At 41.0% G+C, this 288,358-nt stretch overlaps 4 protein-coding genes and 2 pseudogenes across 4 annotated transcripts; 3 read left to right on the forward strand and 3 right to left on the reverse strand.

Moving 5' to 3' along the window:
* Positions 1-26,579: 26,579 nt before the first annotated feature.
* Positions 26,580-49,118, reverse strand: LOC127630406 (olfactomedin-like protein 2A). Its single transcript, XM_052107876.1, has 8 exons — positions 48,827-49,118; positions 33,484-33,747; positions 32,561-32,668; positions 32,184-32,363; positions 31,677-31,941; positions 29,423-29,719; positions 28,919-29,104; positions 26,580-28,100 (listed from the first exon to the last, which is right to left on the reverse strand). The coding sequence occupies exons 1-8, from the start codon at positions 48,893-48,895 to the stop codon at positions 27,496-27,498; spliced, it is 1,974 nt and encodes a 657-aa protein (XP_051963836.1). The 5' UTR covers positions 48,896-49,118; the 3' UTR covers positions 26,580-27,495.
* Positions 49,119-49,752: 634 nt separating this feature from the next.
* Positions 49,753-57,548, forward strand: pop5 (POP5 homolog, ribonuclease P/MRP subunit). Its single transcript, XM_052109131.1, has 5 exons — positions 49,753-49,800; positions 49,890-50,032; positions 50,226-50,375; positions 56,379-56,462; positions 56,757-57,548. Exons 1-5 carry the CDS (start codon positions 49,781-49,783, stop codon positions 56,876-56,878), a joined length of 519 nt encoding a protein of 172 aa, XP_051965091.1. The 5' UTR covers positions 49,753-49,780; the 3' UTR covers positions 56,879-57,548.
* Positions 57,549-57,724: 176 nt separating this feature from the next.
* LOC127630887 (RING finger protein 10-like) lies at positions 57,725-69,765 on the forward strand. Its single transcript, XM_052108737.1, has 17 exons — positions 57,725-58,262; positions 59,419-59,609; positions 61,137-61,342; positions 61,538-61,628; positions 61,768-61,952; positions 62,396-62,532; positions 62,645-62,802; positions 64,634-64,768; positions 65,370-65,589; positions 65,694-65,827; positions 65,960-66,077; positions 66,220-66,321; positions 66,474-66,611; positions 66,712-66,803; positions 68,587-68,644; positions 68,747-68,926; positions 69,067-69,765. Exons 1-17 carry the CDS (start codon positions 58,118-58,120, stop codon positions 69,138-69,140), a joined length of 2,364 nt encoding a protein of 787 aa, XP_051964697.1. The 5' UTR covers positions 57,725-58,117; the 3' UTR covers positions 69,141-69,765.
* Positions 69,766-72,321: 2,556 nt separating this feature from the next.
* Positions 72,322-91,234, reverse strand: LOC127630888 (putative aminopeptidase W07G4.4). The gene is made up of 16 exons (XM_052108738.1): positions 91,187-91,234; positions 90,375-90,416; positions 89,555-89,645; positions 89,317-89,465; positions 89,015-89,123; positions 88,512-88,633; positions 87,119-87,218; positions 86,712-86,787; positions 86,360-86,445; positions 84,691-84,795; positions 84,527-84,602; positions 84,327-84,445; positions 77,863-77,946; positions 77,703-77,760; positions 77,426-77,607; positions 72,322-75,620 (listed from the first exon to the last, which is right to left on the reverse strand). Exons 1-16 carry the CDS (start codon positions 91,213-91,215, stop codon positions 75,492-75,494), a joined length of 1,557 nt encoding a protein of 518 aa, XP_051964698.1. The 5' UTR covers positions 91,216-91,234; the 3' UTR covers positions 72,322-75,491.
* Positions 91,235-91,618: 384 nt separating this feature from the next.
* LOC127631279 (fumarylacetoacetate hydrolase domain-containing protein 2-like) lies at positions 91,619-99,959 on the forward strand (annotated as a pseudogene).
* A 4,917-nt stretch (positions 99,960-104,876) lies between these two features.
* On the reverse strand, positions 104,877-160,294 carry LOC127631281 (glycerol-3-phosphate acyltransferase 2, mitochondrial-like; annotated as a pseudogene).
* Between the last annotated feature and the right edge of the window lie 128,064 nt (positions 160,295-288,358).

Consider the following 288,358-nt stretch of genomic DNA (forward strand, 5'->3'; position numbering starts at 1 on the left):
AGATTATACATTTATTAAGCTCTAACGTGCAGTTACTGGTTTATCTGTCAGTCTGTGCCAATATGACTCATTCAGGGAATTCAGATCAGCTGCATCTGTTGTCTGCATATTGCCTAACCCATGTGTTCTCTGCATACAGCACTTCTTGTTCAGATAATTTTATATTTTATTATTTCAGTATAACAGTCAGATTAACCTACACCCAATAATGAAAATGCTTCTGTGTGGTGAATGGAACTCTTGATTAACAGTAGCAGCAATCAAGGGTTCATTTTTAGTCATTAAATAGCACACTTTCTATGTGCAGGTTTTTTTTTTTTTTGCCATCTTAAGATGGTTATTTATATTTTCAGCTTTAGTGTGTCAATAGGAAATATACATTTTAGACTCCCAATCATTTATTTTGCATTAGAATATAATATAACTGAATTGAAGAACAGGGAGCCCTGTAACAGATGGCATGGTCACCACAGAGCCCCCACTGAATATTGAGTCAGTGTGAGATTACAAGAAGAGACAGAAGCAACTGAGACATCTTAAAGAGATAGAATAACTGTGGTGAATTCTCCAAGATGCTTGGAACATCCTATCTGCCAACAACCAAGTAAAACCATGTTCAGGAGTACCTAGGAGAATTGATGCTATTTTAAAGGCAAATGTGGTCACACAAAATATCGATTTAGCATTTTTTATATTTACTGGACTTTGTATGACGTTAATTGATAAATTAAAATGATTTATTTCATAATTTTCAAAAATGTCAATCCAATTTTTTTGGAGACATTCTCACGATGCAACATAGTTCCAAAGAGCCTAAAACTTTTGCACAGTGCTGTATATTGATAGAATCATTTAAGTCAAGCATATCTGGAGGAAAACTGTGGAGTGAAACCTGATAAAAATCAGCTTAAAGAAAACCAATTAAGATCATGACATGTTACACAGCTGCTATCCTAAAGCAAAAGCTTACAGGCAGCTTTTTATGTTTCCATGGCATGCTGTATTTATGTGTGCACCCATATTCTTCACAAGCTCATCATAAACTGTCTAAATGTTTACCTTGTAGCATTCATACAAAATCCATGCTACACTGAGAGTTGCTTTTAAATGATCTCCTGAATTACGTTGTTTACACCAGCAGCCGAGAATCATAAGCTAAGTTTGACATTGTACCTTGTCTGTGAAGTTCAGAAAAGGCAAAGGTATATGGCAAAGGGGCCCACAGTTCCCCATTACACCATTCCCATGCTCCCACAAAATAGACAACATCTGTAAATCCTTAAATGATCCCAACCATAGATACATACAGCAGGTCTCTTTCATTTAGCCCAACCCTAAAAAGGGAATCATGACACCCTGTTCCTTGTGTGGGAAGTTTCCCTCATAGGCTACAATTGAGCTCATATACATTTTCATCAATACATGTATTGTTCAAGAAGGTTGTACCCTTACCTGACAGTAAACTTTAATTCCAAGTCTCCAAGGTGGTTCTTCTGTTTTATGCAGTATTTGTTTTAAACTCCACTTTAAATGTAGATGTCTCTTTATTGGAGGTTTGACCATCTTGTAGTTTTCATGGGAACTTTCAACTTTGGTTTGTGGTTGGTTTTATATTCTGATGGCAAAGGTGAATGTGTAAGGCCCATAATGTTGTCAGTGGATACAACAACAAAACCTTCTACAAGCTCTATGTAATTTTCAGTTGTGTACCATGGCACCATTTCAAATCAGAACGCTCAAGGTTTCCATGATTTCAGAAAATAACCTTTTCCAGACAAATGTGTATGAATGCATACATGTGTGCAGAGTGTAAATCAAGTGATTGATCTATGCATCTGTAGTCCACCTTTGAGTATTCTGAATATTTTCTCGTGAGAAAGCTTTAGCAAAGTGCAACTTACAATAACAGCACCAACCTGTTTGGATTGTGAAATACAGTGCAGATGGATTAACATTCTGCCCATTCCCTTCCTTAGTCTTCAATCCATTGTTAAACTGTCAAGGCAGGATGATGTCACTTAGCATACTTTACATTTATTACCATATGAATCCAATCCAATAGTATGTACCCTTGATTCCAATGAAAATAATGCTTTGTCAGTTTATTACAATTGAGAGTAAGTGCCTTTTAGTATAAAGTCTGAACCCTGATTTGAAACATTATCACAAGTCTCTTATCCCTGAGGAACATTTATTCGCCAAATGTGCCCTATCTGTCTGTCAACACATTGGCTAGTTCAATCCCTGATAATCCTGTGGGGCTGCTGATTTATGTTAATTCAACATATGTACATTACCTTGCAGTATGAATAAATGATGAAATCTCCTTTGAGAGTACGCTTGTAAAAACAAGTGGAATGGGGTACTGGATTAAGATTTGAATTTTGGGCATTTCAGCTTGAAAGTATAATAAAATTGTATTTAATAAAAAAAGTTTTACCAAAAAGGAGATTTGTTTAATTTAATTTCAAATAGCTGTTTTGTTTTATACTTTTAAAGGGATAGCTCACCCAAAATTGAAAGTTCTGTCATATTTTACTCACTTTTACAAAATGGATATGACTTTCTTTCTTCCATACAATACAAAAGGAGGCACAAAAGGAGGTACACATTGTTAGGTATACATTGTTTTTCCATACAATGAAAAAGAAAGGTGACTGAGGCTAGCGTTCTGCACAACATGTCTTTTTGTGTGCCACAGAAAAAAAAATATATTATAATGGTTTGGAACAACATGAGGGTGAGTAAATGATGACAGAATTTTCATTTTGGTGGAACTATTACTTCAACATGAAATCGACTTCTCCCAAGTGCCAATTGACACCAGACATTTTTGCTTCAATTCAAATATGTTCACCTATTTCTGTGGCACTATTAAGATGCATTTCGGGTGATACAATCATGTGTGGTCAGCGTTTAAGAAAATACAGGTCTAGACAGGGTCTAAAATATTTTGTGATCGTATCATAAAAACCACATACGAATGTGGTCAAAAACGCATGTGACCCACCGCATTTGAGGAGTTACCGCTAATCCGTCCTGATGCGTCCCAGACAGCAGTGAAGCGCCACCCCATACCTGTTAATCAACTACTGCACTAAAAAAAGAGTAATTCTGCTCTAAATGTTACGTTTGTGCTTAGATTACCTTTCAGATGCATCTGGGAGAAACATTTTTTGAAGAGTACAAACTTTCTTTGTCTCTTCGGACTTTGTTGTGCTTTTATGTCAGTAACACTGACACAGAGATTGATGTATGTCGTCATGAAACTGAGACACTCCCCTCGAAATCTGAACACAACCCTTACAAAAAATCTAGAGATCTGGCAAACTAGCAGCAAACTTGCCACAAATTTGCCACTTATTATTTTCACATGCAAATGAGCTTGGGATTCGCCACAAATGTTTGCTGGAAGTTTGCAGCTCATCACCAGTAGTGGTGAACCTGCAGCAAACCTTTGGCAACAATGCTCATTTGCATGTGAAAATAATCAGTGGTGAATTTGTGGCAAGTTTGCTGCAAACTTGCCATGAGGTGACAGGAGATGACCAGGTGTAAACCAAGGTTATAATAGTTTCAAATTTTGAATTTTTCTATTTCATTTGAAATTTCACTCCAATTTAGTTTAGTTTTCATTTTGTTTGTTAGTTCTTTGTTAGTTTTAGTTAAGCATTTTTCATTAGTTATTTGTTAGTTTAGCTTTTAAGTATATTTAGTTTTTATTTTAGTTTGGTATTTATATTAAGGGATATTGGAGAATGGGGAAAACAGGTATTTGTGTAATGTGGATCGTACGTACAGCTGGACACCCCAATGTCCAAGTTGTAAATAATATTATTGCGGGGAGCCTCCAAGTAGGATTTTGCTTAGGGGCCCCATATGCTTTGAAATGGCCCAGCTAATAGTACAGCTCTGCAATCAACTCGATTCTCCAGGACAGAAATGTAAACTGTGCTGGGTAGGGGAGGAGGCTACTGTCAGGTAGTTATATAATGTTACATATGGTAGTCAAAGAAAAACCCCCATCGCCATCACTTACAGCAGGGGCACTCACACTTCTATGGAATGAGATCTACTTTTTCATGTTATTTTAGCAAGATCTACCATACACAATATACAGTATATACATTGTCACAAAAACAACATTTCTTTAGTTGTTAGTGAAATTTTACATTTCTCAAATAATTATTCAAGACTACTAAACAGTCAGTAATAAAATATCAATACAATGAATAAAAATAAAATAAATTAATTGAACAAAATATGCTAAATTAAGAAAACAGTGCTTTTGATAACAGTTTTAAATGTTTTTAAAAGCAGTATCAAATATTCACGTAAACATTCAGTATTAAATGCTAAATAACGCTACTTCTGGTTTTCGCTGTATAATGTACTGGATAATACATTAATATTTTTTTTAAAGCTAATAAAGTTATCCAGCCAGTAACAATGAGTGGTTTTCTTGTTATGATTGTTTGTTATGAAAACAACAGGTCTATTAGGTTACATTAACACTTACAAGAGTTTACATAAATACTTCACCAAGACGGGCATTTTGGTGGAATTGTGAAATACATTTGATCGTTCAGCCGCATTACCACATTTTTAGCATTCTCTGAGCACACACAAAAAAAGCGCACAGTTATAATTAGATCACTTGCTAATTATAAAATTGCACGCTCTGGATTATTTTTAAAAACAAACTGGCAAATATATTTAGCCAGAGTTTTTACACTTTTTGGGAAAATCCAGCAACAAATAGCTTACTTATAGTTGTCTCTACACATTAAGTTGAGAAATTTGAGGAGAAATGATTCAAACACACATGAACAAACCACTCTTCCCTTTTAGCATCCCAGTGGAAATGTAAGCTGAATGCATTTAATGTAAAATAGAAAGAAAAAGGTTTTATCCCAGTCCCAATATCTTCCTGTAATGACAGCATTCACAAAATTAGCCAAAATCAACTTAGGTATATGAATGGCACAGCATACCATGAACTTACCATTTTATCCAGAGGCAGACGGGGGTCCAGTATTTGCTGAACATCCAAGAACTCACTTCTTTGTTTAAACGTCTGTTGATTTTCACATATGGAGCAAAGTGCCTTGTTGCTATATAAACTATCAGGTGTATTAACAGAACCATGCTGCATTGAAACTGCCCTCTGGCAATGAAAACAGATACCAACAGCCCACTGTGTGATCCAACCAAGATATTCAGCAATCTTCTTTATTATTTTTGCACTAAAGCATGGTAACATGCATTCTTGTTTAATCCAACTTGCACGGTGATGTGCCTGCATTGGATAATCTCAAGCAAAACCCAATGGTGGACAGTTGATGATCTCTATGTCAGCCACTCTCCCATGCCTCCTCTGGATATTTTAGAATGATCAAAGCACAGAGCTGGTGATGGATTCACAAATGGAAGTCTTGTGGTAAGGAATGCAATGAACACTGATTTTGTTGAATTCAGTATCACACTGAACAAACAGTTCAGTGCTGTACAAATTGATGAGGTTCCAAAGGCACATATTTCATCCTGGGGCTTAAGATATAGATTACTTTTATAATGTATTTCATTTCATTTATATTTTCATTCACAACATTTAAGACGTTAAAGACATCAGTCACCAGGCTCCCTTAGCTGACGTCCCACAGTTGATGCATAGAAGATTCAACCTCAAATCTTGCTCAAGCTCAGAAAGAGTTTTGTAGCCTTATAAAAGGCTTTTAGCACTACACACTAACCAAGGGTTAACAAATTAACTTTTTTGTTCCAGTCATACTGGTTTGGAGCGACATACGGGTAGGCGTAAATAATGACAGAATTCAAATATTTGGGTGAACTATTCCTTTAAGTTTTATCATGTTAACCCATGGTTAATAATGTGTTTATTTACATCAAAATAGCATTTAATTACAATAAAAGAGGTATTTAAATAATATTTTCAAGGTCTGGCCGTAAATTCCTTCTTTAGATCTGGCTGAAGAACAAATATGACCTTACATCCTCAACTAACAAATAGATTTTGATTAGCTTTACTTTGAAAATAAACAAAGTAGGGTTAATATTTATGAAAACTGAGAAAGAACATTTAGATCTGCTAATGTCAGTATCTTTGTCAATATCAACACACAAAAGAGAACAATGGCAATCAAATATAGAACTGTCTTTTTACACAAAAATAAATGTAGCCTTAAACTGAAAAGATATGTATAGGCAATTTACAGTCCACATAATCTTTTTACAAGCACTACAGAAAAAAAATGGAAAAAAATGTTGTGCATATGAGCTGGCATCACTTCTCTAACAGTTTTTTTTAAAGTCATTGTTGCATAAATACACGAGTGAATAACACGAAAATAAAATGTGGTCACCCAAAAATTGCTGGCTCATGTTTTGGAGAAGAGCGTAACTGAACTATGTCCTGACAAGCTTAAACACTGGACCATGGATAGCTTGACGAGCACCACGTGTTGAGTGTTGTTAAACTCACCGCTGAGTTTTGTTCAGAGAGGAGTTCAGATGTTTACAGCGATTTTATTCAAATCATTTGGAAGGTCAGATGAAAGTGATTGGCGGGCCACATCAAATCACTAACTTACATTAAATAAAGACATAGCAAAGTTCAGGTACTGTATACTGCCCCACTTCAAGAACTGGTTCAAAACTTTTGTGACTGAAGTTTGTAGGTTCATTTGTAGTGTGTCTAGTTCATTCTTTTGACTTCTCTTTACAGAGTATAAAAATCTTGAAATTGAAGTATTTTCATCGCACCAATACATAGTTATCAGATCTTAAAATGAAAAGGTAAAGCCATGTTTCTCTCTCATCCTGAAGTGAATGTTGCCCAACAGCTAACTGGCATTCAGTTATTATCTAACATCTTTTGGATTACTATGGGCCCTGCTGTCAAACATATGACGCTTGTTATGACACTTAAATACTTTCTATTTCATTTGAAACGTTCGAGAAGCACTAAAGACGAGGTGCCCTTTTTAGGATAAGTGGAACTTATTTATAAACAGAAAAGGTTTCCACATATTTCAAATTGTCACATTGTTTGGAGTTTATGCTTGTACACATTCATTTTCTCAGCAACCTTGAAGCGATGGCTCCCAAAAAGATTAGTTCACAATTGCTTCAATTGGCAGGCCATAAATTATAAAAAACAGATGCATACAAAATAATACATTCATCTTGTATCTTGACAATGCCTTTGCCCTCATGAAAACAACAATGAAAGATAAACATGGAAAAGAAAAAGCTAATTCAACTGGTGCTGTTATTTGATTATTTGAGGGGAGGGATGGTTTGAGGTGCAGACTGTTCTTCTTTGAACATTAGCTACACGGGCGACTTTTACTGCTGCTCACCGTCTCTGTGTTTATATCAGTGTCACTCTTTGAACGTGTTTATATGAAGATAAATCAGTAGCAAAACTCGATGAGCTTGCATATTTGCACTTACAGCACCAATGTGAAAACTTGTAAGATAAAAGTTGAATGTTGCAATCTGCACTCACAGACAATAATGCAAAGCTTGTGTTCTGAATTCACAATTGTAGACAAGTAATCACAAATGTGTAAAATGTATATGTAAGTACAACTACAGACACAAACTTGTATTACACTTTTGTACTTTAATTTATTTTCACAGTACAACCACAAATCAGCACTTACAACCTCTCAAATCTGGCACTGCTACTTTAAATCTTCACCCCTTGACTTTTGCAACTACTTTTGCGAAAAACCTTTAGCAAAACTCACTTGTGCACTTGTAAATTCCTGATGCGAGAGAGCAAGCCCAGTGTTCAGTGGGGGAGGGGTCAATGAAGTTTATTTATTTGTTGATGCAATGAATGCCACTGTGTGGATCGTGTTAACTGGGGATGTGCGCGTGCATGTGAATAATTGCACTTGCCTTTTCAGCAGATTTGTTCAATATGAATTGCCAAGGAGCAAAGAAAATATGTTTTGTACATTATAAAATAAATGTTGGTAACATCTTTAACCCGCTTTGTTTCATTGTCTGTTCTAATAAATTTGACAGAGTTTAAGAGCGATTCAGCTATTTTAATGGCTTCACAGGGTAACATGTTTACCTATGTTAATGTGGGACATTAGTTTGAATGGGAACTGGTGATTACTCTTGTCAGAGCAGTAAATCAATGTGGAATTAATTTACTTGCAAAATTAAAGCATCATTTTCTGAAATGTCTCAAGAATTGGCCAATACACTTAAATTATATTTATTTATGAAAAATAATATCTAGATAAAATTATTGGTCTTTTTTCATTGGTTCAGTTGGTCTAGTGGTAGCATGTCTGCTAACCATGCATATCAACCTGGGTTCAAATCACCTGATTTACATTGATATAACAGCATCCTTTACTTTTCAAAGGTTATGTGCATATGTGTGTTTATAACTACCCATGACACTGCTAAAAGATGATCTTTCAGAACAGATGCAAGCAATTACAAATGCCAAAGATTACAAAGGATTAACTACTGGACCAGCATCCCAGCTCTATTAGATCTGTCACTTTGTTGATTTTCAGGTTAATCAAGTCCTTATTCATTATAAAGAAATAAAGGCAATTGAAAGTATATTATTGACACATATCAGCCTATGATGCTTTGATGTTTCAAATAAAATAATTCCACTTGCGTTTTACTGCTCTGACAAGTGTAATTGCCAGTTTCCATTCAAACAAATGTCCCACGTTAACAAATGTAAACACGTTACCCTGTAAAACAGATAAATGGTGTCTAATTCATTAGAACAGACATCAATGAAACAAAGCGGGATAATAATGATACGAGAATTGTTTTTAGAATGCAATTCACATTGAATGAATCTGCTGAAAAAGCAAGTGCAATTATTCACATGCACACGCATATTCCCAGTTAACACAATCCACACTGGTGGCATTCATTGGCTAATTATCAACCAATAAAATGTCTTCATTGACCCCTCCCATACCGAACACTGGTCTTTTTTCTCACTGGTGAGTTTTGCTACAAGTTTTTCGCAAATTGGCCCTCTTGGCCTCTGGACTTCTGCTTAAGTAAGACTATGCAATAATGAAGTTGCATCGTTTTGAATAAACAAAAGGATTGTATAATGCATCCACTCTCTGAATACCTTTATGGTACTACTAGATTTAGTGATGCCAAACGTGCAATTCCATGGAGAGAGCTTCTAGGAATTCGCCCCAGCTTCTTGTCTTCCCTTTTGACTTTTACAAGTAAAAAGGAACCAGACCCTGCCAACATCTGCTTTGTAGAGGACACCAGTAAATCCGTTTTTATATTGACTCTTTATCCTTCTACCCAGCATGTGTGGACCATCACCATATTCCTGTTCACCTCAGCCTGTTGAGGAGAGGTGTGTGAGTGAAACAGAGATAGTATTGGATAGATTCAAAGAACTTTAAAACTTTAAAACTATATGACTGTATAGCAAATTAGTTGGACAAGCTTTGTGAATTAAATTGTCTTTGATGTAATTGTTTAAGCAGCTTGGTGGTGCACTCAGTATTTTCTTATTCATTACAAACTTTGTGCCACTAAAGAAATTATTTCTATTTTTTTGAGATCCCATGACCAGCTGAATACTATTCAGTGTATCCCTTTAAAGCCCCTATTATCAGACTCTGACCATGGCTAGCTGTGATAAGAGCATTTCTGCATAAACTACAGCAACTATTTGTTTTTGCATGGTGTTGCATCCACAACACTAGGTGTCAGTAGAATTTTAAGACATGTGCCATGTTGGCCAGGTCAACATAAACAAAAAATGACTGAGTGCACTTTTAAACACCAAGTTTTGCAAAGAAATATAACCACTCACAATTCATTGAAAAATAAATTTCTAAACTCAGGGGAAACCCTTTATCCCAAAATCACAATATTTTGGGCTTTTATATGAGTTTTGGCATGGTGGTTAGCTATTGTTTCCTTATCCACTCTCTCTAGACACCAATGCAGAAACATCAGACTTCTCAAATAAAATCAAGAAAAAAATCTGGGTGATAGTACAGTTTACTTTTCTCAACCTTTCTTTTTACCATTTGTTTGCATTGGCATAGGCTCTGCATATCATTGTCTGCAAAGTCAATTGAGCATGCAGAATTATAGCACCATGGGAGATGCAGGGCGATCTACTTTCACAACATGTGGCATCACCTGTTCTCTGGAGGCAAGTACAACGCTTGTCACACTGTATCCCACTCCAACATCTGTTGACAATCTATCATTCTTGCATTAAATAGAGAATTTTTCAGATGCCTGGCTGAATGTGCTCTCTGACCCATAAGGCACTAAATCCTGTTATATCACTCACAGAAAATCTCAGCATGTAATATAGAGAAATGTAATATTACGCTCTGTTTTTCAGCCAGTTCAATTTATGGGGTGGGGGGGGAGGTAATATATGAAAGTAGTTGTAATAGACTTTATCAGAGCATTGACCCTTTAAGATTAGATTTTATATGTGAATATAAGTGAAACAATAAACCTGTGTGTAGGCAGGGATGGATTAACCACAGGGCCGATTGGGCCATTGCCCAGAATGTGTGTTGGACTACAGCAGCGTGGGCACAGACACTCGAGTGCACGCTCAGGGAATCTGTTCCTCACAGGTGCTGTACGTTTATTTGAAGGACTACATAGAAGAGCGTCTGATTTATAAAACGCTTCCAAACACAAAGATAAGGCACAGTTTACCCTGGCTGTGAACAAAGCTGATGGTTTAAATTCATATAAGCATCAGAATGTATGCAACAGTAAAGAGGACTTTAAAATATCCTGCTTGCATGGTACTATGGTACATGGTAATATTTGGTTTACCGCGAGAGTTCATGAATGGTTATTCTGTTATTTGTCGGGACTCAAGAACAACGTGTATTGCCATGAATGCGTCAAAAAGTGAGCTATGTGCCTAAATAGCACAATACATAGATCTTCAAATGATAAAATTAAAGTCGGACAAAAATAATGAAACATATTAGGCCTATTCTTAATCAATGCAAAAATTTGTAATTCTGACCAAGCAGTTTCCCTTTCCATGCTATGTTTTATAGGACTTCTTTGGGATGCTTTAATTTGAAAATGATTCAGCATTTAACTTGTGTAATTATTGTCTGCACACCAGAGCAAAAGGTGGGTATCCTTTGTTTATCAAGCCTGAAACTTTGCCAGGTGAAAAACAATATGGAATCATGTGTTATCTTCGCAACCTGAACCACGTGTCCTCTTTGCAACACCAGCGGAGTCGAACCACTCCATAAAGTATTCTCCAGCAAATCCCAAAGACTTTCAATGGGGTTAATGTCAGGACTCTGTGGTGGCCAATGTGTGAACATAATTAATCATGCTCCCTGTAACCCACTCTTTCACAATTTGAGCCCGATGAATCTTGGCATTGTCATCCTGGAATATGCCTGTGCCGTCAGGGAAGATAAAAATCCATTGATGGGATAACCTGGTCATTCAGTACATTTAGGTAGTCAGCATAATCCGCATAATGTTGCTGAGCCTAGACCTGACCAATTAAAGCAATCCCAGATCATAACTATTATTTAAATACAACCAGCAACTTTTTTTTGGACAGGCAGTTTATTTTCACCCCATTAGTCTGGTGAAACCACAGAAATATACAACAAACTAACCAATAGATGTCGCTGCAGTGGCATGTGGTGTAAAGACTGTGTGTGAATGTGTACTGTTGCGATCCCCTTCTGTCACTCACTCAAAGTTGTGTCGATGTAGTGACACTAGGGGTCGCTCTTGGGAGCCCCAAAACTCCTCAGAACTTTGAGGAAAGGCCAATGATAATTGGCGATTGGAATTTGCATGCCACTCCCCCGGATATACGGGTATAAAAGGATGCAGGGAATGCATCCATTCATTCAGATTTGTTCTTCGGAGATGAGAGGTTCTGTGTCAGCGAGCTGAATACTACTGCCGATCCATTCACCTCTCAAGAAGCGTATTCTGTTGGATTCCAGGAGCTTTCTCTCCATCTGCATGTCTAGTGCAGACTATGCCCCTGAGCACTTCAACAGCACTGAAAAAGAGTATACATTCTGAGCAAGAGTACATTTTCCTCTATTTGAGCAAACACATTAACGTGAACGTCTTTTTAAAGATGCATCTTTTTAAAGATGCCCTTCTGTCTCTGTGAAGTTTCTGGGTGCGGTTGTTACCTCTCTACCTCTGACGGCCACGATTGCTGCCTCAAATGCCTGGGCCTTAGTCACGTTGAGGAAGTGTTCGCAGATGGTTCATGTTCTCATGAGCCACCTGGCGGAGTCGCCCGGCACTCCCTTCCAGGGACTGTAGGACTACGTTGTATCTGGCAGCTAAGGCCTGCAGCGCCACTGGCCAGGCCGCTTCCGCCCTGCATGCCATGGCCCTCCTTCAGGTCCACCAGACCAAGGCACTGAAAGAACTGCACAGAGGTATTTCTGATCCTGATGTGTTCCCGAAACTGCGCTCGTTGACCGACCTCGCCCTCCTGGAAATGAAGGTCACGGTGCGGGCACTCGGGCAGATGATGTCCACTCTCGTGGTCCAGGAGCGGCACCTATGGCTGAACCTGGTCGAGATGAGGGACGCGGACAATTTTGCCCAGCAATTTTGCCCAGAAGCTGAGGCCCACCGCCTCATGGCCTGGCGGTAAGATCCCCAAGAAGGCTCCTAAGCACCCCTGTGATGGACGACCCAAGGAGGAAGATGTCTGCTCATACTCAGGAGCTGGTAACCAGACCACTCCCTCCCCCTGTGGGGGCCAGGAGGAGAATCTTTTGTTCCCCTTTGTTTTGTATTCGCCACACCCCAGACGGGCTGCGGTACCCACAGTGGCAAAAAAGAGCAGTTTCCTCTCTCCTTGGGTCACACAGCCAGCGCCCACTGCCACCATCACCACCAAACACTCACAGCCAGGGCCCCGAGATTCCACGCAGTTCCCCTGCTTTCGTGCGCCGGGCTGCACCACTTAAACCATACCCGCAGCCAGCCGGTGGTGATGAGTTTCGAGGACTGCGCAAAAGGCCCTTCTCCTCAGTCCGTGACCTGCCCTACGGCGAGTACGCAGAGTGAGGTAAGTGCTTCGAGGCTTCCCTCGGAGCAGCCACCTCAGGTCGGAGCGTCGCTCCTCGACATGAAGTTTCCTGCTCCCCCCCGCCATGTGGACCCACATCCAGGTACATCAGATGCAATCGTTCCTTTAGTGCCCCTTGCCCAGAGTTTGGACAAGTGGTTAGGAGTGTGGCATCCTCGTGGGCACTGGCCAATGACACCTCTCTAACAGACATCTGCAGAGCAGCAGAATGGGCAACACCCAATACCTTATTGAGATTTTACAATCTCCGGGTTGAGCTGGTCTCGTCCCGTGTTTTGTCAGGTACAAACAGGTAAGTTTGGTAATGCAGGACATCGCTTGCATATAGTGCCTTTCCCCTCCATGAGGCGAAGACGTGCGCTCTCACGAACCATGACCTCTGATTCTGAACCATGAACCATGAACCCTGATCCTTCCTCCCTAGCCCTCTTCGAATTCGTCGGAATCAGTACGTGTGCTAACATGCCCTGTACTGGGGTACTGCAGTGATGCCCATATACTGTATGTTAGTATTTAAATATAGTGCAAATAATATCAGCCATTATTTGCACTAGGGTGTAAATAGAATATACCATTATTTGCACCAGGGTGCAAATAGCATCTGCCATATTTCTCAGTGTGGGCTGTTTTTAAGGTCTGTATTAATTAAGTCTTGGCCATAAAATGCTTTTGAGCATTTTTACACCTTTTTTGCCTATGAAAAAATATATAGTTCCTTGAACACATGTTGAACTTTTGTGATATGACCCAATAATGAGACATGTCGTCACAATATATAGGGTAACTTATCACATTAAAGAGCCAATTAAGGATTTTCAACACACTTCACACAGCAAATCAATTATAAAACTATTCATGAAACAGCAAAAATGTACAAGGGAAAACACAAAAATATCAAACAATTGTATGGCCACTGCCACAACTAACCACGGCCTTCCCAATATAAAAGGAAAATGCCACCCAACAAAGATTCAACGCAATACATCACATACCAAAGAATTTAAAAAAATATGAAAGTCTGAAAAAGCTATTCACATATGTACTGTAATTTTGAAAAGGACAGTGGATCAGATTAAGGGCTTAGTTTAATTGAACGTTATATATTGGATTCACCTGGGGTATTGGATGATGTAATCGCAATTCTTAAAGGCATTACTTAAAATAATAAATGTGAGTGCATGTTATGGGTTCAGATTGCTGTGTTGTTTCCTCATGTTGGGTCTGGACAGGAACAGGGCTAGGACAGGAAACAAATGATTAGTGTTTCTTGTGAAATGTTATATGTGCACCCCACCCTTGATGTGAAATTAGTTCGTATTGATAGAATGTTAGTTGTGAAAAAGCCAAAATAGATGCAATAACATTTAAGCAATATTAGGTGCAGTAAAACTTTGGTCTAAATTGCAAAGAAATTCACATTCATGTTTAAAGAGTGAATAATGAAATAGTGAAATTTGTGGTGTACAAGAGAATCCTCAAGCTTCCAACAAATTTAATTTGCTTTGTGGCAGAGTGCATGAACCTGGGGATGGCCGTTTTCATAAATGTATTTTCATTGCTCAGAGCAAAGATACATTTTGACATGGTTCTGATTATGGCTTCCAGGCAACTGGAATCTCTTTCATCAAGAGAGAGAGAGAGAGAGAGAGAGAGAGAGAGCGAGAGAGACTTGCACTGCTTTATTTGTATTCAGTAATGCTTTGGTAATATGAATGAACAAATATTTGTCATGGCAATTACTCACCTTAAAACTGAAACTGAGAGAGACAGATCTGCAGACCATTCACAGTGGAAATCTTTCAACACTTTTTAAAACCGACGATAAATCCAATGCTTTCCAGACAAACGAAAATGTGTTTCTTCAGTAAAATAACAGTTTAATAATAATAAAATCTCTCGAGGACCACTGATAGCAACACTTTTCTATTACAGTATATAAAAATAAATAAACTGTCCAGGGCTGCATCAATATTATACATTTTAAATTAGCTGAGATAGAAAGGAGACTTTCTTTTTTTTATTCCTATAGCCTGGACCGGATCTACATGCAGTTGCACTTGATGTAATATGTGTTGATGGTCTTTTGTGAGTGGAATCAGCTTTCCTGTTACCTCATGGCTTGGGCAGTGAATGTGAGCTTAAGGGAGATAAACCGGGATCAAACATGTACTGTCACTGCCAAATGGGCTCACTACTGGGGAATATTCCTCAGACACTGCTCGGCTGATGTCATACCACATCAGAGTGTATTGTATATTTCAGAGAAAAGTCTTGATTTCCAGTTTTGGGTGGTAAAAGACTACATGTATACTTAATCAGATTTTCAGAAATCAAGCACTTGTATAATTAGATTACATTTTAAAATCTGATTAATCAGATTAAAATCTGATACAATTCAGTCATAGCAACTGAAGGAATGATTTAGCATGTTATTGTGGGTATGACATATTGATAGGATTTTTCATACGAATCTTCCAAGGAGGTCTATAATAACTGGAAAAATCTATCTAATAAATATTTGTGATTTAAATATTGCTTGCAATAACTTTTGTTTCGTTATATATCTCAGACCATAAATGCATTCCATTCAACGATATTCAGAACTGCTACGCTCCTGTTAACTTAGCAGGGGTTTGACTCTAATTAGAGATATCTCCTAGCAACCCAACTGATAAACAATGCTGCTAGCATTTGTGCTACAGATGTTCGATTATCAAAAGAGATTATAATGTTTAATACACCCGTTTCTGCAGGCGTTTGTTAAACAAGCTTTAATATCACGTAATGTGGAAATTAACTCATTTATCGATATTACTTAATAAAGTGAATGTTTATCACTTAGCCTACTTTGTATATCTCCCTGAGTGTCCACAGGTTTGTGTGACATCATGCAAAAACAATCGTAGTTGAGAATTTCTGCACGAGCCTACAAGTTGTAAATCTGACTTCAAGATGCATTGCATTGCACTTTTTCTAGTAGGAAGTTGTAAAATCCGACTTTCTGAGTTGAATGGAACACAGCATTACTTTTCAAAACTTGATCCAACACTGAATGCTCCAGCAGCCCAATATACACTTAAAAAACTCCTGATGTTGCTGTAACAATGCAAAAAGCACTTACCAACTTGCTTTAAGTGAAAATCAAGAAAGGATAAAACCTCCTTTACTGTTTAATAAATTAAGCAAACACATGGTCATGCAGAAAATCTCGTGTTTTTAAATCCATAAGGATCTCTTTCTCAATGGTAATAGCGGCAGTGATGACAGCCGACTCGTCAGCAAGATCTTGCTCCTCCCTTTCAAATTACATACATCACTTAAAGCGGGATTGCATCACTCAAGGCCAGCTAGAAGGCCTTGACCGGGACATATCCTAAAGATCACAAACACCAAATCAAATTTGAAAGGAAAATTTGAAAAACCATGCTTTTTTGTGTCATGACTCATGGCCAAAAGCAGACCTAAATGTGCAAGCTGACAGAAGAAAGTAATCAAAAAATTCATCAGATTAGATGACTAAAAGAATGTTTCTGATTACAATTTTAGTTGCCTAATTTGTAACCAGTACTAGATTATATTTAATAAGTAATCTACCCAACACTGTGAATTTTTTTGTCAAATATAAAAACATAACAAACAAGCGGCATTTCCAAGCACATGATGATGGAACTCTCAGAAATAACTTCACATTTGCTATTACTTTTAAATAACTGATCTCCAGTTACATTTTAGTGGATGTATGAAGTCAGTTCCCCTCAAGTTCACACATATCAAAATACTTTTTGTCAATATATTGAACAGTATATCTAGCTTTATAATTTAAAACCTATCAAATGTTTTGCTTGAAAGGTGTGCTTGTGCTATCATTCTTTAAAATAATTCCACTCTGTTTGATATTGTATTATCTAATGCAATGATATTCACACATTTTTAAGTGTGGCATAAGTGTCCAAATACTTTTTAGGGCCACTGCATGAGGTCCTGAGAATCAAACCCATGACCACAGCATTGTTAGCAGTAGCACTATTACCTTCCAGTTTAGCTACAGCAACACATGCACTGGCGGCCAGAAGTTTGGAATAATTAACAAATTTTGCTGTTATGGAATAAATTGTTACTTTTATTCACCAAAGTGGCATTCAGCAGATCACAATGTTTAGTCAGGACATTAATAACATGAAAATTTACTTTTACAATTTGAAAAACATGATCAGAACTTCTTAAACTACTTCAAAGAGTTCTCATCAAAAAATCCTCCATGTGCAGCTTTGCATATCTTTGTCATTCTAGCTGTCAGTTTGTCCAGATACTCAGGAGACATTTCACCCCACACTTCCTGTAGCACTTGCCATTGATGTGGCCGTCTTGTCGGGCACTTCTCACACAACTTACAGTCTAGCTGATCCCACAAAAGCTCAATGGGGTTAAGATCCATAACACTCTTTTCCAATTATATGTTGTCCGGTGTCTGTGTTTCTTTGCCCACTGTAAGCTTTTCTTTTTGTTTTCTGTTTCAAAAGTAGCTTTTTCTTTGCAATTCGTCCCATAAGGCCTGCACCCATGAGTCTTCTCTTTACTGTTGTATATTAAACTGGTGTTGAGCGGGTAGAATTCAATGAAGCTGTCAGTTGAGAACAGGTGAGGCGTCTCAAACTAGAGACTCTGATGAACTTATCCTCTTGTTTTATCTGTGCATTCCACAACTCTTTCTGTCCTTGTTAGAGCAAGTTGTCCTTTGGCTTTGAAGACTATAGTGTACACCTTTGTATGCAATCTTCAGATTTCATAAATTTGAAATCTTTCAAATTTCAAGCATTGCATAGCCTTCATTCCTCAAAACAATGATTGACTGATGAGTTTCTAGAGAAAGACGTTTTTCTTAATTATTTATTTTTTTTGTTGCCATTTTTGATCTAATATTGACCATTGCATACTGTGGCAACTCAAAAACAAACACAAAGACAAAGTTAAGCTTGATTTAACAAACCAAATATCTTCCAGTTGTGTTTGATATAATGGCAAGTGATTTTCTGGTATCAAATGATCAATTTAGCATGATTACTCAAGGATAAGGTGTTGGAGTGATGGCTGCTGGAAATGGGGCCTGTTTAGATTTGATCAAAAATGACTTTTTTCAAACAGCGAAGGTGCTGGTTTTTTTTTACATCAGTAATGTCCTGACTATACTTTGAGATCAACTGAAAGCCACTTTAGTGAATTAAAGTACAAATTTCCTTCTGAAAAAGCAAAATATGTACATTATTCCAAACTTTTGGCCACCAGAGTAGATGTCAGCCACCCTGATTATTGTACCAGTTAGCTGCTCAGAAACATTGATTAAAGTTTATTACCTCTTTACCTTGTGTTTGTTGTGCTTGGAGTTGTCTGACCCCATTGCTCCCTGGGTGTTGAAAGAGATACTTTCACAACTGAATGACTTGAATCAACAAGGTTTTATTTACAGCATTATGTTGTCTTCAATGATCCTGAACTCAGTGTGGATAGCATGTGAGAGTTCATTACACTGTCATTTGATGCCAAAGGTGGATTTATTTGTGTGTGCGGACAAGTGGGTGATTAAACGTGTTTTTGCATGTGCAATGGGTGTATGTTTCTTGGCCTTTAGCCTAGCCATTGTGTTAAACAGAGCAGCTGTGTAACCCAGTCACCTCTTTTTGTTGCATATATAGTCTTTTAAGCATCATTGCCCACACTGCTGAATCAATAAAAATGTTTTTTGCATCATTAAGTTTTATGTATTTTGTCTTTTGTGTTCCTCCTCTTGTGTGTCATTTATCAATGTGTCTGGAAGCAGTCTGGACACTTTTCTGAACATGTCATGTGTGTAATTTTATTCCAGGATCACACAGTGTTTTAAAGGAACAGTTCACTCAAAAATGACCATGAATTATGGAAGAATGTCCTTGCACTCTTTTCCATATAATGAAAGTGAATGAGTACTGGGGCTGTCAATCTTGACAATGGCAAAAAGCACTGTACAAGTATCAGAAAAGTGGTCCATAAGACTTGTGTGGAATATTCCAAGTCATCTGAAGTTATATGATAGTGATTTTGTGAGGAAGTTGTTATTCACTCTTGACATCTCTCCTTGGTACATCTCTTGGCATGTCTCTGATTCTGCTTGGCAAGAATAGTGACGTCCAATTCATGAATAACTCACTCTTCTAAGTCTTTTCAAAGAATAAAGTAAATAGGTCTGAACTTCTTTAATTGTACCAATTAGTTGTATTTGTGCTGACCTTTGTTACTTTAATATATACAAATGTCTTTTACCAAGAAAATGTCACATAAAACAACTTGTTTTTCTGATTTCAAAAGGTGTGACTTGTCTGACCTCTATATAACTACATATTACTGTACTTACTATGGGAACTTTTTACTAATGCTTTAAAACATTGATTTATTGAGTGATGTAATGCTATTATGCCACAAATGAGTCCCGTGAGGTCCAACATTTTAAGATGTACAGTATGTCACTAGCTTCCTTGTCATTTTTGTTTCTTTTCAGTTTGACACTTTGAAGTCATTAGACTGCCTCTTTTTCTTGTTAAGTCCCTTCCCCCAGGCTAGCTATTGTGACTGTAGTTTATGTATTACATCACGGTCAGAATATGAGCTTTTTCTGTCACAACAGTGGTCATTATTCTCTCTCTGAACTCACTGTGTATGGATGACATTTGCACTAAATTACGACAAACTGGAATTTGGGAGTCTGGCATTGAAGTTAGCATCCTGTCTATGCTCAGACTTTTTGCACAATGAAGCAGACATTTTCTGAGCTATCATAAATCAGTCGCCCTAGGTTCAGATTTGGAAATAGGAATGATGAAGCTATCTTTTCACAATCAGCATTCTTGGGAGGGTTGTTTTTCTTGTCAGGGTCAAAGAAAGGCCTGAAGCATACTCTATGCAATATGTGAACACAAATACTCCTATCGATGCATACTCAATTTTGTGCATCATTGCGTTCAAAATTTTGTCAGACTGCAACTCTTGCACAATGCTAATTTGCATTGCATACTCAGCTTGGCCACAAGGGGTACAATAGCTAACATTAGCATAAACTGGCTTCATCAATGGACAGTTTTTTCTTTCATGTCAACTAGGGCTGTACAATATATCGCATTTATCAAATTATTGGAAATGTACATATCCCAACATTGAAACACAGATTGCAGAGAATAAACTGGGTTGCGTGATTGTCACTTGGTGTGTGTGTGTTCGCATATTCAAAGCACGAGATATTCTCCATTCATTTTCTCAATGTAATTTCAACATTAACAGATTACATGAGTGTTGAAGTTGTACTATGTATTTCAATATACCCTCTCAAGTATATACACAGTCTACATGCAATTGGAAGAAAAGGCAACCATGATTGTGATGCACTGGGATATACTGTAAGAGATCCACCCCAAATAAATGTATTTATTTGGGTGGTGTAATGTGAAAACGGAGGAAACAGGAGACAACAAAGCAGGTTCAAGGTCAGTTGCTTTAATTATGACCACTGTGTTTAGTTCCACTCGACGGTAACCGTCCAAACATAAAATTTATAAAAACAACTTAAAGTAACTTTCTTTGGTTTGGTGAGCTTCCTCGGTACTCTCTCCCCCGCTCTCTGTGCTCTGGCGTGCCTTTTAAGTCTCCCTCCACCATCACTATAATGACAGACAGGTGTTAGTGACAGTTTTGAACCAGGTGACGAGCCTTACCACTTTCTGTCTCCCACAGACCGATACATGACCACGCCCCCCAATGCCACATGGGGGTTCCAATGTTCTGTGCGCTCTGATGAGGTTGTTTTTCCAGTGATTTTCAGGTGTGAGCTTCATTAGCCAGTGGGTGAGAAACGAAGCAAAAATTAGCATCTGCCAGCAGGTGGCCATTCATCACTTGACAGTCGGGATTCCCTGCTGTTAATAGTTAATGGTTCCTGCAATGGAAAAAGGGATCCAACATAACAGAAAAAATCACTTTGTCGCTGGGGCGGGCTCTTGTGTTTTCTTCAAGTGATGAATGAGCTTCTCTTATTGAAGAACTGTCAAGTCTTCAAGCTGATCTGAACATTTTCATTGCACTCAGCTGCATATTATCACAAATGCTGATTGTAATCCATAGTGATTCTTTCACCAAGCATTTTTATACTCTAAAATGATTAATGAAATCAGAAGCACATGCACAAAAGTGTGTTTTTACTTGTATTTTTTTACTTACTGAAAGCTGAATATGGACATGTGCATTCTACGGCAAGCCTTGATTGTAAAAATGCACAGTCACACACTTTCACAAGGTCTGTGTTTGCATGCTTGCATAAATTATGTTTCTGGTCTTTGGATCTGTTTTTTTTTTTTCATCAGTATTCTGAAATTGTTTCTGCTGTGCAGTCTGCAGTATTTCGTTTGAACGATTCTAGACAAATATCATAAGAGTTTTTGGTTTCTCTAGTAAGTATGATATTATTTGAACCATTTCTGGTTCAAGCGCTTAATAAACATGTGTGATACACATACAAGACATGCAATTTGAATGCATTCAGCTCACTCAGAACATAATCTCCTATTTGTCATCATGAGTGGGACTTGAATTCCTCAGATTCTTCACATTTTACACCATCAGTCCTAAAGACTGCATTGTGCTTTTTTACAATAGCTTCCTACGGTGCTCTTTCAATCTCTCTGTGTGTGTGTGTGTGTGTGTGTGTGTGTGTGTGTGTGTGTGTAAGTCACGTCTTTTCTGCTAAGGTTTTTTTGTCCTTGGCATGCCATGCAATGCCATTTTTGTATCACACGACAAGACAAATGTAAAAGAGTCAGTCAAAGAGTTTTTCTATTATGACAGAGACAAGCCTTGCTAACAAGATTTTTGAACTAATAATGCTTAATGTGACACCATCAGATACAAATAAAAAAATCCCCTTCATCTTCTGCCCTTGCTACAGTATATAGATCACCTGGGCCATATTCTGATTTCCTTGGTGAATTTGCTCATTTACTATCAGATCTAGTAGTTACTGTGGTTAATGTGATTAATTAATTGTTACTTGTCACAATTGCCTTCTGCTTCTCACTGGGGTTCTAAATCCATTTATTTATTTCTATAGACAATATACAATCATATTTAATCAAACTACACAATGAGCATTCTAAGACTTAATAGATATTACAGTTTCATTTTCTACTAAAGCACGATTTTCTGAAAAGCTGCTTTGAAATTATGCATGTTGTGAAAAGGGCTATTCAAACAAAAATTACTTCATTAATTCTTTATTTCAGAGCAAAGACTAATTTAAATAACTGGAAATATGAGAATGTGTGAGAATAGTCTATTGTAAACCATACACATTTTCTTGTTATGTTTTGATGGGTTGCCAGATTGGAAAGTGCTGTCTTAAGCAAGTTCTGAATATTGTAATTCATAAAATATGATGTGAGGTTGTGCCAGACATTTGCAAATGCAATTGCCAAATCAATGCTCATTTGCTCTGTCTCTTGCATAAGTTTAGGGCTTCTGGGGGTTTCTCTCAGTATTATTGTCATAATGAGTTTCAATCCCTTTGTGGTCAGCCTTTGGTTTTTGTTTTGTAAACCTCAATTGCATTCTGAGACCATTAAACCAAAGACAGATTGGAGAAAAAGCCTTAATAAAATCCAATCAAGACAATGAAATGTCTGTAGTCAAAGTCAATGTGAAATCAAAATGTACAGAATTTTCTTGACCCAATCAATCCAATTTCTGAACAGAAAGTAATCCTAAAAATTGACAAATTTCCCTTTTAGGAAACTGGACCAGAAATATTGATGACACATGTTGAAATTAACAGATTTTTGTTTAAGCAAATTGTCTCTAGAATGGAAATACAACAACCAAGAAGTAGCAAATAATGGTTCATGGCTGTGACAATACTAAAGCCTATTGATTTTTTTCAAACAAGGGACGGGCCCTTTGATATGTTTCACCAAAACCTAATATTTTAATAGGAACTACTTTGCACATAGCAGTAAACCTCTACTGGCGAATCAAAATCGTAAAGCTATGTATATAACTGTTTTTCCCAGAAGGAGGGAAACAAGTACAACACAATGAGTATGGGAAAATGCGCTCCTACTGAAGACACATCTATTCACTCTTGAAAGGCTGTTGATGTAAGGCGAGGGTAGCCCCACCCACCTGGATGGTATACATGTACAGTCCCCTGCGTCATTCGCGTCATTCAAAAGGCTCTTCACCGTAGCTACAATGAAATGGGGGCACGATGTGTTGTACCCTCCTAAGGTGTACAGAGTGGTGGTGGTGTAGTGGGCTAAAGCACATAACTGTTAATCAGAAGGTTGCTGATTCGATCCCCAAAGCTACCACCATTGTGTACTTGAGCAAGGCACTTAACTCCAGGTTGCTCCAGGGGGAATTGCCCCTGTAATAAGGGCTCTGTAAGTCGCTTTGGATAAAAGCGTCAGCCAAATGCATAAAAATGTAAATGTAGTTATTTTCGATAACAGAGTCGGTTCACTCGGTTCAACACATTGCCTAAGGGACCTATATTTTCATCCCATGAAGCCAGCAAACACTAAACGGGAATAAATAAAACAGCTTGTATGGCTCACTGGGGTGAAAGTTGCCTCCGTTACATTCAAGTCACTTTATGTCAGCACTCCAATAGAAGTCACAATGCACTACTGAAGATGCAGTAATGTCCAAACAATCCAAAAGCATTCAAGGTGTGTGGTGAAGCCCAACCGACTGTAGCTTAATCATCCTCTGTAGAAACTCCTTAAACAGTGCCCATGACAAAGTCATGCCAAGAGTTCAAAGAGTTGTGTTGAGTGTGCGTGCACTCCCTCAAACAATAGCCTTGCTGTAAAATGCAAACGGAGTCGCAGGCAAAATCTGGTGTGAAAGACGTATGCAGCTCTAACACAATTTCAGGTCAGCAAACAAACAATCTGAAATGGGCCACTGCTAATACTAGGTGAAAAGGACATGTGCATGACTTGAGAAATGTGCACCACTGTAAAGCAGTCAGTGGAAAGGAGGAGGCAAGAACCGGCTTGACAATATAAATAATAGTTATAATGATAAACTTAAAAAGACACAAACACACACACATGACGGACATGTCCGTAAACTATCTCTCTCTCCTGCACAATCCTATAAATATATAAACTTTGTAATGAAACTCCAATAGAGTAAGATCTTTGAGTAGTGTGACACATAGCTCGTATATAAAAAGCTAATGATGTCTGTAATAGTGATTTCGACAGCCGGGGGGGCACGAGCACGAAAATCAGTGATAAACACACTTTATCCATTGAGGGCTTAATCAGCTCCAGGAGGAAAAGTTCATGCATCAAAGCTCAAATGTTTCCACTTCAAAGTAGCGCAATTCTCCATGTACTAAAACATAGAAAAATATGTGTTATCACGCAATGAAAATAGACCTATTTTGGCTTTGCCAAACCGATCCAAGATCTGATTTTTATTTATTTATTTATTATACCTGTCGGTCAGAATGATAACAGATGCTCACTGAACCACATCAGAAATGGGTATGACAGCCGGAATTGTATGAATGGCAGCATTCCCTTAGCTGGTTTGTCACACAGACATCATATACTTGATCTGACCAGATCATGTTTGCCTTGCTCTCAGTATGAAGCAGAAACTATTGAAAATGGACAGTAATTCTAGATTTACTGTGTGGCCTATCATGTATGACCCTGTAAGTAATAATATATATATATATATATATATATATATATATATATATATATATATATATATATACCGTATATCATTTCTATTTATAAAGATCTTTTCTTATTATTTGTGTGTCAAAGTATTTTTATTCTTTATAGTTGTATTCTTAATTAGGCATCTACAGGCTACATCTCATTGTAATTGTACAGTGGCAAATATCCCCGGATATTGATTAGTTATTAATAAATAGATAGGAGGAGAAAGGGGAGGTGGAGGTATGCCGGAGGACTCAAGGCCATGTAGAGGTAAGTGGCTGTTTATATACCCTTACTCTGGTGATGTGATTGGTCTGATCAAATGACCTTGCTCCTCCAAAACATAGTTTTGTTGTCAGTTCTTCAGTATGAGAAGAAGCTCATTGATCAGTTGATGAGAACACAAGAGTGCTGCAGCGACTGAATGATTTTTTCTAACACATTGAAAGTGCTGTTTCACTTGCTGTAGCCATTAATTCAGCTGGGCATTGAGTCTGTCAAGTCATAAATATTGGCAGATGCTAATGCGAACTACAACTCCATCTGTGTGGCTGGAGATTATGTAAATGAAGTTTACAGTATGACTGAAAATCTGAGGAAAATTGGATAATGTAACCATAATATGTTGGCTTTCAAGTCTGCTCTTTAAAGTATTGGCTCATAAGAAGTAAGTGGGTGGTTTAGATCAGAGTCTTGAGAGTTAACCCAGATTCAAACCCTCTACAAAGCATAATCTCCACCCAGTTCCTCTGACACTACACTTCTCCTGAGTTACTTTGACCTAAGCACTACACACCCAATGTTTCAGTCAACTATCACCACACCCAGACCTCCCAAATGCACAAATGACTTCATGAAAACCCTTAATCTGTGTTTCCTTATTCATGTTTAGACTGAATGAAAGTGACTTCAGATCTGAATAAAAAAAGGGCAAGCCATAATACCCACTGTTCAAAATAACTGGGTTCTAAATCACAACCAGTAGAGAACCATTAGAATACAGCATAGGTTACTGTATATGTACATAAAACATTATGATGTGCATTAGTAAATTTACACAGCAAATCAGCAACAAGTTAATTAAAAGATGCAGAGAAATAAGGATTTACTAGATTTGTGCAGAAATCACCACCATAATGCTAGGGTTTTGGGTGGTTGACAGAATGAATGCTGCATTTCACATGATTTCAGAATTATTGCAAATATGAGTTTCACATTCAACATGGTGGACAGTTTTAATAGTGAGATGGTTTTATACATTTTTCTAAATGCAGCTACAATATTATCACTTGCCTTTTCATTCATATACATTTAGGTAGATTAAGAACTATTTGATACTTACTGTAGATTTTTACACAGAGAAAAATTCTAATATCGTCAGCCAGTTGGATAGCATGTATTACGGTGTCAAAATAAGAGTTCTCCAAGAAATACACATGAATGAACCTGGCGTCCTCCATGTTTCCAACAAGCCTGAACAGCACTTGAACATGATGAGCTCACAATTACGACTTCAGAATGGAAAGTTCGATAATTCTGATAGCACATGAAAGTAGCATAAATATGTATTATTCTTAACATTTTTGTAATAGCAATAGTGATGCTGCCTCACATGTGAGTTTTCATATTCATTGTCCGGTGATAACATTTACAGCAAAAGAAAGACTCCTGACACAACATAATTTAGGAGTGAGTTTATTTCAGCTTTTTCAATCAAAATCTGCACATACTGTAAATGTAAAAAAACAACAAAAAAAAACAGCAAAATGTAACTAATCCAGGAATAATAATAAGTAATCACTTACATTGAATGACTATGATCTTAAATATCTGGGGTTGATAGATCTGAGACTTAATATAAGAATAGCACAACTTGGTTGCAATTCTTGGAAATATTTACACTGAAAATGTCATATTTTTACGTCAATAACTGAAAATAAAGAAATGTACATAAAAATAAAAATCCCATTTAAAATGACCATGTCAAAAAAATTATCAATGACATTTCTGAATTAAAAAAGTATTACTGCATAAAGACATATAAGATGGTTACCCTTGTTTTACCACCTGTAATATTTGTTCATATCTTCGAGTTGCTAAACAGTACAAAGTGGTAAAAGTTTGGGGCCTGAACTGAGTTACATTAAATGAGACATCTCCCTAAATTCCTTTTTCCGAACTTCCAAAATTCGGAAAATTTTTGTTCAGGGTAAAAAATGTATTTCCAAACTATAAGCACTTAGAATTTAGTGTGAGGTGTGTAATTTCTGTGCCACTACTGTCACCAATACGAATTGCAATAAAAAAAAAAAACGCTCCATCCGTCTGCCATTGGTCCCACCTCCAAATATGTTTTGACAGCGTCACATAGCCACAGTATTTACACTTTTCGAGGAATCAGCCTTACTTATAGCTGACACGGTATATATAGCTGGGATCAGAGAAAGCATGTTAACATCCCAAAAAATTACACACATCAACTTTAACAGAAATAATTCAATAAGTACCAATTGTTTGTCCCTATGCACCAAGTCCAATTAAAGAAGATGTCCCACTTGTCCACAAACACTTGTGGATTAAACGGTGTCAGATTTTAGACACAAAATTTCACTGGCCTACGAAGTGTACATTGTATATAAGCTGATGGCCATTGTCCCAGGCATATAGCACCTTCTCTTTGGGATTATAGTCCACTTGTGTCACAAAGGCATACACATTCGTGAATGGCAAACGAGGAGCAGCATCCGTGTTTGTGTGCGTGTCATAGGCATACGAAACCTCGCCCTCTTTCTGGTTGTAGACGTCAATGGCATATAGCACTCCACACACAATAAAGCAGTTTCCATATGAGTTGCGCTTCAGCCCAGTCCTCCATGTGGTCTCCTTCTTCATGGAGAGATCACCTGGATCCAGCTTGCTAATTACGATGACTTCGTGTTGCGAGTAGTCGTAATCTAGTGCTGGGTAGATCACCCAGAGGCCGCTCTCATCTACAGCGAAATCGATATCAGAATGGCCTCGCCATTTCCAGGGCGTAGTGTCTTCATAGACGGCATCATGAAGAAGAGTCCAGGCTGCCACGTAGCGCATTCGCAAGTCGTATTTGATGATGTTTTTGGTGAAAGCTCTGTTGTAATAGAAGGCACCATTGTAGACCACATGGCCAGTTCCTATCCAGTTGTAGGGGAGCTTGTAGAGGTTGCTCCAGCGACCTAGGATTGATGGAGATATTTGAAAGATATTGATTATATCTTGTTACTTTTTTAGTTACACTGTGCAGGTATAGTACTTCATGCCTCAATATTCTCAATTGCATTCAATTGAGAGCATTCAACAAACATTCCAGGGCAAATTCACTAAACGGTTGTAACACTTTTGCACAATCTAGTTTAAGCAGATGCAACAATTGCTAAAATAGCACTGCATCTTGAGTATTCAAATTTAGACATTGTCATTATTTTCCGTGCAAAAACCTAATTTCTATGTAAATTGGGCTAATTATAGATTGCGCTTCATTCACAGAACTCTCTGATAGTAGCCTGCCGCAATAAACATGACGCTATTAAAGCTTGAGGAAAGCATGTGATAAGACATTTATTAAAAAGTGAAATTGTGTTAATTTTCTATCAGTCGTGACAGCAGTAATTCATCAAATAATGATCAAATAATGGAGAAGAGCATTATAACCTGTCATTTATCCATATGTTTGACTACACCACACATATGGATAACCTGTCATTTATCCATATGTGTGGTGTAGTCAAACACACTTTCGGCATGTTAAAGGGATGATCTGCTGCATCTTCCGCTATATAGCGCTCAGATCAGGCACGCAACATTGGGAATTGTACAGTGCAAATTGTGTTAAGCAGTTTTTGTGGGGGCTTTGCATCTTCACCTGATCTGCATTGATCATTTATCGAATTGGTCGCTAAACAACGCAGACAGTGCATGCAAATAAACTGTGCTTTTGCCAGGCACAATTCATTCTTAGTGAATTTCCCCCTCCTTGTTTTTACTGTATTCCTACCTTGTTTGAAATTCTCCAGGTTGCGGAACTCCACCAGGTTGTTACCATAGTAGTAGTTTGTCACAAAGATCTTGTTGTCCTTGGCCACTGGGTCTTTCATCCAGGCTCCCTCATTCCGTCCATAACTGTGATGTTTCTCTGGCATCTCCACTGATGCTATGGTGCCTTCACAGTTAAGAGATTTATCTGTTCAAAGACAAAAAGAGTAAAAGATGCATATATTACTAAAATAGTAGAAGAGAAATTTTGCCGGGCAAAAAACAAACAGATTAAACCAACCCAAGGTGGTTAGCTTATCTCCTAAATTGGCCGAGCTGGTTAGGCTGTTTGTCTGTTTTGGTGGATTTAGGTGGGTTTTGTGCACTTTTCAGCTTGTCAGACTGAGAGACAAGCTAATGCCAACTTGGCCAGTCTAGAGAACCAGCTAGACCAGCTTAAACTAGCTGAGACAACTTTAGGTTTGTTTAGCAGGGAAAGTTATGAGAAAGGCTGAAGAAATTGTACCTGCTTTGTGTAATTGTGTCTTTTCTAAATTGAGTTTTCCTTCTTTAGCATTCAGTCCTGCCGTATCTGTGACCGCTGATATCTCTGGTGCTGGTGTGGACAGGGTGGAGTTTGTAATGAGCGCTTCATCACTTGTGGTTGCTTGAGTGGTGCTTGTTGTTGTCACAGCATTGAGCTTGGTCATATTGGTGGTTGATATTGGCGTTACATTCGAAATTTTTTCAGAGGCTTCCAAGACAAGCTCTGAACTCCTTTTGTCCTCGCTTTGGTGGACAGCATGGGTTTTGGCAGGGTTTTCTGAAAAAGCAGTAGACAGGGAGGGTTAGAAAGGCCTATTACAACCCATCATCCAAAGTTTTACCCCAGGTATTTCAGATTCCTCTGCCTCACATCAAAAGAATTATTGATGAGATTTTGCACTCGAAGAAACTTCCTGCATTGAAACCTAGTCTCTTCCTACATTGTTTGGATTCAACATACCTAAACTGAGGCCATTTGATCTTATGCCATGTACAACAGATCTCCTTAAAACAATGTCAGAGGAGAGACCCTGATCTGAGCCTTCTCTTCCTGCCCTGTGGGACCGTCTGGAACATTAAACATGTAGGCATGAGCACAGGAGAGGCGGCCAGACATAAGTACAGTATATAAGATATAATATATACACCATCATCTGTAGATGTCATGCAAGGACACAGGACCATCACTGTAAAAGTTTTGGACACCTAAACAAACTTTATGGGATTATTATCTCTTCACTGCTTGCTATCTTTATATATTTGTTTCTGGACAAGCTATGCAAATGATTTCATCCCTTAGGAGAATTCTTGCTGAAATTACTGTCAAAACTCATAGAAATACAGACCAGTACTTCTTATCTATGGAACACAAAAAGAGATTTCTGGAAGAATGTTCTGATCTCTGTTTTTTTTTTTTGTGGTCTATATGATTGTGCACTAAAAGTCTTTTGAAGTCACACGCTAACTTTGTATAAGGAATGGGTTGAATTTAAAGCTGTTATTGCACGGATGAGACAAACCAGAACATTCTTTAAAATGTCTCTTTTGGTGTTCTATGGAAGAATGTAAGTCATATGGGTTTGGAACTGCAGCCCTGTTTGGGTGAACTAACTTTACCACTTCTAAAAAGATGAAACCAAAGACCAAAGAGCTTTTAAAACTTTGTCATGCCCCAAAACTCAAACAAATCCATATGCATAGTCTACAACATTCCCTCAGTACATCACCTACAGATTTCAGGTCAAGATGGGAATCCCTTTTTCTTAACCATTGGCTATTCTGGTGTTCACAATTTCCAAAGCATTTTAACCAGGAATAAATTATGAGACTAAAGGGATTATGTAGGGATTTAGAGGATATGTTGGAGATCCAGTCTTACAAGAGGTCTTCAGCAGATTTGGGGCTTGTGAAAAATAAACAGTATAATATTTCTCTCAACTTTTGGCTCCCTTACCTCCTGTAACATTTTACTACTAGTGTATGTGTGACTTGTGGTGTCTTCAGCATGCAAAACTAAAGAGCACAAGAGGTGCACCAGAGCATATTCAGAGCCTTTAAAAACCCAGCTAACATTACATAGAAATATGTCACAAAAATAACATGTAAACCTAGATTTTTACATTATGAAAGTGTGTGTATTGCTGCCCAAAATAAAGTCACCACCACGATACCAGGGTGTAGTAGGTGGTTGCCATGGCTTTGCTAAGAATTTGCTAAGGTGTTCTGAGTAGTTTTGAGTGTGTTGCTATGAGGTTGCTACAGTGTTCTGGGTGGTTGCTTACTGGCTCAAGTCAAAAGAGTCAAGTCTCTATGATATTCTGGTATGCTAAGGTATGGTTTGGGTCCCTCCTTCAATGAATGTAAGTATATGGGATTTTTTTTTAGCCTGCTTTATCATCTGCCAGACTAAAATTATTTTGCTCAGATAAGAGCTCAACAAGAACCTCTCCTCAACAAGCCACATGATTTCAGGCATCCTTCATGAACATAGCACAAACAAAGCAGAATGAGCAACGATATGCATCAAAGATTCATATTTAAGGGTTAGGGGTTTGCTCGAATCTCTAACCCTAAATATTAGCAATAGCAAGTAATCTGGAATTAGTCTAGGTAGACCTTTTCTGGAAATTTGTCAGTTTTTTTGTTCTGCTAGAATTATAATGAAGAGACTTTCAAGGACATGAATTGAACACAGATGTGTTGTGCATGTACTGAACGGCATAGAGGTCTCATACCCCTCTCTCCTCTCCCCGCTGAATGTGATTCAGTGTCCTCCACCTTAGACGCTTTGTAGTAGGTGATGCCCCTGATGACTCCAGTCTGGCCCAAGGACTTGGATTTGGTGGTGGGATGTGGCTTTGCAGGTTTAGATGGCTTGGCTGGGGCCTCTTTCTTGGGCTTGACAGGTTTGTCTTTAGGCTGTTTGGGTGGAGGTTTGGCAGCTGGGGGTTTCTTGTTGGGTGGTTTTACAACCTCCTTGGACTTTTTAATCTCTGTACCCTGGAATCATACAGTTTTGGATTACAAGTCTGATTTTGTGCGTGCGTGTTTGCCATTATCCTTGCTGGAGAAATCAGCTTAAACAAGCCTAAAATGATTTGCTGGCCTTCGCTGGTTTAAGCTGATCTCCCATCTAGGCCAAGCTGGTCTTCATCTGGTCTAGCTGGTTTCCCAGTCAGTGACCAGAATGGTGCTCAGCTGGTGAAACTGTGGTTTAAGTGGTAACTTGTTTAACTTGTTACCTGTGCTTTATTATCAGAGGCTGTGTCTTTCTGCAATAGCTGTAGTCCCAGGCTGGATATCTCTTTCTTGATGCTGACCATGATGTCAGAGTAGTTCTCATACCGCTTCAGCTGATTGGACAGATTCACAACACTGTCCCTCACAAACTCATTCTCTCGAGTGAGGTTTGTTTTCATGGTCTGTAAACAGATCATTAAAAAGAGATACATTGTGTCATATCTCTCTCTCTATAAAATAATAAAAGTGCAAAAGCCCAAAATTTAAATGTTCATCATATCCAATAAAACAGCATCATGCTATTGATTAAGATTTAGTCAATGTTTTACATTCAGATCTGATTAATCCAATCTCAATTCCATTCAGGTGGAATATTTACCTCTTCTAATGTGTTCATCTGAGCCACGACCTTGTTCATGTAAGCATGGACCTTCATCAGATCCATACTGTACAATGTTCCTTCCAGCAGATCCACCATAGAATGGAGCTAAATACAAATATAATATAATTATTGATGCTTGTTTGAACTGTAAATATGTCATTGGTTACTAAGATACATAATGCATATCCAGCAGCGCTGTAGATTGAAATTTAACACCTGGAGGAAATGAATGTAATTCTTACCTCTTGGGTCTCTTTATGTTCTCTTCAAAATATAAAACCTTTGCATCTGTGTCTACGTTTAAATGGCACACTGTGCAGATAAAATAAAATATATCTGCATTTGACTCTAAAAAGTTAAACTTATGATGTTTCACCTGAATGTAGCTTTGGATAAATGGATTGTACTATTTTCTTGCTATAAGTTTGTATCAAATGAACACTTTATTAACTTTGATACTCTCTCTTCAACTTTTGTGTATAAATAAAAGGAATGTTCAAATGCAAGTTGAAGAGTTTGTTCACCCAAAAATGAAAATTCTGTCATGTTGTTTCAAACCTGTTAAGACTTACTTTCTTCCATGGAACACAATAGGAGAATTTTTTCCAAGCACTCCTTTTGCAATTACTTTTAACCACCTTAATGGTGAAGGTCAAGGTGAATTTAAGTGAGTGTATGAAGTCACTTCTCCTCAAGTTCAAACGGTGTCCTAGCAGAGTAACCCCATGTAAATATCTTCATTTTGAAACCTAATAAATTTTTTATAGTGTGTTATCTTTCTCTAAAAAAGCCACTTATGTGTCAAAAATCTTTCAGGTGCCACTGCATAGTCCTATTTTACATCTGTATGTTAAAGTACAAAAAAAGAGTTCAATGCCAAAGTCAAATGTCCCTGATCTGAGGATGAAGACAGTTTTTACCTTGAGTAGTTCAGGAGCTTGTTTCCTCAGTTTTTCTGTTCTCCATTCGTTCTCACATGGGTTCAGTGAGGAGGGAGGAGCCGTGCAGGAACATTTACAGTCAGAGCCTGAGCTCACCGTCTCCACGGTGTAAAAATCATCCACACGCAAGCTTCCGTCACGGAGCCTTGCACATGCCTCAATGCTCAACGGCCGCATCACACACTTACAGCGGCAGTCTGAGCCCTCAGAAGTCATCCTGACCGGCTCAGTCTCACCAAAAATCTGAGAGAAAGAGAATAAGTGGGAGAAAAACAGATAAAGTAAAGGACATTTTTTAAAAGTTGCTCTAAACAATCCAAATGTCCAACAACCATGTCATAGCAAGGCCCAAATAAATAGCACACCCCTTGCAAAAACGGTTTATTTGCAGCAAAGTTTGCCACATAGCCCGTTGGCATGTGGAAACATGAACTTGCGGCCAGAAGTTTGCCACATTGTTTATTGGAATAGTATATTTTTGTAAGTCTCCAGTTTCTAATCATAAAAATTCTTATCATGCTAGGGCTGTGGCCTAGTGGTTAGTGACATGTTGAGCCCATCCTCATATCAGAGTTTAAGTCCAGCCCTTTACAATCCCTTTCCATCTCTCTCTTACTGATTCATGGCATATGGGTCTCTATACAATTGAAAAGTAGCTAAAGTTATATTCCTATTATCCAGCAGAACAAAACATCACATTTAACCCTTTCATGTCCCTCTTAAATATTATTTTTAAGCCTTTTTACACTTTTTTTGAGAAAACTGCTATTGTACCTTGAACTGCTTAACAGATTTGCCTCTTGGTTTGAATCCTGATGCTCTGGAAGTGATCAGCCATAGACTCTGTTAAGAACCAACTGCAGTGAAACTTTACCAGTCCCTATAACATGTGACCAGAGTCCTGATGCATAATACTGTTTCGTGAGGGATGTATGCAGTTTTACACCCCATTTAAACTCTTATCACAGTAGTTCCCAGTGATATAAAGCATACAAGACATGAAATCTACAAAGTTGTTTTTTTATGAATCAAGAGATAGGGAGCAATTTAAGATACATTAAACTGCTCACTATCTCATTTGTTTTCGTTCAAGCATCTGTTGTCAGTTAGAGCAAGCCTGACCGGTAAGTTGACTTTTACCATGGCACTGGCTTTGAAGACAGCCTGGGGCTTCAGATTCCCATAAAATTCAGCACAGAGTTGGGGCCTGAGTGGATTTGCACCTTCTCTCATAAACAACTTATTTATAAACCACATTGTGCAGAGTACCTCACAGTTTGACAGAACTGCTTTGTTACAAAATAAATCAAGCTGCCTGCGGATGCAGCATTTTAAGGCAACTTGGGTGTGCTGTTCCAAAAAGGCAACTTAATTAGGCTTTGTTGCCTCCTAGATACCTTGTTTAGCTATTTCTAAGGCAGCATCACATGTATCCTTCACAGATAACACAATCCCAAATTACAAGAATCCAAGATGATGGACAAGATGAAATATCGATCACAAATCCTATTTATATTTCATACAGAAAATATTTTAGTGCAATTAAAAATACATTATTTTACCCAATATTTGTTTGTGCAATGCATTTGTATTTGTTATTGGAGTCTCACTCTGTTTGCCAAGAGGGGTGTAAAGTAATTAAGTAAAAATTATTATACTTGAGTATTATTTTTATTATCTTATTTTTATTGTATTTTACTTGAGTGCAATTTCAACAGAATGCTTGTACTTTTACTTAATTACATTTCCAAAGAAAAAACTGTACTTTTTACTCCACAATTTCATTTACATTTGAAAAGTACGTACTAAACTGTTTAGCTCATTTTCTTTCAACTTACTGGACTGAAGCCGCCTTTTCACTGGATCTGATAAATGACAGATGACAGACCAGAGGTCAGTCATTACAAATGCAGTGTCTCACAATGGTTGTGTGAAATTCCAGTCATCTGCAGAGGTCAAATTTTGGATCTGATTTGAGCTTCAGATACGTTGAAATATTTATGCGAATAGACCGTATGTCACATATGCCACAACGCCTGACTGAATGTGATGTATTCATTCAAAACTATGAGCAAGAAATGAGAAACATCTTACATGGTATGAAGACAAAAAGGATAATTGAAGTTGCATATATACATATATACACACACACACAGTACTGAGCAAAAGTTTTAGGCACTTGTGAAAAATTTTGTATAGTGAGGATGTCTTCAAAAATAATGCCATAAAAAGTTTTTATTTATCAATTAACTACATACAAAGTCCAGTAATCATAAAGAAAAGCTACATCAATATTTGGTGTGACCACCTTTGCCTTCAAAACAGCACCAATTCTCCTGGACAGTTTTTCTTGGTAGTTGGCAGATACGATGTTCTAAGCTTCTTGGAGAATTTGCAACAGTTCTTCTATCTGTTTAGGCTGTCTCAATTGCTTCTGTCACTTGTAATCCCAGACAGACACGATGTTCAGCGGAGGGCTTTGTTGGGGTCATGCTATCTGTTGCAGGTCTCCCTGTTCTTCTATTCTTATCTATTTGCAAAAGAAATATTTGGGAGATTAAAATGTACATTTCCTATTGACACACTAAAGCTGAAGTTATAAATAACCATCTTAAGACAAGTGTTTTTGTGAAACATCTTATGTGCCCAAAACTTTTGCAAAGTACTGTATAGAAACAAATGACCTTTGTAATTAAATGTGTTCATGTCATTTATTTCTACAGTTGCATATTTAAATCATATCTATGAAATTCTACGCCCTACTTGATGAATTTGTATTTTTGTTTTTGTTAGGCAACTATTAATTGTAATAATAATGATAAAACCAGCAATGACAAGGATAATAAAAATAATGGAATCTGAGTAAATATTAATTATTAACATTATCTTTATTAACCTCAGAAAACAACTCATAAAAACAACAACATTACAAAATGTCTTCAAAGCTTCTTTAGATTTTTTAAATCTTTATGTCTTTAGGTGCTGGGTGCTCTGAGATCGCAATTAGTGAGTGCCTTCTCCCATGCAACAAATATTGCATGACTCTGGCAAAAGTTTTTGCTAAATAAAATTACGTGGTTCATTACACATCTCAGGGCAGTTCTGAAGGGAAATATTCAATGTGTGGCACTAAAAGTGAGTGAAATGTTCTCCCAAAAAGATACGTTTTTTAAGGTTAATGTTCTATTGAGGTTTATATAAATAAAACCGACCAACCTCCCTACCCTAAACCTTAAACCTAAACCTAACCGATAGTGTCATAAAAAGCAAATGTGACTAGAAAAACACAATTTCTGAAGCAACCACGTAATTTTGTGGTGCTTCTTTGACACTTTGGCCTCACGTGTGGACTTGTACCCCAGCCCTTTGTTCACATATTCAACACTTTGTCAGTTAAGCTACCGTGCAATCACACTTAAACAAGCTTGTAAATGTTGTTGGTTATGTAATGCAAATGTTAAAATTAGTCATAAACTGTAGTAAAAGTGTTTAGATGTCATAAGATAGCATTGAGTGAGGAACAAGGAAAAAAGTAAGTGTTTATGAACTGATAATCTGCCGTTTTACTCGTGGTTTAAGTGAAAGGGGATAAATGTCATTGTTGTTGTTGTGCCTCTGTATTCATTCCACCACCAAGTTCCATTTAATGTGAATAATTTTTTTACTTGCACTCAAGTATTTTTGGGCTAGATACATGGACTTTTTCACTCAGTATTCATACTTTCATTTAAGTATAATTTCTGAGTACTTTTTACACCCCTGCTGTTAGCTTAGCAACATGCTAATGTCATGTCTCCCATACTGAGCACTATTTGTGAGATGTGCAAAGTTCCTGCCTATGTAGAGCATTGCAAATCAGTCACTTCAGAAGTTCCATGACAGTTAAGATGCTGCCTAAGGAGGCAGCTGCCCATCAGTGGAGATTTCTTTAAGACTGCAAGGGAAGCTCAGCTTCCCCTATAATGTCAAAAAAATAATGGTCAAATATGTACTATTGTGTAAACAATTTATTGACTAAAAATGCATTAGAACACGTTCATCTCGAAGACGAGTTCGTTCAGAATCAGCTACATTACATATAGCAGGTCGGCTGACTCGATTTACTTCTCATACATTCCCGTAGCGTCAGTGCATTTCCCTGTTGAAGCCGAGCGTCCATTGACTTCAATGGGGCTGCTCTGAGCAGTTTTTTCAGTGCTCCGAAAATAGACGGTCATTGGATAAATGCTGCGATTATGTCCCGCCCACGGACGCTCAGCGTCTCTGGGGGTGAATGAGGAGTGGGCTGGCCCGGACTCCGGGCTTCCGCGTGATGATTGGAGGATCTGTCGAAAGACTGCATCTCCTTTTGATTGACAGCGAATCTGTACTATAAGAAGTCACTGAAGCTATTTCGCGCTCAGTCCCATCGTGGATTTCTCAAGTGTAGTCGAAAGACAAACTGCTGCAACCTATTTCTTTATATTTGTTTGGCGAAATTGCTAGTCAATTTGCATAATACATTTCACACAATTATACACCACATTCCTTGTTTCAGTTTTACCAAGTTTAATATATTTTGTTTTAGAGCGTTCGTTCGTTCATTCATACAGTAGGCTAGGCTAGCGTCGTACGAGTGAAACTGCGTACGATGGCAGACGGTGCTAATATTGTCGACCTGATTTTGGCGAAGCCATTTGAAAGTCTTCCTTACGAGGAAAAAATTAGAATTAAACAGCAGGGCAGATCAATACCTAAGATTGATTTAGTGCAAAAAAATAGGGTAAATAAGTTTATAATGTAGGCCGAAAATGAGCTTCCCCTCTTTGAAAGACCAGCAGCCGCCACTGCTGCCCATGTAGGTTTTGGAAGAGAAATAATGTTTCTCCTTTTCTCAGTAAGGACCTTCTATGACGTTCTCTCAGCTTCCAATGAGTTACATGTGAATATAATTTAAAGAGATGCACTTCTGACATAACGCATTCACTGGACTGATATGGAGCTTCATAAAAGCCAGGTGTTGTTGAATATGAAGGTAGCCCATATATGGTGCTGTGCTCTTTACATTGTCGGCCATATGTACATGTAGGAGTGCTCTTTGTCTTTATAATAACTGCCTGAGATTGACAGCACACATAAACTGAACTGAATATGTGGAGCCACTGGGGGAAAAAACCCACAGAAAAGACAATCTGAAATTAATGATGCACAGACTATCAAAACAACTTGCCAATGTAGTACTGAAGAACTACTATCTCTACAATCTTAGGCACTGAAGGGCAGTTTTACATTTTATTTAATAAATTATTTATAATAATTTATTTATTAATTTTTTAATCACCTTTTCTCCCAATTTTACCACTACTAAGTAGGTCCTCGTGGTGGCGCGGTTACCGAACTCAATCCGGGTGGCAGTGGACAAATCTCAGTTGCCTCTGCTTCTGAGACCTCCAATCCGCTCATCTCATCACGTGACTTGTTGTGCATGACACCGCAGAGACTCCGCATGTGGAAGTTCATGCTACTCTCTGCGATCCACGCACAACTTACCACACACATCATTGAGAGCGAGAACCACTAATCGCGACCACAAGGAGGTGACCACATGTGACACTACCCTCCCAAACAACCAGGCCAATTTGGTTGCTTAGGAGACCTGGCTGTAGTCACTCAGCACACCCCGGATTCGAAGTCATGACTCCAGGGGAGGTAGTCAGCGTCAATACTCGCTGAGCTATCCAGGCCCCATTTATAATAAATATTAAATAATTTTATTTAATAAATTAACACATAATTTCAAAAAAATGCTTTAATTTACCCCTAATACTTAAAAACAGAGCCAGAAAGCGTGAATCAGTTTTATAGGATGGAAAGCTTAAACCGAACACCTAAGAAGTTATCTTGCCCATTTTGTTGTTGTGTTGAACTAATAAAAGTACTTTTTTGTGTGACTGTTAAATATCTTCTAATTGCAGTTCAGTAAATTAAATTCCTCTTTGTGTCATTCTTAGTCACTGTCATGTGGGACATGGCCAATTCAATTCCAATTCCAAATCATAAATCAAAAGGGAACCAGATGAAAACAATTGAATTTTGCCCAACCCTGGTAAACAAAGACAATAAAAGTGAATTTGACTCTCTTAGCTCAGACAACATAACCTATAGCATTTGATAAACAATTTAACTGAAGACCTTGTGCTGTCAAACTGTTTGCCCAAAGAGAGCAGAGCTATCATCTTTTCTGAGATTTATATTCTCAATAAAGGCCCTGCCATGGCACATGTGGAACTGCTTTTAGTTAGTGAAAGAATTCAGCATTTCAGAAATTCTCCATTATAAGATCTGGTTATCTGTCTGAGACCCCTTGTAAACTGGAATAAAAGAGTTTGCTCTTTGAGCCATCCATTTGTCTGCTCTCACAACTGCCACGTAGTACTACTGAACGCACATCTTTATGGTCTTTACAGTCATATTTACCGTTCCTGTAACTGGTAGAGCATGGTGCTAGCAATGCCAAGGTCATGAGTTTGATTCCCAGAGAACACACACACTGATAAAATGCATACCTTTCACTGCAGGCCACATTGGATAAATGCATTTGCAATAAAGGATGCCTTGGCTAAATGCAATCTGTTGTTATTCCCATTTTATGGAAATTATGCTGTCATACCATATTTTGCAGACAAGGGATCTCAATACTAGGCCAAAAAAAGGGTCTGCATTTCAAGTGCCAAGCCAATACTAGCTAATTATAAATAAAACAGACTGACAGGACAAAAACTCTTATTAAAAGGGGTTAGATTTTAAGTCCTTCAGGAGGCTACTTTAGGCTAATTATGAAGCTCCATGACAACCACAGAATAATGCACACTGGGTGCGATACAAAAACTGGGCTACTGTCAGCTTGAAGTGGAAGGAATTAATAAAGCCATGCTGTTCTTTTGTGTACGCCCAGACTGAAATATAAGTCTGATTAAGGGACTCATTTAGATTTAGTCTGTCTGTAATATGCTAAATTTAGCAAAAACACATTTTATTCTCTGTTGAAAATGTCACAGAATGGTTCCCATTGTTTAAAGAAGTTAATTAGGTGCAACACTTGCAAACATACCCACACACTCACAGTGTCTATGGCCTAGTGGGCTTTGACAATAAGACCCCTTGTAAACTGGAATAAAAGAGCATGTGTTGTGGTCATTTTGGTGTCTGCGTCATGCATCAAGGCATACTCAGTTCTTTGTATGCTCCAGAAAGCATCATTCCCAATTTCCTAAGATTTCCTAATCCATGCACATATGCACATGTACACATCTATGGGTGCACCATTCATAAAAGGGCAGAGTCTTTAATTGAAATCTTCAAATTCAAAGTAATCCACAGAATAGGCAACAAAAGAAATGGAAACTTCTTCTTCTTCTATTCTTATATAGATTTAAAGATTATGCATGTATTGTTTTTCACTGTTACAATACTTTCCCCTATTCAAGCTGAATATGCAATCAACTATAGGCCATTCATAAATGTATTCTGCTGGAAACCATAAACACTGTGGTGCTAGCAAATATTCAAACAAGTCTTATTAAATGGACGTTACTATAACACAATTTTAGCAAATTGTATGCTGCCCCTCCCCGATAGCTGCACCATTTCCTGATGAACAAATCCAGGTTGTCTAGCCTTCTACGTGACATCTCCTCAAATGCTGCTAAACTGCCCATCTCTGTTTTCCACTCCTGAAATGAAGTCTCTCCAGCCAACTTCCAACCCCTAAGGATGACCTCTCTGCCAATCATAACACTGGCTAGGACCCAATTTTTTATGTAATTATCCCCTATATTAATGACTGCCCCATCGCCTAAAATACAGAGTCTGGGGCAAAATGAAATCTGAGTGCCCAATAAATCACACATAAAACTGTGGATCTTAACACACCACCAAGAAACATGGCCAAAACTCCACCTTCTGTCACAAAATAGTATTATATCTGTATGTCAATCGAGTCAATTCCCTGAGGCCATTAGATGACATTCAGCGCTTGAGCTCTGCCTCTGCACTTTTAATATTCCCTTCCAATTCCACGAGTTCTTGTGGTTTGAATTTTTTTGTGAATGAGGCATACTGCATGATCCGGCCCCTAAGAACCACCTAAAGCGCCTCCCAACCTATGATCACAGAGGATACTGAGGACCAGTAGGTCTCCATTTAGACATTTATTTCAGCCTTTAGCAATTGTTGGAATTCAGTATTTTGCAAAAGGGATACATTAAAGCACCAACTGTATGACTTATTTTTCTACATATGTGGCAACACCTCTAAACACACCAGGTTGTGATCTGAGAATAAAATTTTTCCAATTGAGCAATCAACAACAGATGAAATACAGAGGGACTTAGATATATATAAAAAGAAAATCTATTCTAGAGTAAATATTATGGACTGATGAATGTATAGTCCCTACCATGGGTTCAGAAGTCTCCAAATATCTGTAAGACTAAGATTTTTACACATTCTGTGAAGCATCAATGCTGTTCTAGGGGGCTTGCACACTTTTGCTTAACTATGATCAAGGACTGATCCATCAAAAGATTAAAGTTACCTTCCAATATTATATCATGAGGGGTGCCAGTAGCTTGCAACATCCCTTCAAGATCTATAAAAAAGCCCTGATCATCAACGTTAGGTGCATAAATATTAGCCAAACATTCCACATGGAGAGAGACAATCCACTCATATTAACATTTTACATTTTTACATAAAACACTTTGACATTATTTGTGTGTCAAAGACAAGATTATAAAGACCACATTCCAACATTAGTGTAACAATCAAACCCCGAACATCTCTTAGAACCAAAAACAGAAGAAATAAAGCCAAGCCAAGCACGGAAGTTGACACAGTAGTGTCATAGAAGCTAAATAAAATGATAAGGATGCTTCAGAAAAACATTAACATGTGGCTTTTGTGACAAGAAGGTTAAGGTTTAGGTGTTGGTTAAGAGTAACAATACCTGTTTTGTTCACCTCTCATTTATCTTTTAGGAAACTTTAGGTTATGTTTAGGCTATAGTTTTAGGTTAGAGAAGCACATTTAAAAAATGTAAATGTATATAAAATTCATCTTAAAAACCTAGTCTGATAACAACATCATTTGGCTCGCCTTCAAAAATCTGCTAGACAAAATTATAAAATCTTGATGAAAACAAATAAGACATCAACTTATGCATTTTTCCAAAGAAGATATATCAGCATTAACATAACAGACCAATTGTGTTAAAGGATAGTTGACAAAAATAAAACATTCTGTCATCATTTTAATTGAATCAATTGTAGTCATCACATTCACAGAGACAAAATAATGGATCTAGATCTGAAGACACAGCTAGATCTCTTCATCACTCTGTTCCAACTGGACACACACACACCATTAGGACACACATGTCAATTAGCCCAAAACTAGCTTAGTGACAATGTGTTGATTTTGGGGACACACATCAACATTCCAGCTGAGCGTGTTTATGTGTCACAGCACTCTCTCGACATCAATCTATTTGTCTTCTCACCATAGCCAAGAGACGACTGTGAGACGTTTGGCTCAAGAAGTCAAACAGATGGTTCACCCAAAACTAAATATTGGGATATTTCTTTTACACAACAGTTCCATCGACAACAATTATGTGATATTGAGAAACGTACATTTTAGACACAACATGACCAGTTATTTTGTCTATTTTTGCTCCACTAACAAAAAAGATTTCAATGCCAAATCTGGATCATTCGTTGTGTGTCATAGAGCAATGCACAGACTGAAAGCCCTTTTAGAACTCTGCAAACACATACAAGTGGAGTGATACAAACAGTGAAGAGTCCAGTGCTCTTGCACTCAATTTTAGCACTTTTGGAACTCCACTTGTTCAGTCTTCAAAGAGGATCAGTTTATGGGAGTTTATGGGAAATCGGTCACAGGGGGTAAACTTTTTGGGTCAGATTAAACCGCTCTCTGCTTTTCGAACTGACAGAACTACAGTTGAAATTTTGTATGACACACTGCGCAAGTGCAAGACATAAGCAAACTTTATCAGAATTAAACATTGGAGTAGTAATTACATTTTCCCTAAATCTAACCCTAACACTAATGAGCCCAAAACTCTTGTTTCTCACATACTTTTTAAATCGCAGTAGCTCGCTAACCTCAGGGCATGAATAATCTCCGCATGGTGGTGTTTGTTAGAAATTCAGCACAGCAGGGCCAAATTAGAGGGCATTCATGTTTGGAACCAATGCACTGATCTCCCACTAGATCATGTTATGTACAGTATATGGTTTATTGGGCACTCAGACTTTCTGCACAAAAAACAGTTAACAACAAGGTCATTCTTTATCGTAACTGGTTTGAATATTTCATAAATATTTATTTCAGCTCATGAAATCTGTAGGTTAACCGAATAACTGCATTACTGTATTTATTGCCTATATGACATGTTTACATCATAGTGTTTATATTGTGATACATTGTAGATGAACATATGCATGTTTTGTTTCCCTTATTTGGCTGTGCTGGGAGCACTGACATTTTTCAAAATAAGTGTCTCTGGTGTATTCAGGCTTAATTTTTATAGGGGTGAATCTTCACTGTCCTCACAATTTAATTAGATTACTATTCAAAGGGTAACGATTTGATTACAAACCATTTCTCGATGTATCTTGTCCTCCATTTTTTTTTTTTATCAATACAGACACAGTATTAGGATATTCCAGACATAGAGAAGTTTTTCTCTAAAGTAATCTCTGATAATACCAAAAGTATTGTTTAATACTACCCATTCTGTCTTAAACCCAATGAGAGATGCTTTTTTGGATGCTGCTCAAGAGGCCTGTAATGAATTTTGTCACTATTCTCACAAAATCAAGCATATTAAAGGTGCTATTGTACCTTAACAATTTAATTAACCATTAATACCTTCCCCATCCAGCTCCCTGACTCACTTTGAACCAGTTTTGTCAGAACAGTTAGCAGATGTAGTCTCCAAGATTAAGTGTTCCAGTTACAAGCTGTATATTCTATCTCCATGCCTTTTTAAAGATGTTTTTACAACTATTAGTTCCAGTGTGACAGCGATAGTTAACAGCTCCTTAACTAATGGATTTTTTCCAAGCAGTTTTAAGCATGCAATGCTCCATCCTTTGTTTAAAAAGCCTTCTTTGGATCTGGCAATACACAATAATTATAGGCCAATCACTTATAGGCCAATCACCTTTTATTTCCAAGATCTTGGAGAGAGTTGCTATTCACATTTACTCCTATCTAAATACATTTGACATATTAGACATTTTCTGGCTTCAGACACTTGCACAGCACTGAATCTGCATTGCTCAAGGTTACTAATTATATTTTTCTCTCCTTGGATTCAGGCTTACATGTTGTCTTAGTCTTATTAGATCTTAGTGTTGTGTTCGACACAATCGACCATAACATTCTTCGCAATCGTCTCAAGTGTAGGGTTGGCATCCAGGGTATGGCCCTCCAGTGGTTTGCCTCCTATTTAAAAGATAGGACATTTTCTGTAAATGTTGGGGATTTCTCTTCTACAATGGCTCATATATCATGAGGTGTCCCTCAAAGGTAAATTTTAGGACCCTTATTATTGTCCTTGTATATGCTTCCTCTGAGCTCTATCTTCCAGAAATACAGCATATCCAAACACTGTTATGCTGATGATTCCCAGTTTTACTTACCAGTGCTTTTAGAAAAGAAGTGTTCATTTGATAACATCCTAAATTGCTTCAAAGATATTAAACATTGGGAGACAAATTTAGTTTTACATTTAAACGCAAGCAAACTGAAGTTCCGTTTTTAGGTCCCCACGTGTCCTCCTTACCTGGCCTGGATGCCCAGTTAGGTCCTCTGTTGTCGAATGTACAAGATCATGTAAGAAGTCTTGGAGTGATTTTAGATCATCATTACATTTTAATAAGCAAATTAGTGCCATTGTCAAGGGTGCTTTTTCCACCTGAGATCTATCATTAAAGTCAAACATTTTCTTACCAGCAAAGACCTGGAAATTGTGATCCACTCACTAATTTCATCAAGGTTAGACTATTGTAACTCATTGTACATTGGCAAACTGCTTTATCACACCTAGAGCTGGTTCAAAATGCAGCAGCTAGACTTTTGACAGGGTCAAGAATGTTGGATCACATTACCCCTGTATTAGTGTCTCCACACTGTCTTCCCGTTACAGTATATTCAGGGTCAATTTTAAAATTCTGCTTTATGTTTACAAGGCACTATCTGGGAGCACCTGGGTAGCAGACGTGGAGGCAACTGAGATTCGTCCTCCGGCACCCGGATTGAGTCACTACAACATCACGAGGCCTTAGAGCACATTGGGAATTGGATATTCCAAATTTGGTTGAAAAAGGGGGGAGAAAAAAAGCCCATTAGTGAACTTCTTGTCCCTTACTCCCCCACCAGAGCACTCAGGTCTTCTCATCAACTACTTTTGAGGGTTCCTTGTTGCCGCTATAGGTCTAAGGGTAATCATGCCTTCTCTGTGGCAGGGCGGAGGGCGGGGCCGGGTCGTGATCCTACACACCCGGTCCCGTATTAGGCTAATTAAGCCACCGTGAGGGATAAAGGTTGACTGCAGAGGATCATGTGGGAGAGAGAGATCGTTAACGGACATTTTAAGATGGTAAAATGTATTTTAATACTGAAAATTCTGATACTCCACATCAATGATTTGATAGTTATAAAGCCATCTATTTAAATGGATGGAATTTAAATTTTTTTAGACAAAGTACACTGAGTACTTGAAATCTAATGTTGAGTAGCCCCAAAATTATGCCCAAAGCAGCTGCAAATAGCCCAGGATCATACTGGCAAATAAACATTAACCAAACATCATCTGTTTTGGTGGACCACAGGTTATAATAGTGCTGAATGGTCAGTCGTTGCCAAAAGAAAGGCCACGAAAAGGCCAGATTTCCCCCACCTCATAACCAATGTATTTCCTGCTCATTTACACACTGAGGTCAAAAATCAACTCTTATTTAAGTCTCTATATAAAAGTATATTGGCACTGGTGTTGCATTTTGAGGCTCAGTGTCTGGTCTGGATAAAAATATGATTGCCCTTAAAGTTCTGGACAGCAGCTATGATGGCCATCGTCACCATGACTGCTTGGTAAAAGCTGTGACGCTTTAAATGGGACACAGATGTACCAGTATTTCAGAGTTTAAATCCTGTGGTAGAAGTGTTATAACTGTTTTATAAGCATGAACTGCTTCAGTTCTTGATTGGCAGTGTGTGAGTTAATGCCCAAATCAAACACAACCAATAAATTCTGATATTAACAAAACACACCAGCTGACATTTCTCTGTCGAAGTTCTCAACCCCATATCAGAACATCCTTCTCTCTCTCTCTCTCTCTCTCTATGCTCTCCTTATGATCTCTCATGGGTAACTCTGGGGTTGTTTACACACCCCATCCATAATAAATCCACAAATTGCATCTATTTTCAAGATCTATTATGATTTTAGTGCCAATAACTGCAAAATCACAGACATTGCTGATTTAAATTATGTGACTTGTATTTATGCAACATAAATGCCTAAATAAAATTAAAAAAAAATATATATATATATTGGTCTGAATTATTATTATTTTTTTAAACAATAATCATTAGATTTCACACCATTTTCAGCTGATTATTCCACACTAGTAATAGGGTTTAGGTATCACAACCCTAACTATGCTTTTTTAACCTTCTCACCTAAACCAACAACAAAGACGTTTTTACAATTTTACAACATAACACAATTAGTTCGGGTTATAGAGTCAGCGTGTATCAGTTACAATGAGATGAGTCTCTCTCTCTCTCTCTCTCTCTCTCTCTCTCTCTCTCTCTCACACACACACACACACACACACAGTCATAAGAGGGCAGGGCATGTTTCTTTCTTAAGTGCTACAGCTGTGTAAGCAGCCATATATTGTTTTTAACCCCAGCAGAACCATACTCCAGTTACTATTCTTGGCACAGAGCCCAAAAACACACTCACACACCCTATCAGGGATTTAGATTTGAAACAAATGTCATGGTTTTCTGTCATGCTGCCTGTCCTGAAACTCTACTGAGGGACATCTGTCTTTGGTTGTATCAGCAGCATCAGTATCCCAGATAGCACAGCTTGATATATTGCGAATCATCTTAATCTAAAAAGAATAAGGGATAAAAGATCCTAAATTAAGGAATTGAGGAGTTAGGGGTACTGAGTGCAGTTACTTTTTCAATTATTACAAATGAGTATGGTTTTAAAAAGTTTATTGTGCATGTTTTGTTGGAAAGTTATGATAGTATTCTGCTTTCTTATCTTTGTTATCGGTTCTCACTAGCCAAAATGAGCTGGACTGGATTTAGAGTAAGGTCAAGGGTCTAAAATGCCAATTAAATTATACTGCCATGCCATCTCAAGGATTAAAGCTTGGAATGTTCTGGCAGTGCCAGGAGTAAATTGAGTGAAGGCTTTTGTGCCAAATTATGATGCAATGTCTGTCTGGGAGGGATTGTGTGAGAAAGTTGATTTATTGCATGTTGATTGACTTTTTATAACTGATCTGACTGTAAATGAAACTTGATGAAAAACCCAGATGAATTGTCCCATCCAAGCTTTTATTTCCAGTATTTCCTTGATATCGGCCCCACCTTTTTATGTTTTTTATTTTTTTATGAACAGACCTTGTCAATTTTGTGCGTAATCTTTGTATAGAGCACTATTAAAATGCTGAGGGGAAGAAAAATAAACATACTTCACAAGATAAAAAATAATCTCATATACAGAATCATTTAAAACAGGTTTTATGTTCATGGATCCTTTAATAAGAAGGATTATCTTCATTGGCAGAATAATTTTGACTTCATGGAATTTTACGTTTCATTAATGCTGATTACAGGGCATGCCATTTCACAATCTCTGCATGAACCTCATTTCCAAATCTCACGAAATCTACAAATACAGACACTCTCACAAAGTACTATTACAAAATCAATAATTTTTGGTTTGTCATTCTTAATTTGGCTGCAAGTTAAATGTGCAACCGTCTTTGCCAAATCCACCATGCTCAAACAGGCAAATGGCATTCCAGTTTTATAAACAAATTAATCTAGTATGAATCGGCTAATAAACGCACTTTCCAAAGCAAACGAAATCGTAAAATAATCATGTTTATTGCACATCTGTATTTCGTGAAAGCTGTGCGTGTGCGTAATCTATGCGTAAAAGTGGACTGCACGCATTGATGAACCTCCTAAAATATGTAGGAAATATTTCTAAACATCTTACCTTATTAATAGCTATTGCATCCTTCGCCAAAAGAAGCACATATGTGAAAATACTTGCGTAGATCCACATGTTTCGTTGACTAATCAAAGTTTTCTGCAGACCTTCCACCTGATAATACGATTTGGTGTGTCTGAAAGCACCTGTATCCTGGAATTAAAAGCCTCTAGAACACTGGTTTACGATTCCATGATTGCAGGTTGGTGCCACGCAGAGTTGTGTATGTTATTACGCACAACTTTGAGTAATCAGCTCGAGCTTTTTCTGCACAGACCTGTGGAAATCACGCGCACACACCCACCATCACCGTCTCTGACAATCAGTGTAAGGCGGGGAATCACTGCTGGCACCGTTTCTGAAGCGCATGGACATCATTGTAGCTTTGTGTGCTTCTGGCTAACTTTCAAAGGTCATACAATTAACAACTGAGCGATGTAATTAATATAATTTCAATATAACAAAAATGTATAGTCTAGATATGGCAGTTTCATGGTTAACGTTTAAAGAATAATTTAAAGGAGTTATTTATTATTCTTATTAATACAAATAATAACAATAATAATAATAATGAATCACTATTCTTAAAGAATCACTTTATATATGGTTTATATATTGAAAGACAAAAATAGGATATCGAACGCAACCTTTTTCATTTCGACTGCTAAATTAATGCTGTCGTCTAGCGCCCTCTTTCAGTGGACAATGCTTGCACAATGGAGGCCTACACAAAATACACAACGTTTTTCTTTTTAAGGATAATGTTGTTCAGGTGATCATTCTAACAGTTTTTTAATACTAAAAACAATATTTAAAAAATACCTCACAAAATAAACAGCAAAACCGGGACGTCAACGTATAACCACGCCCACTTTGGGCCAACGATAAATATTATTGGCCGAAAGAAACCCGGAAATAAAGTGTAGCGTTTTCAAAGCTTGTTCTGCACGTGTTGAAAATATGGTGCGATATAAATCGAGGTAAAAAATTTGGCTTGGTAACAAAATAAAATAACACTGTGCATATGCTGAACAAATGTAACCCGTGATCATTCTTTTTTTACTTGCAGATACTTACTTTGCGAGGTGTGTGCCTCTGAGCGGAGCAGTTTGCAGATGTTAGACGAGAGAGGCATTTACCAAACAATCCGAGCAGCCGTGAACCAAGCTCATGGGGACTACGGATCAGCTCTGGTCAACCTGGCAGTGTCAGGTTAGCCGCTTGATAGCGAATATCCTAACCGATATAAAGAATAGTAACCACAGTGATCCGGTCATTTTTAAAGCGTTGCCGTTATTATAAATTATTTATAATGCTGTTTATTCAGACTCATTTGGCATGACATTTAAATATGGATCAATTCAGTGTCTCGTCACAGAAAGTTTATTCTTAAATCTTGTTGCAGTGAAATACCTGAATGCCCTCACTGGAATGGTTCTTATACGCTGCAGGAAAGCACACTATCAGCTCATCTGGTCTGCCCTACCTTTCATCACCTACATTGAGAACAGAGGTCAGAAGGTGCAGTGCTTCCTCAACTGCTTACATGTAGGAGGTAAGAGGTGTGGGTGAAGTACTGGTCTGATTTCTGAACATCCAGCTGGACTGTTTGCACATTTTAAAGGAATAGTTCACCCAAAAATTTCTCCCAGCACCTTTTTTTCTTCTGCAGAACACAAACAAATATTTTTAAAAAGAATATCTCAAGTCAAGTCAAGTGGTTTTTATTGTCGTTTCAACCATATACAGTTAGTACAGTACACAGCAAAACGAGACAACGTTCCTCCAGGACCATGGTGCTACATAAAAACAACAAAGGACCAACATAGGACCACATGAGACTACACAACGAAATAAAATACCTATATAAACTACCTATATATACCTATATAAAGTGCACGTGCAAACATGTGCAAAGTACAGGACAGTACAACAAATTACTGACAATGAACAGGACAATAGACAGTGCAGCGCCGACCAGTACTCAGTAGTGCAAAAAGATGACAGTTTCTAAAATGTAAACATAACATACTATGAGATAATGTTCTATGCACATAGCAGTTATTGAGGTAGCAGACGGTTATAAAGTGACAGTTATTAAAGTGCAACTCAGGACACGTGTGTGTGTCAAACCAGTCTCTGAGTATTGAGAAGTCTGATGGCTTGGGGAAGAAGCTGTTACACAGTCTGGCCGTGAGGGCCCGAATGCTTCGGTACCTCTTGCCAGATGGGAGGAGGGTAAAGAGTTTGTGTGAGGGGTGTGTGGGGTCGTCCACAATGCTGGTTGCTTTATGGATACAGTGTTTTTTGAAAATGTCTTTGATGGAGGGAAGAGAGACCCCAATGATCTTCTCAGCTGTCCTCACTATCCTCTGCAGGGCTTTGCGGTCCGAAACGGTGCAAGTCCCAAACCAGGCAGTGATGCAGCTGCTCAGGATGCTCTCAATAGTCCCTCTATAGAATGTAGTGAGGATGGGGGTTGGGAGATGTGCTTTCCTCAGCCTTCGAAGAAAGTAGAGACGCTGCTGGGCTTTCTTGGTGATAGAGCTGGTGTTGAGGGACCAGGTGAGGTTCTCCACCAAGTGAACACCAAGAAATTTGGTGCTCTTGACGATCTCCACAGAGGAGCCGTCGATGTTCAGCGGATTGTGTTCACCTTGTGCTCTCCTAAAGTCAACAACCATCTCTTTTGTTTTGTCGACATTCAGGGACAGGTTGTTGGCTCTACACCAGTTCGTCAGCCGCTGCACCTCCTCTCTGTATGCTGACTCGTTGTTCTTGCTGATGAGACCCACCACGGTCGTGTCATCGGCGAACTTGATGATGTGATTCGAGCTGTGCATTGCTGCACAGTCGTGAGTCAGCAGAGTGAACAGCAGTGGACTGAGCACACAGCCCTGGGGGGCCCCAGTGTTCAGTGTGGTGGTGGTGGAGATGCTGTTCCCGATCCGGACTGACTGAGGTCTCCCAGTCAGGAAGTCCAGGATCTAGTTGCAGAGGGAGGTGTCCAGGCCCAGCAGGTTCAGCTTTCCAATCAGGTGCTGGGGAATGATTGTGTTGAATGCTGAGCTGAAATCTATGAACAGCATTCGAACATATGAGTCCTTATTGTCTAGGTGGGTGAGGGCCAGATGGAGGGTTGTGGTGATGGCATCGTCCGTTGAACGGTTTGAACGATCACGCAAACTGCAGTGGGTCTAGTGAGGGGGGCAGCTGGGTCTTAATCTGCCTCATGACGAGCCTCTCGAAGCACTTCATGATGATGGGTGTAAGTGCGACGGGACGGTAGTCGTTGAGGCAGGACACTGAAGACTTCTTTGGCATGGGGATGATGGTGGTGGCCTTGAAGCACGTTGGAACAACGGCGCTGCTCAGAGAGATGTTGAAGATGTCGGTAAGAACATCTGCTAGCTGGTCTGCACATCCTCTGAGCACTCTGCCAGGAATGTTGTCTGGTCCAGCAGCCTTCCGTGGGTTGACTCTACGTAGAGTTTTCCTGACATCTGCCGTGGTAAGACAGAGCACCTGGTCGTTGGGAGGAGGGTGGACTTCCTCGCCATCACGTCGTTCTGCACTTCAAACCGAGCGTAGAAGTCGTTCAGCGCATCTGGAAGGGAGGCATCTTTGTCACAGGCAACTGATGTTGTCCTGTAGTTGGTGATGGCCTGGATGCCCTGCCACATGCGCCGCGTGTCACCGCTGTCCTGGAAGTGACTGTGGATTCTCTGGGCGTGTCGGCGCTTTGCCTCTCAGATTGCCCGTGACAGTTTGGCCCTAGCTGTTCTTAGGGCTGCCTTATCGCCTGCTCTGAAGGCGGAGTCTCGGGACCTCAGCAGCGTGCGCACCTCCGCAGTCATCCACGGCTTCTGGTTGGAGCGTGTGGTGATGGTCTTGGAGAAAGTGACATCATCAATGCACTTGCTGATGTAGCTGGTCACTGATGCTGTGTATTCCTCCAAGTTGGTAGAATCGCCATATGTTGCAGCCTCCTGAACATGTGCCAGTCAGTACACTCAAAACAGTCCTGAAGAGCAGAGATGGCTCCTGCTGGCCAGGTTTTCACCTGCTTCTGAAGCGGTTTTGTGCGTCTGACGAGCGGTCTGTATGCTGGAATTAACATAACAGAGATGTGGTCTGAGTAGCCGAGGTGGGGCGGGGCTCCGCCCGTGCAGCGCCTGGGATGTTTGTGTAAACAAGATCAAGCGCGTTCAGCCCCTCTCCTTGCAAAGTCCGCATACTGATGGAATTTAGGGAGCACTGTCTTGAGATTTGCATGGTTGAAATCTCCGGCGACAATAAACAGTCCGTCGGGGTGAGCGTTCTGCAGTTCGCTCATAGCCCCATACAGTTCACAGAGCGCTTCCTTAGCGTTAGCGCTGGGGGGAATGTAAACTCCGGTTATGCAAACAGTGGTGAATTCCCGTGGTAGATAAAAAGGTCTGCATCTAACAGTCACAAGCTCCAACAGCGATGAACAGTAACTAGAGACTAGCATAGAGTTCTTGCACCATTCCGTGTTGATGTAAACACACAAGCCACCACCGCGAGTCTTACCGCAGAGAGCTGTATTTCTGTCGGCACGAAACGAGGCGAGGCGTCTCAGCTCTGTAGGTCCGTGCAATGCAATAGTGAAACTTTGAAACTAAAAAAACACAAAGGCAGTAGAGCTGCACGATTAATCATTAAATGATTGCGATCTCGATTCACTTATTCCTAAATGACAACGATTCAGCTATGTATGTTAAAGGTCCCTTGGCATGCCTTTATTAGGCAGTCAAATGTAATTTTGGAATTTGATTTGAGAGGACGGGGGAGTTCTTTTAATTTGATGTGGTATCTAAAAAACAGTGCTCCTGCCCGGGATGCTGAATAAACTAGGAAACACAACAGCTAAAGACAAATGTTCTCAAACTGCAGGGTGCCACAAAATTTCTGATCAGTTTAAAATTGTAATTGCTGCTGTATCGGCAGTATCAAGATTAACTCTGTACCTTGTGCTGTTTGATTACAGTTGGCTACTTTCAAATGCTCACATGTAGGGATCTCCCAATACCATTATCGGGTCTGATACTGCACTCATGTACTGGTAATCATACTCGTAAAAATGCTCCTATACCAAAACCCATCTGACGTATGAATGTCATTACGTAAACATTCAGCCCACAAATTAAAATCACTTTATGTCCTTGTGATATTATTTAGCAGCTAAAGCTGCAATTTAATATGATAAATATGTAGTTTGCATGTAATTCAAATGTGAGCGCTTGTGAATGTGTGGAGACAGTGTTGACACTGAGTCCCGTAGCAACCGGCTTTTCCAGAGTGGGAAGCTGCCGACATAATATCAGAGCTCCTTGGTTAAAACAACAAAAATTAAGGTAAATTTATAGGAAAAAAGTATGACAAAAATGTATCCCTTCTGTACAGTTACGTAATATTCACTTTAATATTACTAATAATTATTATAAATCAGTAGTAATCGTATTATACTTAAGCATTATCTAACATGTGTGATGCTCTGTTATGCAGCACTTTATTTGACAAAATATAACTACATTGTTGCATTTGATTAAAGTATTTATTTATTTAAACACCATTTTGATGATACAGTTTAAATAAACAGACATCAGACTTGGTATCGGCGAGTACCAAAAATGAAGTAACGGCACTCGTTCTCAAAAATGTGTTATTGGGTCATACCTACTCCGTACTAACATGTGTATGTCTGCCCTTGCACTCGTGTTCTGTGATGAATGCAGCTGTGTGCGTGATCAGCCAAATGCTTTTTATTTATTTTTTTAATGCCCCTCTTGACATGATATTAATGTGTAAGAAATCTTATTTCAAAATATTGGATCTGTGCAATGTGTAAATGCAGCTTACAATGCCTGCTGCTCTCTTTTATAGGCATTCTGACTGCATCAAAGTAGTATTAATGTATATCTAATAATCATACAAGTATTATTTTGCATTGGATCACTTCTTTAATGTTTTTATGTTATTTTTATATAAATCTATAGGGCTGCACCGATACCACTTTTTCTCTTCCGATATCGTAAATCTTAGTAGTGGCCGATCCTGATCCGATACCAGTGTTGTTGTTTGCATAATCAGTTAAGAATATATTTACATTATTTTGTAGAACTACTTGTGTGCGCTCTTTAATATGTAAAGAAAAACAAACCTCTACACATTTAAATATAAATGTATAGCTTATTAAGACACACTTTATTATTAACTAGTATACTGGATAATGTAGCAGCAAAATTAACAGTAATTCCAGTCTTCATGTCTTCAGTAGAAAATAATTGTATTTATTTTTTTACTTTTATCTGGAATTTAAATGATTCAGATCTCTTTTTTTTTTTTTTTCAATTTAGTTGTAAGATATCAGCTCACTTTTCATTCACAATTATTTTTTGGAACCCATTCAACTCAAATATTATTATAATTAGTAAATAATAATAATATATTATAATAGTAATATATTGCAATATATCTCAATCGTGCACCTTTAACTTTTAAACCCTCACGCTTTTATTTTGACATTCTGAACTCTCCTGCAAGTCCTGTATGTGTCTGTTTGTAGGCAAGTTCACAGTAGTTTAATTCGCTTCTTATTCAAATTCTGGTCAAATGCAACTCCAGTGCCGTTCTAAATGCATATTGTAAGTGAACCAAACTATTGAGTATCTACATCTGAGATGTTGTTTGTGGGTAGCGCTCAAATATTGTGCAACGTGTGAAGGCTAAAAATTGTGTGTGTGTATGTAAACGGAGCAGTGCCATTCACTGACATGCTGGAGCTGCGCATGCATTTATATATTTACACAGCCTTTTGTGATTCACAGAGCTTTCGCACATCTTCAAGTGGCTTTTAATAAAATGCACAAGTCATATTAACTACTTTAATGGTGTTTTTATGGTTTTAAGGTATTTTTTGAGCTTGGCAGTAATGAACTTGTTGCACAAAGTATCGGATTTGGATCGGCCTTGTCGGACTGATACCTGATCCGTCTAAAAGCTTCAGTAACAGAGCCGATCCAGGTCAAAATGGATCAGAAGAATGAAAGTCACATAGATCTGGGATGGAATGAGGGTGATAATTATAATTTTGGGGTGAACTATCCCTTTAAGATTCATACTGTACATGGCTGCTTGTTTTGCTGTAATATTACAATTCTATAAAGTCAGAAGAAGTCCAGTTGGCCTTAGGTGCATGTCATTGCAGGCTATAGTGTATGAGTGCATAGTACATTTATGGAACACTTTCTCTATTAGACCTTGAGGTGGCTGGTTGACATCACATTGAACCCTAATGTCTTTTTTTCTTTGGTAGCACTACAAGGTTCCATTGGTTAACATTAGTTAACAACATTAGTTAACATGAACTAACAGTGAACACTATTTTACATTAGCAAAGATTAATAAATGCTGTAAAAAATATATTGTTAATGGTTTGTTCATGATACCTAATGCGTTAACTAATGTTATTGAATGGAACCTTATTGTAAAGTGTTACCTAGCTGTCTATGTCCTTTCTTGTCCATGTCCACAGGAACAATTAGAACATGTCAGAAGTTTCTTGCTCGGTACAACAGACAACAGCTCCACAGAATGCTGCTAGACTGCAAAACAAATGGTAAGTTTTGGTTTGCTGCCTTTTTTCTTATCAGTTCCATTACAGTCTGCCTTTATAAGTACAAGAGATGTATTTATTCTTGGAAAAGAGTTCCCCCAGGTGGTAAGCTGCACATTTCTGGACATGTAAAATACTGAAAATAATACATTATTATTATTTCCGTGTTCTATTTATAATAACTGATGTGTGTAGAACTTTAATACAGTGATAAAGCGCAACTTGTGAGGTCTGAAAATTTGGGGAACCACTACTAATCTCTCTCTCTCTCACTCACTCACTCTCTCGCTAACATAGATGAAAGACAAGAGATTAGAAGAGCTATCCTGAGTTGTTCCCTGGGTAATGTCAGTGGGGAGAAAGCTGATGAAGAAGGGAGTGATGATGATGATGATGATGATGATGACGAAGAGACCTAAACACCCTCATATCAAACTTTGTACCTGATTTGTAGATGAAGATGGTGACATCTTGGATTCTTTAAATTATTTTCTTATCATATAGAGATTAGTTAGATCACATAAAAAGATCAGTGATCTTTTTATGTTACATTATTGGACATTAAAGGGATTGTTCACCAAACAATGAAAATTATATCATCATTTACTCACCCCCATGTTGTTCCAACCCCTTGTAATGTTTATTTTTCTGTAACAGGCAAAACATGTTTGGCAGAATGTCACTCTACAGTATTATTTTAAGGAAGAAAGTCAAGCAGGCTTTGAAAGTACATGTTAAAACAACATATATTTTTAGGTGAACTGTCCCTTTAAGGAAATTGTTAACATGGAGTCTGGATCATAAAATAAACTTGTATAGTATTTATTTTCTGAATATTCTTCAGCACTGTATTTTTTTTAAATGTAGTATATTGTGATACATTACTGTTTTTTTTTCTTTCACTTTTGCACTGAGTAAATCCATGACTGCTTCTACCAATTCGCCTAAAAATAAAACACGTGTGAGAAATTACTGCTAGTATATACCCTGAAAAGTTGAACAGGTCATGTTTATATCACGACAGTGTTTTATTGTTTGAAAGATTTTGTACTAAATAAAACCATTGCTGCTTGTAGCACGGCCAATAAAAAACGCATGTTATTACAAAGTCAAAAACGTTTGTTGTAATTTTAATAAACCAAATATTTTTGACACGACTGTATGACACACTGTACATTACAGCACGTCGAACAGTGAAATGCACCAATCAGAATCGGCATGTCCGCGCATGCGCACGTCGTAAACCCTGCGAGGTATATAAAACTCATCCGGGTGTTTGTGGTTCCCGATTGGCGACCTGTCGCCATAAGCCTGAGTTTATTTTGCTTCAATAAAATTTGGGTAAAAACCCATTCAATCACCCGTTTTCCTCTTTAGGAGAGCGGTTAACGCCTTGTGGGGCGCAACACTTCCCGCTTCAAGAAAAAACTGCGCGTTTCAAGGGGCGAGGCCCCGCTTTTTGGGCACCTATTTTTTTGTGTTAGCACAGCTTGTTTTTACTGAGACATTTGGATTGTGTCTCTCAGTTTTCTCTCGGTTTGTTTGTGGTCAATATGTCGCCGTAATGGGGTCTCCGCGTTTGACAGAAATGAACAAGGGCCTTCGTCGCCTGACCCGCGCCAGCAACAACCCGTTGTTTTTCACTTTTACCCTGTTTCATGCGAGAGAGCTCGGAGACTCTCTCCCCAGAGTTCGGCCTCAACATGGAGAAAAATCCAAACACCAACAACAGCAGCAGTACGAAGATCCCGCCTCGCTCCAGCTCTATAGGCCCGACTCCTGCAGACACTAAAACCAAAACAGGTACACCTTATGGACATCAGCACCTTATGGACATAAACACACGGTTTTAATGGTCGAATTTGAGCTGTCCCTGGTTAGGAGAAAGGGTATGTTATGGTTATGACGTAGTTTTGTTCGTGTCTGCCGAGATAACGTAGCTCCAGCTAGCTTGATTGGCTTGCTACTTGCACCAGTAGTGGATAATCGAACAATATTAGTATTAATTTGAAATCAACTCCGTATACAATATTCAGAATAACAGTTAAACTATTAATATTGTCATTCAACCATTTGGGCCTATTCCACCTTCTTGGCCAGGCTGGATTTACAACTTCACTACACTTTTACCACCCTAATTAAATTTCTCTTGTGTCAGTGAATGTATCCACCTGATATAAATCCATATCAATATCAAAACTTTACTATAAAACAAATCTATATAGGTAGACTGATATAAACGCATACCGAATATCCCCTAAATCTTTATTGATTTCTCCTAAATATTTATTGACATGCCTCAGGGGAATACATTTTCCCTGCTCCACTTTGTATTAGGTGGATGTATCGTCAGGATCTATTCTGGTCATCAGGCTGCCATGTGATCAGAGGAAAAGCTTCAGTGGTTTAATGCTCTCTATTTTTTGGAGGGGCCTAAGGAAGCTATAAACATATCAGCATGAAAATATTGTAGATAGCCGTTTAAATTGTTATATTGTATACTGCTCTCGTCTTCGTTTTGATAAATAATGTTTTGATGGAGGCATATTTGGAGTATCTGCTGCTGACTGAAAAGCTGTGTTTGCACCCCTTCTCTTATCATGTGGCCCTTTCTGAAACACTTTAAAGTACAACATGTGACTGAATTGATGAAGTTAGGTCTGTGTTAATTGTCAAAGTAGTGATCAATTTGGTATGCATACTAAGAACAAATTCACAATTCATGTTTAACAATCCGACTGTGTTATGTCAGATAATTATATTTTATCTTGAGGAGGGACAACAAACATGACATTCTTGACTGTTATTATCATTTATTTCAATTTTATTATCAATATTAATTGTAATAAACAGGGTTCTCCCTCATCCATTCTTGGAACTAGGCCTACATTCATTTTATGTTGACGAGTAAAATTAAATTTGAATACATTGTGATACGGTTCTTTCCTCTTTTATTTAGATGGCAAGAATAATGGGGGCTCAAAGCGCTATAACCGCAAACGTGAGCCCTCTTTTCCCAAGGCTGAGAGCTTTTCAGGCCCTCGGCGTTCCCAGCCACAAAAAAGCAAGAATTTTGACAAGAGACCCCCTCAGAGAGGTGGCGGTGGGGGTCGACAGTATGGTCTCGCTGGAGGTGGGAGAAGAGAAGAGGTGGGTTTATAAATTGATTTTGAGCCAAATAATTGAATCCATTATGTTTTCATGCTTCCATATTAAATCTCAGTGATCATTTTGGTTAATTATCTACTAGGAGTGGGTAAAAATATCGATTTTCCGATACATCGCTATCTTCATTTGAACAGTCTCGATATGGATTCTTAAAAGAGCTTGGTATCGATACATATTTTCAGATTCGATGCTGATTCGCAAGCTTTTGATATTGATTTATATGAGTGTTTTCAGGTATAATATCCCTTTGGCTAACATATGAAATACAATGTCTCCAGGCTAATTCTGTGACCTATACAAGGGACCTTCTAACTAGGTACAATATGAAAATTATACTAATATATTTAATTTTACTAATGATATTTTCTTAGTATTTCAGCATTTTGGTCACATTTTAGACACAAATCAATGTATTTAATCAATAAATATAATAGTATATTGCATATATTATATTTTGTTACATTATTATTGTTTAATTGCATATTTGTTTTACTATTTACAGGTACGTACATTGATTTGTTGAACAAGTGCTAAAACCGGTAATGATCTCGCTGCTGAATTCTCCACTACTATACTAAACAATTAATTTACTGGTGAGTGAAATCTAAACATTTACCAACCAGTTGCCAAATATATATACATTTATATTCGCATATTGTGGAATTTGGTCTCATGTGAGTGATTTCCTCTCATTGTAATGAAGGGCTGTAAAAGATATTTTACTCCATGCGCAACCCTCCACTACAATGAGATAAAATCACTTTCATTTGCAACTTAATTTCACGCTATACAGCTAAAATGTGTTTATTTGGTGACTGGTTGGTAAATATTTTGATTTCACTCTGATTGTGTAGTATAGTGAAGTATTCATCAGCGAAATCCTTTCACTGCATGTTGAGAGTAAAAGTTGTTCCATGTAATCTGTGTCCAACCCATTTGTCATTTGAATAATGTCTCTTTTAAAACCCCTTGTGTTCTGTTGTCAGTTGTTGATCAAAAACAAGAAACTATAAAGTTAATTTAAATCTAATCATGAGTCTCATTAGCACGCTCTAATTTACAGAGGCTCCTTACAGAAATGCTGGTTTTGTTAGAGACAGTACTGGTTTAAGCACGTTCATACTTTTAAATTGCACAAATTATGCACGTAACAAAAATGTTGTTAATTGAATACATGGATTTGGATCTGATAAATCATAAAAAACAGATTAAATATAATTTGTAAAATGTATATTTTCGTAATATACCTAGTTAGAAGGTCCCCTGTATAATTAACAGCATAATTTCAGATGTAAACAATAGGGACATTATAACAGAAATATACCCATATTAATCTATATCGAATCAAGAGCTTGTGAAATGGAACTAATTTGGGAAATCTGAATCAATGACCAGTCCTATTGTCTACTAGAAAATAGTCAAAGTTTGAATAGCCTATAATGCAAAAAAGTAAACAAACATGCCTATAGTATCAAGTATGAACTCTTAGCACTGTACATTTGTCATTAGGTAGCAGAGACCTGCCGGGCAGAGTTTAGCCCAGCTCAGTTTGCTGGACCTAAAAAGATTAGTCTGAACCACCTGCTCAACTTCACGTTTGAGCCACGAGGAGGTCATTTTGGCTCCGGAGGCGATGGCCATTCCTGCTGGGGTCGTCGCAACAAGTGGGGTCACAAACACAAGCCCTTCAACAAGGAGCTTTTCCTACAGGCCAAGTGAGTATAAAACATCATGTGAAATAGAATTCTAAACTTCAGCTTGAAGCATGAAATTACTATTGTGTTATTTTATGTTAATGTATTTTCCAGTGCTTATTGCGCTAAGAAAAAGTGCTAAAGTACTCTTTCCTTTTTAAATAAGATTGTGATGCCTGCATTCATCTTGTTTCTTAAATGTGTATTTTCCACAAGTTGCCAGTTTGTGGTAATTGATGATCAGGACTATCAGGCCCACTTCACTGATCCAGACACACTGGTGGACTGGGACTGTGTGCAGCAAGTGGTGAGGATTCTATGCATTTAGTTCCAGTTCAGACCACATGATTTATTTTACCTACTTTCAGTAACTCATCTGAACTTTTGTAGACACCAGATGAAAATGCTTATCTTCATGACGTTTTTATCTTTCTCATTCGGCACAGCGCATCAACAGTCATGAGGTGCCGTCATGTCCGATCTGCCTGTATCCCCCCGTGGCGGCCCATATCACACGCTGCGGCCACATCTATTGTTGGCCGTGTATGCTGCACTACCTCTCTTTGAGTGAGAAGAGTTGGTCCAAGTGCCCCATTTGTTATGAGGCCGTACACAGTGTTGACCTCAAGAGGTTTGTACAGAGATTGTGTAATAGGAATGTTTAGGTTGACTAAATAGATTGTACTGTCGTAGGTCTCTTTTTTTTCTCTGTGGTTCTTGTCAGATCTATTAGTCAGTTGCATTACTACCATGTCTATTACTATCATTTATTTCAAGATTTTTATAATTAGTCTTTGTAGATATTTTACTCAAGGAACGTTTGGAGACTATTTTAAGTGAACTACCATATTTTGTTTATATTTATGTTATTTTTTAAGACAACAGACTCTTGATATAATGGCAATGTTTTTTTAGTTCCTTATTGTACTCAAAATTGCATGTGAAATCAAGACGTACATTTTCTCAATACATTCATTAATGTCTTTTTTCAAGGTACAGTGAAAACATTAATACTTGTTGATTTAAGTGTTATCCTTAATGTTGTAACTGAAGCCTTACCTTGGCATCTTCCAGTGTGGTTGCCATGGAGACCCATCAGTATGTGACCGGTGATATAATCACCATGTGTCTGATGCGGAGAGAGAAAGGAACGCTGGTGGCTCTTCCCAGCTCTCAATGGGTTAAAGTGGAGGAGCCCATTCATTTTGGAGGTGGGATTTCTGTCTCCGACATGCTGGTTTTGGCATGCATCTTTGGTGGTATTCATTTGACTGCGTTTTTTAAATTTCACATTTGATCGGGGTTTTCATTCATTTGATGCAGATGTACATTTGAGCTCATACTCTAAGCTGCTGCTGGCGTCTCGGGAGCAGGTTTTGGGTTTGCTGGCTGAAGAGAGGGTTGCTCTCCAAACACAATTCAACCAAGAGAAAGACGACCCACAGGCCTGTTTCATACAAAGCGCCTTATTGCAGCTGCAGGTACACACATGCATTCACACTTTCATATGAATGTACTCAATCAGTGTTTGAGAAGTTGCTTTGAAACTTTGCCGGGCTATGAGATACTCAAAATTCATAGTAGTTAAAGGGATGGTTCACCCAAAAATGAAAATTTTCTAATTTACTCACCCTCATGCCATCCCAGATTTGTATGAACTCAATCGATGATTTTTAGAAGAATATCTCAGCACAGTAGGTCCATACAATGTAAGTGAATGGGTACCAAAAGTACTCTAGACAACTCTGGTGGTTAAATCCATATCTTCCGAAGTGATGTGATAGGTGCGGGTGAGAAACAGGTCAATATTTAAGTCCTTAGTCCTTCACATTCATTCTCCTTCTGTTTTTGGTGATTCGTATTTTTCATTCATATCGCCCCCCTATTTGGCAGGGAGGAGAATTTGTGACACAAAATTACTTTTTTTTGAGTAATTTTTTGAGATTTGTTTCTCACCCACACATCATATCATGTCTGAACATATTAATTTAACCACTGGTGTCGTTTTTGGCACCCATTCACTTGCATTGTGTGGACCTAAAGTGCTAATCTTCATTTGTGTTCTGCAGAAGAAAGTCATACATATCTGGGATGCCAGGTGGGCGAGTATATCATGAAAGAATTTAACGATCACTTTAAACATTTAAGATACACTTTTGAAACAAATAGTTAGCTGCTCTACAAGTTAAGTAAAGTATGGAGGAGTATTTATAAAAAATCCAATTCAGATTATCTACTGGACAAACTAATTTAACTGAGGTTTAATTAACTTTTTAAAATGTTTTATAAAACTAGAATGAAACCGACAATGAGACATTTAAAAACAGTGATTTAGCATTGTAAAAAATGTAATAAAAAAATGTGAGTACCATATTTTTCCAGAAATAGTCACACCTGAAAATAAGTCGCACCAGGTCAAAATCCTGCTGTTGAGAGGAGGAAAAAAAAACAGAAGTCACATCTGTGTAAAAGTTGCACTGACCGAGGTTACTTCACAATCGCTCTGTGACGATTGCGCCTGGATGCACGCATCGAATTACGTTTTATTTTGGTTGGTTTTAATCAGGAGCATTTGCTTTTAAGTAATCCATTGTAATAGTTTATTATATTCAGTTTGTTTCATGAAAAAAAAAAAAACCATGACGGATCAGCCCCATCTGTTGTAACTATGCTGTATACAAATAAACCACTTTTAGTCAGAGTAAAACAATATGCCTATCGTATTCTATTATCTTATTAAAGTTGCGGTATTTGCAACTTTAATAAGTTAATTAAACAACCCTCTTTGCAATGTATTAATTATCTGGTTCACCGACTGAATTTTTTTTTATTTATAATTTTTTTTTTTGGGCATGTGATAGGTTGTGTTTGACACAGGTATAGAGTTTTTTAGAACAATAATGATGATGGAATATTTAAACTGATAGCATAGAATACCTTTACGGTAAAATACTCTCAACAGACAACTTTAAAACGCTACTACCGTTTCTATGACTGATGTTTTTGTGTAAGCTTGTGTTTTGGTGTGCAGCATGTTTGACTGGCCGACATCAGTTATGTGTAAATGATGTATGTAAGTTGCGTCGGACTATTAATCACAAGACCTAAAAAAGAAAACGTGTCTTATTCCAGAATATTCAGTAGCTACACTACCTGGAAAATGGCTCTGCTATAATGCTGATTTGAATAACTATGTTACTCAAAAACTTTGTGTGTTAATAGTGTCAAAACATTTAGTTAGTTACTCCCTAACATTGCACTTAAACATGTAAACCTCACAATCTAAACCTTATTCAATCCCTAAATCGACAGGAGCGAGAGGAGGGTCTGCTGAAGTGTCGCAATAAGAATAGAGGCTCTGTTGATGAGCTAGACATGAGGAAACTGTCTCTTACTGAGCACTCCTCTCCAGAGGTCACACTGGTCAAGAGCTTCACTAACTCTAAGGTGAGTAAAGACACCACCTCTTCTATTAGTACACCTATACTACCATTTGTGATGAGTATGACCGTTTCAATGCTTAATACATTGTCCCTCAGCATAGAGTAAAGGGAAAGACATCTTTTAGATTTAAACTACTGTTCTCAACTGGTGACTCCCAAGCCTGTTCTGAACATCAGGGGAAATCAATGTTAAGTTATAACATTAAATCTTTTTTCTTTTTATTACATTTAATATACATGTATATGTGTGCACTGAGCAAAATGAAGCCATATGCTCTAAATTGATTTCTATTGATTTGCACAGGCTTTGTTAGGTTGGGTGCGTACGCGTGTGCACGTGTATAAACAAACCTAATTTTATATCTGGCAGTTTCCTTTTCAACATATGTAGGGGGTAATACTTTTGCATATTGTTGGGCCTTTGCATTTATTTGTAATAGTAATAAATCCCAATTAAACAATTGGACCAAAATAAAAAATGTTGGGACTGTTGAGTCACCACTTTGTCAAATGTAAAATCTGGACCAGAAGGGAAACCAGTTGAGGACCACTGCAGTTAATATTACTGACACTCATTTAATTTAATGTACTGTGTCCAAACTCAGCCCATTATACAGTATGCATCAGCATTTGATGATGAGATTCAGGAGCTCCACGAGGAGCCAGTGGAAGAGACACCTGCTCAGAATGTTCCTGAGGTAGATGAAGAGATTCCTGAAGAACCAGTGGATGACTACCCTGTGGAAGAGACCAATCAGACCAGTCAGAATGAGATGGGCCCAATGCAGAACTCTCATCATGGCCCATTTTACTACTTCTATCAAGGTTTGTGTCTGCTAATTTACTAATTATGCCTAAACTTGTATTTTACAATGGACATACAAGGTCTATGTATATGAATGTTATATGTCTCTCTCGTGCTCATACAGCTGAGGACGGTCAGCAGATGTTTCTGCACCCAGTGAATGTTCGCTGTCTGCAGAGAGAGTATGGAAGCCTAGAGAATAGCCCCCAGTCTATAACTGCTACTGTAGTGGAGATTGATGGACAGACTGTCACTGAGGTATTGTCTCCTAGTATTGCAGATAAATACATATCTTGTACCTGGGTGTGTTTATAACCATACTTGCAGGATCAGGTTTTAAATTCCATTAGTAACACTTACCATGAAGAAACAAAATGTATTTCTTTGTAGGATATTCGTCGTCGGCATCGTTACCTCTCTCACCTGCCCCTCACGTGTGAGTTCAGCCTCTGTGAGCTAAATCTTCAGCCACCGATTCTCTCAAAAGAGACCCTGGACAGCTTCTCAGGTAAATTAACACACAAACACCCCTTATTCAACCCCATCTAAAACCAAACTGCTAAAATAAATAATAGACAGCTGATAGACAAATTAGAAACATCTGATAGAAACATTATTTTCAACATCACCTTTTTTTCTATTTCTGGCAGATGACTTGGAGAAGCGGAAGCGTCTGAGGCTAAAGAAAGTGAGGGATGAAAAGAGAAGAGAGAAGAGGATTGAGATGGAGGAAAACAGAAAACAGGGCAAATGTAAGAATTAAGCTCCCCATGCCACAAAATGTCACCTGAATGAACTCTGTCCTGTTTTTCTGAAAGCGTTAAAACAAAAAACTTTTTTGTACATTTTATTTTTCTTTTGCTCACTATTGGCTCAAAAATGAGTGTTTTTGTGTGTCTGTTAGATCCAGATGTGCATATTGGGCTGGAGAACCTCCAGCAGTTTCCTGCTTTTGGATCCCCTCCTCAGAACAGCCCAAGATATCAGCCCCCAGAGTTCCTACTGGGACCCCCCTCACCTCTGAGCAACAGCCCATCCTCTGGTAACACACACACACACACACACACACACTCACTTATACTGCTCTGTGGTTGTTGTTATTATTATTACTATTATTTTTACCATTTATTGCTTTATTTCAGATGGAGTGATGTTCCCTTATCTGAGTCAGCACAGTCCCTGTCTCAGTGTAGCCAGTGTGGAAGAGGACTCTCACTGCATGTCCTTTGCTCAGGTTTGACTGCAATTTTCTCAGAAATGGCTTAAAACACTCCCATTCAAACATGGATTCTGGTACACCCAAAGGCACTGGTGATATTTGCACATTGGCTGGGCCTTCAAATGTTAAAGAGCACCTATTATGGTTTTTAAATGTGCCTGATTTTTTTTTTTTTTTTTAAAGGTCTCATACAACATATTTGCATGCATCCAAGGAAAAAAAAAAACCCAAAAAAAAAAGAAACTTTAATTTGCTCATAATTTAAATTGCAGCATTACCTTTTTTTTTTGCCAGTGTCAAAAACGACTCGTTCAATGGTCTGTTCTAAAGGATTAATTCTAAACTCATCCCTTCAGAGAGCCTACTCTGCTCTGATTGGTCAGATGTCCCAGTCTGTTGTGATTGGTCTACCACTTAGTGTAATGTTTGATGGCAGGTCAAAGCTGTTCACAAGCAGTCAATGAAGACCATTGGCAGGTATTTTGTTACCAAATTACATAGGTTAGTAGAGGAAGTAAGTCTGGAATTACTAATGACTCGTTTCAGGTGTTCAGAATCGTTTCTTTTTTTTTTGGGAGTCATTAACATTTGTCATGCACTTTGATTTTTGAAACTTTGCAGACTTTGTTTTACATTCACAAACTGCTATATAACACATTACATTTTCTGCAAAGCACAATTATTAGCTAATATTTCCATTTGATGTCACCATTGCACTGTTCTGGGCTGATTTTAAGTCCCAGTACAGCTCTGATGGATTATTTAGCACTTTTATAAACCATACTTTTAGCTAAACTTTTAAGGAACGGAACTGTTTTGCATGTCTTTTTAAAAAAAATAAATAAATAAAAAACATTCAAAAGTTAAAGGAATATTCCAGGTTCAATACAAGTTCAGCTCAATCAACTGCATTTGTGGGATAATGTTGATTTTTTTTATGAAAAAAAAAAAATTTAAATCTGGGGCACTGTGAGGCACTTACAATGGAAGTGAATGGGGGCCAATTTTTTAACTTGAAAATACTCTTTTTCAAAAGTGTAGACACAAGATGTGTGTTAACATGATTTTAGTATGATAAAATCGCTTAACTTTCTGTATAATGTTATAGCCAATTTTACAACTTCTTTGCCATGATGATATAATGTCAACAAACCCTAAAATTACTGTAAAAATTACAATATTAACAACTTTACAGCTCAAAAAATACGCTATGAAAAATTATATGCTTCACGTTTCTGCCTTTTTTTTTTTTTTTTTTTTTTTTTTTAAAACCCTTAAACAATTGTCCCCATTCACTTCCATTGTAAGTGCCTCACTATAACCTTGATTTTTTTTTATTTTTTTTTAAAGGAGGAATGAGTCAAAATAAATTTTTGTGATAATCAACATTATGCCACAAATGCTGTTTTATTGAACCTGTAATATTTATTTAACTTCTTGCATCAGGCTTAGTTTAAAGAATCGTGAACCAAACGGAGTTCAGTATCTTGAACCGAATTGTGAATTATTACACCGCTACTATACACATTTTGCAGTGGGATTTGGTGGCCGTGGTTGTCGACTGTTACCTACTGGACCTACCAGGTTATTAATGTATACTAAAACTTAATGAAAACTATTGATATAAAATAAAAATGGGAAAATTGGCAAAACAAAACGCAGCTAAAATATATGATAACTTATGATAACTTTGTGGACCCCTCATAGTTCTGTCTGCCTACACCTTGAAAAATGAGTGGTAGTCTTGAGAGGTTTGAGTGTCAAAAGCATGTAGCCTAACTTGTGACTTTTCTGGTAGATGCTGAAAGATGGGAAAGCCCGTGTGGATGCTGGGCCTAAAACCACCACAAAAAAAAGTGAGACTCATGTCATCATAATTATTTAATTTTTTTGGCTGTTTACTTTTGGCTAACTCTGAATATCTTTTTATACGACTTGACCGGTGTTTTTCTCCAAAGTGAGTGCAGACATGTTCCTGGCCCCTCCATCAGTAGACAGTGATGGAGAGAGTGACGGCTCTGATCGAGATCGAGTCCCAGTACCCTGTTTCCAGAACTCTTTCAGTCAGGCCTTTGAGGAGGCTTTGTCGCAGCTGGATCATGGAAATCGAACCCCAGCACACACTTTTCCCATCCCTGGTGAGTCTCCCTCTATCAGTCCTGCTCAATGTGTCTGTGTAGTTTAGGGAAGCTACATTTGTAATGGTAGTTTTCCATTATTTACATAGTGAAAGCATGAAGTATTTGGATTTTGACAGTAATTATTATTTGTTTTTTAGAGGAGAAAGGGGGGAAGAAAAAAAAGAAAAAGCAGAAGCTTCTGTTCAGCACCTCTATGGTTCACACCAAGTAAACGGCACTGAAATTCACCCTTGACTCCTATCACTGTCTTCTGTCTTATTCCTTCCCATCTGCTTTTTATGTTTCGTTATGTCCCTCAATAGACCTTATTCACAGTGGTGTTATTTTTGATGTGAATGAAAACTAGGCTGCGAGGGATAGACAGTCGCATAAATGACATCCAGTGTATAAAGCTCCTAGATCACGTCTAATTTTCCACATCTCAAGTTTTCTGGTCAATTGAAATGTTTTTGGGAAGATGTTTTATCTTTTTTTTTTTTTTTTGTCAGTGAAAATGCACTGAACCACAGTATAACCCTTTAAGAGACTGTTTGTCTATCCCTCACAGCCCCGTTATCATTCCCATTAAAAATGTAAAGATGGCACTACTGTAAACGAGGTCAATAGCAGCTCAAAATTAGATGGCAACAGTGAGTGTGCATGCCATTGACTCAGTATTATAGATCAATCCCCAAAGTTGTCCTAACTCTAAAGTAACCATTTAAAGATTCTACATCTAGTGACATTTGACATGGCACTGTAATTTTTGTGGCCAAATTCCATCAGTTAACATTTTCTGGAATATGAATGGAGAAATCATGGGTAGTTGTTGGTTATGGGCTGCTATGATATACTTTGGGGGGTCCTGAGATAGCAGTCAGCCAGCTGCAAAGACATCCCCCTACATGCGTGCGCACGCACACACACACACACACACACATATATATTTACACACTTTAACCATATATCGGAGACCATTTCAGGTAGTTACACCTATAGTACTACAAACCAAACCCTGATGCTTGAATCTGGGAAGCTGACAAAAAACTACAGCATGATCTAAAAGTAGAAGAATATGTAAATGAATAACCTTTGGCAGGATTTATATGCATCCGATTTATTGCTTTCAGTCGCATACACAGAAAAACCATGCTGATTTTAACTGATTTATGCTTGATTGTTTACACACCTTCAACTTTTTGTCGGGATAATTGTTCTGTGTCACACTGTATTCAGCCGACTCTTACCAGCAATTTTCATCTGCCCAACATGAGAACTGCCTTTCACAATCAGGACATTTTCCTCAATACATAAACACAAATATATGAGCCTTGTCACAAATTATAATAGCTTAGTGGGCCTTTTAAGCACTTGTCTATTAGTTGGAAGTTCTAATAGTCAAATCCATAATATTGTATTAAATGTTAAAGAGGTGCTAACTCCACTGCTTGTTATGTGTTGAGTGAAGAGAATGTAAAGACAAAGAAAAGGCTTTATGAACCATTTTGATGGTTTAGTTTTTCTCTATTCTTTTTTTTTTTTTTTTAAAATCTGAAGAAGCCTGTGATTTAAGACCCTGCATACAGAATAATTTAAAATGAATAAAGGATTATGCACTGGCATTGTCTTGGTCTTTTTTTATAATATATTTTATATATAACACAACATCTTAACGATTCACATTTCTGTACACACTTAAATATTAAATATGATACTAATGTTTTAAAGGTTCTGATTATAATCAAATAGATGGCATTGTAATAATACAATTTTGATTACTAGTGTCAATACAATTTACATTGGTGTTAATGCTAAATCTATCTATTATGTTCTGAATGTTGAGTCTAATGGAGATGGACTCAGAATTTATTTTTTTTATTTTTTTATCTTAGACTTACACTGACACTGAATGATGTGAATGCAGCATCATTCAAAAAATAGTTTTCAGTTAACAAATTCACTGTCAGCATTGATTCATTAAATCCATGTGTGGAAGCGTACAATAAGAGGGTGGTTATAGAGACTAAAGGAATATTCCGGGTTCAATACAAGGTGAGCTCAGTCGACATATTTTTTTTTTTTAAAGTTTTTATGTCCCTCCTTCTAAAATGAAAATCGAGGTTATAGTGAGGCACTTACAATTGAAGTAAATATGACCAATTACAGGAGGGTTTAAAGGCAGAAATGTGAAGCTTATAATTTTCTGAAAGCACTTACATACATTCTTCTGTATTATTTGAGCTGGAAAGTTGTTTAAGTTGTAATTTTTACAGTAACTTTAGGGTTTGTTGACATTTACATTGCCATGGAGTTGTACATTTGGCTATAACTTTACACAGAAAAGGTTAGTAAGTGATTATCTCACTAAAATTACATGCATATTGTTTGTCTTGTAGCTATACTTTTGAAAAAGTTTTAGCATTTAAAAATTGGCCACTTTCACTTCCATTGTAAGTGCCTCACTGTTACCCTGATATTTTTTTTTAAGAAAAGGCTAGATTAGTTAACCAATTTTTGTGGTAATACTATGCTACAAATGATGTTGATTGAGCTTAACATGTATTGAACCGTTAATATTCCTTTAAGAGTAGTATTCGGCTGGTCATGTGATTCTAACATGGCAGCCCCATGAAGGGACCCTCCTAGAATAAGACAACTTTAATGTTACTGTAGTCTTCATATCATGTGAGTGCTCATGATTTTATACATGTTTCAAAATTACTATTCATTGATTTAGGAGTAAAACTTAAATGATGAAAATAAATGAGTGCACCTTGAATTGTGTAGGAGATACATTGGATGCTTTACATGGCATTTTAAACACCATGTCAAGTTAAAAAGAATTTCAAAAACGTATGATTGAGACACCTGCACTCTGTTTCATTCTTTGCGCTGCTTCTAGATTGTGTTTTAGCACAATTGTCACATAGATACAACAATCTGAACAAGTTCAGACTGTAAAGAGGGGATTGTTGCATTGTGTCATATTATTCCAGATTGTTCTGCACCAAGTGAAGTTTCAGCAAATAAACAGCAAATCAATGATTCATTCCGTTCTGCTGTGCCTTGTTAAAACTGTTTACTGTTTCAGTACTGTTACAAATGCTGCCTATATGCTTACATAAAATACAGCCTATTGCAACAGTACATGCTAAGAGAAGAATTTATAACAGTGAGTGATTTGGGCTGGGCCACAATGTCTCAGATATGGTTCGGTTTTCATTTTAAGGCCCATGCAGATCTCTAGTCCAATGTGCGACCCCTTTTAAATCTAATGCCACGATGAGACCATTACATACATTATAATGACAAGTGGTTATATAGCAGTTAAGAAGACACACATATAAAATAACCATATACCATTTATTATTTATTACTTATGTTATACAGTAACAGTCATTTAATTTATGGGTTACAAGTCTGGAGAAATATATTAATTTAAATGTATAACAATATGTAAAGAACAATACATACTGCTGGTAGACACGTTAATATTATATAAATGTATATATGTGGATGTAAGGTTATTTATTGTACATTTATATGCATTTACACAAGTATATTGTGTCATCTTACATGCACCCCGTAATTAGCGAGACTCATGCGTTCAGTGTTTGATGACATTGCAGGGTATACTAAACGAGCAGATTTAAACACATATCCCATGCTCATTGAGAAGGGAGCAGTAAGCACTGCATAGGGACACTGCGGATTGGATTGCACCTACTGTCTCTTTGGCACAATGAAAATTCCAGTTTGTTTTCAATTATCCGTTTAGATCCCACTCACCAACATTACTCAACCAGTGGCATGAGTTGGGGGTAGCACTATCTATCTGTTTGACCAATGGCAGGTGGAATCACCAAGTCTTTGGTGACTATGGTGGAACTAGACTACACCATAGATTAATTTGAAGAACCTTATGATTTGCACAATGCAGAAATCACAGAATCCATTAACTAGAAAGCGTTTTTCAGACATTTTCAACCATTCCCTATCCTTGTCTGTGGTCCTCACATGCTTTAAAACGTCCACCATTGTGCCTGTACCAAAGCAATCCAAAATCACTTGCTTAAATGACTGGCATCCTGTTGCTCTGACCCCCATCATCAGCAAGTGCTTTGAGAGACTAATCAGAGATTACATGTGCTCTGTGCTGCCCACCTCTTTGGACCCATTGCAGTTTGCCTACCACAACAACCGCTCCACTGATGATGCCATTGCATCTACAATACACACTGCTCTCTCCCACCTGGAAAAAAGGAACACATTTGTGAGAATGCTGTTTGTAGACTACAGCTCAGCATTCAACACCATAGTGCCCTCCAAGCTTGGTGCGAAGCTCTGGGCTTAAACAGCTCGCTGTGCAGCTGGATCCTGGACTTCCTATCAAGCAGATGCCAGGTGGTTAGAATGGGCAGCAACATCTTCTCATCACTGACCCTCAACACTGGAGCCCCACAGGGCTGTGTTCTCAGCCCACTCCTGTATTCCCTATACACACATGACTGTGTGGCAGCACATAGCTCCAATGCCATCATTAAGTTTGCTGACGATACGACGGTGGTAGGTCTGATCACTGACAATGATGAAAGAGCCTAAAGAGAGGAGGTGCACGCTCTGACACGCTGGTGTCACGAGCACAACCTCTCCCTCAACGTTAGTAAGACCAAGGAGTTGTAGTGGACTTCAGGAAGAAAGACGGAGAACACAGCCCCATCACCATTAATGGAGCACCGGTGGAGAGAGTCAGCAGCTTCAAGTTCCTCGGTGTCCACATCACTGAGGAACTCACGTGGTCCGTCCACACTGAGGCCATTGTGAAGAAGGCTCACCAGCTCCTCTTCTTCCTGAGACACCTGAGGAAGTTTGGAATGAACCACCACATCCTCACACGGTTCTACACCAGCACTGTAGATAGCATCCTGACTGGCTGCATCACCGCCTGGTACGGCAATAGCACTGCCCTCAACTGCAAATTGTGGTGCGAACTGCCAGACACATCATCAGAGGTGAGCTCCCCTCCCTCCAGGACATATATACCAGGCGGTGTGTGAAAAAAGCTCAGAGGATCATCAGAGACTACATCCAAGCCATGGGCTGCTCTCACTGCTACCATCAGGCAGGCGGTATCGCAGCATCAGGACCCGCACCAGACGACTATATGACAGCTTCTTCTCCCAAGCAATCACACTTTTGTACTCTTGATCTCTCACGATCAATATACATCACAGCACTTTATTAATCTTATTATCTCACACTGGACTGTTATGAATTATATTCTGGCAACTGACTATCAACCAACAGCCTGAATGCCAATACAGCACAATACAACATGCTGTGTATATATATATATATATACACACACACTATTTTTATTGTATACCGCATATTCTATATTGTGTACAGTACATTGTATATTATTATTTGTACATTGTGTTGTGTGTAATTATGTGTATATTAGATATGTAAATTGTGTTGTGTGTAATTGTGTATATCTGATGTTTATTGTAATTGGTATATGTCTCATCATTGTCATGACTGCTATGTTGCTCAGAACTGCACCCAAGAATTTCAGCCACTGTTTCACTTGTGTATATGGTTGTGACAATAAAGAGATTTGATTTGTTATACATGTATATGATTAAATTGCAGCCATTCTGCTTAAATCACTTTTTTCTCATCTTCTTAAAATACTCAATTTAAGTAGACAAGTGAAATATAAGAAATTGCGACAGGAATGTATTGCTACTGTATAGTAAAATGTAGGATCAATATTCAATGCAGTATTAATGAATAATAATACAAATACATCTTAAATACATTTCAGCAATATTTCACAGGCAAGAGTGCTGTTGCATTAAATAAAAGTTTATCAATGCTTTCATTAATACTGTGATGCTCTGCTTTGCAGCACTGTATTTGACAAAAAAATAAAAAAAACTCCCAACTTTGAATTCAGAAAAATAATAATCTAAAACACAGAATTTGGGGAAAAATAATATGAAATTTGGGAAAATATTCAACAGTTTTAATACAGCCGTATATTTGGAAACAGAAGAATGCATCATGCTCATTTATGTATTTATTGTCAAATTCTGGTCACACAAACTATACTTGTACAAAATGAATGGTTTTACCCTATGTATTTATCACACATTACGTATAATTTCTCATCAATTTTGCCCCAAAAATTGTCATCCTCCTCACCCTCTCTTTAACAAGACCATGTGAGAAAACTGTACAGCTACAGATTAAGAAAACAAAACACTTTGGTAAATTGTGCTGATTTGGACAGCCTGCACAGGACTTGAAAATTAAACAATGAGTGTCTGTGTGTTACAGAGGAGTGTAGAAGTTTTCAAGGATGTGAAAATAATTTTTTTAAGGGCATATATGGAGTTATTAGAGAGATGAAAAGATGGATGGCGTTTACAATGATGGATATACTGAGCAAATGCCCCTATTTTTCTCTGTCTTACATCAACATGGTGCACTCGACATAGCAGATTAAGACTGAAATGAAAGCCATTAATCAGAGAACTGGCATAACACCAAAACAGACAAAATCATGTGTGGATATTTAGAGCTGCAGGTACTTTGTCGCCATGGCAAGGATAGGTGCACCTGTTGGGACTCCAGGGAAGGGGCCACTAGATCCAGCAATGTCAATATGGGAATAAGGCAGAGATTTGTCGGAGTCAAGTCCATGCTGAAGGACAAAGATATAGATAGTTAACATCAGTTTACGACAAAAGGGTGAGCACACAATGACAGGGGGCCCTATTTTTACCGCAGTGCTATGCCAAAATTCATAAGTGCAAAGTCAACAGGCATGGCCATGGTGTTTTGGTATTTTAATGCAAGCATGTGCAATTTAATTCAGAGGTTCTTCTCTGGTTATTGCACCACCTACGTTTTATTATATAGTCCGCTAAAGCAGCAGCGATATAAACAAAGTCAGCACATTCATTAGAAGTTGGTTATATTGTTTCAGGGACTTAATTTGATGATACACTAGTTTGAGTTTGGACATGAACTTTTATTACCACCTGCTGGTGGAACCAGCAAATGTAAGAACTGAATTAGACTTTGTGCCAAAAACAGACGTGGGGAGTGGAAATGTCTTTGTGTAATGGACCTTTTTCTCAGGAAAATAGCAAATTGTGCTATGTGCCATTTCATTAACATACAATACACCCACAGTTTACACTCATACAGTTGAAGACAGAAGTTTACATAAACTTAGGTTGAAGTCATTAAAATTTTAACCAATCCACAGATTTCACATTAGCAAACTATAGCTTTGGCAAGTCGTTTAGGAACTCTACTTTGTGCATGATACAAGTAATTTTTCCAACAATTGTTTACAGACTGTTTCACTTTTAATTGATGAATCGCAATTTCAGTGGGTCAGAAGTTTATACACACCAAGTTAACAAATAGCCAATTTGATTCTCATAAGAGGTGTACTGCATTGGAGGTGTACCAGTGGATGTATTTTAAGGCCTACCTTCAGACTCAGTGCCTCTTTTCTTGACATCATGGTAAAAATCAAAAGAAATCAGCCAAGACCTCAGAAAACAAATTGTGGACCTCCATAATTCTAGTTAATCCTTGAGAGCAATTTCCAAATGCCTGAAGGTAACATGTTCATCTGTACAAACAATAGTACACAAGTATAAACACCATGGGACCATGCAGCTATCATACTGCTCAGGAAGGAGACGCATTCTGTCTCCTAGAGATGAACGTAGTTTGGATATATTGAAGCAACATCTCAAGACATCAGCCAGGAAGTTAAAGCTCAGTCGCAAATGGGTCTTCCAAATGGACAATGACCCAAAGCATACCCCAATGTTAAGGAAAACAAAGTCAAGTATTGGAGTGGCCATCATAAAGCCCTGACCTCAATCTGAACTGAAAAAGCGTGTGCGAGCAAGGATACTCAGTTATACCAGTTCTTTCTGGAGGAATGGGACACAATTCCAGCAACTTGTTGTGAGAAGCTTGTGGAAGGCTACCCAAAACATTTGACCCAAGTTAAAAAAGGCAATGCTAACAAATACTAACAAAGTGTATGTCAACTGCTGACCCACTGGGAATGTGATGAAAGATATAAAAGCTGAAATAAATCATTCTTTCTACTATTATTCTGACATTTCATATTCTTAAAATAAAGTAGTGATCCTAACTGACCTAAGACAGGGAAAGGTTTCTATGATTAAATGTCAGGAATTGTGAAAAACTGAGTTTAAATGTATTTGGCTAAGGTGTATGTAAACTTCTGACTTCAATTGTACACCCACAGATAGCGTGCAAACACTCCTACCCACATCCACTAAAATTGCACTTAGAATTAGCGCTCTCACAAAAATTGACGTAGCACACAGCTTTTGCACATAGGACTGTGCTTTGCATGCTTAAGAAAATAGACCCCAGGGTGTTTTCTTACAGATCTCCGTTCTGTAAACTATTATTTAGAGAGAAGCCATTGGTGAGTTTGTGCATGCCTACCTTATCTAGTCCAGAGGCCATGATGAGGAAGGCAGCAGGTGTCTGGTGTCCACGTGGTGTGGCAGAAGAGGGGAGGTTATTTGACTGCAGGATCTCCTCGTACTCAGACTTCCCTTTGTGGAACTCGTAATCCTCTCTACGAATGGTGGACACCTCAAACATATCTCCAAGAACTTCTCCAGCTGTCACACACACACACACACACACACACACTGCTGTTAACTGAAGCCACATTTGTGGAAGCAAAAACAAGCAAAACAAACAAACAAAAACACACCTTTCTGCCACTGCAGTGCGTTCCCTGAGCGTTGAGCAGCACCATTTTCCATTATGATCTACAATGACATGTGAGACAGAGAGTGGAACAGATATGTGGCGATGTAACATGCTTTTCCCCTACCCTCAGAAGCTATCTAGGAGTGCATACAAGTACTCACAGAGTAGTTTGGTCCCATGGCTCTAATAGCATGTCCAGTCAGAGTGGCAATCGTGAAGAGATGGGGAAAAGGTTCCCGTAAGGCCTAAGAGAAAAATAAAATTTTTTGTTATGTACCTAATGGGATAAACCTAGTGTTCCCTATCGAGAGGTCTCTCCTATTGCGTAAGTAGCTTACGCTATGGGAAAACTCAGTTTCTCGAGAAATATTGAAGTCTTTATGTAAAACGCATTGCAGCTGCACAGCAGACAGTAATGAGCAAGGCAGCTCTGTCATTGGCTGTGCTGCGGCATCTGCTCGAACCAATGACGGGGCGACTCTGAACGCACGACCAATGGGCGCGCGCCTCGCGTTCGCGCGCTCAGAGCCCGCCGAAATTAGCATAGCCAGGCTATATAATGGGCATCCCGTCATGCGAGTTCCTTTAGATTTAATCTCCTTCAGCAAAGACCTTCTCTTCGCTGGATTCTCCGGATTGTTGGAGTCTTTCGCCCGCCGTCGAAAAGCCTACAGCAGGACCGCTAAGAGGACGCCGGCATCTTCAGCCGCCTTCGAAGCCTTCTGCTACCCCATCCGGCGCGCAACGCTATATCCTTTACTGCAAGCGCTCGCCCCTGCGACGCTTTTGATTAGTAAAAGAGCAATTTTTTCAAGGCGTTGTTGCAAATGCCTTCAGCCTGCGCCTCGTGCAGAGGCCCTCTTCCTGATGGGGATCGTCACATCATTTGCACTCGCTGCCTGGGACCGGACCACACAGAAGCTGCTCTCATTCAGGGCGGATGCCCCGAATGTGACTCCCTGGGCCTCGCCAAGCTGCGCGCTCGCTTTGCCGCTTTCGCCGCAATCGAGCCTGCTTCCACCGTGCTGCCGCCCCCTCCGTTCGAGCCGCGCAAGAAAAAGCGCCGCTCACAGAGGCTGCCAGAGCACGTAGATTTCGGTGACGTCACACCGGCCCAGTCCCCGCGTGCTTCACCACTGCCTGAGATCTCCCCGCCGCCAGTCCATTTTATGAAGCCGGACCAGCACCCCTCCAGCAGAGCGGTGGGTCTCGTCTCGTTCGGCACGTCAGGGGACGACGATGAAAAGGATGACAGCCTCTCTATTGACGCTGCATCCGACGACTGGCCGGGCTCGAGTTTCGACCCCGCGCCATCGACATCAGCGGACACGAGCACGGGCACCAACATGGACTCTGAGATCGTCCGCATCCTGTCCAAAGCCGTAGAAGACCTCGGGCTCGACTGGTCTTCTCCGGAAGAACCCGCCCGCAGCCGGCTGGACCAGTGGTTCCTGCAGGGGCCCCGGCAGGCCCCTCGACAGAGACCCTCACCTTTCTTCCCCGAAGTGCACGACGAACTCACAAAGTCGTGGAAAGCCCCGCACTCTGCTCGCCTGAAACCTTCTTTTTCTTCCTCGCTCTCCTCAGTGGACGGCGCAAGAGAAAGAGGCTACGAGGGAACTCCGCCCCTCGAGGAGGCTGTGGCCAACCATCTGTGCCCACCCTCCACCGCCGGATGGAAAGCCAAAGCTTCTCATCCCTCGAAGCCCTGCAGATCCACCTCAGCTCTCGCCGGTCGCGCATACGCCACCGCCGGCCAAGCTGCATCAGCGCTTCATTCAATGGCGGTTTTACAAGTTTACCAGGCCAAACTTCTCCGCACCATGGACGAGTCTGGACCTGAACCTGAAGCTTTCAAGGACCTGCGCAGCGCCACTGACGTAGCCCTGCGAGCCACGAAGGCCACCGCCCAATCCATCGGCCGGGCCATGGCTAATTTGACTGTCCTTGAGCGCCATCTGTGGCTGACGCTAACGGAGATGAAGGACGCGGATAAGGTGCCATTCCTTGACGCGCCTATCGCTCCAAGCGGTCTGTTCGGATCAGCGGTAAAAGAATTCGCTGAACGCTTCACTGAGGCCTGGAAGGATTCGCAAGCTATGCGTCACTTCCTGCCCAAGCGCTCCAGCTCGTCTAACCAGAGACCGCCTCAGCAGCAGCAGCGAGCCAGGGCGGCCCCTTCCGTCTCCCAAAAGCCGAAGAGCAGACCTGAAACGGACGCTCGACGCCGCTCGCGTTCCGCTGGCCGAAGAAAGCCGCCTGAGCAACGAGGTCCTCGGCCCAAGATTGTGCTGAACCCGGAGCCTCGTAAGTCTTCCTAGCAATAGGAAGAAAAAGAGAGAGTAACGTGCTTGTGCTTGGTCAGTTCGCTTCAGTCGATTGAACCTAAAGGAACTCGCATGACAGGGTGCCCATTATATAGCCTGGCTATGCTAATTTCGGCGGGCTCTGAGCGCGCGAACGCGAGGCGCGCACCATTGGTCGCGCGTTCAGAGTCGCCCCGTCATTGGTTCGAGAAGTTGCCGCAGCACAGCCAATGACCGAGCTGCCTCGCTCATTACTGTCTGCTGTGCAGCTGCAATGCGTTTTACATAAAGACTTCAATATTTCTCGAGAAACGGAGTTTTCCCATAGCATAAGCTACTTAAGCAATACTCGTTCCCTCCTCTCAGGGAACCGAGGTTACGTTAGTAACCGAGTCATTTTTTCCCCCCTCCCCTTTGCTCCCCAATTTGGAATGCCCAATAACCAATGTGCTCAAGTCTTCATGGTGGTGTAGTGACTCGCCTCAATCTGGGTGGTGGAAGACAAATCTCAGTTGCCTCCACGTCTGAGGCCATCAATCCGTGCATCTTATCACGTGGCTTGAGCTCTTTACCGCGGAGACATAGCGCATGTGGAGGCTTCATGCTATTCTCAGTGGCATCCACGCACAACACCACATGCCCAATCGAGAGCGAGAACCACATTTTAGCAACCACAAAGAGGTTACCCTAGGTGACTCTACCCTCCCTAGCAACCGTGCCAATTTGGTTGCTTAGGAGACCTGGTTGGAGTCAATCAGCATGCACTGGATTCAAACTTGTGATTTTAGGGGTGGTAGTCAGTGTCTTTCCTCACTAGGTCCCAAACCTAGTGTTTTTAAAATAAATAGTATGCAGAGTGTATAGCATTTACCGGATGCACATTTTCCATATGCAGGAAATGCCCAGGTGTGACCTAATACATTTGCCAAAATATGCAGTATACAACCAGAGCAAACTGTGTGGGATAATAGAACCCATAATGCAATAGACCCAACTTGCCCATCCAGTTCTAGTGTGACGAGTAAGGAGTAATATCAACTTTAACATGTATATGCAAGAAACATTACCACGTACAACCCTGATTCCAAATAAGTTGGGAAAATATGCAAAATGCCAAAAAGGTGAGTGATTTGTAAATGGACTTGTATTAAAACAAAAACAGTATAAAAGACAAGGTACTACATGTTTTACCTAATAAAGAGCATTGCTTTTTGAAGATATAAGTTTTTTCCCCTCAATCAGATGAGTTGAAATAACAAGGTTATGTGAAACAGTGAAAACCAAAAACAAACAAACTTTTATGCAGAACATAACTGAAAACAGGAACAAAGTCATTTTTAAATCCTGGTGACTGGTTATAGCCTGTTACATTATTACTATTTATAATTTCTACATGTACATGCACTTTTAAAACAGTACATTTCTCAGTTGTTTCCAAGTCTTCACTGAAAGTTGGATATGATCCCTTCTAACAGATTTACACACACACACACACACACACACACACACACACACACACACACACACACACACACACACACACACACACACACACACACACACACACACACACACACACACACACACACACACACACACACACACACACACACACACACACACACACACACACGAAATCACTGTGCTTATGATTTCTCTGCTGATAAATTCACCACACAGGAAAAAATGTAATGGCTCATTCTCACTTATTTTGGTGAGCCAAGTGACTTATTTTAAGCTTGTTTTCCCACACCACATTGCTTGTTTCTTTTGTGACAAAAGTCTTTTGTTTCTTTTCTAGCAACCCTGCAACTGGTATTTCACCCAACCCTTTGCTCAAAGTACTGTCATTTTAAAAAAGTATGTTTTTAACTGTTCTTTTATTTTCTTCTAAGCAGATAACATTTGGAAAGGATGATGCAGAACGTATGAAAAGGATTGTAAAAATACTGTTTTTGCCCATGACGAAACATTTAATTTATAGTCTCTTAAAAGATTCAAAGAATCGGGTCAAATATTGTTGCGTAAAGAGCCAGATGAAAACCACATCTGAATGTGCATGATCTCCAATCCCTCAGATGTCACCATCTTAAAAACTGTCATGTATCTGTAATTGATATCATGACATGGGCTCTCAAATACTTTGGTAAAACTTTTGAGTCAATAGCATTCACCGCTGCATCCATAGATGCAAATTAAGAAGCAGAAGCCATACATCAACACTGTCTAAAAGTTCCGCAGACTACTCTGAGCTCTGTCTCATCTAAGATGGAAAGTAGAACAATGGAATCATGTTTTGTGGTTTTTAACCAACCGTCGCATTATAAAGAGGAAATGGGATAAAGCAATAAAGAGGAAAATGTCCATTCAAGCTGTTATCAGTGTCAAGTCCAAAAGTTAGCATTTGTCATAGTATGGGGTTGTTTCAATGCCTATGGCATAGGTAACTTGAACATTGTGTGAGGGCACCATTAATGCTGAAAGATATGTAAACATTTTGGAACAACATTTACTGCCATCCAGATGCTGTCTTTTCCAGGGTCGTCCCAGCATTTTCCAGCAGGACTCTGCCAAACTGCATACTACAAACGTACTTACTATAACTGTGCTTATTTCCAAAATGCTAGTCACCACTTGCTGAATTAAACATGTAACGTAATATAAAAATGTTACATATTACTAAATAAAATGTTTATCATTGCATACTGCTTCACACTATTTTTAAAAATAGTAGCATACAGGGTTTACTATGCAGTATTCAGTAATGTATTTCATTCCAAATACAACCCAAGTTTAGTAAAGGGATAGTTCACTACTTTTATGTTTCCTTTATGTGATTTTTGGAGCTACAAGGGCCTGATCACCATTCACTTGCATTATATGTACCTACAGAGATATTCTTCTAAAAATCTTTGTTTGTGTTCTGCTGAAGAAAGCAAGTCATACCCATTTGGGATGGCATGAGGTTGAGTTAATGATAACTTTTTCCTTTTTTGAGTGAACTATCCCTTTTAGCCACCGTAATTTCTGGACTATAAGCAGCAAATTTTTTCCCACGCTTTGAACCTCGCGTCTTAAACAACGACGTGGCCAATATATGGATTTTTCCCGCTTTCAAATTTTATTAAAAAAAATAAAATAAATAAATATTCTGTGACGTGCTCAGTTTTTTGGCAGCATGAAGCTTTCATTAGACCAATGAAATTGCCAAACGGGTTAAGGTCAAACAACTTTTTTGTTTACGGTTTAGTTTAAATCGAGCGCGCTCAAACTTCCCATCATTCTGATTACGGTAGTCATTTTGTCACCCTCATCATGGCAAAGACATGGAGAAATGCATATGATGCAGCTTTCGAGTTGAAGGCGATTGATCTGGCTGTTGGAAAAGGAAATAGAGCCGCTGCACGGGAGCTTGGTCTTAATGAGTCGATGATAAGACGTTGGAAACAGCAGCGTGAGGAATTGACTGCAAAAAGACAACTAAATCTGAGGTTATTCAACTCCGACACCGAAGGAGATGACTTCAGTGGTTTCATGTGCACAAGAGGAGGAAGATAGTGACCAGTGACTTTCTTGCTAGGCTACTGTTTACTGCTAATTTTTTATTTTTTGTTACAAGCTGTGTGTGGCAGCGGGGGCATGGTCAAGCCCCCGTCCGGGAGACAAAAGCAGTAAGGGCGCTTATACCTGAGCTAATGTCTAACACCTGTGTCTAATTTCAGTAAGCGTGGGGAGAGCGGCATAAAAAGGCAGCAGAGAGTGAGTGAGTGAGTGAGTGAGTGAGTGAGTGACAGACACACGTCAGTCTAGTGTTGGCACATAGAAGACCAAGAAATGAGAAACTTTATAAAATTGATTGTAAACATTGCTGTGGCCATTAAAAGCCTTACCTGGAACGTCAAGTGCCCTGCTTCACGTGTCCTTCTTGGGAAAACTGTCACACTGGCACCAGTGTGACAGTTTTCAGCACTTGATGCAAGCGCCCTTACCGCTTTTGACCACGCCCCCGCTGCCACACCGTGTTTCATTAAAGCCTATTTATTTTTGTTACAAGCCGTGTTTCGTTAAAGCCTGTGTAAAGTTCATTTGTTTCAATGTACTGGTAGGCACCTGCGGCTTATAGACACGTGCTGCTTATTTATGTTCAAAATAATGTTTTTTTTTTTTATTCAGTGGGTGCGGCTTATATTCAGGTGTGCTCAATAGTCCGGAAATTACAGTACTCACAAACTACAGGAACACCAAAAAGGATCATAAAGAAACAAGTATATAATTTACAAATGGACAGCGTGTACAGTATAAAGTATGAGGGTGTCTACCTGCTCCTTCATCTCACACAGCAAGTCCACCATGACCATTCTTCCTTCAGCATCAGTGTTTCCAACTCTGATTCTGTGACCGGCACGAGACACCACCAATTCATCCGCTACATAACAATCTGCCAAAGGGTGCAAAAAGTTATCCACATGAAGAAAGTACATACAAACATATCAACACACGTGCACAGAAACTTGCTTACCAGAACCAACACTGTTCCGCACCATTGCCATTGCACCCACAACCTTCAGGTGTTTGGGCTTTAGTTTGGCTAGGATCTAAGAAGCATATTCACTGATAAGACTTAAATAAGCATGTGAATATTAGAAATGTAGGCATGTAATTGGCAGAGCATGTGATCAATACCTGGAAGAAGCCAGCAACAGCAGCAGATCCACATTTATCTCTGTGCATTCCAGCCATGATTCCACCAGCCTTGATGTCAGCTCCACCCGTGTCATATGTAATGCCCTGAAACAGGATACAATCAGTCTAAATCACTAATAGTTGCGCACAAGTGTTCAAATGTGCACAGAAGTTCTCATGCAAAAAACAGGTGCATACGACCCAGTATGGTGACTTAAATACATATAATTACACACACTATATGGACAAATGTACTGGGACACCTACACAAGCTTTTATGACATCACATTCTAAATCCATAGGCAATAATATCGAGTTGTTCCTCCCTTTGCAGCTATAACAGCTTTCACTCTTCTGGGAAGTCTTTCCACAAGATTTGGGAGTTTGTCTGTCGGAATTTTTGCCCATTCTTCCAGAAGAGCATTTGTGTGGTCAGACACTGATGTTGGACGAGAGGGCCTGGCTCGCAATCTCCATTCTAGTTCATCCCAAAGGTGTTCGATAGGGTTGAGGTCAGGGCTCTGTGCAGGCCAGTCAAGTTCTTCATACCAAACTCATCCAACTATGCCTTTATGGACCTTGCTTTGTGTACTGGGGAACAGTCATGCTGGAACAGAAAAAGGCCTTCCCCAAACTGTTTCCACAAAGTTGGAAGCATAGAATCTTCCAAAATGTCTTGGTAAGCTGAGGCATTAACATCTCCCTTCAGTGGAACTAAGCGGCCTAGGCCAACCCCAGAAAAACAACCCCATAGCATTATCCCTCCTCCACCAAACTTTACAGTTGGTACAATGCAGTCAGGCAAGAAACGTTCTCCTGGCATTCGCCAAACCCAGACTCGTCCATTAGACTTCCAGATAGAGAAGCATGATTCATCACTCCACAGAACACGTTTCAACTGCTCCGGTGTCCAGTGGTGGCGTGTTTTACACCACTCCATCCGACACTTGGCATTGTACTTGGTGATGTAAGGCTTGCATACAGCTGCTCGACCATGGAAACCCATGCCATGAAGCTCCTGGCACACAGTTTTTGTGCTGATGTTAATGCCAGAGGAGGTTTGGAACTCTGCAGTTATGGAGTCAGCAGAGCGTTGGTGACTTTTACGCACTATGCGCCTCAGCATTCGGCGACCCCGCTCTGTAACTTTACATGGTATTGCTGTGGTTCCCAAACACTTCCACTTTTCAATAATACAACGTACAATTGATCGTGGAATATCTAGGAAGGAAGAAATTTCTCGAACTGACTTGTTGCAACGGTGGCATGCCATTACAGTACCACGCTCGAATTCAGTGAGCTTTTTAGAAGAGGCAGACTGCATGGTTAGGTGCTTGATTTTATGTGGCAATGGGACTGAATGAAACACCTGAGTTTAGTGATTAGGTGTGGCCCAATACTTTTGTCCATATAGTGTATAACCAATACATTTTGTCTTAACACATTCCATGTTTCTAAGGCCACAAGAAACGGTTTGTAACTTTTTTGCATACATGTTTTGAGTTGGTTCTAAATTTCATCAGAAAAAAAATTAAGTGCAAACATAAGGAATTATGACTGCGGCACAAAGGTTTTATGCAAAAATACTGTACGTGAATATACAGTTTGTGAATCATATCAAATGGTCAACTGGTGCATGCTGTACAAATACAATTAGCCTCAAACTCACCTTGCCGACCACCATAAGAGTCTGTTGAATGGGTCCTTCCCCACAGTACAGCAGTTTGATCACTCTGGCCTGATGTCGTGGCACAGCTGAGGCAGAAAGATTTATTTTAAACACCACTAATGTCACATTACATAATACAAATCATTAATTAGAACGATTTGGATTTTTTGGTCTTAGTCTTGAGACATCACTGTGGAATTTCTGTTTTTGGAAAAATTGCCAACATTGTAAAGGAGCTGAAAACTTAACCATTTGAAATGAATGAGAAGTCTAGACTCCAACTCTGATCTGAATATGCTGTAATAGCAGCCAGAAATTTTCTCTGTGATATCATTTTAAACCATCATCTTACTGTTAGCACAGCGGTTTACTGCAGCCAAACAGGGGTACTCCTTCTCCAAAGTATTCAAATCACTCACTACCGTCACCTGAGAATGAGATCAAGATAAATAAAGCATGCACAATGTTTACTGAGGTGAGCTTTACAATTTCTGACTGGTCAATAAAGTATTCCTGCAATGCTAACATACACAGTGCAGTACTAGCCTGTGCAATACAAGTCTATGCAAAATGTGTTACCTTGATATTTCTATTATGTTCTAATTGCTATATAAAAGCAGTAAGGCACTCAAGACCATACTATATTGTGCATACATGGCTTAAGGGTTTGCCGGCACTCTTTAAACACCTTTTAGCAGTGACTATATTTACAGAACAGCATGGCCACTCATTTATTGTTGCCAAAGTAAAGACTCACACCTTTACAGGACTGTCCTTGAAGACTGCTTGAACATACTCTGCTACACGTGGAGCAGCCATACGCTCTGGGTCAGAGCCACCAATATCCCGATATACAAACCTACCAGATAAATTGTATACAATAAACACCTAGATAAGTAAAGGGTTTCAAGACAAACTTGACTTAAATATTGATGGTTTTCAAAGTTCTGAAAGTTAAAATTCGTTTTTACATTTCTGTAGTTTGATAGATACACAGATATTACAGACAGAGACAAACAGCCAGCTGACCAGCTACATAGTCAGACTGATGGATGTACGGATGGAATGGAGTTTTGATTGCCTGTGGTGCAAAAAACATTAAGTCTAATAATTTAGAAAAGACATTGCACACTATTCAAGAACAGTCTGAAGGAATGTGCCGAGTTTGTTGAATATAGCTTGGGAGGTGCTGATGTTAGAAATTTTGGTCTAGGATAAGGGACAAAATAAATAAATAAATAAAAAAGTTAGTAGAATAACAGTATGTTGGCTGCGTCAACCCAACATCATTCAATTTGTAAAGCAGCTTGCTTATTGCACAGTGGTTGTTCTTCAAACTTGTGTATTATTCTACATTCCTTAATTTATTTCTCATCATATTGATATTGTTTGTTATTCTTAATACATCATTGCATATATATAAATTCTCTTAAATCTGTGCTTCGGCATGTATACAAAATTGTAAGTTCAGAGTTTACAAGATAAGTGTAAAAGATAAGTTACAAAAACTTAAATGTAATTTATTTGAAGTATATCAAATATGGCTTACAGTGACACCTAGTGGCCTGGATGCTGCATCATTCAAACACCGTTTTCAATTACAAGTGCCATTGTATTAAATAACTATGCACAGTAAACCATGATTAATTTAATCCATGAATGAAAGTGTCCAATAACAAGACAGTAAATGAGATAAAGCGAGTAGTATTCAACAAGTCATGTGATTCTAAAATGGCTGCCCCCATGAGGGGACCCTCTCCACGTAGAAAATAAAACAGCTTACTGATATGACTGAACTCTTCATCTCACAGGTGTGGTCATGATTTTATAAATATGTTTCAAAATTGTAATTAATTTCTTTAGAAGTACACATTTTTAAGTGAGGAACTATTTATTAGTGCACCTTTAATGATGTCCTCTGCAACTGTTTTCAAGCAAACACCCTGTGGTGCCCCCAAGTTGCTACGTTGTAATCGTACAGCAAAGGATACCTTATAATAATAATAATAATTTAAGAATTAACCATTGAAACACACACATCATGTCCCCTTTAATGCCTATTGTTGTGCCTTGCATTATTTAGTTTCCTTATTAGGCTGTTTTCATCATTGGACCTTGAGGTAGGACCTCAGAATGTAGGGGCGACTCATACCTGCCACTCTCCAGAGCAATGGCCAGCTCAGTAATGTCTGCTCCCTGCGACTTATCTTCCACCCAGATGCCCAACACAGAAACCTTATGGAGGGACGACTTCAGTTCCCTCACCTCTAATGGCTGTGGAGAGAGAAATATAACGGAGTAACATTTGTACAGTATTTGCAACTATTAAAGCCTAAAACTAGAGAGGATAGGTAGAAAAGTAGTAATTAAATAAAAAGTTAGTTCTGTAAGATTTCTGTGAAGGAGGTAGCTAGGGAGGAACATTTTTTAAATAAGTAAGAAATACAAAAGTTATTGTATTGTTGAGTTCAACCTTAATTGGCATCCTGAAGTCATTTTACTTCCATAATCTGATGAATTTCTGAAAAAAAAACATCTAAGGTGGGACTTGATTTTATTCATCATGATTTCACCAAAAATTTGGCATTCCATGCCATAATGGAGCCCTAACTGAATAGTAGTTTGCTAAAATTATGGGGGAAAAAAGCATCTCACCACATAGAGAGCTTGCAGGGCTCCCAGCACAGCCACTAATCTGTTTCTGGCATAGCTGTTGTGTGGAGGACAAACCAGCAGAGGGCGCTGCATGCCAGCTTTCAGAGCCCTACGGCAAGGAGAAAGTACATCAAAGAAGCGAAACTGCCAGATGAGTAAAGCTGCTCTTCAAAGAGGGAAATTAATTTTAAAAGCACAGCAAGCTACAGACAGAAAGGACACTATGTTCTTTTCACAGGATGTAAAATTCATCATATACAAATCAGAGCCTCATTCTGCATGTATTGTGCTTGCATAGGTACCTCTTAATGCCATTAGCGCCAGCGTCACTGAACCGTCTGACATCATCATAGTCCCGATTCACTGGACCAGTGGAGGCAAACACCAATCTGTTTCCAGGGAGACCAGGAACCTTAACAACCACGACTTCTTCCCCTAAGCCTCGGTCCACCTGAATGAGTGACAGAAGAATACAATAAATCTATATATATATATATATATATATAGAAAATATAATGTTGTTTAAGTGTGTGAACTCACTGCACTATAGTCCTGCAAGGGTGCTTTTAAACACTCCAGCACATCAGGGAGCTGCTCACAACATTGGGCTACCAAGATAATGCCATCAAAACTGTAAAAAAAAACAAAAACAATCCAAATCAATCTTCATAATATTTCAATCCACTTTCAATTGAATCGACATGTACTGCAGCTGTACTATCGTATGTCCATCCAAACAGTGCTGTGAGAACTTATCATTAAAGGAATAGTTCACCCAAATATGAATATTCTGTTTACACTCTCTCGTACCGACCCCATATGATTTCTTTCTTCCATTAAACACTATTAGTGAATTTTTGGCTGCCACTTTTTTTCCCTTTGTTTTCCATATAATAAAAAATAAGGACTAGAGCTGTCAAGCTTCCCAAATGACAAAAAAGTCAAATAATTTTTATTTGTATAGCACCTTTCACAACACACATTGTTTCAAAGCATCTTTACAGAAGATCATGCATTAACCATCAAATTATCATAAAAGTAGTGGTCCATTTGACTCATGTGCTGTATTCCAAGTCATCTTACTGTAAATCATACACAAGAGCATGGTGCGAGAAATTCATACATGTTTGAGATGGCATGATAATGTGTGAACTACCCCTTGAACTCTAGCTCAAGGCCCCAAATTTAAGACAGTAATCTGTACTCTCTCAAGTACACATCAGCACAGTTAGTGATCTGATATCAGGGTATAAAGTCTTTAGTATGTGTCAGGGTATGTGTTTGCTTGGAAAACATCCAGTTGAGATAATATCAGTGATGGTTAAAAATAAAATAGAGTAAAAGACTGGGATTTACTCACTTTTGATCCTTGCAGTCTGCGGTCCACTGGACAGGCTGGATACTGAAAGACATCATTAAAGCATCATTAAAGTTTAAGATCAAATCTTGTGCCAAGTAAAACTTGTTATCTTGCTCAAGGCTTATTTATGATCATCTTTGACATTTGGGTGGGTGGATTCAATATACTGTGTCGTTGAATGTCAGCACAGTCTGAAAGCAGGTTGGAAAGGTCTTTTAAATAAGCATTTGCATAGTTTTGTCAATTAAGTGACAAATCAAACGATCCGAAATGTCATCCAGACAGTTCCAGCAACGACAGGCCCTCATTGCTGAAATGGCAAATAATATAAATAAATAAAAGAAAATGAAAGTGAAGTAAAAAGAGAACTTGCAATGCCTTTTTAATATATCAAATGACCATTAACTATATTTAGTTTACTTAATTATATTTCTATAAGACTTATCCTTTCTCTTTTTTTTTTCTTCTTTTTTTAGATGGTATATCCATTGGATTGTCTGCAACAAAATGCAACATTGCAACCAAAAATTCTTTACATAATCGTGCTCCGAAACGGGAAAAATATAACAAACAAACAAAAATGCTTAAAACTCCACAGAACGACATTTTAATGAAGGAACAGTGTCCTATTGTATTGATTAACATGTACATGTCATTGCATCTAGCAATTAGAGATCATTGTGTACAAATAATTATTGCAGCACAAACGCTCACATAAAGCTGTACTAAACACAACAAACCCAACAAAAAGAAAAGAGGTACTGGAGATACATTTTAATCATATGTAAGAGCTCCTACATAAGTACTCATACCTGACGGACATCTTTACGTTTCCACTCATCTTGAAGTGAATCGAGAGAAGCCGTGCTGTCAGCTGATAGATTTCAAGACAACTCACGTGACCACTAGATCACATGACCCGCATTTGTAGTTTTTCTGAAAGTGCAATTAAATAATATACATAGAAGTTGTAGAATTCTCGATTTAATTCACTTTAGATTTTATATTCATACATATAAATTTAAACATTTAATCTCACTGTGATTTAACTTTAAAATTGTGTCCATGCATGCAGACACACTTTGAACTACAAAACACAAAACCGTAAGTCACATGACAGTCGAGAGAGAGAGTGAGCTGAACTTGGAACAAAGTACTACGATTGTGTTATTTTACTTCACTCTTTAGATAGCAATTGTTTTGCCATTTTTAGATGAATTATTTCACAGTTTCAGTTTGCACTCATGTTTTTGCACCGAGAACAGGTAGTATTGTTATACAGCACTGCAATAAAACCGGAAGCAGGGGACATAAGTGACCTCTTATCTAAATCTTGCAAACAAGCAATGATTGGATATCTTTATTTCCAGTGATAAACAGCTTGTACATCCATCATTGGGCTACTGCTGATTGGTTGTTACTTAACCAGAAACCCTGCTGAAGCTTGGGCTGGGGGTCTTAGTTCATGTAATCATTGAGCTGTACATAATCAATCTTTAAAAAAAAAAAGTTCACCCAAAAATGGAAATTCAAGGAAAATGGGGAAATGAAAACGAAATAAAGCGACTTTCTTTCTTCTGCTGAGCACAGACAAAGATTTTTAGAGGAATTTTTCAGCTCTGTTGGTCCTTTCAATGCAAGTGAATGGTGGCCAGAACTTTGAAGTTCAAAAAGCACATAAAGGCAGCATAAAAGTTATCCATAAGACTGCATTGGTTGAATCCATGTCTTCAGAAGTGATATGATAGGTGTGAGTGAGAAACAGATCAATATGTTTTTTACAAATCTCCACTTTCAAACAGCCCTCCTAAGTGCTCTCTTCTCTACTAAGAGTTCTTGTTTTATTTGTTGCGACTCACATTCTTTGAGCATATCACCACTTACTGGGCAGGGAGGAGAATTTATAAGGAGTCAGGGGGTCATTGATCTGAATGCATTTGACCCCTCCATGCCTTCCACCACGAGAGAGTTTCTAGAGATGGGACAGAAGGGAATGGACTGTGCAAGGAGGAATATGAATGGCCACTGTACCAAACCACAAACACTGGACAAATATGTGAGAGAACACACACTTTACAATCACATGGCAAATAATAGATAGCGCTAGTGAATAGATTGTTTAATTTCAGGCAGTGTTAAAGGAATAGTTCGCCTTGAAATGAAAAAACTGCTATTATTTACTCACCCTCATTAAATTCAATACCTGTTTGACTTTCAACCATCTGTGGAATACAAAAAGTGAATTTCCCAATAAAGCACCAAAAAGGTATCATAAAAGAAGTCCATGTGATTTGTGTACTATTTTCCAAGTCTTCTGAAGCCATACGATAACTTTGTGTGAGGAACAGAAATTAAAGTCAGCACTGATATAAATTACATTGTACATTGCTTCTCTCTTAGGGCTCTGTCCAGTGGTCAGTGTGTTGTGCTGCAGTCAGATATCAGGCTGCTCTCTCCAGTCACTGGCCCAGAAAAGGTGGTGTGTGTTGGTCTTAATTATAGAGACCACTGCCTAAAGCAGAGCGCCCCAATTCTTGAGGAGCCCATTATTTTCAGCAAGTTCCCTTCCACCATTACTGGCCCTTGCGATGATATCATTCAACCAGCAGAGAGTAAGGTGAGCTCTATATGTTTTGGTTTCAAACAGACAGGTGATCTTATTTTGAACAAATAATTACATTAGATACTATAGAATATCTGCTTATGACAGACTTCTCCCATAAAACTCAGTTAGCTTTAATCTTTTATATGCATATTTTTGTGAAGGTTCTGAATCAGTCAGGTGACTTTTTTGTGCCTATATGTGACTTTAAATACTGTTGATTTTTTTAAATGGGATATTTTAAATTCTTCTAAATAGGGTGTATAGTTATTTAACTGGTGTGTAAAGCATGTAATCTATAGCAGTGTTTTCCAACATTTTTCTGCCACAGCACACATTTTATGACAAAATTTTTTACAGCACCACTATCCCTCATAGGCAAACTATCATCAATATTTGTCCTTTTCAAGAACTTGTCCATATATTCTTAATAGCATGTTTACATGAAATGTTTGAAATTTGGCTATACAGAGAAAAAACAAACAAACAAAAAACATAGGTCACATAGGTAGGCTACGCTGTGTGAGGTCACAGGTAGAAAGAGCGCTAAATGGGGAATGAAAAAACGACAAATTTGCTTCTTTTCCAATTTGTAGATTTGTTCTTGCATTGCCACAACAAATTACATGGATGCAATCTCATGAGAGGTGAAGAAGTTAAGATATTTTTTTTTTTTAAAGAATAAGATAAAAGCACCAATTCCAGCTATTTTAGTGATTCAAGTTTATTCAAGTTTACAATTGTGCAGAATTAACTGCAAAATAAAGAGTTTTACAGGCTTGTTCAATTTTATTAACTGATTAGTTCAGTGACCCCTTTTGGAAATGTCACTAGGTGGCGACAAATGAGTGTCTTGTGTGCTATAAGTGAGTCACTGAATAATTTTAAGTCATTCGTGACCGAAATCTAGCAAGAGATTTTATAGTGTTTAAGCATAAAAAGAACAAAGCAGATCTACAATCTTCCTTCAGCCTGATAATTATTTTTCATCCAAAAAGACAACAATAATAATCAAATAATAGTGAGTTTCAGTAACGTCCTTACCTTCTCCTTCATCACTTGCATGGCTAAAAATCTACCGACGTCAGTATAACAATTATAAACACAAAGCCGATCTATGGTATCATGTTCCTACAGTAGCCTATTTAAACTGCTGAGCATTGCTTTTATCAGAAATGACCACAATAATAGACAAATACTAATAATTTTGTGTTTCAATAATGTTCTTTCATCATTGTAAAGCGCATTTCACATGAGTTGAGTCGAGGTGTCAACGCTCCGTTCAGCGCCAGCGTCAAGCGCCGCATCGCCCTCCACATGACAAGAGTTGCAGAAAGCGTTCAGAGGGGCGATTTTATGAGTTTGCCATGTAAAAATATGGGAGGTGTGCACAATAAACATTGAAAACATGTATTTGGAAGAGAGAAACAAGCTTGAAGTTGCTTTGATAGCAGAAAGTAATAAAAGGACTCGTTTATGTTTAGGTCGAAGCGTTTTCTTGGTGAATTTAAATTAGTTCAATAACTGGGGTTTCTGATATTCGTAAACAATAAGATAATATTGAATTTAAAGCAATTATGAGACATTCAATGTCTCTTCACAAATTTGGACAGTTTTTAAATATTTATTGTTGCTTAGTACTCTCAAAACATTATTGGTGAAGCAAAAACGTATGTGTGAAAAACACTTTGGTGTGACGTCACTTCATAGACTTCATAGACACTGCAGCACTGACGTGAGTCATGTGAAAAATATCAGTCACTTTTGCACATGAATCATTGATCTTCACAATCACAAAAGCGACCGATTATATTTTCAATACGGCGAATTTCTCCGTAAGGTGTGGAGTTTGGATCCCTGAAATTATTTTATATATATTTTGTTCATGCATTTCTTTATTTTGTGGAATTTGATCATTTTCCACGGCATACATAGGGGTTGGGAAAAATTGATCTACAGCCACAGTTTGTGAATTTACAGGAGGTGGAGCTGGCTTTTGTGATTGGTCGGAAAGGGAAGCATAAAAGAATATAAAAAGAATATAAATCATCTCCATCTGTTGACAAATCTATGTTGAAGGAATATTCTGGGTTCAATACAAGTTAAGCGCAGTCAACAGCATTTTTGGCATAACGTTGATTATCACAAAATAATTATGTCAACTTGTCCCTCCTTTTCTTTAAAAGTAGCAAAAATCAAGGTTACAGTGAGGCACTTACAATGGAAGTGAATATGTTTTAAAGGCAAAAATGTGAAGCTTATAATTTTATAAAAACACTTACATAAAATTGTGTATAATTTGAGCTGTAAAGATGTTTTTACTGTTGTTTATGGTTTAGAGATGTACAGTGTAACTCGTCATTGCAACCATGTAGTGAAATTAGATATAATTTTACACAGTAAGCAATCGTATCCAACTTAAATCATATTAACACCCATATTGTTTACATCTTGTGGCTAAACTTTTAAAACAGTGAATATTTGAAGGTTTACAAATTGGCCCTATTCACTTCAAATTGTAAATTGTCAACTTGTATTAAACCCAGAATATTTAAGATACAAAATTGTCTGCCATAGTCATATATTAATTCAATAAGTTGTGATTGGTGAGGTTTTTTGACATATTCCAAACAATGCAAATAAAATAAACATGATTTGCTACAATTTGTCTTAGATTCTATGGCATTACAGAGATACAGTGGATATAAAAAGTCTACACACCCCTGTTAAAATGCCAGGTTCTTGTGATGTAAAAGAACCAGACAAAGATAAATCATGTCAGAACTTTTTCCACCTTTAATGTGACCTATAACATGAACACATTAATCTTCTTCTGGTGAAGTCATGCTTTTGTGGATTTGGATGTGCTTTTGTGGCTTTTGTGGATTTGGGTTGTTGTCATGCTGAAAGGTGAACTTCCTCTTCATGTTTCTAACAGATGCCTGAAGGTCTTGTGCCAAAATTGCCTGATATTTGGAACTATTCATAATTATCTCCACCCTGACTAAGGCCCTGCTTCCAGCTGAAGAAAAACAGCCCCAAAGCATGATGCTGCCACCACCATGCTTCACTGTGGGTATGGTGTTCTTTGGGTGATGTGCAGTGTTGTTTTTGCACCAAACATACCTTTTGGAATTATGGCCAAAAAGTTCAACCTTGGATTCATCAGACCATAACACATTTTATGCTTTTGGGAGACTTGATGTTTGTTTTTGCAAACTTCAGCCGGGCTTGGATGTTTTTCTTTGTAAGAAAAGGCTTCCGTCTTGCCACCCTACCCCCATAGCCCATTCATATAAAGAATACGGGAGAGATTATTGTCATATATAGCACATAGCCAGTACTTGCCAGAAATTCCTGCAGTTCCTTTAATGTTGCTGTAGGCCTCTTGGAAGCCTCCCTGACCAGTTTTCTTCTTGTCTTTTCATAAATTTTGGAGGGACGTCCAGTTCTTGGTAATGTCTCTGTTGTGCCATATTTTTTCCACTTGATGATGACTGTCTTCACTGTGTTCTATGGTATATCTAATGCTTTGGAAATTCTTTTGTACCCTTCTCCTGACTGATATCTTTCAACAATGAAATCCCTCTGATGCTTTGGAAGCTCTCTGCGGACCATGGCTTTTGCTCTGAGATGCAACTAAGAAAATGTCAGGAAAATCCTACTAGAACAGCTGAACTTTATTTGTGTTTAATCAGAGTAACTTTAAATGATGACAGGTGTGTTATGACTTCTATTTAACATGAGTTTGAAAGTGATTGGTAAATTCAGAACACAGCCACATCCCCAGTTATAAGAGGGTGTGCACACTTATGCAACCAGGTTATTGTATGTTGTTTAATTTTCATTTTTCCCCCACGAAGATTTCATTTTGTTTTTCAATTGAATTGTTCACATTATAGGTCACATTAAAAGTGGAAACATTTCTGACATGATTTATATTTGTCTCATTCTTTTACATCACAAAAACCTGGCATTTTAAAAGGGGTGTGTAGACTTTTATATCCACTGTAAATGTGAGCAGTCAAAAGGCAGTATAACAGGTCGTAAATTTAATGAAGAGATCTTTATGCTAACATTCAGAATGTATTATTCAGCCTCCTGGCAGTTGGACAGTCCTCTGCAAAAAGAATGTCACATACATTAATCATTTTCCTCAGGAAATGGAGGCTCTTTCCTATGTTTCAGGATTCACTGTAGCTAATGATGTCAGCACTCGTGATTGGTAGATGAAGCCCAATGCAAAGCAGTGGCTGCTGGGGAAAATGTTCAACACATTCTGACCTCTCGGTTCAGCGCTTGTTACCACTGCAGCACTGAATGGTATTTAAAAGCTAACCATTTAAAAAGTTAAAAGTGTCAATGAAGGCGATCTTTTGCAGGACAACAGGACTCACTTTAAGAAGAAAACCCCTTCTGAAGTATACAGATCATGTTCAATATGTAATCAGCAATGACTAGTGTAATTTTTGATCAAGCAGACATTCATAATCAAAACCATCAAAATATATTTTACTAGTGACTAAAACTTTTGTTTTTGGCTTGTGTATATTTTAATGAAAGCAGAGAAATTCACTGCATGAAATATGAAGGCCTGCAAACTTGTATGAAATGTTAATTTCTTATGTCTTATGTCATAATGTGTGATACTGTTTGTAGCATGTTGTTTTGTGGGCTGTCCTGGGTTAAATGTGTTTTTTGTGACAGTATTAATCTGTCTCACACTGAATATGTTTTTATTTAAAAATAAAGTATTTTTACTGTACATAATTTGTAATTCAGTCGGGCATGACATCATTACAATGCACAATATTGTAAAACAAATTGACTATTCGTTTGGTTGCAGCTCTTAAAGGAATAGTTCACCCAAAAATGAAAGTTATCTCATTATTTACTCACCCTCATGATATCTCAATGTGTATGACTTTCTTTCTTCACCAGCACACATTTGAAGAAAAATAGAAAAATATCTCAGCTAAGTAGATCCTTAAAATGCTTAAAATGCAAGTGGATGGTGATCTGATTTTTAAAGCTCCAAAAATCACTGACAGTCAGCAGAAATGTCATCGATACAACTCCAGCGTTTAAAGTAATGTCTTCAAAAGCGATACAGTCGCTTTTTTACTCTGAACCATGCTTCCAGTATGCTTCACGAGAGGGTGGAGTCCAAGTGGTCTATCGTGTGATGTATTCAGGTTGCCATGACACAGACGTAATCACACTTTTGGTTGAGACATCCAGGATGAGCACACAAACGCACCATTGTGATTAAAGTAACATAAAAACAGATCTAAACCAAAACCAACAAAGCTAACTGTACAGCGTTCCTCCTTCTCACTTGTAAACAGCGTTGCTCAGTTCCCATGTGTTTCAAATGCCAATGCAATTACGTCACACACGCATACCTCTTCAGACTAGAAGCATGATTAAGAGTCTAAAAAAGTACTTAAATATGTATCTTTTTTGCATCAAAAGCAATCATGTCACTTTAGAAGACATTACATTTACTGCTGGAGTCGTATGGATGACATTTCTGCTGACTGTCTGTGATTTTTGGAGCTTCAAAAGAGAAATCTCCATTCACTTGCATTTTAAGGACCTACTGAGCTGAGATATTTTTCTATTTTTCTTCAAATATGCTATGGTGAAGAAAGTCATACACACCTGGAATATCATGAGGGTGAAATATTTATAATTTTTGGGTGAACTATCCCTTTAAGAGTTACTTTATTATTACTTTTTGACTTCATTCTGTTTTCGCCACAGGTTTGTAACTCTTTGTAATGGTGACGTGTTTTTGACTGGAACACCTCCTGGTGTGGGGGTTTTCAGAAATCCACCTGTGTTTCTAAAGGTGAGCTATTCTTTAGGAAAATGTGATATATATTTCAACGTTACTGGGCTAACGTCACAATCTACAATCACTGCACCTGGCAAGCTGTCAACAACCTTTCCTGAAATCTTTGTTTTGCTGCACGGGTAACGTGTGGCTTTCGTGCCACTGATTCCCTTCTGTTCAAACAGTCAGAGCAGTGTGACTGATGATACAATGACAATAGCTGTAATCCTGAACAATATATAAAAAAGACCAGCTGGAATGGTCTAATTGATGCTGCCGCAATGCCAGTTTTACGCAAAACTGAGGATTTTAAAGAAAATAGGCTGTGCAAAGATGCAATCACTGCTGTATTGTTCTCCATCTATTTCAGCGATTTGTTTTCATCAAACAATTTCAAGCCTTAATTGTCATTCCAGGATATGGCAGTAGTTTTACCTCACTTTTCTGTTGTTTTAATCACACCAGAATGCTTCATAGTGCCATCTAACCACATTTTTCTAGCTCCTGGCAATCCAATGTGATATAGTAAAGCCATAAACAAACCGGGTTGCAAACTATAAATGCAAAGTCTTTTTTGTAAGACCTAAAAAAAGTCAAAGACGGTCTTAGTGCAATTAACAGTGTGTACTTTGTTGAAAGTAAAAAAACAAATCTGCTTATTTTAATTATTAAAATATAATGTTACTACTTATGCGTGATTTTAAATGCAATGTTCACAACTCAGAAGTGTTAGTTCCTATTGAAAACTGTTGCATTATGTGCCGAAACCAGGGCTCTTATTTGAAGACTGCATGCCCCACGGAGTCCTTCCCGTTGCCCAACATCATCAAGTCCCTCGCTGACCTACATCACTCCCACCAACAGGCTCTGCTTGAGCTCTGTCAGGACCAGCGATCTGAAGCCTCCTCAGCCAGGAGAAAGCCCCGGCTGTGATCCTGGACTACACTTGTCCCTTGCACCCGCCCTCACTCGTGAAGATGAGCGCAGAAGATGACTCCAAAGCCTTCTTCGACCTGTTTGAACAGACCGCCGAGTTCTGGCACATACTCATTGGGAGGCCCAGCTTATCCCTTTGTTGTCTGGGAAGGCCCAGCTCGCAGCTCAACAACAGCTGGTGGCTAGACTCCTGGCCTACGACATCTAGAAGAAAACCATCCTGCAGTGGGTTGGTCCAAGCCCAGAACAACACCGCCAGCTCTTCCGGTCGATGGAGTTGGAGAGGACCGGCTGCCTGTTTGCCTTCTCTCATCGTCTCCATGACACCTGCCAGAAATGGCTACTGGCGGGGAACTGCAACTTCGAGGGAGTGGTCGATCAAGTGGTGCTGGAACAGCTGATCTGCCGGGTTCCAGAAGTGACAGCGGAGTTGGTCCAGTGCTATCCAGTGTCATCGCTGGAGGAAGTGGTCCAGCTGGTGGAGGACCATATGGTGGCGTGCCCAAGCATGGATGAGCCCTCTCTCTCTGTCCCCTCCCCCTATCTCTTTCCACTCCAATCTCCCCTCTCACTCTATCCTCTCTCCAGGCCCTGTTCCTGCACCCCGGAGGCATGGAAATCTGCCGCTGAAGCCGTCTCCTCACTTGTGCTGGTTTTATCCCTTTCCCCGCGACTTCAGGGACTACCCGCTCTCCCCCTCAGGCAGATGTACCCGCCCCCACAAGTGCAAATGTAGCACCTGGGCTGGCCTGCTGGCGTTGCGGGGATCTGGAACACTTCCGGGATCAGTGTCCTGTGATGGAGCTGGGAACTGTAGTCCCGATTCCTGACGCACCACAGGCTGTCCCCGATCGGGCCAGAGGGTACAGGATACCGGTACGAATCAGGGGGAGTACACACCAAGCCTTGGTGGACACGGGTTGTAACCAGACCACTATCCACCAATGCTTGGTTCAACATGAGGCTTTGGGCACAACTAAAAGGGTGAGGGTGAAGTCTGTATGTCTCCCCGGCCTGAGTCGGGCGGTGGGGATATGTGGCAGCAAAGGTGTGGTCGAGCGACTGTCGGGAGAAAGAGAGCGGTAAGGGTGCATACACCTGAGCCAAATTATGATTAACACCTGTCTCTAATTGTAGTGAGATTGGGGAGAGCGGCATAAAAGAACCACGCCAGATCGAGAGAGAGTGTTACGGGCAGCTGTCCGACACCTGTGTGTGTTTGTCTTTTTGGTTCAGTTTCGTATTAAACTATTATTTATTTTATCAAGCCAGTTCTCACCTCCTCCTTTCCATTGAACTTTGATACACATTATTAGACAAGATTGGTCTAAAAATGTGTTGACACATTCAAATTGGTCTGGTCCATTGAGGTTTGCAAGCAAAAATCAGAATCAGCTTTATTGAAAAGTATGCTCGGTGACAAATGAATGAATGTTCCACTGGGTAAAATCACTATCGGTTTCCATTGTCTGAGAAGCTAAATAGGCATATATTCATGTATAGCATAAACAGTATATTATTTCTGTGTTTAAGCAAATATAAATTAGTTTTATTTTTCTATTTAAAATAATGTTTAACGTTAATATCAGCTATATGATGTTCCAAGAATTGATCATTAAAAAATATAGCAACCTCTTCAATTGTACCAAGTACTTTTTGAACGAGGTTCCAACAATCATGGAAATTAATAAAATCTTAAAAAGTCATGGAAAGATTTTCTTGTTATGCTCAGCTCTAAAATATTAAATCAGCAATACATTTTGAGTAATCTTTTAAAAATATATTCATAAAAATCGTTATCTGGTACAAGCGGCTAAAAAAGTTATGGAAAAATTATTTATTGTCAAGATTATTGATTTAGTCAAAAAATATGGGAGACTGTTTGATACATTAAATGTATGTATTCTTTTGATATTTAATGATGGCTAGTATGCTATAAGTATATTTTTTGTTTCAGAGGGGAGATATTGTGGAGTGTTAGACTGATCAAAATGGATCCATAAGGAACACGGTGGTGTAGGAAGATAGATAAATGGTCAACATTGACCCAAATGCCATAAACAATACCTGTAATTTTTTTTATTTTTTATTGTGAATATAATGAAAATGCACGTTGTGCATTAAAAAAAAAATTGCTGGAAAAGTATACTCCAAGATGCTATGAACAGATAATAAAACAAGAACATCTAGATTTTTTCCGAATCTGGCACACAAGTCTATAGTGTTTAATTTCTTGTAAATATAAAGCTTGTTTTTATTAGTTTTCTTCACACAGGAACAGAATGTAAATCAAGCCTCCAGTAGATGGCATTATTTACCTGTATACAGTAGCTATATGTGTATTCTATCTTTACTTATCCTTAGGATGAGGCTTGTTTCCCAAACACAAAAGTGTTTAGTTATGTATAAAATTACACTTTCAATATTCTTAACCCAGATAACTATTTCATCTTAGACCAAATGTAATCCAGTATTTGAGTCGCTTTCTTCCATACAATGAGAGTGGATGGGGACCAGTGGATGTCAAGCTCCAAAAGAAACAAAAATGCACCCTAAAAGTAGTCAGTGAAGATTTTTATAAACTAGGGCTACATGATTTGGGCAATTTATATATATATTTTTTAGAGATATTGTGATTTTAACTGTGATGAAAAAAAAAACAAACAAACTAGTAACTAACTCCTTTTGACCAAAATGTGGTTATGTTTTGCACATGTTCTGCTGCCAATAAAAAGGGCATTTTTGTATTTCAGCCACAAACAAAACAAAAAATACAAAATTAAACAGTGAAACAAAGAGGGAAATAAAATCTGTCTTTATGTTTACTGTGTATCTGTTTTTGTCCACATTGTGATGAGTCTCAGCCCCCTCATCATCATTATTTTTGGAACACAGTCAACTTGAATATTATATTATTGTAATATTATATTGATGATTATTATTATTCAATAGTAATAATTCTATAATAAAATCGTAACTCTCACAGTGCATTGCTATGTACTTCAGTTAAACCAAAGAGTTATGAATCGTTAAGCTTTTAATTTGGCGATAGCTGCATGGAGTGTTTTAGTGTAACTGAGTTCACACAGTTGAATAACGGGCTCCTAATTATAACCTCTCTGTCCACAAATACCCAGTGCCTGGAGTGTTTTATTTGTATATTAACTGGTAGCGGCCAAACATATTTGAAATTAAGCAAAAGTGAAATTAAAGTGAATCAGCACATGAAAGCAAACAGAACCGAATGCGGAGCAAATCTGCTACTCTGAGCACGAGATGGAGTTGTGAAGCACATGAACGCTCTGAAAACACTGTAATAACGCACTAACACAAATACAGGACAGAGCAATGCAAGGAGAATATTTAATTAAATCGCAACCCTTTATGGAAATCGCACAAGGTTATATTGGGATTTCGATTTTATTTTGATTGTACAGCCCTATTCCAAACCTTCTGAAGTCCTGTGATAGCTTTGTGTGAGGAACAGACCTTTTAAAGTCCTTATTCACTATAGATCTTCTTTAACAGCCCTTTAGATTAACTTTGTAAAAGTGCAGCTTTGACATTCCACTAGAAGAAAGTCATACGAATTTCGAAATGAGGTAATGAGGAGTAAATTAATTTCATTTTTGGGTGAACTATTCCTTTAAATCCAATTTATCCAATGTAGAAATAACACTTATTACTTACAGTGCTGAATTCAACTGAGACATTGTGCTTTTGTTCTTAGGGGAAAAGTGATGTTGACAGCAGTGGATATTAGTACTATTACTTTCCAAGTCTTCTTGTATCTAGTTAATCAACCTATTCTTTTCCCATTCCTCTGTCCTGCTCTCATCTAAAGGCATCTCTGCATTCTCTGAGTTATTGATAGCTGTGTGTGTGGCCAGTCTATGGGTCGATTCTCTCCAGAGAGCTTATTCAGCACTTCTGTGTTACAAGCACCAGCTGTTAGCCTTTGTTTCAGATGTCCAAGGCCCCTCAGTTGTGTTACTCAGTATTAAAATACACAAAAATGATCTTCCTGTGTAAATGTACATGTTATCATGTTGCAAGGATGGCTGTATATATATATATGAGACTGTCAAGTGATGGGTATATATAGAGCACAAGTCATTTCCAGTGAATAATAGTTCAGTAGCTCCTCAAACTGCTGTGTCTGTAGCATCCATCACAATTATTACTCATCAATAGTTCATTTAATGAATTCTAAACCATCTAAAAATGTATTAAATGTACAGCTTCAAGCCCACTGGAATAGGACTTAAAGGGATAGTTCACACAAATGTATTTCATTTTCTCTCCCTCTTGTTCCAAATGCATGTGACTTACTTTCTTTCATGAACACAAAGGATGGTAGCCTCAGTCATCATTCACTTTTACTGCATCGTTTTCCATACTATTTGTGGAAGAAAAAAGTTACAACACAAGGTTGGCATAATGTTAATTTTAGATGAACTATTCCTTTAAATTAATAGTATTGTGTGTGAGAATATTTGTGATTGAGGAAGCAGAAACATGCATAGAAAGAAAATATATGTAATAATTAATCTTAATGTTTGAGGTAATGTTATGAAGACAATGTGTACCATTTAAGTGAGCATATGAGGACTCATTTGCACCACTGCATAGTAAGTCTATAAATCAAACCATGACAGAAACACAGCAACCTGGTCAATTATTGGAAACGTATGTACTCAACCAAGCCAATTACACACTGAATACATTTCAGTTAAATGAAAACCAATTATACTAAATCAACTCCTTTCAATCAAACTAAAGTACACCTTTTCTCACTTAATGTAATTCCTTCCCACTCTATCAGCTCTTCATTAACAGAAAACATTATCTAACATATCCTCTTTTAAATAATCATTATTCAACCCATTACTCAAGGAATTGTGGGCTATTATGAATAATTAACTTCAAAAGGCAACCTCAACATCAAACACACTGCAGAAAACTAGAGTACGGACAAAGCATAAACAAATGTATTTAAATCTGTAGGAAAGTAATGATTCATACAACACTCAAGAACTGAACAGGAAGTTGAGAAGTGCCTCTGGTTGTGCTTTTATCATTCTCAGCTGAGACATACTTTCTTTGCTTGTTTTACTTTTCCCTTTCAGTTACACATGAACTGGGAGAAAAACTGCAGCAGTTTCTCTTTGTTCCCACCTTGATAGAAGAGAGGACTGATGTCTAGATACACAGCTTCTCTCTGCCTGTCCTCATTCAACACCTGGAGTAAAGAAAAACAGGCGCAATGTTTAATACCCAAAGGCCAATCAACACCTAAAGTAAAGAAACACAGAGACTCAATCTTTAGCACCAGAGCCAAATTTATCGTCTTTTATAATACCACCTGCTTGCAGTTTTAGTACAGCTTTCTGTAGGTGTGTGCAATAGGCTGGTAGAAAGGCCACTGAGTGTAAATATAGTAAATCAGGATGCATATAGTGTTAGCTGGGATTCGCTTACCCCGAGATCAATGAAGGTACGAAGCACCATTCTCACCAAGTCAATAGATGAGCTCTCTAAAGCACATTCACACAATGACATCAGATATATAGCTCTTCGTAAGAGTGCTTTCGTCTTGAAGTATTCTTTAATAATCCTTGAGCACAATGTGATCTGCAGAGCATTAAACCTTAAACTAATAAAACATCAAGGCTACAGACTTACAGCAGAGCTATATTATTCATTAACACACAGCAATGATAGTCGGTTAAAAAAAAATCATATGCTGGATTAATAATGAATTAAAGAAAATGCATAAGCAGCTGTCAGATATTGAGGTGAAGCTGTCAGTATCTACAGTATGTAGGCCATGTTTAAAGGTTAATACCAGTTTATTTATCCTCTATCAAACGTCGAGAAGCTCAAAACTGCTTTGACAACCAAAGTTATATCTAAAAAGGTTGCACTGAGAACTGTAATCTTCTAGCTTAGAAGTGTGTAGAGAAGAAAACGTGAGTTTGTGTTTCCTAACATGATGCACTGTCCAGCTGTGCTTGGTTCTTCAAGTGTGCATGTAGCTGGCTCATGCAATCTGTCTCTGAGATAAACAATTTTTTGTTTAAATACACATAACACACTCAGCGTGAATAGTTAGTTATGCTGGCATGGCACACTAACCCATCATACAGTTCAACGGCATTGTTTGGAGAGAGGTCAAGTGTTTGTGTGGGTGTGTACTAACCTGTGGTAGGTAAGGGGAAGTAATGAAGGCTTTCAAAAGCCCAGCACAGTGCTCGCAGCTGGATACTCAATAAACTACAGAGAAAAAACAGCAGTTCTGGACACTGAGATGGCTGACTCAACTAGAAAGCAGAGAGAGAGAAAGGAGAGCAGAAGGGTAGAGGACAGTGAGTAAACCTGCACCGTGTCCTGATATTTCCTGATATCCTTGTAGAGCATCAATAGTACTATTGCTCATACTTCGAGTTAGGTAACATGGTCTTATAGAATCATGTAACTATACCTAAATTCTTGCAAAACTATTTTTACGTTTCTTGTTGTACGTATCAGGGCATATTACTGGTGAAACAAACACCAATAGTGCTAAAACAACAACTTCTATTCACTTTCACAAAATCACAAGTAGAAGGGCAGATTATCAGTTCATAAACACTTATTAAACACATTCCTCATACAACGCTATCTTTAGATATAAAAAACGTTTACAAAAGCACAACTTATAAGGCAATATAGGCTATATTTACAAGTTTGTTCAGGATCGATCAAATTGCGTAGTTGCTCAACTATTAGAGCATTGCACTTGTGATGCAAATGACTGGGGCATGAGTCCTGAAGACCACACAAGTTGATGCATGAGCCGAAAGTGCAATAGAAGCACCACAAAATAATGTGTTTGCTTCTGCAAATGCATTTTTTTTCTCACATTGGCTTTGTCTGACACTATCGATTAAGCTTAGGTTTAGAGTTTAGGTGAGGGATAAAGGGAGGTCGGATTTGTTCATTTGAAACTTGGCAGAGCATTAACCTTAAAAACCTTGTTTGTTCGGCGGAATATTGTACTCATATTTTACCTCAGAGCTGGTGCAATATGGGTAATGAACCACACGATATACATTAATTGTGCAAAAATGTCACCACAGTTGCGTCATTTTTATGAGATCAGGCTGGGTTTAGGGATTTCAGGGTCCTGCACCATTTGTGCTACGGATATGAATGATCTAAATAGAGTGGATTGAGTAGAGTTGAAAATTACAGAGTTATATTACATTTGTAGAGTGATATAAATTTTCTAAGCAATCAGGCTTGTGTTTTTTCTGGCAAGTAACAAAACAGACCAAAAAATCCCATAGACTTATATTAAAGGAGTTTCCTGAGCCATATACCAGTTTGACATACTTGACATTGGCATAATGTACACACTGAGCAGGGAAGTACGCATGTTTGGATGCAGGGATAGGGACTTGTGGTGGGTTCTGTTGACTTGTCCCAGTAAGCAACATCCTAGCAACCATCAAGGACAATAGCATATCATAGCCCTGGCAACTTCCACTCACATTTTCTTCAGAAAAATCTTGTTATTACATTACACCACCTCACGCTTGACATCAAGCACAAAGGCATTGTTATTAAGCTTCTCTCATGAACGTGCCAAGGAGATTGCAGATGTCAAGAGTTGCTTCTTGGCCTGTTGTCATCATTTGTATTGCTTCAGAAGACATGGATTAAACCACTCAATTCATATTGATTGCCTTTATGCTTCCTTCTTTCATGGCTCTCTGGACTACTCTGTCAATGGCGCCATCTAGCAGTCTGATTTTGTCAGTAACAACCGCACCTTTGTTTCAGACCACTCATCCAGTTATAGCGAGACATCACTTTCCTGCTTCTCGGATCACTGTGCATTTGCTACAAATAAGCAAATAAAATAATGTCGGAGGGCAGGGCCGGGTCGTGATGCCACACACCGGCCCCTAATCAGGCTAATTAAGCCTCCGAGAGGGTAGAGCAAACTGGAGGTGGATTTCAGCTATTTATTTCTACTCACATAATTTCAATGCAAATCAATGTTTCATGTCCATTTATTTGGCAAGTAGTCTTGTAACAGGCAGTCATTTTCACAATATAAAACACCAACAGACTTGAGCTGTTCAGTGATTTCTTTCTTGTCACAAAATTACATAATTTCAAAGCAAATTCATATTTTATGTACATTAATTATTTGGTTAATAGCCATGTTATAAGTGGGATATTATACAGTTAGACAGTTGTTTATCCCTTTACTTAATTTGTGGGTAAATGGGTAAACTATTCCTTTAAAGTAAGTCCCACCCAAGACAATAGCTAAAAGAAAAGAATCAACATTCAGGAACTCTAAAATTAAAATCTAATGAGCCTAACAGTTCAATAAGTATAAACAAAAACAAGAAAACTCACAAACAAAAAGAAGCTTCTAAGCCAGACACATTCAGTTCTAGAAAGGATCAGTTAAGGTTCTGATGTGACACCAATTCACCTCAGTTTCACAGACGTCAGCCTCCAAGCCCATGCTATTGACTTTCCCTTGTATTGTTTTTCTCTTTGTGGTGGATTCATTGCACAGATACCGAGAAATGTCAAGCAGCATACTGCGCCAGAATTCAAGAGCAGCATCTTTGAACTGCCTGTCTTAATTTTAAGGCTGTTTTTGTCTGCCTTGGTGTGTGTGAATGATAAATGAGGTGTGTGTTAATGTTTGTGAGGGGTTTTTATCTTATTGGAACATTGGATACTTTAATAACGTGTCCAATCATTACATGTGTACTTTCAATCCAAATATACATTATTATAAATCAAATTATATTAAAATCCAAAAACCTCAGAAATTTCAACTTAATGCTCGGTTATGTTGACAGTCATTTACACTAATTTTCCATATTTCATTAGATTAATTAACCCAAAAATTAAAGTTCTGTCATCATTTACTCAGACAAAGCTTGGGCAAAGATGAAGAACAACAGTGAATTGATCCGCAACAAGTCCTATGGACTACTTTTGAAACTTTTCTGGTGTTTTTCTCCTTTTTGGAGCTTGACAGCACCTTGTCCATATGTCACATTATTGCAAGAGCTACCTAAAGACTCTTAAAAATATCAGCTTTAGTGTTCCACAGAGAAAATAACAGCATGTAGGTTTGAAACAACAGAAGGGTGAGTAAATGTTGACCGAATCAATTTTTTTTGGGAGAACTTTTCCTGTAAAGCTGCCTGCTCTGGTCAGGTTTGTCTGAAGTAGCCCATGATGAACACACCTTGCCTCTTCATGAAGTTACGCACTGGTGTATCCTAAATACACAAACAAGTTCACATCTCTACAGACAAGAGACAAATGATCACTCTGAGGCTGAATTGACCTTTAACCACAGAGGAAAAAAAATAAAAATTGCTGGCTCTGAACACCATCACAGAAACGAATAAAAAAAAACTTTCACCTCTGTAGGTGTTTGTGTTCAAACTCAGTCGGCTGAAAACTATGGAAGCACTTGAACACAAATAAACAGGGACTGAACAGTCAGGGCGCCGGTGATGACAGCCCATTTTCCGCTATTAGATTCAGACTGAGGGCCTGCTGGATTTTTGGGTAATAGGTATAAAAAAAAAAGTTTGTTTTTCGTCCGTCTTGTCTTTTATAAAGATTAGTGATAGACCAACATATATAATGCATATTATCTGTAAAATAAATTTAAGTAAATATATTGTACAATTAGTTTCTATTCAGCAGTTTGAGTGTCTCATTTGCTATAATGATATTGTATTATATCATATGCTATAATACAATTTCATGATAGCAAACATAGGCCACCCTAATCTCTAGAGGGGGGCTCAATTCCTGCATGGGTACAATTCAGCCAATCAAGCTCTTCAGGTTCATAAATATTATGAGCTTGCACCAATTTATTGTGTGTGTTGCTGTTATTGTCTTTTATTTGATTAGCAATTTACCATAACTTGACAACACAAATACATTTTAATGACACTTTAGGCCTACAGTACATAGAAAGTAATTACTGTGCAAATAATTTCAGATGCATATTATCATATGATAATAATCTATCTTGTTATAAGTGATATCACTATTATGTAAATAAACAAATATTTTATGGATGGTTTATGACCTCTATCCAACCCGTCGCAATTATGATCATTAGTCTGTCTGGCTTCAAACAATCAGCCTGTGCTCCGTGATGGCCCATTAATGTCATTGGTATTGCAGGAACAGTTGTGTTCCAGAAGTAAAAATCCATACATTTTCTACATAGGGGAATAGATTTCTAAGGATAAATAATAAACCTTTAAAGACAGACCAACCATGAGCTTAGAGTTTGTTAATAGCTGGTTTACGCTTCTGTTGAAGCCATCAGTCCATGGTAATTCAATAAAAATTTAAATAAATCGTGGAGTGGAATTACCCATAACCCTGAAGGGAAAACCAACTCAGACTGCCCACTTACAAGACGCACTGTGTATAATGCAATCAAGTCAGTCTCCCTACATTCTCCCTAAACTAACAAAACCTTATGACCACCTGCCTAATATGCTGTTTGTTCTCTGCGTGCTGCCAGAACATGCAGAGGTTACGATTAAATATCAAGAATAGTGAAAAAATTACTTACTAAATCTATTTGGCTAAGGTGTATGTAAACTTCTGACTTCAACTGTATATATTGTTGAAGTCAGAAGTTTACATACACCTTTCAATTAAAAGTGAAACAATCTGTCTGTAAACAATTGTTGGAATAATTACTCGTGTCATGCAATTAGATGTCCTAAACGACTTACCAAAACGATAGTTTGCTAATATGAAATTTGTGGAGTGGTTAAAAAATTAGTTTAATGACTTTGTCACGAACCCCTTTCCTCTGCCCCATCTCCGCTTCCTCGAGCACGCACCCATACACTCCGCGAGCATGCTCGCTTCCCGCTCCCTCGCTCCGCCCCCTTGAGCGCGTACGCTCTTTTTCCTCCCTCGAGCACCCACGCTCCTTTTGCTATTACGAGCTCTCGCTCAGTAAACTCTCTCCCCTCTGACTCATGCTCGCTTCTCACGCCAGCACCAGCCTGAACATTATGACCACTTGCACTCACGCTTCCTATCCCCACACATTAGATTCACCTGCACTCGTCTCGTCACCTTCATTGTTCACACCTGCACCTTCCCTATAAATACCCAGCACTTCCGTTTCACGGGTGTTGGTTATTGTATGTATTTAGATTCCCGTGTTAATGCCCCGCTAGTCTCGTCTAGTTTTGCCCCTGCTAGTCTCGTCTAGTTTTGACCTCCCTACTTGTTACCTCTTAGCTTGCCAACTCCCCATCCCTCTAGTCCCCTCTTGCTACGTGTTTGTTTCATCCTGTTTACCCCGACATTGACCCTCGTTCCCTCGACTACTCTCCCGGATTTGCCCCTTGTTTGTACTTTTGCCCGGACTGCTTTAATTTAATAAAGCAGTTTTCATCCGTCATTGTGACTGTCTCTACTTGTGTGTGTGTGTGTCGGGTTACAGAATAACCAACCTCACCGAAGACAGTCACAATGCGTCACGCTGAGGATTCGCGCGGCTCACTAGAGCGGAGGAACTCGTCACATTCAGCGCAAGGAGCGACGGTGTGGAAGCATGATCGCAGCTCACAGGCCAGGGCCAGCAGGTACGTCGCGATTTTTGATTTTTGTCACCCTGCGTCACCTGTGTCTGCCCCTGAGCCCGTTTATGCTTCCCATGCGTTTTGAGCGCCGTAAGCTCTCCACCCCGGAGAGGTTTTACGGCTCTTCAGACGCTGACCAAGGGGTTTTTATGCGAGGCAGCGGTGGTGTAACCCATAACCCGCCCTCGGCATTATGGACCCAGCGGCCCAACTCGTGGGTTTAGCGTCAGGGAGCCAAACCGTGGAGGCTTATATTATGGATTTTTGTGTCCTGGCGTACCAGGTGAATTTTAATGAGGTGGCTCTGAAGACCATTTTTCAATGTGGTCTGAATGAGCCAACCTCATCATTAATGCCTGGTGGTCGCTGCCCCTTAACCTGGCTCAGTTTATTGACCTCGCCCTACTGTACTCTGGTTCCTCGTTCACTGTGGGGAGGCAGACACTGAACCAGCGTCCACACCAAGACCCCGTCTCGAAGCCTACCACGGCCCCAGTCCCTAAGCCTACCACGGCCAACGAGCCAGCGCCCATGCCCGCCACGGCCAACGAGCCGGCGCCCATGCCCGCCACGGCCAACGAGCCGGCGCCCATGCCCGCCACGGCCAATGAGCCGGCGCCCATGCCCGCCACGGCCAACGAGCCGGCGCCCATGCCCGCCACGGGCAACGAGCCGGCGCCCATGCCCGCCACGGCCAACGAGCCAGCGCCCATGCCCGCCACGGCCAGTGAGCCAGCGCCCATGTCTGCCACGGTCAGCGAGCCAGCGCCTGTAGCCTCGACCCCCCCTGAGCCAGCGCCTGTAGCCTCGACCGTCCCCATGGCCACGTCCCCTGTTGGCCAAAGACGTAAGAGAAGGAAGAGGGCCCCTTCTCCCCAGTCTCGTCTTGTGCTCAAGACCTCTGCTCCGCCCTCAGAGTCTTCCACGGCTCTGCAGACCTCTGCTCCGCCCTCAGAGTCTCCCACGGCTCTGCCGGGTTCTGCTCCGCCATCAGAGTCTCCCACGGCTCTGCCGGGTTCTGCTCCGCCCTCAGAGTCTCCCACGGCTCTGTCGGGTTCTGCTCAGCCCCTCTGAGCCCTCCTGGGCTCCGCCTCCACCAGTCTCCAAGGGCCCCTCACGAGCCTCCTAGGGCTCCTCCTCCACGAGCCTCCCAGAGCTCTACCCCTCAAGTCCCTCAGGGCTCCACCCTTCAAGCCTCTCACGGCTCGCCTCTCGAGTCTCTCAAGGCTCCATTCCTCGAGTCTTTCATGGCTCCACCCCTCAAGCCTCTCACGGCTCGCCTCTCGAGTCTTTCAGGGCTCCATCCCTCGAGTCTTTCATGGCTCCACCCCTCAAGCCTCTCACGGCTTAGCCTTCGAGTCTTTCAGGGCTCCATCCCTCGAGTCTTTCATGGCTCCACCCCTCAAGCCTCTCACGGCTCGCCTCTCGAGTCTTTCAGGGCTCCATCCCTCGAGTCTTTCATGGCTCCACCCCTCAAGCCTCTCACGGCTCGCCTCTCGCGTCTTTCATGGCTCCACCCCTCAAGCCTCTCACGGCTTTGCCTCTCGAGTCTTTCATGGCTCCACCCCTCAAGCCTCTCACGGCCGCCTCTCGAGTCTTTCATGGCTCCACCCCTCAAGCCTCTCACGGCTCAGCCTCTCGAGTCTCTCAGGGCTCCACCACCCCTCAAGCCTCTCACGGCCAGCCTCTCGAGTCTCTCAGGGCTCCTCCGCCTCTCAGGGCGTCCCCTCTCGAGTCTTTCAGGGCTCCACCCCTCAAGCCTCTCACGGCTCGCCTCTCCGAGTCTCTCAGGGCTCCTCCGCCTCTCAGGGCTCCGCCCCTCCCGAGTCTCTCAGGGCTCCTCCCCTCTCAAGCCTCTCAGGGCTCCCCTCTCTCGAGTCTTTCAGGGCTCCTCCTCCTCTCAAGCCTCTCAGGGCTTCGTCTCTCGAGTCTTTCAAGGCTCCCCCCTCAAGCCTCTCGAGCCTTCCAGGACTTCGGCCACTAGAGGCTCCTATGGCTCTGCCTCCCGAGCCTCCTACGGCTCCCCCTCCAGAGCCTCCCTACGGCTCCACCTCCCGAGCCTCCCAGGGCTCGGCCACTAGAGGCTCCTATGGCTCTGCCTCCCGAGCCTCCTACGGCTCCCCTCCAGAGCCTCCTACGGCTCCACCTCCCGAGCCTCCTACAGCTCTGCTCCCAAAGACTCCAGAGCTTCCTAGGGCTCCGCCTCTTGAGCCTTCCACGGCTCCACCACCCGAGCCTCCTACAGCTCTGCTCCCTAAGACTCCAGAGCCTTCTAGAGATTCGCCTCTCGAGCCTCCTATGGCTCCGCCTCTCGAGCCTTCCACGGCTCCACCACCCGAGCCTCCTACGGCTCTGCTCCCTAAGACTCCAGAGCCTTCTAGAGATTCGCCTCTGGAGCCTCCCTTGGCTCCGCCTCTAAAGCCTCCCTTGGCTCCACCTCCAGAGCCTACCAGGGCTTCACTCCTGGAGCCTTCTACGGCGCCACCACCCACGGCGTCACCTCCCTCGGCTCTGCCTCCAGAGCCTTCCAGGGCTTCACCTCTGGAGCCTCCTACGGCGCCACCTCCATGGGCTTCACTTCCTGAGCCTTCCAGGCCTTTGCCCCTAAAGCCTCCTTCGGCTTCACCTCCAGAGCCCACCAGGGCCTCGCCCCTGGGGCCTCCTGCGACTCCACCTCCCTCGGCTCCGTCTCCTGAGCCTTCCTCGGCTCTGCCTCCGGATCCCCCCGAGCCTCCCTCGGCGCCGCCTCTTCTGTCTCTCAATTCCCGCCTGCCGAGTCTCTCACGGCTCCGCCTTCCAAGGCTCAGTCTCCCAAGTCCTCCACGACTCCGCCTTTCACGGCTCCGCCCCTGAAACCTTTCCTCACTGGGTCTTGCCTGCTCCCCTTGTTACCGTTCCTCTACCTGTCCTGTGGCCTCTTCCCTGGCCTCCGGACCCTATTCCTGTCCGGTGGTCACCTTCCAGACCCCCGGACCCAGTCCCTGTCCTCCAGTCGCCTTCCAGACCTCCTGACCCAGTCTCTGCCCTATGGCTGCCCCCTAGACCTCCCGACAACCTGCCTGTCCACTATGTTCCCCTTGACCTTGCCTTGAACTGCCCATTGACCCCCATGGACTGTTTCATCTCCCTTTTGTGCCTTCTGCCCCCGAGAGCTCACACGCTCGTTCTGCTCCCTCGAGCTCTCACGCTCGTTCTGTCCCCTCGAGCTCTCACGCTCGTTCTGTCCCCACGAGCTCACACGCTCGTTCTGTTCCCTCGCGCTCCTCGCAGCCGAGCGCGGCCGTCAGGAGCCGTCCTATTCAGAGGGGGAGTACTGTCACGAACCCCTTTCCTCTGCCCCATCTCCGCTTCCTCGAGCACGCACCCATACACTCCATGAGCATGCTCGCTTCCGCTCCCTCGCTCCGCCCCTTGAGCGTGCAGCTCTTTTCCTCCCTCGAGCACTCACGCTCCTTTTTGCTATTACTGAGCTCTCGCCAGTAAACTCTCTCCCCTCTGACTCATGCTCGCTTCTCACGCAGCACCAGCCTGAACATTATGACCACTTGCACTCACGCGCTTCCTATCCCCACACATTAGATTCACCTGCACTCGTCTCGTCACCTTCATTGTTCACACCTGCACCTTCCCTATAAATACCCAGCACTTCCGTTTCACGGGTGTTGGTTATTGTATGTATTTAGATTCCCGTGTTTATGCCCCCGCTAGTCTCGTCTAGTTTTGCCCCTGCTAGTCTCGTCTAGTTTTGACCTCCCTACTTGTTACCTCTTAGCTTGCCAACTCCCCATCCCTCTAGTCCCCTCTTGCTACGTGTTTGTTTCATCCTGTTTACCCCGACATTGACCCTCGTTCCCCTCGACTACTCTCCCGGATTTGCCCCTTGTTTGTACTTTTGCCCGGACTGCTTTAATTTAATAAAGCAGTTTTCATCCGTCATTGTGACTGTCTCTACTTGTGTGTGTGTGTGTCGGGTTACAGACTTCAACCCAAGTGTATGTAAACTGACTTCAACTGTATAACACATTATATTATATATATATATATATATATATATATATATATATATATATATATATATATATATATATATATATATATATATATATATCCATATATACACACACACTGGTGGCCAAAAGTTTTGAATAATGTACAGATTTTGCTCTTATGGAAATAAATTGGTACTTTTAGTCACCAGTGGCATTCAACTGATCACAATGTTTAGTCAGGACATTAATAACATGAAAAATTACTATTACAATTAGAAACAAATTTTCATAACTTCTTAAACAACTTCAAAGTTTTCTCATCAAAAAATCCTCCATGTGCAGCAATGACAGCTTGGCATTCTAGCTGTCAGTTTGTCCAGATACTCTTTTTTCTATTTCAAAAGTGTGAGGCATCTATTTCTCAAACTAGAGACTCTGATGTACTTATCCTCTTGTTTAGTTGTACATCTGGCCTTCCACATCTCTTTCTGTCCTTGTTAGAGCCAGTTGTATGTATGTATGTATGTATATATATATATATATATATATATATATATATATATATATATATATATATATATATATATACACACACTCACCTAAAGGATTATTAGGAACACCATACTAATACTGTGTTTGACCCCTTTCAGCCTTCAGAACTGCCTTAATTCTACGTGGCATTGATTCAACAAGGTGCTGAAAGCATTCTTTAGAAATGTTGGCCCATATTGATAGGATAGCATCTTGCAGTTGATGGAGATTTGTGGGATGCACATCCAGGGCACGAAGCTCCCGTTCCACCACATCCCAAAGATGCTCTATTGGGTTGAGATCTGGTGACTGTGGGGGCCATTTTAGTACAGTGTCATGAACATTGTCATGTTCAAGAAACCAATCTGAAATGATTCGAGCTTTGTAACATGGTGCATTATCCTGCTGGAAGTAGCCATCAGAGGATGGGTACATGGTGGCCATAAAGGGATGGACATGGTCAGAAACAATGCTCAGGTAGGCCGTGGCATTTAAACGATGCCCAATTGGCACTAAGGGGCCTAAAGTGTGCCAAGAAAACATCCCCCACATCATTACACCACCACCACCAGCCTGCACAGTGGTAACAAGGCATGATGGATCCATGTTCTCATTCTGTTTACGCCAAATTCTGACTCTACCATCTGAATGTCTCAACAGAAATCGAGACTCATCAGACCAGGCAACATTTTTCCAGTCTTCAGCTGTCCAATTTTGGTGAGCTCTTGCAAATTGTAGCCTCTTTTTCCTATTTGTAGTGGAGATGAGTGGTACCCATTGGGGTCTTCTGCTGTTGTAGCCCATCCGCCTCAAGGTTGTGCATGTTGTGGCTTCACAAATGCTTTGCTGCATACCTCGGTTGTAACGAGTGGTTATTTCAGGCAAAGTTGCTCTTCTATCAGCTTGAATCAGTCGGCCCATTCTCCTCTGACCTCTAGCAAGGCATTTTCACCCACAGGACTGCCGCATACAGGATGTTTTTACCTTTTCACACCATTCTTTGTAAACCCTAGAAATGGTTGTGTGTGAAAATCCCAGTAACTGAGTAGATTGTGAAATACTCAGACCGGCCCGTCTGGCACCAACAACCATGCCATGCTCAAAATTGCTTAAATCACCTTTCTTTCCCATTCTGACATTCAGTTTGGAGTTCAGGAGATTGTCTTGACCAGGACCACACCCCTAAATGCATTGAAGCAACTGCCATGTGATTGGTTGATTAGATAATTGTATTAATGAGAAATTTAACAGGTGTTCCTAATAATCCTTTAGGTGAGTGTATATATATATATATTTACACTACTGGTCAAAAAATATTTTGATCTGAAGGCGTATGCTTAAATGTTTGAAATTAGTTTTGTAGACAAAAATATAATTGTGCCACCATATTAATTTATTTAATTATAAAACAAAAATTTTATTAAAAAAAATAGTTTTTGAAATTGATGACTTGTACCAATTAATAAAGAAAAGCAGCCAATAAGTGCTCAACATAGATGGGAACTCCTTTAATACTGTTTAAAAAGCATCCCAGATTGATTCTTCAAGAAGTTGATTGAGAAAATGTCAAGAGTACATGTCTGCAAATTCTAAGCAAAGGGTGATGTAGAGTGAAGGAGGAGGTGAGAACCGGCTTGACAATATAAACAATAGTTTTCATAACAAAATGAATGAAAAACACACAAAATAAACGCCCAGATCAGCTGCCTGTAATTCTCTACAGAGAATTACAGGCTAACCGTCGTCACCGGCCGCCTTTATCTCTCACGTGCACCCTTCAGGCTGATTGGGGACCTGGCATGCATTGTTCCTTGACTACTTTGAAGATGCTAAAATATAACACAGTTTTGATTTATTTTGGATTGTATTTAGTCACAACATAATTTCCATAGTTGCATTTATGTTATTCCATAGTTGTGATGACATATTATATTATATATATATATATATAGTTGCGTACTTTATATATGTTCACTGGCGGCCAAAAGTTAATGTACATAATGTACAGAATAATGTACAGATTTTGCTGTTTCAGGAGGAAATTGGTACTTTAATTAACCAAAGTGGCTTTCAACTGATTGCAAAAAAGGGCATTACTGATTTAAAAAACAGCACCATCACTATTTGAAATATAGACAGGCCCCATTTCCAGCAGCCATCATTCCACCACCTACTTGAGTAATCATGCTAAATTGCTAATTTGGTACTAGAAAATCACTTGCCATTATATCAAACACAGTTGAATGCCATTTTGGTTCATTAAATAAAGATTAACATTGTCTTTGTGTTTGTTTTTGAATGCCACAGTATGCAATGAACTGGCATGTATTAATGTCAATATTAGGTCAAAAATAGCAAAAAAGAAACGGCTTTCTCTAGAAACTTGTCAGTCAATCATTGTTTTGAGGAATGAAGGCTATACAATGCTTGAAATTGCCAAAAAACTGAAGTCTTCAAAGACAAAAGACAATTGGCTCTAACAAGGACAGAATGAGATGTGGAAGGTCAAATGTACAACTAAACAAGAGGATAAGTACATCAGAGTCTCTAGTTTGAGAAATAGACGCCTCACATGTCCTCAACTGACAGCTTCATTGAATTCTACACGCTCAACACCAGTTTCATGTAAAAGAGTAAAGAGAAGACTCAGGGGTGCAGGCCTTATGGGAAGAATTGCAAAGAAAAAGCCACTTTTGAAACAGAAAAACAAAAAGAAAAGTTTATAGTGGGCAAAGAAACACAGACACCGGACAACATATAATTGGAAAAGAGTGTTATGGATCTTAGCTCCATTGAGTTTTTGTGGGATCAGCTAGATTGTAAGGTGCGTGAGAAGTGCCCGACAAGACGGCCACATCTATGGCAAGTGCTACAGGAAGTGTGGGATGAAATATCTCCTGAGTATCTGGACAAACTGACAGCTAGGATGCCAAAGATCTGCAAAACTGACATTTCTGAACATTGAGGATTGTTTTGATGAGAACTCTTTGAAGTAGTTTAAGAAGTTCTGAAAAATAAAATTCAAATTGTAATAGTAATTTTTCACATTATTATTAATGACTATACTTTGGGATCAGTTGAATGACACTTTGTTGAATAAAAGTACCAATTTCTTTCCATAAAAGCAAAAGCTGTACATTATTACAAACCTTTGGCAGCCAGTGTATATATACACTCACCTAAAGGATTATTAGGAACACCATACTAATACTGTGTTTGACCCCCTTTCGCCTTCAGAACTGCCTTAATTCTACGTGGCATTGATTCAACAAGGTGCTGAAAGCATTCTTTAGAAATGTTGGCCCATATTGATAGGATAGCATCTTGCAGTTGATGGAGATTTGTGGGATGCACATCCAGGGCACGAAGCTCCCGTTCCACCACATCCCAAAGATGCTCTATTGGGTTCAGATCTGGTGACTGTGGGGGCCATTTTAGTACAGTGAACTCATTGTCATGTTCAAGAAACCAATTTGAAATGATTCGAACTTTGTGACATGGTGCATTATCCTGCTGGAAGTAGCCATCAGAGGATGGTGGCCATAAAGGGATGGACATGGTCAAAAACAATGCTCAGGTAGGCCGTGGCATTTAAACGATGCCCAATTGGCACTAAAGTGTGCCAAGAAAACATCCCCCACACCATTACACCACCACCACCAGCCTGCACAGTGGTAACAAGGCATGATGGATCCATGTTCTCATTCTGTTTACGCCAAATTCTGACTCTACCATCTGAATGTCTCAACAGAAATCGTGACTCATCAGACCAGGCAACATTTTTCCAGTCTTCAACTGTCCAATTTTGTTAAGCTCTTGCAAATTGTAGCCTCTTTTTCCTATTTGTAGTGGAGATGAGTGGTACCCGGTGGGGTCTTCTGCTGTTGTAGCCCATCCGCCTCAAGGTTGTGCGTGATGTGGCTTCACAAATGCTTTGCTGCATACCTCGGTTGTAACGAGTAGTTATTTCAGGCAAAGTTGCTCTTCTATCAGCTTGAATCAGTCGGCCCATTCTCCTCTGACCTCTAGCATCAACAAGGCATTTTCGCCCACAGGACTGCCACATACTGGATGTTTTTCCCTTTTCACACCATTCTTTGTAAACCCTAGAAATGGTTGTGCGTGAAAATCCCAGTAACTGAGCAGATTGTGAAATACTCAGACCGGCCCGTCTGGCACCAACAACCATGCCACGCTCAAAATTGCTTAAATCACCTTTCTTTCCCATTCTGACATTCAGTTTGGAGTTCAGGAGATTGTCTTGACCAGGACCACACCACTAAATGCATTGAAGCAACTGCCATGTGATTGGTTGATAAGATAATTGCATTAATGAGAAATTGAACAGGTGTTCCTAATAATCCTTTAGGTGAGTGTATATATATATGCACACACCGATCAGCAACAACATTAATACCACCTGCCTAATATTGTGTAGGTCCCTCTCATGCCCTCAAAACAGCACCAACCCGCATTTCAGAATAGGATTATACAGAGTTACTGTAGACTTTGTCAGTCCGAACCAGTCTGCCCATTCTCTGTTGACCTCTCTCATCAACTAGGCATTTCCATCCACAGAACTGCTGCTCACTGGATGTTTGTTGTTTTTGGCACCATTTGAGTAAATTATAGAGACTGTTGCGCATGCAAATCCCACGAGATCAGCAGCTACAGAAATACTCAAACCAGCCTGTCTGGCACCAAAAATCATACCGTAGTCAAAATCAGTGAAATCACATTTGTTCCCCATTCTGATGGTTGATGTGAACATTAACTGAAGCTGCCGACCCGTATCTGAATGATATAATGCACTGTACTGCTGCCACACGATTGGCTGATTAGATAATTGCATGAATTAGTAGGTTTACAGGTATACCTAATAAAATTGTCACAGAGCACTCACTAAGTACTTTAACAGGTGGTACTTCAAACCTGAATTACTTTTGCAACAAATTTTTTTTTTTGCAATGTTGTGATCTACCTCGGAGCTGGTTGGTTTGGTTCATGGCTTAGAACAATTTTGTGGAGGGTTTTATGTATTCTGTATGGAAAGAGTAAATGATAAATATACTTCTGGAACTAAGATGGCTAAAAAAGTGGACAGGCATTGTTGCACTCTTTTAGCAACAGTTGCTTGTTCACAATCTAGGTATATAATTATGTTTATGGTAACAAAATCAGACGCAAGTGTGTTAGATCATGGCTGGAATTTAACTCTGTAGGAAAGTAGATCTCCAGGAGCAGGATTGGGACCCATGATCTAGAAATCGCCACCGGTCATTGAAAAACCCATTTCAATGGACCCCCGATGAGGGGGATTTTGGAGATGTCACGTGTGTATAGATTTACCTCCTCCATAACGAGAACCCCACAGTGCACCATACTATCCACAACACCAAGAGCAAAGCTATGAACTATGAAGCTATAAATCTGACATGGCTGAGAGAGAAACAGACAGATAAGAGAGACAGTGTAGATGGAAAGAAAGAGAGAATTAGTTCCACTCAGCTGTTGAGTAGATTTTTTGTTCTTGTTGACATATCATAGCCTTTACAAGTGTTTATTTGCTGATGCAAGTGTAAAATGTGCCGGCAATAATTACACATGTTATTCCAGCCACTGAAGAACCCTTAAACGGGAAATTCGATTTAAAAGACATCAAGAGAGAGCGACTGGTCAATTGGACTAGTAATCGAAAAGAATGTACGAAAAAAAAAATACATTTTGTTCAAACTGACTGAAGAGTGAGAAGGCTGAATAACCAACAGCTTCAGTCTGATTATACAGTTCATACTGAATTTGTACCTATATTGTTAAAACCTGGCAGACACACATTGATAATCAACCATCGATGCACTCTTTTCCATACACCACATATATCAATGAGCATTTTTAGATGCGCAATCTTACACTGATTATGCTTAATAACAATGTGTAAGGTCATGTAAGCACCTTAAACCATGTTCTTTTATTGGGGTAAGGTCATAAACTGTTTCAGCAAATCTGAACGGCACATAGGTTTTTGCCAATTACCTGACATTCTCATGCATTTTGTTGTAGATATTCAAATGTACTATATTATTATGAAAGATAAATGACAGAAAGTAATACAAATATAAAGGAGTGTATTTTTAGCCTTCTTCAAACAACCCTAATTTTAAAAGATTATTTCTCTTTCATGGTCATTATGGATGAAAGACAGGGAGCGAACGTTTCAGTGCACTGAAGCGATTTTGCAACTGAGACAGCCCAAGAAATAGCCGACTCTGTGCCTTGACTGCGTACCTGTATAGGGAGCTGACTGAGAGGCACCCAAGATCATGCGAAGAAACGTATCAATTCGCTGCATACAAAAGTTAACGTTCGCTGAACTCTGACATGCAAATCTGGATAACGAGAAGATGTGTGACCAATTGAAAATCAAAATGTCACATGCTGACCTCTTGAAGGTCATCAATTTGAAGGATATTCAAAGCTGTGAGCCCTCCCGTGTGACAAATATCTTGGTCTGTTGGGTTGTCTGACAAAATGTGCAAGCTCAAAGCCAAGTGTGACTTCCCCTTTATCCAATGTGCGCGAATGTTATTACCTCACAACAGTTTTTCCTTTGTTTGTTCAATATCAAGTGTCATGTTTTTTTTTCATAGTTTTTACTGTGCCTTGCACTATCATTGATTATTTGTTTTGTATGCAGTATTGTTTGTATTCAAATAAATAAAAAAAAAGTGTGGATTAAAAGTTAGTCATTAAAACAATTAAGTGTAATAAAATAAATACATTTCATAGTGAGATCCCTGTATCAGTGTGTGTTTGAGTTGGAACTCCATCAGCTCTTCCTGTCATAGAATAACAAACTCCAGGTCGCCACCCCCTCCTCAACCTGCAACCTCACTCAGCATGGCTGAGATGGCACACGCTTTACCCACACACATGGCTTTAGGATTAGCACAGTCAATAATCAACGCTGTGGTGCAAACGTGACTAAACCCAAAAACACAAACACCATCTTTCCTCGCCTCCAACACACACACTCTTCTACCTCCCACAGCCTCATGTATGAAGACGTGAGTGAGTAGATCGCAGTGTTGGCTCAGTGTAACCAGAGAGTTCGAGTTGGGACATGGTGCAATGACGGGTTCTCCAGTGGGTGGAGCTGCAGCCAGGAGCAGAGGTGGCAGAGCAGAGCGAGCATGTGATGCACCAGTCCTACCAGAGAACCACCAAAACCCACATCAATGTTTCTGAACAACACCTCCTCCAATAGCCAACAGATGTCCCTGCACAACAGACATGCACACCCTGATGAAAAGAGAGAAAGAGTAACAGATTAGGGTTTAAATTGGAGAATTTCTTTTGTGCTGCATGTATGAATCATCTACAACCAGTGGATGATTCATATATGAATTAACATATGTTTAGAGAGTTTTCACACTCTCTAAAAGAACCAAACTCAGATATCTTTTTGGCCTCAGATAGGGATCTACATATCCGCAGAACTCCCACAGGACACGTGGGACCCGATTAGATTTCTTGAAGGCATGGGATTAAATTTCGGAGTTGTTGACGGGAGTGGGCGGTCAGAGAATAGCCTGAAAAATCTGATGTAGATATCTTTTATTATTATTATTAATTAATTAATGCAGAAAAAATAATTATTATTGTATACCTAATTTATTTTTGATAACAATAAACAGAAAATACAGCAAAATAAATTATTAAATATTTTGAGCAGATTATGCAGGCAGTCAATGGGGCTTTATGAAAATGGCAGAGCAAAGCATGCACACAAAGTGTCATAAAAGGACGTGAAACTGTGACTAGAAAATGGTCAATTTAGTGATACATTTTTACTTAGTAAGTTTTTTCCTCATGTCATCTTGGACATACACTGACCCCTAGTGGTGCGGATGCAGCATCATTCAAAATACATTGTTTTTAGTTTCAGATTTCACCACTGTAGAACTTCACTATTCACAGTCAGCCATCATTAATATAATCCAAAAGTGAAAGTGTCCAATAACAAGACGGTTACTGAGATTAAGCGAGTAGTGTTCTGCTGATCATGTGATTCTATAATGGCAGCCCCCATGAGGACACCCCTGCCCCATGTAGAATAAAACAGCTTTTATAAGGTTACTGATATAACTAGAGTCCTCATCTCATGTGAGTGGTCATGATGTTATACATAGGTTTCAAAACTACAATTCATTTCTTTAGGAGTACGCTTTTTTAAAAAAGATAAACTTACTGAGTGCACCTTTAAGAAATCAACCTGAGGCAAGTCAGATGGGCATCATGTCACACACCATCTGATAGCAGCAATAACAGAAAAATAAAATGTTCTTTGTGTACACTTGTTGTCTTTATGTATGGCTTTTGCCCAATGTGGAAAACAAATGCATGGTTGCAGAAATGGGAGCGGTCGGGAAGAAAATCACTGCTTGCAGAGAGCGGGTGAATATGGAGTAATATTCAGCAGGAGCTTTCGGATGTGGGATAGAAACCAGCGGGAGTGGGTGGGTACAGGGTGGAAAAAACAGTCCCATGCTGTCTCAGCCCATTTTCTATTCACTCAGTACATATGCATGCAGTTTTAATAGAGCTACATTGATTTTTAGCATCCTCAAGCTACAGTGTTTATCTGTCCAAGTACATGACCTAATGCATACTTAAATATCTGGAGGAGAGATGAATAATACTTCAACTTAAAAACACGTTGTGCATTGCATGTCTTTTGTGGCATGCACACAACACAGAGTCCATTTGTGGTTCCATTAACGTGTATACATGCTGTATGAAGCTGACCTGCTATAACATTATAAGTCTCTTAGTTCATCAAATATCTGACTGCGTTTACATGACATTTTAAAAAGACAAATTATTTTTTTTAGTCTGACTGCAATCAAACTTTTAAAATGCATGTAAGCGTACTATGTTTTTGCTGGAAGGATAGCACTAAATGAATTTTCTTAGTAATATTTTAAAGAAAATAATATAGTATAGCCTCTTGTACCTTATTGCTTAAACATAACAAAGATAGATCAACATATGTTTGGCCATTTTTTAATTACTGGCATTGCCCAATATACCTGCTTGACTGATTAACAGAATTCCCACTGCCCATTGTCATCAGCCACACTGCTCCCTACAAACATTTGCATAGGCCATTGAAAATCCTAAATCGATCAACCACTAATAAATAACGTACGGTAAGTGTTGTGAAGAAATACCTGAGAGGAGTTTGCATTTAAAAAGAACCTTGCAATGCTTGTCGAGCAGCAAACAGGACACCAGACTGGTGGACATGACGGCCATATTGCTAGTTGGTCTGAGAATGGTCTGTGAGATCATGTTAAGTATCAGACATACTCAGTACATCAAATGTAGAGTTAGCGCAATGGTCTGCTGTGTCTCTGCAGGGGGCATTTCAGGCATAACAGTCGGTGGGAGGAGCCAGGTAACCTCCTTAAGGCCAAAGATTTAGTCCATTCTGATGTAACAAATCACAACTTATTATGACATGCCTTGAATAATGAATACATACTGGCACACAAACAGGTTTTACATTGAGAAATGCACTAAATGGAAGCGCAGCGTAGTTCTAGCAGGAAGACTAGCAGCTGTACATCATCACATCATTAGCTGGGTAATTCCTAGCCAATCGCATGTAAGCCATTGCTTTATAATTCTGCTCACAATCTATCACATTGCTGTTTCAGTGTGCAAACACAGGCAACCCCCACCACCAACAGTTGAGCCCTGTCCCGCAAGGGGGTAGGCTCCTCGCACCTGCCTTCTATCTCCGGCAGGACATGACGGTTCCGGGTACAATTCCCTCGGACCGCCGGACGGGGCCTACACCAAAGAGAGTGACATTACTTCCTGTTTTACATTTATCAAATAAATGGCATCTTAAACTTCACTCAAGCCTGCGTGTCTTCCCGATAGAACTGTCTTACCCTGAAACACACATGGCCTTGATCTCAGCATTGCATTTACATTACAGCTTTCGGCAAACCTCCTGCGAGTTTCAGGTGAAAGCTCTCTCTCCCTAACATGTGGAGTAAAAGGCTTTACAACAACACATTAACAACTGTCAAAATTCCAGCTGAGCCCTTTAAGGCTGAGTTTTCATGATAGTGCCACCCTTCTGTGGATGCTCAACTTTAAAACATACACCAACCCCTGAGGCTCACAGAAGAGAACAAAAACTAGATGCGGAGCTCTTTGTAGATTTTCCAGGATACTCCAGCTCATTAAGAGCCGAACAATCTGGATAATGTCTGATTTCTGCCGAGAACTTGGAGATGGTAAATCTTGAAGCAGAAACATTTCATGCCAAACTAATGGTGTAGCTCTGTAGATCTGATTAAGCAAACTGCCTTTGTGCTGGCAGAGAGGAAGAGAGATCATACTTTCAGAGAGACTTTATTCAGATAGAACACAATTTGTGGGCATTTCAATTTAGTTGTAAGTCTGAACAGTAAAAAAAAAAAAAAAATTTAAATATGAATTTTGATAACCATCTAAATGACATAACTATTATTTTTTTTATGCGTTTCAGTCTGAAAGGTCAGATTTGATTTGAAGTATTTTATTCCCATCATTTGCAATGTGATATGTGTAACATGATATACAAGGCATACTAATGTATAGTGTCTAAATTCATAAATTTTTACTCGTGCTATTTACTCTATAATGAATGGTGAGTGAGTGAATGAGACACAGCATAAGCATTGCTTACAACATTTGTTAACAAGGTGATGTGGCTCACGACAAGATATGAAAATTCTCTCACCATTTACTCACCCTCATGATATCCCAGTGTGTATGACTTTCTTTCTTCACCATTCACATTTGAAGAAAGATAGAACTTTTGAAGCTCCAAAAAGAACAGACATTCAGCATAAATGTCATCGATGACGTTCATGCTGACTGTCTGCCATTTTTTAGCTTAAAATGTCTGATCAGCATCCACTATCATAAATTATAGATATATAATTATATAATTAGATATATAGATGGCATTATAAAGACCTACTGATTGGAGATATTTTTTCAGTTTTTCTTCAGATTTGATAGACACTTGGGGGCAGATAGTAGGAGAGATGGATGAAGAGGAGGATGGGATACAGCAGATGGGACAGAAGAAATAGAGAGATTGAAGAGAGCAGGCTAAAGACCTGTTGTGCAGTATGGCAGACATTATTAGGTCCTGTAGGGGGCACCCTCCATCCACACGACACTTTCCACTCTCACACCTCTCCTGAGAGGAAAGACGAAAAAGTGTCTAAAAACATTCTCTAAGGTACCCATACTTAAGCTTAAACTTAAAGGTGAAATGTGTCCTTTCAATGTTACAAACTTGCTCTGATGACAGCTTAACATGCAGAGATAACTGTAAGCCATTCATAGGTTGATTCTCCCAAAAAGTATAAACACTGTGGCACTACCAAAACATTGCTTTTTTATTTTGTGCATCCCAACCAGCCCCGACACAGCAGCATTGGTGTCAACCAATGGGGTGAGTTTGGGGTGGGTCTATCAGCTTGACTAACCAATGGAAGACAGAGGAAGTATTCAGAGACATGTTTCCATAATTCTTTACAATTTCGTTTGGTGACACTAGCATCATAAAAATTACACACTTCACCTTTAAGTATGGGCTTAAACATACTTTGAAAAATGTTGCATTTTTTTTGTGTTAATGCAGAAATGAGAGATAATGAGTGTAATTATTTATATGTGAGTCATAACTTCAGAGAGAAGGCTTGCGCAAAATGTATCCAATCTGCAGAGAAGACATCATGCCAGCCTAGAGATCACATAAAACAAATAACAAAATACTAATATCATCCACACATTCAAAAGCAGATGAAATTACTTGGATATAATTCAGAGAAAACTATTGTCATCTTCACAACGCTCTAATGGTAAAACCATTAGATGACAAATATGTGGCCGAAATCACTATAACTGGCATCTATTAGAGATGAAAGCACACAATTATATGGATTTCTCTTACATTTGTCTCTTTCCATGTTTACATGGCAGCCTTGTCTTCACCATTCCTCAGTTAGAAGACCCTAATTAATATTTGCATATTAAAAAAAAGAAAAAAAAAAGAAAAGTAAAACAAATCAGCACCTGATTTCAATAATCTGAATGGTGCTGCTTGCACATAACGAACGCTAAGTAAATACAGGAATTGCAAAATGCACATCACATTTCCTGAAGTGCCTTGGCGATTAGCATGATGCTAGAGGGGTTAAGGGTATGGTTGCCAAGGCATTGCTGTGTTGCTAAGTCATTTTAGTGCATTGCTATGTGGTTGCTAGGGTAGCAGCATAATGCCCCAAGTCAAAAGACCCCACACCCATGTCTTAATGATAATTTGGCCCCTAGGTGTTGCTTGGGTCTATGGGATTATCTTACCAGTTATATCTTCCACCAGGCAAAAATTGTAAGTCAGAAAATGCAAAAATCTAAGAGCAAACCTCTCCTGAACCAGCCGCTCAATTTGAGGTATCATCCATGTCCGTAGCACAAACACTGAAGTGTAATTTGTTTAAATCCCTAACCCTAATTATAAGCAATAGTAATTGTGATTATTGCTTACTAGCATGCACTACTAATTAGATTACAAGCTTATGATTGCGTTTTTATAAGAACTATTATCAAGTTTGCCATTATGAGTTAATGTGCATGGTTTGGTAAATGGGCTTCTATGCAGATGTCGACTCTTACTTGATGGGGTCATTGTGGGGTCTTTCAAAAGTGAGTTTTGTTAATATCAACATCACCTGTGGATGAATAAAGTGCTGTGGCAGGCAATCATAGGATATGCCCACTGGTACTATGCTAACATCAGACACTAGACCATCAGTGATGGCCTGACGTACACGTGCCATTGCCCGCCGTGACCTTTGTCCATGGAGATGCCCACGCTGAGTCCGGCCCCCTCTCGTAACATCTCGCCAATGAACTGTGGAGTAGGAAAAAAGAGAATGAGAATAAGAATAATGTTTATTGCCATGTATGCTTACACATACAAGGATTTTGTCTTGATGACAGAAGATTCCAGTGCACAAACTAACAAGGCACAGATAATAATAACAAAAAATAGAATAAAAATAAAAAGTGCATAGAAAATATAAGTATATATAAATACACAATAAGACGAATCATATATATATATAGATGGATAACCTGAGGAGCAATGAGAAAATATATTAGAGGCTGATGTGTAGACATTTTTATGATGAGGATGAGATATGAAGAAAAAGACACTGAAGACAGCTTTACAATTAGCTCTATGAGTGAACTGAAAGCTTGTTGTGTGTGTGTGTGTGTGTGTGTGTGTGTGTGTGTGTGTGTGTGTGTGTGTCTGTGTTAGAAAGAAGTGTCTGTGTGGAGAGGAGAGATAGAGACAGATCAAATGTGCCACAGCGAGAGGAAGTGGCAAAGTCGACAATTCTGTGGATTCAAGCATAATGCTTGTAAAAAGCTTTCGACGCAAAGGACTAAAAATCCATTCGGACGGAGTTGAGCCTCTAGAAACCATAATAATAAAACTGATTAAAGACAGACAGGTGCAGTGCAAAGCAGAAAATTATCCATGCACAGAAATGCTAAACTAGAGAGTGAATCTTAAACATTTATGGCTAAATCAAGATGTGCAAGATGACAGAGGAAGTAAAGCCAAGCAAAATACATTTTCATTCAGACATACAGCATGGCCTTTTCACCCAAAATTACATTTACTCACCCTCATGTCATTATAAACCCATGTGATTTTCTTTCTGTTTTCCGGGGAACACACAAGGAGACATTTTGAAGAATGTTACAGTGACAATGCAGCAGACAGAGGCCAGTGTTTCCCAATCAGTGGATATTTTCAAACTGGGATGTGCATTTTTCAACTGCTTTACTCAATGTGTCTACTACATAGAGATACCCTACTTTCATTGAATTGCTGAAAAATGCCAAACCTGGTTCCCCGTCTGTTGTTCACTCGACGTTGTGCCGAATGTACCGACACTAGGGGTCTTTCTTGAAGGTCTCGGTTACTTGAGAAAAGGCCAATGAGAAATTGTAAGACAGAATTTGCATGTCCCTCCCCCCGGGCATACGGTTATAAGGAGGGAATCGTGCATCTGTTTAGTCAGATTTTTTCTTCGGAGACGAGCGGTTGTGTGTTCATCAAGCTGCTGTTTCACTACTGTTCCACTCTCCTCTAAGAGCATTGCTGTTGGATCCTACAGCACATTACCAGTGGCTTTCTCCCTTCTCTGCACGCCAGTGCATTCCACGCCATTGAGTGCTTCAACAGCGTTTCCTTAAAGAGCAAATAGACCTGTAAAATAGTATATTTCCTCTAAAAGAGTATACACATTGGAGTTGAACATCTTTTTAAAGACGCGTCTTTTTAAAGATGTCTTTCCGCCTTTGTGTAGTTCCTGGATGCGGCAGATATCTCTCCGCTTCTGGCGGTCATAAGAGTTGCCGCCCCCCAGCACGCTCGTTTGATTCCGTCCGTGTCCGATGCAAGACCGACTTGCCCCACGGCCAGTATGATGTCTCCCTCGGACCCCGTGAGCTGGATGATGATTTCACCGCTGCATCGGGGAGTGTCACATCAGCGTCTGATGCTGATGATTTCACTGGGCTGCACATTTCACGAGCAGACACCTTCGGGTCTGCTCGTCCAGTCTGAGCTTGACGCACAGATGTCCGCTACGCTTGCCCTGGCCACCGTGCGAGCAGGGCTGGACTGGACCCTTCCTATGGCTCGCATCCGATGGCCCGACGTACTTGTACCAGGTCCTCCCCTTCAGCTCGTCCCTGTCCCCTAGCATCTTCACGAAGGTCGCAGAGGCCACCCTTGCCCCGCTAAGGGAAGTGGGCATCCATGTACTCTATTTTGTCGACGACTGGCTGATTTTAGCTCACTCTCGAGAGTCGCTGTGTGCCCACAGGGACCAGGCTTCAGGTCAACTGGGAAAAGAGCAAGCTCTCCCAAGTTCAGAGCATCTCTTTTCTCGGTATGGAGTTAGACTCAGTCTTAATGACAGCACGCCTCACAAACAAGCTAATGCAGCCGGTGCTGAACTGCCTAAGTTCACTCAGACAAGGCACAGCGATTCCACTGTAGTGGTTCCAGATGCTCCTGGGGCATATGACATCCTCAGCGGTGGCTGCACCGCTCGGGTTGATGCATATAAGACCTCTTCAGCACTGGCTTCAGACTCGAGTCCCGAGATGGGCATGGCACCCTGGCACATACCTCTTTCTGCCCCCAGACATCCAACCCTTAAACAGACCACTGTTTTCTGCAGATAGGAGTCCCGCTACAGCAGGTGTGGAGATGCATCGTGGTCACCACAGACACCTCCAAACTGGGTTGGGGCGCCATGTGCATGCAACCGCTGACTCCTGGACAGGACCGCACCTGCGTTGGTGCGTCAACTGCCTAGAGTTATGTGCTGTACTTCTTGCCCGGCGGAGGTCTCTCCCACTGATCCAGGGAAAGCACATCTTGATTCGTTCAGACAGCACCATGACGGTGGTATACATAAATTGCCAAGGTGGTGTACACTCTTGTCACATGTCACAACTTGCCTGCCATCTCCTCCTTTGGAGTCAGCAGCGACTCAGGTCGCCGCTCGCCACTCATATACCGAGCAGCCTCAACATAGCAGCGGACGCACTGTCGCAACCAGCGGAGAGTGGAGGCTCCACCCCCAGGTGGTCTAGCTGATTTGGGAGCAGTTCGGCAAAGCACAGGTTAGCCTGTTTGTTCCCACTGCCCGCTCAGGTACTCCTTAACAGAGGCTTCCCTCAGGAAAGATGCTTTGGCACACAGTTGGCCCCGGAGACTGCGCAAATGCGCATTTCCCCCAGTGAGCCTGCATGCACAGGTGCTGTGCAAGGCCAGGGAGTGCAAGGAACAAATCACCCTAGTGGCCCCCTATTGGCCCACTTGGACTTGGTCCTCTGATCTTACGCTCCTCGTGACAGCACCTCCCTGGCACATTCCCCTGAGAAGGGACCTTCTTTCTCAGGAATGGGGCACCCTCTAGCATCCGAGCCCAGACCTCTGGAACCTCCAGGTCTGGCCCTGGGACGGGTTGCGGAAGATCCAAGTGGCCTACCACCTGCTGTCGTAGACACGATCAACAAAGCCAGAGCTCCCTCTACCAGGCAGCTTTATGCCCCGAAATGGCAAGGGGGAAGCACCACCTGATTATCAGGTTCCTTAGAGGTGCCCGGAGACTGAACCCTCCCAGGCCATGCCTGTTCCCCTCATGGGATCTCTCTGTGGTTCTTTTGGGTCTTCAGAGACACCCCTTTCAAGCCCCTCTGCTAGAGTCAGTCGAGCTTAGAGCCCTCTCCTTGAAGACGGACCTCCTGATTGCGCTCGCTTCCATCAAGAGGGTTGGGGACCTGCGAGCGTTCTCTGTCAGCGACACTTGCCTGGAGTCCGGTCCTGCAGATGCTCACGTCATCCTAAGACCCCGACCAGGCTACGTGCCCAAGGTTCCCCCTCAGAGGTAGTGAACCTGCAAGCAAAGCAGACCCAGCCTTATCGTTGCTGTGTCCGGTGCGTGCTTTGCGTACTATGCGGACCACACGCAGAGCTTTAGATGTTCTGAGCAGCTCTTGTCTGCTTTTTTGGATAGCGGAAAGGGAACGCTGTCTCCAAACAGAGGCTAGCCCACTGGGTCGTCGACACCATCATTTTGGCCTATCACACCCAGGCCTTGCCCGCCCCCTTGCGGGTTCGAGCACACTCGACGAGAAGTGAGCACTGGCCAACGGCACCTCCCTAGCAGACATATGCAGAGTGGGCAACACCCAATCCCTTTACGAGATTTTACAATCTCAGAGTTGAGTCGGTTTCGTCCCGTGTTTTTCTCAGGTCCGAGCCAGTAGAATTCGGTAACGCGCTGACAAACTGGTGGACCGTTGCACCTAGCACCCTTTACCTCCGTTGAGGTAAAACCATGTGCTTTTTCTCCCAAGTGATCCCACTCACTCTGCTCCTGTATGACTCCTCCCTAGCCCTCTGGGTCCACAATTCAGTGGAGGAATTCGCCGACCCAATCCACTGCAGGTACTCAAATCCACCCTGTACTGGAATAGGTGCTCCACAGGTCAGGGCTCCTACATGGACTTCCCCCCGTGTGTATTTTCTGCGGTACGGTCCCCTTACGAGCCGACCCGCGTCTCCTTTGGGCAGTTACCACTGCCCCTCGGTCGCCGTGTCTGTAGCAACTCCTCCCTCCAAAGAGGTGGGATCTACCACCGTGACACTTCTATGCGAGAAACATAGAGAGAAAAGAGGCCCGGCTAGGCTCGGCCCGTTTCCAGGTTGGCAAGAGTAGCCTTGTTCCCCTGTCTAGGGTAACTATAAGGATTCCGACAACTTTATGGGGCATTGGGGGAAGGGTACGTGCAGTCTGATACAGCTGGTCATTTTGGCACGTCAAGTACCTGCCCCCTATTGTGTTAGCAGTACACGTACATGGCTCAGCGCATGGTGTGATTTAAATTGGACCCCTAGTGTCGCTTCTTCGACACAACGTGTTGTGGCCGGCCATTTCAGACAGAAAAATCCTGAATGAAACGGACGCATTTCCCCGCCTTTATACCCGTATGTCCAGGGGCGGGACATGCAAATTCTGTCTGCCAACTTCTCATTGGCCTTTTTTCATAGTTCAGAGGTATATTCGGCACTCAAGAGAGACCCCTAGTGTCACTTCTTCGACACAACGTCTCGTTCCCTCCGTCAGGGAACAGAGGTTACATCCGTAACCTAGACGTTTTCTATGCTACATTCTCAAAAGCATACATTTTTATGAGCAAATATTAACACGTCAACATGGTCCAGTGAAAGACTGGACCTCACTGAGGTGGCTATCCTGCGCTTGAAAGAAGGAAAATAACTTACAAGCATGCACAGATTTAAAGAATACTGAAATGTGAAAACATCCATAGGGACTTTCAAGCCATTCACTTCCTGCACCACCACCACTGTGATTTCATAGCTAATTTGTCGAGTTTGCTTGTCTAGTGAGAGGACATTTTTCTGCAAGAGAAGGAAAAAGTACACGCAGCCTGAGGTGAAATTAAACTTTGTATCTTCTCCAGATATCTTCTTTTATATATATATAATATTTGTATTATTAATTATATTTAAAATGTGTAACATTAATATGACAGTAAATGTAATGTAAATGTTGAACAGTTTAATGGGGAAAAATATTTTCAGACGAATAATTTCAGTGTCGACTAGCAGCATCAGAATCGTTTAGTCGACTAGCCTCGCACATCTCTAGTTCAAATCATTCAATTTAGATGACTTTCTTATTTAATATATAACTGTTGGACATGATATGAATAAACAAAAAAATATTAATTTAATTAAATACACAGGAATCAATACAATATAATGACAAAAATAATCGTGATTTATGATTGTCATTGTACAGAAAAGAGCAGTGTCCGTGTTCTTAAAATATCTCCTTTTGTTTATCCAAGGAAGACAGTCATATGGATTTGGAATTCCAGACCTTTGAACATCATGAGGGGAAGTCTGTGATAGAATTTTCATTTTGAAATTAACTATTTCTTTAACTCTGTCTCCTACACGAAAATCTCTCCCAAATCCATCCTGAGAAGTGTGATAAGCTCATGTGCAAATTCCAGGTTTGACAGATTATTTCCTCTGCACACTTACTCCAGTCAGAGGCTCCACATATGCAGTAACTACTCAAAGCCCCTTAATATGAACACATATCAGACCTTCTTGCTATCAAGATGCTGCAGATTATGCCACATCCTGTTTCGAGATTTACAAGACTGAGAAACCGGCTTGCAATCACAATATCCAATTTTTTGTAAAGGTAAAATTGCTCATAAGACATTCCTCCAAGAGATTCTGAAAATAGTATGATTCTGACAGTAAAACAGGAGGATGAAGACACTTATTATCCTCCTCCAGATATCAGTGAGGCAGAGCAATGGATCATGGTACCTCATCCTAAAACATCTGCAGTCTGCAGGTGCTCCATCGTCATGGGAACTACTGTGTCTATCTAAAAGGGTTACTAATGCAGCCTCACACAGGTGACTATCTTTCCTGAGATGCCCCAGCTTGAACCGGTATCAGTGGGACTCAAAACCAGTGTGATTTCCCACCGAAGACTGTACAAAACATCTTAAACGCAAGCTGTGCTGGACACAGCAGCTCAGCGTCTGAGGCGACATTCTGTTACACTTGTCTTATCATCTGCTGCATCTGAGCAATTCAAGCAGAGAAGCACACTCGGCTTTTGCGGGGGCTTACAGAGGTTATGACTGGAGAATAGAGACTGTCCATCTCTGCTTCCTGCTCTGAGCCCAAATCTTCTGGGAGCAAGATAACACCCAGCCTCTGAAGAATTGCCCTGAGGAAGGAGATCACAGAATGCTGTCAATTAACAGTGACTAATGGCACATTAATTTACATTATTTCTCTAACAAATGAAATAGGAATGTAAATGAGACTTAAAGGGGCCATTTCATACACTTCCGTAGCATTGAAGTCCACTTATAATGTCATTCTCGGTTTTCATTACATGGTTGTAATTTAGTTATTCACAACCATTTTGCACTCATCTCTGTGTCTTTTGGAGTTTAAAAAGGATAGTTCACCACCCAAAAATTACAATTCTGTCATCATTTAAGACTGTATGATTTACTCTTTTCCGTGGAACACAAAGGATATGTTATGTAGAAAGTTAGTGACCAAATAGCCTTCACAATTCACTTAATTTTGCACCCCTTCTTCCCATCTCATTTTGGAACAAAATGAGGGTCAGTAAATGAGCATGGAGTTTACATTTTTTGTGAACTTGTCCTTTAACAGGCTGTGTTTGCTACTGTATGTTTAAGACTTCTTCATTTAAATGACTTCTTATGAATGTCTATCTGAATATGCTAATGTGTTAAAGAGGACTGTCATATGTCAATGGTTCTGATGTCAATACCGTGACTATTTCTGAATGACCCATTTATGTAGCTTAGTTTCCATAAATTGTCTTTTTGGAGTGGGGAAAGAGCTTTGCATTGTGAACATTGTATACTGTTACAGCACATCAAACTCTTATATTAAAAGAGCAACAAAAATTTCCAATAAATTTTTCAAATGTACAATACTGTAAGTTCCTATTAAATAAATGGTGAAATACAATTTTTAATTTGCATTCTTCAAAAACAAATTTGATATTTTTTTATAGCAAATAAAATATAAACATTAAAGTTGCACTTAGTATTTTTATGTTTTGCAGGCCAATACTACAGTGGTCTTGCATTTAATAGTCATTTATAAATAATTAATTGAAAGTGTCTTTTATCAGGGTTAAATGAGATAAAGCGAGTAATATTTGGCACGTCATGTGATCTTAATATGTCAGTCCCACTGAGGAAACCTTGCTCCCTGTAGAATAATACAGCTGTTTTTAGGTGTAATGATTACCCTGTCTTGTCTCTCTGTTGCCCCCTTGTTTTCTATCTTGTCACTTTTCACTTAAGTTTTCACTTTAGTCCCTTATTTAATTCCATAGTCCACCCTGTCTCGTTTCACTGTTGCCCTCTCGTTTTCCATCTTGTTGTCACTTTAGTCCTTTATTTGATTCCACAACCCTCTGTTAGCGTTCGTATTCACTGTTCATTGTTTACACCTGCCCTGGTTAATTTGCCTTTGGTTTCTGTTTATCACCTTGTTACCTTGTTTGAGTTCTGTTCTTTCATTGGCCACCTTTCCCACGTTTGTCTATTTATACCCCGTGTCTTTGTGCTGTCTTTGTCGATCGTTGTTTGATGTCAACCTGGTGTGTGATTCTCCCTCGAATGCCCTCTTTGTTCATCTCGTGTTTAGTTTATACTTTTGTGTTTCCTTTCCCCATCGTGGGCTGTTCCTTTGTGTTTTTCCTGTGCTGTTCATTTAATAAAGTTTGAACTGCGTTTGGATCCGTACCTCCTCGTCTGCCTCATTGCTCAAAGCGTAACAGAACGATCGACCACAATGGATCCAGCAGTTTTTCAGGCAAATTACGATCTGCTCAGCCTGAAGCAAGGGGACCGACCTATTGAAGACCACATTCACGACTTCCTGGCTCTGGCAAACGTCTCTGACTTTCCAAATTACTCTCTCGTGGTCTTCTTCCGAGGCAACCTGAATGATGGGCTGAAGGAGCGGCTGCCACCGGCTACGCCGCGACTGGGCGCTTGGCGCTAATCGTTGAAGAGACCCTACAGATCTGCGGTTCTCATCTAACTGTGGACATCATCGAGGAGAACCCGTAGCGCCTCCCGCAGAATTGACCCTCCATTACGCCCGTGGTTCGTCCTTTCGCGCCGGTCAGCGAGCCAGCGCGGTCCTCCTCGTCTGCCGGAGAAGGAGGAAAGGCGGGCTTCCGCCTCCCGGCCCACGCATATCACGGTGAGCGAGCTAGAGCCACGCATGTCACGGTGGCGAGCTAGAGCCCACGCATGTCACGGTGGCGAGCTAGAGCCCACGCATGTCACGGTGAGCGAGCTAGAGCCCACGCATGTCACGGTGGCGAGCTAGAGCCCCGCATGTCACCGTGAGCGAGCTAGAGCCCGCATGTCACCGTGAGCGAGCTAGAGCCCGCATGTCACCGTGGCGAGCTAGAGCCCACGCATGTCACCGTGGCGAGCTAGAGCCCATGCATGTCACCGTGAGCGAGCCGAATCCTCGCCAACCACGGTAACCCAGCCAGAGCCTGTAGCCTCAGGCGTCAATGAGCCAGTGCCGCAAGCCTCAAACGTCAATGAGCCAGTGCCGTAAGCCTCAAACGTCAAAGAGCCAGTGCCGCAAGCCTCAAACGTCAATGAGCCAGTGCCGCAAGCCTCAAACGTCAATGAGCCAGCGCCTGCAGCCTCGACCGTCAATGAGCCAGCGCCTGCAGCCTCGACCGTCCCTGAGCCAGCGCCTGCAGCCTCGACCGTCCCTGAGCCAGCGCCTGCAGCCTCGACCGTCCCTGAGCCAGCGCCTGCAGCCTCGACCGTCCCTGAGCCAGCGCCTGCAGCCTCGACCGTCCCTGAGCCAGCGCCTGCAGCCTCGACCGTCCCTGAGCCAGCGCCTGCAGCCTCGACCGTCCCTGAGCCAGCGCCTGCAGCCTCGACCGTCCCTGAGCCAGCGCCTGCAGCCTCGACCGTCCCTGAGCCAGCGCCTGCAGCCTCGACCGTCCCTGAGCCAGCGCCTGCAGCCTCGACCGTCCCTGAGCCAGCGCCTGCAGCCTCGACCGTCCCTGAGCCAGCGCCTGCAGCCTCGACCGTCCCTGAGCCAGCGCCTGCAGCCTCGACCGTCCCTGAGCCAGCGCCTGCAGCCTCGACCGTCCCTGAGCCAGCGCCTGCAGCCTCGACCGTCCCTGAGCCAGCGCCTGCAGCCTCGACCGTCCCTGAGCCAGCGCCTGCGGCCCCGATCGTCCAAGAGCCAGTGCCCAAAGCCACGACCATCCCTGAGCAGGTGCCAGTAGCCATGACCGTCCAAGAGCCAGTGCCAGTAGCCTTGACCGTCCAAGAGCCAGTGCCAGTAGCCATGACCGTCCAAGAGCCAGTGCCAGTGCCAATGGCCGTGACCGTCCAAGAGCCAGCGCCTCTCGAGCTTTCCAGAGCTCAGCCATCCGAGTTTCCCGAGCTTTCCAGAGCTCAGCCATCCGAGTTTCCCGAGCTTTCCAGAGCTCAGCCATCCGAGTTTCCCGAGCTTTCCAGAGCTCAGCCATCCGAGTTTCGAGCTTTCCAGAGCTCAGCCATCCGAGTTTCCCGAGCTTTCCAGAGCTCAGCCATCCGAGTTTCCCGAGCTTTCCAGAGCTCCGCCTCCCGAGCTTTCCAGAGCTCCGCCTCCCGAGCTTTCCAGAGCTCCGTCTCTCGAACCTACCAGGGGTCCGTCTCTCGAACCTACCAGGGGTCCGTCTCTCGAACCTACCAGGGCTCCGCCCCCTAAGCCTCCTACGGCTCCACCCCCAGAGCCTCTCGAGCCTTCTGCAACTCCGCCTACGGGGCCTCCTACGGCTCCGCCTCCAGAGCCTCCGATTGCTCCCCCTCTCGATCCACTCAAGCCTCTGACGGTTCCGCCCCCAGAGCCTCTTGAGCCTCCTACAGCTCCGCCTCTCGAGCCTTCCAGGGCTCCGCCCCTCAGAGCCTCTCGAGCCTTCCAGGGCTCCGCCCCTCAAGCCTCTCGGGCCTTCCGGAGCTCCGCCTCTCGGGCCTTCCGGAGCTCCGCCTCTCGAGCCTCCCAGGGTTCCGCCTCTCGAGCCTCCCAGGGCTCCGCCTCTCAAGTCTCTCGAGCCTCCCAGGGCTCCGCCTCTCAAGTCTCTCGAGCCTCCCAGGGCTCCGCCCCTCAAGCCCCTCGAGCCTTCCAGGGCTCCGCCCCTCAAGCCCCTCGAGCCTTCCAGGGCTCCGCCCCTCAAGCCCCTCGAGCCTTCCAGGGCTCCGCCCCTCAAGCCTCTCGAGCCTTCCAGGGCTCTGCCTCTCGAGCCTTCCAGGGCTCCGCCCCTCAAGCCTCTCGAGCCTTCCAGGGCTCCGCCTCTCAAGCCTCTCGAGCTTCCCAGGGCTCTACCCTTCAAGCCTCTCGAGCCATCCACGGCTCTGCCTTCCGAGCCTCCTACGGCTCCGCCTCCAGAGCCTCCAGCGGCTCAGTCTCCTGAGCCTTCCTTGGCCCCGTCTCCTGTGCCTTCCTCAGCTCCGTCCCCGGAGCCTTCCAGGCCTCCGCCTCAAGAACTGTCTCTGGCCACCGCCCTCAGCTCCGCCTCCTGAGCCTCTAGAGCCTCCCTCTGCTCCGCCTCCTGAGCTTTCCAGGGCTTCGCCCCCCGAGCCACCTACGGCTCCGCCTCCAGAGCCTCCAGAGCCTTCTAGGGCTCCGCCTCTAGAACCTCCTTCGGCTCCGCCTCCTGAGCCTCCCTCAGCTCCGCCTTCTGAGCCTTCTACGCCATCGCCTCCCCCGGCTCCACCTCCCGAGCCTCCCTCGGCTCCCCCTCCAGCCTTCCACGGCGCTGCCTCCCAAGCCTTCTACGGCTCTGCCCACAGGGTACACCATGGCTCTGCCTGCCTCTGCTCCGCCCCCAGGGTCTCCTGCGGCCCTGCCTATGCCTCCTCTTGGCGCCGCCACCCAAGTCTTCGACTGCCCCGCCTCAGAGGTCCTCCTTGGCTCCGCCTCACGCGGCTCCGCCAGCTCCCCAGTGGCCACACCTCCCAGGTCCCCTGAACCGGCCATTGGCCCACGACCACCTCCCAGGCCACGAAGCTGGCCTCTGTCCTGTGGCCTCCTCCCAGGCCTCCTGACCCGGTCCCTGTCTTGTGGCCTCCTCCCAGGGCTTCTGATCCTGTTCCCGTCCTGTGGCCTCCACCCAGGCCTCCTGCCCCTGTTCCTGTCCTGAGTCCTCTTCCCTGGCCTCCTGACCCAGTCCCTGCCCAGTGGCCTCCTCCCAGGCCCCCGACCCGGTCCCTGTCCTTGCCAAGTGGCCAGCTCCGGGCCATCTAAACCGGCCTCTGTTCTGCGGCCACCTGACCCTGGTCCCTTGACACACCCCCATAGACTGCTTGCCTGCCCTCTCGGCCTCCATGGTCTATCTATCTACCCTCTCCACCTCCCTGGACTGCCCTAATGGCCCCGTGGACTTCCTGCCTGCCCAGTGTACCCCCCTGGTCCGCCCATGTGCCCACTTGTCTCTGTCTGTTTGCCCCTGGTGCCCTCATTTTGGTTTTTCTTTGTGGGTCTTTTTAGTCTTTTGTTGTTTTGATCGTCTGGAATCCGATCCTTTAGGGGAGGCTATGTAATGATTACCCTGTCTTGTCTCTCTGTTGCCCCCTTGTTTTCTATCTTGTCACTTTTCACTTAAGTTTTCACTTTAGTCCCTTATTTAATTCCATAGTCCACCCTGTCTCGTTTCACTGTTGCCCTCTCGTTTTCCATCTTGTTGTCACTTTAGTCCTTTATTTGATTCCACAACCCTCTGTTAGCGTTCGTATTCACTGTTCATTGTTTACACCTGCCCTGGTTAATTTGCCTTTGGTTTCTGTTTATCACCTTGTTACCTTGTTTGAGTTCTGTTCTTTCATTGGCCACCTTTCCCACGTTTGTCTATTTATACCCCGTGTCTTTGTGCTGTCTTTGTCGATCGTTGTTTGATGTCAACCTGGTGTGTGATTCTCCCTCGAATGCCCTCTTTGTTCATCTCGTGTTTAGTTTATACTTTTGTGTTTCCTTTCCCCATCGTGGGCTGTTCCTTTGTGTTTTTCCTGTGCTGTTCATTTAATAAAGTTTGAACTGCGTTTGGATCCGTACCTCCTCGTCTGCCTCATTGCTCAATCGTAACATTAGGCCACTGATGTGACTAGTCATCATCTCAATTTAAAATATACAATTCAATTCTGTGTGTAAATCCTTTTTAACTAGGAAACATATTGAGTGTACCTATATATATATATATATACACACACACATTATGATTAAATTTGTATTCATGTGCGTTGTTTCCATTGGCAAATGATCATACAAGATTAAACCATGAGCTTGATGCATATCATAAATACATTAACAATTACTGTCACAGATATGTACAAACAGCTATTAAGTAATTATTGTTATAACCTTACCCTTGCATTGGAGGTGAATCCAAGTATTCCATGACCTAAATGGGGAAATTATCTGAGCAACAATATGCACTCTTTTTAACTTCACCAGTATGCTTGACATCCAAAGAGATACAATGTTAAAGTAAACTGGTAGAATGTGAACTAGGACATGAACTGTAACTGTGGACGTATTTAGTAATAGGGCTGGGTGATATAGCTAAATAAATATGTCACATTTTTTTAAGGTTTTTATATCTCATTATTTAAAAAGGGTGTTTTCCTCCAATCAGAGGAATCATCCTTTCAACCAAACAGCCATTTTAACCAATTAGATTCAAAATGTTTAATACAAGATGTAAAATAAAGGGGAAAATATAGTCAAGACATGTTTTCCACACTGTTTTTCATTAAATAAATAAAAAAAATATAATTCATCATTTTAATTTACATGCACCAATGCAACAGTAAACAGCAATATAAACAGACATTTATATTTCTTAAAACACCGAAATGGACTGTTTGAACTGATTAAAGGTACACTCAGTAATATTTTCGGTAATGCAGTGCTGACCTAGCGGCATAGATGCCATAGACCATTTACATTTGAGAAATGCGCTATACGCTGTCAGCTACAATGAATTTAAATTGTCCAATAGCGGAATTATCGAGGATTCTCAAAGATTGACATGACTAGAGTTTTATCTCATATGTGTGTACATCATGTAATTTAAAAAAATTACTATTCTTTCTGTTGTTTAGCAATTAGTATTTTTTTTTAATAAATAAAACAAATCGCTGAGTGCACCTAAAAAGAGAGACTCCCAGAATCTTTACACTCACATACTCACGAGTCATAAGAGGAGGAGAGGGTCATGAAAGTCTAGGTACACACTCTATAGGACACTAATGGCAAATTTGCAACCTCAATATTGCTCAATTTCAATTTCCCAGTAAAATCATTGCAAATATAGAGTGAATTTTCGATATATCATCCAACCCTGTACAGTAACAACCCAAAACAGGTTTCTAAGCAAACTATGTATCTGCACCGGCTATAGAGTGTGCTATTTTGGAGTTTAACGTGTACATGTATTTACCTTAGCCAGGTTTGTCGGACCTGGGCTGGATAGAGAGTATAGGGAACCCTCAAGTTGTGTCAGAACAGAATAAGACAAATGAAAGCGTGATCGATACCGCTTTGACGCACACACACATGCACCAGTGGAGCTTTCTGCAACATACGCATATGAAATTAAAGGACACTTCAGTGCAGGGAGAAATACAGTTCAGTGTTAAGTGCACACTTGAAAATGAACCCGTAAATTAACTGTTTTTTACTTCGAGAATGGCTCCTACACTACAGAGTGTGTCTCTAGACACTTTGTACAAAATGTGCTAATATCCCTGAACTTCTGAGATCAATTACATTCTCTGGTGCCTCTCTATTACACATAGAGCACATTCAGAACCAGCAGCACAGTTGTGTCAGCGGCCACATTATGGTAAAAACAATATTTACCATTTTGACTCTGAGAAAATTTCAACCCAAAAAACTGATTGTAAATTATGTATACTTGCACTCCTGAGTCTATTCTGCAATAAATACAAAACAAAATAGTAAATGATGTGAGGTTTGTGCTTAAAAGTGAAAAAATAAATTAATATCTGGAAATAAGACAAAATACTGTAATATTAGAGATTAGTAGGCAACCTGTATTGTTTTTTGGCTGATGGCAATACCGATATCAAGAGATCAAGGTGGCTGATGGGCAATATAAAGCTGATCTATTCATACAAAATTACTGAATTTTAACCAATGAAAATATCTAAAAACAGAATTGTCCATTATCCATTCACAAATCTGTCATTAGATTTCCATACTCGCACAATCGGGTACAGTTATCAGCCAAAGCAGATACTGTGATCTCAAAATGGCCACATTTTGGCTAAATAATCGTACTAGCTCATCCTGTAAGTGGTTCACCATTATTCAAGATCCATTCTCTGAAAAAAAGAGAATGACTTATTATCTTATCCAACTTAGCTTCTCAGTTACATTAATCTTGTTTTAAGGGTGTTTAGATATTTCACTGGAGACAAAGGCAAAGATACTAATCAAAAATAGGATTGTTTTTTGCAGTGTACCTGAACTACTTCAACATTATTTAGATTGCATGGTACAGGATTCCATCAGTGTACAATGTGTTCAGCTGTGGTTCAGGTGGGCGGCAAGTTTCTGAACTGCAGGTGAGCTCAATATTTTCTGGAGTGATGCATAACATGGTTTTAAAATCAGACAGCATATTAAATGTACTTATGCCATCTGTAAATCTGTTCTCTGATGTTTTGTATAATGATTCCACTTGCCCTAAATGGATGAATCACACACAACCCAAATGGTACAAAAAGCCAGAGTGTGCTTTAATAGCCATATAAAGGGTTGTGTGTGACCAAAAGCCTGGGGTGAAAAATCTGACTGCAATCAAAATAAATGTGTAAACAGGATAGATGAAAGAAAGGGATGAGAGAGAGAGAGAGAGAGAGAGAGAGAGAGAGAGACAGACATGAAAAGACCATTCTGAAATAGAGAGCAGCCTTCATGCATTCAGCTTCATGTGTTTAATTCACAACATTCTAGAGCAAAATCGAGAATAATTGAGTTTGTGTCAGAGAAGCACTGCAATTGTTAAAAAAGTAAGATCATGGGAAGAAACAGTGGTAAAAGAAGAAAGGCAGCAAAGGCAAATAACATATATGAAGAATGAAGGCAATAAATGCATAAATAATGGGATGCCTACAGGGTGAATAAGTGATGTGATAGAAAGATTTGAAGGAATGAGGAAGGTGGTATAGAGAGTGATAGGAGTGAAAGGTTTATGTTTTGTGTTTGTGTTACCAGTCTTCTGGCACGGTATAAAGCTGCCAGGTGGTTGAGGTTAACATGTACACTACCGGACATTAAACTCAAGAACTTCAGCAAAACCCAACTCACCAGTCTGAGAGACAAAAATCTATTTGTATGTGGGCAGTGTCTTGCAGTGTAACATGCCACACTTCATATAAAACTTTTTTAGACAACATTTCCTAATTCTTGTATAATTATTATACATGGATATTTCATAAAATGTTATATTCATTGAGAGAATACATGGAATACTTGTATTTTTTAGTGGACTGAGAGAAAAAAAGGTTGAAAGTGAATAAGAAAAAAGAGAATAATTTAAAAAGTTATGTTAGGGAACCTGTTAGGATTCCTAAAATATACACTTTCTCTTATACAAGGGTACTTGAAAAATAAAACAGAAATGAACTTAGGTTAAAATTGATAAGGGAAATTGTATATTTAAGGCGCTATTACAAGGTGAAAACCTCACCTTTTAGCTTTATTGCAGTTTACTTATTAAGTTTTATTTTAAAAGTGCAAACACCGTATTTCATGCAGTGTATCAATTAAGGTCTTAAAAATACCATGCATACTAATGAATAATCAATAATCAAATAGCTTTATATAGAAGTATAGGATGTCAAACTGCAGGACACTGCTGTCACTTTTTACATGTTATATCAATCACCGCCGGCTTGATCACGAGTTTGCGATCTTATTCAGGGCTCGCAAACTGGATGAGCTCTGGACTACAGAATCGGAGAGCGAGCTACGTCGCAGCAGCCCGACGCGGAGATGACAGCCATGCTTGCCCAGGCCGCTGCGAGTGTCGGGCTGGAGTGGCCACCTGAACCCTCGCAGCTTGATGATTGGTTGCAGGCTCACCCCTGTCCCTTTCTTACCAGAGATGCATGAGGAGCTCACGAGGTCATGACAGGCTCCTTTTACTGCCCGGACAAGATCTCTGAGCTCCTCTGCTCTCAATACCCTCGACGGTGGGGCTGCCAGGGGGTACTCAGCGATTCCCCAGGTGGATAAGGCGGTTACAGTGCACCTGTGCCCGCAAGGTACCGCTACCTGGCGGAGCTGCCCGAGACTTCCTTCCAATGCCTATAGGATCACGTCGTCACTGCCGACTAAGGCCTAAAGTCTCTGCCTCAAGTGCACCAAAGCCAACTGCACGAAGGTAGTGCTGAACCAGGATTGTTACAGAAGCTGCACTCAGTGTCCTCCGGGCGATGAAGGTCACAGCGCGGACTCTCGAGGCAGGCGATGTCCACCTTGGTGATCCAGGAGCACCACCTTTGGCTCAACTTGGTCGAGATGAGGGAGGCTGACAAGGCACGGTTCCTATTTTCCCAGGTTAGCCTATTGAGTGACACCGTCAAGGACTTTTCCCAGCAGTTCTCGGCGGTTAAGACGGAGGCTCTCCAGCATATCCTGCCCCGGCATGGATCGAGATCCCGCACCCTGTCTGCTCGTTGCCAAGTGTGTCTCCCTGTGGTAACGACACCTGCTCCACCGCAGCCCACCCCAGCAGGTCGGCCTCGGTGAAGAGCCGCCCGTAGGAAGCAGACGCCCCCCCCATCTCATGGCCTGTCGCCAAGAACCCAAGAAAGGCTTTGAAGCACCCCTGAGACGGGCGACCCAGGGACATGGAGACCCACTACAGGCCTGGAGCTGGTGATAAGACCACTCCATCCCCCGTTGAAGGCAGAGAAGAGAATCCTTTGTTGTCATTTCTTCAGATTTTTTCAAAATGCTGCACATTTTCAGAAAAAGAGTGGTTTCCTCACTCCCTGGGTCACATATCCGGTGTTCACGGCCATAGTTATCACGACCACCGGACACTGCGCTTTTACAGCAGTATAGCCGGAGTTCACGGGAATCATTATCACGACCGCCGGACACCGCATTTTTAAGACAGGTACGGCGCTGCGGAGGCAGGTCCCCTGCGCGCCCAGCTGTGGCACAAACCCACCAATGCCAAGGCAGTTGTAATGGACAACGAGGACGGGTTCCCTCCTCCCCTGTTGCTGACTGGTCCTATGGTGGGTACTCAGAGCCAGGTAAGTGCTTCGATGTCCCTAGACTCAGCATGGCCACGAGCTTGGGGTTCAAGCCCCCTCGACATGGCACCTCCTAATCTGCCCCGTCATGATGCCCCACCAGTCGGTACGTCCGACTCTATTGTTCCTTTGGTCCCCATCGTCTGGAGCTTGGGGGCATGGCTTGCGATCTCCAAACCGTCGTGATGGCTGACCAAGACTGTCTAAATTGGCAGAGAATGTTGAATCTCTGTGGTCCTGCGGGGCGTATGGGGAGCACCGTTTGAGCCCCTGGATTCAGTTGAGCTAAAGGCTTTAATACTGCCCTCCTGACGATACTCACGTCCATCAAGGGGGTAGGGGACCTGCAAGCATTCTCGGTCAAGGACACGTGCCTGGAGTTTGGTCTGGAATACTCTCATGAGGTCCTGAGTCCCCGACCGGGCTATGAGCCCAAGGTTCCCAAGACCCCGTTTAGGGATCAGGTGGTGAATCTGCAAGCACTGCACCAGGAGGAGGCAGACCCAGCCTTATCGTTGCTGTGTCCGGTGCGTGCTTTAAGCATCTATTTGGGTCACACGCAGAGCTTTAGATACTCTGAACAGCTCTTTGTCTGTTTTGTAGGACAGCGGAAAGAGAGCGTTGTCTCCAAACAGAGGATCGCCCACTGAGTTACCAATGATATCGCTTTGGCATTTCATGCCTAGGATATGCCGCCCCCCTTGGGGCTATGAGCACACTCTACCAAGAGTGTCGTGGCCTCCTAGGCTCTGACCGATGGCACCTCTTTAGCAGACATCTGCAGAGCAGCAGGCTGGGCAACACCCAACACCTTCGAAAGGTTCGGGTTGAGCCGGTTTCATCCTGTGTGTTGTCATTTACGAACAGGTAAGTTTGCGGGACAACTGGCTGGGTGTACCACTTGCGCATAGTGCCCTCTCCCTCCTGGAGGAGGAGACGTGTGCTTTTACCCCACAGACATGTTCACAAAGTTGTGGACCCTGGATGTCCTTCCTAAGCCCTGAGGCAGGCGAGATTGCAGAGGAACTCGATGTCGGCCTAGTAAGTGTGTTGAATAGGCCCTGTACTGGGGTAGGTGCTCCACATGAGCTGTGTGATGTATCTTCCAGAAGACGTTAAGCCTGTGTCTACCTTGGGCAGAGTTCCCTCTGCCACCGGTCACCGTTTGCAGAGCTCCTCCCCTCTGGGTAGGACCTACCACGGGGAATTCTCCATGTGAAACACTGCCGACAAAGCTCGGTAAGTCCATGTGATGTATTTCCACAAAATTACCTCCCCTTCGGATAGGGTGTGGTCTCGGGCACTTGCACTCTTTTTTGGGGGCCAAAAAAACAACAACAAAAAAAGAATGGGGCAGCCTGCAGTCAACTTGTCCCCAAGATGTGGGGGACCGTAAAATGCTCATAGATGCGTTTGGAGAGGTTACTTGATGGCCGGGTGTGCTGGCTACGAGGCATGCAACAGCTTGCAACATCAGTCAACATAACGCAGCTCAGCAAGTCGTGGCATTTCATATAGGGACCCTAGAGTCACTACATCGACGCATCGTTGAGTGAGTGACAGACACAGATAGGGACCGTCTCGGTTACTCTCGTAACCTCTGTTCCCTGATGGAGGGAACGAGACGTTGTGTCCCTCCTGCCACAACACTGAACTACCTGATTAAATGGCCGGGACCTTGTCTCGGCTCCTCAGCACAAAACCTGAATGAGTGATTGCGAGCCAGCTCCTTTTATACCCGTATGTCCAAGGGAGTGGCATGCAAATTCCACTTGCAAATTTCCATTGGCTTTTTTTCAAAGATCAGAGGTGTTTGGGGCTCCCAAAAGTGACCCTTAGTGTCACTACATTGACACAACTTCTTGTTCCCTCCATCAGGGAGCGGATCTAATGAGAGTAACCGAGACGTTTGGTAATTTATAAATGTGTTTTTGAATGATATGTGTGATTTAATGGGATGGAAATAGGAAAGAGCATTGCAAAAACAAAAGCTGGGGGGAAAAATTGTTGTAGAAATGTACTTGTCTAGTGTCTTTATATACTGTATATTCTGCAATGAGTGTCGACCACAAATATCATAGAACCCAACATGTTTTTTCTTACACTGGAACTTAATGCACCTTTAAAATAAAGCAGCCCACGCGACCCCCTTTAGTTTTTGTAAATTAATTGTTATAATAATTCAATTGAAATTTCTCTAAAAAGCTACATTTCAATAATTTAAATACAAGCATTGAGATCAAAAGATTTAGAAGATAATGAGAAACAAATTCTGTCAAGAGACCAAACATTTGACTGGAAGTGAATATTTACAAGTTAAAATCTTCAAAGTTCATGTCCATGTTGTTCGTCAGCTAGCCAGATACATGGAAAAGCAGTTGAGATGTCTTTTGATCTTAAAAGTAGGGATGTGCTGATACCGATACTGGTATCGAGTCCGATACCGCACATATGTACTGGTACTCGTCCTTGTAAAAATGCTCCGATACCAAAAACAGATACCATCGGATGTACGAATGTCATTACATAAACATTCAGCCCACAAATTAAAATCACGTTATGTCCTATAATGATTATTTAGCAGCAAAAGCTGTAATTTAATTAGATAAATATATAGTTTGCTTGTAATTAAAATGTTAGTGTTTGTGAATGTGTGGAGACAGTGTTGTGCTGCTCATCCCTGTTAAATCTCCTTCAAGGCTCATACAGGGAAAACACAATCATGAGCATTGCATAATCTGTTTGTAGCAGATGACATTAAACAGACTGCAAATTCACTTTGTAGAGTGAGGAACATACAGAGTACATACTTATTTAATTAAAGAGCAGCCTATTGCGGTTTAATAGCAATTTTGAGTCAAATAATGACCAGCTTTTCCAGAGTGGGAAGCTACTGATGTCAGAGCTCCTTGGTCAAAACAACACAGAAACACTTCAAAATAAAAGCTCGGTTAAAATAAAAGATACATTTATAGGAAAAAAGTATATAAAAAGTATGACTGTAATATAACTACTACCACTGCTAATAATAATTATAAATCAGTAGAAATTGTATTATACTTAAGCATTATCTAACATGTGTGATGCTCTGTTATGCAGCACTTTATTTGACAAAATATAACTCCAATGTTGTACTTTGGATTGTACTATGAGGTTCTATATATAACCACTCCTTTTGATAAAAAAAATAGTACAATATTATGTTGAAAATTAATTGTTATATTTTCATTTGATTAAAGTTTTAATAAATGTATTTATTTAAACACCATTTTTATGATAAAATGTAAATAAACTGTTGATATGGAGTTTAGAAAAAATGAAAATATATATTGGACCATGTATCAGTGAATACCAAAACTGAAGTAACGGCACTCACACTCGTTCTCAAAAAAAATTGTATCGGGACATCCCTACTTACAAGGATTGAAAATGTCAGAATTATGATTGAACCGGATAAGGCTGGAAGAGATGAAGGTTTCAGTGAGGCAGCCAACAGTCTGCCAAAACGAACTCTGACCACAGGCATCACCAGTTCCGTTCCTCTGGCCTAATCTGGGGGGCATGCCGTCATCAGAGCCTGCCTCACTCTGGATAAAACACACATAAAGAGTCACAGGACGTCAGACCACAGAGTAAACAATGAGGATATTGTGTGTGATGGATCATCACATACACAACACACAAACAAACCAAAGCTGTTATGCCTCCAGTGTAAAAAACACACCAATGTTGTTTGGAAATATAAAAGGCTATTTAAATGTTAGGGCACAAATTGAGTTAGGATCCTAGAGGGAAGGTGAGGCAGCAGAGTTGGAACAGGGTGACCAGGACAAGAGGAACTTTATCATAGCATGTGGGGCAGAGTTTAAGATTAAGAGTTCCACTGATATATATTGGTTTTAATGATTAATCATACTGATAGTTACTTTTTGGAACAATTGGCTGTCTGCAGAAATCTTTTTTTTTATCTTCATGCGTGTACCTCTGTGGTCGGCACTAGGGGATTCTACTGTTAGAACAACTAGGTCCTGCAATATAATAGTGGTCTTATTCTGAGGAACCAAGTTATCACTGGTTATCTTAGACAGACAATATTCCATATTTGTATCCTCACTTCAATGCAAATGCTAATTTGAAAGATAAATCAAGTGTTCTAAATTGAAGAGGGGGCATGAAAAGAAAAAAAGCGACATTATGGAAACATGCCCCATCAACACGTAGGCTGTTTTTCAAACTTCATATCTTGTGTATATATACACACATACACACAAATACATATATATATACACACACACACACACACACACACACACACACACATCGGCCACAACACTAAAACCACCTGCCTAATATGGTGTAGGTCCCCCTCGTGCCACCACAACAGTGCTAACCCGCATCTCATAATAGCATTCTGAGATTATATTCTTCTCACCACAATTGTACAGAGCAATTATCTGAGTTACCGTAGACTTTGTCAGTTCAAACCAGTCTGGCCAATCTCTGTTGAACTCTTTCATGAAAAAGGCATTTCCAACTGCAGAACTGCTGCTCACTGGATGTTTTTTGTTTTTGGCACCATTTTGAGTAAATTCTAGAGATTGTTGTGTGTGAAAATCCCAGGAGATCAGCAGTTACAGAAATTATCAAACCAGCCTATCTGGCACCAACATTCATCCATGCGATTATCTAATCAGCCAATGTGGCAGCAGTGATGTGCATAAAATCATACAGATATGGTTCATGACCTTCAGTTAATGTTCACATCAACCATCAGAATGGGGAAAAAAAATTCTCGGTGATTTGGAGCATGGCATGATTGTTGGCAAACAACTGCTGTGAATTAAACATTAGTTAGATGAAAATGGAGAAACAAAATCGACACGCTTTTAATTTCAAGGCTGCAGAAATAACATTTTTGATAACTGCATCATCATATTTCATGGGACTGTAATTATTTAGATTGTTTTGTCATCAAAGCATAGCACATCATCAGGGTCTTCCAAAAGTGTTTCCATCATCAAACATCACTTTTCTGTGTTTTGTATGGCTAATAAATGTAGCGCTATTCTCTGACAGTTCTGTAGTTATGTTTCATTGTATTGTAATGTGACTGTAACAGTTGGCTTACAAATATATTTTTAGTTAGGACTAGAGTGAGGTTGACTTAAAGTTTGGACACTTATTTAAGATTTTTGGCAAATTAGGATGCTTCACCAAATTATCTGCTCTGACTGCGTGAGAGAAAATAAACGTTTATAGAGATGTAATGATAGTGCCATATTAATCTACTATATATAATGCTGAATATGTATAATAATGCTATGTCAAATGTCATGTCTGATTTTATTTCAACAGTACATTTCAGTAGGGACATTAACTGGACAAGCATGCACTTCCATTAAATTCGTATTTTTGAAAATAATATTTAGATGTAATCAGTGACAATATTATATACAGCTTTAATATAAAATACAGCTTTAATTTAAAATTGTTTAAATGTATGTAATCAGTGACTGTAAGCAGCATTTGCATCTAACATTATTTCATTTTTTCAGAAAAGCTAATAATTAGCAAATATTTCCATTTGGTGTCACCATTACCCTGTTCTGGGCTGATTTTTAATCCCAGTACAGCTCTGATGGATCATATAGCACTTTTAATAACAATGCTACATACTAAATGATATATGTCTTTAAATATAACAAAAGTAGTAGCAATAATAATAATAAAATAATAATACAACTTTCAATCTAATCTTTTCTTGATTTAGGCTTAGTTTAAAGAATCGAAAACTGAACCATGAGCTGAGTATCGAGAACCAAACCGAATCGAGAACCATTACACCCCTAAGAAAAACAAATTTTTATGAAGAAGTATGCACTGCTCTACACATTCCGTTTCTGCGGTAGAATTTACAGCGAGTTGAGCGTGTAGTTCCAATTTTAGTCACCGGAAAGGAAAAGCTTTTGTGAAGTTTTAGTGAGTGGAAAAATGGATAATGGAATTGTGTTACACGTAAAATAGTTAACTCTTAATTGTGGAAATGAATGCGTTAAATTTCTCAGCCCTAGTTTCAAGAAATCTGGAAACACCATATATTGTGTGTATGATAATGCATGTTAATGGGCAATTCATAATGATAAATTAAATTTATTTTTAAAACTAGACTAGTCACAGTAATTTCTTTCCAATTTAATTTGACATTTTAATTTAATTTGCAACTCTTCTTCCTGTTTGCTACCTCAATTGAACTGAATTTAAATTGAACTGGCTATTCTAAATGGTGCAAACCCTGATATGGGGCTCAGAGTTAAATGTGTCTTGTCAACTTCAATGGCAGTGCCATGTATCCAAAGCCATACAAACCCTAATATGATGTCAGATAAAGTGGCAACCAATCTTCTATATTAACAGAATCTGAATTAAATCTCAACAGGAGTCTTGTGGGAGAAAAGAATCTCTCAAGCCTAGAATGCATCTTGCATGCTCTCTCTACACATGGCATGTCATCTAATCAGTGAAGAGTGTTTGAGTGAGCTGAGCCTCTTGCTGTTTTCAACTCTGTGCAGTCTATCTCCAGCAGGGCTGGACTGAACGTCACGACCCCATACAAACAACACACAGCAAATCCTCCTTACTAACCAGCCACAGTACCTGAAAACACACACAGATGAGTACACACGTGGATGCGCTCTGACTTTTACCAGATTTGCAAAAATATAAGGAGCCCTTGGATAAAAATATATTTTCTCACTCACCTTAATCACTGACCAATAAATAATGGGTGAATAAATCACATTCTTAACACTAATCAGCATGCAAAATGTTAATTAGCATCTGCCAATGTTTTGGGCCTTTAAAATCTTAAAGGCATAGTTACAGGTAACCTAAAAATGAAAATTCTAACATTATTTACTCACTCCATGTGGTTTCAAACCCATATGACCTTCTCTCTTTTGTGGAACACAAAAGGAGACGTTAGGCAAAATGAAAGTGTTAATTAAAAAAATGTTAAATGTTAATTCAAAGAATAAATTAAATGTTATTTACATTAAAATGAGTAAATTACACAATTTTCATTTTTAGCAGGAACTGCAGTGCCTGGCTTCTGAAGCTTCTTTAACGAAATTAAAAAAATACTTTTTATGGAAAGTAAAATGCTACGTTACTTTTTGCTCACCGCCACTTGATACAACTTGAATGGAATTGTTTTTAATGCTACCAAAATGTCTTCAAAACTTTGTTTCATTAATCAAATTACTTGTTTATTATAGGACAAAAACATAAAATATTTTAAATTATAATAAATTAAGACATTTTGTCTGCATAACAAACCATGTAGTACGTTGATCGCAGCCGCTGATCCAGAGTCAGCTTTTCTCATCCCATACTCCCAGTTAAGGGGAGCTGTATGACAGAGCAGTTCAGCTGCTTAAGTCCGTGAATTGAGCAAGTATTTCACCCTGTGTATCATGTCGTGGCCAGTGGAAGACTAGTCTTATAATCCCTCTGCCTAAAAGCATTCAAAGATTTTTTTAATGCAGTGTGTATTAACACATGAATCAATCGCATTTCACTCAACCGAATGTTGAATTTTAAATGCTTTAACAAGGAGCAGTTTGGATGCAAACTGATCCTAGATACGTAGTTATGGGCAGCTTTAAAACAAAGCAATTTGGATGCACAAACAGTCAACAATCATTCCACGTTGTATATATCCATATAATCATGCCGCATCGACAGGAAGACTTCTCCAACTTATGCCCTTGCTATATTATGCCAAGAAAATGTGTGTTTACACACTTTTAAACGCAGCCTACATGAATCAATCGCGAGAATCAAAGTATCACTTATTCAAATGTTACATTTTTGTCAAAATGTTGCCTTACGAGAACACATTTCTTAACTCTTGCTCTGATGTCATGATAATGGCAAAGTTTATGATGACTGCTCATTTAAGCTCCAGTGCACAAAAAAATCCACCGCTGCAAATGATGAATACAACTGGATTCCACTAAAGCGTTCAGATTTACATTCCTTTACCAGCAATATTTTGCCATTTTTAAAACATAAATCTCAGGGTGGGCTAAAAGAAGACTTGTTGTGCTCTGCCCATCGCTGATTAGCATAGCTCATCCTCTCTAGAACTACAATACCCATCATGTGCACACATACTACAACTTCATTTAACATCTCTAGTAAATCTACCACACTCTAGAACTACAATGCCCCTCCTCAAAGTTTGTACACATTTACTCCTGATTTATCACAATACAGCAAAAGCAGCACATTACTTATTTTAAAAAAAAAATAACTCGGAGATATTATGGTCTAAAATAAAATATTGTGTTGCTTTACTCGTTACTTGAAAAAGTTAACACACATTACTTTTATCACGTTTCACCAACACTGTTCTAGAGTTCTTTATTTTGTGACTGAATTGCACATATCAGGCTTGTGAGTCAGAAATACAAACGAGTAGTTTCAAGCTGGAATTGAGAGATGCATTTTTATTTTAATGGCTGGCATGGGGAGGGCTTGAGCTGAGTGAAGGATGTGCACTTACCTGGTGTGTGTCTCGATCACACACGTCAAATTCTGAAAGCCCAGCAGAGGAGTGTTTCGAAGCAACTTCAGGCCCTGAAATTGGCAAGAGGATATTTGATTAAACCTGATGGAAAGTGCTCTAACCAGCATCCATCACATAGTTCAGAGAGTCTGTTCTGATGTCCTATATAGACTCGAGATAATGACACACTTTAGGGAAACCTTTCAGAGTTCAAAATAGTACCCTATTAGTTCCACTATAAATCATATTGTCAGAAAGTCGTGCCATACTAAATAAAAATACTTCAAAATAAAATGTTTCTCAAAATATGCTGACATGCATTTCGGTTGGTAACTGATAGAATGCAACACTAAAAACACTAGTTCTTGAGAAAAATAGGCAAGGCTAAAGTAGAAGTTAAAGTTGTGCCAACCAAAGGTGAGGAGCACCTCTCACTGCTTTTTTTTTTTTAATTCATCTCCTTTTAATCTGGAAAATTAAATTACATTTTTGGGAGAGAGAGAGAGAGAGGGGAAATGTCAGGGGCTATACTGAAAACTGCATCACTCCAAAGAGCACCAATGTGGAAGTAACCACTGCACCTACATTTTTCTCTAACGTGGACCTATTTTATTTATTTATTTTATTTTTAAATTAGGTTGTGACCCTCGCAAAGAAAGGCAGGCAAAATGACCTATAATCTCTGTGACAGGGTTGGTTTATGCCAACTACCATATAACTAGTCTCTTCTAAGTGACTGCACCAGCTCTGCACAGTTTACCTCCAAAAAGTAACTAGAAAAGATTTATTTTCGGGGCTGTATAAGAATATATAGGTTGCATTTAGGTCAACCATTAATAATATGATACAGAATCACTGCCTTTGCAGGTTTAACAAATATTATAAACAAATTACTACTGGAATCAAGACTAATTTGTAAACCTATACAGTTGAATAATTTTCTAAAAGGATATTACAGTGACCATGTTTTATCTGTGCAGTGGCTTAGAAAAGAGCTGGTAAGGGTCATACTTTTAAGGTGGGGGGGTCATGTTTGCCTTGACAAGAGAACCAAGTCAACATTCTGGTAAACTTCTTTGTGATCCACAGAAGAAACAAAACAAACAGGTTTGGAACATCATGAGAATGAGTAAATGATGGCAGAATTTTCGTTAAACTTCTTAAGTCATGTTTGAAAATAAAATAAAATGCAATTATAATAGTGCTTCGTCCCTGGGTTCTGTGAATAGAATAGAATTGTTTGCCACGGCAGTTCAAAAAAATATTGCACATGTTTTTATATTACTTTTATATAAACCCAAATAAAGGACTATGATCATATGATCAAATAAGATTTAACTGGGTGGCTGGTCTGAGATTGTTGAGATTAATAGATTCATTCAGGAGGGGATTCGATCCAATAACCCTGTGATTACAGCTCCATTAGCCTTGAATCCAAGCTCTCTGCACGATCTGTCTGCTGGGACCAGTGCTGTTGAAAACAAGCTTAGTCATCTGCAGTTTTCTGAAATGCTCTTCATAGCACTGGGGGAACTATGCTCTTGAGAGTTTATTATTTTCTCCACTCCTAATCCCTTTTTCCAGCTATTCCTACCGTAAGTAACATGTTCGCATGCAGTCTGAAATCCCTTTGATTGTCCCTCATGATATGATTTTGTGAAAGCAGTGTCTGGGGTTTTCAGGTAAGCCTAAACCTGTGTGCTTCCCCAACTGGCTCTCCCTGTTTGTACTTTTATTATCTTCAAATAATCCTTTCATCCCTCTCGTTTTCTCACCAGACACTCTGGGGTACATTGGTGACAGCACAGTCCGAACAGCGGTCTCAACCACGCTGAAGGAGTCTCGCTTTTCAAATTCCTCCTGATATTTACACACCAGGACATCTAAAAAAGAAAACAAACACAAGCACACACAGAGATATACAAATAAAAGGGTTTGCTGGAATACAAAGGAAAAAAAGAATGGAAAATTTGAAACCGACAGTGATAAAAGTGACAGCACTTTTTCACATATTTTAAGCTGATATAAGAAATAATGCTCCAGCCAATAGTGAGGCCCTTGTTCTTTGTGCAGGGAATGTGACAAGTTCCAATTTTATTGTTTTTTCTATTATCCCTCAAATTGTTTCACATTTTCCTACATCAAAGGTAGAACTGATCAGTGTTTGAACACAAACCGTGTAGGGAAGTGAGGGATATATGAAATCTATTCATGAGTGGTTACTACAATAGTATTGCAATTGAATCGCAAGCAATTTGGGCCTTTGTGACAGAAAGGTGTCGCACTCAACCGAGCGTCCCCCGATAGATATCCACTGAAGATGACATCAAATCAAATTGATAGCAATCATAATATTTTAGCAGAAAGATAAGAGACAAGGCTGGAGACAGCAGAATACATTTAACATCATTTCAAGCTGTCTCGACAATGAACGCTATTACAAAGTCTCTAATCATTTCTGTGGGAAATATCACTTACAGTAATCAATTATTAAATAAGACTGCATAATTGATAGGGACTCCAGCACACAGGTTAATTCATTTAATCTCCTTTCCAACAGAAAATAATTTCTGCTGATAATGTTTCATTAGCTTGGGCTCACAGGCACCCTGTGCCTTTGGTCAAGTGTAATAAAAGCACAAGATTATAGTCTGACAAGCAGAGAAATTGCACTAGTGTGTAATGTTCTTATTAAACTTTATTCCAGCATTACTCTAATTTCAGACGAGATGAAAATAAAATGCTTCGGTTTAAAAGAAAATAAACATTTCTCACACTATTTTAGAGAGATTTCACTATAGTAGAATATTTTAGAAGAATATTTCAGCTTTGTAGGTCCATACAAAGCAACTGAATAGTGACCAAAACTTTGAAGCTCAAAAAGGACATAAAGCAGCAAATGCTTTATAAATCTTGACATCAGCAGCCTCCTTGGCAATCATGATTTCAAGCTTGATTAGACTTTCTAGTGCCATCTAGCGCTCTGCGTATGTGTCAAGCACTAGGAAGGGTAATCGAGCTTGAAATCATAATGGTCCTTAGAGACTGCAATGGCAAGATGTAGAGTGAAAAACAAGTTACATTTTGGTCTGTTATCTCCCAAAACTGATTACATCGCTTCAGAAAATATTTCTTAAACCACTGGAGTTGTATGGATTACTTTTATGCTGCATTTATGTGTTTTTGGAGCTTTAAATTTCAGGTCACTATTCAGTTGTATTTTATGAACCTACAGAGCTGAAATATTGTTCTAAAAATTTTAATTTGTGTTCTGCAGAATAAAGAAATTCATACACATACGAATATGGGATGAGTAAATTATGAGCAAAAAAATAAATATATATATGCTTAAAAAAAAAAAAACACAATTCTGCTTTCTAAAACGTGAAAGCACTGTTTGAATGCACTGCCTTTCTGTTGTAAATAAAAACATTTTTTTTTTTTTAAATGGGTGTCAATTTGGCTCATCCATTTTTATTGAGGCCCATTCAAAAGTACTTTCTTGGCTAAGCTCTAAAAAAGTCAGAATTGCAGTCTGTGCAGTAATAAATCTGCTTGTATTAGTAAGGTTTTTTCATGGTACTGTGAAGAAAAAGTTATCTCCAATGTAATAACTGACTGGGAATAAGAGAGGAAAATTGCTTGTTGAACCCCTGCTCAGAAAGCTATGAGAACATCCGTATAATTTGGTAGATCCACCATCCAATGTTATTGCTTCATGGGGAAAGAGCAAGAAGTATCTACTTATCTGACACATCTTACTTCTGACCAGGTGAGTACATTTATGTCTTGTGCCAATTAAATAAAAAAAAATACAAAATTTGAGCTAAAAAATGTTCCACATGATTGACTCCTGAAAGTGTGCGCACAAGTGTTTTCACCAATGCAAAGTCATATATGTGTATTCATTAATGGAGGCACAAGTTATCTTATGCTTACCTAGTGCTGTGCCCTGAATCTGATTATGATAATCACCATCATATTAAACACAGATAACATTTTTCAACCTGATATGGAGATGCTAATGAACCAATCAAAAATGGAATACATTTGAGGTCATTTACATCAGCGTTTGAGGAAAAGGAGCTTCTGTGGGAATTTCGTCCAAAAGCTTTTTGTCATCTTCAATGATAATTTTCTTGTCAACATTAGGAAAATCTGCAAAGACTCTCATCACATTCTTACCTTTCCCCTCTGTTAAACAGTAGCTCATTATTTGTGTTATGAACGTAACCTGCCTAAGAAAAATAGGACTGCTAGGTGATCAAAGAGCCAATCAAGAAGCCTCAAGTAGACTGAATCTGAGTTAATCTACATATTATTATCCTTCAGACTAAGAGGAAGTCAGCAGCTCTTAGTGGGTAAACTGACCCTGCCAACAACAGCTGGGAGAAGATGGGATGGCTTAGACTAATAGTCTGCAGCTGTTCTGAGTTATGAATTTAATTAAGTTCTTGAACACAGGTGGAGAGAGGTGGGATGAGTGAGGATATCAATGTAATGTTTGCAGATATTATGGCTATATATCTATGTATACATACTCTACTGATACTGTACTGAAAAATTACTGACAATGGGCCGGTTACATGCACACCAATTAAAAAATCAGCTTATTAAAAAATCAGACAAAGCAAGAAATACATTTACATGGCATTTAAAATAATCATGTTGTTCTCTGCTTTTGATGTCAAACTCAGAATAGGCCTGTGCACAACATGTGCACACATTGGATAAGATGGTATAAAATTCAGTAAGTGTTAAAATGTGACGCAAAATTGGCGTAATGGGCAAAAATCGACATGTGTCAATCAGTTTATTCAGAAGCCATTTATGACCTTACACCGACAAAGGTGTAATTAAAGTCGGCTTATTAACCATAATTGGTGAAAGAACATGCATGTAAATGCGCTCAATGTCTGAAAACTACAAGATTTCCAAAAATATGAAGTGCAAACAGCTTTCATGCAGAATCAATCTGTCTTCAGAAAAGCTGAAACTCTACCTTCTGTAGAATTGAAGATATCAGTTCTAGCCTCGAGTTAATTGCATCTAATCGAATATTTTGGTAGGCTTTGGGCACTCTAACCTCATAGCTAATGTGAATTGTGTTTTGTGAAGAGAAAGGTCTTACCACAGGGTGCTTGGACTGGAAAGAATGGGCAGTTTCACTGGAAGCATTTCCACTGGCCTGATCCATGTTTCTTAGTACCAACTTACTGCCCCACCATCAGAAGAAACCCTTTAGCAGAAATAGATTTGTCATAGATTACAAAAAAATCTGTGCAACACTTTATGTAATAATAGTTTAACATATGATTTACACAAAATTTCATTCTGCTTTTTTTATGCACAAGGCCCAAATATATATAATGCACTTATGATGTAAAGTTGAAGGTTAAACATCAGCTCAAATGACCAAGTTGTGAGCAGGCTGCAATTGATGACATTTACTGCTGACAACATGTAAACCACAACAGGAACAATATAATTGAAATCCTGACATAATGCTTTCTTTAATAACAATATAAGCATAAACAAGACCAGGCCCTAAAGCCTCATTCTCTCCTTCACCCTAAAAATGGCATTCTCTCTCAATCCCTCTCTCAATAGCTGACTGTAGTGTCCTGGCAGAATACTCTTGCACCCTCACAATTCATCAAATTTGCCACTGCATGTTACTACAATTTATGCATTTCTTCTTTACTCGCATTTCCTGCATTACCTTGACACGGAGAGAAAAGATGTCTGTCAGTTAGACAGATTCCCAAAACCTAGTGAGTTGCCTACCTAGGCTGCATTTTGGGGCATCTAGGCACTATAAGTTATCCCAAATTGCTGCTGACTCGGAACGTGCCTGTAGTGCCCAAACAATGTAAGCAGCTCTGGTTTTGAGATTAGCTGAGCAACTTTAGGCCTTACTGTTCCTGTCCACTTATTCAATTTAATTAAGAAACCGAGCCAAAAAAAAAAAAAAGAGAAAACGCTGCCAAAAAGCAACAACAGAAAACGGAGAGGGCTTAGGTACAACACTTAAAAAACTAGCCAAAAAACAAACAAAAAACGCTTAAAAAGTCCACACAGGTGGCATGACTCAGAAAAACTTGATCACTCATGACAGTTATTGCTCACGAGCATCTGAAGCGCGCGAGTGAGTCAGCGAACTTACACTCGCACACAATTACTGCACATCCCTTATGAGCTTAACAGGAGATATCAATATGAATACTCACGCAAAATGAACTTTCTCACTCAATGACCATCACTCACGGAACTGGCGTCCGGTGAATGCCTAATATATTAATGATAATGTAAATATTTTAAAATAGATGTTTTCGGTTCTGGATGCTGATTGGTCAATACATATATGACGCAAAACATCTGTTCATCTCACATGTCAGGGACTATTTATTTCGGCATAAGCAAGATACTTAATAACTTTGCTTTAAATAATTTAATGAAAATATGTGTAACTCCCTTTAGCAATATAGCATTACCTGATGCACCTTTAACTTATTTGCTTAAATATAAGCCAATCATCTGTTCTCATCAAACAGCTCTGTGGTAGTTTATTTGGACGTTCGAGGTTTGTTTTTTAATATATAAATTCAGAGCATGCACGCTTATAAAAGCCTTTATGCATCTTTGAGAACAAAACAAGAACAGATCAAGGCTGCAGCATTCATTATGGAGATTTAGGACTGAGAGAAATAATAATAATTTTCCTAAAATCTACTCAGGGACACTCAATAACATTAAGAGGCTTCAGAAAACAAGGATGCCACAGCCTTTTTATATGGATAGAAACAGGGCTAAATATCAAGTTCATGTTCAGCGAACACAGCCAGTTAAATTTTACAATACACTGTCCCTCTTAAATGAGATTGATTTATAATCACACAATAAAAACAATAACTAAGTTTCCATCCAATGATTTTTTGCTGAAAAAGTTTTAGTGCATCAAAATAAAGCTGATGGTACTGCACATTATCGCTAAAATGTCACAAATGTTGACATAATATTTTTCCATTTAACTCAAGCGCATAAACTCTATGTCGATACATCAAATGTTGTGGAAAAAATGGTTTGGAAACACTTTGTGTTGATAAAATTGGCATTAACACAAAAATGTAGTGCCACTTGACAGAGTTTGCCCCAATCGTTAGCCTGTGTTAATCATGATGACAGTATTGAAAGCCAATTTATTCTATGTGATTATGGATTGATCATATGGATTGATTACGGCATATAGAGCCTATCTGCAAATGTGACACTTCCAGGAGTGCCAACACAAATATCTTGTGCACGTTGAACAAATGAATGGCCACTGTTTGCGATTAATTTAATCACAGTATCCATCCGTTTATTTATTAAAATTCCTTTTCCACACCATTCATAATAATAAACGGCAGTCAAGGAATTAGCCCACAGTACAAAAAACATATCATTTCTGAACTTTCAGAACTATTTGTCCAATGCTGAGTTCACTTTCAGAAAACGAGCTTTTGAACATTTAAAATTTAAATATTTAAAATCTAACCCTCTACATCAGATCGCATTTACTGCTTCTTCAGAAAATATACATTTGCATTTTGAAGCTAATACATTATAGATGATAATCAAGTTCAGTTGGTCGTTAAAAGTTGCTGGAGAAATATGCGGGACATAATGCGGTTGTTATGGTGATGCTTTAGATTAGATGATTGTTCAAAATATTGAATATCAGGAATGTATCACATGTAAACCCTGATATAACACTGCATAATTATTTTTCTTTAATAGTTGTGCACACAGCATATACACATCGATTGATGATCCTTATACTGAGACAGAAAGATTCCGCCACTACTTGGTGCAGGTTACCAGCTTGAACAGGGCCACGATGATCCACTTTCAGGTCAGAACCGGTGCCAACTTGCGACAGGAGTAAAATCAGGACCAATATTACAGTCCTATCAGAAGGGCAACTGCTGCAATTCCTCCTCTTCTGAATGCTTTTATTTGTGAATTTAAAATGATAGTAAACTGGCTAATTTCAATGAATAGTCTCAATACTCTCCCCATTTTACCAAAACTTCAGAGGAAACAATTAGGGACATCTATGAGGCGAATTAGCGATAAACACATTTCTGAATGGAAACAGGTTCAGGGCAGATTTATTTTGTGCTAAACCAAAACATATGCGACAAAGTTTCTTTAGGCATTATGTCAGCATGCACACCCTTTTTATCGATTTTACCCTTTTTAAAGGCCATTTGAATGGAAACGGTCAGAAGGCGGCAAATGTCCCATTTTCATTTTGTCGATAACAAAATAGCGTGAAAGGTGGATGTAAACTAGGCTAATGGCTGTGTCTCATTTCGAAGGCTGCATGCTTGGTAGGATACGTCCTTTGAAGGCTGCAGTATACCAAGTGTCCTCCTTTAAACAAGTCTCATTAAAATGAGACGGCCTTCTTAGGACAAACAGAAACGGAGCGTAACATGGTGGATATGGCAGCTCGCCACTCGCACTTTGAGTGAGAAGGGAACAAAGTCCCTTTTGAAGGGAATGTATGAGGTACATTTTATGAGAGTTACAATGATGTAAAGATAAAAGAAAATAGATTATACAGGTTTACTTTTAGTCTATAATACTTTTAATTATATATTAATATAATTATACATATGATATACTCTGTACCCATCTACTGAGGTACTTCAACTTGGGAATGAACATTAATTGCGTTTGAACATCATATTTACGGGCAAATTGGCATCAATTTGTTTTAACATTTCTGTTGAAGCAAAGAATTGTGGGTTGTGAGTGCCCACAAAGGATACACCTCATGCATCCTCGTAATTCCCATGATAGAAGGGCACATTCGAAGTGTCCTACTCGCTTTTCTGAAATGAGACAGCCTCGATGACGCATGTGACAAATGTGACCTCCGGAGGATACATCCTTCCAAAGGAGAGACTTGTTTTGCTCTTGTTATGTTAATAATGAACAGCAGTTTGAGCAATTAGATCGCTTGTTTAGTTAATCCGCACAACATCGCCCCCTACAGATGAGGATAAGTGTGTTCAGTTTAACAGCATCTGCATTCAAAGCTTTCCATCAAATAAATAAAATAATGTGTAGTGGCAGTCAGTCTCACAACTTTCTTTGGCCTCACTACACTGCGTGAACAATAATTAGGCAAGTGAGTATTCTGATCTTATCATTATTTCCATGCAAATTTTCCAACTCCAATCCATATAAATATATTTGTGTAATGAGGGAGGGTGTGGCGAAAGTGACAAACACCTTATATCAAGGTGTGCATAATTATTTGGCAGCTTCATTACCATTACAAATGGGCCAAATAAGAGACTTAACTGACACTGAAAAATGCCTTTAAGACGGATGCAACACTCTTGAAATAGCTAAACTATTGAGGCGTGACCACCAAACAATCAAACATTCTTTTTGCGAATAGTCAACTGCGATGCAAAAAACACATGGAGAAGAAAAGGCGCAAATAAACTGCAAAAGACTTGAAAATAATTAAACGTGAAGCTACCAGGAACCCATTTTCCTCCAGTTCTACCATATTCCAGAACTGCAACCTACCTGGACTGTCCAGAAGTACAAGGTTTCAAGTGCTCAGTGTCAAGAAATCTGAAACACGACCACCACTGAATATATTCACAAGTTGAAGCATCAGGATTGGGCAAAGAAATAAATGAAGACAGATTTTTCAAAGGTTTTATGGGCAGATGAAATGAGAGTGACTCATGTGTTCTGGATTGATGGACCAGATGGATGGGCCCATCTCAAACATGAGATTTAGTGAGGGAAGACAATACACCTCTTTGAACAGCATTTGGGAGGCTGTGGTTGCTGCTTCAGCGAAAGTTGATCGTGAACAGATCAACAAACTGACAGACTCCGTGGAAGGCTCATGGCAGTTATTGAAAAGAAGGGTGGCTATATTGTTCACTGCATATTTTTGAAAGGCCAAAAAAGTTATTTAATTGTCATTTTGTGTTACTTATTTGTTGCACCTACTATAAAAATTGAGAATAAAGAATTGAGTTGGGAGAATGTATTTTTGTAAATTAGTTGCCTAATAATTGTGCACACATACATTCCCCTGAGAAAGACAAAATTCACCTTTTCTTTGTTAACATTCAGGTTTGAGGTTCAATAACATTTTGGATTGACTGAGAGCATTGTGTTTATTCAACAATAAAATTAATCTTGAGGAATACAATTTGCCTAATAATTGTGCATGCAGTGTATATTCCCCAAATATCTGATCTATGACCCTCAGTATCCTTCATTTCTACTATTGTCTTTTCCCCTTTATTTTGACAAACCAAAATATCCACTCCATAACACTCCAGGTTATATTCTCTTTTTTTGTCATTCTGTTCACAATGTTCTTTTTTTTCTTTTTTTTTTCTCACTTGACTTTTTTATTTGTCCTGCCTCTTGTCTTATTTATTTGAACAGGAACATTCTGGTTCCAATGTTGTTTACTGAATAAAGTCATCATGTTTGCCTGCCTTTCCAGGAAATGGTGAACGTTTCAGTGTGGATCTGCATTTTGTAACCGGTTGAATAAATGTTTCTAAAGATACCATCACTTCATCTCACAACAAGCCAAATTATAATTTTATTTTAAGGCTGAAAAAATGAAATCATTTGGAAAGAAGTCATTTTTAAATATATATATATATATATATATATATATATATATATATATATATATATATATATATATATATATATATATATAATCACATGAGCAAGAGTGCAATATGGCCCTACATCAACATGCTGAATTAGGGCCATATAGCATGATTGCGAGTGTGATATTGTTTATATACAACAGTTCAATGAACAAGTGCATTTAAAAAAATCTGGAAAAACTGAGTACGGTCATAAAAAGTGCATTTGTGCATTTTATTACGTGACGGATCAGAATCTGCCGTTGCTGGTTCAAAACAAATGATGCGTCCAAGCATTCGTTAGTAATTCAAAAATGTCACTTCAGAAAGAGTATCACTGTTATGAATCAGACGAGGGCAGATGGGAAGTGAGGATCTAAATACAGTTCTTTTTAATGAAGGAACAAATGGTGAACAGGACAACTAAAAATAAAACAACACAGGGAACAAACAAAACATCTACGAGGGGAAAACAAAGTATAAACATGAAAAACATCCATAGAGGGCACGGGCAGGAACACAATCAAGGCCAACCATAACATTCAATGACCGACAACGAATGAACAAAAAACAGGGCTTAAATACACAGAGATGATGATTAAATTACAAACAGGTGAGAACAATGACACTTGCAGTGATGAGGGCAGAGGATTATGGGAAGAGTAGTTCGGGACAGGTGACAGGGGAGAAACACTGAGCAGACAACGGGGAATCGTGACATAACCCCCCCTCAAAGGAGCGGATTCCAGACGCTCCTAAAAAAAATGAAAAAAACCCCACACAAAACAAAAAACAAAATCGACAGGGACTGGGTCAGGAGGCCTGGGAGGTGGCCACAGGACAGGGACTGGGTCAGGAGGCCTGGGAGGCGGCCACAGGACAGGGACTGGGTCAGGAGGCCTGGGAGGCGGCCACAGGACAGGGACTGGGTCAGGAGGCCTGGGAGGCGGCCACAGGACAGGGACTGGGCCAGGAGGCCTGGGAGGCGCCACAGGACAGGGACTGAGTCAGGAGGCCTGGGAGGTGGCCACAGGACAGGGACTGGGTCAGGAGGCCTGGGAGGTGGCCACAGGACAGGGACTGAGTCAGGAGGCAGCCACAGGACAGGGACTGGGTCAGGAGGCTCGGGAGGTGGCCACAGGGCCACAGCCATGGAGAACCCCAAGGGCAGAGCCGTAGAAGGTGGAGCCATGGAAGATTCAGGTGGCGGAGCCATGGAGGGCGGAGCCGCACAAGAGGCAAACAGACAGTCCAAGGGGGGCACAAGGGGCAAAGAGACAGTCCAAGGGGCACAAAGGGCAAACAGGCAGTCCAAGGGGGGCACAAAGGGCAAACAAGCAGTCCAAGGGGGCACAAAGGGTAAACAGGCAGTCCAAGGGGGCCACAAGACGGGGACTGGGTCAGGAGGCCTGGGAGGTGGCCACAGGACAGGGACTGGGTCAGGAGGCCTGGGAGGTGGCCACAGGACAGGGACTGGGTCAGGAGGCCTGGAAGGCGGCCACAGGACAGGGACTGGGCCAGGAGGCCTGGGAGGCGGCCACAGGACAGGGACTGTGTCAGGAGGCCTGGGAGGTGGCCACAGGACAGGGACTGGGTCAGTAGGCCTGGGAGGTGGCCACAGGACAGGGACTGGGTCAGGAGGCTCGGGAGGTGGCCACAGGGCCACAGCCATGGAGAACTCCGAGGGCGGAGCCGTAGAAGGTGGAGCCATGCAAGATTCAGGTGCCGGAGCCATGCAGGGCGGAGCTGTGGAAGACTCAGTTGGCAGAGCCGTAGAAGGTTCCGGTGACAGAACTCTGGGGGAAGAGCCGTGGAAGGCGGAGTCATGGAAGGCTCAGGAGGCGGAGCCGTGGAAGGTTCTGGAGGCGGAGCCCTGGAAGGCTCTGGAGGCACTGGCTCTGGGATGGTCGAGGCTACAGGCGATGGCTCGCTGGCCGTGGCAGGCGTGGGCTCTTGCTCATTGATCGTAGCAGGCGTGGGCTCTGGCTCGCTGACCGTGGCAGGCGGAGACTGGGGAGCAGAAGCCTTTCCTCTTCTCCTCCTCCTCCGGGCGGACAAAGCTGGAAACGCTGACTCTGGGACGGACGAGGCTGGAAACGCTGGCTCTGGAACGGATGAGACTTCCAGTGCATCGGCCGTGGCAGGCATGGCTAACTCGCAGGGTCTCCTCCACGAAGTCGAGGAGTGTCCAGCGACGAGTCACCGGTGGCAACAGCTCCCTTAGCTTCACTGTGTGTGTATCACTCAGCTTGTGTTCATGCTATTCTAAACTAAAGTGTAAGAGCAGTGCAGATGTGTTAAGAGTTACTGTTTGTCTTTTTTTACATTACTTATGTTAGCCATCAGGTGGTGGCAAAAGATAATTTTTTGTGTAATCCACATCAACCGTTTACATACAACAGCTCTACGTGATCGCTTGTATTACTAATACTAAAGCTAGGAAATAGCTTTCAATAGCTTCAAATGAACAACTTCAGCATTACGGCATCAAAGCTGAGAGACACAACAGACTGATTAATTACACAATGCGTGCCGTTTAAAATAGCGGAGGACATTGCGGCTTCTATAGTGATTGACCCTTGCGCACCGGTTAACGTAAATTAGGGAGAAATACCCCCTGTTGGACGCTCTCTAAAAGAGTTAGTTTTTCTAAAACAGCAAATACACAGCTGCCGTTGCTTTTTTTAAAGACATCTTTCCGCCTCTGTCTAGTTTCTGGATGCGGTTGATTTCTCCCCACCTCTGACGGTCATAAAAGCTGCCTCGCTTGCCTGGGCAGCAATCACACGCAGGTAGCGTTTTATGAATTGTTCATGTTCTCAGTGCGAGAACATAGCCATGGCAGCTTTGTGGTCGCGGCTTTCTTTTGTCATGAGAGAAAGACACATCAGCTGCCCCCTGCGCCTCGTCTCCTTCCTACATGATTGGGGCAGGCGCCGCGGGCCATGAAGGCGATTTGGGGATAATGACGGGCTCCATTTTGCCGGGTAAATCCCCTCGAACCACACGCCTCCCCGGCACACTTGCTTGCTTCCTTCCGAGCTCGGGATGAGTGTGGTCCGCTTCACGGCCGGCCGGTCCTTTGAGCTCCTGGAATTGGATGACGACATTGCTGCTGCCTCAGAGAGCGTTACGGCGGCCTCTGATGCTAATGACACCTTCGGGTCTGCTCGCCCTGTCTGAGCCTGATGCACAGAGGTCCGCTATGCTTTCCCGGGCTACCGCGAGTGCGAGGCTGGAGCGGAACCCCTCCTCACGGCTACTTTATTGGTTCCGTGGGCATGTGCGCAGCTCACAGCCGCACCCTCCCCAGTTCCTTTCTTACCGGACGTGCATGACGAGTTGAGTAAGCCACAAAGGGCACCTTTTACTGGGCGAAACCCGGCTTACTTGCTCCTCCGTTCTCCCTACCCTCGACGGTGGAGTGGTCCCAGACCGCTTCCGCCCTGCATGCCATGGCCCCTCCTGCTACCAACACCAGGCCAAGGCACTTCAAAACTTGCAATTGGGTAGTCCTGTTCTTGATGTGCGGCAGGAACTGCGCTCAATGACTGATCGCGCCCCCCGGGCCACGAAGGTCAGAAGCGCCGGTACTCGAACGGGCCACCCTTGTGGTCCAGAAACGTAATCTATGGACTGGACCTGGTCAAAATATGGGAGGTAGACAAAGCACGCTTTCTCAAACGCCCCCGTCTCCCAGCTCGGACCATTCAGCGACACCGTTGATGACTCCGCCCAGCAGTCCTCAGAGGTGAAGAAGCAGACGGAGGCCATTTCACACATCCTGCCCGCCGCAAACCTGCCGCCATGGGCCATGCCCCATCTGCTCACTAAGGGCGTCCTCCCATGGCTTCCAAAAAAACCGAAAAAAACGTGCTGCTCCGCATTAAATAAGAGTGGGCCCTGCTCTCAGCCCCAGCATCGAGCACCCCGCAGGAAGCGCATGCCCACGAGTCACGAGACGACGCACCGTGTGATCATCACCTCCGCCTGCCACCAAATGTCAAAACCCTGGACAGACCTCTGCTTTCTTCGGACAGGAGTCCCCTTGCAGCAGGTGTCCCGACATGTCCTGGTCACGACCGACGCCTCCAAATTGGGTCCGGGCGCTGTGTGCAATGGGCAATTTCCCCCAGTGAGCCTTCTTGCACAGGTGCTGTGCAAGGTCAGGGAGGATGAGGAACAAGTCACCTTAGTGGCTCCCTACTGGCCCACTCGGGCCTGGTTCTTGGACCTCGTACTCCTTACGACAGCCCCTCCCTGGCGAATTCCCCTGAGGAAAGACCTTCTTTCTCAGGGATGGGGCACGCTCTCGCATCCGCACCCAGACCTCTGGAACCTCCACATCTGGCCCCTGGATGGGACGCGGAAGATCTATCTGGTCTACCACCTGCCATCGTAGACACAATCAACCAAGCCAGAGCCACCTCTACCAGGCAACTTTACACCCTGAAGAGGCGCTCGTTCGCAGATTGGGGTTCTTCCCGGGCTGAAGACCCACAGAGGTGCACAGTTAGGTAAGTGCTTTTATTTCTGCAGGAGAGGCTGGAGGGGAGGCTGTCACCTTCCACCTTGAAGGTGTATGTTGCTGCTATCGCGGCCCACCACGACGCAGTAGATGGCAAGTCTTTGGGTAAGCACGACTTATTCATCAGGTTCCTAAGAGGCACCCGGAGGTTAAATCCTTCCCGGCCAAGCCTTTTCCCCTCCTGGGGTCTCTCAGTGGTCATCTTGAGCCTTCAGAGACCCCCCCCCTCGAGCCACTAGAATCAGTCGAACAAGGCCCTCTCCCTGAAGACGGCCCTCCCTGATCATGCTTGCCTCCATCAAGAGAGTCGGGGATCTGCAAGCGTCCTCTGGAGTTCGGTCCGGCAGACACTCATGTGATCCTAAGACCGCAACCGGCTACGTGCCCAAGGTTCCTACGACTCCCCTCGGGGTCCATGTAGTGAACCTGCAAGTGAAGCTGCCCAGGGAGGAGGCAGGCCCAGCCCTTCGTTGCTGTGTCCGGTACGTGCTTTGCGTACCTAATTGGACCGCACACAGAGCTCTAGACGTTCTGAGCAGCTCTTTGTCTGCCTTGGTGGACAGTGGAAAGGGAACGCTGTCTCCAAAGAGAGGCCTTCCCACTGGGTAGTTGACACATTACGTTGGGTTATCACACCCAGGCCGTGCCCCTCCACTTGCGGGTCAGAACACACTCGACAAGGCGTGTTCCATCCTCACGGGCACTGACCAGAGGCATCTCCCTGGCAGACATATGCAGAGCAGGGGGTTGGGCAACACCTAATACCCTTGCGAGATTTTACAATCTCAGGGTAGAGTCAGTTTCGTCCCGTGTTTTCTCAGGTCCGAGCCGGTAGAACTAGGCTTGAGCCTAGCGCCCTTTCCCTCGGCCGAGGTAAACTTGTGTGCTTTTTCTCCCAGGAGATCCCACTCACTCGGCTCCCTGAATGACTCCTCCCTAGCTCTGTGGGTTCGCAATTCAGCGGAGGAATTCGCCGACCCAATCCACTGTGGATACTCAAATCTACCCTGCACTGGAATAGGTGCTCCACAAGTCAGGACTCCTGCGTGAACTTCCTCCTGTGTATATTTTCCGTGGTACGGTCGCCTTACGAGTGGACCCGAGTCTCCCTTAAGCAGTTGCAGCTGCCCTCCGTGAGGCTGAATCTACCACCGTGCCATTTTCCCACATGTGACCTAAGAGGCCCATGTGCTGTATTTCGCCACTTTTACCTCCCCCTTCCTGGGCAGGTGTGGTCTACCGTTGGTCTTTTCCCCCTGAAAGAATAGGAAAGTGGGTAAGACCCCCTTCCCACGATGCGTGTAAGGGCCGCAGCCATTTGGCTCTATGCGAGAAACATAGAGAGAAAAGAGGCCCAGCTAGGCTCGGCCCATTGGCAAGCGTCGAACCAGAAGGATTCCGACGACTTTTATGGGGCATTGGGGAAGGATACGTGCAGTCTGACACAGCTGGTCGCCTTTGCACGTAAAATACCTGCCCGCTCCTGTGTCAGCAGTACACGTACACGGCTCAGTGCATGGCGTGATTTAAATTGGACCCCTAGTGTCGCTTCTTCGACACAACGTCGAAGTGAGCGACAGATGGGGAACGGAGGCTACATACGTAACCTAGCCGTTCGATTTCATGATTGAGAGAAGGATTTATAACAGTTTTTCAGCAGATTAAGGTGTTTAGAATGTTTTGTTACCATACTACATACCTCTGAATGTTTTTAGGAGTTAATTTAATCAAAATTGTAACACTTGTGTGTCTTTTATATTTGTATTCGCCCTGCCCCAAAGTGCTGAGCTAAGGTAAACCTAGCCAATTACCTTAAAAGGTCCTTTACAGTACCAAGACATTTGTGGACAACAGCACTACCCAAATAAAAAGAGCAGATTGAATGTGCCACAGAGGCCTACAAGCAATTTAAAAAAATATATGTGTGCGTGTGTGTCTATATGTATGTTTTTGTAGGTGACAGTGTCATTGAACAATAATTTGAAAAGAAAATTGCATGATGTTAACATCAGACGCTGTCCTAAATGTTTGTTTTTTGCATAGTACAGGTACACTTGTAACTTTTACTCAACTGTGTGAGTATGTGTGTGTGTTTACTGTAATGTGAGCTCATGTTGTTGTGTGTGCACCAGGTAGGTGTAAAAGTGGGTGCTTACAAATGAGATACAACCTGGTCTGTTGGAAATAATAATATGTTCTCTCTTTTGCCTCTTCTCTTTCCCTTTTTCTCTCCTCACCCTTGGACCTTTTAGTGATTTTCGTTTTTTATGTATAGAAAAGCACTTTGTACTCTGCGGTTTTCCCTTCCTCTCAAAAACAAAAAAAACATTCATCATCGCCCACGTTCGTAGATATACATGTGGATGTGTGTGCGAGAGAAAGAGAGAAATATCCTGACAACACTAATACCTAATCCGCAAACTAATACAGCCTCCTTCATTATCCAGTCAACTCCTCAATATCAACAATTCCTGTGGGCACGGATGAAGCATTTGGAATTGGAAATAGATTGGGAATCACTGGAATGGAAGGTGGGATACTAATTGTATACCAGAGGTAATTAATGTGGGAAAGAGAGATTTAGAAAAGCCCTAAAATGGGAGGGGTTTGCCAAAGGGACATTTTAAGAGGGTTATAATTACTGCAGATTACATGAGGGGATAATGACTACTGGGTTACTGATTTTAGAGTGTATATATGTGTGCGCAATGAATGCCTTCTCAGAGCTGTTCTCAAAGTCTTATGTTGTATATAATCATGCTGTTAAACAAACTTCCACTTCGGGTCAAAAGACAGTGGCTCTGTTTTGAAACATGGTCAGTGCTTAATAATGGGTTGAGCATTTCATATGACTGTGAAAAAAAAGTTGTCCCACAGGAGACTTTGTTCCAAAAGGTGGGTGGGACATATTCTGTGAACATGTAATAATACAAACTGTCAAACATGCAAATAATGATAATGAAAATAATTTTTTTTAAGATATTCTGCACCAAATGCATACATTCATGAAACCTGAGTACAACAAATTTCTGTGTAAATCATTTTGTAAAAAAAAAGGCGATTTCCACTGAAACTGCTGCTTGTGTTACATGAATGAGGCCTACTATTTCCACCAAGCCCTAAAAAAAAGAGAGCGTATATATGATGGTAACTATAAGCCTGCTCTATGTAATATGTACATTTCAGAAGCAATAGAACAAGAGATATGCCAATGCATAGAATATGCTTTATAAATATGCATGCAAAGAATTGATTTTCCTGGGATGATGTGATATGCTGAACATGTGGGCATGGGAGACTTTATTTTTTGGTTTTAAATGACCTTGTCCTACTCCTGTCAGATCATTTTCATGTATGGCTGCTTCCCTACCAATCTTTTGACATTCCTTTTGAAGGATTAATGGTTATAGTTTTGGTGGGTAAACAGCCCAACATAAATATCAAGATGTTTGTGCAGCTTTTGCAACTAATGTGTTTGATTTGTATACAACGTGCATTTGCTAGCACTTACAAGATCAATTCATGCATCAACTGAATACCTTTGGAAGCCTATTTCTTTGCAGATTATGCAGGACAGACTACACAGATTTTTAACTGTATATGGGTTGCTTACTTTATAAAATGTATCTAAAAAATTATTATTGTTTTTACTGTTTCTATTTACTTATCTCTTACAGCTTATATAAGACCTCTGATCTTTTTCAAGCATTGATTAAAACACTGGTGTGATCATATGATTTCAGAGGTTGCAGGAAGGGTGACCTCTTGGTTGTATAGCATAAGCTGGGCAACACTTGGCAATCAGCAATCCATGAGAGCCAGTTTAAAAAATAGCATTGCCTTTCTTTCATGCTGTCATACTGATTACTAATGTATGCATGGCAGAGATATCACACTCGACATTAGATAAAGACCTTTCAACTGAGGTTTTATCAGAATACTGGTATGATAAAAGCCTCTGTTTACTTTGAAGTTTTTATCATACAATCTTGCAGCATAACAAATGATAGTTTTAATGCATGTGTAAATCCATATTAAGCTTTATAGTAACTATAGAAGACTAGATTTGTGTGCTCCAAGATACTTCTCCAATAATGCCCTTTTACATTTTTTTTGTAAAGAATTGTTTTCAAGCTTAAACAATAAATGATAAAAACAAAACAGAAAATAAAAATCTGCAAACACTTTTGGAAAACATTTTTTAACATGTATTTTATTTATTTATTTTGCCACAGTAAATTCAGAAACAGTTGTTTGAATTGTCTTGAGTTAAACTTAGTCTGTGCTTACCGAAATTCGAAGCACTGTCCCCAGTGACCAACAAGGGAAGGCTTTTTGAACATGAGGGCAAGTGTTAGCTCCAGTTTCAGGGTAAAATGTCCACAGAGGATCGCTTAAAGACATAGTTCACCCAAAAATGAAAATTCTCTCATCATTTACCCTCATTCCATCCAAGATGTGTAATTTCTTTCTTCAGCAGAACACCAGTGAAGATTTTTTGAGAAATATCTCAGCTGTGTAGGTTTATTCTATATAAGTGAATGGTGATCAGATATTTGTAGCTCCAAAAATCACATAAAGAAACATAAAAGTAATCCATACGCCTCCAGTGTTTAAATCCCTATCTTCAGAAGCAAAATAATAGGTGTGAGTAAGAAACAGAACAATAAAAAAAAAGAATTGTTTTAGTCTAAACCTTCTAAACCTTCACTGTAACTTTCACTTTCAGAAGTGAAAGTGAAAGTTGAGATTTAGACTCATAAACCCCAACCCTAAACCTAACTGTCAGTTGAGTAAAAATAGAGCCTCTGAATCGCAGTTGTCCCTCATTATTCAAATGCCATTGCTTCCTGGTTTATATGCAGGGTCTTCCACACTGCTGACATGACATTCGCACCAAAGGAAAAGTTAAAAGGGTGTGGCGTCAGGCCTCGGATAGGCATTTATTTGAAAGAAAAACCACAAAGAAATTCAAAAAGATGAGTAAAGTGTTCATGGGGAAATAGTGTCCAAAATTAAGGGGGATCAGGTGCCCTCGTGGTGAATGGGGCTTCTCTTGTGGCCTTTCTTACCAAGGCTGTGGCGTGTGAGAGGAAGGCGAACTGGCATCCTAGCGCGTTAGCCAAAATGCATGCTGTCATCCCAAGTGATGCATCTAACTAATGCTAAGGTTCTGGCGGAGCGGGTCCAGTGGTGAATCTAAATTGGCTGGTACCCTCCCTGCTGTGCTCCTGGACCTGCAAGGTCGCCAGTGTGTGCACACAGGGAAATAGCCGGCCTCCAAAGGAGAAGCACACTATAAGTTTTAATGTAAGTGGTGATGGGGCTCTTCATCATCCACTGCCCAAATGAGGCTCATTAAGTTGCACCTCTTTGGCGACGATGATGAGAGGGAGGAACAGGTTGTTCCACCAAACAGGGCATTGCAACAATCGAAAGCAACATGCTGAACTTCCGTGTGATCATGTTGCAAGTTTTACAAACAACATGCCCAGCTGAATCTCTTGGTACTTTTAACAAACATCTAAAAACACATCTTTTCCATGAGAATTTGACCCAATTCTACTCATGTTAGACTGCCTGACAGTCTTCTTTCTTTCAAATATAAAATCTTGATCCATTCTTTCACCTCTGTTTCTCACCTTCCTTTCTACTTGTAGTTCTCCAAACTATTTAAAACTTTGTATTACAGTACTTCTCATATTATTGCCTCCTTAGGATGATTCGCTTTTGCTGTGTTTCTCATTTGTAAGTTACTTTGGATAAAAGTGTCTGCTAAAGAATAAATGTAAATTCAAGGAACAATGTGAGGGTGAATAAATAATGATTATGAATACGGAGTTTTCATTTTGGCGTGAACTATCCCTTTAAACTGATAAACCAATGGTATATTTCAAACATATAAACACATACTGTACATGCCCCCTCCTGAAAGAATGCAGTGATCAGGCACTAGAAGTCTGGTCTCAGATCTCAACTAATTTACCTCAGTTTCAGCTCTCAGTGTCCAGTGCTGACCCTGAGAGGACAGCAACTGGGAGTAACTGTTTGATCAAATGAATCCAAGTTCAAGAGTTCACAGGTTCTAAAGTTCATTGGCAGCATATGGAGGGCCAATCATTCAGATGCTTAAAACTTGACCTGTTATACTACAGAGGCATGACAGAAAGAATGCAGCATGAGTGGGAGACAGAGAAAAGAAGTAAAATGGATTAAACAAATCACAGAGATTATAGATGGTTAGGAGGGCAGACAGCAAGCGGAGGGGCAGATAGCCCCACTACTCAACTCAAAGTGAGTGTTTCTTCGCTTGGCTAAAATATCAGGATATTTTGATGGAGAGAGGTCACCAGGCATAAGGTGTTTACTGTGATTAACAGCATATGGAAGAGAAATTCCCCATCAAAACTTGTATTTTAAGGCAAAAGATGACAAATATTGTGCAAGGAGGTGCTGAAACAGAATGGATCAAAAGCAAGATCATAAGTAGGCTATAGTTGTCAATTTTACTCAGTTCTGGTAACGGTTATTGACCATCTTCTGCCGTACTAAAATTCTGACAGTGTTTTCACTGGAAAGTGTTAATAATAATGTAATAATTAATAGTGTATATGACTTTCTTTCTTCTGCTGAACATATATGTAGTAACTTTCTCAAAAGAGGACAGGAAAACAGGTCTCCGGCACAAGGTAAGCCTTTTTAATTGTCTCTTATAATGTGCACACACACACACACACGTCAACACAGAAACGCTGGGTTGCTGTCGGTCGGTCTCCCTCTGCTCTGTGGCTGCTGGCTTTTTATCCGCTCTCCTCACTCTACTGCAATTAGAGACAGGTGTTAGACATAATTTAGCTCAGGTGTGAGCGCCCTTACCGCTTTTCTCTCCCGGACGGGCGCTTGACCACGCCCCCGCTGCCACATACCCCCACCGCCCGACTCAGGCCGGGGCGTCATCCGGCCTGCCTACCACTCCCCCCCCATTTCTGGAGAGGAAGTCAGCGGCAGCCATCTGCACCCCCGGTCTGTGGACCACCTTGAACTTAAAAGGCTGGAGGGCCAAATACCAACGGGTGATCCGGGCGTTAGTATCTTTCATGCGGTGGAGCCACTGCAGTGGGGCATGATCCGAGCAGAGGGTGAAGGCCCGCCCCAGCAGGTAGTATCGGAGGGTGAGGACCGCCCACTTGATGGCCAGACACTCCTTCTCTATGGTGCTGTACTTAGTCTCCCTTAAGGAGAGCTTCCGGCTAATGTACAGCACCGGGCTCCTCTCCCTCCACCACCTGCGAGAGTACGGCCCCCAGCCCTCTGTCTGAAGCGTCCGTCTGCAATACAAAGGGAGAGAGAAGTCAGGTGCATGCAAAAGCGGCCCCCACAAAGTGCAGCTTTAACCTGCGTAAACGCCTGTTGGCACTGCTCTGACCATTGGACCGGATCTGGAGCCCCTTTTTAGTGAGGTCAGTCAGCGGGCTGGTGACGTCCGAATAATTGGGTACAAATCTTCTGTAATAGCCAGCCAGCCCCAGGAACTGCCTCACCCCCTTTTTGGTCTTAGGTCTAGGGCAAGTCGCAATCGCCGCGGTCTTATCAATTTGGGGACGCACCTGGCCATGACCCAAGTGGAACCCCAGATACTGTACCTCCACACGCCCAACCGCAGCACTTCTTGGGGTTTGCGGTGAGCCCGCCGCCGCCAGCGATCTCAGGACGGCCCTCAGATGTTGCATGTGCCGCTGCCAATCATTGCTGTAAATGATAATATCATCTAAATAGGCAGCGGCGTACGCGGTGTGCGGTCTGAGGATCCGATCCATGAGTCGCTGAAACGTGGCTGGTGCCCCAAACAAACCGAAAGGAAGCGTCACAAATTGGTGTAATCCAAGCGGCGTAGTGAAGGCTGTTTTCTCACGGGACATTGGTGTCAAGGGGATCTGCCAATAACCCTTCGTTAAATCCAAGGTCAAATAAAATCGAGCAGTACCTAACCGATCGAGCAGTTCATCAACACGGGGCATTGGGTGCGCGTCAAATTTAGACACCGCGTTGACTTTTCTGTAATCCACACAGAATCGAACAGACCCATCACTCTTGGGAACAAGAACAACCGGGCTGGACCAATCACTGTGGGATTCCTCTATTACGCCCATATCAAGCATCGCATCTAATTCTTCCCGTACTATTTTCTTTTTATGTTCGGGTAAGCGCTAGAGCGGCAACGCACCACAGCGCCCGGCTCGGTCTCGATGTGGTGCTGTATGATGTTTGTGCGGCCCGGTAGAGGGAAAACACGTCCGCAAATTCTTTTTGTAATTCAGAAACCTCTGTGAGCTGCCGCGGTGAGAGTTGGTCTCCACAAGGAACCGGAGTGTTGAGATTGTAGTTTTTGTTTATCTCGGTCCGAGCTCCGCCCTCTCGGAACTACCGTGGCCAGCGTCACAGAGGCCGCCTCCTCCCTCCATAATTTCAGGAGGTTGAGGTGATAAATTTGGCTAGCGCCCCTCTATCGGTACATCTAACCTCATAATCGAGATCCCCCACTCGTCGTGTGACCTCAAAGGGTCCTTGCCACTTGGCGAGTAATTTAGAGCTCGATGTTGGGAGTAATACGAGTACCTTATCTCCCGGTGCAAATTCCCGTAGCCGAGCACCCCTGTCATACAGCTGGCGTTGGCGTTGGCGTTCTTGAGCTTGGAGCAAATTCTCCTGTGTTAGTTGCCCCAGTGTGTGGAGTTTTGCTCTAAGATCGAGAACGAACTGAATTTCATTTTTACTGTTAGAAGGTCCCTCCTCCCACGCTCGCGGATGACGTCAAGGACACCGCGGGGCGTCGCCCGTACAGCAGCTCAAGCGGGGAGAACCCGGTGGAGGCTTGCGGGACCTCTCGTACTGCAAACAACAGGGGTCTAGCCACTTATCCCAATTCCTAAGCGTCATCATGTACGAATTCTACGAATCATGTTCTTGAGCGTTTTATTAAATCGTTCCACTAGGCCATCTGTCTGAGGATGGTAAGCGCTAGTGCTGAATCGATTTGATGCCCAAGAGCTCGTAAAGTTCGCGAAGTGTTACGTGACATAAAAGTCGTGCCTTGATCGGTGAGGATTTCTTTCGGAATCCCCACCGGAGATTATCTTGAAGAGTGCCCCTGCAACACTACGTGCGGAGATGTTGCTCAGAGGCACTGCTTCCGGATATCGCGTCGCGTAATCCACTAGGACTAACACGAGCGATGTCCGCGTGCTGACCGTTCTAATGGCCCGGCGAGGTCCATCCCAATTCTTTCGAAGGGGACCTCGATTAACGGTAGAGGGCGCAATGGCGCTTTTGGGGTGGCCGGTGGGTTTACCAGCTGACATTCACGGCACGCCGCACACCACCTCGCGGGCGTCACCGCCAATGCCCGGCCAATAGAAGCGGGCTATTAGGCGGAGAAGTGTTTTCCGTTCCCCTAGGTGACCGGCCATGGGATTATAGTGAGCCGCCTGGAAAACCATTTCCGGCGGCTCCGTGGAATCAATAATTGCGTTACTTCCTCCTTTGTTTGGGCGTCCTGCGTCACCCTGTATAAGCGATCTTTAATAAGCGAAAAATCACGGATATGAAATGGCGACACCCGGCGGAGTTGTTGACCATCGATTACTCTCACTTGGTCAAAAGCGTGCTTAAGGGTTTCATCTCACGACTGCTCCAAGGGAAGTCCCCTCCGGGAATTCCGGAGAGGAGGAGCGACAACCTCGCCCCTTCCACGTCATTCGAGCAGCCGAGGGCGGTCCGGCTCCGCCTCCCCGCCAAAGCATTGCACATCACACATCCCTTTACTTCCATGCAGGACCCATCCGCACAAACCCCTCCAATAATTTTCTAAAATTCGGCCAATCAGTACCCAAGATTAGCGGATGGGTGAGTGAGGAACTAACCGCTGCCTCCACACTATGTCTTTCTCCCCGAATTTGATCGCCAGAGTCACCACGGGATACTTGTGAATATCCCCATGCACACACCTCACCCTCACCAGTTTAGCTGAGCCCAGAGCCCGGGTTGAACCAAGCGTTGGTGGATGGTGGTCTGGTTACAGCCGGTATCCAACAAAGCTTGGTATGTACCCCCTGGATTCTTACCGAATCCGATGCGCTCCAACCCGATCGGGGGCAGCCTGTGGAACATCGGAGACCCGCACCACTGCCCCTATTTCCATCAGCGGACACTGATCCCGGAAGTGGTCGGGTCTCCGCACCTCCAGCAGACCGGCCCAGGCGCTGCGGCCACACCCGTGCTGGCGGGTGCCCCCACCTGAGGAGGAGAGCGGCTGAAGGACGGGGAAGGGCTAGGCGGGTGTTCCCAAGTCCGGGAGGCTGGTCTCACAAGCGCTCAGCGCCTGCGGGGGCAGGAACGGACCCTGGGGAGAGAGCAGAGCGAGAGGGAAGAGGGGAGGGAAAAAAAACAGGGGAAGACACAGGGGAAGGGGAGGGAGAGAGAGAGGGCTCATCCGCCCTGGGAATCGCCGCCATGTGGTCCTCCGCGAGTCGGACGGCTTCCTCCAGCGACGCCGGGCGGTGGCACTGGACCCACTCCGCCATCTTCCGGGGCAAACGCTGGACAAACTGTTCCAGTACCACCTGGTCGACTAGCTCCTCGACGTCGCGGTCCCGTGCGAGCAGCCACCTCCGACAGGCATCCGCGGAGCCGCTGGGCGACGCATAAGCGGGCGGTCGGATTTATCGAGCTTCAAGGCCCGGAAGAGCTGGCGGCTTTCTTCCGGACTCCGACCAACCCGTTGCAAGATGGCTCTCCTCAGATCGGGGTAAGCCAGGAGGCTTGTTGCCGGCAGCTGTTGCGCCGCGAGCTGTGCTTCCCCGGACAAGAGAGGGACTAGGCAGGCTGCCCACTGGTCTTGGGGCCACCCCCAAATTTCCGCCGTTCGTTCAAACAGATCGATGAATGCCTCTGGATCATCTGCCGGCCCCATCTTCTGTAACGCGGGTGGGGGCAATGTGGCGCGGGTGTCCGGGGTCGCGGCTGCGGCTGGAGCGGCCTCCTGGCTGAGGAGGCTCCGGATGGCGTGCCGGTCCTCTGCTTGGGCCCGCATGATCTCGAAGAACCGACAATCCTGGTCTTGCCGGAGCTCAAGCAGGGATTGTTGGTGGCTCTGATGGAGTGTTGCGAGGGACTGGAGGACTTCCGCCAGCTGGGAGGACTCTATGGGGCGACTCTGTTCCATTATCAAATTCCCGGGTTTTGGCACCAGTGTAGTAACTTTCTCAAAAGAGGACAGGAAAACAGGTCTCCGGCACAAGGTAAGCCTTTTTAATTGTCTCTTATAATGTGCACACACACACACACGTCAACACAGAAACGCTGGGTTGCTGTCGGTCGGTCTCCCTCTGCTCTGTGGCTGCTGGCTTTTTATCCGCTCTCCTCGCTCTACTGCAATTAGAGACAGGTGTTAGACATAATTTAGCTCAGGTGTGAGCGCCCTTACCGCTTTTCTCTCCCGGACGGGCGCTTGACCACGCCCCCGCTGCCACAATATAGATTTTAGGAAGTATATCTCAGCTCTGTTGGTCCATCCTATGCAAGTGAATGGTGGCTGAAACTTTGAAGCTCCACAAAGAACATTAAGACAGCATAAAAGAAATCCATATGACTCAAGTGGTTAAATCTTTATGTCAAATATGAAATATTTGAGTAATTGTTTTATTATAAATTCTCCTCCCTGCCCAGTAGGTGGTGAAGAATATGAATCGACAAAACAAAAGAAGAGGAATGTGAAAGTGAATGTGGTGATTTATAGTAAAAAAACAAGACTCAAATTTTAATCTGTTTCTCACACACACCTATCATATCAATTCTGAAGACATTAATTAAACCAATTCAGTCATATGGATCACTTTTATGCTGCCTTTATGTGCTTTTTAGAGCTTCAAAGTTCTGTTCACCATTCACTTGTGATCATCTGATTTGCAATAATTTGATTTGAAATTACTGTACATAAAAAAAATAAACAATGAAATTCACAAGGTTAAACATCATGTAATGTTTACTTGTAGTGTTGTCAATATAAAGGCTGAATATAATTTACAAATCACTCCTTTTTGTTTTATTAGCATTTTTTATAATGTCAAAACCTTTTTAGAATTGGGGTTGTACTAAAATCTTAATTTGTGCTCTGCAGACGAAAGAAAGTCATACACATCTGGGATGGCATGAGGGTGAGTAAATGATGAGAGAATTTTCATTTTTGGGTGAACTAACTCTTTAAAATAGCCCAGATATTTAATAGGCCTAAACAAACATGCAAATGAGCTAGGAACATGTATAACATTGTGAATGATTTGAATTCTGCAGAAATCTGCAGAGCTTTCTGTGGACTTCCACGCATGCCTAGTTATAAGGTACAGTACATACCAAAGCACATGAAATCACATGTTCATGATCTAATCAATAGACGTCTCACTACCACACCAAAAATAAATAATCTTAAGCAACATTCCTCACTCCAGCTCCAATAAACAAGCCATTAATTGTAACCTATAGATCCAAAACAAGGGCTGCAATGAAGGGCATATATAAACCAGATAAGAAGGTATTACATGCTTTTCTTGGAGTCTATTTTTTGTAGAAAAATATCAAACTTAATAAAGAAAATGCCTTGGGTCAAAAACACAAACCTCATAGAAGAAATGTAAAACCTCAAAGTTTTGTTCACTGTTTAATATTAGCTTACACACTTCAAAACTCCAAAACTGCAGTTCAACTCCAAAAATCAATGGCATTCTGTTCAACAGAAAGGTTGAAAGTTACAGACGGAGGAAGATTTCTTTGATATGGGTCTTATGATGGTCTATATAAAACAAGGAGGGGCTGATAACCCTCTAATACAATCAGACCAGCTGCAGACATGTGAGTCATTTACTGCGGGCACAAATATTAAAAACTGCAACAAAACAAGGGATACAAATATTCTTCTTCATTCCTGGAGAAAGAGATAGCAAGATATCAGGAATTAAAAAATGGCATCTATATAAAGGTTTCAGCTATGACATTAGTTTACTGAAAGAAAGCGCTAGAAAATAAAAACTACATTTGTCTTAAACCTTGCCAAATTAATGTGATAACAAAGAAAATACCAAATAAAATGTCTTTTAGGGGGTAGGGTAAGGGTTTGGGTTCTGCATTACATTCAAATTCAGCATTACATAACAAGAAAGATAGTATAAGAAGAAGCATATGATAATTAACTGGTCAAAATAAAGGACAAAACAATATCTGGGCAGTTGTATTTGTGCATTGAGACTCATGACTCACTCAAGCTCTTATAGTTTATCATTTCAAAATGGTTCATTTGAAAGATTACAGGACAATTATATGGTGGAAATGTGTTATCAGTTTATATCTAGTATGATCAGGACTTACGTAACTCAAATATCAAGTTATCATATTAATGCACCTTTACACATACAATTACATAGAGTTTTGAATAAAATGTTCCCTGAATGCAAATGTCACATTCTTGCATTCGTGCAGCTGTGATAAATGTAAGGCCAACTCACTTTTTTTCTTGTACGAAGGCTTTCAGGTGTAAATGGATCAGATTCTCTGGAGAGCCATATATTGATGAGGAGCAAAGCAGGAGTGAGAGAAAGAGAGAGTGAGAGAGAGAGCGAGAGAGAGAGAGAGAGAGAGAGAGAGAGAGAGAGAGCGAGAGAGAGAAAGAACCAGAGAGACAATCACTGTTGTGCTTTTATCTGCTCATTAATGGTAGCTTTTCAAGGTTGGTCAAATGTCTTCTGTATTGATCTTTGTGGATCATGCCAACAGATATCTGTATTAATTGGACCATATCTCACTGAGTCAAATGCATTTTGGCAGACAGTACACACGTCGTATTACACAGATTGCAACTTTGTGAAACGTGATCCACAAAGAGAAAATCTAAGAAAAACAAGCCAACCTGAAACAAACAATTACCCTGCAAACAGGCAGGAAGAGATGCGACCCAACCAGAACACCGACTGAACATAACAGCAACACATATTTCTATGCTGAAGCATGTTCTGCTTCAGAGGTGAAGCTAATGCATTATGGACATTTACAGTCATTTAGCCAAAAGTACTCACTATCAACATTGACATGCATTCAAGATCATTCATTCAAGATCATTCATGGCCAAAAGCCAGGGAAATGGAGTCATATTCAGACAAGGTTTTAAGGTGAATTTTAAATGGATGTTTTATTCCTCCTAACCTAAAACTTTAGCCTGAACCTAATCAATACTTTTTCAAAATATAAATGAGATGGCCTTACCTACCCAATGCCTAAACCTAACTCAGAGTGTTTTAAAATGCAGAAGCAAAATGAAAAGAACATTTCCTGAAGCAACCGCATAATTTTGCTCGTATGACTCTGGTGTGTCACATGCCATCTTGAGATCATGACAGGTCTTAAAGCGCAGCCCTCTGAATTCTAAGTCCAACTGTCTATGAGATGAGCAACCGTGCAAGCAAATCACCTGTGTTAAAATGTAGCTTTTTTCAAAAGATGCATTATAGTAAAAGTGCCATTATTATAACATAGCAGGGTCTAAGTAATAGAGAGAAAAATAAGTATTTATAAAGCCAAAATCAGCCATTGAAGTCATGATTTGAGAGAAAGTGAATAAAACACACAGTTTTCCTTGCACCTCTAGTGTCCATTTCACCTGGAAACTGCAGGTTTCATTTAACATATAACAAGTTTTGCAAAAAATGTATAAAGAGACCATGAGACCAGGTTGAAGCAACTCTACCTTACATTTTTACATTTATGCATTTGGCAGACGCTTTTATCCAAAGCGACTTACAGAGCCCTTATTACAGGGACAATCCCCCCGGAGCATCCTGGAGTTAAGTGCCTTGCTCAAGGACACAATGGTAGTGGCTGTGGAATCGAACCAACGACCTTCTGATTAACAGTTGTGTGCATTAGCCCACTACACCATAACCACTACCTAGACTATACTATTCCATTTGCAGAGCATATGTTGTCCCCTTCATGGAATGAATGTAGTTACTGTAAGCAGACATTTTCATACGTCTCTCTCTTTGGCGTAGGGCCGTCTGGCGGTCCAAGGGAGTTGTACTCAGAGCCATCATATCCTGCCGGAGATAGGAGGCAGGGGCAATGAGCCTACCCCCGTGCGGGACAGGGCTCAACTGGCGGTGGTGGGGTGGTGGAGGTTGCTGTGTTAGCACACTGAAACAGCTATGTGATAGATTGTGAGCAGACTTATAAAGCAATGGCTTACATGCGATTGGCTAGGAGTTACCCAGCTAATGATGTGATGATGTACAGCTGCTAGTCTTCCCGCTAGGACTTCTGCGTTCACGTTCCCTTTAGGGTGTATAACAGATAATCAAAACTGTTGTGGGATAAAGCGATTTTGTCTGCAGGGGATTTTGAATAGTGCTGACTGGACATAAAGAAATTGAGCCATGTTTCATCCCTAAATGCCCTAAACATGCAATAAAGCTCATCCTCAACTAGTAAGAGAAACTGTGGAGCTTGCAGTTCCATTCCTCAGCAAAAGCAACATCTCCAAAGCTTCCCACCACAGTGCTTCTGATGATGAAGCAGTTGATTATCTGCAATTAACACTGATGTGATTAACCAAGTTGAATAGAATGCTGTACGATGAATGCGGCTGAGAATCAGAGAATTGTGTCTTTCTGTTTTTTTTTTTTTTTGTAGGAACATGGTCAACCAACACCTTTCCACCAATTAACTTCCATGACTCTTCCAATCGTTCATGATTATTGGCTATAGACTGCACTTAATCCCATTTGCCAAATAACTGACAAGTTCCATCCCCCATCTGACATTTTTGCAATAATTTGGCCGTGATCACCTTTCACTCTAGAGGCACTGACACAAATTCTGGCATCATGGGAACCAAGATGTAATTGTGGTCACAAAAACATTGGTGGAAAATTTTAATGCTTGCATTACAGACCCACTTACACACTTATTCCAACATGATAAACTTGGGTGGTAGTTAACCTCATGGTTCAATTAAGAACGCAAGCTGGCACATAAGATGAAAGTTAAAAGCAACACAAAATGGTGTGGTTGCTTCAGAAAATGTGCTTTTCATGTCACATTAACCTTAAATTGTGCGACCCGGCATCCACATGTATGGATTTGTATTTTGGCTTCTTATCCGCAACACCTTAATTTAAACCTGTGTGGTTCTGAAGAGTAGGATTTCTAGCTTTTTGATATGCAGCTTTAAAAAAAAATATAAATTTTTTGTGCGTCAACGCACCGATTTTTTCAATCAAAAGTTGAAAAAACATGTTAATAATTTTGAATACTTTCAGCATTAACTGTGGAACGTTTCCCTTCATTTTAATATACATTTTAATATATTTTATTTTGTTATCACTGTAAAATAATAATAACAATAGTAAATGCATTCCTATATATTTACTGTACATTTTCAAATTGAGAATCAATGAGTTCATCCAAAAGCTGAAAAATGAAGCTTTCAGAGGCTTTATATGGAGTTAGGAGGAAAATAAGGTGAATTTCAAACTCTTTCTAAGACCAGTGCAGACAGACAGCACACTCTAGGGTTAAGTAATTCACTAAATAGGGAGAAAAGGAGAATCCTATAGCTTTCTATGCAGCTAAGTGACAAAATTTCAGTTATAAGCTTCTTCAGGATTCAGAATTTTATAATGCAAAATTCTATTTTAACATGGTTGTCAGTGATTGGATGAAGCTGTAATATCTGTAACGTTTAAAAAACATGAATAACCAACACTCCTGGAAACATAAACTATTTGATGAAAAAAGAAAATCAGACTCTCTATTGCTTGGTATTACAGAAAATTTCTCAATTTTGTATAACATATGTGGACATCAATTAGGAAAACAATTTTATGGCTTGCGTGCCATGGGTTGCCGACCCCTGGCATAGAGTGACAGCAGTGAAATACATGTCCATCGAAATAGCAAAAATGTATAATAAAAAACTATTATATATAAATATACATATACTTCACATTTAAGTATCAGGTTGCCTTTAACTAATCTTGAGAATCTTGTAAAATGCTTCATTACTTCGGTTTGTGGTCTCAGAGACCCCAGATTTAATAGATGGATAAATATAAAGGCTTTTTAACATCATAACATTCAGTTTTTCATTCAGTATATATATATTTTTTAATTCAATTAAATTTAAATAAATTCATTTTTATTCGTATAGTGGTATTTATGTTTTACACATAAATTTAAATTACTATATTAATTATAGTTTTTTTCCCCCACGGACTGTTTTTGCTTGACCCCACAAAGAAACGTTACTTGAATGTCTGCTCAGTAAAACAGCTTCAATAATATCATTGATCATTTCAAAATTACTACTAATATTTTTACACGTACATACATCATTGGAGTCTCTGGGACTCCAATTTAAAGTATAAACAGGGTATAAAAAAGCAAATCTCAACGGAACATGCACATAATAAATCAGTATGCATCAGTAATGCAGCTTCCCAGCAGCTGTAGATGTTATGTAACTGATAAATATCCGTCTTTTTGAAATGGAATTAGTATTGATCAATTATACTGATACGTACAGTATTATTAAGAATGGTTATACAATTGGACTGGCTTGAAAAATGAAAGCTTTTGAGAAAGTATGTCACCACTTCCTGTGCAAATAGATTGAGAGAGGATTATGGTATCTGAGGACAAAGCTTTGCTTGTAGTTTTTTATTTTATTATTATTTATTTTTTTATTACATTTGATTGGCCAGTTATACATAAAAGCAGCAGGAAATATGGTCATCCACTGTGTGTGTTATTCAAAAAGTTCAAACCTAAATGGATCATGGGAAGGCGGATTTAAAATTTTTTATATATACAGCATATACACTGAGAAAGAAAATACAAGATACTTGTTATTCAAAAAGTTGTAAGAGTGTTACAATTGCCCTGTTTAGCAATGGTAGGTGCAATTGTAACAAAACAAAAAACAAAAATAATAAATAAATCATATGAACACTCTGTCTCTAAAATAATCTCAAAATAATCATATCATTGCAATATTTTGGGCTTTTTACTTTGGTACTAATAATTTTATTTGTCAAGAATAGGCTAATACATATTTAGTCTGAGTTATATTCTTTATGCTTTTAATGTTTCATGTAAGCATCTGTCATTCAACTTTTAACCTACAACCTAGAGAAGTAGTTATATAGTTACATAACGAATCGGTTACTAACGTAACCTCGGTTCTCTCTAGATGAGGGAACGAGTATTGCGTAAGCTAGCTTACGCTACGGGAAAGATTCATCTTTTCTGAGATATTGAAGCCAAAAAATTATCCTTAATTTTGTATCCATTGTCAACGCAGTGCGGCAGCTGCAGACCTTGAGCGGGCTAGCTAGCGAGCTCATTGGTTGCTCTGCGGCAACTGCTGCAGCCTATAGACGAGCTTGGGCGAACTCGCATCCAATGAGAGGCGTCCGCGCGCTCACTGCATCAAAGCCCGCCAAAAAGGGCGTGACTAGAGTGCATATAAGCGTAGTTCGTAGGCTGGAACCCTGGTTTTCATTGAATGAAGCGAAAAATCGCTCGTGGCGCGAGCACGGCCAGTTACGCAATACTCGTTCCCTCATCTAGAGAGAACCGAGGTTACGTTAGTAACCGATTCGTTCTCTTACGAGAGGTTCTCTCGTATTGCGTAAGCTAGCTTACGCTACGGGAACCCTTTGTCAACGCCGTGCGCGCCAAGCATCCACTGCATGAGCCCCAGGGAATTAAGGGGGACCCGGGGGAGCCCTTGTGAGTGGGGAATTAATATTTGGCCGGCAAGAGTGCGGGCCAGTGTGTGTGTAGTACATAAGCACATAGACAGAGCGGCGGTGCCGGTCTGTGTGAACTGTGTCCCATTAATGCAGCTCACCAGGGGAGCTATAGCGTATTAAACCGCTAGCAGTTTAGCCTGCAGAGCGGGTACTTCCAGATTGTAAAATCTGACAAAGGTGGAGGGGGAAGCCCAGCCCGCTGCCACACATATGTCGTGAATGGAAATCCCGCTGGACCATGCCCACGAGGAGGCCATGCCTCTAGTGGAGTGAGCCTTAATGCCTAGCGGGCATGGTAGGTCTTTTGACGCGTACGCGGCAGCAATAGCGTCCACTATCCATCTGGACAGTGTCTGTTTCGAGGCGGTGAGACCTTTGGTGCACCCTCCGAACGAAACGAAAAGCTGCTCGGAGCTTCTGAAAGATGTGGAGCGCGCAGTATACAATCTCAGTGCTCTGACTGGGCAAAGGAGATTGGCGTCGCGTTCGCTATCAGATGCTGGTAGCGCCGACAAGGAAATGATCTGTGCTCTGAAAGGAGTACCGACCACCTTGGGGACGTAACCGTGTCTAGGCTTTAAAATGACCTTGGAGTCACTTGGTCCAAACTCAAGACACGCAGCGCTGACAGATAGTGCGTGAAGGTCTCCCACCCGTTTAACTGATGATAGGGCAGTTAGAAAAACGTTTTTAAGTGAGAGGTGTTTCACATCCACGGATTGAAGCGGTTCGAAAGGGGGGGCTTTCATAGCTTCGAGAACTATAGAAAGGTCCCAGATAGGAACCGATGGGAGGCACGTAGGGGTTCATCCTTCTAGCTCCCCTGAGGAAGCGGATGACCAGCTCGTTTTTACCCTGTGACTGGCCGTGCAGGGGTTCAGCGAACGCCGCGACGGCCGCCACGTGCACTTTGAGCGTGGATGGGGATCTGCCCTTATCCAGCAGCTCTTGTAAAAACACGAGCAGCGGCGACACCCCACATGTCCGTGGGTCTAGGTCTCTGTCGGTGCACCATTTTGAAAACACAGACCATTTTGACGCATAGAGTCTTCTCGTGGAGGGGGCTCTAGCGTGTATGATGGTGTTTATTACTCCTTCTGGCAAATCGACGGGTAGTCGTTGATCACCCAGCGCTCTGGGTGGGGATGCCAGATCGTTCCGCGAGCTTGCGAGAGGAGATCTGCTCTCACTGGAATGGGCCACGGCGCTGTCAGTGACAGCTGCGTAAGCTCCGGGAACCATGTTTGATTCTCCCAGCGCGGGGCTATGAGGAGCACCGAGTGGTGCGTTTCCCTGATCCTCTGCATTACCTGTGGCAATAGCGAGACGGGAGGGAAGGTGTAAAGCGGGCGGTTGGGCCAGTCCTGGGCCAGCACGTCCTCGCTTTTCGAGAAAAATATTGGGCAGTGAGAGTTCTCTTCTGACGCAAAGAGGTCTATCTCTGCTCTGCCGAATATGCGCCATAACGTCTGGACTGTTTGAGCGTGCAGGGACCATTCCCCTGGGGGAATATTGTCTCTGGACAGTCTGTCTGGGCCGTCGTTCAGGTGGCCTGGCACGTGCGTCGCCCTCAGCGAGCGCAGGTGGCGCTGGGACCAACTCAGTATGCGTTTCGTCAGATACCTGGCGAGACGCGCGTGTGTTTAGCCAATGCTGAAGCGGGCGCATGCGCAGTAAACCCAGCTGAAGTACTGCTGCGGCTGAGGCCATGTAGCCTAGCACTCTCTGAAACTTCTTCAGAGGTGTGAGGCTGTTCATCTGAAATGACGCGGCTAGTCGCTGCACACGGCGCGCGCTGTGTAGATAAGCGAGCCGTCATTGCCACTGAGTCTAGTTCTATTCCAAGGAAGGAAATTGTCTGACTGGGCTGTAGTGAGCTCTTGGTCCAATTGACTGCAAGGCCCAAACTGTTCAGATGACTGAGGAGAACTGTCCTGTGAGACAGAAGCTCCGTATGTGATTGTGCCAAAATCAGCCAATCGTCCAAATAGTTCAGAATTCGCAAACCCTGACTCCGCAGGGGTGCGAGCGCCGCGTCCATGCACTTCGTGAAAGTACGGGGTGCTAAGGACAGGCCGAACGGAAGGACGGTGTATTGATAAACCTGGCCGTCGAAGGCGAATCTCAAGAATGGCCTGTGACGGGGATTTATCTGAATCTGAAAGTATGCATCTTTCAGATCGAGAGAAATAAACCAGTCCCCTGGCGCACATGCGCGAGGAGTTTGCTGGTTGTAAGCATTTTGAACAGTCTTTTTGCAAGCGCTTTGTTCAAAACCCTGAGATCTAATATTGGTCTGAGGCCGCCGTCTTTCTTGGGGACAAGAAAATAACGGCTGTAAACCCCCGACTCGCTCAGGGGAGGCGGCACTCTCTCTATGGCCCTTTTGCACAGAAGGTTTGCTATTTCTGAACGAAGCATGCACGCTGCTTCCGTGTTCACAGTAGTTTCGAGCCGCGCTCTGAAGCGAGGAGGACGGCGATCGAACTGTAGCAAATAGCCCTGTTTTATTGTGCTTAACACCCATTCGGATATCCCTGGAATATCTTCCCACGCTTTGAAGCGTAATGTTAGAGGGTGAGTGGCCAAATCGCTCTGATTGCCGCACACAGCGCGCTGAACAGAATGTGTGAGCGCGCTTACTGTGCTTATGCTGGACTGCTCGCAGACAGCATGGACAGGCTGTTCTGTGAGTGACTTCCTGATTGAGGTGAATGGGGAAAGAGTCACGTCTGTTAAGTGATACGCAAGCATAGTCACAGGCACGGGACTTACATACAGAGAAGTGTTTGCTGGCCGTGTGACAGAGCGGGCAGAGAATGGGCGCGCGCACGTATTCGTGAGCGCATTTATTGACTCTAACACTCGAGTGGTTCGTAACCGCTTTTGAGTGTGCTCTGATGGGGACACGGAACGTGTAATGCTTGTGTGTAGAGGTGAACACTGGATTGTGGGCACATTTTCTACACATAAGGCTGGTCGTGTGACAGAGCGGCCAGAGAATGGGCGCGCGCACGGATTCTTGGGTGCGTTTATTAACCCTAACACTCGAGCGGTTCGTAACCGCTTTATGTGAGTGTGCCGTGATAGGGCCACGGGATGTGTAATGCTTGTGTGTAGGGGTGAACACTGGACTGTGGGCACATTTTCTACACATAAGACATGTTTGCTCTCTGGTATGGACACGGGATGTGTAATGCTTGTGTGTAGAGGTGAACACTGGGTTGTGGGCACATTTTCTACACATATGGCATGCTTGCTCTTTACCAGATTTATTTGGGTCGCCGTGAAAACGGCATTTGAGCGCAGGCAAGCGGGCGTTAACACCGGCTTGTTGGCTGCTGAATCTACCACTGTAGTAGCCTGAAGGAAGGGGACTGACAGGGGGCGAAGCTTTGACGGTGGTCCGGCCGCAGCGGGACTGATCCGTCGTTTTGTCAACAAAGCTAGGAGGACTTCGATTGTTCAGGTTTCAGCGCAATTCTAGTCCGAGGCCCGCGGGGGGGCGGCGGTCTGCGGCGGCCGTCTGAGCGCGATCGAGGGCGGCCGCCCTGTCGACGCTGAGAAGTCTGGCTTTGTTGAGCTGGGCGCTGTGAAGAGGCTCGTGCAGGAGGCTCACGTGGGCGGCCTGCAGAGGAGCTAGCGCGACGAGGCAGAAAGAGATTCATGGCTTGTGTGGCTTTTTGGACCTCTGAAAACTGGTCAATTATACCACTCACCGCGGAGCCGAAGAGACCGGATGGAGAGAGCGGTACGTTGAGGAACGTAGAGCGCTCTGCTTCTCCCATGTCGGCTAGCGTTAGCCACAGATGTCTCTCGGTCACAGTCAGCGCGGCCATGCACTTCCCTATAGCTTGGGCTGCAGCTTTGGTAGCACGGAGGGCGAGGTCCGTAGCACTCCGTATGTCTGCAACCGCCTCTGGATGCCTGCTTTCCTCATCCCACTCCCGCAGAAGGTCCACTTGGAGGATCTGTAGGACGGCCATAGAGTGCAGAGCAGATGCAGCTTGGCCGGCGGCGGAATAGGCGCGGCCAACACAGGCGGAAGTTGTTCTGCAGGCCTTAGACGGGAGCACTGGTTTAGACCGCCATCTCGCGGAGGGCGGGCAAAGGTGTGCTGCTACCGCATCCTCGACCGGAGGGATGGAAGCGTAGCCCTTCTCAGTGGCGCCGTCCACCGAAGCAAGAGAGGTGGAGACGTGGGATCGGACCCTGGCCGAGAAAGGCGCGTTCCATGATTTGGAAAGCTCGGCGTGGAGTTCCGGCAGGAAGGGAGCGACCCGGGTAGCGGGTGCTGCGCGGCGGCGACTCTGTAGAAAGCAGCCGTCAAGTCTGTTGGGTGCCTGCTCAAGGGGCGGGGACCACTCGAGCCCGAGGCGGTCGACGGCCTGTGTGAGGAGGCGTGTTAGTTCCCCTTCGACTCCGGCGCGGGTCCTGCTGGATTCCCTGACCACTCCTCGCTGTCCGAAGCCATGATGGAACAGCCCTTATCCTCCGCTTCTTCGTCCAAGATGGCAGCAGAGCAGCCGCTCGGCGGCAACTGCGCGTCCCGGGTGGGCGGGGAGGGTGAAGGCGATGCTCGAGGGATGGGCTCCGGCGAGGCAATCGCTTCTACCACAGTTTCCGGCAGCCTTTGAGAGCGGCGCTTTTTTCCGCGCGGCTGAACGGAAGGCGGCGCGGCAGCTTCGGTCCTGAGCGCTTCGAGTCGAGCCCGCAGGGTCGACATCGGCAGCTCCTCGCAGAGATCGCATCCGCCTTCGGCAAGGGCGAGCTCTGCATGCCCCAATCCCAGGCAGAGAGCGCAGATGATGTGGCGGTCTCCGGTGCTGAGAGGAGCACGGCATGAGGCGCAAGTGGAGCAAGGCATCTTAAAAAAGATGCTCGTACTCTTTTGTGAAGTTCTTTAAGAACTAGCTTGCTTTTAAAAAGGATACGTCGCCGGATGGCGTAGCTTGCAGGACGGCTGAAGGTGGCGAAGACGGCCGGCTTCTTCGAGCACTGTCCACGCTTGCTTGATGCCCCTCGAACGGCGACGCGGCTTCCAGTTCAGTGATGCAAAGAGCTTCGCTGAAGAGATGAAAATCAGGGTTCCAGCCTACGAACTACGCTTATATGCACTCTAGTCACGGCCTTTTTGGCGGGCTTTGATGCAGTGAGCGCGCGGACGCCTCTCATTGGATGCGAGTTCGCCCAAGCTCGTCTATAGGCTGCAGCAGTTGCTGCAGAGCAACCAATGAGCTCGCTAGCTAGCCCGCTCAAGGTCTGCAGCTGCCGCACTGTGTTGACAATGGATACAAAATTAAGGATAATTTTTTGGCTTCAATATCTCAGAAAAGATGAATCTTTCCCGTAGCGTAAGCTAGCTTACGCAATACGAGAGAACCTCTCGTAAGAGAACTATAAGTTTATATATTCAAAGGCATCAAAACTCCATACTGGACATAAAAAAATTAAATAAGATAAAATAAATAAAAAAGAAGAGAAGGTGAGAGTGAAGGTGACAGAATTGAGTGTAGACAACTATAGGAGACCCTGAATCTTGGGAAAGGAATCAGAAAGGGGAAAAACAGAAAGGACTTTTGATGCATTTAATCTAAGACATCAAAACTCTACCCAGTCTAAATAAAAAGAAACACAAGGGAGGGAATAAATATGTGAGGATAAGCCAGAAAGCAGATTAAAAGAGAAAAAGGCACATCCTAAGAGATCCTGTATCCCTTCTGGTTGAGTCCAGCAGGAGACATGCAGAATGACAGCAGAGTAAGCACTGTTCAAATTGGGGCTCAGCGTGTTGGATCAGCCAGTCATAACACACAACAAGCTTTAGTCATGTACCAGTGCCACAGTACTACACATCAGTCAGATCAAAATCTCAGCACACCTGTAGATAGTGATGCATTTCTGATTTGGATGGAATGATGTATACCTTTTGGCCTTGAATTTATAGCAATGCCCTGTCTTGAAATATTAGGGACAGATCTTGTATTTTAACTGAATTCTTCAAAGAAATCTATTGTGTAGCAATTGGCTGGTACAGGCGCATAACTTAAATCAGATAGCTTAGAGTGTGAAATGGTCACCAATGAAAAAAAGAGCATGGTGTATTGATTTTGCATGGATTCTGAGAGGATGCTTCAGTAAGATATAAAACAATACAGAGAGTACACAGGCAAGCATTTTATTGCAAGTGTTTGATTTTCTCTGCATACAGTTTGAACAAAGATACTTGTATGTCCATGTCTAAATGACTGTTTGTGATCATTTATGATGTGCCACAGATAAAAAAAAATGTTTTTTTACCATTGGTCTTTAACAAATAAGGCCATTATATTTGTGCACCTATAAAACTCCTTGCTCACATAACATACAAACACCTAAAATTAGGAGTAATATTTAGTATTATAGCTTGTAATGTAGTTCAATGGAAAGGAGGAGGCGAGAACCAGCTTGATAATATCAATAATATTTTAATGAATAACTTAAACCAAAAGACAAACACACACATGACGGACATGTCCGTAAACTATCGCTCTCTCCCGCACAATCCTCCGCAGTCGGCCTTTATCCCTCTCGGAGGCTTGATTAGCCTGATAAGGGACCGTGTGTGTATAATCACGACCCGGCCCCGCCCTCCGCCCGCCACATACTGTATTAAGTTGTAGTTTTAAATGTATGGTTTATTATGTCATTTATTATGACAATGTTATTATGTCATGCCTGTCATTGTCAGATGAAACTTAAATATTTAATAACATGGTGAGAAATAATGAAGTGACTGCTGTATATAGTTAAAATTGACTTGGAACAAATAATGATGTTGTGAGCATTAAAAGGTAAGAAACAGCTATTTATAAAAAATATAATGATGTATTATGTCTGATTTAGAAATTGTTTCCTGGCAACAGGCAATTTCTGATAAAGGGGAATAGCAGCATTTAGCATATGGACATTCAGTGTACAGTATAAATGATTACATTTAATGAACTGGAAAGAGGAAAGCCTGGAAAAGGACCAGTCTAGAAGAAAATGAGAATATATATATATATATATATATATATATATATATATATATATATATACAGTCAGGTCCATAAATATTGGGACATCGACACAATTCTAATCTTTTTGGCTCTATACACCACCACAATGGATTTGAAATGAAACGAACAAGATGTGCTTTAACTGCAGACTTTCAGCTTTACTTTGATGGTATTTACATCCAAATCAGGTGAACGGTGTAGGAATTACAACAGTTTGTATACGTGCCTCCCACTTTTTAAGGGACCAAAAGTAATGGGACAGATTAACAATCATAAATCAGACTTTCACTTTTTAATACTTTGTTGCAAATCCTTTGCAGTCAATTACAGCCTGAAGTCTGGAACGCATAGACATCACCAGACGCTGGATTTCATCCCTGGTGATGCTCTGCCAGGCCTCTACTGCAACTGTCTTCAGTTCCTGCTTGTTCTTGGGGCATTTTCCCTTCAGTTTTGTCTTCAGCAAGTGAAATGCATGCTCAATCGGATTCAGGTCAGGTGATTGACTTGGCCATTGCATAACATTTCACTTATTTCCCTTAAAAAACTCTTTGGTTGCTTTCGATCATTGTCCATCTGTACTGTGAAGCGCCGTCCAATGAGTTCTGAAGCATTAGGCTGAATATGAGCAGATAATATTGCCCGAAACACTTCAGAATTCATCCTGCTGCTTTTGTCAGCAGTCACATCATCAATAAATACAAGAGAACCAGTTCCATTGGCAGCCATACATGCCCACGCCATGACACTACCACCACCATGCTTCACTGATGATGTATGATGTGGTATGCTTTGGATCATGAGCAGTTCCTTTCCTTCTCCATACTCTTCTCTTCCCATCACTCTGGTACAAGTTGATCTTTGTCTCATCTGTCCATAGGATGTTGTTCCAGAATTGTGAAGGCTTTTTTAGATGTTGTTTGGCAAACTCTAATCTGGCCTTCCTGTTTTTGAGGCTCACCAATGGTTTACATATTGTGGTGAACCCTCTGTATTCACTCTGGTGAAGTCTTCTCTTGATTGTTGACTTTGACACACATACACCTACCTCATGGAGAGTGTTCTTGATCTGGCCAACTGTTGTGAAGGGTGTTTTCTTCACCAGGGAAAGAATTCTTTGGTCATCCACCACAGTTGTTTTCCGTGGTCTTCTGGGTCTTTTGGTGTTGCTGAGCTCACCGGTGCGTTCTTTCTTTTTAAGAATGTTCCAAACAGTTGATTTGGCCACACCTAATGTTTTTGCTATCTCTCTGATGGGTTTGTTTTGATTTTTCAGCCTAATGATGGCTTGCTTCACTGATAGTGACAGCTCTTTGGATCTCATATTGAGAGTTGACAGCAACAGATTCCAAATGCAAATAGCACACTTGAAATGGACCTTTTATCTGCTCCTTGTAAATGGGATAATGAGGGAATAACACATAATTAGGTATATCTGTACATCTATTTATCCATGCGATTATCTAATCATGTGGCAGCAGTGTAATGTATAAAATCATGCATATATGGGTCAGGAGCTTCAGTTAATGTTCACATCAACCATCATAATGGGATAAAATGTGATCTCAGTGAATTAGACCGTGGCATGATCGTTGGTGCCATATGGACTGATTTGAGTATTTATGTAAATTATCTCCTGGGATTTTCACATGCAACAGTCTCTAGAGTTTACTCAGAATTGTGCCAAAAACAAAAAACATCCAGTGAGCAGCAGTTGCATGGAAATGCCTTGTTGATGAGAGAGTTCAACGGAGAATGTCCAGAACGGTCTGCAGTCTATGGTCTATGGTATCGCAGATAACCACTCTGTACAATTGAAGTGAGCAAAAAAGCATCTCAGAATGCATAACATGTCGAACCTTGAGGCAGATGGGTTACAACAGCAGAAGACCACGTTGGGATCCACTTCTGTCAGCCAGGAACAGAAAACTGAGGCTGCAGTGGCCCTACCATTCATGTACCTCAGCAGAAAGCGAGATTCGAGAAATTGAGATTCATCAGACCAGGCAAGGTTTTTCTAATCATCTGCCATCCAGTTTTGGTGAGCCAGTGCCCACTGCAGCCTCAGTTTCCTGTTCTTAGCTGACAGGAGTGATACTGTTAGAAATAGGTCTACATCTCAGCTCTGTCCAAGAGGGAAAATGCTGAGTTGAGACATTCCATTCTGAATACATTATCAAACATCTGTTTTATGTTAGCATGGAGCTCTCTCTCTCTCTCTCTCTCTCTCTCTCTCTCTCTCTTTCTCTGTATGTATACATTGTGTCTGCGTGTACTTTGTACGATTGTGTATGGAGAGGTCCGGCAGGCTACCATGGAACTTGGTGCCTTCGCCATATGGAATTGTTATCTGTATGAGGTAATGTTTGTTCTTATTGGATAGTCCTGTAAACTCCCCTCCAATATTGCAATATATATATTTGTACGCTATATGAGCTGAGTTGAGCTATTCTTTATCCGCTCCCCAACGTTGGATGCTTTGTACTGATTCATTCACGACTCAATGAAAGACGGAGAAAAAAGGCACTGCTATCGTTTAGAAGATTTTCATTTCTAACAGATACCTAGAGGTGTCTTCTGTTGCTGTAGCCCATCCACCTGAATGTTCAACATGTTGTATGTTAAAAAAAAAATCTGCATAGAACTGTTGTAACACGTGTTTATTTGGGTTACCGTCACCTGTCAAGTCTGGCAATTCTCTTCTGACATCTGTCAATAACAAGCCATTTTCGTCCACAGAACTGCCGCTCATTGGATGTTTTTTGTTTCTCGCACCATTCTGAAAATACCAGGAGATCAGCAGTTGAAGTGACGATGAAGTGAGAACCCAAGTACAATTTATTAAATAAATGTGAAATCCAAAACCCTAACTATAAATGTGAACTAAATTAGACATAAACATGACTTGATTAAAACATGGCTTGACATAAACGTGGCTAGACATAAACAGCTACACTCATATTCAATACTTGACCAAGGACATTGGAAAACATGAAGGCTTATAGACACAGACATGGGTAACAAGACAGAATGAACAGACAGAACTATAAACAAGATAATAAGATAACAAGATGAAAGATAAAATCAATGAGAAACTAGAACTCATAATGAGTAACAAGACAAACAAGTTAACCAATGAAAACAAGACACATGAACATGGAACTGAACTTTTCAAAATAAAAGACATGAAATACATAAACACACACATAAACATTACAATTTTCAATTATTTTCACCATTAATTTAGACTGTAATTTATTTTAAATCTCTATATAATATCGTAGCTGATTACATCTAAATATTACTTTTAAAAATACTAATTTAATGGAAGTGCATGCTTGTCCAGTTAAATAATGTCCCATCTGAAATGTACTGTTGAAATAAAATCAGATTTGACATAGCTTTATTAAAAATATTCAGCATTATCTAAAGTAGATTAATATGGCACCACCAGTAAATCTCTATAAACTTTAATTTTCTCACGTGTATTCAGAGCAGATCACTCTGTAACGCATCCTATTTTGCCAAAAATCTTAAATAAGTGTCCTAACTTTAGATAGGAAGTTTTCTGTAATGTGCCCCCAGATCCCTCCTGGGCTAAAAAGGCACTTCTCTCCCACTCATTGTATTACATTCGCTTACGTGGTTTCACTTTCAGTTCATTTAGATTCAGCTAGTAATAGCATTTTAGTGCTCCTTTTGTGCATTGAAGCAATTTACATGTGTATGCCTGCATTACGTAAGCATAGGACGTCGCACATATTTGATACAGATAAAATTTATAATTTTAACCGCAATGTATCCGTTACACCCCTACTTTATATACATATATATTGTAATGTAGGTTCATTGTAACGTATGAAATTGGCCAATACGTAATTAATAGTTTTTTAAATATATGTAACCAACTGGAGAAATGTCATGTAATTTATCTCTAGTCATAAACTGGACATGGTCCCTTTAAGACTGGAGCTTTGTGACACCAGAGCTTTGCAACAGCAACTTTCCAGCACTCTCTCATGTTAGAACCATCAGTGCATGCATTGTGCAAGAGAGCTCATGGTTTTGTTAATTGTTTGAGAGTTCGGTTACATTAAGCGTAACCTTGGTTCCCTGAGTGGGAATGAGTCACTGCATTCATGCTCCTTCAACTCAAATGGGGGAGAATATAAATATAAAAAAAAACGTATAATCTGTGATTGAAATTTTGTAGAATTGACCTTGGGAAAATAGCCCAAGCGAGGTCTTAACTCCACCCTTGAACATCCTGGCGGAAAATCCATACATAAGGGATTCATCGACAGGGAAAGCAAATCACTAACCCTTTTAAATGACACCAATGCCACCAGCAGGGCCGTTTTAAGGGTCAGAAACTTATCAGCGTCTGTTGCCAAGGGATCAAACAGAGCACCCGTGAGTGCCTCTATTACAACAGATAATCCCATAAAGGAACGTGGACGGGGCAAAAAGATCTAATCCCGCTTATAAAATGGTAGACAAGAGAATGTCTACTGACAGAGACTTCATTGGTACATGCATGCTCAGCCACTAGTGGCAACACAGACTTTAAGTGATGCTGGGGCAACCCTCGCCCCAAAACGCTCTTGCAAAAAATCCAGCAATGTACCCACAGGGCAGTGAACTGGATCTTCACCTCGCGCTGTACTCCAAGAAGCAAAAATACGCCACTTGAAAGTATAAAGCATCCTAGTTGATTTAGTGCTTGCATTCAAAATGGTATCAACCATGACGGGGATAACCCATCATTCAAAATAGCATCCTGTTGAGGCCATACCTACACTATAACTTCCACAAGTCTGGCCGGGGGTGCCAAAGTCTTCCCCGAGCTTGAGACAACATGTCTGTTCTGACTGGAATCTCCCAAGGATCTTTCTCCAGGACAGTGACCAGAGTCGAAAACCATACTTGATATAGCCAAAACGGCGCCACTAACAGAAGCCAATCTCAATCATATCAAACTCTCTTTATGTGCCAATATTGCTGCTGGCATGTCTAAACCCCATATGTTGGATGACTCTCGTATACAGTGGCCCAACCCGTGGAGGAGGCTTCTGTCGTTATCAATTTGCGGCAAAACACCTGTCCCAACCGAACACCCGACATCAGAAGGCGGGTGCGTTTCCATGGTAACAGAGATCGGTAGCACCCACGCGTCACTTTGAAGAGACAGAATGCATGTGTCAGTGGTTGAAGTCCCTTTATGGAGTTCATCTAGTGCTGAAAAGGTATTACATGCAACATGCCCAGGGGAATGACAGTGGATCTATCATGAGCCCCAAAAGCCTATCAAATGTTCTCGCAGAGAGAACGCGTCCCACTCTGAACATCACTAGACACCAGCGGAATTACAGAACGTGAGCTGAAGACAGGTGCATGCCTGTATCACCAGAGAATCTAGCTCCACCCCTAGAAACAGAGTCTGTTGCCTTGGCAACAGAAAACTCTTGTCTAGGTTTTTCCATACAGCCCTAGATTGCTCAGATGGATGAAAATGGGATCTCAGTGATGGGGAGCCAAAGTCTCTGAGTGGTTTAACACCAACCAATCATCGAGATAATTCAAAATGCAGATGCCCTGAAGCCTCAAGGGAATCAAAACTACATCCATGCATTTTGTGAAATTGCATGGTGCCAGTGCAAGACCGAACGGAAGGACGCAAATTTGATACACTTTTCCCCTGAAAGCGAATCTGAGAAAGCACCTGTGCTTCGACAGAATCTGAATATAGAAATAAGTGTCCTTCAAATCTTTTGTCACAAACCAGTCCCCCGGCTGCACTTGTGACACTATTTGCTTCTGCTGCAGCATTCTGAATGGACATTTCATTCGTTTGGAATTCAAACGTCTCAAATCGCAAGTTAAAAGCAAGATGTTTTCAGCTGTGCAGGCTGTAATACAGTGTAGAGGAATGCATATTTTATAGACTGTACCCCCCAAACCAAACCCCAAACCTAAACCTTACTATCAGTGGGGTAGAAAATGTATGTAAGAGGAAAAAAATACAACCTCAGAATCACAATCATCACTGATTATGCAAACACATCTGCTTCCTGGAGTCAACACAGGATCCGAAACAGGGTCACTAACACCACTGATGCAACATGCTATCGGTTGCGCCACATGGGAAGGTAAATACATTAGAGCTCATGCCAAAATGTATGATGGGAGATGGCACTTATTCGTGAGTTGGCATAAAGTGTCCGATCCTAGGTTACTGGAACTTTTGGAAACAATACGCCAACTTCCGGTGTGATCATGTTGTTATTACAGATGTATTTTCATTAGGGCTGTAACGATACACCAAACCCACGATTCGGTTCGTATCACAATTTTTGACCCACGATACGATACAAACCTCGATATGGGATGGCGGGGCGGGGCGGCGGAGGGTGGGGACAAAACAGTTCAAAAGATATTTTGAGGAAAAATATATATTTTTATTAAATAACATTTGAAAAACCTGTATAAACTGAACACCAAATAACAATATTAACTATGCAAATTATTAACAATATACCTAAGTAAAATAAATTATATAGCCAAAGCTATAACACTTCTGTTTTCTTTGTAACAAAATACTGTTGAAAAACAAACAGAACTAAAGTCCATAGAGGAGATGATTCAAGCATGTTGAAAAGTCTTCTTCAATCAATCTTACATTTACAAAGAAAATTAAATGGTTTCTGTTTTTTCACACTGAGGTAACTGAGGCTTACTGTCTGTGCTGTAAACCACAAATCAAGTAAGTAAACATTAAACAAATAAACAACTTCTTTCTCTTAAGAAAATCAAACTCGTTGTGGATTTGATTTAAGGGAGTTGAAAATTCTTCTTCAGAAACACCATCATGTCCACATTGTCTGGTGAGAGGCTTGCTCTCTGTGCTGTGACAATGTCCCCTGCAGTGGAAAACACTCTCTCACTGGGGACAGATGTGGCTGGGATTCCAAGGTACATTTTAGCCAACTTGGCTAAATGGGGGAACTGGTTCTGGTTGTCCTTCCACCACATAAGTGGATTTGACTCCAATGAGAGGCTCTGCACTGCTCTGTAATGCTGCACCTCCTCATCCACCACTGCAGACAAAGGCTTGGATGATGACGATGCCTGTTCCATTGGAAAGAAGTCTCCAAACAGTTCAGCCATCATTGGTGCTCTTTTGGCTGGAGGAGGACAGTTATTGCAGCTTGAGGCTGTCTCTGATTGCACTTCCGTTGAAGTCTGGGCCTAACAGACAAAATCCATTACACAATTGCAACATAATGTTAGATACAATGGAGGATATGAAATCCAGGACAATTACATGAATAAAGTTAGTTTAATAAAGTTAAGTATTTTTTATCTGACTATATTTAAATACTTACTTTAAAATAAATACTGACTTTAATTAAATAGGCCTAACTGATTTACACAGCACTTTATTTAATATATTAATATTTAAACAATCAAATACCTGAACAGTCTGTGAACAATCTTCCAGAATTCTCTCAGTCAGACTCTTGAAGATTGTGTCATGGGTGGTCTCATCAAGGAAAGGTAGAGATTTGAAACGGGGGTCAAGTACAGTGCTCATATGAAGAAACTGAATTAGTGCCCTATCCGAATCAGGGTATCTGTCCTCAAAGTCATGTGCAATAGCAGCTTAGATGTCTTTCACTACTGTTGAGTCAGAGACACTGTGCTTCATGGAGGCCAGGATTCTGTGTTTCAATGGCACGATCATTGAAATAGTTGGCATCTGCTCAGTGCTCATGAGGGTAGTCACAGTTTTCAAAGGTTTAAGAACCTGCACCACGTCCTCAGCTAGTTTCACATCATCATCAGACAGAGTGACGATGTCTTTAATGTTCTTCTTGACACTCTTGTCTGTTAATGTAGAGAAAACAGCAGCCTGCTGCTCAAGGTAGCGTTCGAGCATGTCGTGGCTTGAGTTCCACCTAGTAGCCACATCCTGGACCAGCTTGTGTAAGGGCAGCTGTAGCATCACCTGTTTCTCCTTCAACACAGCTGCAGCTGTTGTGCTGCGGTGGAAAAACGTGACCACTTTCCTCACTCTGCCGAGGAGTCGGGACATGTGGTGAACGCCCATCCCTCTCTGCGCAGCCAGATTAACAGTGTGAGCAAAGCATCGTATATGCGGTGAAAATCCGGCCGCTTCGACAGCATTGGCAATATTTCTGGCGTTGTCTGTTGTCACGGGAACGGGGACGTTTTTTCTGCTGATTTTCCAATCTATCACAGCCTCTTTAAGTATTTCCGATAAATGGTCGCTTGTATGGCTCTCATACACAGCGCGTGTTTGGAGGACGGGGTTTGCTATTTGCCAATCGGCCGTAATATAGTGTGCGGTTATGGTCATATAGCTGTCTGTGGCACGGGACGTCCATCCATCGGTGGTGATTGCGATGGATTCAGCAGTAATCAACCCTTCCTCCACCTTAGCCTTTGTTTTCTCCAGAAGTTTTGGTAGCACATTTTGAGAGAAATGCGCCCGGCTTGGTAATGCATAACGGGGCTCGAGCACACTAAGTAAATACTTGAATCCCTCGTTTTCAACTACCGAAAAGGGGCGCATATCCAGTGACATCAAAATTCCAATTGCATCAGTAATTTTTTGTGCTCGATCTGAATTGGCTGGAAACTTTGCTTGGAATAAACTAGGCAGTGTAGGCTGCTGCTGTTGGGTTGTTTTCTGTGGACGAGCTAAACTGATGTCGGGATGGTGCCTTAAGATATGCATCTGCATGTTGGTTGTGTTGCCGGCCGGTTGGGGAAGCTTCTTGAAACACTTACGGCAAATTGTGTGGGTCTTGTCGACAACATGATTGCCATCCTTGTTCTCCACCGGGTAGCCGAAATGTTGCCATACTGCTGACTTAAAAGTATTAGGAGGGTCCGCGATGTCTGGGTTTGTTGCCATGTTTCCTCACGTTCTTCAACTAGCTCGCGTGACGCGTCACATGAAAAAGGTTAAGGTAGCACATGCAATTGGAGGACGCTTACAGATAAAATTAAATTTATTCAATTTATAAATTTTTAATTTATCCTCAACTAGTTTTGTGGTGTAGGTCTACGTATTTTATAATGTTAACTTCAAATAATACTTATAGTAATTTAAAGATGTGGTAGCATTGGATCTGGACAGGAAGGATAAATCTGGGAGTTGGAAGGGGTGTGTCGATCGCGATTCTGCCTTCTCACATCGCGATACAGGATCGTGGACCTGCGTATCGTGATTTCGATTTCATATTGCATATCGTTACAGCCTTAATTTTCATGTTCCAAAAAAATTCACATATGCAAATTTGTGGAAAGGCTAATAGAGTGTCTGTAGTTATAATACTCTGTCACAATTCTCCACACTCTCTCACTCTTTTTTATTTCAAATTGTCAATTTCACCCAAACTATATAATCTACTACTCAGTACATTTCGTCATGGTTACTAACATAATCTCCATTCCCTGATGAAGGGAACGAGACATTGTGTCGATGTAGTGACACAAGGGGTCGCTCCTGGAAGCATCAGATATCTCTTGATCTTTGAGAAAAGGCCAATGAAAATTGGCGAGTGGAATTTGCATGCCACTTCCCTGGACATACGGACATATAAGGAGCTGGAATACAACCATTCGTTCAGGTTTCGCAATGTGGAGCCGAGACAAGGTCCAGGACATTTCAGTGGGTAGTTCAGTGTTGTGGCAGGAGGGACACAACATCTCATTCCCTCCATCAGGGAATGGAGGTTACGTCAGTAACCTTGACATTGCCCTTCTGTCACTCATTTGACGTTGTGTCGATGTAGTGACACTAGGGGTCCCTATGTAAAATGCCACAACTACTGAACTGTGTTATGTGGACTGGCGGTGCGAGACGGGAAGAGCTCTGTGTGCCTTGTAGCCAGCGCATCAGGCCATAAGTACCCCCAATGCACTCGTAGGTGTCAAATGGTCCATTACACCTTGGGGACAAGTTGACAGCTAAAAAAAATAAGGACTGGCTGACCCAGCCGTTGCCTCTTCTCTTTTTTCTCCCCAAAAGGAACAAAATTGCTCAGCTGGGGGATATATAAGGTCCACGTTGGGGGGGTGTCCCTTCAAAGAGGAGGACACAGTGGAGACTACGCCCCACCCGGGGGCATTAGAGTGGGAATACATTACATGGTCTTACCTAGTCCGTTTGGAAGCATGTCATGTGGAAGGGCCCCATGGTAGATCCTACCCGAAGGGGGAGGAGTTACTACAAATACAGGGACCTGGGACAAAGAGGACTCTGCCCAAGGAAGATGCAGTTTACCAACGAGGAAACCCTTTTGTGGAAAATACATCACACAGGGTAATCAACGGGATAACCAATGCATGTGGAGCACCTACCCCAGTACCGGGCCTAATTGACATACGTAGTGGGCTGGTGGCGAGTTTCTCCGAAAACTCACCAGCCACAGGGCTAAGGAGGAAGGGCATCCAGGGTCCACACTTTTATGAACGCGACTAGGAGAAGTAGCACACGTCTTCGCCTCAAGGGAGGGGAAAGGAACTTTATGCAAGCGGTAAACCCAGCCAGATGTCCCAAGACTTACCAGTTTGGGGACAAAACCGGATCAACCTGGAGGTTGTAGAACCTCGCAAAGATATTAGGTGTTGCCCAGCCCACTGCTCTACAAGTGTCTACTAGAGAGGTGCTGTTGGTCAGAGACCAGGAGGCCGCTACACCCCTGGTAGAATGGGCACACAGCCCAGCAGGGGGTGGCACGTCCTGGGCATGATATGCCACAGTGATGGCATCAATGACTCAATGGGTCGATCCTCTGTTTGGAGACAGTGCTTCCTTTCAGCTGTCTACCAAAGCAGACAAAGAGCTCTGCGTCCACCTAAGCAGACAAGGAGCTCTGCATGTATTCCAAGTAGATGAGTAGAGCACGCACCAGACACAGCACTCCTGGGGCAACGCTTTCAGATTCACCACCTGATCCCTGAACAGAGTCGTGGGAACCTTGGGCACATAGCCTGGTTGGGGTCTCAGGATGATGTGAGAGTAAACCGGACTGAAATTCAGGCTTGTGACCCATGTAGACCATCACATTGGGGGTGGATTTGTGCCACAGCTGGGAGCGTGAGTGCGTGAACCCCTCCTCCAGGTAATAAAAACGGCCGTGGTCTCCAACCATGAGGCCCAGAAATTAAGAAAAAAGTGTTGGTACCGCACCCCTTGGGGCGTGCAGCGAAATGATAAGAAAAGGTAGACAGAGATCCTCCGCCTGGCCCTCCACCAGGGGAAGGAGTGGTGCTCTTACCAGCTCCTGTGCTGCGGGTCTCCAACTTTCTGGACTACCCATCTTCGGGGTGCTTTGAAGCCTTTATTGGGTTCTTGGCAACCAGCAGTGAGACGGGTGGCATCTGCTTCCTGTGGGGCGGACTGTGGTGGAGCCAGTGTTGCTGCCGCAGGTGGACTCCCTTGGTTACGAGCAGATGGGGTGCAGACCTTGAGTCGCGCTGGGGCAGGATGTGTTGTATGGCCCCCAGCTGCTTTTTGACTGCTGAGGATTGCTGGGTGGAATCCTCTATGGTGTCGACGAATAGGTCAACCTGGGAGACGGGGGCGTCAAGGAAATGTACCTTGTTCAGCCTCCTTTGACTCAACAAGGTTGAGCCAAATGTGGTGATCCTGGACCACCAGAGTGGATATCACCTGCCTGAGAGACCACACCGTGACCTTTGTCACCCGGAGGGGCAAACGAGGGTGCTGGGGTATGGGAGGTCTGCGGGGGGATTTCCAGCAGGGTGGCTCCCATTGAAATCCCCAAAACGCTCCCAGTGATAACCGACACGGTTTCAAACCCATAGGTAGAAGGACCACAGTGGGGAGCCATAATTATGCTCTTGCAGTGAGAACATGACCTGTCCACGAACACTGTCCCTGCGTGGGAAGCGCCCAAAACGTGAGGCTGTGATAGTGGCCGTGGGAAGCGGAGAGGTAACGATCGCAACCAGGAAATATACACAAACGGAAATGGCATCTTTAAAAAGAAGCTCTCCATGAGTGCCACTCTTTTAGAAGGGAAATATACTCTTTTAGAGGAGGAATATATGCTTTTAGACTGCTGAAGTGCCCAGGGGCGTTCTCTGCACTCAACCAGTGCAAGGGGGGAGAAGCCTCTGTAATGCACCATAAATCCAACAACTTCACTGGACTCAGAGATTAATGGATCGGCAGAGTAATTCAGCTCACTGAATACAACCGCTCGGCTCTGAAGAAGAAGTCTGAATGTTTGTTTGCATTCCAACTCCTTATTTACCCGTATGTCCGGGAGAATGGCATGCAAATTCAACAAGCCAATTTTCATTGGCCTTTTCTCAAAGATCAGAGATGTCTGGGGCTCCCTGGAGAGACCCCTAGTGTCACTACATCGACACAACGTCGAGTGTGTGACAGAAGGGGAACTTACATTACTTTCAGTACCATGCTGACACCCTAAATGGGAACTGGCCTCAGAATAAACACACTTAATTATTGTACAAACCATCAGTTGCCAGTCTTCAATCACACAAACACACAAACAATTTGTTTGCAGTTACTCACGGTGAGCTGGCTGCTCGGTTAAGATAATTTTGCAGCAGGGTGTCACAGCCTATGTGCCATACTGAACCATAGATGTCATTCCCAATTTACAGTGTCTACCAAGGCAAAGCTGACAAGACCCTGTGTCATTTCATTTCATAAACAGCAGCATTCACATGACTTATGTTTAAGCTAATTTAATTAACTTAAGTGATTGTACAATTACATTAGTAGTTTCAAAAAGTTTTTGTTGACCGAAACTGTTTGATATTGGCTTAATTATTGACATACATTTAATTAAAAATTAGTAAAAAAAAAGAAAAATATTTTTAGCATATTTAGCATAACATATTGGCACCTTTAACTTATCACTATGAATTTGTTGGTAATTTTATATATTTTTTTAATCTTTCATCCAAAGTAATTCATAGTACACTTAAAACTTATACAAGAGGGTGAATCCCCCAGACCTATGAATAAGCAACCAGGGTTTACCTTGCTAAAGAGCACAATGGTCATGGCTTAGATCTCGTAACCTGCAGGGATTTAACCATTTGCTTCAGGTCACACAGCCAACCATTAAGTAGGGCTCAGTGGTAATGTGAATTGAATAATTTAAAAAAATGATACAAAAATGATAATACTGTCATCATTTATTCAGCCTTATGCCGTCTCAAACTCATATGACTTTCTTTCTTCTGCAGAACACAAATATATTTTGATGAACATTTGAAATTAATATATCCATACAATGCAAGTCAAAGGGGTCCAATACTTCCAAGCTCCAAAAAGGACATAAAGGCAGCATAAAGGTAATCCATTCGTCTTGAGTGATGTAATCCAAGTCTTCTAACATGGTCAGTTTTGAGCAAAAACAGACCAAAATGTAACTCCTTTTTCCCTAAATCTTGCCATTCGCAGTCTCCCAGGCACAATCTTGACTTGAAGCTTGATTATACTTTCTCATGCTTGATGCATGTGCTGTTCATTGGCCAGGTCCACTGGAGTGGGCAGGAGAGGAGGAGCGCAGTGACTATCCTCGTTTAAGCAGCACGTGATGAGGCACAACTGTAGTAAATAGAGCCTCACAGAGCGAGGATGCCAGATCCCACACTAATTTACACTTGACCTTTTATGTTCTTTATTAAACACCTCTCTGAGGCCTGATGCCACACCCAGTGTGTCTCTTTCTCACTCGCATATATGGGCATATAGTGTGTTCAGCACTCTACGCATGTGTGAAGTGCAAGGAAGTGAAATCAAGCTTTAAATCGACTTCCGCCATTTTACTAACTGTGAATTCGGTGACAGTAGGTTGAAAGTTCTGCTGCTGAATTCAGACTGTGCTAAAAAGAAAAAACAATGTCCCTAGTAGGCAAAAAGGGAGGTGTTGTTGAACGTATGGGCAAGTGTGTGTTTCCAGATCAAATGCCATTCTCCCCCCAGTTATGGTGGTTGCAAAGCCCCTGATGTCATCCCAGCTCAAAGAGGGCCTGAATCAAGGGTGCGAGCACCAAATTCGGTAAAAAGTCAGTAAATCCCTAAATATGCACACACACACACAAAAAAGGCATGCTATATGAAACCCTGCAATAGCACTGTAAATAAAAAAGGACAAAGGACAAAGTTTTATTTTTAAAAATGATATTATCTTGACAACCTATATAGTGAAAACCTGAAACTGAAAATTGCAAGGAATTACATTACATGAATTACTGAAACAAACGAGGCCTCTGTACACTGGCCCATGTCAAAACAACCACCAGCGGATGTTCAAGGTGGTAATCAGGATGTTGGTATTCTGTTGCTAGGGTGTTCTGTGTGGTTTCTAGGTTGTTGCCTACTGACCTAATTAAAAACATATTTACCCCAAGTTTCTATAATAATTTGGAAGCGATCAGCAACGTGGAAAACCTAAAAATACTGTGGCCTTTAGAAATATTTAAAAATAGTTTATTAAAGTAGAATAAATTATGTATTTAGTAACTATAACTTTAATATACCTGCAAGCAGAAATGACGGGCCAGGTACAACTGTTCCATTTCCACCCAGTGGCTTCCGGAAAACAATGCAATTTGGGTAAATATAAGAAGACTATTTTAAAGTCTGTTGTAAGAGCCACACTTCCTGCTGCAAGGTGGTGGCACTATGACCGTAACCCAAAATAGTCAAATCAATGTGATTAGCCTCCAAGACTAAACATAAATCTCAATATTGATCTAAATCACACATTGCACACAGAAGATATGAGGCACTTCCTGTTTCCAATTTCTTGCTATTAATTTAATGCCTTCGCCATGGCAACACCATTCGATATGTCAAAATCTGTTCGCAATTTAGCATCTTCAATGTCTTGGCAAAATGTTGTCTAATTGTGATGAGAGTCTCATTAATCTCCTAGGAGTATTTAAAAGTTCAGAGACAGCAATATTCGAAAAATCCAAAATGGCCATCTTCCGGTTGAGTGGACCTAATGATTATGAAAGTTGTCCGGCTTGATGAGAACTACATATGTATCAATTTTGGTCAAATTTGGGGGGTGGGGGAGGGGTGCTAAAGAGCCCCCCTACATGCCCATGAATGAACTTTTGCCCAGAACTTCTAAACAGTATTTAATATATCAAATATCCCTTTACAAATTTACATCAGCAGTGTCTTGACATTATTCTAAAGAATGTTGAAGCAATTCATGTAAACATAAAAAAGTGCCATACTTCCTGATGCCAGCTGGTGGCGCTACAAGCTTGACCCATAATAGCTGCATAAATGTTATCAGCCCCCATTACCAATCATACAGCTGAATTTTCATCAAAATCATACAATGCACACAGAAAATATAAGAAACTTCCTGTTTCATATTTTCAGCCATAAATGTACTGCTGTGCCATGGTGACAATTAAGCATCTTCAATGTTTTGGCATAATATTTCCTAAGTTTGGTGCCAGTCTCATGAATCCCCTAGGAGGATTCAGGGAGATATGAGCCTGCAATTTTAAAAAAATGCACATTCAATCCAAAATGGCCAACTTCCTGTTGGGTGGAGCTAATGACTGTAATTTTGAAAGTTGTCCAGCTTGATGAGAACAATATATGCAGCAAGTTTGGTGAGTGTAGAAGAAACAGGCCCCACCACTTTTGTCAAAAGGTGGTGCTACAGAGCTGCCCAGCCATGCCCATGTGTTAACTTTTGCCCAGGCCTAATGGCTGACAACTCTGATATGTGTGCAAAATATCATGAAAATTCAAGCATGCCAAGTACTTTATTCCTTTTTATGAATATTCATAAAAAGGAATAATGCAATTTAATGTGTTGCCATGTCAACAGTATTTAAGATATCAAGAATCCCTTCAGAATTTTAAATCTGCACTGTCTTGACATTATACAAAAAATGTAATCAATACAGGTAAACAGGAGGGATATTTAAAAGTCTGTTAAAAGTGCCACACTTCCTTCCTCCAGTTAGTGGCGCCATGACTGTGACAAGGACAAAAATTCTGCTGCAATTTGATGCAAATCACATGATGCACGCAGAAGATATGTGACACGTACTTTTCCGATTTTTTTACGTTAATTTGTCATGTAGCCATGGCTACACCATTCAATATATATTTTCTTTCATCGCAATTTAGCATAATCATTGTCTTGGCATGATGTCTCCCACATTTGGTACCTGTCACATTAAATCCCTTGGAGGAGTATTTCAAATTCCAAAGCATTGTTTTTCAAACATCCAAAATGCCAACTTCCTGTTTGGCAGAGCTTATGACTGTCAGCGCGAAAGTTGTCTTGTTGATGAGATCTATATGTGTACAAAGTTAGGTGATGATAGCTCAAAGGGGATGTGCTACAGAGCCCTCATAACATGCCCATCTACTACGTGGCACTACAGACCCCCCCCCCCCCCCAATTCAACTTTGCCCAACCCTAATGGCTGACGATGTGTGTGCAAACTTTCAATCTATCTATCTATCTATCTATCTATCTATCTATCTATCTATCTATCTATCTATCTATCTATCATCAATTTTTTATTAATTTGACTGATTAATTTGACATTTTTGCTATAATTTTATATAATTATTTATTTAAAAAATATGTAGATCTAAAGATTATATTGTAATGTAAGTTATTTACCATTTTTATTTATCCATAAACCGGCTTTAAATTAAAGTAACAAATGTAATTCATGGCATTTGGTGTTAAGGTAGTCTAAGCAGATTGTAATATGAGCACAGAAGTCTTTTAGGTTTGTAATTTCGCTGCCATTCTGTTGTTGCATATTTTTCTCTGTGCACTGTCAAAATAAATGAACTACATTAACTTTGATTCTGCATTCGTTATTCATATGCACAACTGTTTAAATTAATGTAGGGCAAATGAGGACATAAATTAGTTTAGAATACTGCATGTTCACCCATAGAATAATTATTCAAAGCATAAATTACCAACTGGTTACCAACAAGCAACTATTTGTCATGGTTCCGGCATTTATGCTGGCTCATACTGTTGTTTGTTTTTTTCTCTCCCTCGTGTCTCACAGGTGGAGCCAGCACGCGATCAGCGTTTCCATGGGAATGGTGATCGATCTCGGGGAGATGCTGATCACAGCAATGTTTTACACACCCGTTACCATCTGCTTCACTCTGATTGGACTCCCTACTTATTCCATGTGTGTCACCTTGTTTTTTGCCCTTTCATTGTTCACTGTCATGTTAACTGTGCTCTCTTTTGTAGTTGGAGCATGCTTGTGTGTCTGTTGGTTGCCCCTCTGTAGAGGTGCGGAACCTTCCTGTTTGCCGTCACCCTCGCCAGTTCATGTGGAGGAGGATTTCTCTGCACATGTCTCGGGGACAATATCATCTGCGCTTTGCTTCGCAACACACCAGCTTCAACGTACTCTCTTCGGATTGTTCCTGACTTCCACAAAGCACACACTTACCATACGAACACACCCTTCACTAGCCCAATGCGGCTTGCTGGATTTCAGCCTTCTGCAGCTGGTGAAAAGTGTGAATTATCTTGACATTGAGAGCTTTTTTAATGAAACCATTGAACCGTCATCTCTGCTTTTGGGTCCTTTGACCCCTCCGTGACACTATTGATCCACGACCTTGCCACAAATTGTCATGACAGACTGGCACCGTTCCAAATACAGGAATTTCACTTTTCCTATTGTCACAACATAATCAGTTACATTGCCACAACTAAAGTTTGGTCATCAAATGATGGTGTATTTAGGAAATGTCCATGTAATTTGGTTAGCTGGAATTACAAAATGGCTGAATTTGCTGCTGCTTTTCACAAAATTTGCAATTAAATTTGCTGTATTTGTTGGGGTTATTTTGCAGTGAAAACTCACAAATCATCATTATATACCTCTGTAACTGTGTTAATTACATTTTAAATGCAATTATATGTAAATATTTTAGTGCATAATAACTGAATATACAGTTAGCAAAAAACAAACAAAAATGCCTGGACTGGGACATATACTAAAGACCACACCCACAAGAACAAATAAATAAATCTGATTGGCTTATGAATCTGACAATCTGACTTTAGATGCCTATTCACTTACACTTTTGAGGGATTCTGTGGAATTCTGAAGGCCTGACAGGGTGGAGCTCGGACTCACGTGCTTCTGCTAACGAGCATGCAATTTTTTAAACAGTTGTCACACTTTGCTTGTAAGCAAATGGAATAAATTGTTATTGGATAATTTGTTTTGTTTTTTCTATTCGTTTGTAGATTAATTAGGAGTTGAAAGCGATTGAAAATACAATCAATCAAATTATAAATATCCAAGAATTTGCGATACAACTACATTTCCACAGGGCATGGATTGAGAGTGCATACATATACAATGTTATTCTGCTAATAAAATCCTATAGGCCGATCAACTTTGTAACTGCTGGAATAAGCCATTTGAAAGGGAATATTAACACAAAGTTAGTTTAGTCTAAATAAAAATACACTCTAGGAAAACTGTACTTTGGGTGGCAGTGACCCACAATAGCCTCATCAATGTGATCAGCCTGCAAGGACAAACATTTGGCTCAATTTTTATGTAAAATCACACTATGCATGCAGAAGATACAATACATTTCCTTATTAAATTGTTTTGACTATCTTATCGCTTCACCATGGCAACACTGTTCGATACATTAAAAATCCTTTCGCAATTTAGCATCATCAACATATTGGCATGATGTCGCCCACATTTGGTACCTGTAACATTAAATCCCTGGGAGGAGTATATCGAATTCCAGAGCATGCATTTTTCCTGAACAGGAGTCAGAGCGCTTGGAATGTCAGCAAGAAATCAGAGATTCATCAAACTAACTTGTTGAGCATGTTGATACTTCCTGATCTATCCATTCAAAATGAAAGAAGCAATCAATTTGAATCTATTTTGAATGTCTTGTGTAGACCAGATGCTCTCAATCTACTTAGGTATCTGAACTCCAAACCAAAGTATATTTTCTATCAAGTAAGACAGTGGTGCTGAGAGAAAGTTAGAGGTAAAAAGCCAGAACCTTTCTATGTATTTGTTACTGGAGGTGCAGGAACAGGAAAGTCACATTTAACCAGAGCTATTCATTATGAAGCAACCAGATTATTATCCCAAATTTCAACTGCACCAGACAAAGTTTCTGTTCTGTTGACTGGACCTATTGAACTTGCTGCTTTCAACTTGGGTGCCAAGACCATCCATTGTACATTTTCAACTGGGACAGATGTAAAATTGCCTTACACACATTTAGGAGAATAAAAAGTAAATACAATGTGTGTGGTATTAAGTGACTTGCATATACTGATTATAGATGAAATTTTCATGGTAAACCACAGCCTAGTAGCCTATGTCAATGGTAGGCTTAGACAAATGAAGCAGACAGGTGACTACTCTCCATATGGTAAAGTTAGTTTAATTGCTGTGGGAGATTTTAGCCAACAACACATTTGCACTCTCAGAATAAACAATCATTGTTAGACAAAAAGACTAAGCTTTTGCAAAAATATTGAATAGATTGCATACATGTAGCAAGAGTTCCCCATTATCACTTAATGACTTAAATATTCACAAAAGTAGGGAAACTGAGCAAACCTCTTCCGTTTTACACATTTTCCCAACATATACACAAGTGGAAGAGCATAACATCAAACAGAAAATTGCATATTGCTCAGACCACATTTGTGTAGAGGCTCAGGACTTTAAAAAGGGACACTTTTCCAAAGTATTTAATTCCTGTTTACCTGAAAAGTTTCTATTAGGTAAAGGTGCGTGAATCGTGTTAAAGGTGCAAAATAAAAAATGTTTAATAAAATATAATTTTTTTTTGCCAATGTGTGAACAGCTTATTACGCAATTTTTAAAATGAGCCCTTCCCGGATTTCCTAGGTTGCCTATTAAAGCCTGTAGGCTGATTTTCATGCAAAGGCAGCAGGTTGCTTTGCCAGGAAAATCCAAAGGATTTGATGTTTATGCAAGCTCCAGAGAGCCTTGCCTCAGACAGTAGCTTCTCTTCAACTATTCAACAGTGTCATCAGTCAGTGTGCAACACTAGGTAATGTTATCTTAGAGATGAAATCCAGCAAACGTCCGGCTCCCAACACAACACCGACTCCTACACAAACTCAGAGTAAGCCAAAAAAAAAAAAAGATGATGTATTGAAACCAATCTGGCTAAGCGGGAACATGATCGTGGTTGAGCGAAAACTAGAATGAACATCGGCAGGGCATTTGATTCCTGGAGGGACCTTCATTTGGTTTAGGGGATCAAAACCGACCTTGAATTGGCATTCTTCTTATTGGAAAGGTAAGCTTACTTAACTGCAAAGCATGTGTGTAAAGGGATTCATGGAAAGGAGGAGGCGAGAACCCGCTTGACAATATAAATAATATTTTAATTATAAACTTATCCAAAAAAACGTCTTGGGTTACTTGACTTTAACTCTTGTTCCCTGATAAAAGCGGAACGAGATGCTGCTCTGAGTTAGCGCTTCATCATAAGTGTAGCTTTTTGAAAGGGAACAAACAAACACACAGGTGTCGGACAGCTGTCCATAAATATCTCTCTCTGTCGCACTGCCTTCTTCGGTCAGCCTTTATCCCTCTGGAGGGCTTATTAGCCTGATTAAGGGTTGGGTGTGTGGAATTACGACCTGGCCCTGCCCTCCGCCCTGCCATAATGTGAAACATAGTGCATTAAGGACTGACCTGTGTAATTATAGCTAACTTCATCTTGGTTGCTTCCGCTGATGAATTGCAAGCTACCTTGTTGGTATCTTTCAAATAATTTAAATATATCTTCTCTTCATACTAAAAGTCATGTTTATATCAATGTTAATATGTAATTATATTCAGCAAGGTAAACTACAATGATACATGAAATGAATACTAGACAATGTTCAAGATAATGCAGAAAGCTCCATTCATTAGTGTAATGTAAAACAATAGTGCATCAATATATAAAAATTACAGTTCTGATGGAATCACATCAATACTGAATTGTCAACATATTACATACTATTATAATTTGCAGTCTATTTTATAATCAGCTACTGTCATCATCCACCAAATTTAGCAAATAGATATTGATAAAGTTGGTTAGCTAGCTAATGCCAACATAGGTTATCGTATAAATGCAGGCCATGTATCATGCAAAGAAAAGTGGTTACTTCAATCTACAGTCTTGCATATTCAGACCTGTATCCACATTTTGTTTTAGCCCTGTTCCAGCTCTGGAGAGTCAAATATAATTTGCAGTCTAAAATTTTGTATTAATACAATCATAACTGTGTATTTTTAATTATGTCAGAGATCATTTTAGTCGATGCTCAATCACGTCCCTATAGAGTTTGTGCGCAAGCACGAGCAACAGTCTGCAGTTCACTTAATGACCACAGGTGTCATTAATAACAAGGGTTTCTGAATCTTACATACTGCACCTTTAATTAAGAATATTGACGTCACAGATGAGCTTGTAAATGGCTTGTAAATTTATAATATTTACCCACATTACAGCAACAAATCTTTTTCAATTTTACTAATGAATATTCAGGGTTTACACTGCCATTTGCTCGATTTAACAGCTTTAATTCAATCCTATAATTATAGCTGTAGCTGTAACAAAGACATGGCTGCCTGCAAACATATCAAGTGAATCCACTTGCATTGAAGGTTACCACTTTCACAGTTCTCCAAATTGTTTTGCTTACAGTACAGACAGCCCTCTATTAAACTCAATTCAACACAAAAAACATGGTGATGTTGGCATATACTGTAGAACTTATAACCATTATAATATTTTGGACATTCCCAATGTTAACAGAGAGTACATAATATGTCAACTCAACAAACTAGATATAATCATAATTGTTATTTACAGGCCACCACAATATCGTTTATCTTTGTTTCAAAAATATATTACCAAACTCTGCAATACATTAAACAATATGTTAGATAATTTATTTTTAATTGGTGATTGGAACCATGATGAATTGAAAACACACACAATGTCTGCATTGATGGCAAACCTAGGTTATGTTCAGTGTGTCAAAGAAACTACAACTGAAAATGGAACAAAATGTCATCTAAATATACTACTATTGCACAAGTTATTATTGATTTCAATGTAAACGTGTGCTAGATAGATGTGGTTTGGATAGGAATGGCTTGTTTGTGGTTTTAGAGGCCATGTCAAGTTAAAAAGAACCTAAACTGTTAATCATCTCAAGTCGAGAAACAAAAGTTTTGCTCTTTTGTGGCACTGCGTGTAATTTTAATGCAAAAAAACAAACGCATTCAAGCATGTGAATGGCACGTAACATGATTTCAAACATTCTGCTGGAATTTCAAATAATTATTTGTAATATTAGCTAATATATAGGACTATGCCATTACACAAACACCATCAACACAAGTCGTGTCAGCTTCTAGCAGAATTAAAACTAATAAACGTATTCAGAGCTGAATAGCCTACTACACCATTGAATAAAACAGGCAGCATGACACTGATATATGATTACTGCCAGAGTAATATTCACATTCAGGTGTGAGTGATGTCAGAATTTCACAAATAACACAAAGAACAAATGTATTCCTCTCACTTGGTTTGCTCGTGTGTCCCCTCCATGTGCAAATGATGCAAAGATGTATCAGGATTTTACTAAATTTCATCATTGAAAAGGTTTACCCACAGACTTGGCACTAAACAGCACACAGCCTCACGAATCGACACGGAGTGGCTGCATCAAATTTTTCTTTGAGCATAATATTGCACTATTGAGGGCTAAGTATTTTTAAGGCCCGAGCACCGAGGTGCAAGGACCCTATTGTATCTGCTCCGTTTATTAAACGGAATTTGAAATAATCCTCCTAAGGATTTACGTGACAAATTTGTGCAACATCATGCTATTAATATTGAAGATGCTAAATTGTGAAAAGATTGTTTATATTTCAAACAGTGTTGCCATGGCTAGGCAATAAATTAATGGCGAAAAGGTAGTGCTCATATCTTCGGCATGCATTGTGCAATTTAGATAAATTTTTATGTTTGGTATTGGGGGCTGATCACATGGATATTACTATTGTGGGGCACGATCATAGTGCCACCAACTGGCAGCAGGAAAAGTGGAACTTTTTACAGACTTTGGAAAAGTACTCAGATTTTTATCTGAACTGCTTCAAATCTTTTTATAATAATGTCAAGACAGTACAGATTTAAAAGTACGAAGGAATTTTCAATATCTTAACTACTGTTACTATGGAAACACATTAAACACTACTATTCCTTTTCATGTATATTCATATGTTTTGAGGTATGTTTGATGCTTGAATTTTTATGATCTTTTGCACACACATCAGAATTGTCTGCCATTAGGGCTGGGCAAAGGTTAATTCATGGGCATTTATAGGGGGCTCTGTAGCGCCAAATAGAAATGGCCATGTTAATGGTACTCTGTAGCACATAGCCTTTCAGCAACAGTCAACAAACTTTGTACATACTCTATGTAGAGCTCATCAAGCTGGACATTTTTCACACCACAGACATTAGCTCCACCCAACAGGAAGTCAGCCGTTTTGGATTGTTTGAAAATGGCATGCTCTGGAATTGGAAGTGTGGCCCTTACAACAGTCTTTACATTTACATTACATTTATACAAATCATTTAAAAAAATTTGATGCATCGTTTTACAAAAGCCACAAGGAGGAAATGGGCCCACAGTGCTTGGGTCTGTTGAATGCTGCTTGCAGCTATATTTATTATTATTCAATTTTCTTTTCCCAAATGAATCACATTTTTGAGGGCCTAAACATACTCGAAAACTCATGAAACTTTGCAAAAGCATCAGAAGTGGTGAAAATGTACATCTGATATGGGTTTCAGAATTAGGTGTGGCAAAATGGCTCAATAGCGCCACCTACACACTTTCAATGATGTGCGCTTTATGCTACATTTCACCTACACAAACGAAAATCAGTACACATGTGCCAATACCTACAAAAAAAGTATCTTGGAACCATGCCCTAAAGTCAACCATTTAAATTTTTCTCTTCAATTTTTGCTCAGTTTCTGCCATTTCCAGGCCTCATACTTTAACAAACTCCTCCTAGAGATTTAATCAGATCTTCTTCATAATTGGTTAGTTTAATCTAAAGGCCTTGGCGATAATAAATTACAAACTTTTGAGTTTTCACTGCACGACGTGGCCGTGACAGTCTGAGAAACATTGATGTTTCACCATGAAACAGGAAGTTGTTATATCTCATACATACAATGTCCAATCTGCCCCAAACTTCACATGTTTGATAACAGTCCCTGCCTGAATACATCTACGTGCCAATATTCAGTTATAGTCATAGCGCCACCTACTGGCTACAGCCAGGTCTTGTACTTTAACAAATCCCTCCCAAAAAATGTATCAGATCAACATTATATTTAGTCAGCCTTAATCTAAAGGCCTTAGAGTTTCCGTTGAAGGGCATGTCTGTGGCGGCCTAACAATGTTCGATACGAAACAAGTCACATTTTTGAGGCCTAAACATGCTCGAAAACTAATGAAACTTTGCACATATCTCAAAAGTGGGGAAAATGTACATCTGATACTGGTTTTAGAATTAATTGCTCGATAGCGCCACCTAAAAAATTCCAACAAAGAAGCCCTCACGCTATATTTCACCTACAAGTAAGAAAATCGGTAGGCATATGTAGCATGTCAACAAGTGCAAAAAAGTGATAGAGATTAAATCAGATCAACATCATATTCGGTCAGACTAATCTAAAGACCTTGGCAAGGCTAAATTGTGAGTTTTCTTTGAACGGCGTGTCCGTGGCGGCCTGACAAAGTTTGATGTTTCACAATGAAACAGGAAGTTGTTATATCTCATAAAATAACATAAAATGTCCAATCTGCTCCAAACTTTTCATGTTTTATTAGAGTCCCGGCCTGAACACTTCTATATACCAATATTATTTATAGTCATAGCGCCACCTACTGGCAAGAGAAAATGTCATGTTTTACACTGTGATACACTCTTAACAACATTTAAGTGCTAAAAATGATAAAACAATTGTAGTGACATTCCACTAACACAGCAGCCCCAATGTGCACCAGGGTGTGAGGGCCCATTCATCGCTGCTTGCAGCATTAATATTGATTTATTTTTCAAAGCGGAGAGAGAGAGCACCCACTCACATGCAAGTTTGCCAGATTGCATAAATTAAGTATGACAAATGGCTAAATATTTTCCTATTTGTGCAAGTATATATCTCTGCTTGGGGTGGGCATCTATTATCTGGCAACTCTGAGCATATTACAAGCTTGTGGATGCGCGATAGATCCCAAAGCCAGATAAATTAAAGATCTAATAAAAAACGTTTATGATAAATCGAACCGCGTGCAGTAGTTTGGTATGCCCTGGTATGCAATTGAGGTTTGTTTAAGGATGCTTAGTAAACCATTGCATATGTTTAATTTATTTAATTTATTTATTTAAGTCTATTTTAAGTAGTTTATTTAATTTTTTTATTATATATATAAAAAAACCTTCGCAATTTAACATTGTCAATGTTGTGGCAAGATGTCGCCCATATTTGGTACCTGTAACATGAAATCCCTGGGAGGAGTATATCAAAATCCTCAGCATGCAATTTTCAAACAATCCAAAATGGCCAACTTCCTTTTAGGCCGAGCTTATGTCTGTCAGCACGAAAGTTGTCCGGCTTGATTAGATCTATATGTGTACAAAGTTTGGTCACTGTACCTCAAAAGGAATGTGCTACATAGCCCCCCAAAAATGCCCATGTTCTAGGTGGCACCACAGAGCCATGTTAGCTCTTTTCCACCTGTTGGCTTTCAGAAAACAATGCATGATGGACACCACAAAAACTCAACTTTCATGTAATCATTGAACCTAATCATACAATCCATAATAGATATACAGTATGCCACCATTCCATGAACATCATGTAATTTAATCTGTTGCCATGACAACACTATTAAAGATATCAAGGATCCCTTCACAATTTTCCATCAGCAGTGTCTTGACATTATTCTAAACAATTTTGAAGTGATTTGGGTAAATGTAAGATGACTATTTCAAAGTCTGTTTTAAGTGCCACACTTTCTGCTGCCAGTTGGTGGCACTATGACCATGACCCACAATAGCTATATCCTTGTGATCATCTCCCATAATCAAAAATGCAGCTCAAGAGACTGGTGTGTTTCTGCCTTATTTATCAGCGTAAATCTCACAATAAATTATATTATAATTTATTTTGAAATATTGAGTGTAAATTTAGAACATTATACTTTGTGTTATATTACCCTGGAATTAGTTTGAAAAAATGAATTACCACAGCTACGAGGGGGTTTCTATTGTGGCTGCTGAGAGAGTGACAGTAAATTACTGTCTTAATACACTGTTCTATTTTTTCCTTTTCTGGAAAGTCATTCGAACATAATAGTGGATTTTTTCTTTTGGTCTTGGAGCAAATGTGTAAGTTAAAATAATATTTGACGTGATCTCCTATTCACTCCCATTCACCACAGTTGTAGTTTAACCTGCAAACGTTTACTTCCTTGTTCCAAAACCCTGAGTGTGAAAAAGGTCTGTTTTGATCTATATCACACAATGCATGCAGAAGATATGGTAAGTGCTGTGTCCCAAAATAGTCACATCCATGTGTTTAGCCCCCGAGACTAAGCATACATCTCAATTTTATGTAAATCACATATTGCACACAGAAGATATGGGACACTTCCTTTTTCCCATTTTCACCATTAATTTAATGCCTCACCATGACAACACTTTTCGATATATCAAAAACCTGTACACAATTTAGCATCCTTAATGTCTTGGCATAATGTCTCATGAATCCCCTAGGAGGAGTATTTAAATATTCACAGCCTGCTAATTAAAAAATTAAAAAATACAATTTCAAAACAAAATAGCTCAATTCTTCCTGTTGGGTGGAGCTGTTGTCTGGCTTGATGTAGCAAGATTGGTTACCGTATGCATTTTTCAAACAATTCAAAATGGCCAACTTCCTGTTTGTCGGAGCTTAAGATTGTCAGCAAAATAGTTGTCTAGCTGATATGTGTGCAAACTTTCAAGAGTTTTCACACATTAAGTACCCCAAATGTAAAAAAAAATTAAAAAGAAAAAGATGGAGGAGAAGAAGAGAAAAAATCTTTAAAAGAATAATCTTTAGAAGAACAATAGGGTCTCCGCACTTTTGGTGCTTGGGCCCTAATAGTCCTTAGAAGAACAATAGGGTCGAGGCAAGTTTATTTGTGGTAATCATACCACAAATGATGTTGATTGAGTTTAACTAGTTTTGAAATCATCAATACTATGTCTGAGTAATGTTATGATGCTCGCCTTAGTAAGCATAACTAATTGCAAAAGTTTTTACATAGCATCCAGTGTCTCGTGACAGTAGAAATAGAGAAGGAGAGAATGGAGAATGTATGTTTTGTTAATTAGTTATAGATTTGAACACAGTTTTCTCTCAGTGTATGGGGTCTCTGGCTGAAATGAAAAATATTTCATTTTCATTTGCAATGCATGCTCTAGAGTAGATGAGACTTGTATATAATGGCCTGTGTTGTGAAACCACCTTTTGTTTGGCTGACATCAAACAAATGTGAAAGCATTCATCTGACTGTGATCTATGTATTCAACTCGGTGCTGTTTTTCCCTTGCTTTGCTATTTTCTATCTTCTCGCGTCATTCTTTTGTCCGTACAATGTAGCTCTTTTCATTTAGGCATCCTCTTTTTCTATCCATGTGTTTATTTGTTCTTTCCCTGAATGTGCAAAATACTTTATTTTTCTCCCCCATGTCTTTTCTTTACTTGTAACTTCTCTGTCACTCTCTCTCTGTCCTGGTCTCACATAGACACACACTTACGGCAAATTACACTTCACCCTAAACACAAAATTCTATTGTTTTTGTCGCTCAACTTCAATTTATTACTCTTTCCTTCAGCCTGCCTGTTTCTACTTCATTATCTTTTTATTTGTCTGTTTATTCCTTTACCCCTTTATTTGTTTGCTGAAGTACTTGCATTTTCTCCACAGGGGGATAATATACCCTTGATTGATGATCTCATTTCTTTTGCACTTGTGTTAACGCCACATGATTCGTAGATCATAACATAAAATAACACCCCTATCCCCTCTCTCAATCGCACTAATTACGGTAATAAGGAAGCGCCACATAATTATCTTCACACATGCAGCTAATAAAGAATCACAGATTTATTTTTATACCTGCAAAGGAAAAAAGGACCAATAAACACTAATGCAAATTAAACACTGAGGCTGAATAGTGAGAGCTGATAAGGTTACGTCACACTGGTTGAACAAGAATGGTGGGCATGCTCATTATAATGACTCTGTCTTTGGCATTAGATGGCTTAAAGCATGTGAATGCAAGGAGAAAACACAGCATCTAAAGAGAATTAGGTTTAAAGTATTTGTAACTTTTTGAATGTAATTGCACATGAACAATACACATGATAAATGCAGATAGGGTACATGGCTTTCTGACAATGTGAAAAATGGTAAACTGGTACAGAGCTCTGTAACAAATCCTACTGAGCTGTCTCGGTGCCTACCGCCTTCCAAAGCAGCATCCTAACTGTCATGGAACATCATAAGTGACCAATTCTGAATGCTAGGCAGCAAATCACCACAAAAATAGCATTCTGAATGGGAGTGTTAAATTGCAATTGATTTCAATTTTGACGTTAACATGTTTCTAAGCTAAATAAGCATAAAAACTCACAACACACAAACATAGGGTAAAATAATAATTTGTTAATTACACCAATCTATTTTTATCACTACTTTTAAAGCTTAAATGAAATCTGAATTTATACATATTCAATAATTTCTTGTCTTTTCTGCCATATTTTATAATTTTTTTCACTGAGCACATAGCAATGCATTCTTTTACTGTCTTCTCTGAGAAGGATACACCTGATGCTGACTTAAAATTAGTCAAAACACGGACTTTGTCCGTAGTCACATACTTTTGGAGGACTGCAAGAAGAATGTACATCTCGTTCGTTAAAGAAGTATGTAATATACATGTGTAGGTGAGTAGTATGAATACATTCAAGGACATGCATGTACTTTATCTGGGAATGTGGGCATTGTCAAAATTCCTTTCATGGCAAGTCAGTCCAAACAGCAGCCATCTTTGGAATGCTCCCTGGCAGCTATTTTCTGTGGAAACAAGTGGCATGAAAGTGCAGCTTCTTCTCGAATAAGGGAAAGATTATGATCAAATTAAATCAACAGCAAAATCTGACTACGATGGTATCATAAGTTGTGCTTACTTAGCTCATATCACACTCAAAAAACACTATTATTCAGGCTAGTCCTACTAATGCACACAGGTATTCTCAAATTAACTGAATGTTGATGTAGGTTTCAAAAAGGTGATTGGCTGTTTTACCTGTAAGGCAGGAATTCTTTTTCTGCCATTCATTTTAATGCAAGTCAGTGGCGGCCTGTCAGAGGAGGCAAGAGAGTCTGAGCCTCCTGAATAACTTATTTTAAATGAACATAACAACAACAAAAAAAGATAAAATTAACAGTTCTTTTTATTCAATTTACCCACTAACATACTGTAATCCGGATGCATTAAATAGAAAAATACATTCAAGGTACCCAGGTGAGTTCCCTGTCAAAAAGGTACACTTTGATGCTGCGCGGACTTAGTGCTTGGGGAACAACTTTAGGTGTGACAAGCTGTGAATATGTGTGCAACACGTCAATGAAATTGACCAGAATTTATAGCCTCTGCTGGTGACATCATTGGATGCACCTATAGCAGGGCTATAAATAGATGTGTCACAGGTGCATCATCAGATCTTTTGTCTTCAGATCACTCTGTGTTTGTGTGCTTCATGAGCCTGTCAGAAACCTTCTACTTTCCTCTGTTAGGAGTTAGATTTTGTTAGGCAGTGCACAGAAACCTTTCTCTTTTCTCTTAAAAAAAAGAAAAAGAAAATGACTGAAAGACAGAGCAAGCGGTGTGTGTTCCCTTGTTTACGCTCTATGGCTGAGAGGGACACACATCAGTTTTGTTTTGTATGTTTGGGGGAAGAGCATGCTGCTCTTGCGTTGGGGCGGGGCGGGTGCGAGCATTGCGATCTGTTCTCAGTCAAAATGCTTCGCACTCGTCTCGTTTACTTCCAAGAGCCAGCACCCACTCTTTCATCGTGGGGCTCTCGCATTGATCTGGCTGAGGAGCGAGAGACGGGACCCGTCCCTATCGCTCGCTCTCTCCCCAGATCCAGCTGATCCTTCTCGTGACCCTGAAGCGTGCTTCAGCGCCTCTTCGGTTAGCGAGGTGGACGCTGAATCTCTTGAGTATGTGGACTTTGAGCACCCAAATCTGAACATTCCATGCACAATAATAAAGCAGCTGGAATTACTTGAGGTCGTTGCTCAGGCTGTGACCAGGCTACAGTTAGACTGGCCACGTGAATAAGAGACCCCAAATGCTCCAAACTAGAAGACAGATTTCTGTCTGGTGGCCAAAAAAAGAGAAAAGAAAAAGGGGAACGCTATATCCCTTCCTTTTTTGATGACCTCCATGACAAGCTTTCTCATTCATGGAGGAATCCTTATACTTCCCGTGTCTTCATGCCCTCGACGTCGACATATTTGACTATCGTGGTTGCTGAGACATGGGGGTATTCGGTGATGCCTCCGGTAGAAGAGACACTCGCGGTTTATCTCGAGAGACCCACTCTCCTCACAAAGCCGTGCAGGATCACCTCCACGCTTGTGGGGAAGGCTTATCAGGCAGCAGGTCAGGCTGGTGCTGCCTTGCACACTATGGCAGTGTTACAGGTGTACAAGGCTGATCTGTTGAAGGACATGAGTGCGGGCAACACGGTCAGCGAAGAGGCTTTCTCTGAGCATCGTCGAGCCACGTATCTGTCTCTCCGCGCGACCAAGCAGACGGCTCGCACCATTGGCCAGTCTATGTCTGCTTTAGTCAGCACTGAGAGACACTTATGTCTCAACCTGTCGGGCATCAGAGATAAGGACAAAGTTTTCCTTCTCGATGCCCCGGTTTCACCTTCAGGCTTATTTGGTGATGCTATGAATGTAGTTATCACCAGGTTTCAGGCCTTCAGGCAATTCCTTCCTCACCGCACTCAGGGGGAGTGGCCATCAGCCACCCAGCCCCACCCTGGTCCTTCTAGATGGGAGGCTCAAAAACAAAGCATGGCGAATCGTTCTCCTTCTCTTAAAGACTGCAGGGCTGGTTCGTCACCCTCAGCAGCCCCCAAAGCAAGACCTCAGAGCAGTTATTTCTAAAAAGGGAAAAAACCTGATGCTTTTGCGCCCAGCCTTGTGGGGGTAGCCCCCCTTGGGACGGGTCACATGAAACATACACCTCTACCCTCCCGATACCCCTATGAAACCACTCCATTCCCGCCGCCCTTGGTTTTTCGGGAGTTAGCGGTTTCCAGCAAAATGTTGGGTGTTCCGTTGCTTCCTGCTGTACTCCAGGACACGGGACACTTGACATCCCCTCAACAGGAAGTGTCAGAATTGATACCCATCAGAGAACCCAGCAGTGTGGAAACTACTGCCAGGTGTTTCTCAGTGGGTCCTAAGAACAGTAGAAAAAGGCTACAGAATTGAATTCGTTCTCCGGATTCCGTGGTTCAACGGGGTGGTTCCCACTACTGTGAAACCGGAGCAAGCATGTCTACTGTGGAAAGAACTGCAAAATCTCTTGGTCAAAGGGGCCATACAACATGTTCCCCTTCCAGAGAGAGAGTCAGGTTACTACAGCAGATACTTCCTGGTTCCCAAGAAGGCTGGGGGGTTGCATCCGATTTTAAACCTTCAAGGCTTGTATCGCTCCGAGGGCGATCAAGTTGAAGATGCTAACTGTCAAGACGGTCGTGTCTCAAATCCAAAATCTCGATTAGTTGGTCACAATCGAACTCGTGGACGCGTAATTTCATATAGAAAGTCTGCCACAACACAGGAAATTCCTGAGGTTTGCGTTCGGGGGCGCATTCTAAATTACATAGACGACTGGCTGATACTAGCTCAGTCACAAGAACTGGCATTACAGCACAGGGATATTGTCTTAACTCATCTGGTTTCTCTGGGTCTGTGACTCAACGTCAAAAAGAGTGTTCTCTCTACCACTCAGGGAATCACCTATCTGGGCGTTGTATGGAACTCGATCACGATGCGGGCACAAATGTCTACCACTCGAATCATGTCCATTCAGAACATCCTGAGCAAAGTCAGGCTAGGCCAAGGTTGCACTGTTCGTCATTACCAACGAATACTAGGTCTCATGGCATCTGTGTCCTCGGTGATCCCTTTGGGCCTTCTGCACATGAGACCATTTCAGTTGTGGCTCAAAGCCAGGGGATTTCATCCAAGGGCCAATCCTCTAGGCTAAAAAGGGTTATGCATCACGTGCTACGTACCCTTTCTATGTAGTTCAGACCCCGGTTCCTCACTTTGGGTCACACTCTAGGTGTGCCTTGCCGTAGCAAGTTGCTAACGTCAGACACCTCCCTGACGGGCTGGGTAGTGGTCTTAAGTGGTCGTCCAGCTCAAGGGGAATGGGAGGGTCGTCAGCTCGATTTTCACATTAACTGTCCTGAGTTGATGGCTGTATTTCTGGCCCTAAAATACTTCCTCCAGAGGCTTCCATGTCTTGCGGGTGGACAACACAGCAAGGAGGTCTACATTCACGCCAGCTGAACAGACTGGCTTGGCAGATTCTCCTTTGGGCCCAGGGCAAGCTCCTGTTAATCAGAGCAGCTTATATCCCTGGATGCCTGAATGGGAGCAGATTTACTGTCCAGACAGAAAATACAGACGGAGGAGTGGAAACTCCACCCCAAGGTAGTGGAACAAATCTGGTTGAGATTTTACAAGAGCAGAAGTGGACCTCTTCACCTCCCAACAGACAGTGCAATGTCCCCTCTACTTCTCTCTGAGTCACCCAGCCCCCCTGGGTCTGGACGCGACGGCACACACATGGCCCAGTATGCGCCTGTATGCTTTTCCCCAGTTTCTCTGCTCCCGGGAGTCTTGGCCAGAGTTTGCCAGCAAGGGTCCTGCCTCTTACTGATAGTGCCCAGCTGGCCGAACAGGGTATGGTTCTTGGAGATAATGTCTCTCCTCGACGGCTCGCCTTGGGCGATTCCGGACAGGAGGGACCTTCTGTCTCAAGCGCAGGGAACAATATTTCATCCCCGGCCTGAGCTGTGGAACCTTCATGTTTGGCCCATGAAGGGTACCATCTGAGGGACGCCGTTTACAACGCCGGAGCAGGAAAGACTTCACAGACTTTGTCCAGTCCATGCCCTTCAGACTTATGTCCACCGCACTAGCCAGTGTGCATAAGTCAGGGCTACTATTCATTTTGTCATGGGGGCCGCAACAGGGGGGCGGCCGCCAACAAGCAGACTGCCGCATTGGGGGAGGGACGCTATTGCCCTGGCCTATGAGGTGCATGGTCAAGCTTCGCCAGTAGGTATCAGGGCTCACTCTACCAGAGCATTCGCCTCCTCTAAAGCCGTGGCTAGAGGTGTCCCTCTGCAGCAAGTTTGTGATGCGGCAGGCTGTACACATTCATAAGATTTTATAGTTTGGATGTTCATGCCAGTCCGGGCTCTTATGTCCTTGAGTCAACATCACAAGCTCATGTCAGAGACCTCTTGTGCTCTTGTGAGCACACTACACAACCGTAAGGGGTCTGGACATCCACAGTGCGGCGGCGTGGGTATTCTCGTTCCCTGCTACAGGTGCATCCAATGATGTCACCAGCAGAGGCTATAAATTCTGGTAAATTTCATTGATGTGTTGCACAAATATTCACAGCTGGTCACACCTAAAGTTGTTCCCAAAGCGCTAAGTCAGCACAGCATCTCGTTCTGCTTTTATCAAGGAACAGGGGTTACAGTTAAAACCAGAGACGTTTTAAGCACTGTGTGGTATGATATGGCATAAATGGTTTTGAATGTCAGATGAGGCTGGTGGCATGAAAGCCTCCCCTCATTAGTAAAATTATCAATCAAAATGAATATTCAAACGATGCAATGACATCTTCTTTCATCCAAAATGTGTCAGAAAAAGACAAAATGAAATTTGTTTCCTTCTGCTTCTATAACTAATCATTATCAGACAGGTAACCATTCAAGCCAAAAAGCTTATCTCATTAATGTGTCATCAAGCTTGCTTTTTATAAATGTGGCAGGTGTAGAGAAACTTTCCAAATTTTTGGTGATCGGAAAGATTATAACACATCTGTGGTTATGAAGACTACTTGAAGACTTCAGGGTGAGGAGATCATCTGTGTAATGGAGCACAATTACCACCAAAAATCATAAAACATGATATTTAAATCCACTACAATCTTTTATGATTTCATCTTTCAAGACTGATTTACATATTTGCCTCCATGGAATATTCCCTCATGGACCTCCACTGAAACAAATAATCTGGCTTATCTAAACGGTCTCTGGCGTTGTGACCTGATTATGTGACTTAGTAACAACTGCAAAAATGTTCATTTGGTAAATTTATTTTAATGTAATCAGGATTTGTTCAACAAGTTTATTTGAAACACAGGGAACAATTTCTTTACAAGAAGTTCTGTGATGCCTAACCTTTCACATTGATTAGATACTTTTAAGCTCAAAGCCAGTACTTCATTGAAAACTAATCATTAAGTCTAATGGTGTAGAAAATGACAAGAACTCTTAGTACATCAAGTGAAGGGGTGAAAAAAAACATACATTTTTAAACAGGAATGAAGATAATATTAGTATGTTAATGTCAAAAAGAAGAAAAAAATAAATAGATATTGATATTTCAGCTGATGTCAGCTTTGCATTTTCACACTGAAGCAGAACCTTTGGCAACATCTGCACCTTTTGTACGTCAAAGATGTCTCTGTGGTACACAGAGCTCCAGGCAAGTCTATACTTCGGTCAAAGTACATTCCATCTGGGTAAAGTGAATTGGAGAATTCCCTTTGTCCTCTTTAAAGCTTGAACTTTTTAAAGAGATTTTGGAATGTGATTTGTGAGAATAATGACAAGTTCAAACTCTAAATTAAAATGTAAGCATATTCTCCCAACCCAGAAGCAGGAGAACATGCTATGATGGTGCAATGAGTAAAGGTGAATTGGCTGGAAAAAGAAGATAAGGTTTCCCAGGCAGTGTACTTAAGGAGTTGTGCAAGTGGGTATGGAAGAATAAGAGAAATTAAATTGCAGGATTTCTCTTTCCTGAACAGTTTAAACCCACACAGTTTCCCGTACAGCTACCAAATGAAGATTTAGTGACTGCGTGGATCTCTATTTTGTGCATGTGTGTATGTGACGGGAATGTCATTTAAAATCAATTAATGTCCACCCATTTGATAAAGTTTGTGAAACTATGCTGCAAGCAGGTGGAAGAAGTCTTTCTCTGTCTTTCTGTTTCTTCCTTTTTTCCCTTTACAGAGTGATTTCTTATTCCTGAGTAGTAGGAGAAGAATGAATGTCTCAGTCATTGAAAGAAAGAAAAATCACAATAAGATTTCTCCAATAACATGTTTATCCTACACTGCAAATAGATTGCTTTAATTTTCTGCTTCTTAGGCTTTACTTCTTTCGAACTCTTTTTAACCCACCTATTGCATTCAGAATCTGTATACACTTTTTGCATAAGCAGGTCAGTTTTGACCCAGTAGAATTTAAGCTTATAAATCATTCACAACCCAATGTTTTTCATCTAAAACCATATTGTAAATCATTAATAACTTCTCAACTGCTCATACATGTAGAAAGATGTATATTTCGGCATATTAACTGATACAAATTACAAGGTATTATTTAATATGACTTTATTTTTTAGAAATAATAACATTTTGAAATTCTTTGACATTTCAAAATATACATTAATTACAGCCAAACCAGTGTAATACATGTGAAGACATATTTTTCATTAACACAAATTTTATTGGAATAAAACATAATATCAAAATTATATGAACAGCTAATGTAAATGAATGAATTAATTTTCTATTACTCATAATTGCTCAGTATAACTTCATAGTCAAAATTTATGAAACAACATATTATTTTTCAATTAAACATCATAAAAACAACTGTACAACTCAATCATACAACATTAATACTTCTTTTCTATAAATTTTTTTTAAACACAATCTATTCTATTTACTTGCATGAACTGCTGAATGTTTATACATGAGATTGCTGGAAGCCAGTTCATCATCAGATGGCTGCAGAGTAAAATAAGGACAATTTCCACTTTCAACCCCAAATTAGACTATGTGTGCTTGAACTTTTGCTCTTGCCACACCCCTTTTAGGCAGTAGTTATTTTGCTATATTTTATTCGTTGTTTTTTTTTACATGTGTTATGTCTGTTTCCTACTGGAATGTGTGTGTCTGTGTATCACTGTGTGTGTGTGTGTGTGTGTGTGTGTGTGTGCGCGCATGTTTCTAAACAAGATACAGTCCCAGTGGGAGACAAAAAAGCATATGAGAGAATATGGGAAAGAGGATAAATGTAAGTTAAATGTTTATAAGGAAAAAAAAATTAATAGATGTACAAAACAAAATATACAAAATATCATGTCTAAAGTCACAGTTGATGCCAGGGTCAAAATTGACCGTTTACGCAATCGATGAAACAATTTGTTTTAAATGGTTATGAATGTATCTTAAACAATTTTATAAAAAAATCAGATTTTTTTTTTATTATGTGTATTTTGATAGTCTTGACGGTAATGCTTTATAATAATGGTCTGTTATTAATAGGCAATTATGCAGGAATGTGGTCCTTGATGGATATGTAGTCACTTAGTTATGGGGTGTCCGGTAAGAGACTTCAATGTAGAACTTATGGAGTTTGGGAATAACCCATTTATTGTCAACACACTCAATACAATAATGTAATGGAACTTAGTTTGCTTGATTATGCATATACATATATGCGGGTATATTTCCTTTCCATAACATTTTTAACAAATGTCCCTGTGGCGGGATGGTTCACTGTGACAGGGTGGTATGGACAAAGTGTTTTTCTATGTAAGCTGCTGGTTTAAACCTTTATAAAACTGGGGGAGGGGAAAATTTAAATTGGAGATGTATTTAAACATCATGTAAAATTTTAATTTTGCATGACGGGGTGGTTGGTTTAAGCTTGACGGACCCTGCCTAACATGAAAAAGCAACAAATAAACAAAGTAAAAGAATGTCAGTACATGCCTGCTTTTGTTCGTGGTGGCTACAAGGCTCAAATTATGTCATTTCCACTTTGTGACGTCATTTAAAGCAACGGTACATTATTTATAGATAAAACAAGTTAGTGTGATGGGGTGGTAAGTCAAAGTGAGCGACGCACACAAATAAAATATAAAAATAAATAAAATATTTACAAAAAAATAATATCTCATATATACAGGGACACACATAAAATCCTGAAGAAAATTTTTTTTTTGAAAAAAAATATATGGTAATATTTTAGATGCAAGTGTCATGTTGGTCAACACGGACATGTGAAATTGGCTATGTACTAATGAAAAATGATTAAAAATAGTATGTTACTCTTTAAGAATAGTATTTTTATCATATATCATTTTAACAAGAACACTTGATTTAATAACTTTAAGCTTTGGAAACACACTTTGGGACATTTTTTGTGCCTTATGCATCTCATCAAACATTGCGGACACAAATGGCACCCGTCTCATAGAATGACTCTGTCATGTTTCCTCCTTTGCCAATGTTTGGTATGAACAGAATAGAATGTATGTTTAAGTTTACCGCGTGCAGGCGGATCGATGGAAGGGTGGAACAAAATCTCACTCGCTCTTCTTTCAGTTTCAGCACAAGCATTGAATATGGCGAAACCTGATTGGATTAGAAGCTTGATAGACCAGACACGCATTCTTTTTTTTTTGCATTGGATCCATTGTAACTCAGAAAAAAAATGCACTTCACATAAAATTAAACACTTCTGTTAAGATTAAACCAACAGTGTCTTTGACTAAAAAAATGTATTTAAAAATTGTTTGTAAAAAAGAATTTGTGTGTATATTTAAGTGTGTATTCATTAATTAATAATGCGTTACCATGACACTCACTTTAAAATAATTAGTAATTCCACAATATCAAACCTGCCGAAGTCTGTCTATCATGCTCACTATGATACTTTACCTGACATTGTAACTATGATTTAGAGAGCTGATTGATATGATGATTGAGCGTAGCCGGCACTGAATCAGCTGATCAGTGGGAGAGCAAGATAAGGGGCAGACGGACATGCCGGTTTGAGAGAGAGAGAGATGCACGTAGCTGCGTTGCATATGTGTCTGTGTCCTTATGTTTTCTGTTGTTTTAAGATAATTTATATCAGTAAAGTTTATGTTTACTGCTCAGCCGGTTCCCACCTCCTCCTTGACCGTCGTTTAACTGTTACTGAGGAAAATCTCTCACATCTCTAACACGAATGGGTGCCAGAAAGCGGGTGTCACAAAACTTAAAGGGGCCACGTCCAATTTATGACTAGAGATAACTTAAATTAAATTCCTCCACTTGGCTACATTCTATCCTGCTAAAAGTCATTGTCCCTGATGACTTAATATATATTTTTCACTTTTTTAACAGCTTCTTTAAAGAACACACTACCTAGGCTTGTTAACACCTGTGAGAAGACTTCAGGACTGCGTGAAACAGCATTGCATGCTGATTTTGGCTCATTAAATGGGTTTGAGTGTATGCCAGCATTGGATATTTTAGTTCTTCTTGGTGCTGGTACAGGCTTTTTCATTTCAGGTTCAGACAGTCCAGGAGGCGTGCCAGTGTCAAATTTCTCTAAAATCAGAACAGTTTCACCTATAAGGGTTCCAGCAGCTGACACAGGGTTTTCACATTCTCTGTCTCTTGCAGTCTATGATATGTGACATCTTCTGAAACAACAAAATCAGGATCAAAATGCACAACCTCAATCTGCTCAGAAACAGATTCTCCCCTCAATTGTGGTATTGTGGGTGAACAGATTTCAGTCACCTCTGGCTCAGGAGTTACCACAAGGGTGCAAGTCAACTATGTATGACCCTGTATACAGTACGAGCCCATTAATCCTGTATTTTGTTCCTACCCAAATGTCTGTGACACAAGTATACCTGCTGACCCACATCAATTAAAGGGAAAGAGACATTGTCATTAAATGGGGCAAGTCTCTCTGTAGCCTTGTGTTCAGTGTATTCCCTGGCTTTTTCATGAGTTTCATTCAATCTGTCTTGGTGAAACAATAACCAATCATGTTTTCGGTCAACAGTTTGCTCTTGACTTAGCAGTGACTCAACTGGAAGATGCGGGTTGACTCCAAACAGCAAGTAATGTGATGAGTATCCAGTGGTTGCATGTGGTGTTACATTATACTATAAGCATACACCAACTCAGAAAGGTGTTCTGGCCAATATTATTTTATTTTCAGGGGGGAAGAGTACATAATAGATCATGAAACGTTCTGTTAAAGTGCTCGCACTGAGCATCGCCCTGAGGCCGATGGTGTGTGGTGCAGGTTTTCTTTACACCATACATTTTACATAGCTCAGTAATCACGTCGCATTCAAAATTTCTCCACTTATCAGAATGTAATCGTTAAGGCACACCATATTTCATGAACCACTCTTTCAGAAGGATCTTGGCAGTGGTAAAAGCCCTTTGATCCTTGGTTGGAAATTCCTGTATGAACTTTGTGAAAACAGCAGTCACAATAAACACGTTCTCACGGCTATCAGAGGCAGATTCAAGCACAAGGGGTCTTGAAGCCTGAAATGGCTTCATAGGAGGGTGTATCCTTGGCTGTGGCATCTTGGTTAAGATGCATCTTTGACACTTTTGATTCACTGCTATTAAACATGTCAGCCCAGAAGCTTCATGCACTCAATGCCCTGATGCCCCATACTGTCATGAACACTTTCAAGGACCTGTTCTTTTAGACATGAGGGTAAGAGCAGCATTTGACATTCAGCATGATGTTGGTCATTCACAATGCAATAAATCAAGCCATCCAGCTCTCTAACACACTTCAGCTGCTTTATCAGTGACAATACAGACTTTGATAGACCAGATCGCTCATGAGTGGTGGGCATTTGTTTACATTCCCAAAAGGTTCTGAAAGAACTGAGAGTGAAATTTTCAATTCAGAGCGAAAGAGAGTGAAATTTTCAATTTTCAATCAGTTCAGCTGTTGTATATCCTGGCAGAGTAGGCATACTACCTTGAGTGTTTCTGCCTTCTTCTACTCCACATTCTAAAGCACAAAGCTGTCTAACCCTACAGCACTTTTCATCAGCCATCATAAAGTCAGGCTCTAAGGATGTTCATTTTTTTATTATATAAGAAATGGCAAAACAGTAATAAAAATCTGCATTCTCAGGAGTGGCAGACTCCCCTGCTATTGGCTGCATAGAGAAGGCATCAAGTCAAGTGGTTTTTATTGTCGTTCAACCATATACAGTTAGTACAGTACACAGTGAAACGAGACAACGTTCCTCCAGGACCATGGTGCTACATAAAACAACATAGGACAAACCCAGAACCACATGAGACCACACACTCTAAATAACATACCTATATAAAGTGCACATGCAAACGTGAGCAAAAAGTAAGGGACAGTAATATAATTTACTAAAAATTAACAGGACAATGGGCAATGAGCGACAGTGCAGCGCCGACCAGTACACAGTAGTGCAAAAAGATGACAGTTTCTAAAAATGCCAAATGTAAACATAACATACTATGAGATCGTGTTCTATGCACATAGCAGTTATTGAGGTAGCAGCCAGGTATAAAGTGACAAAAATTAAAATGCAATTCAGGACACGTGTGTGTGTGTGTGTCAGTCCAGTCTCTGAGTATTGAGGAGTCTGATGGCTTGGAGAAAGAAGCTGTTACACAGTCTGGCCGTGAGGGCACCTTTTGCCAGATGGCAGGAGGGTGAAGAGTTTGTGTGAGAGGTGTGTTGGGTCATCCACAATGCTGGTTGCTTTGAGGATGCAGTATTTTGTAAATGTCTTTGATGGAGGGAAGAGAGACCCTGATGATCTTCTCAGCTGTACTCACTATCCTCTGCAGGGCTTCTGCACCATGGTAAGACAGAGCCCCTGGTCGTTGGGAGGAGGGGTAGTCTTCCTCGCCACCACGTCGTTCTGTGCTTCAAACCTAGCGTAGAAGTCTGTAACGGGTGTGGGGAAATCAGGGGAAGGCAGCCTGTGGGTTGGATCTAAGTGCGGCTTTATTTACAGCGATAAGTGAATAAAAACACAGGAACAAATGAAAAGTCCACGATGGGAAGAAAATCAAACTCAAACACAAAATAACACAGCTGGTGGGACAGACAGCGTACATCCACGAAGGGCAGGGGTATCCTCGAACGAATAAGGGGAATGAACAAGGGGAATGGAGAGAGAACATCGGTATGAACAGGAAACGTCAACATTCAACAACGACCGACAAGGGAATGGAGGAACAAACAGGGTTTAAATACACAAGGACACAATAAAGACTAAACGAGACACAGGTGAGAACAATGTTGAGTGCAGGCAGTGAGGGAGGCCGGGAATTGTGGGAATTGTAGTTTTCTACAAGGACAGTGAGACTCGGGGCGGACAACAAGGAAAACGTGACATGGAATGTGATCAGTGAAGGGTGAAACGGAAAACACGGGGCAGACAACAAGGAATCGTGACAAAGCCATTCAGCGCATCTGGAAGGGAGGCATCTTTGTCACAGGCAACTGATGTTGTCCTGTAGTTGGTGATGGCCTGGATGCCCTGCCAAATGCGCTGCGTGTCGCCGCTGTCCTGAAAGTGACTGTGGATTCTCTGGGCATCTGCGCGCTTTGCCTCTCTGATGGCCGAGTCTCGGGTCCTCCGCAGTCATCCGCGGCTTCTGGTTGGAGTGTGTGGTGATGGTCTTGGTGAAGGTGACATCATCAATGCACTTGGTGATGTAGCTGGTCACTGATGCTGTGTATTGCTCCAAGTTGGTAGAGTCGCCATATGTTGCAGCCTCCCTGAACATGTGCCAGTCAGTACACTCAAAACAGTCCTGAAGAGCAGTAGTTGCATTATGCAATCTTGGGTGGTATTTCACCTCAAAATAAAAGACTGCTAAATGAGTGATCCATCATTGCTCAATTGCACCGAGCTTGGGCAATTTTAGATGGCACAAAGTGTTTGTTGTCTGTTATTACCACAATCTTGGAACCCAGAAGATAACCACTGAATTATTCAGAGATAGCCCACTTGAGGGCCAGTAGCTCAAGCGTCATTTCTGTCATTACTTTCTGCTTTATGAAATCTCCTACTGGCATAAGCGATGACTCTCCTACACTTACCCTTCTGCTGATATAAGACAGCACCCTGGCCTTCACTAATTGCATCAGTCTCCAATGTGAAAGGAAGATTGAAATCTGCATACTCTAACATAGGAGCAGAAGTAAGCCTCTCTTTCGGCAGCTCAAGCACTGATTGACAATCAGATGACCCCCCTACCAAGCACTAAACACTCTCTTTGTGGTGCCAAACCTTGATTCACAGGTTCACTAAATCATAGAGCAAGCCAGAAATTCTAAAACAACCCTCAATTAACTTCTTTAATAACTACAGAACCCTAAGAATGAGCGTAATTCCTTAACTGTACTGGGAATTTTCCATTGCTTGACCACTTCATCTTTACTTAGATCAGTACCAATACCTCAAGTGAAGATCTGATGACCTAAGAAAATTACTTCTTGCTGCAAGAAATAACACTTTTCAGGCTTAACTTTGAGACCTGTTTCTTTTAGTATGTTAAAGACAAATTCTCTCAAGTCTCTGCAAGTGGCTCAGGGAAAGTGGCTCAGTACACTAGTATGTCATCAAGGTACAGTAGCATGATCTGAAAAATTAGATCACCCATGGAATCCTGTATTAGACACTGAAACATAGAAGGACTATTGCAAACCCCAAAGGGCATCCAAGAATACTTAAAGCTCCCAAATGGAGTTATAAATGCAGTCTTATGCCTGTCTCGTCATGGACTGCAACCTGATGATATCCACTTGCTAAATAAATGGAAGAAAATAACTTTGCTCCTTGTAGTATATTAAAGCTTTCAGCTATCATAGGCAGAGAAAATGCATCTTGCTTGGTCTATGAATTCACTTGCCTGTAATCGACACAAAGCCTGAGACTGCAATCAGTTCTCCTTGCTAGCACGATAAGTAAAGCATAAGCACTAGTGCTTTCTTGGATCACTCCTTTCTTAAGGAGCTTGGCGATAAGTTATCTTACTTCCATATTGTGAGTGGGTGGGATACGCCTATAAGGCTGGGCCACCGGTACATCATCCACCAAATGAATCTCATGTTGCAAATCGTCTGTAAAACAGATGTCTTTATCCAAGAGAGCAAACACATCAGAGTAATTAATCAACAAATCACTCTGCCTGCTGTTCAGGAGTACCAAAAATATGTAGCTTGGTGAGAAACTCTTTGTTGCTGTCCTCCAATAACCAACTGTCTTTTGTGTTTACACTGGTCTCTTTAATATTGAATATTGGTACAATATGATTTAACATTCTCTGTGACATGCTGTTTGTTTTTTACATACCTCTTATCTATGTGTCCTCAACCGGAAACATATTGGCTGGCCATCATCTGTAAACCTTGGCTGCATCTTGGCTTCACTATGAGCCACATGTTCTGATGAGTTTCTAGACCACTTGTGTTAGCTCTCCTATAGCTTTTCCTTGTTCTGCTACAATTTTTTTTTACTTTTTCAAGAGTAGTAGGGTTTTTTCTGGTACACCAACAGTAGCGCACTGAGCTTCTGCTGTCTCAAACACAACACTACTGTTGAGACCACATAAGGGCTTCATCTCGGACTTCAATTAGTGTTGACTTGGCTACATCTTTTTGAACAGTATGACAAGAGAAATATGTGGTCATATCCTTGATCTGGTTATATCTCTTGGTTTTTCCATTAGCGCTGTGCAAATTGCTTACAATGTTCTCAGATCATAAGACTATTATTTTTAACCCTGTCTTTTCATGCAGTGATCAGGCTAATGATGGCCCTGTTGCTGTCACATCTCGTTTTATCTTTCCCACTACCGCTAGTAGTTTTTCAGCTGCTTTTAATGTTTCTCCACTGAAATCAGTGCTGGAGTCTCCATTTTCTGGTGAGGTGTTGGCCTCCCAGTTCAACTCATCATGTTCTGGCATCATAAACATTGTGGCTCTGTTAAAAATTAGGAAGAAAAAAGTCAATGCTCAGCCCTGGTTGAATAGTAATACCTGTGCTCTTAGGCAGGAGTGCAGGAAGGCTGAGCGAAAGTGGCTTAAAGATAAATGACATGTTTCCTATGACATTTTGAGAGACTGTTTGAATAAATTTCAAAGAGCAGTTTAATTAGCCAGATCAAGCTATTTTTCTAATATAATTTCAAAGAAATGTCATAATTATAAAGTTCTTTTTCCTACCATTACATAATTTTTACGGTTTTCACATTACAGTTTGACTCGCCTCAACTCTACTTGCTTAACTTTTCTGAGCTTGCATTTCCACTGCAGTTTAGTGCCTCCTCAGCGTAGGTGAAATTATAGGCTGATCGTCATAGTTGCGCCACATCTACTGCGTGACATCATCTTAAACATGACACGCAATAACACAACTGCTAGCTGTTAGCTACTAGCTCATTGTGCTGCATAAAGCAGTTGTCGCATGGTGATTTTACACAAGTGCAACAGTTAAATTTGGTTGTTTTAGAAGCAAGCGTCCAGTAGCTGGTCAACTAAATAAAGTGAAGCTTTCAAGCAGAGTATAGAGTTAACGTACCAAATGTACCATCCTCCATTGTGGCTGAGTCCAGGGCACTCTCCCTCCCATTGCTTGCCAGTTTAGATTTTGGGACCTATTCTTTTTTCTCTGTTTTTGCTGCCTCTAGGTCAAATATTCAGGAAATATGGTATATTTTATCACCTATATGCCGATGATATTCAGATTTATTTACCGATTGGAGCTGGAGGATCAAGCCCTAATTTATCCTTGGTTGCTTGTTTACAGGAGGTGACTAATTGGTTACAGCAAAACTGCTTACAGTTAAATGCCAGCAAGTCTGAAGTAATGGTGTTTGGGACGAAGAAGGCTGACAGCGGTTTAACCGATTTTTTAGGTATATGGGAAACATATGTGCAGCCTAAAATAAGAAATATAGGTGCAATTTTTGACTCTGCTCTTATGTTTGACTATCAGGTTAAAAATGTGGTTTTTATCAGTTAAGGACTATTGCTAAAATGAAATCTTTTTTGTCTGTTCCTGATTTGGAGACAGTGATTCACGCATTTATCTCCACACGTTTGGACTACTGCAATTCTTTATATGTAGGAATTAGTCAATCTCTTATCTCAAGATTGCAGTTGGTTCAAAACGCTGCAGCGAGGCTGATTGCTGGTATTAAGAAGAGGGAGCATATTACTCCTGTTTTGAAAAGGCTTCATTGGCTCCCTGTGAAATATCGGATACAGTATAAGATTTTGTTATATGTTTATAAAGCTGTTCACGAATTGGCCCCGAATATATCAAGGATTTGGTGCTAATGAACTCTAGTAGATATCAAAGGTCTTTTAATTGTCTACTGCTCTTTGTTCCAAGAACTCGACTTAAAACTAAAGGAGATCGAGCTTTTTCAGTCGCTGGCCCTAGACTGTGGAATGCTCTTCCCCCTGATATTAGAACTGCACCGTCAGTTGATGTTTTTAAAATTCGTGTGAAAACGTATTTGTATTCTGTTTGTTTTAATTCTTGACTTTGTCATTGCATATTGTATGTATGTTTTTCTTGTTTTTGGATGTACAGCCCTTTGGTCTACGTTGTAGTTGAAGGGGCTATATAAATAAATGAGACTTGAGACTTGAGACTAGATAGCGTCCATTTGGTCGAACCACTTCCACTTTGCATTGATGGTTCTGTAGTCACTTAAGTTTGTTTAACTTTTTCCTACATTGTTGGTAGGTCTGGTGGTAGCCGTGTGTCCAACAGCTGAGACACTTCCTCAGAGACTTTCATTTTTCTCATCACTAACGAGTGGACCATCTGCACCTCGTTTATTGACCACGGCGTGGTTTTGCACACAGCCATTTCTTTTTTCACAGTTCGAAAGTCGCGTGAACAAATTATACTGCTATCACTGTTGATAACTTTAAAACTAGCGGGTTGATGTCACGTGTCGGAAATCCAGTGACGCTGTTAGTGACGATTCTCCTTGACCAATCAGTGATCTGCTGGATTTTGATGTCACATTTAGCTCGCTTGGAACCTCGACCGAGGTGGTACTAAAAAAGTATCAGGTACCAGGTACTATCCACAGTGGAAAACCCCAAAAAATTGCGAGCAGAGTTGAGTTGAGTCGAGTTGTACCGTGCAGTGGAAAAGCCCCATTAGAGAACTGTTCTTCAACAGTTGTTCCTTTAACGTGTGGGGTTCCTCAAGGCTCCATCTTGGGACCTGTTTTATTCTCCCTCTACATGCTTCCATTAGGAAAGGTCTTTGATAAACATGGCATACACTACCATCTGTGTGCTGATGACTCTCAACTTTACTTTACAATTAAACATGGGAAGCAACACTCTTTTGAGTCTCTGTATAAATGCATGGCCGATGTGAATTGTTGGTTGGCAAACAACTTTCTCCAATTAAATGAGGATAATTCAGAATGTATTATTTTTGGTCAAAGGGGACGTGGGGTAAATTTAGATGGCAACTTGTCATTGCTTCCAGGGAAAAAACTTTCTTATGTAAACAACTTGGGTGTTATTTTTGACACTGAGCTCAAGTTTGATCGGCAAATAAATGATGTTGTTAAAAATAGCTTTTTCCATCTTAGATCTATAGTAAAGTTGAAGTCCATCCTCTCTTTTGATGATTTGGAAAAGGTTGTGCATGCCTTTGTGTCTTCTCTTTTGGACAATTATAATGCTTTGTATCTGGGTGTCAGTCAGGCCTCTCTCTCTCGCCTGGAGCTGGTCCAGAATTCAGCTGCTAGGTATTTAACTGGAACCAGGAAAAGAGACCATATTACCCCAGTATTGATTTCTCTATATTATTTACCGATCCAATACAGAATCCAGTACAAAGTGTTGCTATATGTATTTAAGGCTCTCCATGGTCTAGCTCCAGAGTATATCTCTGATTTAATACGTTTGCATCAACCTTCAAGGTCTCTCCACTCTGGTGATCAGCTGTGTCTGTCGGTCCCTCGATCTCACCTTAAAACGCAAGGTGATAGAGCTTTTGCAGTGGCAGCCCCTAGACTTTGGAACGAGCCTCCTTGGCCATGAAATCATCTCCGTCTCTAGTGTCTTTCCAGGGGGCCTTAAAAACATATTTATTTTCCCAAGCTTTTAATTAATTACATTATAAATTGTACTATGTAAATTTCTCTTATACTGTCTTTCTCAGTTTTAAATCCTTGTTGTATTCTTAAGCTGTATGTATGGGATTTTATTTTTTGTTACTCCATGTACAGCACTTTGGTACCAAGTGCGGTTTTTGAAAGTGCTCTATAAATAAAATTGAGTTGAGTTAAGTTGAGTTGAGCATGGTGCTTCTGAGGGTTTTCTGATTCTCATTAAGTGATTATACTGATGATCTCTCAGTATTTGCATCATGATTAAATAGACTCTGCTTTTTAAGTAGCAATATTCCTATCCTCAACCTAACCATTAGCCCCACTTTTATCTACAAAGGTAACCTCCAATGACATGAAATGACAGAAACTCCTCTCCACTCAATTATCAAGTGATAAACCAACCAACTGATATGCTCTTAAACTTAAAGTGGTAAGTTTTAATGATTGCGAATCAGGATTCAGAGACATCTACTTTTAAAAGAGAGCAGTGTCTAAGTTGACACCTTTCTGTGTGCAGATCATTCTGCCTATCTCTGTTTTTCTATTTTACTCATTTTCCAAAACAGACCCCTCTGTGGAGATGTATAGGTTTATAAAAGCAGTGGAATTGAATCTCACTGTTTCTCCAGCAATGGTTTTATTGCAGAATCTCAATCACTGTTTTATCACCTTCGCCTTCAGCAGAGTAAAACTTACTCCTTCAACCCCCCAAAAAACCTTACTGTGAGCAGTACTGAAACAACAAACACATTAGAACAATAAAAAACACCTTACACTATACAATGTAAAATTCAATAAAATCTTGTGGGGGTACAGGGTGTACAAAAGCAGGGATATAACAATTCAACATCCAACCTACACTCTGTATTTCAACATTCTGGTAAAACTTTACTTCAAGATTTAAATTGTTAAAAGTGCAATAAGAAAGATTTTAGCTCGCTCTTACTCGTCCCATTAACATACACTTTAACTGAGTGTAATGGGTTAGGGATGGGCAAGGAGGAGGCAGGAACCAGCAGAACAGTCAACTTCTCTTTTAATACCTAAAATTACTATGTGTTTACATAAAACACATAGACGCACAGGCCATGTGTGTGTCTCTCTCTACCGAACTGGTGTCTCCGGCTCCTCTTTATGTCTCTCTCTCGCTGATTAGTTGACTCAGCACCGGCCGTGCACCCTCATGGCCCGGCCTTGCATTCCTCCTTGTCACACTCCTCCCCTGCCCAGGGTGGGGCGCCATCCAGACTGGCCTACTCCCTCACCATCTCTAAGGGGAAATGCTGCCCTTCCAGCCTTTCCGCCAGCTGATGGTCCACCCCGCCTCCTGGAAACCTGGAGAGAGACGAGGGGAGGGAGAGGGGAGAGGGAGAGACACAGAGAAACAGAGACAGAGAGAGAGAGAGAGAGAGAGAGAGAGAGAGAGAGAAAACTTGCTTGTCAGTCCCCGGTCACACCGTTGCCTGGTCCTCAGCCACTACTCCTCCCTGGGCGGATGGCAGCGAGACCTCTGACCGCTGGTGGATGGAACGGCTCCTCCCCTGGCAGACAACAGCGAGTCCTCCGACCCTGGTGGATGGAGCAGCTCCTCCCCTTCCTGGCAGATGGCAGCAGTTTCATGACAGTGCATCCCTCCTCCATCAAGGCACGGGATGGGAAAGGAGGAGGCAGGAACCGGCATAACAGTCAATGTAACTTTTAATATCATAAATTAACCTAAACCAACATAAAACACATAGATGCATAAGCACATATAGTGGCTACGTGTGTTTCTCTATCTCTCGTGAACTGGCGTCTCTGGCTCCCCTTTATCTCTCTCTCCCACTGATTAGTTGACTCAGCGCCAGCCCTGCACCCTCATGGCCCAGCCACGCCCTCCTCCTCGTCACACTTAGATTAATTGTTTAACCCTTGAATCCATACCTTGGGTCTTTAGTGACCCAGGAGCTCATTCCACCCTCTGTACACCATCAATTTTGTGTTGTGCCCACACCTCTTTAGTATTCATCCTTTCTCTTCTGAATAATAATAATTAAATTAAATAATAAATAAATAAATAATAACTTCTCATTACCAAAAATGTATAGGGGCACTAAAGACACGTCACTTTTTGGAGCTTCTATAGATCATATTTTTATGATTATTTCATATATATAATTGTACTATCACAGGACATATTTTTTATTTATTAAAAGATAAATTAGTTCTATATTCATACAATTTACGCCTATATCACATTGATTTTCTGTGTGACAAGGGTGAATTATCAGTATTCCATATATGTGCACACATACATATTATACATGATATTTGTTACTCAAGGTGGCGCTGATATTTCAGTGATTGATTGATTTATATTTGATATTGCTATTTGATGTAGAAGCAACATGGAATTAAACTATAGCAAGTGTAACACATGAACAGTATGATATGGCTATTGTCATTTGGGTATACTACATCTATTATGTTAGCTATTCATCTATTTGACTCAAAAGTGCCTGAGTAAACACAAGTGTAGACTTTGTGTAGGTTATATGTTATCTGTAGCTCAATATGTGTTTGACAGCCAGTTGCGTTTCATGAAGTTTCAGTGTGGAAGGAATTAATCCTGTTCTATATTTGTTGCATCTCTTTGATATATGAAAATATAACACCAAAATATATCAGAATATAATATATAACATATATTCTAAATATCTAATTGTCTTGAATTTTTTATTTTTTTTATTTCACACTATCTGGGTATTTTGTAGATCCTTTTGTGATAGATATATGTGGCGGGTCACAAAATACCCCATGTAGAGTATGTAATAATTTTTGGCGAAACACGTATACATTTAAGGGTTAAAATATTGGTCATCATTAGTTTATGTTACCTAATGCATTAACTAATGTTAACAAATGGTACCTTATTGTAAAGTGTTATTATGATTTATGCTGCAGGCATTGAGAGAATAATATCCACATGTAGATGAAAGGAGGACATTATTAATAAATATAAAGACTTTTTACCCTAATACCAATACAAAGTCATTTATTTAGGTAAATGATGTTAACATGTTGCCAGTTCTGTCTTTTGGTGTTTAATGTGATGGTCATAATTTGATGCTGGCTATTAGTGAATGGACAGTTAATTGCCACCTGATTGTACACTTTACTGCGTTCATTAATATATTAATGTGTTCTGGAGTGGGAATCATTGATAAGGACCCTACTGAAAAGGTAATGTCCATTCATTCATAATATTGAAATGGGAAAAGTTGGCAAGTTATTTCACAGACTGCAGCTGGCCACATGTCTAAATTTAACTAATGATAATCATTTTAAGGCCGATTTGTAAATGTTCATTAAATCTATCAGCCTATGTCAACATTTAGGCTGGGGCCTTCCTAAAAGCATATCATTAATTAACCAAAATCAAATTATGTCAAATAAACCAAGGTTGCTAATCTCGTGAGACAACCTATTCACAAATGTATTCTTTGATAGATTCAATAGATTTTATAGCACATGAGTGTATGCATACAATTTCGAATATTGCTCGAAAGGTGAAGTGCATAATTTATGTGCTACTAGAGTCACAAAATAGAACTGCAAGACTAACAGACCACACCTTCCCAAACTTACTTAAATTCTTAATGGCTGATTATTTATAAGTCAAATCCAGATGTGACTTTATGTGACAAAAAGATGCTATAAAAATCAAGTGCAGTCTTTAAATGCTGAATTTAATTATAATTGAATTCCAATGACTGCCAGTGTTAATAACCAAGGATGTAACCAAGAGTGTGTGGACATGTCCCCCTCAATCTGTATGGTGGGTTCACCATATTTTAACATTTAATTGGTCATACAATATTATTGAATCTTCATCAAAGTCACAAGTAACAATGTGCTTAAGCTAAAAACACACAATTATACTCTTTCATGTCTTTATTGAACACATCCCATTAAACATTCACAGTGCTGTGGAAAAAGTAATTGAACCCTTGGAATTGATAACTGATCAATTCTCCTTTGGCAGCAATAACCTCAACCAAGCATTTCCAGTAGCTGTTCAAAAGGAATTTTGGACAATTCTTCTTCACAGAACTGCTTCAGCTCAGCCATATCTTTAGGATGTCTGGTGTAAACAGCCTTATTGAGGTCACTCAACAGCATCTCAATCGGGATAAAAGAATAGTTCACCCAAAAATCAAAACTCTCTCATCATTTACTCACCCTTATGCCATCCTAAATGTGTGTGACTTTCTGTCTTCAGCAGAACATAAATGCAGATTTTTAGAAGATGTTCTAACCACTTTTTATCCATAAATGCAAGTGAATGGGTGCCAAAAATGTTATGCTCCAAAAATCACACAAGTCAGCATAAATGTAATCCATATGACTCCAGTGGTCTCCAGAAGCGATTTGATAGGTGTGGATGAGAAACAGACCAATATTTAAGTACATTTTTTCTATAAATTCTCCTATACTATAAATTAATTTTCCCCCTCAATGATGGTAAGCAGTCCAGGCCCCGAAGCAGCAAAGCAGCCCCAAATCATGATGCTTCCTCCACTGTGCTTCACCGTTGGGAGGATATTTTCAAATTGGTATGCAGTGCCCGTTTTACGCCATACATAGTGCTGCGTGTTTTCCCAAACTCAACCTTAGTTTCATCAGAGATTCCATTAACTACAAATAAAATCATGAAATTATTGTAATTGCTTTAATCAAGTAGTCATAGCGGATATAACATTTACTAAATAAAGTTAATTTACTTTATGCTTAAAAGCAGACCTGTGCTCCTCTCTTCCGTTGTATTACTGTGTTTCTTTTTTTTTTTTTGTGGTGGGGGTTATTCTGTTATTTAATTTGACTCCTGCACTGATTGTCAACCACGTCAATCCCCTTCCTCATTCCAGCTAGATTCAGAGGCTGAAGTGTTGATCGCTGCTGCTGAGCCTGTCAGTCTTAATCTACCCAGGGAGAACTCAGAAATCAGTATGGAAGGGTGAGTTTGCACGCACAAACAGCTATTATTATGAGGACTCTCCAAAGACATAATGATTTTTATACTGTACGAAATATAGATTCTATCCCCTAACCTTAATACTAAACCTAACCCTCACGAAAAACTTGTATTTTTACATTTTGAATAAAACATAGTTTATGTTATGCGTGCACACGCGTACACATGCACACACATAAATCACCACTACAGTGACTGTTTTATAATTGATTATGAAAAGGTCATAAATTCAATAAATCTGTGATATGCAACATTTTTATTGATGTACACTCAATTCATTGTGAAGAACAAATTGTGGTTTAGGTTTGCTGCAATTCTTGACACCATGTTTTATAATATTCTCTCCACCTTGAATGATAAGCACTTATTAAAGAGTCGTTTCTCTTACTTGTCATTAAATAAAAAAAAAGCATTCCACTTCACTTTTAAAAAGTGTGAGTGAAGTGGAATGCAAACTTTACATTCAAAACATTTCTATGTGGATATCACTACACTCAGTGTTGTAGCATAGCTGTACACTTTCCATGAACACTTGAACTCTTGCAGAGTTTTAAAGAAGGGACTTGGATAGTTTAAGAAAAACAAAATCTCCCTTTGCCTCTAATCACATTTGCCTGGCTTTTTAATTTTACATGAAGCGTTGCTAACTGCTTACTTGCTGCGCCTCCCTGGAGCCGAGCGTGTCCTTATAAGCGTAATTACTATAATGAAAAACAATGTCCTCAATGGAGCGACCAAATATGGCGGAGAACATTGGAATTGTTTTCTTTCTGTGAAGGAAACAGTTATTATTAAATCTGTGATACCAACACAATTGAGATGAAGCTACATGAAATAACCCAAATAACACTAGCAAGCCTAAAACTACCAATGTCAACCCATACTATTTGCCTAAGGTCTTCATCTCAGTACCAATTAAGCAAGAAAGCCAGATCAAATGTTATCCTGCAGGTGTAAAGGCTCTACACCTTTTCCAAGGGCCCATAAATTATTTACGTTGCTGACAATAAATTTATAATGAAGCTGTATATTTGTGACATAATAAATCAGTTGCATCAGGTAAAATGTGAGTCCCTATTACAGGAAACTGCAAAAAGAAGCAATAAAGTATTAAATCTGCCAGCGATACAAATGCAAATTCTTTGAGTGATTGCATGAACAGTGAAATGTCAGTGTTGGGGAAGCTGCTTTGAAACTGTAGCTTCCCAAACAGTACAAGTTACTGAAGTAGCTAAATTACAATTCAGACATGACAACTTGCTAAAAGATTTGGCACGTTAATATGGGTATGACATATTGATATGATATGGTCATGGAAGACTAGATCTGTTAACCCTGCTGCTGCTGCTGCAGAGCAAGTACAGAGACTTGCTACTGTAAGAAAATACACACACATACAGAGTTAGCATGTGGAAATGCTGCTGCACAATTAGACAAAAAGCAAGATATGCTGCATCTAGCATGTAGGACATGCTGCTGCAAAAATAAACAAAAAACAACCCCCAACCAAACAGATCTATCACCAAGACTTGTGCAATGCTGCTGCTCCAAAGATCCATGTGCACCAAGTGTACAGTATGCTAGCCAAATGGCCAAATGGCATAATGCTAATGAACTAAATTTCTATGTATGCCTGGGCCTGTTGCTGAATAGCTTAAACTGCTAGTGACCTGACTCTGAATGTGTACTAGGAGCAGGAAAACCCAGTGCTTATTTAACTAGTGTCTTAGATTAGTGTGGATTTATTTGATCTAATGACTTAAGATAGCGACGTGTACCAGGCCAGATTTGGCTAAGGCTTACTTTGTTAAAGACACGCGTCTATGTGTCATGGCTAAAAGCAGACCTACTATTTAAGCTGGTAGAAGAAAAGCACCAGCAACCAGCAATTAGCATTTCAGAGGAAAACTCTAATGCTGCTGTGAAACTGGCATATCTGCAAAACTGACCAATTTAAATGTTACACAAAGAGAAAGATGCAAGTTGACTGGCTACACAATTACTTGTCATAGGACCAATCAGCTTACACCATGCGAGCCGACTGGCTTAATATGTCACAGGTAAGGGTGCCAGTTGGCTAGCAGAAAACAAGTCAAAGACCTATCGGCTAGAAAAAGTCACTTTTGACCAAAAACTACATAATTGTAAAAAAATAGGTAGTAGCGACTACAATTCACTATAAATAGCAATGTATAAAATGCCAAACCAGAAGATATAAGACAGTGAAAATTTTGCAGTTAACCATTGCTCTGTAACCTGTTTTGTATCTTTCTTTAATACAAAAAAAAAAAACCCACAAATATACAGACAAGCACAGCTGGCTGATTTTGCCATTCAGTGTGTAGTCTAGAACATGCTGTGACAATTCCATCATTTAGAGCTGGCACAGCAATGTATACTTTCATTATTAGCACAGAACACACGCTGGGACAGAGCCCCAAAAAGCAGATCACTTTCATCCATTAGAGCGTACTTATAAATATACACACACACAAACACACATTTGTCATTTTATAACTTTTAAAAAGGCTAATCGGAAATTAATACACACCTCAACCAATAAAAATCAAGCTATGTTGAAAGCACACGTCTCCTTCCAACTCTGAAACTCGGGTATGATTTTCCCAGCCATAATTAAGACTTGAAGGGCATTTGTGTTCAACTTCCAAATAGGAAACTTGTATTCACAACAATTCTGATAGCACTTGAGGGCAACATTATAGTATACACTATGCACTCAGCCATCTATTGTATGAATTATTTTTAAATATAGTATCGCCTGCTGAAGGAAGTAACATTTCAGATGCACACGATGTATCACCACTAACTTTATCGCATTAGCCAACATCAGTCATTTATTAAATACTGTATAAATGTATACAGATGAAAGACTTGTACTCTTGTGGGACGCAGCTATGCGCTCTCTCCAAAACCACACCCTTTAAAGACATGTCAGCAAATTTGCACACAAATTTATTCATAGGCATAAAACATTTCTGACTGGCGAAAAAAGTGTGGACTGGCTGTGAGGATTTTTGCTGTTTAAAGAGCCTAATTCAATGATATCTGTCAGGTAGTAGGGACATTTTATGCATGGTATTAAAACAATATAGCACCTTTGAAGGAGTGAATAGTTTTTAGTTACAAATTCCATTGTCGAAATTCACTGTTGACTATCAGCCATGATTAATTTAATTTAAGAGTGAAAGTGTCCAATAACAAGACGGTTACTGAGATTCATCGAGTAGTATTCAGCTGGTCATGTGATTCTAAAATGGTAGCCCCCATGAGGACACGCCTGCCCTATGTTGAATAAAACAGATTTTATAAGGTTTCTGATATGACTAGAGTCCTCATCTCATGTGAGTGGTCATGATTTTATACATATGTTTCAAAACTTTGTTTTGATTACTTTGACTACATAAAGCACTTACATGGAGAAGTTTAATGTAAACGCTTTATGTGAGGAACCAGCACACTGAACACAAAGTGCTCTCAACACTTTTATTACAGAACACACATATCAGCAGATAAAAGAGGTTGATGTTCACCTCACAGAGTACAGGAAATGCGGTGAAAAGTGTTTGCTCCATAAAAGTCACGTAGCATTTTATCGCGTTTACCTATTCACCAGGGCCCATTAGCCACACACATCAAGAGAGACAATACCAAATTAACAATCACATTTTTACATGTGCCCTTCTCAGCATACCTAAAATGTATTGTCATTTATTGCTGTTTTGAGTCAAGCTGTCGAGTTCAAGCTCTTGTGAAAACATAAAAAACTTTTCCATTTTATTATGTTGTGGTAATATAAAAAGATCAGGTGTGTTCATAGCGCAAAGCATATAAAAAACAGAAGAATGAGTGCTCTTCAGTTAAAAGTGATGATTCAGATCACTATCAGCATTGTGGGTCAGTGATGGTTAAGTATCTGTGTTTGTGGATAGAAAGATTTTTAGAAAATTCTCTGCAAAGTTGTAGGGGGAATTGGGGTAAGCTCTTAAATGGTTTTACAAAAACAAAAACAAAAAACACTCAGCACACCTACACTCTCAGATAAAAAGGTACCAAACTGTACCTTTTTTCTGACTGTGTAAAGTTTTGCTCATTATTCCGATTTTACTTTCCCGATTGTTGTGCACATGCTTGTTTACGTTTTGATGTCAAACCAGAATAAAACCTGATGATTTCAAATCTCTTGTAAAAGTGATTTCACGCATTGTTTGACTTTTAAACTGAATTTGATAGTTAGAGGCAGGGGCGATTCTAGTGTCAGTGGATTTTCAGGGCTTAGCCCGGTCTCTTAATATTTGTTACTTATTGCATCTGGATGTGCTCAGTCAACACAGTTTCCAATATCTCACCAAGATAGGAATTTCCCTGTTCACACTCACAGCCACAATCGCAAATAATGAGCAATATTCTTGCATGTGTGCACGTGAGTGCTGGAAAGCAGCGGTCAAACAGTGTGTGGGTGCCAATTGAGTCATTAATTGGTATTACTGATACTGTAGAAACACCAGTATTATTCTGTATATGTGTTACTTAATATTGAATTCTTTTTATATTTTAGCATTGACTTGATACTGAAGTAATGGTACTTTTGACTTCTCAGCAATATGATAAAAACATCCAGGGCTTTAATAAAGACATTCAGGGCATAAAGGAATATTCCATGTTCAATACAAGTTAAGCTCAAATAACAGGATCTGTGGCATGATATTGATTACCACATAAAATACATTTTGACTTGTCTCCTTTTCTTAAAAAAATTGGCACTTACAATTGAAGTGAATAAGAGGTCAATTTTTTTAAGGTAAAATACTAACTTTTTCAAAAGTATTGCGAAATGATGTAAACAATATACTATCCTTTTCTGTGTAAAGTTATAGCTAATTTTACAACTTCTACAAATTTTGATGTAAACAAAGTGGCTGTAAAAATTACAGTTTAAACAGTTTCACAGCTCAAATAATACATGTTTTAGCAGAATAATTAAAGTATTTTTATAAAATTATAAGCTTCACGTTTCAGCATTAAAACCCTCCAAAAATTGTCCCCATTCTCTTCCATTGTAAGTGCCCCTCTGTAACCTAAATTATAATTATTTATTTTTTAAGAAAATGAGGTATGAGTCCAAATTAATTTTTGTGGCAATAAACATTATTCCACAAATGTTGTATTGAATTCGGAATATTCCTTTAAGCCCCGGTAGCCCACCCCTAGCACCGCCCATGATTAGCAGGGTATTGTTGTACATGTAAGCGCACTCATTGAGACTAAGTAAGTCTATAGTACCTGGACAGAGCTATCCATAAGAATTCCCATTTCATCACAATGGTAGTTACTCAGCTGCTGTGTGACGCCCCAGAAGTACAATACACAACATTCTTGCTGCCATCTTTGCTCATGGGCACTCATGTCGGGCACACCATTTTTTATTTTGCCTGTGCCGTTAATGCCATGTGACTTATCACTCTGGAGCTGCAGGAGTATAACGTTGTGACAACACTGATTGGCTGATGGCACCACAAGAAGGAGCAGTACTAAACATTTAACTAGCAATAATCCTGAGCTATGATGTCAAAGGCAGCGTACAGAAAATTACATTTAAAATAATAAGTCCATTTCACTCTTTCACAAATTGGTAATTGGTAACACATATACTTCAATATAATGAAATAACTGTGAATTTATATTCTACATTTGAATGATCATCAATGGAGCTTTTGGTTAGCACAAGGTTGTAGTTATGGGATCTACCAGCAGAGGTTAACAGGGCCTTGCTGACCAGCCAAACCTTGACCTCTTGATTGAGATTTGGCTCCAGTAGGGGTCATGTGAGTTTGAGTACGGCTCGCATCATTTCCTGGTCCTGTTCACCCCTGTTCTTCCTATATTTTTCTGTCCTCTACAATCTGTATCAATAAAAGTGGCAAAAATGCATTAAAAAAAAAATCTCTGATAAGTATAGTAATATCTGAAGCAGTGATTCAGTAAACTGTCAAAGATATTTTTGTAATTGATCCATCTTTGATTCTAGTTTGTCTAGTTAAAAATCACAACTACACTCAAAGACTTATGACCACACCTTTTAATTTTTTTTTAAACATTTAATATGCACGTAAGACTCAAGATTCATACAATCACCCTTGTCTAATCTTGTTCAGAAACAAATTTATGAATTTCAAGAACGCTCTGAAAACTGTACGTAGCAGTTAAACCATAGAGTGTTTAATTAAATGTGTCAAACAGAGCCGAAAGTGCCTTTGTGAAATGTTGTAATTATAGGAAACATTTAATTTTCTGCATATTTGTGTCCAATTATAAATTTTTTCTCTTGAACTTCTAACATGCAGTGAGATAAATCAATTTTGCTCAACACTCATCTCAAAAACAATTAAAACTCTACACCAGATGATGAAACTTTGACGCAGAGCATTCGTTTAGAGTACTTCAGCCATTATATCCACTAATGCCAGGCATTATAAACCTATTTTCAATAACCCTTGCAGAATAAGTAACAGTAAAATAGTTTTTAATTTAGCTACATCTCTAATAGCTGATCCCAATACAGCAAAAGATGACAGCAATGTTCTTTCTGAGTTAAAGGCCACTGTAGTGTAATGCAGAATTAAATCACACCCTTGCAAGTTAAATTACATAACTACATTGAAGATTATTGTATAGGAGGCCCTTCTTTGTCCTTTCTCCACTACTTTTTTTCCATCAGTCGCTCTCTGCCTTTGACAACAACGGCACATCGACCATTATATTTGTTCTACCAAATGCTTTAATTTCAAAATGTGCAAAAGGAGCTTAATCCTTTCATCAAATTCACCATTATCCCAATAATGACACATTCCCATGTATTCAGTAAGAAAACAAAAATGAGAAAACCTCTCTTTGTGAAGACTAACAATATCAGTGCTGTAATATGTTATTGACAGAAACTATGGATGTGTGAGACTAGTCAACTAAATGGTACTCAATCTGTTCCAATTTTTGTATCAATTTATGTTTGGCTTTATATTTTTACAAAGGATGCACTTAATCATATTTATACTTAAATCATATTAAGTCATATTGTTACATTTTAATTATAATTAATAATACAACCATTAAAAAAGGAGTATATCTAGAGTAGATGTATACAAAGTTTAATTTCACCTCAGGCCGTGCATACTTCTTCCCTCTCTCAATCAGTGCAGACGCAGAGTGAAAATGTTCTCTCGCATGATGAGCAAAGTAGCTGAACACACTATGTAACACAATTTTTGTTCCTGTGTAGTAAGTGTTATTTCCTAATTGCCTATGCATCAAAAGTTTAGAAAATGTTTAGAAAGTTTAGAAAATTTTTCTCCACAAACTTTGCTTTTGTGAACAGGACAGTGATATTTAGAAATGTACCCATTTCCAATGAGAAAATGGGTGAATTTGTGTCTTTTCATTCACATAAATTCAGAAATAAACAACATGAATCCAAATGAACATGTCTTTATACTAAAGCAATATAAAAATTATTACAACAGAGCTAGAAGTGAGAAGTTTTTGAGATTTGTGATTATACTGTAAATCACTTTCACGAATCAGCCCCCAAATGTACTCATCATCTTCAAGGCATCCAGCAAGGTCTTGTTGCTGTTGTAATCCTCTTTGAGGTGCACCGTGTGAGCCAGGGGGCGAGACAGGTACTTGTTACCATTATGGAGCAGCACGGCTTTGAGGCTCCATTTGCAGTGCTCGCAGGTGAAATGAGGTGCCCAGGGTTTGTCTTGATCCCCGACATGCATGCCGAAATATGTTTTGTAGGCCTCACACTATGGAGCCAGATCAATCTCATTAATAATTCACACACAAAAAACGATTCACACATGCTTCCACAGAGTAGACTTTAACTTTTTCACTCTTGATAATTTGAATGCAGACATAGCAAAATGTGTCTTCCAGATGCTTGCAGCCTCTTGATGCCATCTCAGAAAATGCCATCACTTAGGCAGCCGGAACTAAACTGAACGTTTGGTTACGTATGTAACCTCCGTTCCCCGAGGGAGGGAACGACACGTTGTGTCGGAGAAGCGACACTAGGGGTCTCTCTTGAGCGCCGATATTCACCTCTGATCTTATTGAAAAGGGCCAATGGGAGTTGGCAGTCAGTATTTGCATACCCCGCCCCCGGACATACGGGTATTTAAGCGGGGCATATACGGGAGTTCATTCAGGATTTTTCTGAGGAGCCGGAAATGGTCCGGCCACAACAGTGGCTCGGTTCAGCGACATGGCGGAGGAAAGACACAACGTGTCGTTCCCTCCCTCGGGGAACGGAGGTTACATACGTAACCAAACATTCCCCTTCTGTCGCTCTCTCCACGTTGTGTCGGAGAAGCGTCACTAGGGGACCCATTCCAATCTTGCCATGCGCTGAACCTTGTACGTGGACTGCCGATACAGAGGCGGGCAGGGATTTCATCCAGTGCCACGCATCGTCTGTACCTGGCTGCACGTACCCTTCCCCAATGCCCCATAAGAACATCGGAGTCCTTATAGTTACCCTGGGAGGGGAACAAGGCGATGTTTGCCAACATGGGAACGGGCCAGCCTGCTGGGCCTCTTTTCTCTCTCCGTTTCTCGCATAGAGCAATCACGGCCGGGGCCCTTACACGCATATAGGGAAGGGGGTCTTACCCAGACCCTGCGGAGACCACACCTGCCCTTTTTCTTGGGGAGGAAAAGTGGTAGACACGTCACACGGCCGTCTTAGGGCTCGTGTGGAAAGTATGGTGCGGTGGTAGATCCAGCCTCGAAAGGGGGGAGTTGCTACAGCACGGCGACCAAGGCAGCTGTAACTGCCTAAGGGAGACACTGGGGTCCGCTCATAAGGGGACAGAACCGTGTAATTACACACAGGGGAGTCCGAGCAGGAGGCCTTACCTGTGGAGCACCTATACCAGTACAGGGTAGCCATCAGGGTACCCGCAGTGGCTTGGGTCGGCGAGTTCCTCCGCTGAACCGCGGACCCGGAGGGCTGGGGAGGAATCGACCAGGGGCCCGAATCGGAGTGGGGCGCCCTGGGAAAAAGGCGCACTACTTTACCTTGACGTCAGGAAAAGGGCGCTGGGCGCAAGTGATCCACCCGGCCGGTCGGTCTATGTGTTACCGGGCTCGGACCTGAGAAAACACGAGACGCAACCGACTCAACGCGGAGGTTGTAAAACCTCGCGAAGGTGTTGGGTGTTGCCCAACCCGCGGCTCTACAGATGTCTGCTAGGGAGGTGCCCTTGGCCAGTGCCCACGAGGACGCAACACCCCTTGTTGAGTGAGCTCGGACCCGCAAGGGTAGGGGCACGGCCTGGGTGTGATAAGCCAGTGTGATGGCCTCGACAACCCAGTGGGCGAGCCTCTGCTTGGAGATGGCATTCCCTTTCTGCCGTCCCCCAAAGCAGACAAAGAGCTGCTCAGAGTGTCTGGTGCTCTGTGTGCAGTCCAGGTAAATGCGCAGGGCGCGCACTGGACACAGCAACGAAAGGGCTGGGTCTGCCTCCTCCCGGGGCAGCGCTTGCAGGTTCACTACCTGATCTCGGAATGGTGTGGTAGGAACCTTGGGCACATAGCCCGGTCGCGGTCTTAGGATCACAGACGTATCTGCCGGACTGAACTCCAGGCAAGTGTCGCTGACAGAGAACGCTTGCAGGTCCCCGACCCTCTTGATGGAGGCGAGCGCGATCAGCAGGGCCGTCTTAAGAGAGAGGGCCCTGAGTCCAACTGATTCGAGCGGCTCGAAGGGAGGTCTCTGGAGTCCTGCCAAGACTACCGAGAGATCCCAGGAGGGAACTAGGCCTGGCCGGGAGGGATTCAGCCTCCGGGTGCCTCTCAGGAACCTGAGGATCAGGTCGTGCTTACCCAAAGACTTGCCGTCTACAGGATCGTGGTGGGCGGCGATAGTGGCAACATACACCTTGAGGGTGGACGGGGACAGCCTCCTGTCCAGCCTCTCCTGTAGGAACAGAAGCACTGACCTAATCGCGCATCTCTGCGGGTCTTCGGCTTGGGAAGAACACCAATCTGCGAACAAGCGCCACTTTAGGGCGTAAAGGTGCCTGGTAGAGGGGGCTCTGGCTTGGTTGATGGTATTCACAACGGTCACCGGTAAGCCGGCTAGCTCTTCTGCGTCCCATCCAGGGACCAGACGTGGAGGTTCTAGAGGTCTGGGCACGGGTGCCAGAGCGTGCCCCGTCCCTGAGAGAGGAGGTCCTTTCTCAGGGGAATTTGCCAGGGAGGAGCTGTCGCGAGGAGCCTGAGTTCCGAGAACCAAGTCCGAGTGGGCCAGTAGGGGGCCACCAACGTGACTTGCTCCTCGTCCTCCCTGACCTTGCACAGCACCGGTGCAAGAAGGCTCACTGGGGAAATGCGTACTTGCGCAGCCCCGAGGACCAGCTGTGTGCCAGCGCGTCTGTCCCGAGGGGAGCCTCTGTTAGGGCGTACCAGAGCGGGCAGTGGGAGGTTTCCTGGGCGGCGAACAGGTCTATCTGGGCCTTGCCAAACCGTTCCCAAATCAGCTGGACCGACTGGGGGTGAAGCCTCCACTCCCTGCCGGGCAGGCGTTGTTGTGATAGCGCGTCTGCTACGACGTTGAGCTTGCCGGGGATGTGAGTGGCACACAGCGACTTGAGTCGCTGCTGGCTCCATAGGAGGAGACGGCGGGCGAGTTGTGACATGTGGCGGGAGCTTACGCCGCCTTGGCGATTTATGTACGCCACCACCGTGGTGCTGTCCGATCTCACGAGGACATGTTTGTCCCGAACTAACGGGAGGAACTTCCTGAGAGCAAGAAGGACGGTCAGCAACTCCAGGCAATTGATGTGCCAACGCAGCGGGGCCCCTTTCCAACGGCCCGCTGCTGCGTGCCCGCTGCACACGGCACCCCACCCGGACCGGGAGGCGTCGGTTGTGACCAGGACGCGTCGGGACACCTGCTGCAGGGGCACTCCTGCCCGTAAAAAGCAGAGGTCTGTCCAGGGTCAGAGTGTTTTGAGGCAGGCGGGGGTGATCCTTACCCGATGCGTGCCGTGGTGCCATGCTTGTCTCGGGACTCGAGTCTGGAGCCAGTGCTGGAGTGGTCTCATATGCATCAACCCCAGGGGCACAACCACCGCGGAGGACGCCATATGCCCCAGGAGCCTCTGGAAAAGTTTTAGAGGGACCACTGTGCCTGGCTTGAAGGAAGCGAGGCAGTCCAGCACCGACTGAGCACGCTCGCTCGTGAGACGTGCTGTCATTGAGACTGAGTCTAACTCCAACCCGAGAAAAGAGATGCTCTGAACCGGAGTGAGCTTGCTCTTTTCCCAGTTGACCTGAAGCCCCCAAGCGGCTGAGGTGCCGGAGCACCTGGTCTCTGTGTGTGCATAGTAACTCTCGAGAGTGTGCTAGGATGAGCCAGTCGTCGAGGTAGTTGAGAATACGGATGCCGGCTACTCGTAGCGGGGCAAGGGCGGCCTCTGCGACTTTCGTGAAGACGCGAGGGGACAGAGACAGGCCGAAGGGGAGGACTTTGTACTGAAACGCCTGGCCGTCGAACGCGAACCGTAAGAATGGTCGGTGTCATGGCAGAATTGAGACGTGGAAGTACGCGTCCTTCAGGTCCACTGCTGCGAACCAATCTAGATGCTGAACGCCAGCCAGAATATTTCTCTGCGTAAGCATTTTGAACGGGAGTTTTAACAAGGCCCAATTGAAAACTCGCAAGTCCAGGATTGGTCGTAAGCCATCGCCTTTCTTGGGTACAATGAAGTAAGGGCTGTAGAAACCCTTCCTCATTTCGGTTGGAGGGACAGGCTCTACCGGGCTCCTGTTTATTAGATTTAATTTGCTCAGACAGATTCTCTTCAGACTGTTGCTCTTCCATTACAGTACATTAACATAAGAACGTTTCTATTAATGCTCACTATAGCGCCCCTTATGGCAACTCTGAGAATGCAATGTGTTGTGTTCTAAATTGTGCTCGGACACATTTGAAACGCAAGAATGTGTGAAATTGAGCTTGTGTAGCTTGAAGCTTAAAGTATGCTTCATGTTTGTAGTTAAAGTATTGCTATAGTGGTAAAATAAAAGACTTTACTGTATCTGGGGTCTACTTGACAATGTTACAAGTCCAGATATTAATTATTATAACATCATAACGGGTTTTCATAAATGTGTGCGTGAAGAAACAAGTTTGAGAGCAAGAGACACAGAGATAAAGGGTAGTCACGATGGAGGAGCATGATTTACTTTTATAACAGAAAACACTTTCATCTGCTCAAGTTTATTTGTCCTACTTCCACATTCACAAGTTAGGAGAGAAGCAGCTGACTACCGTTTCAGCATGGTACATGGGGGAAATGATTATATCTCTTGCTTCATTGAACTCCTGTTTCAAACAGCTGCCCAGTCACCAAAGCTACCTTAAGTTGGTTTTAACTGGAATTTTCAGCAGTCAGCCGATCAACCATTCAACTCTGGGCATAAAACTCACTAGGTCAACAGTTCTAGAAATGTTATGATAATATTATTTGAGATGGACGTACAAATAAATGTAAATACAAGTGTAGTTAACTACAGATTGTAATGATATGTCCACTTTTAAATCTCGATGATAAAATATCAAATGCATATTCCCATACAAGTCCCACATTGTAGGGTTGTAATAACATGTATCGGGCTGTCAATGAGAAGAGAGGCACAAAAATATGTTAATACTTTAAACAGGTTTAAATAAGTTTTGTCTTTAATGTATTCCTTACAGGTCTATTACTTCTGGTACTGGTAACACTTTCTTAAAGGGTACAGCAAACACTTTAAAATTCAAACAGTAGACAAGTCAGATTTTCTTTTTATTACTATACATGCAGTATTGTTTTAAGCAGCTTTACAGAAATAGTGCCAATCAATTCCCCAGAGAGTGCAAACTAAAAGAATCTGTGGCAAAGAAAAAACTCATTAAGATGTTTAGGTGGATGAGAGGGAAAAGCGTTGGAGGAACCAGATGAAGGGGGAGCCAATGCTGTTTTTGACCAATTTGCTGCCCTAGGCAAAATCTGTACTCGAGCGTAGGCATGGCATTGCATGGCAGTAGCGAAGTAGGGGAGGGTGACTTCCTTATTGGTGCCCCCAAAGTTTGCCAATGCCTAGAAATGGCCCTGGGGGAAGCCATTTTACTTCTGGAAGGTTAGTATAGTATTTAAATAGATAGTTTACCCAATAAAATACAATTCTGTTATAATTTACTAACCCCCCCTTCATACAATGAAAGGGTTGCAACAGAAAGTTCCAGTAGATTGACATCATTCTGTTCAGCATCTTCATTTAAGCATCTTTGTATCAATTCTAATGTGTTTACTTTTTCCTGTGGTCGCTACTGATAGCATGTAGCGCGAACAGCCTCAGAGACCATTGATACCAGGAAGTCATCTAATTTACATAATCAATGATGAGTGCAATTCAGAGTTTGCATTTTGTCCTAATTTTCTCAGATTCTGGGGCAGCTCCAGAGAATTTTGGTTGTGCTCTGGGGGTGCCAGATCATTGACAGGGGGAGCTGAGCTACAATCACTAAATATATGCGAAAATAAACCAGGCACGGACATGCGATTTTAAAACTAACGCATTTCCAGAGGAAGAGCTCCTGTATAAAGAAAAAAAAGTGTTATTGTGTAGGGGGGTTGGGGGACATGCTCCACCATTATATATATATATTTTTTTGTAGCAAAAATGGAAATAAATTGTTCAATTCTGGTGACTTAGGGAGCAGCATTTTTACGTATTATTGAGTACCATTATGTAGCATTAATGTATTGGCTAAGCATCTCCAAAAGACTAACAAGACTGCACTTGTTAAAGTCTCAAAACTGCCTTTCAATGGAATCATGGTAACTAATGTAGCCTACATATTTAAAATCCATGTTAATGCAATTATACTTTTTATGTATAAAACCTCATGCACTGTTAATGTTTTGATCCTCTTTTATTTGAAAATGTTTATCTTGAGTTTTATAGCTGCATACGGAGGCCTTGAACATAATCAAACAATCTGCAGGTTGAGATTCAATTTATTGTGTGTAAATTTCCACTGCACCTTGCGCTGTTCTTGTTCTGTTCCGGTTATTCAATTGTACAAGTGAGGGAGACCCCACTCCAATTGTTTCAGTGCATGATACATCCGAATCATTCACAGACTGAAATTGATTCAACTGACAGAAATATGGTAGCCTACACAGTACATGATTTCTGAAAAACGTTCAGGTGAAATGTTTCTCATCCTGATGTATAGGCTCACAAAAATGTCTTGGGGATGCCATGAGTGCGTTGTGGACATTCTTTGGGAGCCTAAAGAACTTGAAAGCTCATATTGGTGCTCATGATGGCTAGGTTTAGAGTTTTGGGATTGGGTTATGGTTGAAAAACAATTTGCATTCAGTCATAACTGTAAAAACCCTACTGTATACGGTACTAACATTTTTAGCAGATTAAGCACCCAGACCCAAAATAGTCTAATCTTACACAGAGAGCTTCATTAAGAATGAAATGGGGGGGCTGGGTAGCTCAGCGAGTACTGACGCTGACTACCACCTCTGGAGTCGTGAGTTCGAATCCAGGGCATGCTGAGTGACTCCAGCCAGGTCTCCTAAGCAACCAAATTGGCCCAGTTGCTAGGGAGGGTAAAGTCACATGGGATAACCTCCTCGTGGTCACAATAAGAGGTTCTCACTCTCAATGGGGTGCATGGTAAATTGTGTGAGGATCACGGACAATAGCATGAGCCTCCCATGCTGTGAGTCTCCGTGGTGTCATGCACAACGAGCCATGTGATAAGATGCATGGATTGACTGTCTCAGAAGTGGAGGCAACTGAGCCTTTCCTCCACCACCTGGATTGAGGTGAGTAACCGCGCCACCACGAGGAATTACTAAGTAGTAGGAAATGGGCTTTCCAAATTGAGAGAAAAGGGGATTGTGGCAGGGTGGAGGACATGCTAATGAGCCCTCAAGAGGGATAAAGGCCAACCAAAGATGGCAGTGCAAAAGAGAGGGAGACTTACGGACAGCTATCCGACACCTGTGTGTCTGTGTTTGTCATTTTGGTTCAGTTTTATATTAAACGATTATTTATATTGTCAAGCCGGGTCTTACCTCCTCCTTTCCATTAATCCCTTTACACTGGTGACGAAACCCGGGAAGGAGGAGGTATGCGCCATAGTAGAGTCCTCGCCACTACCACCCACCCCAACAGAGCAGCCGTGGTCATTCGCCTGGGGACGGAGGAGCCCGGCTGCCTGAGAGCGGGGGTAGAAGGGGCTCCTAAACGACCGCCTGGAGCGGGAGTGGAAGAGACCCCTACCAGCTGGTGAAATGCGCCGGGGTCTGAGACCGCCGACCGCGAGCAGGGAGGGGTTATTTTCTCTCTCTCTCTCTCTCACTGCCGTTCCATGTTGGTCTTTCCTTCTCTTTTTTTTTTTTTAAAGATTTTGTTAATTTGTCACGATCGCCGTGTAGGTGCCAAATTGTTTTTTGTTTCCCCCCCTTGTCCCCTTCCTCATTCAGGTAGACGGAGATGACCTGCCAGCAGATGGGGCAGAAGGCACGCCCCTCCCCAGGGAAGGGGGGGTGTACGTCATGCCGGGGGCTCCCCGGCCTGAGAGAACAAGGGAGGAATGTGGCAGGGCGGAGGGCGGCACGGGTTGTGATTCCGCATACCCAGCTCCTAATCAGGCTAATTAGCCCTTGAGAGGGATAAAGGCCGACCGAAGATGGCAGCTACCCCTACACCTGTGTGTGTGTTTTTGTCTTTTTGGTTCGGTTTTAAATTAAACTATTATTTATATTGTCAAGCCGGTTCTCACCTCCTCCTTTCCATTAATCCCTTTACAGGGATAAAAAATTTAAATAAAAAAGAATGATATGGTAACATAGATATGCTGTTGGCTCACTAGAACCCAAGCTCATGTCCAGCCTAGGTCGTGTTCTGATCTCATTCCTCATCTCTCTCCCCCACTTTCCTGTATCCCACTCCTGCCCTCTAAATAAATGCAAAAGGGCTAAAAGATCATTTAAAAAATGAGAATTACAAAACCAAAAATTGAATCAACACCTTCCAGCAGCAAGGCTTTGGCACCTAGCCCTTTTTCTGACCTACACTAACATTTTAGGAACTAAACGGATATGCACCCATTTCCAAAACATCCTAATCTTACATATAAGGAGCATCCTCTTGAATGAAATGGCAATGCAGATACTGTATGCACTATAAGACTTGATAACCTTCAAGAAATGTCCATAGTTAGCCTATTAGGACATGGCTACAGAGCTTGTTGGAGACATCAACCACAAACAACCCTTATCTCAAAGTGAAACTAAATAGAAAGTAGAGGCAACATGCACTGAGATAGATAAACGGCTAAGGAAAAGGGGTAACTGTGATGAAATAGGGGTTGAGAAAGTGAACGAGTGCCTCAACACTGGAGAAGTGATAATAAGATACCAACAAGAGAGAATTCACAGTGTAATAAAAACAAGCACACGGCACAGAGTAATTGAGTATTTTGTTAAAGGAACCGTGATTGGATGAGGATTAATGTAATAGATGGAGTGAGAGATATGGATGCTGAGAGAGAAAATGAATCTATGAACAATGTGTCGGTGATTAAAGCAGAGTGGTGAAAAGGGTGGCAGAGAAAATACCGGGTAAACCAAATGGACAGGTAGAGGAGAGGAAGTATGTGCTTTAGATACTTAGTGAGTTCCTATGAGGAAGACATAAATAAAGATGTGCGACTCACAGGGGTTAAACATTAGAGTTTTAAATTGAATGTTTGTGTCGCTGACTGCTGCAACACAAAACAAACACTATGATACCCCAAACTAAAAGATTGTCTCATCTGCAGCTCTCAGTCATGTACATTTACTCACAAACTTTTGCTCTGTTCCAAAACCAAGCACGTTGCCTACAGCTGCCTATAGTATCTGCATGATGAATATATTGCACCTTAGTAAAAAAAATATCTGAGATGGAGGACAAAGCTAGAGAAATTACAAATATATATAATATATATACAGTAAAAGCCTTCTTATTTCATGAAATATAGGGAAGCATCAACACTTTTGTGCCGATTCCGATGTCAGTATTTTTAGATTCCGTTGATACAGATATGTGGCAGTGTGGAGGGCGGTGCCGGGTCATGATTATACACAACCCGGCCCCTTATCAGGCTAATTAAGCCTCCGTTAGGGATAAAGGCCGATTGCAGATGGTGGTGTGACAAGAGAGAGATAGTTTACGGACATGTCCGTCGTGTGTGTTTGTCTTTCATTAAAATATTATTTATATTGCCAAGCCGGTTCTCGCCTCCTTCCCATTGAACTCCCTTTACACTGGTGCCGAAACCCAGGAAGGAGGAGGGATGCCCGTTGCGGAGTCCTTGACACTGCCGTCCACCCAGGGGAGCGCCGCTGCCATCCACAGGGGGAGGGAGTAGACCGCCAGGGGCGGAGGAGAGCCCTGCCACAAGATAGTTTAGTGGTTCTGTTTTTTTATGCTACCTAGTTTCAAATCACTTATTATTAATAACACCAATTCAAAAAAAAATTTAAATAGTAGTGCAGTGCCGATAATTGCTTTTATTTGCCAATATCTATGTATGCCAGTATCAACTGTAAAAATATTTCACTGTAATTCAAATGGATTATTTTACCAAATATTTGTGCATTGTGTAGTTTTATGCTTAGAATATTGACAGCTTTTATCCAAAGCGACTTACAGTGTGCTATTACAGGGACAATTCCCCTGGAGCAACCTGGAGTTAAGTGCCTTGCTCAAGGACACAATGGTGGTGGCTGTGGGGGTCGAACCAGCAACCTTATGATTAACAGTTATGTGCTTTAGCCCACTACGCCACCACCACTCCAAGAATTTTGTGGCATTAGCAACATGCTAACATGAAACTCAATTGAAATGAATAGCAGGTCAAGTATCCTGTCAGTAGAGCGTCCTCATTACAATGTGAAGGGAGGACCCAAACACATAGTTCTAAACCAAAATAATATATTAAATAAACCATCATAAAACTCCCACAAGGGGGAAAACAACTAAACCTACCCCAAAAAGGGGAAAACAGGAATCCCGGCTGGGCTGAGGGAAATGGGTAATCAGGACCGACCGGACCAGGCCCCTGGGAACAAGAATTCAGGATAGACTGGAACACTAGAGAACAAGATACAAGGGAACTAGATGACAAAAAACACAACTGACAGAAGCTCAAGACTAATAAGACAAACTGGCCCTGCACAACAAACATGAGGAGACTAAAATAGGGAGATAAATCAAGTGGGTTAACACAGGGCAGGTGGGACTAATGAAACCATAATGGGCAAACATGGATGCGGGGTATGATGCAAGACAGTGAAGCACTGAGACCATGACAATCCTGTGCTCAGTGTGCTGCGTAGAGCATTTCAAATCGGCCACTAATGAGGTTTCATAATGGTTCATGCGATGATGGACTAAATAAGGTAATTATAATTTAGCCTTTTCAAATTAGTTTTTATTTTAATACCATTTTCAAATGTTCTTTGTTTAAATTTTAGTTTGAAATAATCAATAGTAGAGGAACAAACAGAGCATTGCCACAATTATGATTTACATCTAAAACAAGCAAGTTTCTTACCATTGTGATAATTTTTGATTAGGATCAGTTATCTAACTGGCATCATACGCCATATTACCATCTACAGGTGGGACGTCTTCTCCCATGCATTTCAGATTCACAAGATGTGTGCTAAATTACTACGAAAATGACTGTGACTCCAAAACTGCCGTGGCTGATCAAAAGGTGTGCTTTTCCGGTGTTTGTTTGGGAATCCAATGTGTTGATCCTCACTCATTCTTTCACATTCCGCTTTGTGGCTTCAGCCCAGTCAGCTCTTACAAATCTAAGAGGTAGATTGTTGACTCTGATAGCTGCTTATAGACTGGCCTTGATCATCAGCACATTCCAGAGTACGTTATGCAATGTTCAAGCCAAATTTAAGCTTTGGTTGAGGTGACGGAGTTAAAAATGAGTCATACTTAAAAGAATGATTCAAGTTTGGCATTTGGTTTAGTAACCTAATCTAACCCCTTCCAACTGTGAACAGAAAAAGCAAAAATATAAATATATGGAGAGTTCTCTCCGGAGTGATATTTACAGTACTGATGTACCTCAACACAAATTTCAGCTACCATTCTTTAGTATTTGTTCTTCTTAAAAAAAAAACGTTTTTTTTATAAATACTTGAAAATTGTAAACTATTTAAACGAGTTGAATATGGGTGCTATTATTTTAACCTTTTGACAGTCAAACTATTATTATTATTATTATTATTATTACACCCACTGGCTGGGAATCACTTTTGTAAGACATATTTATTTCACCCTACATCTATATTACAAAACTGATGGTCCGATGAGAAAGCTATTTTTAAAAACAATGCAGCGGTTTTTACCGTAATGTGTCTTAATTTTCAATTAGTTACAGCACAATTAACATTTCTCCATGTTCCCATTTCTGGCTAAACACACTTACTGACAGTTTGTTTTCTTTGGCTTTGAGTTTTAAGTCAAACTTCATCTTAAAGCAAGGGCGAGTCTAGCCCCTTTTTAGGGGTGCTTCAGCACATAACTGACAATGGCAAACATGAGGGCTTAAATACACAGACATAGGGGAACATAAACCAATGATCAAACAGAACACTAAACAAAATAACAAGACTAATAACCTAAAACCAATTACAAACTAGAACTAATAACAAGGTAATCAAACAATGAACCAATGAAAACAAGACACATGAACATGGAGGGAAAAACAGGATATCACATGACTAGGGAAACACATGACATTTACTTTTCAAAATAAGAGACATGAAAAACAGGAACCAACAGAATAAACATGACACATTGTCATTTTAAGACTCAAAGACTTCACAAAAATAATGATTATAATCACAGCAGAAAGTGCTTTGATTTCTTCATTCAGTCTTCTATCTGAGATATCTCATCTAGCTATACAGATTTACCAATTGTTAGAGCACAATGCAATTATGAGACAGCCCTGGCATTTCTGGAATGAAGAAGACTCTGAGTTGAAACAAAAATAAAAGAAAATCCGAAGCCAACATGCTGTCTGGTCATCAGGGGGCTGAGGGAAACAATTAGCCTCCCGGTCCTTTCTGCTCACTAGATGGCTGACCACCTGCAACTCACTAATCACAGATAAACAGCAAAGCGCAACAGAAATCCTCTCTCTGCGCTCCTGGCAGGAGTTTTTTTCATTGAGGTTTTTTCTTTTCAAAAGTTCATTGGATATTCATGAGAAGAAAAGCAATAATGGATGCTCATATTCCAAGTGCTGGAAGCAAAGTTTTGACTGCATTCCCATAGGGTTGACATTGATGAAATAAAAAGCTAATCAAAAGTGTCTTTGATATGAAATTTAAACACAAATAATCCTAGCTAAACAGGCATCCTTGCTGCTGGTTAAAGTCCCCATGAAATCACATGATAAGTCAGCCTGATCTCACATAAAAATCAGCAAGTGTGTGCCAATTTTTCTTTAGCCGAAATCGATATACGTTTACCAAATTTGAAAACACTGCCTCCAAAAGCTGAAGTGGTAAGTGTTTCGGAGCATATAAACAAGTGTGACATCCATTTACCGAATATCCAGGTGAGGTCGCTAGAAGCCAGTTGTAAAAAGAAATGTTTTCAGCTGAACATGATGTAGCACAGTAAAGAGAAATGCTTATTTTATTTAATCTACCCTGCAACCAAAACCCAAATATAACCCTAACAATTAGTAGAAACAAAATGCAATGTTAGGGATAAAAATGCAATCTCCTTATCATGCTTGTGATTGTTTATACAAACGTGATTACTTACTCATTAGAATGGGGATAGAACTGTGGTCTCCCATGCAATTGTGCTACCTGTCATGCCACAATTGGAAAGAATGTCAACATGGTGCTTGTCAAATGATTTCATGGGGTCTTTAATGGTTAAGCTCCACTAATTAATGCAATGCCTCAAATAAAACCTCAAAAACATAAACACGCTTTTGTTCTTTGTGTTCAATCAATGTCATTTTGATGTTTCACAAGAGAATTTCAAACAAAGCTACATATATAATAAACAGTGGGCTCTATTAGGTTAATTACCATTGTCAATAAAACATGGCAGCATCAGTGTATAAATATCCAGCTGGTTAAATAAAACCCCCACAGAGAGTTTGATGCAAGGGTCTCTCTCAGGCACTGCAGTCAATCATACCAAACATATAAGAATGACATTGCTGTTAAAACATATAATATCACAAGCGCTGGCTTTTAGCAATTTTGTGGATCTGTTCCTTGTCTGTCACTCACTCGACTCTGTGTGTCGATGTAGTGACACTGGGGGTTCGATCTTGAGAGCCCCAATCACCTTTGCTTAAAATAGTAAAGGCCAATGAGAATTGTCGAGTGGAATTTGCATGCCACTCTTCGCCCCAGACATACGGGTATAAAAGAACATGCCGTGCATCACTCATTCAGAATTTTTCTTCTGAGCCGAATGCTTGTGTGTTCATCCTCTCACTTATTGCTACGCTGCTGGATTTTTTACGGTGCATATCAGCGGTCACCCTCGCACGGTCGTGTGTGGTGCTTCCCCTGGGCACTTCGGCAGCCTGAGTCTGCAAGTGCTAAAAGAGTATATTCAAAAGTGTATATTTCCTTATGCTTTTGTGGAAGGGTTGTGCTCTCATTGCGAGAACATGCCAATGAGAATGTTGCAGTCGTGGCTCACTTCATTCTTCATGAAGCAAGGAGCCACCAGGGCTGTGAACATCACTCCACAGTGCCATCATACTTTCAGCCCTTGGTTTGACCTGGCATCTCTACAGGCAGGTGTTCCCCTAGAGCAGGCCTCAAGGCATGTCGTGGTCATGATAGATGCCTCAAACGCGGGTTGGGGCGCCATGCGCAATGGGCAAGCAGTGTCGGGGCTCTTTAATTTTCAAGTACTGTTCGGTGACGAACTTCGTGGAGGAGTAACACCACCAGGCCCAGTACTAGTGGTATTCCCCTTATGATGAGTTTCTACTGTTCGGTTTCCCCTTAGGTTAACCCTGTGATTCCCTTGTCAGAGCTCTCTCTGCCTCTCTCTGCACACTGTGCTGCATACCCTCTCTGTCGATAGGGTCCTCTCGTGGAATCATTCCATATGTGTACTTCCCCGTTGGTAAGTCCATTGGTAAGTCCATAAGAGGTATCTCCACATGTTAACTTTCCTCCGGCAGGATGTGGTCTCCATAGTGCTCTCCTTCCTGGAAAGGAAAGAGCACTTCCCAGCGCTATTCTAGAAAGTGCTCGGCCGGAGATTGCTTAACAGCAAATTTAGAAAGACACTGCCGGTATTTACTAGTGTCACTACATTGACACAACGTCGAGTGAGTGACAGACAGGGAACGTCTTGTTTTCTGATGTAATCTCTGTTCACTGATGGAGGGAACGAGACATTGTGTCCATGACATGGCCGGGACTCTCTATCGGCTCCTCAGTATAAATCTGAATGAGTGATGCCCACCATCTCCTTTTACTTATTCCTTATGTATGGGGCGGAGAGTGGCATGCAAATTCCATTTGCCAATTCTCATTGGCCTTTTCTATTTTAAGCAAAGGTTATTAGGGCTCTCAAGATCGAACCCCTAGTGTCACTACATTGATACGTCTTGTTCCCTCCATCAGGGAACAGAGGTTACATCAGTAATCAAGATGTTTTGTGTTTACTGCAGTGATTAGGAGAAAGAAATAGGATGATAGGGAATAGGATAAGTCAGTAAATGATGGGACATTTTAATTCAACAGATTTGTAAAAACATTTTCGGTGTTGCAATCAAGTACAAAAAATATTTTCATATATTATTTTTAGGGACACTAACACTGATGGTATTCATCAATGTCAGTATGTGATTATGTACTTATGGAGAATCTTTACTTCATCTCCGATGCCCGCTGGTTGTTTGGAATTATGTCAGTCGGTTTCATATTACATGATAACACAGTCTGAGGGAATGGAATATCAAGAGCCCTCTTCCAGACCTTGAGTTGTGGGCTTGCGTCATGGACAGACATATATTACTTTCAGTGCCAGTGCAGTGAGTGGCCTTTGACCCGGTGATGTTGTCATCTTGTGTAATAGTCAGAGAGGAAGCAGCCTGAGCAGGGGTGCATCTACCCCTGTATGCAATACATACATTTGTGTCCCCCTTTTGCCTGTGGGGGGTGGGTGGGTGGCATTTTAGTTTTTGCCTTTTTTTTGCACCTCTGAGCTTGAGCTCTAAATTTGTCTCTGAATCATTGGATTAGGGACAGAACCCCTAATCTAATACTATCCCTGATGCATTTTTAGAATTAAAAGAATATTCCAGACTCAATACAAGTTAAGCTTAATAGACATAATTTGTGGCACAATATTGTTTACCAAAAAAAAAAAAAAAAAAAGGGTGAATAGCCAATTTTTGTGAATAGCCAATTTCTGTACGTTAAAATGCTCACATTTTTAAATGTATAGCCACAAGGCATAAACAATATGTGTGTAAACATTATTTTAGTGTGATAACATGTCAACAAACCCTAAAACCCTAAAATAACTGTAAAAATTTCAATTTAAAATAATTTAAAGCTCAAAAAGAACATGAATTTTAACAGAAGAATAAATGTAAATGATTTTATAAAATTATAAGTTTCACATTTCTGCCTTTAAAACCTCCAATAATTGGTCTCCACTTCCATTTTAAGTACCTCATTGTAATCTCAATATTTGCTTTGTTTTAAGTTAAGATGAGTTAAAATACATTTTTGTGGTAATAATCATTATACCCCAAATGCTGTTGACTGATCCTCTCTTTTATTGAACCTGGAATAAGATGAATGATGTTTTTAATATAAATATTAATAAAATTGTATTAAAAACATATGGAAATGTTGCTAAAGTATTGTGTTGTCATATTTAACATCCGGGAATGATTTAATTTAAATTATCATGATGATTTAGATGAGAGATACTTTATTTAAAAGGACTCACTGGTGATAATTAAAGGTAATTTGTTGTTTGTAGTCAACATGTTTTCTCATACATTCTAAACAATATAAATACCAACATGTCTCATACACATATCCATATTTGGAGGATGAAAATTTGATATTTGAGTCCACAGTTATTACAAAAGACAGTTTATATTAGACAAATCACAGATACCTAATGCTTGCATCTACTGTATGCATGTAGAAGAACAAGTTCATGTTGCAAGGTACATATGATCTCCAGCACGACATCCTAATCACAATCTAGACCTAGAATAGAACCACAATTAGACTCCCAGACAAGACTAAAATAAAGTCTAGATAATTCACATGCCAGTAAATTCAGTGCATATGACGTCAGCGCCTGAGTCTCTCCCAATCACTTTCAAATTTTTGCTCTCTATACTGTACATCAAGGGCTGTGCAAGAACCAGGGCCGCAGGCTAAAATCAGCAAAATAGCTTAAGGATAAACAGAAGCAGCATTATTAGTCATCAGTGAACGTGAGCAACAGCAGACATGTCCACATCACGTGCATATCTTTTATCCTTTTGATTCTCTGTCTGCACATCAGAGAGAGTGAGCCTGTATGGCATTTTACTCATGCAGCCTTTAAGGTGTTTTTGCCGATTTTAAGCAGATAATGACCCTCACATATGTTTAATGAATCATGCGTCAGGAAGTTTTTACACATAGTCAACCAGGAACCTTTTACACGTAGTCAATCTATTACACTTTTAAATTGGTATGACCACCTATTGAAGCTGTTACACAAATGAAATGTAGCTCATTCAAAATGTCAAAATGGTTAATCTGTTAAGGACTCAGTCCAGTGTGTCAAAGAATATTCCTTTTCAAATGAATGCTTCTGTTTTGTAGAAACTTCTTAACAAAAACAACTTAACTGTTTGGGTTAGTACATAAGTAAACAGCAATAGTTTTGATGTCAGAGTTGTTGAAATGTTCAGTTGATAGCTCTAATGAATTGTCAGTGCTGTCTTGTTTGGTACACAACAATATCATTTTAGCTGGATAGCTAGCTATTAGCTTCCTAGCCTCATTGCCAGTTTCCGCCATTGGACAATTGTGTCATCTGTTGTTCCTGGCAGGCTATCCCATATGTGTGGGGTGCAGGGTATCTGCGGTGCATCAATATCACTTTATGGGTGTGACCAACTCTGAACTATCCCTGAAACAAAACTATACACACAAAAATATTATACTGAGACCATGCAGAGACTAAAAATGGTCCAAGGAATGAAAACGAATGTCTATAGAACGCAATACACTTTGATTCTGAAAGAAACCGCTAGTTTAAAAACCCGTGTTCAAAAAATTAAAATAATTTGTCCCGCAAAAGGTAACGTTTAGTCCCAATGTGTGCGTGTATGCAATAGAGAAATATTTAGGCTATTTATTGATTTTAAGTGGTCAAATTAATATTTGAAATATTTTTGGGGATATGCTTTATTAAATATTTAGGAAACATTTATGAAAGGATATTACTTTATATAGGCTACTGCATAATATGCTTGATCTGATTTCTGTCATGAAAATTTCCCCACATGGGAACAAATTGAATCGCTTATTTTGGCTGAGGTCCCTAATTTTGAGCTTGCTTTTCCAAAACAGGTGCCTAGTTTCTCTTTTTGAGAACTGGAAACACTGCAGGTGGTATTTCACCCACCCTTAGTGCAGAGAATTGTCATTTTAAAAAGAATGCTATGAACCGTTAATTTATTTTATTCTAACTGGTTACCATTTGGAAAATGAACCGAAATGAAAAAACATTTGGTTTTTAGTACCTGACTGATACTTTGCTTGACTTACTTGAAGTTCTGCAATACTGCAGCCTTATGGCATCATGGTGGTTCACTTTAAAAATTTACAGCAACCTTGACCAATACCGCAAGGAAACTATGAGTTAAGCATTTTAAGATGGTTTGAGGGGGTTGAAATCTGATTGAACCGATGAGGGTGAAAACACTAGTTGAAAGTTTTTAAATGGATTACTCCAGCACTTCCATTACATTTACTGACACTGTTTTGCACGGATGATGAATGTCTATTGGTTGGTGAAGGGGTGCTTGAAGCTCTTTTTGGAATTTTTAGAGAATGCAGTTACATCAGAGACTATTTAGCCCAAGAAAGAGCACTTGTATTAAAACTAATTAAAGAAATTGGAAGGCACAATATGGCCGGTGAAGAAAAAAGAAGTCCCGCCTTGCAGGTAAACAAACCATTCAGACACAGACATTGCCTGTCAGTCAACTCAAGCTTAAAATTAGCTGGACCACGTGATCTAAGCTAATGAAGCACAATTTATGATACCATTGTTGTCAGATGTTACTGCTTATTTGAAATATGTTATTGCTCGTAATCTTGACCAACCATTTTGGAGATTTTGGCCTTTCCCTATTAAAGTAGATAGGAGCCATACTTTTACGCCACTTGTATCTAAATAGCTGCCAGGGAGCCTTTCAGAGTGTACATTTGTGTGTGTGTATACCCAGCATAACCCTCACAATCTCTTTTCTCTCTCATCCCTGGTCTCACGTTATGGCCCACTCTCATGATTGAGTCCATCTCCAGTGAGTTTAATCACTATTAGAGATTATGGGTCATGTACATATCAACAGATTTAAAGGTGAAGTGTGTTATTTCTAAACCACCACAGGCACCATAGAGAACTCTATGTATATAAAAAAAAATATGTGTTAATTTTTAGAATGGTCAATGATGGCTTACAATAACAGGGCAAATAAGTCATCACGTATATTCATGATAACAGTTGATAACTGTTTACATGATAACAAAATGTGAGTTTTACTCATGAATGCCTAAAGTACACCTAGGCCTATATACAGTGCATTCATAAAGTATTCAGAGCTGATAAAACTGAAATATCACATTGACATAATATATTTTGCTATGACACTTAAAATTTTGATCAGGTGCATTCCATTTCTCTGGATAATCTGGATAAGATGTTTCTACACTTTGATTGGATTCCACTTGTGGTAAGTTCAATTGATTGGATATGATTTGGAAAGGCACACTCCTGTCTATATAAGATCTCACAGCTGAAAATGTATATCAGAGCATAAACCAAGACATGAGGTCAAAGGAACTGCCTGCAGAGCTCAGAGACAGAATTTTGTCAAGGCACAGATCTGGGGAAGGCTACCAAAAAATGTTGGCTGCATTGAAGGTTCCCAAGAGTACAGTGGCCTCCATAATCTTTAAATGGAAGAAGTTTGGAACAACCAGGACTTTTCCTAGAGCTGGTAGCCCAGCCAAACTGAGCAATCGGGGAGAAGGGCCTTGGTAAGAGAGGTGACCAAGAACCTGATGGTCACTCTGGTTGAGCTCCAGAGATCATGTGTGGAGATGGGAGAAAATTGCAGAAGGACAACATCAGTGCAACACTCCACCGATCTGGGCTTTATGGCAGAGTGGCCTGACGGAAGCCTCTCCTCAGTGCAAGGGACATGGAAGCCTGCTTGGAATTAGCAAAAAAGCACTTAAAGGACCCTCAGACTGTGAGAAACAAGATTCTCTGGTCTGGAGGAAACCAGGCACCATTCATCACTTGCGCAATACTCTCCCAACAGTGAAGCGTACTGGTGGTAGCATCATACTTGGGGTGTTTTTCAGCAGCAGGGACTGGGTGACTGGTCAGGGTTGAAGGAAAGCTGAATGCAGCAAAATGCAGAGATATACTTAATGAAAACCTGGTCCAGAGCGCTCAGAACCTTGACTGGGCTGAAGGTTCCCTTTCCAACAGGACAATGACCCAAAGCACTCAGTCAAGACAATGCAAGAGTGGCTTTGAGACAACTCTGTGAATGTCCTTGAGTGGCCCAGCCAAAGCCCGGACTTCAACCCTCTGGAGAGACCTAAAAATGGCTGTCCACCAATGGTCCCCATACAACCAGACAGAGCTTGAGTGGATCTTAATTCTTAAAGGATTTTAAAGAAGGATCTTAAAGAAGAAAGAGCCCAAATCTAGGTGTGCAAAGCTTGTTGCCCCATACCAAATAGACTTGAGGCTGTAATCACTACCAAATGTGCTTCAAGTAAGCACTAAGTATCTGAATAATTTTCTCAATGTGATTGTGAGAGATCAACCAGGTTTGATTCCACCCTCCACTCAATGATCACTCTCACCGGATTACTAATCACACACACCTGTTCACAATTAACAAACTCACCAACTTGCACTATAAAGCACTCACCGAAACCCCAGTTCAACGTCAAGCCTCCAACAGGAACAAACCCTCACCGTGATCTTCTGAACCCCTGAAACTTCCCGATTGCTGACAAGTAACTTTGAAACTTACCTGAATGCTTCTAACTTCTATGTCCACATTCTGTTGTCTCCAGGACTCCTGTTACATTTCCTATCGCCAGTGCCCTTGTATCCCTCTGATCTGCCAGTGAGTCTTCTGATCCCGTTTCCAAGTATCTGCTTCTTAAAAGAGAGGATTTGCATCACTGTCCTGTGATTACTTGATTCCCACATTCCCGAAGTGGTTGTGCTTACCTGTTGCCTGTCCGGCATCAAGTGATCTTCACCGTGTCTGCACTTGAACTGACAAATTACTCACCCTCACTCTTGCCACCTAAAATAAAGCTGTGTTTGGATTCACTTACCTCTGCCTCCGTCTGTATATCCTGACAGAAGGCTTGACCGAACACCGTCATGGATCCCACACAACCCGAAGACGGCACTTCCGCAAACCCCGCTTCTTCTCTGGTGTATGTCGCCAACTCCGTCTCCCAACCAGCGCCCTTCTCAGGTCGGGCGGAGGATTGCAACGGTTTCTTGCTGCAGTGCTCGCTCGCCCTTGAGCAACAACCTCAATTGTATCCTACAGAAAGATCAAAGATCTCCTTCATTATCCAGCAATTATCCGGGTCAGCATTAAGGTGGGCTGAGACTTTATGGTTTCAAGGGACTTCGTTAACCTCTTCACTGCAGAGTTTCATCACTCACTTCAAGGAAGTGTTTGGGCGCCCGGCAGAAGATTCGTCTGTAAGCGAGCAGCTGTTACGGTTGCGTCAAGGTAAAAGATCCGTCTCTGAGTATTCTCTGGAATTCCGAACTCTAGCATCAGCAAGTGGGTGGGACGAAAAGGCTCTCCTTGCTGTTTTTCGAAGAGGACTGAACCCCACGCTGCGTCTCCAGCTTGCCATTTACGACGACTCTCTAGGACTTGAAAAGTTTATGCAGCAGACTCTCCGAGTGCATCAAAGATCTCAAAACTGCTATCTAGAAATCCAACCACCAGCCCCCGTACTTCATCAAGCTTCACCTGAATTCTACTCAGAACCGAGGTTGGAAAGATGCAAGTGGAAACCCAACGACTGTCTCAAGCTGAACGCAATCGCCACCGAGAATTAAGATTATGCCTATACTGTGGGATTGAGGGTCATTTCCTCCGTGCATGCCCATCACGCCCCCCTCATCGACTCGTAAGTTCAGTTCTTCACCACCCTGTGGTCTCAACACCGTTAACCATATCAGTGACTCTGAAATCTACAAATTTTCACGCTTCAGTCACGGCCATCGTGGACTCCGGGTCGGCCGGCGATTTCATATCAGGAAGTCTCTGCAAAAAACTCAAACTCCAGAGATCCAACACAGCCAAACCATACTCCATCCATGCTGTGACTGGCGAAATCATCAACAAAGGGTACGTAACATCTCGCATCAACCCCATTACTTTATGTGTTGAGAACACTCATCAAGAGTCATTTGAACCGCTCATTCTTGAAAATAGCCTAACTGACATAATCCTTGGGCGCCCATGGCTCATCCGTCATCAACCTACCATTAATTGGAAATCTGGCAAGATTCTGAATTGGGGTTGCGACTGCCTACCGACTAACCTTGCATCCCCTGTATCCCCATCCATCGAAGCACCTAAGTCAATTTCAGTGAGTTCAACTTCCGTCGAAAGCCCGACAGAAAACCTATCTGTGATTATTCCTCCAGTGTACTCCTCTTTTGCTGATGTGTTCAATCCGGTGGCAGCTTCCAGGTTGCCGCCACACCGACGATGGGACTGCGCTATTGACTTGACTCCAGGAGAACCCATTCCCAGGGGTCGAGTATACGCCTTGTCCATTCCTGAACAAACAGCTATGCAGAAATACATCGAGGCAGCTCTACACCAGGGGTATATCAGACCATCCACCTCACCTGCTTCCGCCAGTTTCTTCTTTGTCCCCAAGAAAGATGGAGGGTTAAGGCCATGCATAGATTACAGAAAACTCAATAAGATCACCGTCAAATTCAGTTACCCACTCCCTCTTGTCCCATCTGCCCTCGAACAACTTCGAGAGGCAAAGATCTTCACCAAACTCGACCTAAGAAGTGCATACAATCTGATTAGGATACGAGAGGGGGATGAGTGGAAGACAGCATTCATTATCCCCGCAGGACACTATGAATACTTGGTGATGCCGTATGGCCTGGTAAATGCCCCTTCTGTGTTTCAAAGTTTTATGGATGAAGTTCTCAGAGATTTCCTAAACCACTTTGTGTTGGTCTATATCGACGACATCCTAATCTACTCGAAAGATCCAGTTGAACACCAACGTCATGTCTCCCTAGTGCTCCAAAGGCTCTGAGATTTCTCCCTGTTCTTGAAGGCAGAGAAGTGCCAGTTCCATCAGCCCACTGTCGAATTCCTGGGTTATCACCTTAGTGAGCGAGGAGTTGAGATGGATGACCACAAGACCAGGGTCATCACCTCCTGGCCCACACCGCAGACGGTAAAGGAACTGCAAAGATTCCTGGGGTTCTCAAATTTCTACCGCCGGTTCATTAATAATTATAGCATGTTAACAGCTCCACTAACCTCCCTCCTAAAGGGAAAACCAAAGACCCTTTCTTGGAACCCTGATGCCGAACATGCCTTTCAGTCTCTCAAGATTGCCTTCACCAGTGCGCCCCTGCTCCGTCACCCAGATCCTGAGAGGGTCTTCCTCGTCGAGGTAGATGCCTCTGATACCGGGGTAGGAGCTATCCTCTCACAGTGCTCAGAACACGCTTCCAAACCCATGCCCTGCGCATTTTTCCCACGCAAACTATCCACTGCGGAGAGCAATTATGACATCGGCATCCGAGAACTCCTGGCCGTTAAACTCGCCCTGGAAGAGTGGAGACACTGGTTGGAGGGGGCCAAGCACCCGTTCATCGTCCTTACTGACCACAAGAATCTTCAGTATTTGAAGGAAGCCAAGAGACTCAACCCCCGTCAAGCCAGATGGGCCCTGTTCTTTACTCGGTTTCACTTCCACATATCCTATCGTCCAGGCTCAAAAAACATTCGAGCGGACGCCTTGTCGCATCTCCATGCCCCCGAAGCACCCCAGGAAGAGCCCGAAGCCATCCTGCCTGAAAAGTTATTTGTTCAACCCATCCAGTGGGATCTCGACGAACAACTCCGCGAAATGTCACTACGCGTCCCTAGTCCCCCGGAATGTCCCGCTGGTAAGATCTATGTGCCAGAAGATTTCCGCACGTCTCATCTCCTCTGCCCATTCGTCTGTTGGGACAGGTCACCCAGGTATCAGTAAGACTCACTCGACTGTCCAGCTCAAATACTGGTGGCCAAATATGCGAGGGGACATTACGATGTTTATTCAGGGATGCGCTCTCTGCGCCATGACTAAAGTTCCTCGTCATCTACCCACTGGAAAATTGCTACCACTGCCCATCCCACACTGGCCCTGGTCCCATATTGGGGTAGATTACGTCACAGACCTTCCCGCCTCTGATGGCTATACCTGCATCCTTGTGGCCATAGATCGATTCTCAAAAGCCTGCAAGTTAATCCCCCTAAAGAAACTGCCCACAGCCTTTAACACCGCAGAGTTACTCCTAGAGCATGTCTTTCGCAACTTCGGTATTCCAGAAGATATCGTGTCCGACAGGGGGCCCCAGTTCATCTCCAGGGTGTGGCGAGCGTTCTTTACCCTGTTGAACGTGACGGTAAGCCTAACATCAGGCTATCACCCACAGTCTAATGGCCAAACCGAACACAAGATCCAGGATATCAGCCATTTCCTCCGTACACTCTGCCATTCCAACCAGCACACTTGGAACCGATATTTGATCTGGGTGGAGTATGCCCAAAACTCTCTCCGGCAGGCATCTACAAACTTAACCCCTTTCCAGTGTGTTCTGGGTTACCAGCCACCATTATTCCCCTGGTCTGGTGAGCCCTCCGAGGTACCCGCGGTCAACACATGGTTCCAAGACAGTGAGAGAGTATGGAATCAGGCGCACCATCATCTCCAGCAAGCTATTAATCGCCAGCAACACTTTGCAAATCCCCGTCGCCGTCAGGCTCCCAATTACCAACCTGGGCAACTAGTATGGCTTTCCACACGGGATATCCGTCTGAAACAACCCTGCCGTAAGTTAAGCCCTAAATACATTGGTCCATTTCCCGTTGAAAGACAAGTCAACCCAGTCACCTACCAACTTCGTCTACCTGCTCAGTATCGCATCCACCCCACTTTTCACGTCTCCCTCCTGAAACCCCATCACTCACCTGTACCTGCTCCCTCTGCAGACCCTGTCCCTGAGGATATTTCCCCAATACCGCCCATTGAAACCGAGCCCATCTACACAGTGAAGGAGATATTGGACTCCCGACGTCGAGGTGGCCGACTCGAATACCTGGTGGATTGGGAAGATTACGGACAGGAAGAGAGATGCTGGGTACCCCGTAATGATATCCTCAACCCCAATCTACTCACCGAGTTTCATGCTCAACACCCTGGGAGACCGGCACCACGACCTCAAGGTAGGCCCCCACGACGTCGGGGTCCAAGGTCCGCTGGCGCAGACTCTGGAGGGGGGGTACTGTGAGAGATCAACCAGGTTTGATTCCACCCTCCACTCAACGATCACTCTCACTGGATTACTAATCACACACACCTGTTCACAATTAACAAACTCACCAACTTGCACTATAAAGCACTCACCGAAACCCCAGTTCAACGTCAAGCCTCCAACAGGAACAAACCCTCACCGTGATCTTCTGAACCCCTGAAACTTCCCGATTGCTGACAAGTAACTTTGAAACTTACCTGAATGCTTCTAACTTCTATGTCCACATTCTGTTGTCTCCAGGACTCCTGTTACATTTCCTATCGCCAGTGCCCTTGTATCCCTCTGATCTGCCAGTGAGTCTTCTGATCCCGTTTCCAAGTATCTGCTTCTTAAAAGAGAGGATTTGCATCACTGTCCTGTGATTACTTGATTCCCACATTCCCGAAGTGGTTGTGCTTACCTGTTGCCTGTCCGGCATCAAGTGATCTTCACCGTGTCTGCACTTGAACTGCCAAATTACTCACCCTCACTCTTGCCACCTAAAATAAAGCTGTGTTTGGATTCACTTACCTCTGCCTCCGTGTGTATATCCTGACAGTGATTTTTACGTTTTTTTTTTTATTTTTAATACATTTGCAAATTTATCAAAAATCAGTTTTTTGCTTTGTTATTATGGGGGTATGGAGTGTAAAAATAATTATTTATAGCATTTTAGCATAAGGCTGCAACATAACAAATGTGAAAAAAACGAAGGGGTCTCAATACTCACCGAATGTACGTATGTCAACGTAAAACACATTTTTAACCCAGCCACAGTCTATCCCCAATGAAAGTATGCAAACATCATTTGAAATCTGAAAATCTGGAAAAAATATTTACTATAATGGCCTATAGTAGTTAAAATAAGGAGAAAGACAACAGTAGAAAATATTTATCTAGCATTCAGAATCTGTCTGAATGGAAGGTGATGTGGATACAATGGGGTTATGTGTCTTGGGGATAAGGGGAACATGATGAATGCTTTTGCCATAACATTTTGCGCTTGGACAACTATTGACAATATTTGTTATTCATGTCCCCATAAACATCAGAAATGATATATGTAAAATCATCAAAAACTTCCTAAATAAGAACTGGTCTGCCAGAGTAGCAGCATAAATCCTTCAGCCACGAAGTCAGTAATCAAATCAGTTCTTTCCTCAGATATTGCATTTGTAATGCAAATGTGACTGATGTTGCTTATTCCTGAGCAGAATAAATGGAGAGGGGGAAGAACACATGGGAGGAATGTACACATTAAAAACATATTTCTGAGCATTGTAACACCTTTATGAATTTTGTCACCCCCAAGCAAATCTTATGTATACAATATATATGTACAGTATAGATACTGTATGTGTGTGTGTTCGTGCATGCATATATGCACATTTTTGTGCATTTATCTGATATATAGACTATTAAAGATACAAAGAATTAAACTTATATATATATAAATATATATATATATATATACACTCACCTAAAGGATTATTAGGAACACCACACCAATACTGTGTTTGACCCCCTTTCGCCTTCAGAACTGCCTTAATTCTACGTGGCATTGATTCAACAAGGTGCTGAAAGAATTCTTTAGAAATGTTGGCCCATATTGATAGGATAGCATCTTGCAGTTGATGGAGATTTGTGGGATGCACATCCAGGGCACGAAGCTCCCGTTCCACCACATCCCAAAGATGCTCTATTGGGTTGAGATCTGGTGACTGTGGGGGCCATTTTAGTACAATGAACTCATTGTCATGTTCAAGAAACCAATTTGAAATGATTCGAGCTTTGTGACATGGTGCATTATCCTGCTGGAAGTAGCCATCAGAGGATGGTACATGGTGGCCATAAAGGGATGGACATGGTCAGAAACAATGCTCAGGTAGGCCGTGGCATTTAAACGATGCCCAATTGGCACTAAGGGGCCTAAAGTGTGCCAAGAAAACATCCCCCACACCATTACACCACCACCACCAGCCTGCACAGTGGTAACAAGGCATGATGGATCCATGTTCTCATTCTGTATACGCCAAATTCTGATTCTACCATCTGAATGTCTCAACAGAAATCGAGACTCATCAGACCAGGCAACATTTTTCCAGTCTTCAACTGTCCAATTTTGGTGAGCTCTTGCAAATCAGCTCTTTTTCCTATTTGTAGTGGAGATGAGTGGTACCCGGTGGGGTCTTCTGCTGTTGTCTTCTGCTGTTGCTGTCCGCCTCAAGGTTGTGCGTGTTGTGGCTTCACAAATGCTTTGCTGCATACCTCGGTTGTAACGAGTGGTTATTTCAGGCAAAGTTGCTCTTCTATCAGCTTGAATCAGTCGGCCCATTCTCCTCTGACCTCTAGCATCAACAAGGCATTTTCGCCCACAGGACTGCCGCATACTGGATGTTTTTCCCTTTTCACACCATTCTTTGTAAACCCTAGAAATGGTTGTGCATGAAAATCCCAGTAACTGAGCAGATTGTGAAATACTCAGACCGGCCCGTCTGTCACCAACAACCATGCCACGCTCAAAATTGCTTAAATCACCTTTCTTTCCCATTCTGACATTCAGTTTGGAGTTCAGGAGATTGTCTTGACCAGGACCACACCCCTAAATGCATTGAAGCAACTGCTATGTGATTGGTTGAGTAGATAATTGCTTTAATGAGAAATTGAACAGGTGTTCCTAATAATCCTTTAGGTGAGTGTATATATATATATATATATATATATATATATATATATATATATATATATATATAATATAGATAATAATTAATTTGTATTAAAATGTAACAAAAGCACATTTAAATTTTGTGAAATCTACCAGCACAACCATTGCGATCGACGTATTGGGCATCCCTGTTCTATGTGACTCTCAGGACACTCCTCGATCTCCGTAGTGTTGTGATACGTCATATTCATGTAGCAGCAGTGGTGATGAGAGAACGTGCTGTAGAAACAATTTAGAGAGGAGAAATCAATCTACATATAAAATATTGGTCACAAATTATTTATCACTTACCAAATAATAAAAGTATAGTGCATCTACTAATAATTATATATAAATAAATAGATTTTTACCGATGCAAATGTTAGAAACGATGCATCGCGATACAAATGCCAACTTGTATCCGATGCACACTTTTTTAAATCGATGCATCGCATCGTTAACTTTTATGCCAATGCACAGATGCGAATCGGTGAATCTTACCATGCTTAATACACACATAGTATAGTGTTGGAGTGCTGATGGTTTCAGACCATCAGTGCTCATGGAACGTCTCTCGTCCAATTAGATTCGAGGACCGGAACTAACTGTTACTACCTTATTAGAGTGAGTAATTCCAGCCCTATCAAAACATGTTCATTCTATAAATTATAAATGAGTCTGCAAAATAACTGAGTAAACCCAACTTAATCGGATGATTTCCAACCTGACATACTTATGATAAATTGTCCTTATAGAGAGCTAATGGGAAGAACCTTTATATTCAAGATAACCCATTGTTGACATTTACTCTCACGGATACAACTGATGCCAAAATATTTGTGAATGAGTGAATACTGTGTTAGTGAATTTCATGTATATTAAAGAAGGTGCCACTTATGGGGCTTTTCCACTGCACGGTACAACTCGACTCAACCCGACTCTGCTTGCTTTTTGGGGGTTTTCCACTGTGGATAGTACCTGGTACCTGATACTTTTTTTAGTACCACCTCGATCGAGGTTCCAAGCGAGCCGAGCCTATTTGACATACTAAATGTGATGTCAAAATTCACCAGATCACTGATTGGTCAGGGAGAATCGTCACTATCAGCGTCACTAGATTTCCAACAAGCGACATCAACCCACTAGTTTTAAAGTTAGCAACAGCGATAGCGGTATCATTTGTTCACACGACTTTCGAATTGTGAAAAAAGGTTACCACCGGACCTACAAACAGTGTAGGGAAAATAAAAAAAACTTGAAAGTGACTACAGAACTATCAAGGAAAAGTGGAAGTGGTTCGACCAAATGGACGCTATCTAAACCGGCGAGCAATGGGAGGGAGAGTGACCTGGACTGGCGTTGATCCACGATGGAGGATGGTATATTTTGTTACGTTAACTCTATATTCTGCTTGAAAGCTTCACTTTCTTTAGTTGACCAGCTACTGGAAGCTTGCTTCTAAAACAACCAGGCCAATTCAACCGTTACACTTGTGTAAAATCACCATGCAACAACTGCTTTATGCAGCACAATGAGCTAGTAGCTAACAGCTAGTGGTCGTGTTATTGTTTTGGTCAGTTTGTGTCATGTTTAAGATGATGTCATGGCAGTAGAGGCGGCGGAACTATGAAGATCAGCCTATAATCCCACCCACGTTGAGGTGTCACTAATCTGCAATGGAAATGGAAGCTCAGAAAAGTAAAGTGAGTAGAGTTGAGGCGTGTCGAACCGTAACATGCAGTGGAAAAGTGCCATTAGTTAGAACCATCACTATTCTCCTCCATGATGGTGAATTTAAAGGCAAAGTTCACACAAGAATTGAAATTTTGTCTTAATTTACTTACACTCATGTTGTTCAAAAACCATTCTACTTTCATTCTACTGTGGAACACAAAAGAAGAAATTTAAATTAATATTCCGGTCTTTCTTTACAATACAATAGCAGTGGACATTTATTCAATTTCAAGCTTCAAAATGGATGCAAAAGTATCAGAAATGTAGTCCATTCAACTTGTGTGTCATATTTCAAGTCTTCTGAAAGCATATAATAGTGTTTAGTGGGAAAAAAAAGCCTTACATTTAAATTTTTCAGTAAACATCTTGTCGCTCATCAAGAACTTGCACTGTTTAGCGCTAAAAACTAGCAAGTTCTTGAGTGAGAACCCAGTGAACGCAAAACAGCATAAGTAACACACACAAAAGAAACAGCTAACACAACTATAACCCCTGTTACAACAACTCTAAACATTCCCTATTTGTCCCCAATACCTTGCTCACGGCTACCTAATTTAATATTCAGGAGGAAGAACCTATATGACCACTGCCCCCAAATACTGTGCAGAGATGCACAGACATAGCCTCAGCTGAAACAACAATAATTTTGGAGTTGTAATTAATTGATGTAGGTTAGCCTACTTAAATACCCAGAGAATATACATTAAAAAAACATTTGGCAAATGTTAAAATCTATCTAAAGAGCAAAATGATGGCCAAATTTATTTTAAAAAAATGTTTTTGTGTGTACCTTACCTTGATCATTACAGAGATAAAAAAAGAAACCCTGCATTCTCATGTCTAGCTTCCTAAAATTCAAACACTCATCCTACTCTTAGTTCAGATACAACTCATGACTTTGATCCCACCGACCAGCAAAGAGAGTTTCCTGTTAGGGTCCATAGAAAGCACAAAGACAAAATTACTTAATTAAAAACTTCAAATGTCAATCTTAAAAATCTACACATGCAGCTGACTCTATGAATGTAAGGGCCTTAACCTCCAATCCTCTTCTGCCTCTCAAAGCCAATGTATCATGTTGACTAAGGTATAATCTGGTTGGCAGAACAACCATGCTTAGCCAGGTGAAACAGATACACAGACTGTACAAACACACTCTCCATCCCATTCTTCTACCCTTTGCACACACTCATGCAAAGATACTGAATTCACACTGGGAAAGCTATAATCCTCTACAGTCAATTAAGATTCACACACCCAAGTACACATATGCATGCACAAGAACTAGCATCTCTTTGTGAAATGTATATGGCCTTACCTGTTGTCTACTATAACATAAAGGATTACGGGGGTCAAATAATTTTAGACTGACAGACAGTTGCAGACATCATGAAAATCAAACCTCTAGGGTCTCTGTGTCACTATCCAAATAAACCCAGCATTAAGAACCATTCTCCACTCGTAGTCCTCAAAACAGTTATTCTCAACTGATGGGTCATGTCACAAAAATCAGAATCAGAATCAGCTTTATTGCCAAGTATGCTTACATGTACAAGGAATTTGTCTTTGTGACAGGAGCTTCCAGTGTACAACAATACAAAAACAGCAGCAAGACATAGATAATTAAAAACAAAAACAAAAAAAATAATAATACTAATAAATAAATATACATATACACTCACCTAAAGGATTATTAGGAACACCTGTTCAATTTCTCATTAATGCAATTATCTAATCAACCAATCACATGGCAGTTGCTTCAATGCATTTAGGGGTGTGGTCCTGGCCAAGACAATCTCCTGAACTCCAAACTGAATGTCAGAATGGGAAAGAAAGGTGATTTAAGCAATTTTGAGCGTGGCATGGTTGTTGGTGCCAGACGGGCTGGTCTGAGTATTTCACAATCTGCTCAGTTACTGGGATTTTCATGCACAACCATTTCTAGGGTTTACAAAGAATGGTGTGAAAAGGGAAAAACATCCAGTATGCGGCAGTCCTGTGGGCGAAAATGCCTCGTTGATGCTAGAGCTCAGAGGAGAATGGGCCGACTGATTCAAGCTGATAGAAGAGCAACTTTGCCTGAAATAACCACTCGTTACAA

The sequence above is a fragment of the Xyrauchen texanus genome, chromosome 37, assembly GCF_025860055.1.
Source record: "Xyrauchen texanus isolate HMW12.3.18 chromosome 37, RBS_HiC_50CHRs, whole genome shotgun sequence".
NCBI lineage: Eukaryota > Metazoa > Chordata > Actinopteri > Cypriniformes > Catostomidae > Xyrauchen > Xyrauchen texanus.

Coding starts and splice junctions, on each gene's coding strand:
- LOC127630888 (XM_052108738.1), bottom strand. CDS start 91,215: ATGAGTGGAAACGTAAAGATGTCCGTCAG. Junction 84,603..84,690: donor CTGTTGCTGGCTTCTTCCAG/GTATTGATCACA, acceptor TATGCTTCTTAG/ATCCTAGCCAAACTAAAGCC. Junction 77,947..84,326: donor TGTGTGAGATGAAGGAGCAG/GTAGACACCCTC, acceptor TTTTTCTCTTAG/GCCTTACGGGAACCTTTTCC.
- pop5 (XM_052109131.1), top strand. CDS start 49,781: ATGGTGCGATATAAATCGAG. Junction 50,376..56,378: donor CAACTGCTTACATGTAGGAG/GTAAGAGGTGTG, acceptor CCATGTCCACAG/GAACAATTAGAACATGTCAG. Junction 56,463..56,756: donor GCTAGACTGCAAAACAAATG/GTAAGTTTTGGT, acceptor TCGCTAACATAG/ATGAAAGACAAGAGATTAGA.
- LOC127630406 (XM_052107876.1), bottom strand. CDS start 48,895: ATGTGGATCTACGCAAGTATTTTCACATATGTGCTTCTTTTGGCGAAG. Junction 32,364..32,560: donor AGATGAACACATTAGAAGAG/GTAAATATTCCA, acceptor ATCTGTTTACAG/ACCATGAAAACAAACCTCAC. Junction 29,720..31,676: donor AGCGGGGAGAGGAGAGAGGG/GTATGAGACCTC, acceptor CTGCTTTTTCAG/AAAACCCTGCCAAAACCCAT.
- LOC127630887 (XM_052108737.1), top strand. CDS start 58,118: ATGCGAGAGAGCTCGGAGACTCTCTCCCCAGAGTTCGGCCTCAACATG. Junction 62,803..64,633: donor GCGCCTTATTGCAGCTGCAG/GTACACACATGC, acceptor CTAAATCGACAG/GAGCGAGAGGAGGGTCTGCT. Junction 65,590..65,693: donor ATTTTACTACTTCTATCAAG/GTTTGTGTCTGC, acceptor GTGCTCATACAG/CTGAGGACGGTCAGCAGATG.